Source organism: Lepisma saccharinum, chromosome 12 (assembly GCF_977018435.1).
Source record: "Lepisma saccharinum chromosome 12, izLepSacc3.1, whole genome shotgun sequence".
In the NCBI taxonomy this organism is placed as follows: Eukaryota; Metazoa; Arthropoda; class Insecta; order Zygentoma; family Lepismatidae; genus Lepisma; species Lepisma saccharinum.
The window spans coordinates 56,295,452-56,583,809 of NC_139240.1; the positions used below are offsets into that span (position 1 = coordinate 56,295,452).

The following is a 288,358-nucleotide window of genomic DNA, read 5'->3' on the forward strand; positions in this document are numbered from 1 at the left end:
CCTTTTTTCTCGCACAATTTAAATTCGGTCCAAGTTGCGTATTGTTTCATTGAAAAAAGGTTCCTGGACCGTATTTAAATTGATCCTGAAAAAAAGGTTCAGGAATCCTTAAATTCTAATGGGTTCTATTGGGTTCCGCTGCAGGACAGGAACCTTTTTTCTCGCACAATTTAAATTCGGTCCAAGTTGCGTATTGTTTCATTGAAAAAAGGTTCCTGGACCGTATTTAAATTGATCCTGAAAAAAAGGTTCAGGAATCCTTAAATTCTAATGGGTTCTATTGGGTTCCGCTGCAGGACAGGAACCTTTTGTCTCGCACAATTTAAATTCGGTCCAAGTTGCGTATTGTTTCATTGAAAAAAGGTTCCTGGACCGTATTTAAATTAATACGGGGAAAAAATTCCTGGACCGTATTTAAATTAATACGGGGAAAAGGTTACTGGACCGAATTGAAATTCTTTCTGGAAAAAAGGTTCCCGGACCGAATTGAAATTCATTCTGGAAAAAAGGTTCCCGGACCGAATTGAAATTCTTTCTGGAAAAAAGGTTCCCGGACCGAATTGAAATTCATTCTGGAAAAAAAGGTTCCCGGACCGAATTGAAATTCTTTCTGGAAAAAAGGTTCCCGGACCGAATTGAAATTCATTCTGGAAAAAAGGTTCCCGGACCGAATTGAAATTCATTCTGGAAAAAAAGGTTCCCGGACCGAATTGAAATTCTTTCTGGAAAAAAGGTTCCCGGACCGAATTGAAATTCATTCTGGAAAAAAAGGTTCCCGGACCGAATTGAAATTCTTTCTGGAAAAAAGGTTCCCGGACCGAATTGAAATTCATTCTGGAAAAAAGGTTCCTGGACCGAATTGAAATTCTCGCGTAAGAAATGTTCCTGGACCGAATTGAAATTCATTCTGGAAAAAAGGTTCCCGGACCGAATTGAAATTCTTTCTGGAAAAAAGGTTCCCGGACCGAATTGAAATTCATTCTGGAAAAAATGTTCCCGGACCGAATTGAAATTCTTTCTGGAAAAAAGTTTCCCGGACCGAATTGAAATTCATTCTGGAAAAAAGGTTCCTGGACCGAATTGAAATTCATTCTGGAAAAAAGGTTCCCGGACCGAATTGAAATTCTTTCTGGAAAAAAGGTTCCCGGACCGAATTGAAATTCATTCTGGAATAAAGGTTCCTGGACCGAATTGAAATTCTTTCTGGAAAAAAGGTTCCCGGACCGAATTGAAATTCATTCTGGAAAAAAGGTTCCCGGACCGAATTGAAATTCTTTCTGGAAAAAAGGTTCCCGGACCGAATTGAAATTCATTCTGGAAAAAAGGTTCCCGGACCGAATTGAAATTCATTCTGGAAAAAAGGTTCCCGGACCGAATTGAAATTCATTCTGGAAAAAAGGTTCCCGGACCGAATTGAAATTCATTCTGGAAAAAAGGTTCCCGGACCGAATTGAAATTCATTCTGGAAAAAAGGTTCCCGGACCGAATTGAAATTCATTCTGGAAAAAAGGTTCCCGGACCGAATTGAAATTCTTTCTGGAAAAAAGGTTCCCGGACCGAATTGAAATTCATTCTGGAAAAAAGGTTCCCGGACCGAATTGAAATTCATTCTGGAAAAAAGGTTCCCGGACCGAATTGAAATTCATTCTGGAAAAAAGGTTCCCGGACCGAATTGAAATTCATTCTGGAAAAAAGGTTCCCGGACCGAATTGAAATTCATTCTGGAAAAAAAGTTAACGGACCGAATTGAAATTCATTCTGGAAAAAAGGTTCCCGGACCGAATTGAAATTCATTCTGGAAAAAAGGTTCCCGGACCGAATTGAAATTCATTCTGAAAAAAAGGTTCCCGGACCGAATTGAAATTCTTTCTGGAAAAAAGGTTCCCGGACCGAATTGAAATTCATTCTGGAAAAAAGGTTCCCGGACCGAATTGAAATTCATTCTGGAAAAAAGGTTCCCGGACCGAATTGAAATTCATTCTGGAAAAAAGGTTCCTGGACCGAATTGAAATTCTCGCGTAAGAAATGTTCCTGGACCGAATTGAAATTCATTCTGGAAAAAAGGTTCCCGGACCGAATTGAAATTCTTTCTGGAAAAAAGGTTCCCGGACCGAATTGAAATTCATTCTGGAAAAAAGGTTGCCGGACCGAATTGAAATTCTTTCTGGAAAAAAGGTTCCCGGACCGAATTGAAATTCTTTCTGGAAAAAAGGTTCCCGGACCGAATTGAAATTCATTCTGGAATAAAGGTTCCTGGACCGAATTGAAATTCTTTCTGGAAAAAAGTTTCCCGGACCGAATTGAAATTCATTCTGGAAAAAAGGTTCCCGGACCGAATTGAAATTCTTTCTGGAAAAAAGGTTCCCGGACCGAATTGAAATTCATTCTGGAAAAAAGGTTCCCGGACCGAATTGAAATTCATTTTGGGAAAAAGGTTCCCGGACCGAATTGAAATTCATTCTGGAAAAAAGGTTCCCGGACCGAATTGAAATTCTTTCTGGAAAAAAGGTTCCTGGACCGAATTGAAATTCTCGCGTAAGAAATGTTCCTGGACCGAATTGAAATTCATTCTGGAAAAAAGGTTCCCGGACCGAATTGAAATTCTTTCTGGAAAAAAGGTTCCCGGACCGAATTGAAATTCATTCTGGAAAAAAGGTTCCCGGACCGAATTGAAATTCTTTCTGGAAAAAAGGTTCCCGGACCGAATTGAAATTCATTCTGGAAAAAAGGTTCTTGGACCCAATTGAAATTCTCGCGTAAGAAATGTTCCTGGACCGAATTGAAATTCATTCTGGAAAAAAGGTTCCCGGACCGAATTGAAATTCTTTCTGGAAAAAAGGTTCCCGGACCGAATTGAAATTCATTCTGGAATAAAGGTTCCTGGACCGAATTGAAATTCTTTCTGGAAAAAAGGTTCCCGGACCGTATTGAAATTCATTCTGGAAAAAAGGTTCCCGGACCGAATTGAAATTCTTTCTGGAAAAAAGGTTCCCGGACCGAATTGAAATTCATTCTGGAAAAAAGGTTCCCGGACCGAATTGAAATTCATTCTGGAAAAAAGGTTCCCGGACCGAATTGAAATTCATTCTGGAAAAAAGGTTCCCGGACCGAATTGAAATTCATTCTGGAAAAAAGGTTCCCGGACCGAATTGAAATTCATTCTGGAAAAAAGGTTCCCGGACCGAATTGAAATTCATTCTGGAAAAAAAGGTTCCCGGACCGAATTGAAATTCTTTCTGGAAAAAAGGTTCCCGGACCGAATTGAAATTCATTCTGGAAAAAAGGTTCCCGGACCGAATTGAAATTCATTCTGGAAAAAAGGTTCCCGGACCGAATTGAAATTCTTTCTGGAATAAAGGTTCCTGGACCGAATTGAAATTCATTCTGGAAAAAAGGTTCCCGGACCGAATTGAAATTCATTCTGGAAAAAAGGTTCCCGGACCGAATTGAAATTCTTTCTGGAAAAAAGGTTCCCGGACCGAATTGAAATTCATTCTGGAAAAAAGGTTCCCGGACCGAATTGAAATTCTTTCTGGAATAAAGGTTCCCGGACCGAATTGAAATTCTTTCTGGAATAAAGGTTCCTGGACCGAATTTAAATTGATGGGGTAAAAAGGTTCCTGGACCGAATTTAAATACTTTACAGATAAAAAAGTTCTTTACGGTCCAGAACCCATTTACGTTTGCTGATTTTCTCTCCTGGACCGGAATTGAATTCATTTAAAATTCCTGGACTTTTAACAACCTTGGTTTAATGAAGGATCCGAACCACTATGCACGTCCACCGGAGATCGAACCAGGGACCCTTTGACTACAAGGCGACAGCATTACCACCACAACATCGGGGACGTATGCGTCGACGCCTCTGTTTGTGTAACACCATATTGCAACATAATTATTTCATGACGGATGTCGCCCTGTACACTTTCTGTATGAGCTATGAATTCGTCATCATTAGGGAAAGTATTCTAAGTTGAATTATGGTCGGGAAAGGGAAAAAGAAGATTCTGAAAATGTCTTCAAAAAGGTGCGAGAAAAGGTGCTGATAAAATGCCTTTATTCAATGCTCTCTTTATCTGCGCCTTCTGTATATAATGCGCGCGGACCGCGTAGAGAACTGGTTCTGCCGAATAGGTTTTGTTGAAGTTTTGTGTTTTCTCTCTAGGGTTTTGCTACATTATCTTGAGAACTATTGGGGCTGCAATGATCATATTATACCATTTTGTAGCTCTCGTCCTGCTCTACAAAATGAGACTATATGGTTTTATGTAGCTGCTCAATAAGAGTGAAAAAACATTTATTTTTCTGTCCAATTTTTTAACAAAGCATGAAAGAAAAGGAAGGGAAAATGTGCTGAAGCGTGCAACAAAGTGTGTTCATTTTACAAGATTTCATGTCCTAAAATATAGGTAATTCTTATATCTCAAACGATAGATATGAAAACAGCTATTTTTTTGGAAAGGTGCTGCACCTCAAAATCCTTTCCCTAGTCATCACCACCGTTTACTGTACGCGTACAAATACACCCGGTAAATAATATGATAAATATTCATTTTATACACGTATTATAAATTGTGAAAAAGATATACTGCATACATAGTCTGTTTAATTAACTTTCATGATCGTTAACCACATCACTTTTTAATTTAATTGTTTCTTTCTTCTCTCTTACAGGTAAGTGTCCATATCCACAGAGGTTGAATTGAGTCATATTCTTGCAGGAAAGGGTAAGCCGTTTGCAATGATATAAATAAGTTTATATCTTTACATAGGTGAGACCCTCTTCCACTTTGGAAAAAGGAAAAAAATGAATGTATTATTTGCTGTTTATTTCTAACTCCGTTCTGGTTTTCTCTCTTCTCGATCATTTCTTTTTATGTTTTCCCTTCCTTGTTCTCTTTTTCTTTTCTTTCCTTACTCTCCTTTTATCATAATGGATCTTTTATACTCTGTCTGTTGATGTTATTTTCTTTATATTTTTCTTTCTTTCTCTCGCTTCTTTCATCTCACAACGTTTCTCTCTCTTCTCTGTCTTGTTTGTATTTCTTTTCTCTCTTTCTGTGCAATCTTTATTTTTCTTTGTGTTCTTTATTTTTCATTTTCTCTTTTTTCTGTTCTCAATTTATCTCTCTCTCTTTTAGTTTTGTTTGCTTATTTCTCTTGTGTCTACTCTTTATGTCTCTCGCTTCATTTTCTCTTCCTCTTCCTTTTGTTGCTTTATCTTCTTTATTGCTTCATTCTTGCTTCTTTTCTCTTCCTCTTTCTTTTGTTGTTTTATCTTCTTTATTGCTTCATTCTTGCTTCTTGTCTCTCCCTCTTGAAACTTGACTTTTCTTAAAAGGACACATGAACATGTCAATTGACCATCACTTAGGGCCGTACACACTGGAAGCGGTCTCTCGTGGAAGTTTCAAAAGCGATACGCTCTCTGGATATAATCGCCGTGCAAGCCTTACACGATTATAATATAATCATTAGTTCTACATTGTAGCTATTTTGCTTTTGAAACGCGACTACCTGTGCCAAGGTATTGGGCTTCAGCTGCAGCTGGTTCGAATCCCGCCATATGACGTGAATTTCTCCTGCGAGTCACTTCATGAAATACAGCTTCCTCAGCCACGGATAAGTTAATGTAGTTTTCCCCCCTTCACGGAGAAGAGAGGGGAATTCCCGATATTCTGGTGATATTTTACGACAGATGGCACCACAGAGAAATGGCCACGTATTTCATGCTGTGAACGCATACGACTTATATGACTCACTTTGGGATATTTCCAAAAATACGTTTCAATACTTGCGGTAAGATCAGACTTTATAAACATTTTTCCAAGGAATATTCTTAAAAGTAAAGGGGAGGAATTGTGCACAATATAAAAAACTGTACTTCAAAGTTAAATATTAATTTTTTTAAAAAAAAATGTAATTTAAACTTCAAATTTCGAGTATTTTTTCCTGGAAAAAACGGATTTAGTCTCTATCTTAGGATAGCCTTTTTTTCGTTAGAACAAATCCGAAGATCTCCTTATTACACGTTACATACACTTCTCGGCTGAAGGCATCGAGAATAGACGAGACTTGATTCTCGGTCACGTCTCGAATTGTAAATACTCGAAATGGATGTTAGTACAAACATATTTATCATAGTTTGTATGCTCATATGTTAGCACAAAGAACATGTACAGCTAGTCACCGTATAATCTTTTGCGGCGTATAGATGTCAGTAAGGAAGCTAACTTATATCAATAATGTTTTTGTTTGTTGGACGCCTCGTTTCGAGGCTACAAGCCCTCAAAAAAGAAGAGATCTTATTCTGAGTATAATCGCAACCAGAGCACAGGTTAACAATTTATTTAAAATTCGTGAACCTTTAACAACACTGGTCTTACTAACAGGTTCAGAACGGCCCCAAAATATGAAGAATGCAGTACAAAAACACTACATTCCTTGGCTGTTGGTCACCCTTAATTCACTCCTCTCGGCAATTATTTTTTGCACCTTGACATTGCAGCCAGAATGTGGTCAGTCCGGCCACTGTACCAGAACACCCTATCCGACGTGACCAGCAAGTACAACAACCAACTCATTCCAGAAGTCCTGTTGTTGCAACTACTTCAGTATGCAAGCTTTGTTGCGGGTGATCCTGACCTGGTGCTTCGTCGGATGTTCCAAGGAAGCGACCGACCTTTTTCCTCCTACTTGGAAGTCTGCTTCGGTGATCTTAACGCGTGCCTGTCGTGTGTAAGACAAAGGGACAGGACATGCAGAAGCCGGTCTGACATGGACATAAATGCATTACGTGGGTAGTGAAGGAAATGTGTATTTGTTCCTGGGTATTTTACATGGCGCGGTTGTGTCTTTCGGCGCTTGCTGCGGTCGAGACTGAGGTGTCGAGTTTGTGTGTGAATGTTTCTAGATATGTAAACACTAGTAGCACATTTCTTCAGAATATTGTTTCTAAGGAATAAAACTTGTGTGAACACTAGTAGCACATTTCTTCAGAATATTGTTTCGAAGGAATAAAACTTGTGTGAACACTAGTAGCACATTTCTGTCGAATATTGTTTCGAAGGAATAAAACTTGTGTGAACACTAGTAGCACATTTCTTCAGAATATTGTTTCGAAGGAATAAAACTTGTGTGAACACTAGTAGCACATTTCTGTCGAATATTGTTTCGAAGGAATAAAACTTGTGTGAACACTAGTAGCACATTTCTTCAGAATATTGTTTCGAAGGAATAAAACTTGTGTGAATGTTTCTAGATATGTAAACACTAGTAGCACATTTCTTCAGAATATTGTTTCGAAGGAATAAAACTTGTGTGAATGTTTCTAGATATGTAAACACTAGTAGCATATTTCTTCAGAATATTGTTTCGAAGGAATAAAACTTGTGTGAATGTTTCTAGATATGTAAACACTAGTAGCATATTTCTTCAGAATATTGTTTCGAAGGAATAAAACTTGTGTGAATGTTTCTAGATATGTAAACACTAGTAGCACATTTCTTCAGAATATTGTTTCGAAGAAATAAAACTTGTGTGAATGTTTCTAGATATGTAAACACTAGTAGCACATTTCTTCAGAATATTGTTTCGAAGGAATAAAACTTGTGTGAATGTTTCTAGATATGTAAACACTAGTAGCACATTTCTTCAGAATATTGTTTCGAAGGAATGAAACTTGTGTGAATGTTTCTAGATATGTAAACACTAGTAGCACATTTCTTCAGAATATTGTTTCGAAGGAATGAAACTTGTGTGAATGTTTCTAGATATGTAAACACTAGTAGCACATTTCTTCAGAATATTGTTTCGAAGGAATAAAACTTGTGTGAATGTTTCTAGATATGTAAACACTAGTAGCACATTTCTTCAGAATAGTGTTTCGAAGGAATGAAACTTGTGTGAATGTTTCTAGATATGTAAACACTAGTAGCACATTTCTTCAGAATATTGTTTCGAAGGAATGAAACTAGGAAACTTTTTGAATTTCAATTTAAATTTTTTTGGGTGCGTCAGCACTTATGCTACTTTGCACCCGTCACACTATGTGGCGTCCAGCCCCTTATTATAACAAAATAAACCGTGTCTGAAAACTAAAAAAATCCTTACCTTGGTTAAAACCTGAGGCTGTAAAGAGGCACTCAGCACACATAGGGACAAAAAAGACAGGATAACACACAGAATTATACTGGCCATGGGGCCAGTCGCCAGAACCTCGCTAGTCTGAAGTTCACCCCTTACACCCCTAAAACTAGGAAACTCTTGGAACTTTCATGTAAATGTATATTTAGGAGAAAAAATACCACGAGACTACTGTAGTTTTTACAGTGTTTAAGTAGGATGTTTTCTTAACTGGTAGACATGGCATTGTCGTACCGATAGAGCATAATAATTTCTCCTATTGGTCTAGTTTTAAGAAAAAAATGCGTGAAAATATTGCAGGACAGGGATCTGTGCAGCAATGCCGCACATAACGGTAGAGAAGGGGAGAAAGCGATTGGACGGAGCAAAGCAGTGCGCGCTGCTGAAAACGGCTGGTAGCTGCAGCCTTGTTTTCCCCTCCATGTACTCACGTTCCCTTTCACGCGTTTCTTGATGGAGTCTCTCGATTCACTACTTGCGCAGAGACTCGCTTTCTTCCGCTTTCTCAAGGGATCCCCGGGACAGGGTATAATACTGAACAGAAGGAACCAATCACCCTTCTCTTTATTGTTTTGGCTTGTTTCACTTCGCTTTTATGCCACTTTCGTCTTCTGACGTCAGGCTAAATGCATTCGTTTAGGTTAAATGTTGTGTAGTTATGCTAATAGGTTTAAAACTAACAAGTCTAACCTAACCACGAAATACGCCGCTTGACCGAGAAGGTGTTTGAGTTAAGTGCGATGAGGCATACCCTCAAAAATTCCCACTGCTTGAAGAAATCTATGCCTTTTCGTTGTTTTCCCGTATCAGCCATATTTACGACACCCCTCCCTTCCTTCCTGGTGGACCGTATATTATCCGGCTTCGTTCTCAAGCTATCTTATCACCATTTTTTTAAATTTAATTTTCGGCTCTTCCTCGCTTTTCGCTGTTTCCCAAATATATTCCTCTTCCTCTTCTACTTGAGAATGGAGGAATTCCCAGTTTTCTTCTCCATGCCTTTATATTTTATGGCAGGCCGTTTCTCATTATGAAATTTGATGACCGGCCTTGAGTGTTCGTGGTCCTTTCGGAACATGATTTATTGCGACATCCGTGCTGCAATAATATGGGCTGAAACCGCCACAAAGATAACGCACAATTTTTAACGGGAAGGATATCTTAAGGTCAAACATTGCACTTTTCGGCTGTTGTCATCCTTGACTGCGACAACAGCAGTAAAAGATAAATTTCAATTTACGAATGAATTAGCGTCGTAAACTTGTTTTCCGTTTCAGAGACAACTGCGTGTGCACGCCACATGGAAATTATGCTGGTCCAGAAGGAATTGTAAACCAATTCTGAGGGACAAAGCTTGCCAAGCACTGGAGCCTGCTTTCAAGTATTTTAAGTAGCTACAATTGTTCTCATTATTCTGGGTCAACACTGAAATTTCGGGCGCTCCAAATGGGGATTGAACCCGGACCGCACGAACCAAGGGTGAGAATGCGTACTTCTTCGACGAGAAAGTGTGGAGTGGGGAATTGGGATAATTAGAACTAGTAAACATTTAATGGTGTTTTAATCGTAATTAAACAGTAAATAGTGTAATTATCATTAAACTGTAAATTAACATGCCAGCTGATATTTTGCAAAGTACCATTTAAAAATATTGTAAAAATTCTGCCAGAAAGACTACAAAAAATATTTTTAGTTATAATTAAAGAGTACATCAAGAATGTTTATTTTCACTGGAAGAAAGTTACTAACGCGCTAAAGACATTTCAATGTTAATTTCTGACACCTCGAAAAGGAGCAAATTGGTACAAGAATTCAGTCATACCTTTTTACTGGTTGAAGATACGTCGAAAACGCCTTCACCACTGCATTTCTCGTGAAATTCTAGCCTGATTTGATATATCATATCACCCCCTTCCAATTTAAAATTCTGAAGTTGAATTCAAGATGGCGGACATCAAGATGGCCTTGCCTTGTTTTGAGGGTGTTAAGGAACTTGTTGAGCCACCCTGTAGTTTCATTAACACACTCAACAAACATTTTCATAGTAGGTTCATATATACAGTATCAGAAACAGAAAAATGTATATTTACATATGTTTTTTTTATTTGGATTAAATCAAACTGTTCAAATATGTTACAGGGAGGGCCGTTTACTAGAAAAAGCATATCCTTAAAATACATATATGTACAATTGAACATGTATCGTGTTACAAACCAAAGCACTTTTAGCGTATTTTTTTTAAAAAAATCGATTTAAATAAGAAAAATAATCAAAAATGTTTTTTTAAAATAAAGATCATGAGTTTTATCTACCCTAGTTAGAAAGAAATAAGAATAGAGAAAGGAATAATTAACGTGCACGAGAGTACGAGACAAACAAAATAGAAGAGATGAGCAGATAGAGAGAGAGAGAGAGAGAGAGAGAGAGAGAGAGAGAGAGAGAGAGAGAGAGAGAGAGAGAGAGGAACAGAACAGAGGGACTAAGGGGAGAGGTAGGAAACAATTGAAGAAGGATGAGAAGGAGGGAGAGAGAATTAGAGAGAGAAAGAGACAAAAGAAAGAGAGAACAAGGGGAGTCATAGAAAGAAATTGAAGAAGAGGGAAGGAGAGAATTAGAGATAGAGGAAGATACAAACTAGAGAGAAAGCGAGAGAATGAGGGAAGAAACAGAAATACATTAAAGAAGAGATAGAGGAACGGGTGAAGAGAGAGAGAGTAGGGTTAGGGATAGAGAAGTAGATAGAAAGAGAGTGGAGGAGAAACATTGAGAGAGAGAGAGAGGGGGGGAATAAGTGGAGAAATAGTAAGAAGTTGAAGTAGAAGAAGGGATAATTAGTGATGGAAGGAAAATGGAAGAGACAGAAAGAGAGAGTATAAGGGAAGAGGTAGAAAAATGAGCAATACCATTGTTTTTTATTTAATATCAAAATTGTATTTACTGTCATCGAAATATTTCCGCCCCTTGTGTAGTCCTTGAGAAAGAGCCGGACGATAGTTGGACAGAGATGACTAGAAGAGACATTAAGTTTGAGAGGTGGAAACAGGAGAGAATTACAGATAGAGACAGAGAGAGAACACGATAGGAGAGAAATGGAAAGTGATAAGGATGAACAGTGATTGAAAGGAGAAAGGGAAAGTGCAATATTTAGAGAAGAGAATATTTAGAGATGGAAGGAGAATGAAGAATAAGGAAAGACCCAAAGGGAGGGAGGTTTCTGTGCAGCATCCACCAGTGAAAGCATGGATGAATAAATGAGTGAGTTTTGAATTCATGGGTGAAAATTCGAAAGTGCGGCCTGTCTTGCAGTTCCGCGAACATCCCTTCCCTTTGTTAATATTTTAGCACAGCCACTAGATAGCGGCGCTACATCATCTTCGATTCCCCATGGTGATGCGCAGCGCTATCCACCCCTATCCCCCCTTCTTTTCTGCCTCTCGTCATCATTTCTCATGCACCCAAAGACGGTGGAGAACAAGACGCCTCAAACACCCTCGAGAAGCATTGTATATAATTGTTTAGTAGTTTAGCAGCAGACCAACAGATGTCTCTACCTTAGGCGTTGTTCAAATACATTGCTAACAGTCTTTGGGAAGAACGGATGAATGAACTTGTTCTGTCCGGAATTTCTGTCATTCTAGTTTGTTGTTGAGTTGGAGTTTTAAGTCCACTTTGTGCACAGTAAGCCTATCGGGACTGGACCTACAGCTTAAAGTGGGATCCGAACCACTATGAGCCTCCAACGGGTATCGAACCCAGGACACTTTGATTACAAGGCGTCGACGCTACCATTGTAATTTGTTTCGAACTGTTTTGAAACAGGTTTTAAGCACAAGAAATGTAAAATCTGCCTGTTTCTTTAGTTCATTGAATTGATAAGAGAGAGGTCTCTCTCTTTCTCTCTTAAGGGCCTCCCCGATGGCGCAGTGGTAGCGCCGTTGCCTTGTACTCAAGGGGTCCCGGGTTCGATATCCGGTGGAGGCACATAGTGGTTCGGATTTCACTTTAAACTGTAGGTCCAGTCCCGATTAGCTTTACTGTGCATAAAGTGGACTTAGAACACTAAATCAATCAATCAATCTTTCTCTGTTAATTCCTATTTCTATTTTATACTTCTTTCTTTCCTCCTCTTCTCTTCTGACGTTCATTGTCTCCCATTCCCCCCTTTCTCAGAGAGAGAAAAAGTTTTCTCCTTCTATCTCTCTTTTCCCTCTTTCTCACCCTTTCTCTCTCTCTTCCTCTATTTTCATTTAATCATTCTTTCTCCTTCCCTCCATCATTTTTACAGCTCCCTCCCACCACCCCCCTCTCTCAGAAATATATTCCCGTGTCTCTCTTCTTCTCCCTTGGAGAGAGAGAGAGAGAGAGAGAGAGAGAGAGAGAGAGAGAGAGAGAGAGAGAGAGAGAGAGAGAGGAGGGGGACTCCCTCTTCCTTTCTCTTTTCCCTTTTTCTTTTATCATCCTTCTCTCTTCCTTTTTCAAACTTTCCTTTTCTCGTTTTCAAACTCTCAGTAACACTTCAAGATTAATTACCTCTGTTCAAAGCTCGGTGTGTTTTCACCCGTTATTTCAAATTGGTTAAAGCTTAAGAAGTCAGAGAATTATGTTATCAGCTGTTAAAGTGTGGATACATTTTTTTGCGACACCGTGTATATACTGTCTCCTGCAACCACATGTCTCAATATCATGTGTTTTTTTTTCCTTAAAAAAGGAAATATAGTTGAGTTTTCATGTTTTACTAACGTTTTTTTTTTTTACACAAAATTAGAATCTGAACATTTCTATTACACTTTTCAAAGCATTTTTATTTTCGCCTGTTTTTGGCGCCGATTAAAAGAGAAATTTATCTTTGTCATTAGCTTGGAATCCATGCTTAATCGCATTATCTGTGAATGCACGAAAACTATCCTCAACAGATAAGAGATAAAAGGCATGTCAATACTCTCCTGCTGTCGAAAAATGATTCACTCCATAATTCTTTGAGTCAGTTTGGTTCAAGGGCAATTATGTTTGTATGTCGGTTATTTATCATTTCTTCTGTACTCCACTCGTCAGAGCGAGTGATGAACTGATGACGTAAATACGAGTGGAGTACAGAAGAAATGATAAATAACCGAAATACAAACATAATTGCCCTTGAACCAAAATGACTCAAAGAATTATGGAGTGAATCATTTTTCGACAGCAGGATTCAAACTGCTTCAAATTTTTGTTGAATACATGGTAGTGTAGCCTTTTCTATTGCGTAGTGGTAACGTCGTCGCCTTATAATTAAGCGATACCCTGTGGTGGAGGCACTGTAGGTCCAGTCCCTATTAGCCTATCTGTGCATAAAGTGGACTTGAAGAATAAGGTCACAGCATAGCCTACGTGTCATGGACTTGAGTGTCAATATAATACATTTTTGGAATGTGTAGACTTGTGTTGGTGGACGTCTGTGCATATTGTGTGTTTGTGTGTGTGTGTGTGTGTGTGTGAGGGAAAGAGTGAAGAGAGACAGCAGATAAAGCAGTGCATTTTATAAACATATGTGTGCACGTCTGCACGAGATCTTTGATATGTATAAATGCAGTCCAGGAATGTTCTTTTCGTATCCAAAGTATATGTGAAAAATATCAGGATAATGTCTGGATTAGGTCCAATTCCAGCATAAACTTGTATATCTTTATCCACAATCAAATTATAAGATCCGGATAATGTCCAATTCACATGAATCAAGTCCCGAAATATATCTAAAAGTGATCCATGGAATGTTTTTTTTATTATCAATCCAATATACAAAATACATTCATGTCCTAAACGTGTAAAAGTGCTACAGATATGTCCACAACATATACTTTTCTGCAGTGGTGTAAATAACGCTCCCGCAACCCCCGCGCAACTTACTGCGCCCAGTTAAGAAAGACCGATAGTTTCCCATTCGGCGTTAAAATATATTTTCAACTAAACATATATTTTTATGCTCCTACAACTGTTGCAAACAGAAAACATTTATCACTGGGAATGTAGATTGTGAATTACCAGATTAGAAGAAAACCTTCATTATCTGAATAGTTGAAGTCACTGATTACGTCGCCGAAGGGTAGACGACAGGCAAGAAAATGGACTCCCAACTGTGCTGCTCCCTTATGTTGTTAAGTTTCCTTTGTATTTAGTTGTTAATTGTTAATGGAGTGAGAAATGTTTAAAACAATTTTGGTTATGTTATTCTTCTATTTTAGACGCTGTTTATTGTGAAAGTGCTGGTTGTTTGCCTATTGGTTCGATAAACACTTTAAAAGGAAAATTAATGATTGGAAAGGTATAAGTAAAAAATATCAAAGAACACGAAATGTGCCAAATTCACTTGAATGCATATATGACAGATAGTGCCTGGAAAAATCATAAAGATGTTCAAACAATGTTGCAACAAAGTCTGGATAAATGGCGCGAAATCATTAAAAGAATTTTGGATGTAATAACAACAGTGTCAAGCCTGGAAATTTACGAATCCACGACTTTTGCGACACCGTCGTATGCGACACAAAGTGTAAATAGCTTCCCGTCACACTTTATCCAGGCTTAGGACTGGCAGCATCATGGAAGCTGGTGTGTTTTTTAAAACCTTTATTAGTTTTCCTTCACACTGGCATCGTGGAAGCTGGGTGTTTAAAAGCTGGATGTATCTATCCTTTGTCAATGAGGGATTTTTTAGATCCCTTGTCAGTATAGGAGCAGACTGCAATCCCTTGTCAATGTAGAAATGTAGAATGCGTCGTTTCTCTTGTAGTTCAACCAACATCTTACTATTTTCATTCTAATTTCTGAACGTACGCCATTCTCCTCAAAAAGCGCTTAAGATCTCTATGCATTTCATAGTCGGCAAATGCTCTTTGTATTCTCTCATCTAATGTAATGTACTGACGTCGTCTACGTTTCCCTTTAAGATTCAAGACCTTCCTCTCACATAAGTAGTCGTTGTACACAGCTTCTAATCTTAAAGTCTTCACTAATTGGTACACGTTAGGACTTGACTTTTCCGTCAATACACTAAATTAAATGTATGGTTCCATCCCTCGACTGCATTCTTAGTCCTGTGCCGCTGTTGGGAGCAGTTCCACATGGAAATGTCGAAAACAGAGTTGTTCATCCACTGTTCAACGAAATAATGCAAAAATTTTCTCAATATGTCGTGGTTTGGCGCATCTTCCATCAAACACAGCCATCATCGACGTCAGCCACAGGGAGCACATTCTTATACACAGCCGCATGTCTGGATCTGTCTTGTAATCGTTTGTCAGTCCCAACTCCTGCACCTTTCGCCACAAACATTGGTTAAAGTGATAATTACAACCACTGATCTGAGCCTCTGGAAATACTTTCTTCAGAGACGCTATTGCTGCTGCACATAACGCAATTGTCGCTAATTCTGGTAAAGAAATTAGAAATCGTAGGGGAAAATCCAAGCATTGTCGCTTATGACGGGAAAAAAACAGTTTTTGCCTTAGTGTCACAAATGACGGTGTCGAAAATGTCGGAACTCCGAAATTGACTCCCAGGGGACATACAGAAGATGTAACGAACGTATAAGGTAGATGCGAATTTTCTGAACATCATGTATTTTCATACATAATTATAAATATATTTTTTACAGTTTGTTGCCTGACCTTTCGTACCAGTTTTTACATTCATTCAAATTACGTGGATGCATTTTCATGTTTGTGTATACCTACGAGGGTCACTATTTATATTTTGAGCCTAACAATGAAAAAACAGGAATTTGGCATTGAAAACTGCTTTATTGTTTTTCGAAGTATTCTCCTTTATGGTCAATACACTTTTGCATTCGTTCGAACCATTTTTCAAAGCAGTTTTTCCAATCTTCTTGAGACACCTCCATAATATGGTTTTTGAACGCATCAATGGCGTCTTCCGCCGACGAAAATCGTTGTCCACGCAATTTATTCTTGACATTCGGGAACAAGAAGAAGTCATTGTGTGCCAAATCAGGACTGTACGGCGGATGACCCATCAATTGGATTTTTTGACTGTTCATAAAGTCGGTTGTTAGACGAGATGTGTGACAGCTGGCATTGTCTTGATGAAGAATGATCCGACGGCGTTTGTTTGTTTTCCGTATTTGACCGAAGACCTCTGGCAAACAAATTGTTGTGTACCATTCAGAGTTGACCGTTCTACGTTCCTCTAAAGGCACAGTTGCCACATGACCAGTTTTCCCGAAAAAACAGGCGACCATTTGTTTCGATGTGCTTCGAGCACAACACCCATACAGTCGACTGCTGTTTACGTTCCGGCTCATATGCATATATCCATGATTCGTCACCTGTTACAATCTTTTATACGTCTTTTGAAGCACCACGATTGTATTTATTGAGCATTTGTTTGCACCAATTGACGCGAGCGTCTTTTTGAGTTTTTGTCAAATTGTGTGGGATCCAACGAGAACATACCTTTCTCACAGCTAAATGATCATGTAATATTTTATATATGCTGGTGGAACTAATGCCTATGGTTGCCTCAATCTCACAGTATGTCACACGACGATCTTGCAGTATTAGGTTTTGCACAGCATCAATGTTTTCTTGAACAACAACTGATTTTGGACGACCTTCGCGAATCTCGTTGGTGAGCGAATGGCGGCCACGATTAAATTCGTTATACCAGCGTTTCACAGTGGCAAAAGATGGGGCTTCATCGCCAAATGTGGAAGTAAGTTGATCGATGCACTCTTGTCTTGATAATCCATTTCGAAAATCGTAAAAAAATCATCGCACGAAAATGTTCACGAGTTAATTCCATTTTATTGTTGTCGCGCAATCTCCAAGGCAACATAAACAACACAAATGAAGCTATTGACAAAACATTTGAAGTACGTTATGGTCAATAATGCCAGACGATTCCGTGCAAACGTCAAATCGCGCCTAACTTCAATCAGTGTTGCCAAGGCTCAAAATATAAATAGTGACCCTCGTAATATAAATGTAAGAGTGAATTAATATTTTAGAGTGGACAGTTTTTTTTTTAATACGAGTATGGGGCGCACATCTTAAAGTTGCGGGGGAGGGGGGGGGGGTACAGGCAGAGCGTGTTAGTTACGCTACTGCTTTTCTGAATGTCACCTACGTGGACAAATATACAGTATGGAGTCCCGGGTTCGATACCGGCGGAGGTGCAAGGCACAGTGGTTCGGATCCCACTTTAAACTGTAAGTCCAGTCCCGATTAGCCTTTCTGTGCACAAAGTGGACTTAAAACAACACTTCAATTCAAGTATACAGTATATCCAGGGAACCTCCTATGGATGTTTAAGGATATTCCTGGATATCTATTGGATATTTAGAACGACACGAATACCCAAGGGATATTCACTGGATGTCTTTCAGACATTTGTGTGCTGTATGAGATAGCGTTTGGTGTGCGGATCGTGGGTTGTGTCCTGATTGCTCAGGGCAAAACTCGACATGATTACGAACAAGTAAAAGAGTAAAAACTGTTCTTAAGTGCCCTGCGATAATTAGTGAGCTCTTGTGCACTCGCCCTTGACGGGAAATGACAATTTCCTCCAAGCACTCGACGTATTTTGTCGTATTTATGTGCCCCTCTTTTCTCCTCAAGGTTGCTTCTTCAAGGTGTTCAGTCTTCTTGTGTGAAAGGCAGTGTGTGTCTTCATCTAACCAATTTTTCTCTTCTAATAAATAAAAGGGTCACCCAGATCGCATAGTGGTAATCGAATATCATACCTAAGTGTGTGTTAACACTATATATCTTCTATGACCATACAGGCCCGTGTTATACAATGAACCAGTGGCGGCTGGTGGTCTGACTCTATGGGTGTGCACTTCAGACTTGCGTCAGAAGCGTTGCATTGTGAACACAGCACTAGCAGTGTTCCTAAAGCCCATTATACTGCAAGCTACACACGCCAATCCCTTACGTGGGAAATGAACACACTGCGACTTGTGTGAAATGAACACACCCCAGTCTGCAGGCGCTCGTACGATGATATGGTCGCCGATGGGGCGTGCAACCGTTTGATATTTTGGAGGAGATAGTGTTCAGTGAATAAGTAAATTATAATAAAAATTAATTGCATTGCAGATTTATTTGGGTGTGCACGTGCGAATGTGCGAATAGGCAAAAACCGGTACTGCAATGAACGAATAACATTGGGTCAAACGAACATGTACATAAATTAAACAAGGAAAAAATAAATCTTTTGCTACGACATAATTTTAGGGTTGTTGCCCCTCCTCCGGGGAAATTTTTTTGAAGTAAGTTTACAAAACCCGGTGGGAGCACGTTGTGGTTCGAATTCATTTTCAACTGTAGGCCTAATCCCGATTAGCCTATCTGTGCATAAAGTGGACTTAAAGACTCAAACTTTCCTTGATATAGCCTTGTATTAGTTTCTAACCATTCTCACTGATGTACAGAATGTCCAAGAAAGAACTTCGGCGCATTATGTTTACTTTATATGTTAAAGCAGAGAACTCTGTTTGACATGCAGTAGCGCCAACTTATAATACATTTTAAAGGTCAACGTGAACATAACATGTTCTTTTGGTCTACTTGGGATCGGAGCCACTGTGCAATGTACCCCCTTCAGGGTTCGAACCCGCGGCTCTTTGATTACAAGTCTGCAGAGTTGCAACTCCACCATTCGAGGGAGATTTTTTTTTTTTTGTTTTACTTTACTTTTGTGCCCTTTTTGGTTAATCGCGACGATGAGGATGAGTGATGATATGATGAAATTGATGAAGGGATACTCACAAGCACCCATGCCCAGGCCGGGATTAGATCCCAGGACCCCTAGCGCCGTAGCGCCCTGTGATAACTACTCGGCCATGGAGGTTGGCGATAAGGAATTGTTACCGGGGCTTGTGTGTGATGACGGGAGCAGATAGCTTAAGTGCTGACGCACCATGAACCATCGCGAATAGCCAGTAGTTAAATAAAAACGAAGCTAAATAATAATAAAACACAATTTCTATTTACATCAAATCGTAAGACCAGTAAGATGTAATGGGAAATGTAAAAATCTCCAAGTTTTACTGTTGAAAATTGACTCCATTTTCTCAAAGGTGAGAGACTGTAATTATTCCCCTTCCGTGGCTCGCGTGTTCATTCATTGCGTCAGCTGGCCAAAGTTTTCCCACCGTTCCAGGTGGTTGGACAGCTTACGCGACTTCGGGGCCGGAAACCATACGTTGCCATTTTCCAATTCTTCGACACATTGGTTGGCATTATGGCGAAGAGTTTGGAATCTTGTAGAAATTGGCGCGAATCGAACCTAGGATTCCCTGCTTTTTATAGCGTTACGCTACATACTTCTGCTAGGCAAGACCAGTAGTAAAAACATTTTGTGCACACCTGAATATTTATCACAATTAGAATCTTTTAGGAATTGCCAAACATGAGAATCGTTCATCACCACCTGATCTTTGGAGCCGTTCACTAGAGTGAACCGTTCAGAGGAACAGTTCATGCATATGAACAGATCTTTGTAACTGTTTGCGATTATGAATTAATGTTTATAGCCGTTCACAACAACGAACCCACATTTGCAATCGTTTATAATTGTGTGCCCCTCTTTAGAGGGAACTGTTAATAACAATAAATATGTATTTGAAGCAGGAGCATATATTCTAGGCTGTCTGCAAAACCCGGAGACTTTCTGGATCTACGGCCAGTATAATTCTTTGTACGGTTGTTCTGTGTTTTGGCGTTATATGTGCTTAGCTTTTAACCAGGTACGGTCCAACTACCTCTGAAACAGGCAAACGAAAAACAAGTCTGCGCAAGCAGTGACGCGAGACGACTCCACCAATGAACACGTAAAACGAACGAGATTGCATGGAAGGGGGATCGACTGCAGCTACCATCCTTCCCAGCGGAGTGTTCTGCTTCGCTCTGCCGGACTTGCTCCAGAGACTTGATACAGGGTATACAGGGTGTATCATAAGTAATAGCTCAAACTGACACAGCTGAAAGTACACGATAATATAAGCAAAAAAGTCTCAGTAAACATGGAGCGGAAAACGAGCCGTTCTCGAGATAATTGCGAATGTGTGGTTACAAGCCGCCACTGACTTCATTGTTTGTAAACGTCGTCCTAGTTGGTAAAATGTAGCTACTCTTCGTTGCTGTAAGGTTCCATTTTCACTACCACGTGACTCCCACAGTACGATTAGACTGTGTACTGATTGTATCCATACAACGCCACCTCTCGGAAATGTTCTGTTTTGTAAACAAAGAGACGCGCAAGAAGTAAAGCACTCGGTGTTTACAAAATGCAATCAGTGATGGCTTCGCACACATCATTAGCATTTTATCAACTAGGACGACGTTTACAAACAATGAAGTCAGTGGCCGCTTGTAACCACACATTCGCAATTATCTCGAAAACGGCTCGTTTGCGGACCAATGTTTACTGAGACTTTTTTGCTTCTATTATCGTGTACTTTCACCTGTGCCAGTTTGCGGTATTACTTATGATACACCCTGTATATAAGTGGTGAAACTTTTGATTTCAATCAATCAATCCTGAATTCAATTCCAATTTTTTAATCACACATCGTGAAAGAGGAAGATGCCCCTTTGAACACTAACATACTTTCAGTAGGCTACTTTTTTCAATGGAAACACTGCACCCGTACGTCTTGACTTCAATATACGCCACTGCTTTGAAACTGTTCATAGCCATGAACGAACCAATCTTTGGAATCGTTCACGGCAATGAACGGATATTTGAAACTGTTTCTTATGGTTGACGCACGACTATGAACCAATAAAGTTGCCGATCTTCGATACCGTTCACGGTAATGAACCGTTCTCGAAAATGAACCGATCTTCGAACCACAACAAATCCGAAGCACGTTCTTTGAGCTACACGCTCTGCCTTTACGACACGTTGATTATCGAGGAATATGGCTCCCTGCTGCAGGACCGTTGACGTGACGCATGCACCACGGAGGGCAGGAGTAAAGTTCTTTCTTTAACGACTCTCTCCAGAGAGTAAATAGGCGGTTCTTCACAGAGCTGCGAGAACATTAATACAAACTCTTCGCAACACGATTGCAGGCAAGCCAATCTCTGCATGTACTCCGTAACGCATGAAACCATTAAGCGGACACGCACCCTCCTTCCCGCTGCACCCCTTCCACCAGTCCGGTTACGTGATTCAGATCGGCCGAGTCACAGTGACGCGGACAATTGGACAAGGACACACACTAGAGCTGTATACAAAGCGTGACGTAACACGGAGGGAAAGTTTACCACCGTGAACGACTCTCTCGATGCTTTTTTTTTTCTCCACAACTTCTGCCGACGGCTTCAGTCACGTTCGGGATTGGGAAGCACCAAGAGTACCACCCACAAGCACCACTTGCAAGGTTTGTTCTGTTGGTGCGCGCAGTGGTTCAGACGTGAGTCAGACGAGCATGGCAGTGGCGTTGTGTTTACAGTCGCGAGTGCCTCGCTGTGGCTTGTAAAGGAGTGTGTCGAATTGGTTGTTCTGTACCAGTCATGTTTTCCCCACTTGTTGCATTCTCGCATGTGGATGGATCACCGTGGTGTACCCGCGTCTTCACGACGGTCGACGTGGGAACCGTGTAGTGCTGTTCCACAGCATGTGTCAGTGCGAAGTGTCAGTGTGGTTTTCAAGTTCTTAATGTCGACTCGATGTCGCATCAGATTGTTCTGAGGTGAGTGTGAGAAATTATTTTCTTTCTTGTTGGGGAAGGCCGGAAGATAGAGTGTCCTCAATCTCTCTGTCTCACTATTCTCCCTTCTTCCTCTCCATGGGCGGAGTTTGAGCTTTTGCTTGGGGGGGGGGGGGGGGCAGACTCTGGGAGAAGCATATGATGTACCTGAGGGTGTTGAATATCCCCCAGCTTATAATAGGTCCGGAGACGTTCCTCCGGAAATTAAAGAACAACAACTTAAAAACACTGAGTTCTAGGCCTTTTAGATTTGAAAATGTTAAATTTCCTCGCTTAAGTAAACAAATATTAATTAGTATATTGCTTGTCAGTTTTAAAAGAAGCAAAACAGTACGATTATTGCATTTCATTAATTTTTTATTGATACAATACTCGTATTACTTTAAAAAAGTTACGGTACAATAGTAAGCTTCAGAAATTTTAGAAAAATTAAATTGAAAAGTTATTTTGATGCCTCAGAAGTAACTGTTGACTCAACACAAAGTAATTTTACGTTTTTCTTTCTTCAAACTGTATACATCAATCAAATCGCCTAAGACCCGCTATTGCGGCGCAATTACCGCATATGCCATCATGCCAAACGTCAAGATTTCCGATATGGCTTCATAACAAAAATGTAGTAACCGAACTTAATCATGTGTTATGAGAGAGGGGACAGGTGGATAGGGTTCCGAGAGAGAGAGAACGAGAGAAAGAAAAATGGGAGAGAGAGAAGTTATAAAGTGTTTGGAAAGAAAGAAGAAAAATCTCTCTCGGGGGGGAAAGGAGGTGAAGATTGGGTGGTAGGGAGGAGAAAAGGAAGATGTCCTCTCCTTCCCATTTTGGCCCACCGAGAGACAGAGAGGAAAGAGGGCAGGAGAAATTGGGTTGGATTACTCTCCCCACAATCTCTCTCTCTTCCTCTCCACCCTTTTTCTTTCAGGGGAGTGTGAGGGTAGGGCCCAGGAAGAAAGGGATGGAGAGAGAGCGTGGGGGGGGGGGGGCGGCGAGGGTGATATTTTTCTTTCTTTCTCTATATCTCATTGGTAAAAATCTACTATTCCCCGGACACCTATAATTTCTTCGTTTTGTCAATTTTTGACATTTGTACTTACCTATCTGCTTTGCGGAAAATTCTTTAGGGTGTATTCACGTTTTTTTTAATGAAAGTAATTGCAATTTTTCACATTACAAGTAGTCTTTTCGCCTGCCTGAGACACAATATGGCGCGTACACCTTTCTACATAATCGCGCGTCGTGCTTGTGTTTTGTCGATTTTCATTCGTTATGCAGTGTTTCAGCCTTCGGAACCCAAGAAATACCCGTGAACAAAGCTCATCTGATCATTTTTTAAAAAAAAAACTATTTCGCATTGTTTTACGAAGAAAATTGTAATGTTTCGTGGCGCTATCCGAGAATGGTTTTTGGGGCTATCCGTCCCGGAATCGGTGGGAAATTTAAACTAAAAATTATTTTTGTTTGATATTTTTTAGTACAAATTTCCCACCGATTCCGGGCTCCGGCCCTGGGGTAATTGACCTACCGCTACCGCGGCCCCGCCTCCGCTCCGACTCCTCGTCTTTCTCTATAGGGTCCCTGTTAAAGGCATATTAGAAATTGGCCGGAGTCACCTGCCCCCAAATGAGCCCCAAACTTTTAAATTTGGAGATTCCAGGATACGGAAAACTTACCTGAATTTCACCACGCATCCACGACACGTCATATTAGGCATATACCCACAGAGAAGGGAGAGATAGGGGAACAGGGAAGAAGTATCTCGTCCTGGGAAGAAGAAGAAGAAATGAAACAAAGAGAAGAAGGCGGAAAGAGAAGAGATGGAAGGGAGCTGATGGGGATTCTCTCTCTCCCTTGTAGTTCATTTTCTTCTTCTTTCAATCTTCTCTTTTCTGCTCCATTCTCCTTTCTTCTTCCTCTGCTTCTTCTTCTTTCCCAGGAGAAGAGAGTGTAATAGAGAGAGAGAGAGAGAGACTCTCTCTCTCTCCCTTTCTCTCATTCGATGCCCCTCTCCAGTATTCTCTTCTCCCTTCCTGTGGAGGAAGAAGAAAGATGTAACCCCCTTCCCTCCCTTACATCTCTTGTTCTCTCTCTCTTTCTTTATCTCTTCCTTATTTCTTTACAACCATACCATTCTACCAGTGGCGTATACTGAGACCAGGATCTGGGCTATCTCACTATGTCACGTGGTCCTAGGCTATGAATAGAAATACATTTACTAACTCCTAAGAAATCAGGTTGCCAACTCATAACAAATCAGGTTGCCAACTCATAAGAAATCAGGTTGCCAACTCATAACAAATCACGTTACCAACTCATAGAAAATCAGGTTGCCAACTCATAACAAATCACGTTACCAACTCATAGGAAATCAGGTTGCCAACTCATAACAAATCACGTTACCAACTCCTAAGAAATCAGGTTGCCAACTCCAGAATCAGCATCATCATGTCACTGATATGAATAATATTATTTACAATTTCTGATCGATTTTTCTCCTGTATTTTATTCTCTAGACTTCAGGCTTTGCAGATAGCCTAACAAGCTTAGAATATACGCTCCTGCATTCTACACTATCCTGGGAAAGGAAGAGAAATGAGAAGTGGAAGCAAGGATAAAACCTTTGTCTTCTCCTCCTTTCCCTCAAATTGTCTCTCTCTCTTCCGAGAGAGAGGGAAGAAGAAGAGCTAAAGAGAAAGAGTAAGAAAAGAGAAAGAGCAATAGAGAGAAAGAAGAAAATACAAATAGGAAGGAGATGCGGGGGGGGGGGATCTCCCATCTTCGCAAAAGTGGCACCAAAGCGAAGTAAAATAAAGCATATCAATCAATCAAATGATCAGTCATGCTCATCGGTACGATTGGCCAAAAATGACAAAAAGAAGCCGACGCTAAATAACAAAAGTACATATACGATAAGCGACATGCAAACTCCAAATCAATGGGTTCGAGTTCGATATATAGTGGTTCGGATCGCACTTTAAGCTGTAGGCCGAGTCCCGATTTGCCTACTGAGCATAAAGTGCATTTAAAATAAACTTGGATGGTACATTTCTACTTTCGTTATCTTACGTCGTATTTCATCCACAATCGCGACGGGTCTGAGCAGTGGCGGCCATTACGGGGGACAGTTGCTCCCCCACTTTTCGCCACTTTTGTCCCCGCGCTATGCTAAACCTTACCTACAAAGGGAAAATTCGGAACGACCGAAGAAGACCGTACCCCTCTCCGATTTTCTTCATACTTGGCATACTCACTAATTGAGGCCTCCTAATCTCGTTGATCTGCAAAAATGCAACCCCGGGTGTACTAACTACAAAACCATCAAAGACAAGTTGGAGTTGTGGGCCCCCCCCCGATGGCGCAGTGGTCGCCTTGTAATCAAGGGGTCTCGTTTCGATACCCAGTGGAGGCCCAAGTGGTTCGGATCAAACTGTAGGTCCAGTCCCGATTAGCCTTACTGTGCATAAAGTGGACTTAACACAACAAACCCACTCAAGTCAACTCAACAAGTTGGAGTTGCCATCATGCGATATACGTACTAATAATGTATTTGTGAGATTTTATGTTGCTGTACAGCCACACTTTTTAGTTAATCCTGACAATGAATGATGATATGACTTTGTTATGTTGCGTCACTTTTCCGCAACTTTTGGCTAATCGCGACGATGATGATGATGTGAAATTGATGAAGGGACACTCGCGAAGCCAAAGTAGCCGTCCTCCGTGACGAGGTGGTTAACACCAGGGGTCCCGGGCAAGGACGTATTTAGGGGGGGGGGTCCGGCCCCCCAAAAGACTTAAATAATGAAAATATACTTTTTTTTGCATTAGTTACATAATCGATGGTTATTTATTACAGCCGAACTTATTGGAATGCGAGAAATTGGGATCATACGGCTTTGAAGGACAGTTTCATAGATTTATGCACACAATATCCTATGATCATATGCATGAAATATTATATTTTCCTCAATTGAATCTAACTCCTTTCCTTGGTATTCGATACATATTCAATTCTTTATCTATTTGACATTAATTTCCTTTGCCAGGGCAGTTGTTTTTATACAGATTTTGGCGATCTTAACTACACGTAAGCTACGTAATGAATACGTACTATTATACTTCTATTCTTTTACCATAGTTTTACGTATTCATGTATTAACAATACAATATTAATTAATTTACATATTAAATTAATTTTATTTTAATTCAACTAATATAACATTATTATTATTGAGCACTTGGTCGGACCCCCTCTGAAGTGTATTTCTAGATACGTGCCTTGCCCCGGGATCCAATCCCGCACGGGTCATTCATTTGTGTTCTTTGTGAGTGTCCATTCTTCAGTTTCATCATATCATCACTCATCCTCATCTTCGCGATTAGCCAAACGTGGCAGAAATGCGAAGTAAAATAAACTCACTCGATCAACAAAGGAAAAGTGAAGTAAATCTATGGTAGATATTCTGGCATCATGAAAATCCTGTGTGATGGTAGTTTTATATACAGGAAGTATTGACATAACCGATGAAATCTTACTATTGGAAAAACCCTTCATTGAAAGTAAATCTTGGAGAGTTTTTGGAAGAATATTATTGGTTTATGTGTGCGAATTTTTGATTACGAAAAGTTGATTTGAAGTCACCATTTCGTGAATTTCGATTGCGATATTTCTTGATTGATGTATGCCTAGTGGTTCACGTACGTTAAACCAAGTCAATCTAGGGCCTCCCACATGGCGCAGTGGTAGCGTCTTCGCCGTGAATCCAGTGTGACAAATCCTTGCACGATTTTCTGAGACAGTACTGTTCGCTTCATTATGCAACCATTAGTTGGCAACACTGGCATCGAATGCTGACGATTCCCTGCTTGAGAACTATAAACTGAAAAACAATCATGAGGGGAGCACATCAAATCACATGATTACCGTTAGAGAAGTTCCTAGCGAGAAAGAAAGAGGGGCGGGTTGTGAAACTGTCACAGAGGATGTCGTATGCATGACGTCATATCCGCTTTCTGACCAGGAAGTATGTATGCAAAGACGTTGCAGCTTCGAAAAGACAGCAGGAATCCGAAGATAAGTAAATATAGCCTGACGGCGCATACGACAAATATGTTCTTGTTGTTTTTGTTATTAATTTAATTTTCTAATTTGGCATATTAACGTCATGCATTTCTATCTTACGTTTAAGCACTTGTACACTCATCTGAATTAGTACACTTTGGCGGATTTAGAGGGAAGGGCATGGGCAGTGGCGCAACCACAGAGGGGGCATTGCCCCCCCCCCCCAACCTTCGACGGAAGTCATTTCTAGGGGGGCAAGAGGGGGGGCGGCTAAGGGCACCTGGAGGGGGGCACAGAGGTTTTCAAATTTTATGCAAATAAAAGTACATTTCGTAAAATTTTCTTGCTCGCTTAGCTCCCAATACCCACTTTTCTCAGTTTGTCAAGTTCAAACCCGTTGCTAGGGGTCGGCGGGAGTCAGCAATGGGCGCTGAGCGATGTATGTAAATGAAAAAAAAGTTGTAAAAGAGAGAATGCCATTGCGTCCAGTGAAATTATTTGTGCCCTATTAAATCTTTTCAATTGCAAGAATTGGATCTAAAAATGTTGTTGCTCGCTGCGATCGCAATATATATTTGTTTTCTATAATGTAATGTATTTAAATAATATGCGTTGTATATATGTATTGGATATACTTGGAATACGTACACAATTTAGTGTCAGCATGTTGCATATGCATTTTCTTATTTTACATGTATGTCGCTCCATGTTGCATATGGGTAAAACATATGTTGCAAATGAAAGTTATACATGTTATATGTACAAAGAGAATTCTCTTTGGAATGCATTTATCATTCATTTTCTGCCATTCAAGAATACAGTTTGTGTGCTTGTTTTCCATTATTAGCTAATGTGAATTTGACGGTGTTGAAAAAATATTTCAAATCGTTTGTTCCAAACAAATGCTTTAGCACCGACTTCTTGCGTAATTTATGAGGATAATAACGTCTTTGATACTACTAGGCTTCTACTACAAACACTAGTAGTAATAATAATGCCATTATCATTGTTATTATTATTATTATTGGTACGTTTATCCCGGTACTTCCCCTCCAGACAAAAATTCGTCATTGCGCCTCTGGGCATGATGGCATGTGTCCCACCCAAAATGGATGAATACGTATTATACATATATTACAAGGATTAAATATGTTTGAGCAGTGGTAAAATAATAAAACAAAGTCTAGCAAAAATACATTACATCGAGAATAGATTTAAAAGACACGGAAATCGAATCCAGAGCTTGTTGGTTAAAATAACGTTAACAGGTGGACACAAAGCGAGAACATTCTAGGCAGTGATGTGCCGTAGACTATAAGTTTACGTCTACATGCGTTGTCTACACGTAATCTAAGATTACATTGGGTTGTAGTTTACATATACTACGTAGACAATCTAAATTGCATTAAAATTAATTTTCAAGGCTTTCATGAAAGGAAAGTGACATTTTCAAGTATATTGGTTCCTAACGAACTGAAAGGATTTACAACAAAATTTCTCTTCTCTTATCAACTATGGAAGGAGATAAGTAGTATGCAAAAAAGACAGCAGATGGCAGTCGTGAGGCAAGAGTGGTACTTTTTCCCATAAAACACTAGAATGTTTCCTATATTAGGTTTCTTCCTAAGCCGCGCGTCAGGCTAAGTTTGCAGCAGGTTTTATGTATCAATCCGCGCGAGAACTGAGCTCAGAATCTTCCGTGCCAGTCTTTCCTAAACCGCCGAGCTGCTTACATCGCAGACACTAAGAATATCCACAGTATTGCCAACCGCACAACACATCAAAACCCGCATGCATGTCAAGTGGAATGTATTTTTGCTTATCTTTGCCTCTTGAAACATAAAATTTTAAAAGAATTTTCTGAGCATAGATTATTTAATAAATGTATCATTACTTAATATAAATGCGAAATAACTTCTAAACATGTGAGCATGTGTGTATATTTCGAGCACGCAAAACGAAAAATAAACGGAGATAAAAGTAAACAACAATAGGCCCCTCTTGAATTTAATGACAAATTATTGTTTTTGGTTTAGAAAGAAATACATTTATGAAAAACTTGGTTGCTTCTTTCGCAATACATCCGTTCCTGTAAGACACACGCAATTCAAGTTATACATACCACCAAAAAAGCATGATTTGTTATTGGTGATATATGCAATCAGGTGCATTGTCTGTCGCTGTTACTCTGGTTTCAATTTATGAACCACTTCACTAAACCAGGATTCAAATCTTGGTCTGTCCATTTCTTGCTGATAATCACCCTTCCCTTTCTTTGCGCGGAACAGTAAATATACGCCTTCAACAAAGCTTTCATTGCCGCCAGTGGGTGAAACAATAAGCCTCCCCCTTACCCTCATCGTCGGTTTCTTCAGCCCTGGCGGTGGTTTTGCATGGTGGTATCCTTCCATGTTTTATTCCCCCTTCCCCACTCACCGAGTTGCAGGACGTCTCGTCCAAATAATAAACATGTTTCATCTCACTGCAATATCTTTTAATACCGCGGAGATTCTTTTGTCGTCAAACAACAAACAATCGTTTCCTCTTGCTAAACTCAAACCGCAAATCATTCAAGACCCGTGATACAATTCGTGCGCACATTCACCTCACGCCCTGTTTTACTTTGATCTTGTTGCCGCAATTAGGATTATGCATTTAAAACAACTTGCTTGACTTAGAAGAGCATTTCCCTTCTGATGAAGCCCAAAATAACATTCTGGTAAAACCGCGCGCTGAACACGAGATTCAGCCATTCTCGCCGCTCTACAATAAATAAAATAGGGTTAAAATAGTGGGATGTGCAACACTGGTATCACCGATTCCACGCGTTCTGCAACGCATTCAGTCTCGCTCGACTCGCTCTAAAGTTTCAGTGTCTCTTCCACGCAATACACATTGCAGTTGGCGAATCTGCGGTTCTAAGTTCGTCTGCACAGTGATTGCAACCAATTAAGTCCATACCTGCTAATGGATGTATTATTTTGTCTGTATATTACAAATTAAATAACTGTTTTCTTGCAAGTAAGCAGTTGTGTCGGAATAGAACCCGTCACAGTGGAACTATATTCTTGCGCGCACGTTTGGATCTACATATGCGAAAACCTGCTGCAAGGTTGACTTGACGCTTGGCTTAGGTGAGAAATTGTTCGAATTTGGAAGAAAGAGTATGAAAAGTTCTCTTCACATCAGCGACTGATACGCAGTACAATTTTCTTTTAATTTCACGGCGCCCTTTGCTAAGTCATCACCTTTCGCCATGTTGTTTACATAGATTACGTAATCTAGGTGTATAAAATTGTCTACGTGTAGAATGTAGACTATCGTTGTTTACGCGTAGACGCACATCACTGATTCTAGGTCATATGTTTCCCATGTTGGTGACTGTTTTACCCGAAGAAGGGAATTCTCAAGCCTGTCTCTTTCTTTGCGTAATTATTGTTAATACAAATAACGTGCAACGACTTCTATTTCTCAAAAATCTAATAATGCATAAGTGTCTGCAATTATGGGGTGCAAGGGGTCAGTTGCTCCACACCATGGACTATTAATGGTAAGCTTTGTCTACCGAGGCAAAGTAAACTGTTCTTGCCCCTCCCCAGTTTTGGCCACCGAATCGTCGCCACTGGGTATCATCTTGTGATCAATCTGGGTTCGTTTACTGTTGCTGGTGGTGTTATATTGCACAGTGGTTCGCATTCAAAGTGGACCACTTTGAAGGTCGTCCCGGTTACTGACCACAAATTTGACCTAAAGCGAGCCTTTGTAATTGTCTTGATAGAAAGACCACTACATATGCTGACCAAGGCAGTCTATATTTCAGTTAAATAAAAAACACTTAACGTTACGTTTCAACCCTCTTATCAGGGTCTTTCGTATGTGAAAATTATTTTAGTTAGGTTTCAAGTCTGAAAAAGATCGTGATAAGAGGGATGAAACGTAACTTTAAGTGTTTTTTTAAACTGAAATATGGACTGCCTTGGTCAGTATATGTAGTATTTTTTCTGTCGTGGAAAGAAGGCTTAATCGTGCTACCATTGTATTGATGTGAATACAGTAAACCCTCGTTAACATGAACAAAATGTTGGTCCCGGCAGGGATGTATTATATCTTATAGAAAGTTTTATCGGTTAAAGAGAATTTCGGTTACCACGAATTACGAACTGTTTTTAGTCCGTTGCGTCATTAGATCTAATTTAACACGAACTTTCAAAGTTTTTCATAACTTTTTTCTGTTGTTTCTCTGTCGTCCCTCTGCTAGGTATGTAAGAAATCGCTCAACAATCTCTATCATCTTGTCAACAATTAACTTATACTGTATTGTAACCAACAGATTCAGATCAACAATGTGTTCAAATGTGTTTTTCTATTCTTTAAAACATAGCCAGTACGAGTAACATCAAGATTAAAACTTGGGTGCAATTGCTCGACATTCGCGTCAACAATGAGCTTATATGTATTGAACCAACAAATTCAGTTGTGTGTTCAGATGTGTTTTTCTATTCTTTAAGACGTAGCCAGTACGAGTAACATCAAGTACCTTTGGATCAAGGCATTATTGCTTTTATGAAGAGTGCTGTACTAGTGTTTTTTAATACGTATTGTAAATGTTTAATGTGTAGAAAGAACTGTATTGCAACAATAAAATTTGAGTCCCCGGTTAGCACGATTTTTTTTAACACGAACTCTTGATTTTTCGGTGCCTTGGGATTCGTGTTAACGAGGGTTTACTGTATTACATGTACACACACACACACACACACACACACACACACACACACACACACACACACACACACACGAAACGTAGAAGCTTTTTTAAATGTGTCGTACAAATCTGCACATTATATTTCCAGTGTTACATCTCATCATATTATGCTTGCAACGTTTTCTGTGCCCTTTCCAGAAAAAAAAAACCCCTAGATCTTCCTTTGCTCGGACGATATGCTTTTTTATACAGCGTAAAAGATATAATTTAAAATACAATGCCATAGAGCCATAATTTATATTCATTCCTTCAATCTTATTTTTCATTGTAATAAAAAAAAGTGAAAAATAAGTGTATCAATCTACACTGTACAAAAAAGCACCGTATTAAGTCAATTCATTGACCCTATACAAGGACTCCAATTCGTAGGATGCATCAAAAGTCAACAAGTTATTATCTTCCAGTTTCTTTTTATCTTTATGGAGGCAATCATTACATTTCGTCTATTTTTACTCCAGATAAGTTTGACTGAAGTGCTTGTCTGCGCCCTCTCGGTAATCACACAGTTGCAGATAAAAAGTTAACACACTGCTCTGGGAAATGTTGCAGCTGGTTGTGGCAAATATCACAACTATTATGAACTCGTCTTATATGTGTGGATGCTTGATTGTGTATACACAAAGCTCTTTTTATGATTATTGAAAACAATATGCTGTTGACTATCAAGGGGAATTCGCAAGAAGATAGGTTATATACAGGGTGTACCATAAGTAATAGCGCAAACTGACACAGTTGAAAGTACACAATAATAGAAGCAAAAAAGTCTCAGTAAACATGGGTCCGCAAACGAGCCGTTTTCGAGATATTTGCGAATGTGTGGTTACAAGCCGCCACTGACTTCATTGTTTGTAAACGTCGTCCTAGTTGGTAAAATGCTAATAATGTGTGCGAATGTGGTTAGAAGCCGTCATTGATTGCATTTTGTAAACGCCGAGTGTTTTACTCCTTGCGCGTGCCGAGGTTTGCTCTTTGTTTATAAAACAGAACATTTCCGAGAGGTGGCGTTGGAATCAAACATGATGGATACAATCAGTAGAGAGAATTGTACATGCTTTTGACCAATTCCGAAATGAACCGGGGTTGTTCGCAATGCGGAATCGCGTACAGTACACTTTGAACACCTCCTTTAACGGGTACGAGTGTACAGTAATTGTAACACACTAACGTTTGTTAAAGTAAGCAGAATGTTCAATAAAAGCAATGAGATCTCCAATGACTTTTCTTAATGTACTAGGGTGTATCAAAAAGTAAGGTGAATTTTCGATTTATTGAAAAACGTGCATACAAAAAAATATGAAATTGTAGTATGTTTGACACATGGTATCGCACTAAAATTCGACATAGGAACCACTGCCTTCGTGGGCATATCGTGTGAGGTGGGTCAGGGAAATGCCCATTCGGTGGTGTTTTTGGTCCTCACTCAGATTCTTGGGCAACCAGCGCGCACTCACTTTCCTGAAGCCAAGTTGGTCATGGACAATACTCCTCACTGAACCATATGAGATGTTCAATGCATCAGCAAAGCCATGCAACCTGACTCTTCTGTCTTCACGAATCATCGCATCCACGTCACACACATTCCTGTCGGTGATGGACGTTGCTGGTCTGCCACTTGTGTCATCATCTGTTACACTACTCCTACCACTTGCAAATGAGTTACACAACACATACACTTGTTTCTGCGACATAATACTCTCTCTATACACCTCCAACAATTCTCGATGAATTTCAAATAGTTTCTTTCACTTGGCCCATAAAAAACTAATAACACTGCGCACCTCCTCCTTGGAGTAATGTTCAAGTCGTTGCGCCATCTTTGAATTGCTCTAGGTACCAGACGGGTTGACGTAGAAGACTGTAATTGCTGCCAGACTTGCATCACCTTGGTATCTGACACATACAAAAAAATTAATTAGCTACACAAAAAACTCTGGGTTTTACAGACAAATTCACCTTACTTTTTGATATAACCTTGTATTATTAGCATTTTACCAACTAGGACGACGTTTACAAACAATGAAGTCAGTGGCTGCTTGTAACCATACATTCGCACTTATCTCGAAAACGGCTCGTTTGCGGACCCATGTTTGCCGAGACTTTTTTGCTTCTGTTATCGTGTACTTTCAATTGCGTCAGTTTGCGCTATTACTTATGATACACCCTGTATCTTGACCTTGAATTAAACTGGCAGGGTGGATGGAGACCGACCCCAAGTACCAATAAGAGGCAAGGAACCTCGGTCCGAATAAAAGTCACAAGCCAAAACTAGTTGGTTCCTGCCAGTGGTGTATACCGAGTCCAAGATCTGGACCATGCCACGTGGTCCTAGGCTATGAATAGAAATGTTTACCAACTCCTAAGAAATCATGTTGCCAACTCATAGGAAATCAAGTTGCCAACTCATAAGAAATCAGGTTGCCAACTCATAGGAAATCAGGTTGCCAACTCATAGGAAATCAGGTTGCCAACTCATAGGAAATCAGGTTGCCAACTCATAGGAAATCAGGTTGCCAACTCATAGGAAATCAGATTGCCAACTCATAGGAAATCAGATTGCCAACTCATAGGAAATCAGGTTGCCAACTCACAGGAAATCAAGTTGCCAACTCCAGAATCGCTATCATTATTTCACTGATATGAATAATTTTTTTTACAATTTCTGATCGATTTTCCTCCTGTATTTTATTCTCTAGACTTCAGGCTTCGCAGATAGCCGAGCTAGCCTACAATATACGCTCCTGGTCCCTGCCTACGGGGCAAAAAACTAATCTAGCTATCGTTTTGCATGATAATTTTCAAATCTTCTCTCTCATCTGGGCATTGATTGAGTAACATAACCGGGCACATCTGGTACTGGCCTCTAACACGATCAATGTTGCCAGTACACCTCATAATTTCGAAAAAAAAAACATACTTTTTTTTTACGAATATGCCATAATCAACCCCATAAAATCGTCTGTAATGCATAAAGTGGGTAACAATTCATCGTTCTTTCTCAATTCGATAAATACCCACATCGATACACATCGGAAATTTTTGGAAGCAACTCCACACCTGTCTTTTTATCCATGTTTGTTTTTTCTTCATACAAAACTTTTTTTTTTTACAGCTTAGTAACGTTTTCTCTATACTGAACGTTCATATATAGAATGATTTTCTTGTTTAGTGTTTAAAAAATATCCACATAGACAAAGTTAATACTTGGGTAAGTTTGTCGCTATTGCTTTTTTGTACAAATGCAGGGTGTCTACGAGTCAAGAAATTATGCTTGTAGTCAAGAATGTTTGCTATTTTCTACAGTATAGTGAATTTACATTGTTAAATATCTGTTCTGGGATTTCATATAATCGAATAGTTGGAATCTAAAAATGTATTTAGTTGTGGTTAACATTTGTTCACTTTCTTTCCTAAGAATTACATTCTTGTATGCGCGAAATTTTGTGAAGAAAAATACGAAAATGTGGCCATTTCCTATCCAGGCTGAAGTCTGAAGCATTAATTTTTACAGTTAAAGCAAGTCTAAATCTCTTGTTAAATTACAACTTCAGTTTTCATGTTAACCGACCTTGTGGTAAGGGTTTTTCATTGACTAATATATATATATATATATTATATTATATTATTATTATTATATTATATATTATCTTAATTTCCAACTATACCCAAGTACGGGGCGATTAAATAAATGTTAAGAAGAAATGTCAAGAAAAAGTCAATAATTTTGGATTTGTTATTTTTGATATAGAGCGTCTCAACCTTAAAAGTCAGTATGGGTTTAATGGAGCGCGGCGTTGCCAGATCAACAAACGGAGTCGCATCGAGTCGCTGTTAATCGATAATGATTGCGACAAATTTACTTCCTTAATATCGCATAGGAAATCATCAAAATCTATGTATTTGATGCATTTTGGAAAAAAACAACAACACGATAGTTACCTCAAGATTTGCATGTAAATGTTTATATTTCGACGTAACTATTTACCATTTTACATTTGCATTATATGTGTAATACACGACGCAAGTATTGTTACTTCTTTCGTTGAATGCTGTATCCTTTGCATAAAGAGAATTAAATAAATGCAAAAACACACATTAAGATACATTTTTTTACGGAAAATAAAGCACACTGCACTTCCAACGAACCGGGGCACCTGCCTTCAACTGAATTGTAATCTTGGTGGCGCGCAATGAATTTGATACGCGAGACAGCCCGCATAAACAAACTACGATTGCGGAATAAATAACGGTGCTGTGGAGTAACAATGCATTCTAAAAATAACTTCAAACAATGGTCAACACTTTTCTCGCTTGGCCTGCATGTGTATCGCGACAAACCGAAAAGTTTCTCGCTAACCAACTTTTTCGTGTTACGGTCTGATGATTTATACAAAATATCCAATGTGTATATATATAACTCTCCTCTTAGCAAATTAATTCACTCAGGCGAAGAATATCATATCTACAAACATCATAGATCCCGTAGAAAATAAAACTGGCGAAGTTGTTCAAGCGGTTTGATATTTATGGCTTTTAAAGTATTTACTAGAAAAAAAATTAAGTGTTTTGCAAAATTGCATAATTATGAAAAATTCAGATCATATGAATTTATGACAGGTTATATAATGCCGTCAGTAAATAAGAACATAAAAAACTACAGGATAATGATTTCACTGTTTGAAATTTTTGACTTTTACATTTTGTAAATTTTGTAACATCTGACGACGCAGCGGTGGTAGAGAAGGACAGAGCTATTGGCAAAACTCATGTATTAGAGAGGGAAGTACTCCATTTACTTCCATACTTTTAAGGTTGAGACACTCTATAGACATCCTTAAATGTTCCATACGTTCAAAATTTCTGTTGCATGACATTTCGAACACTCTGTATGTACCGATGGTGTTATCATTTTCGAATATAATTTTGAGGAAAGTAATTACTGATAAAAAAACAGCCGGGCAAAAGTGAGAGTGTGTGAGATTCGAAGCGGGACTTTCATATTTACGACCGCCGGGAGGGCGATCAGCTGACTCGCTCCGTTACTTGCCCTCTCGCGGCAATTGTGTGCAACGAGAGGCTACCTCACGTATACAACAAATATCATCAGGGTAGGATCTCTCGAGACTAATAACCAAGCAACAGGAACAAAAGTTAAAACCGTTCCTCTCTCTCTGAAATTATAAGCTCCGTACGCTTTTCTCACCCCACCTCTCCTTGTGTGCAGTAAGTCATAACACATATATCTACCCAGCGTGCCAACCTTGATTTCTTGGAGCCAAACTTAGACCCGTTTCTGAGATAATGGCTACCAAATTTTCTTTACACTACCTTCAATACTTTTGTTACCCTGATATAGCCATGTAATATCTCACGTGATAGAGCTTTTCAAGACCTTTCTAGCGCCGTCTGAAATATTTCAATTTTAAGTTACCAAGATGTTCAAAATAACGGTCAAAATCTCGCTCATTTAATTTCGGAAATACAAGAGATATGTAGCTGTGCATATTTTCACACCTGAGTATGCAAAATTTCAAAAGAACCAGTCTGCCGCTGTGGCGGAGTGATCAGCACTACGACGCCAGGGGTTCCGGGTTCGAATCCCGGCCTGGGCATGAATGTTTGTGAGTGTCCATTCATCAGTTTCATCATTTCATCACTCATCCCCATCTTCGCAAATTAGCCAAAAGTGGCACAAAAAGCGAAATGAAATAAATCAACCACACTATTAAAAAAATCAGGTTGAAAAGTGCCTCTTCATTGATTGATTTTACATGGAATTGCTATATGGCGACATATTTTTTTTATTTTTATAGAAAGAGTTAAAACTTTTAGCTGCATTAGAGTCCATTGTCTCACACCATGCTTTGACAAGTCATTTAATTACCATTTTGGGGGCTAGTTTTAGTCACTTTTTAATACTCCCCTTTGGCAACACTGAAATCCTCACTCCCTTGTTCTCAGTAACTGTTAAGCTTTGCTCCAGTGCGTGTAGTTAATTCGTGTGATTTCCTTTGCGATAAATGCGTCGGTCGCTAGTTCACTGAGCCTTGATGTCCCTCCTATGAGAGGCAAATACAGGTTGAATTACGGAAGCGTAGTCAGGTCTTTTATGAGGATGAGAAGTGATCCATGGATTTAGCATATCTTGGGTCATTTCATGCTGTGTTTTTATGAAAATCATCTACTAATACAGGGTGGTCCATAAGTCACGAAATGATTTCAAGAGTTTATAACTTTTGCATGTATTGTTCGAATATATTGACGGGTTGTTCTATGCACATTACATAGAGGAGGTTTCTTTACACTTATGGGTGAAAAGTAATTTCACTTAAATGTCTACAATTATTAACAGAGACATTATTAAATCATGGAAACACTTCATGACTTATGGCGCACCCTGTATTAGTGAACTGCTCCTGCTCTCCCTACTTATTTAAGTGAATTATCAGTGAATACTTTTTCCACTAATATTTGATGAACATTAATCAATAGCTCTTTATGTGTATTAGATAAACACTCGAGTTGACGGTTTTTCTGTAGCTATACTGATTTTAGATAAACATTAAATAAACAGTTCAACTATTTTTCTGCACAAGATGAACATACTCTCACAGTCGACTGTTTTTTTTTCAGTAATATTGTATTAACAGCTAGTCAACTGGTTTTGCAGTAATACTACATGTACTATATGAAGAATTAGTTAGTTGCTTTTTCTAGTAATTATGAACTATTATTCAGTTGCTTTTTCTAGCAATATTATATGAACAATGAGTCTGTTGTTTTTGTAGCAATATTACCTATATGAACAATTAGTCGGTTTCCTTTTTCTAGCAATATTACCTATATGAACAATAGTTGGTTGCTTTTTCTAGCAATATTATATGAACTATGAGTCTGTTGTTTTTGTAGCAATATTACCTATATGAACAATTAGTCGGTTTGCTTTTTCTAGCAATATTACCTATATGAACAATAGTTGGTTGCTTTTTCTAGCAATATTACCTATATGAACAATTAGTCGGTTGCTTTTCTAGCAATATTACCTATATGAACAATAGTTGGTTGCTTTTTCTAGTAATATTACCTATATGAACAATTAGTCGGTTGCTTTTTCTAGCAATACTATATGAGCAATTAGTCGGTTGCTTTTTCTAGCAATATTATATGAAGAATTAGTCGATTGCTTTTTCTAGCAATATTATATGAACAATTAGTCCTTTGCATTTTCTAGCAATATTATATGAACAATTAGTCGGTTGCTTTTTCTAGCAATATTACCTATATGAACAATTAGTAGGTTGTTTTTTCTAGTAATATTATATGAAGAATTAGTCGGTTGCTATTTCTAGTAATATTATAAGAACAATTAGTCGACTGCTTTTAGTATCAATGTTAGACGAAGAACAAGGCTTTCTCTGCGTTTTCTTTGTTCCCACTGAAAGAAGAACCCGGTAACACCTGTTTTAATCACGTCACTAAGATAGATACAAATGAATGGTAATTATAAATGTTTTGAGACATTATAAGCTCGTTCATAATTGATCAAGGTAATGGGTTTTCTGTGATTGAATTAAAAATATATAGAAGCAGGATGAAAAGCAACGGCAAAGTTAAGGGAGAAGAAAAATAACAGAGTAGAAGGAGGAGGACGAGAAAGGTAACAATGAAATGAAACTTGGACCTCTCAGTATGAGGAACGTAAGGAAATTTCATCCAACTCAACATACGTAATGAATCCAGAATGCAAGCTGAGTGGTAGCCATGTGGAAATCTTACCCCAGGCATCCGTACATATCAGTAGCATCACGGTAGACCCTGCCAGAAGAAATATGGTGCAGTAGAAACGAATCCGCTAATTTGACTCTCCATAATACCAGAAGCTTTTGGGCAAAGAATGCTCTCTTCCCAGACGGGCTGGTGGTAACACGGGGTCGTGTGCAGCGATTGTGTTCCAGGCTGGATGGTAATGAGAGTCGCGGGCTCTCAACAAGGTTGCATTAGCACACAGAGGGGTCCGCTATTATTCAGAAGGAACACGGTTCATTGTTGCTTATGCAAATGAAATTTTAAGTTAGACGAGCGAGGTGTTCGCGTTATGAGTTAGGGAACCTGTTGTTGGGTCTCTTACCTTGTGCGCCCTCTTCCCTTTGAGGGTGTTTCAGAGGATAACAGGAAGACTCTGAAATTTCAGTTTCAGAGTCCCAAGTTTCCGGCTGTGTTGCACGCTCGGAAGCGAGAGATTGAATTTTCGTTCAGGATTTGGAAATGAATTATCCCTGTATTTTTTTAAATATTTTTCGTCGTTTTTCTTCCTCTTTTGGCTAATCACGCCGATTGGGGAGACATTGATCAAAGAACATTTATAAAGGAACAGCCGGGGGCATAATTTGCTTCTAGACATTGATTCACCAACCGGCGAGAAAACAACCAAGTCCTGGACTGGGAGTATCAATAGGGTGGTGGAATTTGATTGGTAGGGCGGCCTCTTGCGTAAAATATCATCCGCCCCTACAAAGAAGTTAGAATTGCATTAGGATAGAGGTTAGACTGGAGTAAAATAACCTCAGTTAGAAATAGCTAAGGGGATGGGAGGAACTAATTGACGTAGTCCTGATATTAATAAGCTAACTTGTATTCATAGAGAAGCTATTGGTTTAGAAGAGTTGAATTAAAACTGTAAATTGTTATCATCATCCAATCAATTATACATAGTATGTTTCTCATGTCTCTTAAAACTCAAGAAATCTGATTAAAAATATGTAGAATAACATCAACTTTCTAGTTTTTCGTGATGCTTCTAACTTACAAACACAATGATCTTGTGTCGCCATCTATGATCAAAAAAATAGAAGCTTTGCAGCGTCAAAGAATCATCTAAAATTTCGAGATAATAGCATACATAAAACTAGGTTGTTCTTGTAGCAAGAGTCCATCTTTTCGGCGCCCTTTCGGCAACAGGGCGTCATATTAAAAGGGCGCGCTGGGATTTTCAATCAGTATTGTCAAGACACTTCTTAACTGTCCTGACTATCCACCATGTTTTCGAATTTCATTTCAAACGTAGCCAACCAATTATGATAATCGACTCGGAAAGTAAGATTCACACGAAAACTTTTCAGGTGACAATTTCTCGATCTTGACAAATGTATGTTTGAACTGGCAATGGGAAATATTATTCACAGTCCATGTTGAAAGTATCCAAGCAGACAAACTGCACATGCTAACGAGTGGGCTGAACCTCGGGAAGTTCTTCTCGACCACTGATTGGCTGTTTTCTTGCCGGTTGCTGAATCAATATCTAGAAGCAAATTATGCCACCCGGGGCCTCCCCGATGGCGTAGTGGTAACGTCGCTGCCTTGTAATCGAGCGGGTCCCGGGTTCGATACCCGGTGGAGGCACATAGGCGTTCGGATCCCACTTGAAACTCTAGGTCTGTTCCCAATTAGTGCCGCGGTAGCTCAGTATGTCTGCTTCCGTGACACGAATCTCGGTTCGGAAGTCTTGTTTATTATTAGGGAGCGGAAGTTGATGAAATGTCATCTTTTTCTCTGACATCTCGGACATAATGCCCATTAAATATACACAATATTACACTTCGTCTAGAACCCAAAAAAGGTAATTTTAAAGTGCAATTTTTTGCATTTTTTTTGCCAATTTTCGGGTTTTAGGTCATTTTCCCCGATTTTCGGTATTTTCTCGACATTTTTCGCTATATTTGGTGTATTGTTTCGTCATATTTTATCACTTGTTTCATTTTGGTAATATTCTTGAGTCTTTTCACCAAGATGAACATGGGCCTATATATATATCTCGCAGGATTGCAATTTACAATCACAGATGCGGAAAATTAATGCATTTTACACCATTTCATTCAGTGTATACTACCTTTTTCATTAAATTGTTTAAAAATTATTAAATTATTCGGTTGTTTCCATTGGAAATCCTCGTTGCATGTTTTGATTGAATGTTCATGTGGTATCATTTGGTGCCTTTTTTAAAAAAAAAACAAACAAAAAAAACAAGATTTCATTTCGTTTAATTTCCTTTTCATTTCAATTTTTAACATGAAATTTTTTCCCCATTTTTTAGGTCATATACCTATATTTTTTAGGTCATCAACTTCCGCTGCCTATTTATTATTGACTGCCATGAATGAAAAAAAAATCGTCATTTGAGATTAATGTATTGAGTGTGATGTGTGTGGAAGGCTGCAGCTTAGAAGTCTTCCTTGAAAAAGAGAGAAAAGAAGTTGCTAGAGCACCTGGCTACCACGCGGAAGATCCGGGTTCGAATTCCGGGACAGATGATCTGGGCAGGAATTTTTCCAGTAATTTCCCTGTTTTTGCACTGCTCTGAGGCCCACCTAGCCTCGTAATAATGGGTACCTGGGGGCAACCCTGGGGGGTAAAGGCGGGCGGCCATGATGCTGATTACATCATCCCAAGTATGGCCGAAATCAAGAATATAAGGAGCTCTATACCTGAACATCACCCAATGTGCTTTCAGGGCATGTGTGTACAGTCAACGGTAAAGATAATGGTAGACAAATTGTCCACCGCTATTTTCATTACTTTTTTATTCTACATCCTGTTGTTTTAAGGAATGAAACTATGTTGGTTCGAAACAGGCATTGTTGTTTGCTTATTGAAGTCAGGCATTGTTCTCTGCTTATTGACGTCTTTATTTCAATTTATTGTTATCACATTGTGTAATTCAGACTGAACGAAAATGGTGGTGGACAATTCGCCTACTGTTTCTTTCGCCGTTGGGTGTACCAGTCCCGATTATCCTTTCTGTGCATAAGTTCTACTTAAAAACATAACTCAAATAAACATACAAGGAACACCCAGAGGCTTATGGAGAATTTTCCATTTGGACGGTCTATAAGGGTGAAGTTAGCCCTAAAATTACCACAAAATGGACTTTTGTGGGTGAAAAAAATGTAGGGTTTATAGAGGTGTGTGTGGATAAACCGGCGGGAATGCTGACGAAAAGAATAGTTTAAATTTTCACCACCAGGTTCAAATGTGGCGTTTAAAATTAAATTTTTGCTTCCTCGGAGCTCTCAAACCATCGGATTGCGCTGAAACTTGGTATAGATGCTATGGAGATCATGGGGGCGAGAGCTGATGAAAAAGTTCAAATTTTCACCACCAGGTTCAAATGTGGCGCTGTAAACTAGTAATTTGAGTTCGGCAGTGTTCAAAATGCCCTGTCAATGTGAATGATCCTTTCGAAGCATTGGACAGGAAGCGTTTAGCGTGATGTTTGTTGTACATCAGATTTCAACGCTACATTTCCACCTGGTGGTGAAAATTCGACCTTTTTTTCCACCAGCATTCGCCTCCCCATGGTCTTCATAGCCTCTCTTACCAAGTGTAAGCGTAATATGTTGCTTCTAACGGGCTCCGAGTAGGGGAAACAATTCTGAGCGCCACATTTCCACCTGGTGGTGAAAAGTTTATTTTTTCGTCAGCATTCGATTCCCCATGGTCTTCATAGCCTCTATACCAAGTTTCAAAGCAATATGTTGCTTCTAACGGGCTTCGAGTAGGGGAAACAATACTGAGCGCCACATTTCCACCTGGTGGTGAAACTTTTAACTTTTTTCGTCAGCATTCGTTTCCCCATGGTCTCCATAGCATCTATCCAAAGTTTCAAAGCAATATGTTGCTTCTAACGGCCTTTGAGTAGGGGAAACTTTTCTGAGCGCCACATTTCCACCTGGTGGTGAAAAGTTTAATTTTATTTTCGTCCGCATTCGCTTCCCCATGGTCTTCATAGCCTCTATACCAAGTTTCAAAGCAATATGTCGCTTCTAACGGGCTCCGAGTAGGGGAAACAATTCTGAGCACCACATTTCCACCTGGTGGTGAAAATTTGAACTTTTTTTCGTCAGCATTCGTTTCCCCATGGTCTCCATAGCCTCTATACCAAGTTTCAAAGCAATATGTTGCTTCTAACGATCTGAGAGTAGGGGAAACAATTCTGAGCGCCACATTTCAACCTTGTGGTGAACATTTTAACTTTTTCTTCGTCAGCATGCGCCTCCCCATGGTCTTCATAGCCTCTGTACAAAGTTTCAAAGCAATATGTTGCTTCTAACGGGCTGCGAGTAGGGGAAACAATTCTGAGCACCACATTTCCACCTGGTGGTGAAAAGTTTATTTTTTTTTCGTCAGCATTCGCTTCCCCATGGTCTTCATAGCCTCTATACCAAGTTTCAAAGCAATATGTTGCTTCTAACGGGCTCCGAGTAGGGGAAACAATTCTGAGCGCCACATTTCCACCTGGTGGTGAAAAGTTTAATTTTTTTCGTCAGCATTCGCTTCCCCATGGTCTTCATAGCTTCTATACCAAGTTTCAAAGCAATATGTTGCTTCTAACGGGCTCCGAGTAGGGGAAACTATTCTGAGCGCCACATTTCCACCTGGTGGTGAAATTTTTTTTTTCGTCCGCATTCGCTTCCCCATGGTCTTCATAGCCTCAATACCAAGTTTCAAAGCAATATGTTGCTTCTAACGGGCTCCGAGTAGGGGAAACAATTCTGAGCGCCACATTTCCACCTGGTGGTGAAAATTTTAACTTTTTTTCGTCAGCATTCGCCTCCCCATGGTCTTCATAGCCTCTCTTACCAAGTGTCAGCGCAATCCGTTGCCTCGAACTGGCTCCAGAAGTTCGTAATATTGGCCATTTGTGGATATGACGTGATCAGCACAGCGTTCCAGCCGCCTGGAGAAAAATCGTACCCGAAATCACAACACACCTTGAGAATCGAACCTGGGGTTTCCCTCGTGCCAGACACAGACTGGAGCATCGCAGTTCTCTATGACGTAAAGTAAAGACACTAATACAAGTAACAATAATTTCAGAGCTACCGCTATCAACACAGGAACACAGTGTGATCCCAACCCGCCCTGGCAATGTTAAAAGAAAACCTCGTCTTGCTTCCTCTTAGTGCAGGCGATTAGGAGGGTCGGATTGAAGACTTTTTTTTCGTTTCTTTTCTTTTTGTAACAAGTCACGGCTGGTCCGGGAGGGGTGAGAGAGTGTGTCAAGGAACCACTTCTAAGGATCAACAGAGGGATGGAGTATTAGTTCCGAGTGTGTGTGTGTGTGGGAGTGTTACATGTTTTCACCTCTCCGGAGGGATTAGTCAGTGCGTTTCCATATGTGGGAAGTGTTGCTTGTGTGAGCCTGGCAGGAATTGGACAATGGCAGTCTCGTATGTCTTGAAGGTATGCCTTTTTATGTATGTGAAGTTACTTATAAGGTACCTCTGCTTGGATTATTTCAGTCTCTCTCAACCAGGGTTACGCACATCTTGGAATGTTACTTGTTACCCCCCCCCCCCTTGTTCATATAAATTTATCAAAGTTTTAACAAATTCACATCTCTTTTTTCTGTCTGTACTCGTCCCTGTACCCCTATTTTTAAGGTATGATTTTACCAGAAAACGCCATAATTTCGTTAATAATTCGAATACTCACTAATTATTGAGTCCTGATGACGTATCTGCAGTTAAGATTTGGTGCTCACGTGTACAAATTGTAAAATAACGTGTAGAAGTTGTAAAATAACCTTGTCAATTACCACAATGACTCTCGATACACAAACAGCGATTGGGAACCATGTTTTCTGATATGAACAATGGACGTTCGCAATTCGTTACGCTGTCTACAGCGTTGCCGCACGCGAATTTTCTTTTCCCAGTCAACTTGTGAATGCGGTTTCATTTCTTGCTCTCTAATTGGCTGTTGGAAAGTTACGGTGCTGTGATTGTGAGACTGTCTTATTTCCTATTTTTAGCGCAAATTTGCTGCTTCCTAATCTAATCTAACCTTACCTTACTTAACTTAACCTAACCTAACCTACAGCGCGAACAAGACATTCTCACAATAACAGCACCGTAACTTTCCAACAGCCAATCAGAGAGCAAGAAATGAAACCGCATTCACAAGTTGACTGGAAAACGTCATTATAATACTCTGTAGGACTTGTGTTGTGTTGTAATTGTCCCTTCATTCTTTTCATCTTATCATCCTCATCTTTGCGGTTAGGAAAAAGTGGCAGAAAAGCGAAGTAAAATAAACCAAACAAATCAATACTGCTATGTAGAAGAAGGGGAAAGGTGTGACAATACAAGACGACGTGTTAGTAAGTAAAACGTTTTGCACTAGACAATAACAGTACATTAGTGCAAGGCTGATTCTGGGAATAAATTCGATGGTTGCCCAATTATAGGAAAACATTGTATTCCGTTAATTATGTTCTTAACTGCAAATGATTGTTTGTGTTGCGGTGGGGCTGCTAAGCTCAACCCTGTTCTTTAGACTTCCATTCTTGTATGTAACTTGTTATTGTCTGTTATTTTATTTAGGTAAAGCTGCCCCATGCAAATCGTGATTAATATATCTGCTTCTTTAACTTTTTGATTAGATCAATGCGCGCAATTACGAAGAGAACAAACTTTTGATTATACAACAATCAATGCACTCAATAACGAAAATAACCAAACTTTTGATTAATCTACAATCAACGCACGCAATTACGTAAACAAAAACATTTTGATTAGTCAACAACCAATGCACGCAATTACGAAAATAACCAAACTTTTGATTAATCAACAATCAATGCATCAATGCACGTAATTATGAAAATAACCAAACTTTTGATTTATTAACAATCAAAGCACGCAATTACGATTTTGATTGCTTGATTTGGTGTTTTAAGTCCACTTTATGCACAGTAAGGCTAATCAGGACTGGACCTACAGTTTAAAGTGGGATCCGAACCACTTGTGCCTCCACCGGGTATCGAACCCGGGACCCCTTGATTACAAGGCGACGACGCTACCACTGCGCCATCGGGGAGGCCTGCACGCAATTACGAAAAAGAACCTTTTGATTAGTCAACAATCAATGCACGCAATTACGAAAATAACCAAACTTTTGACTAGTCAACAATCAATGCACGTAATTACGAAAATAACCAAACTTTTGATTTATTAACAATCAACGCACGTAATTTCGAAGACAAAAACATTTTGATTAGTCAACAATCAATGCACGCAATTACGAAAGTAACCAAACTTTTGATTAGTCAACAATCAATGCACGCAATTACGAAAATAACCAAACTTTTGATTTGTCAACAATCAATGCACGCAATTACGAAAATAACCAAACGTTTGATTAGTTAACACTCAATGCACGCAATTACGAAAATAACCAAACTTTTGATTAATCAATAATCAATGCACGAAATGACGAAAATAACCAAACTTTTGATTTATTAACAATCAACACACGCAATTACGATTTTTTTTTGATTAGTCAACAATCAATGCACGCAATTACGAAAATAACCAAACTTTTGATTTATTAACAATGAACGCATGCAATTACGAAAGAAAACCAAACTTTAGATTAATCAACAATACACGCAATTACGAAAATAACCAAACTGCAGCACAGAACGAATTTCTTATTAGCTTTAAGTTCCATGAAGTGAAAGTACTTGTGATACCTGTCGAATAGACTTCATTATCGTCATTCAGTATCTTATCAGCGGGTAGAGTTTACTGATAGATAATAAAAAAGCGCGTTTGTTTGTCTACGCGGCGCGGCAGGCGATAAAGTGTTTGATTGCATCAGTTGGGCGTCACCTCTCGTTCCTGTCGCTTATGCACGTCGCATGGAGACTGTTTTCACCCCAATCAGTGCCGTGAAAGAAGAGGAAATTGGGTTTTGCATGGAACACTCGTGGGCAGACGAGCTGTCGGCTCCCATCATCCTCTGCAGCGTGGATCTGCGTGTTGTCTGAATTTCCTGTCTGCTGTTCCACATTCCACACCTCTCGACGCGGAACTTTCTTTCTCCCTCTTTTGTTTTCTGGTCGATGCATCTGTGTTGTACACCCAACGTCAAAAGTATTAGCTGTTTTCATTCTTTTTTGTTCTACTTCCTGTGTTGTTTTAAGGAATGGGATTCTGTTGATGTCCTTGACGTTTTTACTTCAAATCACGACTGAATGAAATCGGTGATTGGCAATTCGCCTACTATTACTTTTGCTGTTGAGCGTACCCTTGCAATCTCCAACCTCTCAACCCTTCTACGTAGTACACCCTGAACTCACAGCCACACAGCCAATATAATCCTCTGTGGGGGGTCGTGTTTTATCGTCCCTATATGTCTGTGATTGTCTCTTCATCCATCTCATATTATCAACGTTCATCCTCATCTTCTCGATTAGCCAAAAGTTGCAGAAAAGCGAAGTAAAATCAATCAATTAATCCAACCTTTCAACCAAGTTAAAATATATTGAAAAGAAAATAGTGAACTGATTGATTGGGTTGGTGTTTTAAGTCCACTTTATGTACAGTAAGGTTAATCGGGACTGGACCTACAGTTTAAAGTGCGGTCCTATCCACTAAGTGCCTCCACCGGCTATCGAACCTGGGACCCACTGCGCCATCGGAGAGGACCGTAAAAATAGTGAACCATACGCTAACCAGCTCTAAGGTTAAATTCAAGTGTAGTTAAACCATATACTTTACTGACAGTGAAGATAATGATTCTATGTCTACAATTATAAAATGGTGGTTACTTTCAAATACTCTTATCCCATATTGCTGGAACATTCCTCACTAGTTCTATTAATATGTCTTTTCATGATCAAATTCAACACTGCAGCAAACACGTTCGTTCTACTGATCTTCCCTCTCGAGCATCAGAAACACACACAATCATCTGCAGACGAAATTCTGAACAAATGAAGATAGTATTCCGTGCAGCGCTTCGTGACCTTGGGAGAACCAATGAGAACACGAGCCACAGCGATGCTTCCGCTTGACATCTATGTAAGAACAAACTCGCTTGTTCATCACCGCGGTCGACCTCAACGTCGCAATGTAGCGTACATCTCCGGCATGCACTTACCCATTTAAATCACTGCGTTTGTGTCATCATGTAGGCGACATCGAGGTAGCGACCGCGAGGCATCTTCGGCATGTCTTTACCCTAAGAGCACTACACAATGGACGGAGCTTGGAGTGGTTGGCTAGAATACCGGATTTGTAGTAAGGTCACGGGTCTGTCGAAGGTTCGATTCCCGCCACCAGCAAAGAGAAATTTGTTCACATGGCGAGAAGAAGTGCTCCCTCGAAACGTAGAGTTAGAATTAGGATAGTTTAAAGCACTAGACAATGATATTTAGCTGTTATGCATTTGAAGCTTCGGAACGAGTCACAACTCTCGACGCAGCCAATCAACGAAGTGAGCCGCTGACGTAATCTCAACACAGAACCTATCGCTAAGCCCCCTGCTCAGGCTCTACACGCCCACTAGGTTCGCTAGACAGACTCGCGTAGTCCGCTGAAGATGTTCCGAATGTAATTCGACTCTACCACGCGGCATGGCCGCTGCAGACCGCGTGATCCCCGTGCTGGAGAAAGCCGAAGCCAGGCTGTGAATAAAATACGCGGGAAAAGAAGTGCACAAATATACCCAATTCCCCTTCCTGAATGTTCCAGCTAAGATGACACTAAACGCAAAAAGGATACAAGCAAATATCACCAGAAGTAAAATCTATCCTGGATGTTTTAAAACTCACACTAATGGCTAATCAGCACCACGCTTTCCAAACAAGCTTCTTCAACAAGACACAAACAAAACACGTGAGTTAGACCGCAACTTTTTCCTCGTTTCTCATTGGCGCTGAAACTGTCGAGCGATCGCTAGCGCGGGAAACGGGACAGGTTCTAACAAACCCGGTATAGTGCACGTCAATTTAGGTGCATAGTGGGGTATGGATGTAAGACTCCACATATACTCTATGTTCTATGTTATTATAATCACGATCCGTTCACCCTTAAACTCAAGCAACCATATCGGCTTATGTACATTGACAGGAAAATTCCTTCCTGAGACACCCACGCCGGGAATCGAACCCTGGCATTCTGCATGGCAACCAGAGCCTCTACCGATTGGTAAAAAAGGTAAAGTGCTCCCCTGTGCATAGCACCATGCCATGAAGGCATATAGGGGGTGTGGGGGTAACGCCCCACACTTTCTTGATCCGGTCGTGAGTGCGGGTGATGTGATCAGCATCACGCCCCTGACCGCCTTTACCCCCCAGGGTTTCCCTCAGGTACCCATGTTATTCGACGCTGGGTGGGCGCCGGAGCCGCTTCCATCGTTAGAAAAGTTCCCGGATTTAAACCGGCCGGGGATCGAACCCGGGACCTTTAGCATGGTAGACAGACGCGTTACCGACTGAGCCACCGCGGCCACGTCGTCTACCGATTGGACCACCATCATTGGTTCTTCAAGGTCATTGGTTTTCTCTAAAGGAAAACATTCCAATCTGAAGAAAGCGCAGTTTGCATTAAATGATGAGAACACCCAACTTGTATAGTAGCGTCGTCGTCTTGTAATCAAGGTGTCCTGGGTTCTATACCCGGTGGAGGCATACAGTGGCTCTGATCCCACTTTAAGCTGTAGGCCCACTCCCGATTACACTTACTGTGCATAAAGTGGAGTTAAAACTCCAACTCAATCAATCAATTAAACTGTAGGTCCAGTCCCAATTAGCCCATCTGTGTATAAAGTCCACTTACAACAAAAATCCAATAAATCAACAATCAATATCGGAAAGGAGACAATAAGAGAGGGAGAAAGGAAAGCTAAGCAGATTTCATCTGGAAGGTCTTGTAGCAAGTTCACACAGCACTGAGTTCTCCAGCAAGTTGACAAGCATCATGAACAACTTCAACATTTTCGAGCGCGTTACCGTTGCAGCATCCTGACTGCCTTATTCCAAGATGTGATCCACCGTCGCCAGCGGGGGTGTTGTCCAGACCGCCACGGGGACTCAGACTCACTGACGAACTGGCCAAGCACGCCGTCAACGATACTCGCGACGAAGTACAGAAAAGACACCTCGACTCCCGTTTACTCCCTGTGCTCAGCCGTGTCATATATTCACTGCTGCCATCTGTGTCGAGGCGCGAAACTATTGCAGAACGCAGTAACACGATGTAGAGGGGTGAACAGCAGTTCACGACGCTCTGTAGTTGATGCCATATGGCTTGGGCCTAGACTATAAAAATAATTTATTTGAATGAATGTTGTGAGACGAATTATTGCATTCGGCAATAATAATTTTTCAAAACAAACTTTTATTAATTCCAGAATTTCAATAATATGTTTAAAACTACTGAAACAACAATTTGGCCTCATGTATTGTATGGGTTCTTAGTTACCATCCAACTGGATTTTTCATTTCTAAGTTATAAAACAAGAATATAGATGTTAAAAATAGCAGAATTACACTTGGCATTTGAATTACATCATTTGTATGAGGAAGAGGTACAATGATACCTGCAGAAGAGACATCTGTTGATGGTGCTGTTAAACTATTAGATACCAGTAGTGTAAACATCATCCATAGACACCACTTGTCACCATAGAAATTTCATGTTTGCCTAATGTATGTATGAAACAGTCAAATTTGTAATGAAAGAATGAAATTACCAATTTTATCCATGAAAGAGTTAAGCCCGCATCACACGGAACTGGATTTGCAGTATGTATGCCCTAGTTGGCGCTGGACTGGCTACCAATTTACTAGTTTTCGCCTCACACGATACTTATCAGCGTACTTGTCGATAGACTTTTGTTTCCATACGAGGAAAGTTGTAATGGCGGCCGCGTGAGATGTAAACAATGTATCACTTCACACTTTTAAACGACGATAACTATTCAACCGAGAGGAATAACGTTTCGTATAAAACGTTATTAGGTACAAAACAATGGCGCTGCTTAAATACATACTTTATAACGTTTACTGTACACTTATGGAAGAATATTTTAGTTGTTTCAAATGTAAACAACACCGTGCACTCAGCATAGATGCTGTAACTCAACGCGTCTTTCATGCTGTATACGTTATACATTGCTGGAGTAACACTCGGAAACCACAGACTAAAGCGCTCCTTTGCACACTCACAGATTATCTTCACATGGCGAAACTTTACTCTGATTGGCTGTTCCACAGAATCCAGTCGAGGAAAGCAAGTAGCAATTAGAACATGTCCTATTCCTCCAAACCAGTCAAGCAGTCAGCCAGGCGGCCATGATTGCTACCTAGAAAGTCAGTTCAGCGCCAACTAGGGCATTCCTACTAGAAATCCTACTAGAATTACTGATGGCTGCTCGCATCACTACAGGGTAAAGATTTCCACATTGATAATGCGTTCGCCATCTTGTATTTTGTTATGTTCTAGATCTGTTATACGAAATTGACATTCAATAGTTTCAATTTTTCTATGCAATCTTTAATAACTACTAACCAACGATAACCAACTCAAGAATGAGGAATTATAAATAACTATTTTAAAAATAAGCATGCCGTTATGTCGGCCATTACAACATGTTTATCACTGTGACGTCAGGCAGTGTGACCCAATTGGCTCGCGTGGCCAAGCTCGAAAACTGTTCACAGTATCTAAAATCTGACTAGATTTTGAAGGTTTAAGCAAATTTACGTACATATTTAAATCCACGATCTTCGTAGATCTGTCTTTTATATCTGGGAAACATGAAGAGAAGAATTAGAAAGAAATGGAAAGAAGGGAAGAGAGAATGCGAGAGAGAGAGGGGGGTAGGTGTCTCCCCCTGAAGATAAAGAGAGAGTCGGCTCCTTTGGTCTCTTTTCCTCCTCTTCCTCAGAAATACAGGATGAGTCATAATTATGTTAACACTTATACCCTGTCCCAGCTAACTGTAGAGCAGGGCCGCGCATAGCGGCAGAGGAGGAGGAAAATAGAGTGGTGAAAGCGCAGTGTTGCCAACCGTACGGTCCAGACCTTAGTCCGTACGCTAAATGCACGGCTTGTCAAAATTTGCTCTTGCAGTTTTATCCCTAACATTTCCCTAAGAAATTCTTAAACCAATCGCACGGACCTGGAGACAAAAATACGGTCCGTTTGCCATGTGCGTTCGGTATTATCCCTTTCAAAAGTTTTCAACGCTGCATAGCGAAGGGGAAAATCGGGAAAACTTCAGTCGCCCATTACACAATCTCGTTTCTCTCACTGTTCATTGGTGGAGCCATCTCGCGTCACTACTTGCGCAGAGACTTGTTCTCGTTCGCCTGGTCTACAGTTAGCTGGTACGGAGTTTAAATGGGTAATTTGTTGTTGTCTTTGGCAGTTCTTGAGCTTGAGTGCGACACAACCTGTACATTATAGAATTAAATGTGAACAGCATGATAACAAGTGTATAACACACATGCAACCGTCTTTCTGTTCTTTGCTTTAAGTGTTAACATCATGACTCACCCTGTATATATATTTCTCTTTTCTTCCTTCTCTCTAGAGAAAAGATAGATTGGATATATATAGATAGACTCCCCTTGTTTTGATTTGATTTCCTTTTGTTTTGCTTTCCTTTTCTTTCTTGGAAAGAAAAAGAGATAAAGAAGAGAGGAAAAAAGAAGCTTGTTTTACTCTTCTATTCAGCACACTCTCTCCTGGAAATGGGAAGCTGATAAAGATGTATAATAAGTGGATATTGTTGCATATTTGTGGTAAACTTGTAACCGTATGAAGAGCATACAACTTACAATAAAGTACATAGAGTGAAAATCATTTAATTACTGTTATTTACGTATATGTTTGACAGGAGGGTATATTCTATTCTATCTAGTCTATCTGCGAAACCTGAAGTCTAGAGAATAAAATACAAGGGAACATCGATCAGAAATTGTAAATAAAATTATTCATATAAGTGAAATGATGATGGTGATTCTGGAGTTGGCAACCTGATTTCGTATGAGTTGGCAACCTGATTTCGTATGAGTTGGCAACCTGATTTCCTATAAGTTGGCAACCTGATTTCGTATGAGTTGGCAACCTGATTTCGTATGAGTTGGCAACCTGATTTCGTATGAGTTGGCAACCTGATTTCCTATGAGTTGACAACTTGATTTCGTATGAGTTGGCAACTTGATTTCGTATGAGTTGACAACTTGATTTCGTATGAGTTGGCAACCTGATTTCGTATGAGTTGGCAACCTGATTTCGTATGAGTTGGCAACCTGATTTCGTATGAGTTGGCAACCTGATTTCGTATGAGTTGGCAACTTCATTTCGTATGAGTTGGCAACCTGATTTCGTATGAGTTGACAACTTGATTTCGTATGAGTTGGCAACTTGATTTCGTATGAGTTGGCAACTTGATTTCGTATGAGTTGGCAACTTGATTTCGTATGAGTTGGCAACCTGATTTCGTATGAGTTGGCAACCTGATTTCGTATGAGTTGGCAACCTGATTTCGTATGAGTTGGCAACTTGATTTCGTATGAGTTGGCAACCTGATTTCCTTAGAGTTGGCAACCTGATTTCCTTAGAGTTGGCAACCTGATTTCGTATGAGTTGGCAACCTGATTTCGTATGAGTTGGCAACCTGATTTCGTATGAGTTGGCAACCTCATTTCGTATGAGTTGGCAACCTGATTTCCTTAGAGTTGGCAAACTTATTTCTATTCATAGCCTAGGACCACGTGACATAGTGAGATAGCCCAAATCTTCGACTCAGTACACGCCACTGATGTTGGAATACTATACCACGTGTAGGTCCTTAGTTATTGACCTTTGAAAATTTTACTTTTCGTCATCCCAGTTTCATGCAAACGTGTCCCTGCAAATATACGTTACTCCTGTCAAAATTAAAATAAAATATTTCCCCCACTTAAAAAGTGTTAAAATCCCGCCTGGGGCGGTGTCTCCAATTGGTTTTATCTGTTGAATGTCCGTTGCTTTCCTACGAGAGAAAGAAAAAAACCCACTTATGTAAACATCCGCCCTCTAAGTAGCAGAACGATGGATGGAAACTGATGACTTATAACCAGCCTTGAAGTGAACATTCGCCAGGAAAGAAAAAATCGACTATTTAAGTATTTAAGCCTTCGGCTAGGAAAAGTTGTTTATTTTTTTATAATTGAATTACTCTACCCCAACTCATTCAGTTCTTTTGAAAGTACGAGTAGGTCTAGGTCGTTAGTTAGCGTTTGGTTAACGCCTTGTTACACTAACCCCAGCATTTAATCTAAGGTTTAGAAAAGTTAAGATGGATAGAGAAAATGAACGTAGTATACACGTCGCTTTCGAGAGATGTAAGTATACTTCTCTCAATATTATTAACGCTGTTTGTAGAAGCATACCACTAACTGGGTCCAAGATCTCACTATGTCACATGGTCCTAGGCTATGAATAGAAATAAGTTTACCAACCCTTAAGAAATGAAATTGCCAACTCATAGGAAATCAGGTTGCCAACTCATGGGAAATCAGGTTGCCAACTCACAAGAAATCAGGTTGCCAACTCACAAGAAATCAGGTTGCCAACTCATAGGAAATCAGGTTGACAACTCCTAAGAAATCAGGTTGCCAACTCATAAGAAATCAGGTTGCCAACTCATAAGAAATCAGGTTGCCAACTCCAGCACCATCATCATCATTTAACTAATATAAATAATTTTATTTACAATTTCTGATCGATTTTTTCCCTGTATTTTATTCTCTAGACTTCAGGCTTCGCACATAGCCTAACTAGCCTAGAATATACGCTCCTGGGTGCGGGACACATCCAGCTTGGAACAAGCGTCAGAACTAAATGTTAAAGGGCTCTAATCCTGGCAAGGTACCAGGGTGTCTACCAATCAAGAAAGAGTCAAGAAATCAACAGGTAGGCCAAGAAAGTTAAGAAATTATGCTTGTGGTCAAGAATTTTACAGTATTTACATTGTTTTATACCTGTACTGGGATTTTATAAAATAGAGTATTTGGAAATCTAAAATTGTATTGAGTTGTGGCTAAGATTTGCTTAATTTATTTCTTAAGGCGATCTCCTACTCTGGCGAAAAGTTTGAGCATTTGCAATGTAAGCTTATGGGGTATTTTGGTCACGATTATCTCGAGAACCAGTCGACAGAAAATTTTCAAATTTTAACTGAACACTGAGAAAGGATGTTTCTAGAGATCCACTGATTAATATTTTTATTTTCTGCATCAACGTCCCGAAAATTAATTAATTAATTTTTATTCGCATTTTTTTCACTTTTCTTGACAGGGTAACACTGCTGTCGGCCGGCGAGCTCACTGCAGGTGTGAAGTTTTGTAAAAATATTAAAGAAAATAATGTGGCTATTCCTCATCCAGGATGACGTCTGAAGCATTAATTTTTACATGCGTTAACAATTAAAGCAAGTCTAAATCTCTTGTTAAAGTACACCTTCAGTTTTCATCTTAACCCTCCTTGTGGTAGGGGTTTCTCATTGAATAAAAATATATATTTTCTTAATTGCCAACTATACCTAAGTAGAAGCGATTAAGTAAATGTTAGGAGAAGGGAAAAACAAGTTGAAGAGAAAGCAAAGAAAGGTCAAGAAAAAGTCAAGAATTTTGGATTTGTTATTTTGGTAGACACCCTTCTGGCCCTTCTAACTTACAATTCCGCTTAGGAGGGCCAGGTTTAGAGATTTTAGCATTTAGTTTTGACGTTTGTTGCAAGCTGGGTGCCCTACGAGTATCAGCACAAGAAATGTGTTCATAGATGGCAGTGTGGATTCATGTAGCATTTTCCTATGATTACAAGTCACTCGATTTAAGCGTTGAAGTGTCCCGTTTTGAGGAAATTGTTTTCAAGTAGCTATTCTTAAGGCCTGAAGTAGTCATTGTTCTCTTTGCTGGTAGTATTTTCAATGATATGCGCCCTTAGAGATTGTCAAGGGAGGTAACATGACTCCATTATTGAAATAATGGAAAATTACCTACTTCTATCTCTCTTCATTTCTGTTTCTCTCTCTGTTTCTTTCCTTGTTTCTTCTTTGTGGGTTTTGATCTTTTCTCAGCTTTAGTACCCCTTCGTGTTTTGTCTCCTAGATCATGTCTTTTTCTGTATGTTTCTTTCTTTCGGTTCTGGTATTCCTCTCCCTTCGCTGTCTTTTCCTGCCTTTTCTGCTTCTATATTGCTCTTTCTCTCTTCTTCTCTACTCTTTTCGTTTCTTACTCTTCCACGCTTCTCTCTGCCGCGTCTTTATTTCTCTTCTCTCCCTCTCTCTTTGTGTATTTGTCTCGCTTATTTATGTTTTCTTTGTCTCTCGGTCACATATGTTTCTTTTCTCTTTCCTTCTGTCTCTCTCTGGCTCTTTTATCATCTCCTTTTCTCTTAATCTATCGCTTCTTTTATCTCCTTTTTCTTATCTTCCTTAAAAACACCTTTGTTAGGATGACTTGTTAAATACAGGTCTATTTTACTCCTATCTAAATAGATTTGTTCTTTCAAGAAATTAGTGACTGAATAATACCAATGACTTTTTTTTCATTTATTAATTGGAAATATGACAGACTAAAGCATATATAAAAAGTGCTCCCCTGTGCTTAGCACCACGCCATGAAGGCGTATAGGTGTGGGGGTAACGCCCCACACTTTCTTGATCCGGTCGTGAGTGGGGAGATGTGATCAGCATCACGCCCCTGACCACCTTTACCCCCCAGGGTTTCCCCCAGGTACCCATGTTATTCGACGCTGGGTGGGCGCCGGGGCCGCTAGAAAAGTTCCCGGATTTGAACCGGCCGGGGATCGAACCCGGGACCTTTAGCATGGTAGTCAGACGCGTTACCGACTGAGCCACCGCGGCCCTAAAGCATATATAAGATAATACAAATGACTGTTTTGCCCCACAAGGTAAAACTATCCCTTGTTTTTTATAGTTCATTTTTATTGTTATTCTTAGGTAGAGTAAGGTGGGGCAAGACTGCGCAGTTTGAGTTCATAATTTTATATTCAAGCTATGAAACTTCAGACACACATGAAAAAAGCAGTACACATTGCACTATCCTTTGATAACTCACAGTAAATTTCCGAAAGCTGAATGAACAATATTTCTGCATGAAACAATTACGAAACCGTCACCATGCAAATGCGTAGTCTTACCCGCACCACGGGGTAAGACTGCGATCAAGTTCGGGTAAGAATGCGCACTTTCTACACAGTCACATTTGTATAAAAAGAAACACAAATCACCTAAAAAAGCTCTTCTATCATATGGGATACTATTCTCGTCCTTCACTTGGGTTAGGAATCGCTAACACAAATCACAAATAAAGGTTCCTGTTTCATACGAGGTGCAATTTTCATGCCACCACTCGTCACATATGGAACACTGGATCCAATCCTCTACTGGAGGATCGCTGTACTTCTCATTACAACCTGGGCAATTGTACTCTTTCTTCGGGCGTTTTCTGTTTGCTACATCTTCTTCAACAACGATGTTCCGTTTCTGTTTCCCCTGAACTTCCTTCTTACTCTTCTCAGCCAACTAGGCTTCCAAGTTGACTTTGAATGGAGATCCAGTTAACACCTGAGACTGCCTTCCCTTTCGTCGGCGGTGCTGAATATGCTCTGCACGTGGAAGTGGTGAATCTGGTTAACGGAAATGTGCCCGTATGATCCAGTATTGTTAACCCCACTTGTTGAAGGCTGCTCACCTGGAGTTTCAGCTGATGCATGAGCCACATTTGCCTGATGTGGCACGTCATTGGTGGATGGTTCAGTATTGTTAGCCCCACTTGTTGAAGACTACTCACCTGGCGTTGGAGCTGATACATTTGTCACAGTAGAGGGAAGAAACTCGTCCTCAGTGAAGATGTCTTGATTGAAAGGGCATAATCCAGTCACTTCAAAGCCCTTCATGGCATTCCCAACTGTAGCTGCCTTCCCATATGCCTTTGTAAAAATGGATGCCACTTGAAAAACTGTGATTGGGCGACCCGGATGGTTACTCATCCACTTATCGCACTCAGATGAATAAAACGACTTCAGTGGCCAAAAAAATGATCTGTCTAATGGCTGGGCCTTGCAAGCCACACACTTGTGGGGTAAAACTGCGCACGTGCGCAGTCGTGCCCCGTGCTGCATTCCAGAACAAATCACGTGATGCTGCCCAGCCATTGAACAAAGCAATGGAAACTAATACGCAGGTGGACTCGGCATTAACACAGCTTCTTCTATCCATCAACATCGTAATATTGTATACATTCACAGTGACGTAGTACTTAAAACACATAGTACTAAAATAAATAGCAAACACCCTCAAAATCTTTTCACTTGCATCTCTCAGCACAACGAATTTCAAACGTATCTTCACCACTGTCCACAGCTAGCTACCATCTTGGACGAAGTAACGGTGGGGCAGTGGTGCCAACTGTGTGTGATTTTCACCTCGAAAAACGGTGCGCAGTCTTACCCGCCGCGCAGTCTTACCCCACCTTACTCATGTTCTACAATGTATACTCGTATGTTTAAACAATTTGTATTTTAAGGAGGAGGCTAGTAGGAGAATATATAACTGCACACAAAATGCAATAATCAGGCAAACTGCGAAACTAACACTAACCTTACATCAAAGGGTTTTGAATGCTGTAAAGTTTTAAGAAAAGATGCTAAACGAAACTTACATGAAGAGGTGATTCATGATTTTACCACATGATGGCACCACTAACAGAATAGACAGTTAGCACGATCGTTTTAACCTGGGGTATCGCTTTATCCTGGGCACCGGTAGTTGTCAATTCAACAATTTTTCATTTTCCTTCCTTTGATACATTGATTGTTCATCAAATGCGAAGTTCGGCAGGGTGGAAATATTTGTGTTGCGAAAGGGACAGGAGAGATATTTATCATTTTCAAATATGAACTAGTTGTAGTGACAACCATTTGTGAAATGACTAATAACATTGTCATTTCTTATCAATCTTCAAAAATATCCTATGAATATATTTAAGGATTGGGCGGGCTTGCAATTAATGGTTTTATTCCGTCTAATCCAGGAGGGACGGAATCTCGGTCTGTTCCGTGTGAACGGAACTCGGAGAGCGGAAACGTGATGAATGCAAATATTGGATGTGATTGGGTCACGGGATCCAATCACGGAAGCGAAATGAGAAGTCTGCTCGTGAGTCCTTTTCACAATCAGCGCATGTTCTTTTATATGAGCCTAGAAGCTACGATTCATCATTCGCTTATTATCATGGGCCTCGTTCATTTCGCCCTTAGGTTCCGACACTGATGACTGAGGATATGTCCGGTTTCATATGGATCTTTTCTTCCCCAAAATTACTCCCTCGGACAGGCCCGTAGCCAGAATTTTATTTCGGGGCAGGGGGGACTCGTCCAGGAGGAAAAGTGGGGGGGGGTACAAGCCCTGAAGATGAATTTCTCAGTGCATTATAGCTTATTACACAAGATGTTTAATCCTGCTAAGGAGTAAAATTAATTACAACTATACACTATTTAAATTAAATATTTGTAGATTTCAAGGGAATTATAATAATAATTAGGACCCGGTACTTTATGTCCTATAAAACTGTAAAATATGTATGTAATTATGTCATATAAATTGGAAAATATGTCATGAAAAATTACAAATATGTCAGAAAAATTCAGATATATTCCCAGTAAAGTCAAAAATATGCACAACAGTACTCTCGAATTTCTCCCATACCCGATAGAGTAGAGTAGGGGCTGTAATGTACCGACTGTTATTTTTACTTTTGACTGATTTTTGTGAAAAGCGAAAAAGGCAAAGAAATGAGAACGAAACTTGTTTACTACCCGTGCAACAATGAGAGAGAACATTTTGCCTCAATAATGTTTGCATGGCTATCAATTGTCGGCGGGATAAAAAAGTGGGGTATTATATTCTTCTGTACTATGAAAAGACGGCATCTTTCTTCCTCCGTAATTTCCATATCCTGCCATCGACAATATGAACTATCCGTTGTGCTAAAGCTACGAAGAAAAGAAATATGAAATAACCGATTATGTGCGAGAGAATTACGAAATTATACAGAAATATGTCTTATTACAACAAAGTTGAAGAAATATGTTGTAAAAACGCAAAATTGGTGAAATATGTCAAAATATGCTTTGTCAAGTTTGTCTATTTCGGCTGATTTTCATCAGATATGTAAAGATCTCACCCCCAATAATAGATCCGAAGCCAATTGAATAGTGTTTCAGGCGCTCTGTCGGCAATTTTTATGATTGATTTTCATACTACCATAGCCATTATATTCTTATTCTACCATGGGCATGTAATATATATTTCATGAGTTTGAGGTTTTTTTGTTCATAGGTACAGTTTAGAGTGGCATTCTTTGTGTCACCTCGTACCCGGAACCCCTCGATTACAAGGCGACTACGCTGCCACAACGCTGTCGGGAAGGCGCGATGTGCAAATTAATGGGAGGAAGGGGGGATGCCCCCGGTAGAGAAAATTAGTTTTAACCCCGCCAGAGATGCTTTTAACCCTCTCAAAGAAAATATGATTGAAAGCATAGGGTAAAGTGTAAATGCACAATTGAAGAATCATTCGTGTTCATTCATCAAATATTTTCTTGCCGGAAAGTATGCAGCACCCTTGTGGAAGAACCATTCTGAAACTGACCAACCTTATTGAGACAACAGCAGGCTGTTTCCCACTTATGTTTTCAGTGCTGATATTTCACGTGTAGGTAGATTAGATGGACATTATGTTTGAACTTGGCAATATAAATTTGGTTAAGTTTACGGTGTTACCTGTTCAATGGGTCTGTTTTGTGCGTGCTTGGGTTTCCTTACAATATAAATATACTAAGTTTGTGTTTCTAAGTTATGTGTAATTATCATCCTAAGATCTAATGATCTAGGTTAGAACCAAAGGTACTTAGAACTGCAAGACAGTAGTTTATGTATGGAACAGTGGCGTATGCTAAGTCTAAGACTTGGGCTATCCCACTATGACACTTGATCCTAGGATAGACTCATTCTTGACGTCTTCAAGGAAGCCATGTTGCCATCCCAACGGTAGTCAGGTTGCAAACTTATAAAAATTCAGGTTGCCCAACTCCTAAGAATTCAGGTTGCCAACTCCTAAGTATTCAGGTTGCCAACTCCTAAGTATTCAGGTTGCCAACCCCTAAGAATTCAGGTTTCCAACCCCTAAGAATTCAGGTTTCCAACTCCTAAGAATTCAGGTTGCCAACCCCTAAGAATTCAGGTTTGCCAACTCCTAAGAATTCAGGTTGCCAACTCCTAAGAATTCAGGTTGCCAACTCCTAAGAATTCAGGTTGCCAACTCCTAAGAATTCAGGTTGCCAACCCCTAAGAATTCAGGTTTCCAACCCCTAAGAATTCAGGGTTGCCAACTCCTAAGAATTCAGGTTGCCAACCCCTAAGAATTCAGGGTTGCCAACCCCTAAGAATTCAGGGTTGCCAACTCCTAAGAATTCAGGGTTGCCAACCCCTAAGAATTCAGGTTGACAACCCCTAAGAATTCAGGTTGACAACTCCTAAGAATTCAGGTTGACAACTCCTAAGAATTCAGGTTGCCAACTCCTAAGAATTCAGGTTGCCAACTCCTAAGAATTCAGGTTGCCAACTTCAGAATCGCAATTATCTTATTTTCAATATCACCTTAATTCACACAGTTTCTAAGAGATTTCTATGCAGTATTTTACTTTCTATGCTTCAGGCTTCGCAGATAGCCTGGAATATACGCTCCTAGTATGTAAACATACAAATTTGCATACCCAAGGAGAACTAACTTCCTGAAATGAAATTACAAATACGCCAATGAGTGGGCAAACGCTTAAAAAAAGCAAAACGCTTAATTCGCACAGTGGGTAGGCTCAATACATTTTTCATACCGCCATGATCATGTAATTTAGAAGCACACCGGAAATTACATACACATAGCTTTGTTGAACCGAAAGAAAATGGAATGTTCATGCATCATAGAACACAACAGCACTTCATGTGACTATGTCGCTTTATTATTTGTCTTTCTCTTTCCGTTATTTGACATTGATTGATTGTACATGAGGAATGTAATGATACTCCAAAAGAAATGATGCATTGTAGATTTTCAAGCGTGGGAATGTATCATTTGCAAAGCGGACGTGGAGAAAAAAAATGATAACGTTAGGTGGAATGGATATATGTATTCTGCCTTTCTTTCGTGCTCCGAATTCCGTTTTACGTTTAATCTTTTCTAGATGTTGTTCTCCCACTTTATGCATCGATGTACTGCGTACACTTCTCCAAAAGTAATCAGACCGCCCTGAAATACAGGGTGTCCACATGGAAAATCCCTGATTTCAAATTACAACTCAAGAAAATGTTAATATTAGAGGAGAAGGTCTAAATATGGGCGAAGGTTTAAATATAAGGTTTTTGAGTTATCAGCGCTTCCGGGTGCTGCAGCCTGGCAGAAGCTATTGGAACTCATTATATGTCAAGGACAAAGGTTGCGGCGCCAATTCGCAAGAGAAAGTGCTGATTAGTTTCGGCCTTGGACGCTGTTATAGAATTGCGACCTAAAACTTTTTGCAGGTATGATTTAACTGGGCATTTTCTGAATTCTCATCTGCATTGTGTATGTTATGATATTAGCGGTACATAAAACAAATGTGGGCTTTTCTAATGCCATGATTTGTTTGTGAAATATATGCGACAGAGAGCGAAAATAAATTGATGAAGAAAAATAGCGTGATGGTCTAAATATGGGCTATGACATGAGGTCTATGTTGAGATCACGCTTTCAACAAATATTTGGATGTTTCTCTTAATTTCGACTTTTCCCATTCCGCGTGATTTTCAAAACAACAGATTATTCATAAATATGAATTTTATAATGTTTTAGCGATAAATGGCTAATTTTTAATTGCTTTTTGTGATATTGCCACTAGTAGCCCATATTTAGACCACAATACATAATTTTATCATTTTTTGGAAATTGCTTTTTTTTTAAAAAATGGAGACTTTCTATACTGTAGATAATTTAAGTATCTATTACATTTAAGTATATATTTCATAGATGTGCATTTTAAAGGCAGGTGCTCGATATATTAATTTTTTCCTCCGAAAATGACAAAATAAAAATGGGGGCCCATATTTAGACCTTTTCCTCTATTATTATTATTATTTTTGTTGCGGAGTAATTAGCAACGATGTCGATAGCACAAGGTAGAGCGCATGCGGAAACGACATCGCCAATTTCAGTCCAAAGACAGTTCGGACGTGTGTTTGAACGGGAGCCAACCAACAGGATGCATCAATCAGATGGCCACGGTCATCTCCGGACATAACCCCTCTGAATTTCTTCTTGTGGGGTCATGTAAAAGACACGATCTACACTTCGCCTGTACGTGACCTTCGTGACGCCATCAAATCTCTCACCCCTGGCATGCTAGTGAGATATTTTGAGGGTTACGAAAGGAGCCCACGTAGATGTACAATATATATACCGGGTGAATCACCTAAAACTTGCACCCCAAATATTTCATAAACAACAATAAATATTTAAAAACTTCTTTTGCAGATATATAGGTATGAGAGGGGCTCATGAAATTAATGGACACAATACGTTCTACTACGTAAGGAAGTACGATTTTCAACACAAACTTAGTTTTTTTCTTTAATGGATATCCCATTTTATTTTCAGCTAATTTGAAAGTACGGAAAAAAAATTAAGAATGGCGTTTGTTACATTGTAATACATCGAGTGGTTCTCAAGTAATTGTTACGTGAATTTGAGAGCAGAAGGCGCATCCCCACTATGCCTGTCGGCAGAGCCGAGCGCAAATGCCGTCGTGCATACAGCCTGCACTCTTGTGCTGCATTTTTCCTACACTCGCCGTAGATAAGTATTATCTCGGCCTTTTCAGTCTGAAAATACTATTTTCTCAGCAACAGTTCTGACGTACATACAAACTTCTGGTTAATCAGTGTACGTTGTTAGCTCTTTGTTTTATTTCATAAATTTGTTAAATCGATTAGAACGAAAGAAAGAAAAAATGTATAAGGTGCAAAGTATAAAGGTTGAAAACTTAAAGATCTCTCATAACCAAACGCGAAGAGTTGATTGTTCCGATGTACTAAAAATTATGACGTAAATGAATGAACGCAATAAAAAATTAGAAATATGTTAATGTACTAACCTTTGTGAATGTAACTCATGGCGGAATGTTTAAAATTTATACCTTTTAATGTACAAATATTTGTTAACTCAGAAAAAGAGGATTGAGTCTGTGGTTACAGATGTGATTGTGTAAGTGATTTGTTGCAAAGATAATTTTGTGTTCTAAGTTAGAATTTGAGACTTTATAGTTTACTGTTTGAATATTAGTGTCGTTCTAAATATATGTGCGACAATGTGAACATTAATTCATGAAAAAATCTAAAGGCCGTAAAGCCAAATTTGCTGGTACAAAACCAGCTGAATCCAACATGGACACGGACATTAGTGCCATGGAACTTTCCAGCAACGTGGAAATCATAACTTCGATAGAAGAAGTTAATAAGTTGAATTCTCAGTGTAATAATATAGATTACACCCAACAAATTAGTAAATCAAGTTCCAAAAAAGTTTATGAGCAACAGGTATTGAAGTACAGAAGTAATCATTTAGGTCCGTATGAAATATTTGTGAAATCTAAACATCAGGATGCCTCAGGTGGAAATGGCAAAGGAAACATTGGTCAACTTCACATTTTAAAATTAGGCCAAATAGTCAGCAAAGAAAATATTATAGGTTTGAAAGAGATAGATAGCCTTGGAAAAAATCTAGCTAGACTTACATTTATGACATCTAATTATGCAAATGATTTCCTTTCGAATCCATTACTGTTACAGAATAATTGGGAAGGTTTTGTTCCATCACACCGAGTACGAAGAATGGGAATTATGAAAGATGTACATCAGTCAATAAGTGAAGATGAAATTTTGCAAAATATAAATTCATCAACAGCCAAAATAATCAAGGTAAAACGCATTGTGAAGTATAAGTACGAGGAGGGTACTCGCGTTGCTGTTCCAACTCGAACGGTAATTGTAACATTCGACTCGCAATCCTTACCACAATATGTCACACTGTTTTACAAAAAGTTTGATATTGATAGGTACATTCCCTTGATTAAACAGTGCACTAATTGTTTTTATTATGGGCACTTCAGGGCTAATTGCAAAAGTAAATTAAAATGCAAACGCTGTGGTGAGAATCACGAATCGTCCTCTTGCACAAATAAGATCAAGTGTTTCCATTGTAATCAGGAGCACACTGCAATTGACAAAAACTGTCCTGAAAAACAACGCCAAAAGGAAATAATTAAAATTATGACAGTTCAGAATGTTACGTTTAACGAAGCTATGAAGAAAGTCCCAAAAATTAATTATATGTATGGATATGAACAGATATCTACTGGCCATGTTCAGGAAATAGAAAAGACAGTAATGCCATTCACATATGCTTCGATATCTAACAATTCGAGTAGCACCTTATATCATAATAATATAATACAAGATCAATACAGTGTATCTAATAAAAGGCCATTGTACAGTTCAAAGAAAGCTGGAAAATATTTGGAAGAGACTGAGTCGTCTCAAGGAAAACGCCAGAAATCTTCTCAAACATTGAAACCATTTGGACAAAATGAATATAAAAAGAGAATGACAAGCCCTGATTATTCTTTGTCAGGATCTCGAAAAGACAATGCTCCGAATTTGTCGACAACATGCCAACAAAATAATTTATTTGTTCTTGCAGAGGCGGCTCAAGCTATCCAGCCAAATCGGGCACAAGAACAAAATTCTACAAAATTCCTAAATAATTTTTCATTATTTATAGAACAATTATGTAGCCTATCAGGGACTTCGACATTGAACGTTAACCAGGACTGGACTTGCATTGCTACAAGTATTTTGCAATACTTATTTCAACAACCAGCATGCCAGACAAAGTCTTGAAAATATTACAATGGAATATACGAAGTTTAATTCCTAATAGACATAATTTACAACATATTTTATCTTATTTTTCTGCAGATGTCCTTCTTATACAAGAAACGTGGTTGAAAACTGACTCAACATTGAAGTTTAAAGGTTACAATTGGATAAGAGATGATCGTTTAGATGGATACGGTGGTTCAGCTATAGGTGTTAAAAGAAATATACAGTATGACATTATTTTGTTTCAAAATATAAACAGTCAAATTCAGATTACAGGTGTTCGGATTGCTGATACGTCTTATGTATCAATTTACTGCCCTCCCACAGTGCACCTCCCTGTTACAGTGTGGCAGAATATCGTTGGGCAGCTTCCACCAAACACTTCATTTGTGCTGGCAGGGGACATTAATGCACACCACCCTATGTGGGGCTGTTCCCTAACTGATCGATCAGGTAAAGATTTGTATAATTACTTGCAAGATTCCTCAGCTGTATTACTCAACGACGGAACACCTACAATAATCTCAAGACCTAATGAACAGCCGAGTGCTCCAGACATAACTATTACCTCAAATGATAAAGCTTCAAAAATCCATTGGAGTGTATTAGAGAAGTGTTACAACAGTAATCACATGCCAATTATGATAACCTTTCAACATAATAAAAATATAACGTGGTTTACTATGCGCTCTGAACAAAACAATAGTCAATATATATCAAGAAGGGTTGAATGGCAGAAATTCTCCGGAAATGTAAACAATGCAATAAAGAATGAATTGTTGAAACAAGAAGTATCGTATGACACATTGGTGTCTCTCATTCGACAAGAACAAATAAATGCAACAGTATCTAATTTTGGATCTAGAAGAAAAGTGACTCCGTGGTGGACAACGGATTGCCAGAAATGGGTAAACGAACGACAAAAAGCATACATAAATTATAAGGAGAATCCTACCATCAATCATTTTATTAGATATAAAGAAATTGCAGCAAAAACTCAGAGGTTCCTAAAGAAATCAAAATCATACTTTTGGAAGTCATTTTGCTCTACATTAACTAAAGATTCTTCTATTTCAGTGACTTGGAAAATAATAAGAAGTATGTCCAATAATAATACTTGTCATTATTTTGGAGGAGATATCAATTCAGCCTGGATAAAAGAATTTCACCGCAAGTTGACACCAGATACGGTTGAAACTAATCTTTGTCAATTGTTAAATTCTATGAAATATCCAGAAACATCCACGTTAGAATCGCTATTCACTATGGATGAATTAGAATATGTTGTTCATAAACGAAAGAAAACGTCTCCGGGTTTAGATGGTATTACATACGAATGTATTCAACACTGGCCTTTGAATGGATATGAAATTTTACTAAATACATACAATTCAATATGGAATAGTGGAAAAATTCCTTCACAGTGGAAAGAAGTGGTGATAATACCCATATTAAAACCAGGTAAACAATCAGGAATACATACGAACTATAGACCTATTGCTATGTCATCATGCCTTGCTAAATTATATGAACATTTAATACTCAACAGACTCACATGGTGGGTCGAATATAATCAGAAATTACCGAAACATCAGATGGGATTTAGGAAAGGAACTGGAACAGTAGATGTATTAGCGACACTAATTTTAGATATATGGCTATCTTTCATACGGCGAGAATTTTGTATCGTAGTTTTTCTCGATCTAAGTAGCGCCTATGATTCTGTCCTTCCAAATATACTGTTACAAAAATTGGAGAAAATGAACGTTCCACGTAATTTTATAAAAAGTATTCTTGGATTATTATTGGCACGTAAGTTGTACATTCGATATGGAGGACAGTTATCCACCGCACGTTATACACATAAAGGTCTACCACAAGGCGCAGTGCTGAGTCCCATGCTATTTAATATGTACACGGCAGATTTAGGCTCAAAAATTCTTCAACACACTCGTCTATTACAATATGCAGATGATATTGTTATATACGCTAGTAGTAAAAATATTCAAGAAGGGGCTCAAAAAATTCAAAAATCTCTGGATGAATTATCATCATGGTGTGATATCAATGGAATTGAAGTAAATCCAGATAAGTCTTCGGTGGTAGTTTTTAATAAGAAGAGATCTCATTCATGCATATCAATAAATATAAAAGGAAAAACTATTAGTCAACAAAGAAGTCATAAATTTTTGGGACTTATATTAGATGAAAAACTTAAATGGAAGTCACAAGTAGAACTGGCACAATGTAAGGGATCTCAAGTGTTTAACATAATAAAAATGTTGACAGTTAAGAAAAAGTGGGGTGCTGATCCTAAATTATTACATCAGATCCATAAACAGATGCTAAACTCAAGACTAGAGTATGGTTCCTTTATGTACAATGATAATTTAAGTTGGGCTTTTAACACGCTATCTTCTATCCAATATAGCAGTTTATCCAGGATTTATGGCCTTTGGAAAGGAACTCCAAAACAAGCAACTTTCGTAGAAGTGGGAGATCCACCATACAAACTTAGAGTTAAATATCTTGCGAGCAAATTTTTACTTAAGAAAATTGCCAACACGACATCTCCGATCATACCAAAACTTCAATTGTTAGACTCTTTGATGCTCAACAGACGTACAGCAAAATATAAATCCAGATTACCTATACTATATTATGCTTATAAGGACATTAATAAATTTCAAGCTAATATTATTCGTTTACCAAATGCACCATGCTTCATAACAGACTACTTTAATATGATATCTCCCATGAGGATTCATTTTCCTGCCTACCCAAGTAGAGTTTTAAGGAAGACAATCCCTACAATTTCAAATAATATATATCAAGACTACATACATTCAAAATTACAATGTGAATATCACATATATACAGATGCTTCAAAATCAACGTCTGGAAAAACAGGAGCAGCATTTTACTGTGATAATTCTGCAGAATTCAAAATTTTTCCTTTGCCATCGTATCTGTCAATATACACTGCAGAAGCTTTTGCAATACGACAGGCATTGCTTTATGTACAAAAGAAGAAGTTAAATTCAGTTCTAATTGCAACCGATTCAGCCTCTGTGCTAAATTCTTTACAGTTTGCATCATGGTCATGTCATACGGAATGGTACATTGTTAACATAAGAATACTCACATTGAAATTAACGAGATTGGGATATGATATCAACTTTATTTGGACACCTGGACATTCTTTAATAGAAGGGAATAATATAGCAGATACTTTGGCAAAATATGCAGCGAATCAAACAATCCAACGGCCGCTTTCAATAAAGATTCCGTCCGTAGTTTTGGAATCACACACTAGAAAAATACTATTTACTGACTGGCAAAACTTGTGGACAAATACTGGCACTCAATGCGGTAAGGCCTACTATTCTATACAAGAAAGAATTCCAAAGGAATGTTGGTTTAAACAGATTCAACTCTCCCGGAGTTCCCTCACAACTATAATGCGCTGCAGGTTAAATCACACTATCGCCGCAGCTCACCTTTACAAGAAGAATTTAGTGACTTCACCAGTTTGTTTGTGCAATGAATATACTGCAACTCCAAACCACATTATATTTCAATGCAAACTTTATGAAACTTATAGAGAACCATTTTTACAGGAATTGTACAGGAGTGGACATCAAGCGCCACTGACACTGCCTTGTTTACTGACTTCACCTTCATCCTCGGTAATCTATATTCTTACAAAATATCTTAATAAGTCTAATATAATTCTGTAAAAGTGTAATGAAATTTGGAAACTATTCATTATGAAAGGAATAATTGTGAGTAAATATTATGTGCATACATGTATATAATACCAATTGATAAATTGTTAACTGGTGCATGGATTTTGTCCACAACCAATAAATATTTTATAAAAAAAAAAAAAAAAACTCAGAAAAATTTATCAGAACCTTTTAGCTCGTAATTTGTCAAAGCTTACTTATGTACAAACTACACATTTTACTGTAACCCGCACTTGCTGGAACGTAAACAACTTTCCTAGGCACAACGCGTAGTATGTAGAAGAGTAACATGTTTGTTATGATACCCGAATGACGTTACAATTACTTGAGAACCACTTGACGTATTACATTGTACACTAAGAGTGACGGTTTTATTTGTATCGTTTCAGGCTGGACCAAAAGACAGTCGGCATCCTGATGAAGCGGCCCCCTCGCCAACATTCCACCAGTGACGTGTCTGTTACGCGCAGGCACTCAGTGAGAGACATCAGGCTCACCTTTGAAGAACACAGTCTTGGGTCTCAGCCGGTGCCCGAACCAAGACGACACAGCTTGGCGATCGACGTGCCTGTCCCTAGCCAGAGAACTGTCGGCGTCAATCAAAGAGGAGATCATTCAACCAGACCAGCAGTTATACGCGACAAGGATCGAGTCGAAACCGAATCCCTAAAGATAGTTCTGGTGTCTAAACAGGAAGGAGAAAGAACGGGAACAAAGCCAGAAAAGATTGAGAAACCTACAATACCCCCAAGGCCATCACTGACGCCCCCTGTGAAGGAAAAGCAGAACTTGATTACTGTTGAGGTGATAACCAAGACAACTGAACCAGCGACTGCTAAGGAAGGAGGTTCTACCGATAGAGACAACCCGCAAACTAACAGTGGAGTCAAGAGCTCGACGCAGAACGACAAATCTCGATCATACCCATACGGCGTGCCAAAAAACCCTCTACAGAGCCCTACATTGGTGAAAGCCATCCACCGTCGTCTTAGCCAAGACGAAACACCAGCAGACGAGAGTCCGACCTCAAACGGATTGGAACAGCCTGTGAAAACGGACGAGCAGAACAACATAGAGGACAAGGAAGACCAGGACAAGACCAAAAACAGCTCAGATAAAGCTTGTGCTGCTCTTAAAGATCAAGCCGAGGAAAAACCTAGTGACAAAGTTGAGCAGGCGCACACTGGCACTTTAAGTGCATCCGAAGCTTCTAAATCGCTAGCCAAAAGCCAGAGCCTCATCGAGAAATTGCAAGGAAACCTGTCGACAAAACTTAGCAGTGCCACGGTGGAGACATTGAAAACAAAGTACAGTGCAGCAAGCTCGCCACCATTTCTGGGAAAAGTTGAGCACAAAAGGACAGAGGATCTTCTTACACATCCCAGACTCTTGCCGAAGCCTAAACCATCCACAGACTACACCCACAAGTCTAGATATTCTTGGTCACCTAGCTCGCCACCAGAAGAAAAGACAGTACCGAAAGAAGAATTCAAACCAACATCTGGTTCTGTGCTTCCAGCAACAGAGAAGAAAATCTCAGTAAGTGATAAAAGAGAAGAATTCCTGTCTAATTCACGTCAAGGAGAATTACAGTCTAATCCACCTCAAGGAGAAAGAATATCGTCTAATACACCTCAAGTCAGTTTTAAACCACCGGTATCACCAAAAGCACCAACTAAACTTAAGGATGAAGAGATCGTGAGTCGTGTTATCATAGAGAGTAACATTACTTACAACGACGACAAGAAACTTGAAAAGCCGCATCAAGTGATCCTGTCAGAGGTTTCGAAATTGAACAACTCGAATTTGCATCAAATACCAATTTTTGAGATCATTACAAACGATACTGTTACTGTCACTACTGAAGAGAAGCAGGAGAAGATCTCTAAGGTACACAATTCTGATTTCGACGTTAAGACTTCTGTGAAAGTCACTACAAGTGATACAGTAACACTCGCACCGACAGTACACGTGGAACGAAAGGAAAGACGAGTAGAAGAGAAACAAGGACCATCATCTCCGCAGTATTCTACATCAACCGTTTCAAAGAATATTCATAAGTCTTCGCCAAAAACTGAAGAAAAGCGAGTACTGGATAATGTTAAAGATCAACGTGTAACGTCACCGAAAGTTTCACAAGATCCAAGTACCAAGGTAGGGAACCAGGAGGCATTGTATGTTCCAAAGAAACTTGATCCAGATAAAAACCGCCAAGTTTCGCCATCTCAGAGATCGCAGAGAGATAGGTACGCAGAGCTGATACAGGAACTGACGAAAAACAACGATGCCAAGAAAGTAGAAGTGAGAAGAAATCCCGGAGGAGACAGCGTGAAGAATACAGAGAGAGGTCATCAAAGAACAGAGCAGAAAATAAGTGAAGCTCCTAGAAACAATCCGAGGACAATAAAGGCGACGTCTTTCGTTGGAAGTCGCCAGGAGTATTTGAAGGAAGTTCCTCCACCTGTTCCAAAGAAGAAAACTCCGCTGTCAGTTTCCAAAACTTTGGAGAGATTGTCCAGTTCCCAGAATAGCCCACAAGCCCAACCGAAGCCCGTATTGAAGTCGAGACAGTTTTTCTCACCTCCTCCAAACAGTCCAGTGAAGCAGTGGAAGACTACAATTCCAGACACATCCCTCGTGCTAGAAGAGCGACTGAGTCAGCTGAGGCAGAAGAACGACAGAGATTTTGTAGATCAACCTAGAAGAGTCGCTCGATACTCGGTAGGAACCTTACCACTAGCGTCTCCAAGGGTCAACACCAACTTGGCACGCCAGCAGAGACCTGCCAGGGGAGGAAGCCTTGACAGACAGACGCAGAGGGTTTACCAGAGCCCCCTCACACCGAGACATGAACGATCTCATTCTGCCGAGAGATATCGTCTTGTAGACTACTACGACCCACGTTCGCTACCCCCGAGAGGACTTGGAGATAGAGACGTTGAAAGTGACGTGGAAATCCGTTACCAACCAAGATATCCTGAGAGACCGTCTTCTGCACAGAGTTACACAGGACCCGGCGAATATCACTACATAACCAACAAGGGACATCTTCTGGTACCTTTGACTCAAGGGCAAAGACCAAGAAGCCTTCCCGTACCGGCCGGCGCTAGTATAGTCCTACAACCCGTTGGGGCTTCCCCTTCATTGGTTCATCAGAGACCAAGAAGTTACTCTCCTGCACACAGTACAACAGTCGCGAGACCCCAAGCAATATCCCCAGACATGAGCTTTGTGCGAGGTTCTCCCATGAGAGCCACTATAGGCTCTGTACGGTCACCGCCAACCATCTATGAGGAGACGGATCGTGGTGGTAGACAGGAAGATAAGCAAGGACTCAGAAGATCATCGAGCATGACCCCTCAGAAGATAAAGGAGTACAGTCGGAACAGGAACAGTTCTCAGGGACAGGCAATCGCCACAAGCTCTCCAGTGCCACGGGAACAGCCAACACTAGCACCAATATTCAAGCGCGGCAGTCTCAGCTCGGTGGCGTCCTCTGTGGACTCAATCTACGCGGTCCCCCCAACGCCGAAGAAGGTGAGCTTCTCAAATTCCTTACCGACGAAACACTACCCGGACGGAACGATAGTGCAGTGGACAAGGAACGGACCGCAAATTGCAGGAAGGCATATCCGCCTGGAAAGTGCAGATTCAGTGTTCTCCGATGGACCGATGTCACCACCACTCCAGAACACACCACTACAGCGTCATCCGGGCTCGGCGTGGAGGAGGGTGTCAAACGGCGAGGGGCAACTGCCCCCCAACCGCCCCCTTCCTCCGGAGCCGACGTCATCGAGGGACGACAGGCAGCGTGCGCACGACGTTCCGGATCGCCGATACACAGGTAAACAGACCAAACAGCATGCCTCTTCCGCGGATTCTTCTCTCGAGGAAACAGTTTTTTGTTTTCCCGGTAGATGGCAGTCTCGATCAGACGCACAGTCCGTTTCGGGGTCTGAGTCTGGGAGCGAAGCGGGGGAGGTGCAGAGAATTCTCCAAGGTAAAACCTACTTCAGATTTCAAGGTAAGTGAGCGAAGATTTAAAATAAAAAAAGGTTTTGTATATCACCCTTGTGAAAAGACTTTTGGCTCTCGCATACGATTGAATAGCATCTTGCTATTTAATAATCGCATAACAACATTCTTGATGGCAGTAATTAGGTTTAGAAGAATACTTATTACTTTAACATTCAAGTAAAGTTAAAGTAAGTATCCTCCTGTCGCTGATTAATGCCACACGCCAGATATTCATCGATTCCCACCCCAAACACGCTCCTAAAATTCTTCACAGGATCCCAATTGAAAGCACTTGGCTCGAAGTACGAACTAACACTTCTCAGATCTGAAATTCTGAAAATATTTCGGCAACGAATTCTGCATTACGTGCATCTTCCACAAGAAATGTAAGAATTTAACTCAAATTATTTCATGAAATAACTATGTTACGAGCAAAAACTGTTCTGGGGCATTCTGACTTTCCTCCCTTGGTTAAAGGCTGCCAAGGTCATGTACTAGTGAGAGACAGGTAACGCATTACATAGAAATTTTCAGCGAAAAATGCAGGCTCGACCAGGACTCGAACCCGGGTCTCTGGCATACCGTGCCATTGCTCTAACCAATGAGCTACCGAGCCGGCCTGGCCTCACTAGACTTTTCGCTATCGCTGTTTTACCTGCGTGGAATCGTCTCTGCCAGTGCTACCGCAACGGGATCTGTTGCCTTTGAAACACAGTAGACTTCGACGTTGCCTGATTCCTTCCAGCGTAGAGATGTTAATTATTGTAGATTAGGCACACAGAGGAGATGTACTACGTAGAAATTTTCAGCAAGAAATACAGGCTCGACCAGGACTCGAACCCGGGGTCTCTGGCATACCGTGCCATTGCTCTAACCTCTAACCTCTGAGCTTATGTTACGTATGTGTCATTTGCGGTTATTTAGCGTGGTGGATGCGGTCAAATTTTGTTGAGTTATAATTGGTAACGCTGCACCCTGCATGTTGGTGTTTTCTTGTTAGAGGATTGTTGCTTGCGGTCACAAACAGTTTTAACATTTTCGACTCTAATCTAAGAACGTAAACTGGACCTCTGAAAGCTGCTTCTGTCCATTTATACATATTCTCACATTGAGTTGGATAAACCGATGGCAATGATCTAACTCAAGACCCCTTGATTACAAAACCGATAAATCTGACAAACGCAATTCAGGGCGATCCGATATACTTAAGAGGCCGTAAACTTTATTCTGGTACGATTCCTGCCACTACGTGTTGGAAGACTTGCTATTGGTGAGCCCAACTTAATAGTTCAGTATGGGGCTTATGACGACAGTGTTGCCGCATGGTGCGCAGTAGAAGAAGGCTCCGGCGCGCATCGAACGTCTGCTGTAGTACACGCCGCAACAAAAGTTAGTGATCAACGGAACGGATACTGTTCAATACAAGAATGCAAATCCTTCCTCCATGATTTGATGCGAAGCTGTTCTTTCATGCGGCTGTGGTACAGAGTAATGACGGTCCATGGAGGGAGATTTGCAAATAACTCTTCCCGAATATACTTGTCATACGTCTTGCTGTCCATTTTATCGTGTACGTAGGCCGTGTTTTTCTTCAAGTCCACTTTTTGCACAGAAAGGCTAATCGGTACTGAACCTACAGTTTGAACTGGGATCCGAACCACTATATGTCTCCACCGGGTATCAAACCCGGGACCTCTTGATTACAAGGCCAGGACGTTACCACTTTGCCATCGGGGAGGCCTGTTACAGAAAGAAGGAGACGGGCATTCTTTTAACTATCTAGCGAAAACGGCTCGATCTTTTTTTTTTGATCTCTTAATATGATGCTATCAATACTTTCATAATACTACTTAGTCATCATTTTTGGAGGGGCAAGTGAACCTCCTCCCGAAAATCCGCCAAAGTATACAATGTGCCTGGGACTTTTCGCTGCACATCGCCTCGTATAAAATTTGTATTCTAAGTTCTTTCATTTTCCGTACCGGTTGTTCTTTGGAGTTTTTCTCCTCGTTTGGTGTTGAAAGAGGACCTTTAATCCCTTCGCTATTAATTTTGTAAACAGTTTTGAACGAAATTCCAGTCGTTTCAGCGGTTTCGCTTGGAGCCCAACTAACACTTTTACCAGGATGACACTTTTATGCTTAATAATACCACCCCTTGCCATTTTGCTGTTGTAGAATAATTATAACAATAAATTCCTTCAAGAAATACCCAAAATGGGAAAGCGGGCACGCAAACAAGAAACCACTTGTCTCCCGACGGAAGCCTATTCACGAACTTTTGCCTGAACATTTCCCGCCCCCTTCCCTCTTCCCAACACGTGTTTGCAGCAAGTGGCAACCGTCGGACGGCTGTTAGTTTTAACTCCCCAAATCGCGGTAAACACAAGAAAGGAAAACGTCTTGTTTTCATGGTCCGAATTGCAAAAGAAGGTGTAAACCATCAAAGCCTTACATTTCCTCTGGTTTTTTTCTTATTTATTATTTTCTCTTCGAATGTTAACGACTTTTGTTTCTGACAGAAACACCCTTGTTTAGGGGTGGCGGTCTCAAAAGTAAAAGCCCATAAGAGCCCATACTGAACTCTTAACTTGGGCTCCACTATAGCTGTCATGGTCAGGGGGTGCTATTCCGGCTTCCCGCGCTACGGCGGCACGTGAAGGTCTTCTGCTAGAGTGACGTCAAAAAGGGGACCCCTCAGTTGCGGGCCGCTTAATAACATGTAAAATCATACAAGTTTATCGCCTCATAGAGGCGATTGTAACTCTTGGGAAGCAATGTTTATAACATGTAGTTCTTCTTCACTGCTTTCCCGTACCTTCTCATGTTAACTGAGGATGGCAAACGAACAAATTCATGCTGAATTCAGCAAAAAGGGAATCCATATCTTTAGTTCTTTAACACTATTTGTCTACACTTCTACACGCAGCAATAAAGTTGGTTGGTTGGTTGATTGGTTGATTTGGTGTTTTAAGTCCACTTTATGAACAGTAAGGCTAATCGGGACTGGACCTACAGGTTAAAGTGGAATACGAACCACCATCTGCCTTCACCGGGTATCGACCCCGGGACCCCTTGATTACGAGACATAGCATTGAAGTTTAATGATTATTAGATGAGAGTCTTATCTTGAGACGAGCACAATAGATAGAACACCCGAAAAATCGTAAAGTGAAACAATTTTAAATGCCTGTGTGTGCTGGAGGGGGGTGGGAGTAGAGTCTCGTGCGCATATTTTCATGCAAATAGTTTACTAACTTAATTAATTATAGCGTGGACATAACTGCAACAGGATCGAGAAAGTAAGATTGAACGGAAAGGATTAAGTAAGTCCCTCTACATGTATATAACGGGTCTCCATGACAACATAACGCTTTAGGAAGCCAGAGGCCCCAGTTTGGACCATAGGCGGATGAAGGGACAATCATAAACATGTAAGGACAACACAATACGAGCCCCCCCACGAGTCCAGATGCCAGAGCCTCGCTAGCCACTAGTATGCAAAATACAGTCCAGGGTATACTACGTGGAAATTAATACAATTGGGCATTCAGGATATATATATATATATATATATATATATATATATATATATATATATATATATATTGTGTGTGTGTGTGTAACGACCCTATATTTAGGCTTTTTTGTAGTCTTTGGGTCCTATCGAGTTGCATCCACGGGAAGCTCCAAAATGTCGGTGTTGTGTGTGTGTGAGTAAAACTATTATTATTATGAAGTTACAGTTACGCAATAATAAACTTCTAAGCCGTATGAATGTAAATATTGCCATCAGTTTCAATAATACGAATGTCTACAACAGTATCCTTCTTATTTAATTTTTATTTAACACGTAGTGTTTTTTGTTGTTTTTTTTGATACGGAAGAAACATGCATCAAATTATGTCAATATATTGTACATATATTCAGGTAGTGTTGTATTTTAAAAATTTCCAGCAGTAGAATTTCAGGAACTTCTTTGCAGGGGCGACTTATTGTTGACAAGAATTAATTGAAGTTACTGCTGCATAACATAATAAGTAGAGTATATAGCAAAATCATACAGAAAATGCAGTGGGTGGAGGATGTCTATGCAATTTATCCTAGTGGGGGAATTTTCTTTAAGAGGATTTTCTTAACTAGAGAGATAGCATTCCAAAACCTTTCCCTCTTTGAGCACTGCTGCCTCTCCTGTGAAAAAAATTCTTGCGGGCGTCCTTGTCAAATTGCGTCATTACGAGGCAAATATTTTTTTCTTATTTTTGGGTTGCTTTCCTGTAACTTTTACCTAATTGGAAGGCGAGGATGAGTAATGAATATATGAAATAGATGGACACCCGCAAAGGGACACAATGTCCAGGCGGGACTCGAGCCTTAAACCTTCGCTGGGTAGCGAGATCGTTACAGAACCAATTAACGTTCTCATCTATTTCTATTTTGAGGGCCTCCCCGATGACGTAGTGGTGGCGTCATCGCCTTATAATCGAGGGATCCCGGGTTCGGTACCCGGTGGAGGCACGTAGTGGTTCGGATCCCACTTTAAACTGTAGGTACAATTAGCCTCAATGTACATAAACTGGACTTAAAACGCCAATTCAATCAATCTCTTTTATTATTTCACGTCGGTTTTTGACATATAGAGCAAACTAGGGTAATAAAATGAAAATGAAAGATGAAATAGATAAGACACACAATGATACACACCCAAGCCTCAACCAAGGTTCGCTTCTGAGTTCATAGAGCCTTACGCTAGCGATTCCTCCAGGTAAGGGATATACGATAGACGATTTGACGTACACCGAGGGGGTTCATACCTGCAGTTGGGAACATTCAAATGGAAAGTAATTTCTTCCAGTTTCCGAAAGCGACATGGCTTTCATTGTTCGGTATAAGCCAACGGCACAGATTTCTCCCAGATGTCAGAAAAATCTGCAGGTTCAGTAGTAGCGATCAGGTATTCGTTTACAGAAGTGCTTGTGCTGTTTGTCTTGAATATTAAAGCGAGTAATTTTAGGTCGTATTACGTGTATTCGGTGTCTGTACCATGAGTAAGCGTGCCAAAGGTAAGCATTCTTGTGCTGTTGCAGTGTACCAATTGGGGCTTTAAGGAATCTGGCACCACATCTATTTCTATTTTGAGGGCCTCCCCGATGGCGTAGTGGTGGCGTCATCGCCTTATAATCGAGGGATCCCGGGTTCGCTACCCGGTGGAGGCACATAGTGGTTTTGATATGGAAAAAGTTATTCAATTTGAGATTGTGTTTGCATCCTTCCATGGGTCAACTGTTTCCAAGCAACATAAAGTTATGGACACTCTAAAGACAGTACTTCAGTCAAAATTTCCTGAAGTTAACGGAAAGATTATTTCCCTTTATGTCAGAACAAGAACTTTTATTAGAATTCGACATTTGAATAAACTAATGAAACTCAAGTCCATGGAAGCAAGTGCAGTCAGGAAAAATGACAGTGGGTAGCATCGTCTTCAAAATCATAAGTCTCAGGAAGGGTAAATTGTAATGAATTTTTATTCTTACTGATATTTATTTCCGCCTCGGCCTCCACCGTATAGTGATTAACAAATCACATTGCTAAACCAAGACAGAGGCCAGGCCTATTGTTCATGTATTTGTTATTTGACGTCGCTTTTTTACCACTTTTGGTTAATCGCGGCGATGAGTGTTGATCACATAAAATTGATGAAAGGGCAGGCACAAAGAACATCAATACCCACGACGTGACTCCAAGTCGGGAACTTCAGTGATGGGATTCAAAGTCGAACACGCGGTTGACCAGATTCGCCATCGAGCTGGCACGAGTTTCCTTGAATTTATTAAGGGATTATGCTTTCCCACGACATTGCATTTTATCCATTTATTATTTATTTATTAATTTCTAAAAAAACATATTTTGATGTTACGGTATTTTAAACACAAATCAGTTTAGGTAGAATATTTCTGCAATTTTACCATAGTGTAAATTTTAATGTAAGCGAAAGCATGTGTGCATCACTAGTTAAAGATTTTCACATCTACAAAAAAAAATCCAAAAACCATTTCCACCTCACTCAAGGATTATGTTAATTCAATTCAAATTGTACGCGGGTTCAGTGCCATGAATCTAACCTTTACTGAACAGAATGAGATTGGTTCATAGAATGTATCGCCGAAAATCAATTTCGCTGATATCCCGTTGTCGCTGTTCTATTTTCATTTTGATACGAGCTCCAATTACCATTTTAATCCTTCGTTTTAAAAGTTATTCAAACACAAAAATAGTTATCGGGGGTCATTTTAAGGTATTTTTTTACTTCATCACTGTCTTCATGATTTTTTTTATTTTCTAAAAATTTCGGCGGGCTGCAGCCCCTTAAGCCCCCCCTGCGTACGCCAGTGCTTGCCACACTCATCTAGCCTACTCTCCCATCAAATTTATCATTTCATCATTCATTTTTATTGTAGCGGTTACCCTAAATACGTAGAAAAGCGACGTCATATAACAACAGAGACTAGATATATAAATTATAATGAACAAATTATTAATAACAAACATCTGTGAAAATTTGAAGGTATGAAGGATAATAAGTATTGGTGTGGTAGCGAAATATTTAATACGTAAAATTGTATTTATTTACCCATACGCAACTTCAGATTTCAATGTAGGGGCGATATAAGAGGATAGTCGTGATTACTTTTTGTTTGATTTGTATAACGGCATTTATTGTAATTGCGTGCTGTAAACTTCTTCATATTATTGCATAGGTCTTATTCCTTGCGTTTTGCTTATTATTCTGCTGCAAATGGTTAATAGAACCAAGATATGGACAATTAAAAATGAAAATATTTCCCGTAAGCTTCCATTGCTACGCGAGCCTCGCCACTTGACAGATCCCCTTGGTCACGTCTGAGCTCGTTGCGGCTTCTGGCCAATGGGAGAGCTCCGTGTCTCGGAATGCTCTTCCTAAAATACTTCTATATTCCTTGTGTCATGGTAGTGTCCGGGGAGCGCAGGAGACAGCATGTCCTTTGTTCTGTGCCGGGAATAGTTTGCTCAGGGGGTGCTATTCCGGCTTCCCGCGCTACGGCGGCACATGAAGGTCTTCTGCTAGAGTGACGTCAAAAAGGGGATCCCTCAGCTGCGGGCCGCTTAATAACATGTAAAATCATACAAGTTTATAGCCTCATAGAGGCGATTATAACTCTTGGGAAGCAATGTTTATAACATGTAGTTCTTCTTCACTGCTTTCCCGTACCTTCTCAAGTTAACTGAGGATGGCAAACGAACAAATTCATGCAGAATTCAGCAAAAAGGGAATCAATGTATTTGGTTCTTTAACATTATTTGTCTACACTTCTACACGCAGCAATAAAGTTAGTTGATTGGTTGATTTGGTGTTTTAAGTCCACTTTATGCACAGTAAGGCTAATCGGGACTGGACCTACATGTTAAAGTGGAATCCGAACCACCATGTGCCTTCACCGGGTATCGAACCCGGGACCCCTTGATTACGAGACACAGCAATGAAGTTAAATGATTATTAGATGAGAGTCTCATCTTGAGACGAGCACAATAGATAGAACACCCGAAAAATCGTAAAGTGAAACAATTTTAAATGCCTGTGTGTGCTGGAGGGGGGTGGGAGTAGAGTCTCGTGCGCATATTTTCATGCAAATAGTTTACTAACTTAATTAATTATAGCGTGGACATAACTGCAACAGGATCGAGAAAGTAAGATTGAACGGAAAGGATTAAGTAAGTCCCTCTACATGTATATAACGGGTCTCCATGACAACATAACGCTTTAGGAAGCCAGAGGCCCCAGTTTGGACCATAGGCGGATGAAGGGACAATCATAAACATGTAAGGACAACACAATACGAGCCCCCCCACGAGTCCAGATGCCAGAGCCTCGCTAGCCACTAGTATGCAAAATACAGTCCAGGGTATACTACGTGGAAATTAATACAATTGGGCATTCAGGATATATATATATATATATATATATATATATATATATATATATATATATATATATATATATATATTGTGTGTGTGTGTGTAACGACCCTATATTTAGGCTTTTTTGTAGTCTTTGGGTCCTATCGAGTTGCATCCACGGGAAGCTCCAAAATGTCGGTGTTGTGTGTGTGTGAGTAAAACTATTATTATTATGAAGTTACAGTTACGCAATAATAAACTTCTAAGCCGTATGAATGTAAATATTGCCATCAGTTTCAATAATACGAATGTCTACAACAGTATCCTTCTTATTTAATTTTTATTTAACACGTAGTGTTTTTTGTTGTTTTTTTTGATACGGAAGAAACATGCATCAAATTATGTCAATATATTGTACATATATTCAGGTAGTGTTGTATTTTAAAAATTTCCAGCAGTAGAATTTCAGGAACTTCTTTGCAGGGGCGACTTATTGTTGACAAGAATTAATTGAAGTTACTGCTGCATAACATAATAAGTAGAGTATATAGCAAAATCATACAGAAAATGCAGTGGGTGGAGGATGTCTATGCAATTTATCCTAGTGGGGGAATTTTCTTTAAGAGGATTTTCTTAACTAGAGAGATAGCATTCCAAAACCTTTCCCTCTTTGAGCACTGCTGCCTCTCCTGTGAAAAAAATTCTTGCGGGCGTCCTTGTCAAATTGCGTCATTACGAGGCAAATATTTTTTTCTTATTTTTGGGTTGCTTTCCTGTAACTTTTACCTAATTGGAAGGCGAGGATGAGTAATGAATATATGAAATAGATGGACACCCGCAAAGGGACACAATGTCCAGGCGGGACTCGAGCCTTAAACCTTCGCTGGGTAGCGAGATCGTTACAGAACCAATTAACGTTCTCATCTATTTCTATTTTGAGGGCCTCCCCGATGACGTAGTGGTGGCGTCATCGCCTTATAATCGAGGGATCCTGGGTTCGGTACCCGGTGGAGGCACGTAGTGGTTCGGATCCCACTTTAAACTGTAGGTACAATTAGCCTCAATGTACATAAACTGGACTTAAAACGCCAATTCAATCAATCTCTTTTATTATTTCACGTCGGTTTTTGACATATAGAGCAAACTAGGGTAATAAAATGAAAATGAAAGATGAAATAGATAAGACACACAATGATACACACCCAAGCCTCAACCAAGGTTCGCTTCTGAGTTCATAGAGCCTTACGCTAGCGATTCCTCCAGGTAAGGGATATACGATAGACGATTTGACGTACACCGAGGGGGTTCATACCTGCAGTTGGGAACATTCAAATGGAAAGTAATTTCTTCCAGTTTCCGAAAGCGACATGGCTTTCATTGTTCGGTATAAGCCAACGGCACAGATTTCTCCCAGATGTCAGAAAAATCTGCAGGTTCAGTAGTAGCGATCAGGTATTCGTTTACAGAAGTGCTTGTGCTGTTTGTCTTGAATATTAAAGCGAGTAATTTTAGGTCGTATTACGTGTATTCGGTGTCTGTACCATGAGTAAGCGTGCCAAAGGTAAGCATTCTTGTGCTGTTGCAGTGTACCAATTGGGGCTTTAAGGAATCTGGCACCACATCTATTTCTATTTTGAGGGCCTCCCCGATGGCGTAGTGGTGGCGTCATCGCCTTATAATCGAGGGATCCCGGGTTCGCTACCCGGTGGAGGCACATAGTGGTTTTGATATGGAAAAAGTTATTCAATTTGAGATTGTGTTTGCATCCTTCCATGGGTCAACTGTTTCCAAGCAACATAAAGTTATGGACACTCTAAAGACAGTACTTCAGTCAAAATTTCCTGAAGTTAACGGAAAGATTATTTCCCTTTATGTCAGAACAAGAACTTTTATTAGAATTCGACATTTGAATAAACTAATGAAACTCAAGTCCATGGAAGCAAGTGCAGTCAGGAAAAATGACAGTGGGTAGCATCGTCTTCAAAATCATAAGTCTCAGGAAGGGTAAATTGTAATGAATTTTTATTCTTACTGATATTTATTTCCGCCTCGGCCTCCACCGTATAGTGATTAACAAATCACATTGCTAAACCAAGACAGAGGCCAGGCCTATTGTTCATGTATTTGTTATTTGACGTCGCTTTTTTACCACTTTTGGTTAATCGCGGCGATGAGTGTTGATCACATAAAATTGATGAAAGGGCAGGCACAAAGAACATCAATACCCACGACGTGACTCCAAGTCGGGAACTTCAGTGATGGGATTCAAAGTCGAACACGCGGTTGACCAGATTCGCCATCGAGCTGGCACGAGTTTCCTTGAATTTATTAAGGGATTATGCTTTCCCACGACATTGCATTTTATCCATTTATTATTTATTTATTAATTTCTAAAAAAACATATTTTGATGTTACGGTATTTTAAACACAAATCAGTTTAGGTAGAATATTTCTGCAATTTTACCATAGTGTAAATTTTAATGTAAGCGAAAGCATCTGTGCATCACTAGTTAAAGATTTTCACATCTACAAAAAAAAATCCAAAAACCATTTCCACCTCACTCAAGGATTATGTTAATTCAATTCAAATTGTACGCGGGTTCAGTGCCATGAATCTAACCTTTACTGAACAGAATGAGATTGGTTCATAGAATGTATCGCCGAAAATCAATTTCGCTGATATCCCGTTGTCGCTGTTCTATTTTCATTTTGATACGAGCTCCAATTACCATTTTAATCCTTCGTTTTAAAAGTTATTCAAACACAAAAATAGTTATCGGGGGTCATTTTAAGGTATTTTTTTACTTCATCACTGTCTTCATGATTTTTTTTATTTTCTAAAAATTTCGGCGGGCTGCAGCCCCTTAAGCCCCCCCTGCGTACGCCAGTGCTTGCCACACTCATCTAGCCTACTCTCCCATCAAATTTATCATTTCATCATTCATTTTTATTGTAGCGGTTACCCTAAATACGTAGAAAAGCGACGTCATATAACAACAGAGACTAGATATATAAATTATAATGAACAAATTATTAATAACAAACATCTGTAAAAATTTGAAGGTATGAAGGATAATAAGTATTGGTGTGGTAGCGAAATATTTAATACGTAAAATTGTATTTATTTACCCATACGCAACTTCAGATTTCAATGTAGGGGCGATATAAGAGGATAGTCGTGATTACTTTTTGTTTGATTTGTATAACGGCATTTATTGTAATTGCGTGCTGTAAACTTCTTCATATTATTGCATAGGTCTTATTCCTTGCGTTTTGCTTATTATTCTGCTGCAAATGGTTAATAGAACCAAGATATGGACAATTAAAAATGAAAATATTTCCCGTAAGCTTCCATTGCTACGCGAGCCTCGCCACTTGACAGATCCCCTTGGTCACGTCTGAGCTCGTTGCGGCTTCTGGCCAATGGGAGAGCTCCGTGTCTCGGAATGCTCTTCCTAAAATACTTCTATATTCCTTGTGTCATGGTAGTGTCCGGGGAGCGCAGGAGACAGCATGTCCTTTGTTCTGTGCCGGGAATAGTTTGCTCAGGGGGTGCTATTCCGGCTTCCCGCGCTACGGCGGCACATGAAGGTCTTCTGCTAGAGTGACGTCAAAAAGGGGATCCCTCAGCTGCGGGCCGCTTAATAACATGTAAAATCATACAAGTTTATAGCCTCATAGAGGCGATTATAACTCTTGGGAAGCAATGTTTATAACATGTAGTTCTTCTTCACTGCTTTCCCGTACCTTCTCAAGTTAACTGAGGATGGCAAACGAACAAATTCATGCAGAATTCAGCAAAAAGGGAATCAATGTATTTGGTTCTTTAACATTATTTGTCTACACTTCTACACGCAGCAATAAAGTTAGTTGATTGGTTGATTTGGTGTTTTAAGTCCACTTTATGCACAGTAAGGCTAATCGGGACTGGACCTACATGTTAAAGTGGAATCCGAACCACCATGTGCCTTCACCGGGTATCGAACCCGGGACCCCTTGATTACGAGACACAGCAATGAAGTTAAATGATTATTAGATGAGAGTCTCATCTTGAGACGAGCACAATAGATAGAACACCCGAAAAATCGTAAAGTGAAACAATTTTAAATGCCTGTGTGTGCTGGAGGGGGGTGGGAGTAGAGTCTCGTGCGCATATTTTCATGCAAATAGTTTACTAACTTAATTAATTATAGCGTGGACATAACTGCAACAGGATCGAGAAAGTAAGATTGAACGGAAAGGATTAAGTAAGTCCCTCTACATGTATATAACGGGTCTCCATGACAACATAACGCTTTAGGAAGCCAGAGGCCCCAGTTTGGACCATAGGCGGATGAAGGGACAATCATAAACATGTAAGGACAACACAATACGAGCCCCCCCACGAGTCCAGATGCCAGAGCCTCGCTAGCCACTAGTATGCAAAATACAGTCCAGGGTATACTACGTGGAAATTAATACAATTGGGCATTCAGGATATATATATATATATATATATATATATATATATATATATATATATTGTGTGTGTGTGTGTAACGACCCTATATTTAGGCTTTTTTGTAGTCTTTGGGTCCTATCGAGTTGCATCCACGGGAAGCTCCAAAATGTCGGTGTTGTGTGTGTGTGAGTAAAACTATTATTATTATGAAGTTACAGTTACGCAATAATAAACTTCTAAGCCGTATGAATGTAAATATTGCCATCAGTTTCAATAATACGAATGTCTACAACAGTATCCTTCTTATTTAATTTTTATTTAACACGTAGTGTTTTTTGTTGTTTTTTTTGATACGGAAGAAACATGCATCAAATTATGTCAATATATTGTACATATATTCAGGTAGTGTTGTATTTTAAAAATTTCCAGCAGTAGAATTTCAGGAACTTCTTTGCAGGGGCGACTTATTGTTGACAAGAATTAATTGAAGTTACTGCTGCATAACATAATAAGTAGAGTATATAGCAAAATCATACAGAAAATGCAGTGGGTGGAGGATGTCTATGCAATTTATCCTAGTGGGGGAATTTTCTTTAAGAGGATTTTCTTAACTAGAGAGATAGCATTCCAAAACCTTTCCCTCTTTGAGCACTGCTGCCTCTCCTGTGAAAAAAATTCTTGCGGGCGTCCTTGTCAAATTGCGTCATTACGAGGCAAATATTTTTTTCTTATTTTTGGGTTGCTTTCCTGTAACTTTTACCTAATTGGAAGGCGAGGATGAGTAATGAATATATGAAATAGATGGACACCCGCAAAGGGACACAATGTCCAGGCGGGACTCGAGCCTTAAACCTTCGCTGGGTAGCGAGATCGTTACAGAACCAATTAACGTTCTCATCTATTTCTATTTTGAGGGCCTCCCCGATGACGTAGTGGTGGCGTCATCGCCTTATAATCGAGGGATCCCGGGTTCGGTACCCGGTGGAGGCACGTAGTGGTTCGGATCCCACTTTAAACTGTAGGTACAATTAGCCTCAATGTACATAAACTGGACTTAAAACGCCAATTCAATCAATCTCTTTTATTATTTCACGTCGGTTTTTGACATATAGAGCAAACTAGGGTAATAAAATGAAAATGAAAGATGAAATAGATAAGACACACAATGATACACACCCAAGCCTCAACCAAGGTTCGCTTCTGAGTTCATAGAGCCTTACGCTAGCGATTCCTCCAGGTAAGGGATATACGATAGACGATTTGACGTACACCGAGGGGGTTCATACCTGCAGTTGGGAACATTCAAATGGAAAGTAATTTCTTCCAGTTTCCGAAAGCGACATGGCTTTCATTGTTCGGTATAAGCCAACGGCACAGATTTCTCCCAGATGTCAGAAAAATCTGCAGGTTCAGTAGTAGCGATCAGGTATTCGTTTACAGAAGTGCTTGTGCTGTTTGTCTTGAATATTAAAGCGAGTAATTTTAGGTCGTATTACGTGTATTCGGTGTCTGTACCATGAGTAAGCGTGCCAAAGGTAAGCATTCTTGTGCTGTTGCAGTGTACCAATTGGGGCTTTAAGGAATCTGGCACCACATCTATTTCTATTTTGAGGGCCTCCCCGATGGCGTAGTGGTGGCGTCATCGCCTTATAATCGAGGGATCCCGGGTTCGCTACCCGGTGGAGGCACATAGTGGTTTTGATATGGAAAAAGTTATTCAATTTGAGATTGTGTTTGCATCCTTCCATGGGTCAACTGTTTCCAAGCAACATAAAGTTATGGACACTCTAAAGACAGTACTTCAGTCAAAATTTCCTGAAGTTAACGGAAAGATTATTTCCCTTTATGTCAGAACAAGAACTTTTATTAGAATTCGACATTTGAATAAACTAATGAAACTCAAGTCCATGGAAGCAAGTGCAGTCAGGAAAAATGACAGTGGGTAGCATCGTCTTCAAAATCATAAGTCTCAGGAAGGGTAAATTGTAATGAATTTTTATTCTTACTGATATTTATTTCCGCCTCGGCCTCCACCGTATAGTGATTAACAAATCACATTGCTAAACCAAGACAGAGGCCAGGCCTATTGTTCATGTATTTGTTATTTGACGTCGCTTTTTTACCACTTTTGGTTAATCGCGGCGATGAGTGTTGATCACATAAAATTGATGAAAGGGCAGGCACAAAGAACATCAATACCCACGACGTGACTCCAAGTCGGGAACTTCAGTGATGGGATTCAAAGTCGAACACGCGGTTGACCAGATTCGCCATCGAGCTGGCACGAGTTTCCTTGAATTTATTAAGGGATTATGCTTTCCCACGACATTGCATTTTATCCATTTATTATTTATTTATTAATTTCTAAAAAAACATATTTTGATGTTACGGTATTTTAAACACAAATCAGTTTAGGTAGAATATTTCTGCAATTTTACCATAGTGTAAATTTTAATGTAAGCGAAAGCATCTGTGCATCACTAGTTAAAGATTTTCACATCTACAAAAAAAAATCCAAAAACCATTTCCACCTCACTCAAGGATTATGTTAATTCAATTCAAATTGTACGCGGGTTCAGTGCCATGAATCTAACCTTTACTGAACAGAATGAGATTGGTTCATAGAATGTATCGCCGAAAATCAATTTCGCTGATATCCCGTTGTCGCTGTTCTATTTTCATTTTGATACGAGCTCCAATTACCATTTTAATCCTTCGTTTTAAAAGTTATTCAAACACAAAAATAGTTATCGGGGGTCATTTTAAGGTATTTTTTTACTTCATCACTGTCTTCATGATTTTTTTTATTTTCTAAAAATTTCGGCGGGCTGCAGCCCCTTAAGCCCCCCCTGCGTACGCCAGTGCTTGCCACACTCATCTAGCCTACTCTCCCATCAAATTTATCATTTCATCATTCATTTTTATTGTAGCGGTTACCCTAAATACGTAGAAAAGCGACGTCATATAACAACAGAGACTAGATATATAAATTATAATGAACAAATTATTAATAACAAACATCTGTGAAAATTTGAAGGTATGAAGGATAATAAGTATTGGTGTGGTAGCGAAATATTTAATACGTAAAATTGTATTTATTTACCCATACGCAACTTCAGATTTCAATGTAGGGGCGATATAAGAGGATAGTCGTGATTACTTTTTGTTTGATTTGTATAACGGCATTTATTGTAATTGCGTGCTGTAAACTTCTTCATATTATTGCATAGGTCTTATTCCTTGCGTTTTGCTTATTATTCTGCTGCAAATGGTTAATAGAACCAAGATATGGACAATTAAAAATGAAAATATTTCCCGTAAGCTTCCATTGCTACGCGAGCCTCGCCACTTGACAGATCCCCTTGGTCACGTCTGAGCTCGTTGCGGCTTCTGGCCAATGGGAGAGCTCCGTGTCTCGGAATGCTCTTCCTAAAATACTTCTATATTCCTTGTGTCATGGTAGTGTCCGGGGAGCGCAGGAGACAGCATGTCCTTTGTTCTGTGCCGGGAATAGTTTGCTCAGGGGGTGCTATTCCGGCTTCCCGCGCTACGGCGGCACATGAAGGTCTTCTGCTAGAGTGACGTCAAAAAGGGGATCCCTCAGCTGCGGGCCGCTTAATAACATGTAAAATCATACAAGTTTATAGCCTCATAGAGGCGATTATAACTCTTGGGAAGCAATGTTTATAACATGTAGTTCTTCTTCACTGCTTTCCCGTACCTTCTCAAGTTAACTGAGGATGGCAAACGAACAAATTCATGCAGAATTCAGCAAAAAGGGAATCAATGTATTTGGTTCTTTAACATTATTTGTCTACACTTCTACACGCAGCAATAAAGTTAGTTGATTGGTTGATTTGGTGTTTTAAGTCCACTTTATGCACAGTAAGGCTAATCGGGACTGGACCTACATGTTAAAGTGGAATCCGAACCACCATGTGCCTTCACCGGGTATCGAACCCGGGACCCCTTGATTACGAGACACAGCAATGAAGTTAAATGATTATTAGATGAGAGTCTCATCTTGAGACGAGCACAATAGATAGAACACCCGAAAAATCGTAAAGTGAAACAATTTTAAATGCCTGTGTGTGCTGGAGGGGGGTGGGAGTAGAGTCTCGTGCGCATATTTTCATGCAAATAGTTTACTAACTTAATTAATTATAGCGTGGACATAACTGCAACAGGATCGAGAAAGTAAGATTGAACGGAAAGGATTAAGTAAGTCCCTCTACATGTATATAACGGGTCTCCATGACAACATAACGCTTTAGGAAGCCAGAGGCCCCAGTTTGGACCATAGGCGGATGAAGGGACAATCATAAACATGTAAGGACAACACAATACGAGCCCCCCCACGAGTCCAGATGCCAGAGCCTCGCTAGCCACTAGTATGCAAAATACAGTCCAGGGTATACTACGTGGAAATTAATACAATTGGGCATTCAGGATATATATATATATATATATATATATATATATATATATATATATATATATATATATATATATATATTGTGTGTGTGTGTGTAACGACCCTATATTTAGGCTTTTTTGTAGTCTTTGGGTCCTATCGAGTTGCATCCACGGGAAGCTCCAAAATGTCGGTGTTGTGTGTGTGTGAGTAAAACTATTATTATTATGAAGTTACAGTTACGCAATAATAAACTTCTAAGCCGTATGAATGTAAATATTGCCATCAGTTTCAATAATACGAATGTCTACAACAGTATCCTTCTTATTTAATTTTTATTTAACACGTAGTGTTTTTTGTTGTTTTTTTTGATACGGAAGAAACATGCATCAAATTATGTCAATATATTGTACATATATTCAGGTAGTGTTGTATTTTAAAAATTTCCAGCAGTAGAATTTCAGGAACTTCTTTGCAGGGGCGACTTATTGTTGACAAGAATTAATTGAAGTTACTGCTGCATAACATAATAAGTAGAGTATATAGCAAAATCATACAGAAAATGCAGTGGGTGGAGGATGTCTATGCAATTTATCCTAGTGGGGGAATTTTCTTTAAGAGGATTTTCTTAACTAGAGAGATAGCATTCCAAAACCTTTCCCTCTTTGAGCACTGCTGCCTCTCCTGTGAAAAAAATTCTTGCGGGCGTCCTTGTCAAATTGCGTCATTACGAGGCAAATATTTTTTTCTTATTTTTGGGTTGCTTTCCTGTAACTTTTACCTAATTGGAAGGCGAGGATGAGTAATGAATATATGAAATAGATGGACACCCGCAAAGGGACACAATGTCCAGGCGGGACTCGAGCCTTAAACCTTCGCTGGGTAGCGAGATCGTTACAGAACCAATTAACGTTCTCATCTATTTCTATTTTGAGGGCCTCCCCGATGACGTAGTGGTGGCGTCATCGCCTTATAATCGAGGGATCCCGGGTTCGGTACCCGGTGGAGGCACGTAGTGGTTCGGATCCCACTTTAAACTGTAGGTACAATTAGCCTCAATGTACATAAACTGGACTTAAAACGCCAATTCAATCAATCTCTTTTATTATTTCACGTCGGTTTTTGACATATAGAGCAAACTAGGGTAATAAAATGAAAATGAAAGATGAAATAGATAAGACACACAATGATACACACCCAAGCCTCAACCAAGGTTCGCTTCTGAGTTCATAGAGCCTTACGTTAGCGATTCCTCCAGGTAAGGGATATACGATAGACGATTTGACGTACACCGAGGGGGTTCATACCTGCAGTTGGGAACATTCAAATGGAAAGTAATTTCTTCCAGTTTCCGAAAGCGACATGGCTTTCATTGTTCGGTATAAGCCAACGGCACAGATTTCTCCCAGATGTCAGAAAAATCTGCAGGTTCAGTAGTAGCGATCAGGTATTCGTTTACAGAAGTGCTTGTGCTGTTTGTCTTGAATATTAAAGCGAGTAATTTTAGGTCGTATTACGTGTATTCGGTGTCTGTACCATGAGTAAGCGTGCCAAAGGTAAGCATTCTTGTGCTGTTGCAGTGTACCAATTGGGGCTTTAAGGAATCTGGCACCACATCTATTTCTATTTTGAGGGCCTCCCCGATGGCGTAGTGGTGGCGTCATCGCCTTATAATCGAGGGATCCCGGGTTCGCTACCCGGTGGAGGCACATAGTGGTTTTGATATGGAAAAAGTTATTCAATTTGAGATTGTGTTTGCATCCTTCCATGGGTCAACTGTTTCCAAGCAACATAAAGTTATGGACACTCTAAAGACAGTACTTCAGTCAAAATTTCCTGAAGTTAACGGAAAGATTATTTCCCTTTATGTCAGAACAAGAACTTTTATTAGAATTCGACATTTGAATAAACTAATGAAACTCAAGTCCATGGAAGCAAGTGCAGTCAGGAAAAATGACAGTGGGTAGCATCGTCTTCAAAATCATAAGTCTCAGGAAGGGTAAATTGTAATGAATTTTTATTCTTACTGATATTTATTTCCGCCTCGGCCTCCACCGTATAGTGATTAACAAATCACATTGCTAAACCAAGACAGAGGCCAGGCCTATTGTTCATGTATTTGTTATTTGACGTCGCTTTTTTACCACTTTTGGTTAATCGCGGCGATGCGTGTTGATCACATAAAATTGATGAAAGGGCAGGCACAAAGAACATCAATACCCACGACGTGACTCCAAGTCGGGAACTTCAGTGATGGGATTCAAAGTCGAACACGCGGTTGACCAGATTCGCCATCGAGCTGGCACGAGTTTCCTTGAATTTATTAAGGGATTATGCTTTCCCACGACATTGCATTTTATCCATTTATTATTTATTTATTAATTTCTAAAAAAACATATTTTGATGTTACGGTATTTTAAACACAAATCAGTTTAGGTAGAATATTTCTGCAATTTTACCATAGTGTAAATTTTAATGTAAGCGAAAGCATGTGTGCATCACTAGTTAAAGATTTTCACATCTACAAAAAAAAATCCAAAAACCATTTCCACCTCACTCAAGGATTATGTTAATTCAATTCAAATTGTACGCGGGTTCAGTGCCATGAATCTAACCTTTACTGAACAGAATGAGATTGGTTCATAGAATGTATCGCCGAAAATCAATTTCGCTGATATCCCGTTGTCGCTGTTCTATTTTCATTTTGATACGAGCTCCAATTACCATTTTAATCCTTCGTTTTAAAAGTTATTCAAACACAAAAATAGTTATCGGGGGTCATTTTAAGGTATTTTTTTACTTCATCACTGTCTTCATGATTTTTTTTATTTTCTAAAAATTTCGGCGGGCTGCAGCCCCTTAAGCCCCCCCTGCGTACGCCAGTGCTTGCCACACTCATCTAGCCTACTCTCCCATCAAATTTATCATTTCATCATTCATTTTTATTGTAGCGGTTACCCTAAATACGTAGAAAAGCGACGTCATATAACAACAGAGACTAGATATATAAATTATAATGAACAAATTATTAATAACAAACATCTGTGAAAATTTGAAGGTATGAAGGATAATAAGTATTGGTGTGGTAGCGAAATATTTAATACGTAAAATTGTATTTATTTACCCATACGCAACTTCAGATTTCAATGTAGGGGCGATATAAGAGGATAGTCGTGATTACTTTTTGTTTGATTTGTATAACGGCATTTATTGTAATTGCGTGCTGTAAACTTCTTCATATTATTGCATAGGTCTTATTCCTTGCGTTTTGCTTATTATTCTGCTGCAAATGGTTAATAGAACCAAGATATGGACAATTAAAAATGAAAATATTTCCCGTAAGCTTCCATTGCTACGCGAGCCTCGCCACTTGACAGATCCCCTTGGTCACGTCTGAGCTCGTTGCGGCTTCTGGCCAATGGGAGAGCTCCGTGTCTCGGAATGCTCTTCCTAAAATACTTCTATATTCCTTGTGTCATGGTAGTGTCCGGGGAGCGCAGGAGACAGCATGTCCTTTGTTCTGTGCCGGGAATAGTTTGCTCAGGGGGTGCTATTCCGGCTTCCCGCGCTACGGCGGCACATGAAGGTCTTCTGCTAGAGTGACGTCAAAAAGGGGATCCCTCAGCTGCGGGCCGCTTAATAACATGTAAAATCATACAAGTTTATAGCCTCATAGAGGCGATTATAACTCTTGGGAAGCAATGTTTATAACATGTAGTTCTTCTTCACTGCTTTCCCGTACCTTCTCAAGTTAACTGAGGATGGCAAACGAACAAATTCATGCAGAATTCAGCAAAAAGGGAATCAATGTATTTGGTTCTTTAACATTATTTGTCTACACTTCTACACGCAGCAATAAAGTTAGTTGATTGGTTGATTTGGTGTTTTAAGTCCACTTTATGCACAGTAAGGCTAATCGGGACTGGACCTACATGTTAAAGTGGAATCCGAACCACCATGTGCCTTCACCGGGTATCGAACCCGGGACCCCTTGATTACGAGACACAGCAATGAAGTTAAATGATTATTAGATGAGAGTCTCATCTTGAGACGAGCACAATAGATAGAACACCCGAAAAATCGTAAAGTGAAACAATTTTAAATGCCTGTGTGTGCTGGAGGGGGGTGGGAGTAGAGTCTCGTGCGCATATTTTCATGCAAATAGTTTACTAACTTAATTAATTATAGCGTGGACATAACTGCAACAGGATCGAGAAAGTAAGATTGAACGGAAAGGATTAAGTAAGTCCCTCTACATGTATATAACGGGTCTCCATGACAACATAACGCTTTAGGAAGCCAGAGGCCCCAGTTTGGACCATAGGCGGATGAAGGGACAATCATAAACATGTAAGGACAACACAATACGAGCCCCCCCACGAGTCCAGATGCCAGAGCCTCGCTAGCCACTAGTATGCAAAATACAGTCCAGGGTATACTACGTGGAAATTAATACAATTGGGCATTCAGGATATATATATATATATATATATATATATATATATATATATATATATATATATATATATTGTGTGTGTGTGTGTAACGACCCTATATTTAGGCTTTTTTGTAGTCTTTGGGTCCTATCGAGTTGCATCCACGGGAAGCTCCAAAATGTCGGTGTTGTGTGTGTGTGAGTAAAACTATTATTATTATGAAGTTACAGTTACGCAATAATAAACTTCTAAGCCGTATGAATGTAAATATTGCCATCAGTTTCAATAATACGAATGTCTACAACAGTATCCTTCTTATTTAATTTTTATTTAACACGTAGTGTTTTTGTTGTTTTTTTTGATACGGAAGAAACATGCATCAAATTATGTCAATATATTGTACATATATTCAGGTAGTGTTGTATTTTAAAAATTTCCAGCAGTAGAATTTCAGGAACTTCTTTGCAGGGGCGACTTATTGTTGACAAGAATTAATTGAAGTTACTGCTGCATAACATAATAAGTAGAGTATATAGCAAAATCATACAGAAAATGCAGTGGGTGGAGGATGTCTATGCAATTTATCCTAGTGGGGGAATTTTCTTTAAGAGGATTTTCTTAACTAGAGAGATAGCATTCCAAAACCTTTCCCTCTTTGAGCACTGCTGCCTCTCCTGTGAAAAAAATTCTTGCGGGCGTCCTTGTCAAATTGCGTCATTACGAGGCAAATATTTTTTTCTTATTTTTGGGTTGCTTTCCTGTAACTTTTACCTAATTGGAAGGCGAGGATGAGTAATGAATATATGAAATAGATGGACACCCGCAAAGGGACACAATGTCCAGGCGGGACTCGAGCCTTAAACCTTCGCTGGGTAGCGAGATCGTTACAGAACCAATTAACGTTCTCATCTATTTCTATTTTGAGGGCCTCCCCGATGACGTAGTGGTGGCGTCATCGCCTTATAATCGAGGGATCCCGGGTTCGGTACCCGGTGGAGGCACGTAGTGGTTCGGATCCCACTTTAAACTGTAGGTACAATTAGCCTCAATGTACATAAACTGGACTTAAAACGCCAATTCAATCAATCTCTTTTATTATTTCACGTCGGTTTTTGACATATAGAGCAAACTAGGGTAATAAAATGAAAATGAAAGATGAAATAGATAAGACACACAATGATACACACCCAAGCCTCAACCAAGGTTCGCTTCTGAGTTCATAGAGCCTTACGCTAGCGATTCCTCCAGGTAAGGGATATACGATAGACGATTTGACGTACACCGAGGGGGTTCATACCTGCAGTTGGGAACATTCAAATGGAAAGTAATTTCTTCCAGTTTCCGAAAGCGACATGGCTTTCATTGTTCGGTATAAGCCAACGGCACAGATTTCTCCCAGATGTCAGAAAAATCTGCAGGTTCAGTAGTAGCGATCAGGTATTCGTTTACAGAAGTGCTTGTGCTGTTTGTCTTGAATATTAAAGCGAGTAATTTTAGGTCGTATTACGTGTATTCGGTGTCTGTACCATGAGTAAGCGTGCCAAAGGTAAGCATTCTTGTGCTGTTGCAGTGTACCAATTGGGGCTTTAAGGAATCTGGCACCACATCTATTTCTATTTTGAGGGCCTCCCCGATGGCGTAGTGGTGGCGTCATCGCCTTATAATCGAGGGATTCCGGTTCGGTACCCGGTGGAGGCACGTAGTGGTTCGGATATGGAAAAAGTTATTCAATTTGAGATTGTGTTTGCATCCATCCATGGGTCAACTGTTTCCAAGCAATATAAAGTTATGGACACTGTAAAGACAGTACTGAAGTTAACGAAAAGATTATTTCCCTGTATGTCAGAACAAGAACTTTTATTAGAATTCGACATTTGAATAAACTAATGAAATTCAAGTCCATGGAAGCAAGTGCAGCGAGAAAAAGACGACAGTGGGTAGCATCGTCTTCAAAATCATAAGTCTCCAGGAAGGGTAAGTTGTAATGAATTTTTATTCTTACTGATATTTATTTCCGCCTCGGCCTCCACCGTATAGTGATTAACAAATCACATTTCTAAACCAAGACAGAGGCCAGGCCTATTGTTCATGTATTTGTTATTTGACGTCGCTTTTTTACCACTTTTGGTTAATCGCGGCGATGAGTGTTGATCACATAAAATTGATGAAAGGGCAGGCACAAAGAACATCAATACCCACGACGTGACCCCAAGTCGGGAACTTCAGTGATGGGATTCAAAGTCGAATACGCGGTTGACCAGATTCGCCATCGAGCTGGCACGAGTTTCCTTGAATTTATTAAGGGATTACGCTTTCCCACGACATTGCATTTTATCCATTTATTATTTATTTATTAATTTCTAAAAAACATATTTTGATGTTACGGTATTTTAAACACAAATCAGTTTAGGTAGAATATTTCTGCAATTTTACCATAGTGTAAATTTTAATGTAAGCGAAAGCATGTGTGCATCACTAGTTAAAGATTTTCACATCTACAAAAAAAAAATCCAAAACCCATTTCCACCTCACTCAAGGATTATGTTAATTCAATTCAAATTGTACGCGGGTTCAGTGCCATGAATCTAACCTTTACTGAACAGAATGAGATTGGTTCATAGAATGTATCGCCGAAAATCAATTTCGCTGATATCCCGTTGTCGCTGTTCTATTTTCATTAGATACGAGCTCCAATTACCATTTTAATCCTTCGTTTTAAAAGTTATTCAAACACAAAAATAGTTATTGGGGGTCATTTTAAAGTTTTTTTTTTACTTCATTACTGTCTTCATTTGATTATTTTTATTTTCTAAGAATTTCGGCGGGCTGCAGCCCCTTAAGCCCCCCCTGCGTACGCCAGTGCTTGCCACACTCATCTCGGCTTCTAGCCAATGGGAAAGCTCCGTGTCTCGGAATGCTCTTCCTAAAATACTTCTATATTCCTTGTAGTTTGCTATTCCTTTGTGAGGCTGTTCATGTTTTATACGTAGAATTTGAGTTGCAATGAAAAAAAAAAGGGGGGGGCTCCAATTTTTACAAAATTAAGTTTGCATCTGTTCACGGACTTCAACGCCATCTACGACATAATCGATCTTACAGCCCCCTTCAAGCATTATATTTCACATATCGAAGATTTTTTTCGTGCGATGTGTATTTTTGGAGATATTTATTACAACAGATTTGGCGGTTTAGTAACGGTCCGTTCCAGGATTCGGCCAGGGAAGCTAGGGGGATTTATGAGCCAAGAGCTCGACTTAACGTTACCTGCTGTTGTTTACCCGTTGCATTCACCAATGATCAGATACTTAATTTCTTAATCTTGCAGATAAGGGAAACAACTATAGATTTTTAACATATTTAATTAATGAACAACTAAACCTAGAATACTTACACGAAAAGGATACACTTGTCATAAAAAGGACACACTTGTCACATGTAAACCAAAACGTATCTCCAATTGAAACTTATCGCCACACACGACTGTATACTCATACTGTCCCGGGTTCGAACTCTTATGCCCACACTCTACCGTGTAAGTTACTGGCGCACCCTCTATTTCAAGTCTCGTCACACACTGTCCTCTCTTCCAAACTATTTCCCCAAAACTGTAGCTTTTGCTGGATCACATGTGCCCCTGGCCCAATGAGATTGTCCGGCGTTGTTTTTACCAAGCCGTGGGAACAGCATCCCCTAGACGTTCTCTGGATCCTCCAGTTTCTGCCACATGTGTTCTGAAATTAGTTCAGTGGCGATGGACCATGTCCAGTCGAAGGCAGTGTTGCCACATGAAGGGAAATTTCCCTTTTTGAAGGGAAATTTGGAGCTAATTTTAAGGGAAAAGGGAAATTCGATTAAAAATAGCGAATTTTCAGGGAAATTTTAAGACAGACTCAACATTAATTATATTAAACATTATAAGAGATTCCAGTTTTGAAAATGAGAACTTTCTTAAAAAACAATTTTCGTATACTTTGTTCTGAGAGGAAGGGTGGAATTTGGGTTTGGGTTAGTCCACATCTAGCTACCGTTTGGGGCCGGAGGTTACTGACCATTCACCCTTATGTCCCGGCTTTGGGAATGGAAGTCTGAGGGTATTGTTTATGTAAAGCTTTCCGCGATTCTCTGAATTTTGCCTCAACACTGCACGTGCAAAACATAAAGTGCTCTTGGTCGCAAACTATCTTTACTTCAGTCTTTATTGGACACTGGGTTATTCGTGTGCAGTGTTGCCACATGAAGGGAAATTTCCCTTTTGCAGGGAAATTCGGACGGAAATTTTAGCCAAAAGGGAAAAGGGAATTTCAATGAAAAATACCACAATTGCAGGGAAATTTTAAGGTAATTTGACCACATTATTACAGTTTATGTTAATCTCGAATGTCATATCCACATTTTATGTTATTTATTTATTTTGCTATTCCTACTTGTTTCTGCTCCTGTAATTGTATTGTGCATTGCTTTTATGAATCTTTGGATAAATAATAACGATGATGTCATGAGAATTAACGATTAAATGGATTCCTGACCAGGATTCAAACCTGGGACATCTGATCAGGAAGTGATGAAACTGAAATGTGAAAGAAATTTGAAATATTTTTCATTCAAACGAATAACGAATTCAAATGTATACTTAACTACGTACTACTACTGCTTCCACCATTACAACTAATAATGCTGCTACTACTACTACTACTAATTATTATTATATAATTTATTTAGGTGTAGGGAAAAAATTGTGCTAAAAGGAAAATTTTGCCCCTTGGAAAGGGAAATTGTGCGCCCATATTGTGGCAACACTGGTCGAAGGGATACAGGGCTAATTTGTCACTTCTCGCATTCCTTCGTCCTGGTCCCTACCTGGCTGGGGAGAGAAGAAACGTAGCCCACACAGAAAGAAACTTGGTTCCCAACATTCCGAAGGAAAGTATTTTCAACATGGAGCAACATAGAATTGCTATATTATATTATAAAAGGACCCCCCTCTGTGTGTGTGTGTGGGGGGGGAGGTTTATAAAGGGTATATGATAAAGCTTCCACATGCACATTGCAACATGTCACAAAGGCATACGGGACGATATGGAGCTGGGGTCCCACACATTCGCAATCTCGATCATTGAAGTGATGTGATCAACACCACGCTCCGGCTATCTTCACCCCCAGGTTTGTATCCCAGGTAAAGTTCCCCGTGCACCATGCCATGAGGCATGTGTAGAAAGATGTGGTGGTAGGGTCCCACACATTCCGATCGCCGGCTACTTTGGAGGTGATGTGATCATTACCACGCACCGGTCGCCTTTAACCTCCAGGGCTGCTCCCAAATACTTATTTATTTGAGGCTGGGTGAACCCCAGTGCGGCTTCGTGCGGGGACAAGGCCTGAAAAATTCTGACTGTGAATCTCCCACCCTCGGAATCGAACCCGGGTATCTCCCGCGTCAGCAGTCAGACACCCTACCAACCAGATCACCGCAGCTCTTGTATCCCATGTACCCATCCATTTATTAGAGGGTTGGTAAAAGCAAAGGTTTTTTTTTGCCAAAAAAAGGTTTCTCTCTCTCTCTCTCTCTCTCTCTCTCTCTCTCTCTCCACTTTGTTTTTAGACATCAAGGTAGGGGGCGATTGTTATTTTACTCTTAACGTTAATCCTCCCACGGGCTGAGTAAGCTCAATCAATGTGTACGAACGACTGGTCCCTAAGTCGTCAGTCACTATCATTGTTGCCACTTGAAGGGAATTTTGGAGGGAAAGTTTATGGGAAATGGGATATTCAATGAAAAATACTAGAATTAGAGGGAAATGTGAAGTCGTAGGTTCCAGTTTCTTACCCATATTTTTTTTGCTGTTACATCTTATTTCCACAGCTTTGAGTATAAACTTGTGTCTGTTTTGTGCTTTTTACATAGCATTTCTACATCTTGGGTTAGTAGCGACGTTATAACACCATTAAGCCTTGTTTCCATGATATGAAAAACTAAATATTCTGACCAAGGCAGAAATTTATTTTATTAAAAACATAAACTAAGCGTAACGTTTCAACCTTCTAGCAAGGTCTTCTTCAGACTCTGTATCAAGTACAAATGTAACAAGATACAAAAACAGGATGATATATATACACAGACGTTACTCCCCTCCAGACTATTAGAAAGTTGTACTGGAACTTTCTAGCAGGTGGCTTTCGCTTGTGAACTGTACTTTCACCAAAAAGGCTAAATATATTTACTTCCATATAGAATGTGGTTGGACTTTTTATCTCACGCTCTTTTTCCTTCATTTTTCTTCCTTCTCCTCTCCTCTTTCTCTCTTGTCCTTTCCACTCTTTCTAACACCTTCTTCCATTCTTTGTTTAATTTCAGTCCCCCATTCCAGTTGATTGTGTCTTCTTCACCTTTCTTCTCTATTTCCTTGGCCTCCTTCCATTTTCTCACTAGCATTCTCTTCTCCCTTCCTATCTGCTTAGCCTCATCCCACTCTATGTCATGTCCTGTTTCTCTCGTGTGTTTAAATATCGCATTTCTCTCTCTCTCTTAAGTCGTACATCATCCCAATGTTGTTTCAACCTGTCTTTCAGCCTCTTTTTCGTTTCTCCTATGTACACACTCTGACATTCTTTATACATTTCACTTCGTAGATAATCCATTCCTCTTCCTCTTCTCTATTTTCCTTTTTCTTGTTTGCATTCTTCGCTATTCCTAAGATGCTTCTCGCTCCCTTCCTGTAAGTTTTAATGCCCGCTTTCCTAAGCACTTTGCATATCTTCTCTGTGGTCTTCCCCATACTCCTTATTCCAAACCTTCTCTCATTTTCTTTCTCTTCCCCTTTTTCTTTCTCTTCCAATTCTCCCCTGCCCCTTTCCTTTTTTTAATAGCGACGATGAGGATGAATGGAGAACGTATGGAATGGGGGATGGGACAAACACAATTGTACATTGCCTGACGAGGATTTGAACCTGGTTCGTCTGTCTCGGTAACGATGAGCCTGTCTGTAAGTATGTATGTAAATACTTTTAACATTTTTCTTATACCGTGCGTCCATTTCGATCTGCAGCCGAGAGATCGGGAGAAGCGTGGCGGGCGACGCTAACGGAGATGCCGACATTTTCGGCCTGTAATGTCCGCTTATTTTTATGGACATATGCAGACATTTATATAAATATTGCAAAACGAGCACTAACCTGTGTTATAAGAGTATGGTTTTAATTTTAGTAGCTTAGTGACTATATGTGCCGATGATTTTGACACGCCCACCTCTTGTGAAACACGGCGTAGAGGTTTGTTTGGAGAACGTTCTAACGCTGCACCAATATCATCGAGTTTTGCTTCGGTTAGAATCCGTCGTTTTTGCTTAGGTGTTTTAAAATTTAACGATCCAGTTTCTCGTAATTTAAGGACAAGATGTCTAACCGTATCTCTGTGTGGAGTTGAAACGCATGGGAATTTCTGTACAAATTACCTACACACGTCTCGACACGAGTTTGTTTTCACGTAGGTACGTGTCATACATAAAAAAATCTTTGTTCTAACGTGAATCTTGCGGCTGGCATTCCAATCGTCTCACTGACACGTCACACATACACACTACAATAACACAAACAAGTAACTGCAAGTAACCAAGAATAACACTCTTGCGCACAGTACGAAATTAACACGCTCGGAGATTTCGGATTGCAAGGAAGCTCACGAACACTATTGACTTTTAACGGTTTCTTCTACAGCGTAATCTTGATACAGTGTTGCACATTCAAAACCTCCAAACGATCCCCATCGGCACAAAACTCTTTCAAGGATATAAACTTAAGCAGGACGTTACTTGTCAAAACTATGATTAAAATGCTTTATTATCTGTGGCTCTTAACATCGTTTCTATAGCGTATTTATTTGTGTATATAAGAGCAGAACTTGGATGAATTACAGAAGAACTTTTGCGTGTTATAACACAGGTTAGTGATCGTTTTGCAATATTTATATAAATGTCTGCATATGTCTATAAAAATAAGCGGGCATTACAGGCCGCAAATGTCGGCATCTCCGTCAGCGCCGCCCGCCACGCTTCTCCCGATCTCTCGGCTGCAGATCGAAATGAACGCACGGTATATGAACATTGGCCAATGAAAATAATACTATAATAATTAGGGAGCGGAAGTTGTTGACCTAAAAAATATATGTATATGGCCTATAGAATGTCCTAAAAAATGAGAAAAAATGACAATTAAATTTGTTAGTTTCAGGTTAAAAATTGAAATGAAAAGGAAATTAAACAAAATGCAATCTTGCTTTAAAAAAAAGAAGACCAAATTCAATTAAAATATGCAACGAGGATTTTTAATAGAAACAACCCAATAATTTTAAAACAATTTAATAAAAAAGTCATATACACTGAATGAATTGGTGTGAAATGCATTAATTTCTCGCATCTTTGCCTGGTGATGTAGTGTGGTGTGTTTCTGTGGCACTGTAAGGAAGAAGAAATTATCACGATCCACTTAAGACAATTTTTGTTTAGAAATTTAACAAATTGTATAAAAAATAGGGAAACCAAAATCAGGGGCGCATCCGGGAAAGAGTTCATAGACACACCCCCCAGGAAAAAGTACGTCGGAAAAGTAATTTTTAACATCAGAAATTGTTTGAAATATCTCGCATACAAGCACTTTCTAAATATTTAACAATTTTTTCCACTTACTTTAGAGAGAGTTGCTGTACACCACCATTGTCTTTCAGAGCTTCTCAAACGAGAATCTTCGTCTGTTGTCAGCCAGACTCAAGAATATTACCAAAATGAAAGAAGTGAGAAAATATGACGAAACACTACACCGAATATTGCGAAAAATGACGGAAAAATGCCGAAAATCGGGGAAAATGACCTAAAACCTGAAAATTGGCAAAAAATGCATTTTAAAATTACCTTTTTTGGGTTCTAGACCAAGTGTAATATTGTGTATATTTAATGGGCATCGTGTCCGAGATGTCAGAAAAAAGATGACATTTCATCAACTTCCGCTCCCTAATAATAATACTTATTATTACTTGATTTCGTTAGATGAAGGAGAGAAGTGTGGGAAAAGGGAAATTTTGTTCCTTTGCCAAAGGAAAGTGAGGGAGAAAAAGGGAAATTTTGTCTTGTAAAAGGTTAATTGATTTGCTTTATTTTGCTTCACTTTTTGTGCCAGTTTTGACTAATTTGCGAAGATGGGGATGAGTGATGATATGATGAAATTGATGACAAACATCCATGCCCAGCCCAGGAGTCAAACCCGGGATCCCTGGCGTCGTAGCGCGATGTGCTAACCACTCCGCCACGAGGGCCGGCTCTCTTGTAAAAAGAATATGTGAGAAGATAACATTTTTTCCTCGCAAAAGGAAACTGTGTGAGAGAAGGGAAATTTCGTTCCTTACAAGAAGATACTGTGGGAGAAAAAGGGAAATTTCGTTCCTCACCAGAGGAAACTTTAGGAGAAAAAGGGAAAAATTGTTCCTTGTAAAAGTTAACTATGGGAGAAAAGGGGGGAATTTTGTGAGAGTGGCAACAGTGTTCAATGTGAGAGGTTTTTCAAGAAGCTTTCGGTTTGGAGAGGTTGGGAGGTTACAAAGTTCGGTCCAAACAAACTTTATTATTGAATGTCCTATGTTTCCTTCCTTCAATAATGTTGAAATTTTTCAGTTGTCGTACACACTCGTAAATGTAGATGGCGCTTCTTCAGACTAACATTTTCAAACAATCTTACCAAAAGTGGTCCACGATCTTCACGTAGAAAGCTAGCTCTAATTTCATCACAAATTAGTGTCAATAAAAGCAGTGCCACGTTTCGCATTAAAGTTAAAAAAGGCCCCTTTATATTCAGACAATCGTATCATATCATTACTATATTTCTGCTGAGTAAGAACAAAGAATGTGCTATAGAGTTATTTATTAGAAAAATTACTTGAATTTGTTTCGGTGTTGTTATTAAAAAATAAGATGCATCATAATATGCATATTATATCTTATCCTTCGAATTTTGTATTTTTAAAAATGGCCCATATATCGTTCTCTGGTTCATACGTAAACGACTGGTCTCACGAGCATTATGATGTATTTTTTTTATTCTTTTGTATGGTCTGCACTACGCTACTTGAGATTAATCTCCACGGGCACGCACACTTTTTTTTTTCCTTCGTGGAAGTTTCACAGGGGATGGTCTTAGGTCTACATATGTGCTTTTTTTAGATCCTTCTCTCATGACGTTGCATAAAACTTATTTAATTTTTGCATGTCTTCTTGTTCTGTCACTATTTCTCTCTCTCTCATTCCTTTATCCTCTATTTTCCTGTTTTTGTGTTTTCCAACGCGTGTCCTTTTTTCATTTTAATTTCCGTTCTTTTCCTTTTCTTTCTCCGCGTTGTTTTCCCTCTCCTTTTTCATTTCTAACCTTTTTCTTTCTCATTTCCCATTCTTGTCCCCTTCCTTTCTCATTTCTAATCTTTTTCTTTCTCGTTTCCCATTCTTGTCCCTTTCCTTTCTCATTTCTAACCTTCTTCTTTCTCATTTCTAACCTTCTTCTTTCTCATTTCTCGTTCTTGTCCCTTTCCTTTCCCATTTCTAACATTTTCTTTCTAATTTTCCGATTTTGTCCCTTTCCTTTCTCATTTCTAACCCTTTTCTTTCTCATTTTTCGTTGTTGTCCCTCTCTTTTCTCATTTTCCATTTTTGTCGCTTTCCTTTTGTCATTTCTAACTTTATCTTTCTCATTTCCCGTTCTTGTCCCTTTCCTTTCGCATTTCTAACCCTTTTCTTTCTCATTTTCCGTTCTTGTCCTTCTTCTTTCTCATTTCTAAACTTTTTCTTTATCTTTTTTCGTTCTTGTCCCTTTCCTTTCTCATTTCCCGTTCCTGTCCCTTGATGACGTGTTCGTTATATTATTTCTTGTGATTATAACTGTTTTGGAATACCATTATTTTCTTTCTCTCTTTTTTTACAATTCTTTATCTCTCTCCCGTCTTTGGTTTAACTTACGCAGTGCGACATCATTCAGAAAACAGCTTAAGAACAATCCTGTTCTGAGATAAAACCACTTCCAACGAAACGTCCATTTCTCTTTCATGGTTGCTCCCCTTCTGTTATTTCCTTTTTTAAAGGTTCCTCCACCGTCGATGTTTGCCAGCTTCTGACCGAGGTTCGTGGGGACGTAATACCCAGCGCCACGAACGGCAAGAAGTTTAATCAATGATTTAAGACAAAAGGAGCCATGAAGCCCTCCCGCGTGGCATTTGCAACACTTCCCAGGCAGAGGTCACTCCAGGTCATACCGCTCCACAAGGCGACAAAGCTCTTAAATCGTTAATAATTCACCTGGCGGCATAAAATTTGTAGCTTACGTGAGACCTCGTTTCGCTCGTAGTTCTTTTCCTTGTTACTGCTGCCTTTCCCCCTCCCCTTTTCTTGTGAAAGGCGGTATTTTCTGCTTAGAAGCGGAGTAGGTCTTACCTAAAGCGGTCTGCTTTCTCAAATCGGAGATGTAGAGTTCTGATTGTGAGTTTTAGTTCCCAGAAATGCCACTGAAGTGGCGCATGTTTTTGAGGTAAAGGAAAATTTGTTGGAAATTGCTGAAGGCGGCGGCGTCCTGGGAGTTTCATAACGTGTTTGTATTCTCGTCTAGTTTGGCACACACAGGAGATGTGCTGCATAGAAATTTCAGCGAGAAAAGTAGGCTCGAACAGGACTCGAACCCGGGTCTCTGCCATACTGTGCCATTTCCCTTAACTGAACTACCGAGCCAGCCCTGGTGTGCCTGATTTTCGCTCCTGTGTTGAATTGTCTCTGTCAGCGGCCTGATTTATCGCTTCCATTGTTTTACCTGTGTGGAATTGTCTCTTGTCAGCGGCCTGATCTTTTGATTCCACTGTTTTACCTGTGTGGAATTGTCTCTGTCAGCGGCCTGATCTTTTGATTCCACTGTTTTACCTGTGTGGAATTGTCTCTGTCAGCGGCCTGATCTTTTGATTCCACTGTTTTACCTGTGTGGAATTGACTCTGTCAGCGGCCTGATCTTTTGATTCCATTGTTTTACCTGTGTGGAATTGTCTCTGTCAGCGGCCTGATCTTTTGATTCCACTGTTTTACCTGTGTGTAATTGACTCTGTCATCGGCCTGATCATTTGATTCCACTGTTTTACCTGTGTGGAATTGTGTCCTGTCAGCGGCCTGATCTTTTGATTCCACTGTTTTACCTGTGTGGAATTGTGTCCAGTCAGCGGCCTGATCTTTTGATTCCACTGTTTTACCTGTGTGGAATTGACTCTGTCAGCGGCCTGATCTTTTGATTCCACTGTTTTACCTGTGTGGAATTGTGTCCTGTCAGTGGCCTGAACTTTTGATTCCACTGTTTTACATGTGTGGAATTGATTCTGTCAGCGGCCTGATCTTTTGATTCCACTGTTTTACATGTGTGGAATTGTCTCTGTCAGCGGCCTGATCTTTTGATTCCACTGTTTTACCTGTGTGGAATTGTGTCCTGTCAGCGGCCTGATCTTTTGAGTCCACTGTTTTACCTGTGTTGAATTGTCTCTGTCAGCGGCCTGATCTTTTGATTCCACTGTTTTACCTGTGTGGAATTGTCTCTGTCAGCGACCTGATCTTTTGATTCCACTGTTTTACCTGTGTGGAATTGTCTCTGTCAGCGGCCTGATCTTTTGATTCCACTGTTTTACCTGTGTGGAATTGTTTCTGTCAGCGACCTGATCTTTTGATTCCACTGTTTTACCTGTGTGGAATTGTCTCTGTGAGCGGCCTGATCTTTTGATTCCACTGTTTTACCTGTGTGGAATTGTCTCTGTCAGCGACCTGATCTGTTGATTCCACTGTTTTACCTGTGTGGAATTTTGTCCTGACAGCGGCCTGATCTTTTGATTCCACTGTTTTACCTGTGTGGAATTGACTCTGTCGGCGGGCTGATCTTTTGATTCCACTGTTTTACCTGTGTGGAATTGACTCTGTCGGCGGCCTGATCTTTTGATTGTTTTACCTGTGTGGAATTGTGTCCTGTCAACAGCCTGATCTTTCGATTCCACTGTTTTACCTGTGTGGAATTGACTCTGTCAACGGCCTGATTTTTTTTGATTCCACTGTTTTACCTGTGTGGAATTGACTCTGTCAGCGGCCTGATCTCTTGATTCCACTGTTTTACCTGTGTGGAATTGACTCTGTCAACGGCCTGATCTTTTGATTCCACTGTTTTACCTGGGTGGAATTGACTCTGTCAGCGGCCTGATCTTTTGATTCCACTGTTTTACCTGTGTAGAATTGACTCTGTCAGCGGCCTGATCTCTTTATTCCAGTGTTTTACCTGTGTGGAATTGTGTCCTGTCAACGGCCTGATATTTTGATTCCACTGTTTTACCTGTGTGGAATTGACTCTGTCAACGGCCTGATCTTTTGATTCCACTGTTTTACCTGTGTGTAATTGACTCTGTCAGCGGCCTGATCTCTTGATTCCACTGTTTTACCTGTGTGGAATTGTGTCCTGTCAACGGCCTGATCTTTTGATTCCACTGTTTTACCTGTGTGGAATTGACTCTGTCAACGGCCTGATCTTTTGATTCCACTGTTTTACCTGTGTGTAATTGACTCTGTCAGCGGCCTGATCTCTTGATTCCACTGTTTTACCTGTGTGGAATTGTGTCCTGTCAACGGCCTGATCTTTTGATTCCACTGTTTTACCTGTGTGGAATTGACTCTGTCAATGGCCTGATCTTTTGATTCCACTGTTTTACCTGTGTGGAATTGACTCTGTCAGCGGCCTGATCTCTTGATTCCACTGTTTTACCTGTGTGGAATTGTGTCCTGTCAGCGGCCTGATCTTTTGAGTCCACTGTTTTACCGTGTGGAATTGTCTGTCAGCGACCTGATCTTTTGATTCCACTGTTTTACCTGTGTGGAATTGTGTCCTGTCAGCGGCCTGATCTTTTGATTCCACTGTTTTACCTGCGTGGAATTGACTCTGTCAGCGGTCTGATCTTTTGCTTCCACTGTTTTACCTGTGTGGAATTGTGTCCTGTCAGCGGCCTGATCTTCTGATTCTACTGTTTTACCTGTGTGGAATTGTCTCTTGTCAGCGGCCTGATCTTTTGATTCCACTGTTTTACCTGTGTGGAATTGTCTCTGTGAGCGGCCTGGTCTTTTGATTCCACTGTTTTACCTGTGTGGAATTGACTCTGTCAGCGGCCTGATATTTTGCTTCCACTTACCTGTGTGGAATTGTGTCCTGTCAGCGGCCTGATCTTTTGCTTCCACTGTTTTACCTGTGTGGAATTGACTCTGTCAGTGGCCTGATCTCTTGATTCCACTGTTTTACCTGTGTGAAATTGTGTCCTGTCAGCGGCCTGATCTCTTGAGTCCACTGTTTTACCTGTGTGGAATTGTCTCTGTCAGCGACCTGATCTTTTGATTCCACTGTTTTACCAGTGTGGAATTGTGTCCTGTCAGCGGCCTGATCTTTTGATTCCACTGTTTTACCTGTGTGGAATTGACTCTGTCAGCGGCCTGATCTTTTGCTTCCACTGTTTTACCTGTGTGGAATTGTGTCCTGTCAGCGGCCTGATCTTTTGAGTCCACTGTTTTACCTGTGTGGAATTCTCTTGTCAGCGGCCTGATCTTTTGATTCCACTGTTTTACCTGTGTGGAATTGTCTCTGTCAGCGGCCTGATCTTTTGATTCCACTGTTTTACCTGTGTGGAATTGTCTCTTGTCAGCGGCCTGATCTTTTGATTCCACTGTTTTACCTGTGTGGAATTGTCTCTTGTCAGCGGCCTGATCTTTTGATTCCACTGTTTTACCTGTGTGGAATTGTCTCTGTCAGCGGCCTGATCTTTCGATTCCACTGTTTTACCTGTGTGAAATTGTCTCTGTCAGCGGTCTGATCTTTTGCTTGCACTGTTTTACCTGTGTGGAATTGTCTCTGTCCATGGCCTGACTCTTCGCTTCCTCTGTTTTTACCTGTGTGGAATTGTCTTATTTCGTGTCATTGGATAAGGAGCTCGTCGTACTGGAATTGTATATGGTAGTTTAATACTGTATTTGAATGCACGAAACATACCTTGCTCCCAGAAATAACATTTTTACAGTTTTCTAATAACTCACCAAGCTGGCTACTCCAATGTCGTTGCGGTAGTCTTCCTTGTTCTGTGTTGTTGCAAACAAGGTCAGTGACACCAGTGTTTACTCCAAATGCTTTATTCTCGGCATGAGCAACTGATAAGCGCAGGCAAGTAAAAAAACGTACCTCCCTTAGTGTTAATCTTGAATCTTGCTGTTCACTTTAGCTTCTTTTCCCGTAAAGGACCTCGCGCACTGAGAACGGAACAGTTTCGCTTCCGGCGCGTCAGTGCTCCATAACCCTCCAGATAAACTGCAGACTTTCAGCGGGAAATCCCGTGCTTCGGTTCCACATGTTCCCCTATAGTGGGCGTTACACCACTTGATTTCAATAGAAGCAGACAACAGAAGTTTGATTCCGAGTCCATGCACTTCTCGGTGAACGATAAGCCGGAACTCTTGATGCATCATGGGTATTAAAATTCCTTTTCTGTCGCTGAGATGATGGAATACAGGTTGGTCCACTCACTTCGCCTGTCGAATTAGAAATGTGACGTCATCGGTAGGAGGTTATAATGCTTCAAGTTCAATTAACGGATTTTCCATCTAATTAAAGTTGTCTGTGACACTTTCAGAACCAAAAACAACACTTCAAGAATATTAAAACTTCACCATTCATATTATTATATATTCTAATCGTAGTTATTATATACAACTGTGTTCAATAACCACTTGTGTTCAATATTCCTTCTCAATTGAGCGATTGTTATTATTTTTAAAACAGGAACAAAGTTTTGTTCAAATTGTCTATCGTTGCTTCCACTCCAGAATCTTTCATCCGGGTTTTCCCAGTATTCGGTAAATGAGCATTATCAGCACCATCTAGTATTTATTTACAAGATTTTTGATTGAGACGAAATTAGCCATATCAACTTGGGAGATATACACTAACAGCACCAAACCTCACCTGCATAACCTACTCATGTATGCATCTGCAGAAGTAAACAGATTAAGTGTTGCTTATTTCTGGTATTAGATGCACGCATGAGTAGGTTAGGTTGATGCTGTTAGCATGTACTTTAAGCTGCTATAGCTGTCACTAGCTGCTCGTTGAGACGAGAGCGAGAGTGAGGTTCACCTCGTGAATCACGAGAAGAGACGAGAGACTGCCATCTGTTGTCTCGATGCCAAAATGATCGGTCACTGTGAAATTTCCACAGGCAGACTGATGTACTACCATATAATTCGCCAGATGTATAGTTCCGGGGAACTTTAAAAATACTTAGACTTTATCTGCCTCACAAGGCGAGGAGGTGTATGGTCACAGCTTATCAACGTGGGTGTCTTTACAAGAATGGACCATATTAGTGCGACGTCACGCTGCAAGATTGAGTCCAAACAAAATGTCTCACGTGGTTTTACCGTATAAGATAACATTGGGTTTTCCATTGCATGGGGCAACTTTAAGAATTGTGACAGCAGTTATGAATCAAAATTTTGATGTGTATCGTACATCAATGTAAAGATAGGATTTCGGAGAATACGTCGGTATATTACAGAGGATAATGAAAAGAATAAGTGGAGTAGGAAATCGAGTTAAGCGAATGCTCCGGAATCGCAGCCAGTCGCGCTGCAATCACGTGAGCGTGCGCCCAGAATTCATATCGGCAGCGTCACTGAAGGTGAGCTCGGTCTGACTCGGTTGAGCTTCGGCTGTGTTCGGGAACGGAATGGCTCGATTTTCTTTAAAAATGCATAATTTCCTTACTCTAGTTATTCCTTACCTTATGCTCTGTAAGGTATGTGTAATGTATCGACGTATTCTCCAAAATCTCATCTTTACATGGATGTACGACACACATCACAATTTTGTTTCGTAACTGCTGTCACAATCACAATACTTAAAGCTACCCCTTGCGATGCAAAATCCTATGATAGAGTATACGACACAACCACGTGACAACTTTGTTTGGAATCAAATCGTGTCTGCTGTGATGTCACCACTAATTTGGTCCATTGGAAACATAGAAGCGACATGTGACAACACGCCTGGACAAGATTGTGACAAAAATAAGTTCCCATATCCTTCAAGTTGTCCGAAAGTAAAGTTTGTTGAGCTATATTCAGAGTAGCGGTACATTGCACCCTTCTCTGAATACACAGGGAGCACGATTCCTCTTGCAACGGACTAGAGATGAGTCGTTCGCGAACGAACGAATCTTTTTGAACGAATCTTTTCAACGAACGACTGATCCGGTTCACTGATTCGCTTCGAAATGGCTCAGTCGCGAACGAATACCGAAACCGCCCCGTGCTCGCATAGGAAAGACTGAAAGACGCCTCGAGCGCTCGGGGGAAACAGTTGGTCCCTTTGTTCACACTCCGCGTCTGCGATTGAAAATAAAATTCCAGCAAGTCACGTGATACCCGAACCAACCCCCTCCCTCCTCCGCTTGACCGGCACCCAGGGAAATAGGACGGGTTTCCACTAATGTGGTCTTCAAAGGAAATTTCCTCGTCAGAGGAAAAAAAAAAAGCGGAAGTGGCTAGAACCAGGGAGGGACAAGACGAGCACTTGTCACCCCCCTTGGAAAAAGATAGTGCTGTTCATTTGGTGCACTGTTCTTTTTACCTTGGAAAGTAAAATAAATATAAATGTTATTTATTCCCTTACTAATTAATTCAAAATAAAGCATTCCCATAAGTACGGGTACATATTCTTTGTCCCTCTGGAAAATAGTTTTGATTTATCCCCCTTTGGGGATAAAAAGTCTCGACACGCGTATGGTTAGAATTATTTGGCAAATTTGTCGTTCATCCGAAAGAAAGGAAAATGCGAGAGGTATTTCGATCTAGGGATGTCCCGATTGATTGATTGAATTGGTGTTTTTACGTCCACTTTATGCACAGTAAGGCTAATCGGGACTGGACCTACAGTTTAAAGTGGGATCCGAACCACTATGTGCATCCACCGGGTATCGAACCCGGGGGCCCTTATGTTAGCAAGGCGACGACGCTACCACTGTGCCATCGGGGAGGCCACATGCTGGTTCGGATATCGCTTTAAACTGTACATCCGGACTCACAAACTTTGAGAATTTTTTTGATAAGGAAAGATCTCGAAATACAAACATTTAAAACAAGAAAACCTCCATGAAGACATAAGTTTGTACATTAAAGAGCATAGATTCTTTGTTATATTCTAATACGTCTTACAGTAAAGCAACTTCGATTTCGCTGAAATCGTCGACGTACCACTGAAGGTCTGGGTTCGAAAACTTACATGCGCATCGTTATTGCATACCTTATGAGAGTCTCTTCATCATATACAGTAATCATCATTCACCTTCGTCGTAGCAATTAGCCAAAAATGGCAGAATCGACACACAAAATAAGGAAAATTATTTTAAATTAAGACTCTCGAATATTTAAGTTTCGATCTCGATTTTACATTCCCCGACGTTCTTGACCTCGTCTTAACAAGTCTCGATGATACTTATCTCTTCTTTACCTACGCAGGATGACATTTTCCTTATCACTAAAGTACCATCTCATGAAAAATAACAGGGCGATAAAGAGAATCAATGTATACTTACCTTTGCTAGCGACTGCATATTTCTTTTTTCATACACTTATCCACAAAGGAAAAACACGCCCACATACAGAGGGGAGGGAGTTACAAGCGTCGCAGTTACAAGGGAGTCATCACTTAGTCTATTTTGCACCCGTCACATGATACGGGGTCCAACATAGGTAATAATACAACTGTAATGCCGTATAACTAAAATCTTAAGATATTCTGGCTTCAGTTAAAAGCTGAGGCTGTAGAAGGGCACTCAGCAGAAACAAGGGCGAAACACAGGACAACACACACTACGAAGATTATACTGGCCGTAGGTCCCGACGCCAGAGCCTCGTTAGCCTGCAAAATACAGTCCAGGTTGTACTACGTGGAAGTGAATTTGGAAATTGAATGTACTATGTGGAAGGGTCACAGCTTACGCCACATGCAACAGATGAATTCCAAGGACAAATAAGAATGTTATGAAAAATAACTATAAAATAAACAGGAAGGAGTAAAACAAATCATTGCAGAGAAAATAAGTTTATTTTTAGTGGTTTATATCCACTACTATTTCACACATCCTGAAATATGTGACAGCTGGTAAACATTTCTGAGGCATTGTTCTCATGTCATAGGAGGAGGAAAGTACATTTTCAATGTTACAGTTTCTCTTTCGGACAGAAGTTGCCATTACTTAAAGTTCGTTGTATTGCAAGCTCATGATAATGGTCACTTGCAGGGATATTTACCGTAAGTTCTACTAGATGAACAAATTAACCTATATTTTTCATATCCGGAAAATATTATAAAATTTAAAATTATAATATTTTGTGCAAGTTCTTTCCATGAAGAATTCGCAGTTATTGACACATTGTTAAAATGTTGCTTTTTAAACATGTCAGTTACTTATAATAATTAGAATATAGAAATATATTTTCTAGCTATTCCCTACTTTACCATGGATATTTCAGAGTTCGTATCTCTATCTGGGTATCCTTTCATCAATTTAATCTAACCACTATTTATCCTCATCGTCTAGATTAGACAAAAGTGGAAGGAGAGATACCTAGATAACATAAATGGCAATTAATATAAATATAATATAATATAGAATATATAAAGCTGAATATACGTAACTTCTAAATGTCTTTACAGCCTGCACAGGGTGCCTCAGTAATCGAGCACATTCAGTGGTTTAATTATGATCTCGCTTCCGAAGGTTCAAGGTTCGAGTCTTGCTTGAACATTTTTCATCACTTATCCTCATCGCCACGACACGTCTGAAGAGATAGAAAATCGACCTATTTTTTAATGTTTTCAATGAACGTTGAAGAAGAAACCAAACTAAACAAACAGAATGTTAAAATAGCATTTGGAAACCTAAATAATATGCAATCGATGAGGAAGAATGCCACTATTTATGTGTGTTTGTACTAAACGGTATGTGGTTTCAAGCTCTAAGCCTGGACACTGGAATGAAGTTGCTCAATTTTCATGGGGGGATGTTTTTGATTATAATTGTTTCTTGTTAATATGGAGTAATAAGTAAACAACCACACGATTACCTACTGACATAACTCTTTCTCCATTGTTAGTTTTTTTTCCTGAAAGAAGGAAGCATTATAAATTCCTAAAATCAGTCAAAACCTTATTCAAGGGAACTAACTCATGGCTGTAAAGGTAATTTCCATGCAACGGTTATGGCTTCCACATGCCGCGGCATGTCTAGAACAATTCCCATACACACAGATTGCATTACACCGAAAGACGGTAGCTGGTTCTGCAAACAAAGCAAGTCCCCCTTCCTTCCTTTTTATTTTGCAAAGTCAAGTCCCGTTACATTCCCGTTTTAGCTGCTGCGGGTGGCGAGTGACAAGCACAAGACAACCCTCTTGTAACATCCACATCAAAGGTTATTGACTTTGCCGAAAGATTCTTCTCTGATCTGATTGGATCTCGTAGGCAGGCCTCCTGCATTCCAGAAAAGCAAACATATGTTCTCGTCGGCCGCTCGTTTCTGACCGGGCCGAGCCAGGCTGATCCGGATCAGTGAATTCGTTCGCGAACGGATTCGAGGAAACAGAACATCCAGCTTGTCAGTCTTTTCTGAACCGGATCAGTGAATTCGTTCGCGAACGAATCTTTTGAACGAATCCCAGTGCTGAACTAGTTCACAAAGAACGAATCTCAAAAATGAACGGAACTTTCCATCTCTACAACGGACTCTTGCGGTGCCGAGTTACCGTAAATTTAGCTTCCGATGCGCATTTCCACTTTTAATTTCCGGAGGAGAGGCTAATTCTTTCCCCACTCCGCTCTCCTGAACCGTGAGGGCCGCGGGAACACAGCCTTCGCTCTACACGATTCATTTGCATAATGAATTCTCGTTGCCCTTTCCCCCCCTGCTTCTCTTTAAAAGTTCGTATTCTCCGGAACGAAGATTGCGATGCGAAATCCTGGCGAGAACATCTGGTACCTTCTGTTTTGCATCCCCTCGCACTCCAACTTTTCATGCTTTATGCGCTGAAAATATTAGTCGTGAAGATGATGTCGCAGTTGTTCACGAGTTGCGGTTGGTGTTATTAAAGTGATTTCCCATCTCCGGGAATTTGGGTAATTTGAGGGGGAATTTTCCTTGAGAGTGGGAAATTTTTGCACTGAGAGACGGAGAAAGGGATTTTCTTCCATAAGACGTGGGACCGATTTCCTTCCAGATGGATTTTCCCTTACTAGAGAAAAATTTCCCTTCTCCTGGAATTTAGGGTATTTTGAGAGGGAATTTACCTTGGTGGTGAGCCATTTTTGCACGGGGAGAGGGATAAAGAGATTATTTTTCGAAATTCCATAAGACGTGGGACCGATTTCCTTTCGTAGTGATTATTTGAGAGGGATTTTTCCTTACTAGCGAGAAAGTTCCCATCTCCAAGAGTTAGGGTAATTTGCCTTGATGGTGGGTAATTTGTGCACGGAGAGATGGAGAGAAGGGATTTTTCGAAATTTTGTAAGACTAGGAGGGAATTTTTGAGAGAAAGAAGGGGGAAATCTCGAAATTTGGGAAAACCCGAAACCCATTCTCGTGCATGATTGCAATTGAAGGGATTTTTTTTTTTTTGGAGGAAGAAAGTTTTTCAACATGATAAAACGTAGGACCATTTTTTTTTTCATGTATCATGAGGGAGAATTTCCCTTAGCCGACAGAGATATAAAAGAAACACGAAATTTGGCATTACGTGATACCCATTTCCGTACGTCATAGTAATTTTAGTAGTAATTCCCTGATGTAAATATTACCATTGCAAAGTTAATGTCCTTGCTTGACATGCTATAGTAACACCAATCAACTACAATGTTGTAGTTTACTGTTAAAACGTACGAATCGTTTCAGTAAAACATTGTAACGAAGCTCCTGTTGTAAATATTACCATCGCAAGGTTAATGTTTTTGCTTGCCACGTCACGATAACGCAAGGCCAGTAAATTATTTGTTGTAATCAGTATGGTACACGGATGAATACATTGCACGTTATTCGGGCCTATAGAAGTATGCATAAAAGAAATGCAGTAAATATGTACAAGCTGTGGATATGCTAGGTTAGGCACAAACATATTCTTTATCTGAATAAACATATCGTGTCAAATTTACGTTTTTATTCTTGCAAGCATGAGAAGCACGTTGGTGTAATTCAAGGTTATAGTGTTATGTTTAGGGAGAGGAAGTTGATGACCTAAAAAATATAGGTATATGACCTATAGAATGTCCTAAAAAATGGGGGGAAATGACGTAAAAAATGCAAAAAAATGACCATTAAAGTTGTTAGTTTCAGGTTAAAAATTGAAATGAAAAAAAAAATTGAACAAAATGAAATCTTGCTTTAAAAAAACAACCGACACAACAAAGGACTGTCACCAGTTCAGCATTTCTTTCGCTCGTAAATTGCAATCCTGCGAGATAAGCTCTATGTTCACCTTGGTGAAAAAAGACTAAAGAATATTACCAAAATGAAAGAAGTGACAAAATATGACGAAACAATACACCGAATATTGCGAAAAATGACGGAAAAATTGCCGAAAATCGGGGAAAATGACCCAAAACCTGAAAATCGGCAAAAAATGTAAAAAAATGCACTTTAGAATTACCTTTTTTGGGTTCTAGACGAAATGTAATGTTGTGTATATTTAATGGGCATCGTGTCCGAGATGTCAGAAAAAAAGACGACATTTCATCAACTTCCGGTCCCTAGTTATGTTACTTGTGCTAATGCATAAGTTGCCTTTCAGATGGGGTGGGGGGGGGGGGGTCCTCCTCGAGCCTGCGGGAATTTGAATTAATTGTACAGGCACGGTGGGATCTAAAAATTCAACCAAAAGGCTGTTTATTCTTACCGGTTGGGGTCATTTTTTTTGTGTTCGACATAGATTTTTATTATTATTATTATTATTATTTTTAAATATATATAATAACTTAAAGCTTAAATGGAATAAGTTCGCAAGAGCAATTGCAATGCTGCGTGACCGTGCGTTGCCTGACGGGTGTGTCCAGAGTACCGTGGTGCGAAATTTTTGAGTTTTAGTGATTGGGACATTGTAGAGCAAGTGTATGAGGAGGACATATAGATAGGGACGGGGATGCCTCGTTAGCCTAGTTCGTCATAATTAGAGCCCGGAAGTTTGGCACAATGCCTCTTTTTATCTACTGCATATATTGATAAAATTTTTCCGGATATACGTTGTTTAGAATGTTTTAGAAGCCTTTTCATTTTGCCTATTTTGCATATTTGGGACCCCACTGCCTATTTTTAATTATAATGCCTTTTTTTGCCTTTTTCAATGAAATTTGACATTTTTTTTAAGAAAGTGTGTATATAAATTATTTTTCTCCCAAAAAACGTTGTTGGCATTTATTTTTCTTCCGTTTATTATGTGAATAATTTTCGCCTTATTTAAGTAATATTGAACTCACGCATGTTTCAACATTGCTGAAGGAGAAAAGTGTGAGAAAAAAGTATTTCATGCTGAGTCAGGATATTGCCTTTCGGTTAACATTTCTTGTGCATGATTGACTGCTGAAGTGGATAGGTTGATTTCGAACACAAAGAAAATATTTCTGAAATCTCCCTCTCGAACCCGAAAATTTCAGGAAGTTGCGATTGAGCTTAGTTTACCTCAGCAACCAGTCTTGACGAGATATTGAACCTGGATATCAGCAGCTATATATTATGCTAACAACCTTGAAAAAATCAGTGAGGTGATCGATGCTCTTCCAGAAAATGAAGCGGCTTCAATTCGTGAAGTGAAAAAACTCCTGTGCTATTAAAGTTTACTTTTGCACATTATGGTGCATTGCCAGAGACAATTACAATTATAGCATCCATGAAAATCTTCGAGGAATCTATGCAGCAGATGATGGAAGCGCCAGGAGCAAAGGGGTGAGCTGTTGCGGAAAAGTGCTAACGGGTAGTGAGTGGAAGTAGAAAAATCATTTTCTATTATGAAAAACATTCTCTCTGACAGACGACTATCAATGAATGTTTAGAACTTAAAAAGCACCTTGTAGTTATGGGCAATGAAGACTGAGAAAATTGAAATGCTCTTCCCAATTCAGATTTTAACATTTTGCCAGAAATTATAGATGAAAGTAAGCGACTTGTAAATGTGCCTTTTTTCGGTTTATTTTGCCTTTTTTTTTTTTCATTTTTAGTGCCTATTTACCACATTATAAATGCCTTTTTGCCTGCCTATTTTAACGAAAATAAATGCCTGAACTTCCGGGCTCTAGTCATAATAGTACCTTGAAGGACAGTAGATTAAGTGGTCTCTGACTGATTGATATATGTGCATTGTGAAAAAGTACATGCATCAACAAAGTCATAGATGCTTATTGAAAGGAAGAAAGGCGAATCCTGTTTCTTCTTGTACACAACGTCAAAGTATTTTCAATTCAATTTGAATTTTATGATTTGTAATAATATTTGGTACGTTGAATAAATAACCGGATTAATGTCGTGAAAAAGCGATGAAACTTACGGGATATGTAGGCCAGGCTGGGGTACGCCACATGTCTGCGAGACGAGTTCCAGACCGCGTTGCTAGGTGGCAGCACTGGCAGGCATTCACTGAGGTGAGTCATGGCTTTCACAGTGTCAGGTGCCACAAAGGAGGTTCATCGATCCGTGATACAGTTTTTGACGGCAGAAGCCAACACCATAGTGAAGATGTTCATGCCGGACCCTGTGGCCGAGTGGTTAGCACATCGCGCTGCGACGCCAAGGGTCCCGGGTTCGAATCCCGCTTGGGCTTGGTTGTTTGTGAATGTCCATTCATCAATTTCATCATTTCATCATTTCATCACTCATCCCCATGTTCGCAAATTAGCCAAGAGGCACAAAACGCGAAGTGAAATAAACTAAATCAATCAATCAATGAAGATGTTCATGAACAATAGTGTATGCTGTACCATGACTAATGCCGAGTTCGGTTGCAATGTAGTTCAGACTAATCCCCCGACACTCCCGTATGAGGTCTTCAACAGCGGAAAGGGACTCATCCATAATGGCGTACTCCCCTGCGTTGTTGAGGCACCTGACACTGTGAACTCCATGACTCACCTTACCGAATGACTGACTGGCGACTTGGAGGCAAATTGCAGATACATAACGTCCCTTTCCTGCCAGTGCTGCCACCTATCGACGCGGTCTGGAGCTCGTCTCGAAGACATGTGGCGTACCCCAGCCTGGCCTACATATCCCGTAAGTTTCATCGCTCTGTCACTTTATTTAGCTCTTTCGCGGCATTAATCCGGTTATTTATTGACCGTACAAAATACGGTAATGATAATAATGAACATTTCAATGACTCGCCCCCCCCCCCCCCCCGAGAACAAATCCTGCGGCCGCCCTAGGTCACATTGCAAAATCGTCAGTGTGCTGTTAGAGTTGATATGCAGAGCAGAATATATCGAAGTAACCAACGAAACGTTACAGTTGAACCTGCGGAGAGTGGGTTAATGAGATTTTAGAACATTTTTATTATTTGTGCATATTTTTAACAACGAAAAATTAAGTTTTAAGCTTCGTAAACCAAGTGAATGAGCCTCCAATAATCTCCTCTTTGCCCCATTCAACTCTTTCCCAGCGCAGGGCATTATTGGTAATCTGTGTAGGTTTAAGACCTCACCCTCCGAAGTTGAGAAGAAAGAATAATTCATGCCAGGCGGGTTGCAGCCAACTTGGCAACAGCGCTGTGCGGGGAAGGAGAATCGTAAACAAGCTGCCTTGAAAGGCGGTCGTCAGTCTGTGACGCGGTTTAGGGAACCTCTAGATTACATGTCCCAGCGTCGGAAGGGGGAGCCTTCATTGTTCGTCTTGATTGATTCCCCGAGACAGATGATCCTGCTGGAGTGGGGGGGGGGGGGGGTGGCGAGGTTTCAGGTGTTGAAAATTGCGAGAACAGATCGTCGCCTGGTTGTTGGGGACGTTTGCCAAGTGTAGTGTCACTAGAGGATTATGTTCAGGTGGGCTGAAGGTTTGACGAGAGATGAACTCTTGCCTCCTGGTTATGGCTGATAAGGATCTCTCTTTTGTACCCCTCCCCCTCTCTAAATACCATCCCTTTTCCAGGATTTTTTTAGGGAGGGGGGATGGCGATCCTAAAATGTAGAAGGAAAGAGGAGATTGGCAATGCATCATCGTTTCTCAACCTATGGGACGCGACCCACTGCTGGGCCCAGAGGGGGCGTTTGGTGGGTCGCGAAGTCGGGCTCGAAAATGTATTTAATTTAAATTACTAAAATACTAAATTACTAAAATATGTATTATCTCACCTCTCTGCTTACTTGCTTTCAAGATTACTTGAAAAGCAAAATTAACGAAATTGAAACAAACAGCAAAATCAAAAATATCGGAGATTTATATAAAGGTGTAAATGAATTTAGAAACGGGTGGCAACGTAAAGTAAACTTGATAAAAGCTAAAGACGGTGATTTTCTAGCTGACCCAAGCGATATTCTAAATAGATGGAAGAACTACTTTAATGACCTTTTAAATGTCCATGTAGGAGATAAATCAGAAGTAAATGAAGTCCACACAGCAGAACCTTTAGTTCCAGAACCTAACTTGACTGAAGTTAAAGATGCTATTAAAAGGCTAAATAATAACAAAGCACCTGGCATTGATTTAATACCAGCTGAGTTAATTAAATATGGTGGAAATTCATTAATATGTCAAATTCATAAATTAATTTGTTTAATATGGAATAAAGAAGAAATCCCTCAACAGTGGAAAGAATCCATAATTGTTCCTGTGTTTAAGAAAGGTGATAAAACGAACTGCAATAATTACCGTGGAATCTCTCTACTCTCAACAACATATAAAATATTATCTAACATTCTTTTAACAAGACTAACCCCATATGCTAATGAAATAATAGGTGATTATCAATGTGGATTTAAACGTAACAGATCAACTACAGATCAAATTTTTCACATCAGACAGATACTTGAAAAAAAGTGGGAATATAATCAAAATGTCCATCAGCTATTCATTGATTTCAAAAAAGCATATGATTCTGTCAAAAGAGAGAAATTATATAATATATAAGTCGAGTTTGGAATACCTAAGAAGCTTGTTAGTATGATAAAAGTATGCACCAGTGAAACAGAAAGTAAAATTCGTGTGGGTATTAATGTGTGTGACAAATTTACAATTCATGATAGGTTAAAACAAGGAGATGCATTATCTCCATTGCTCTTTAATTTTGCCTTAGAATATGCTGTTAGGAAGGTAAAAGAAACTAAAGAAGGACTAAAATTAAATTGTATGACTCAGTTGTTAGCATATGTAGATGATGTAGACTTATTAGGTGATGATATAAATACAATTAAGAATAATGCTAAAACATTTTTCAAAACTGCTAAAGAGATAGGTTTGGAAGTTAACAAATAGAAAACTAAATATATGCTTACAGGCTGAAACCAAGTGTTAGGTAATAATCAAAATCTAATTATTGATAACAACTCGTTTGAACCAGTTTCCAAATTCAAATACTTAGGAGTAATATTAACAAATTAAAATTATATTAAAGAGGAAATAAAAAGTAGGCTTAAATCAGGAAATGCATGTTACTTTTCTTTTCATAAACTTTTGTCTTCTCGTTTAACTGAAAGTTTAAATATACAAAACAGTAATTTTGCCTGTAGTATTATATGGGTGTGAAACTTAGTCCCTTACATTGAAAGAGGGACATAAATTGAGAGTATTTGAAAATAAGATCCTTAGGAAAAGCTTTGGACCTAAAAGGGATGAGGAGATAGGTGAGTGGAGAAGGTTACATAATTTAGAACTACATAATTTGTATTCATGTCCAGATATTATTAGAATGATTAAATCAAGAAGACTTAAGTGGGGAGGCCATGTGGCACGAATGGGAGAGGAAAGAGGAGTTTAAAGGATTCTTGCTGGGAAACCTGATGGTAAGAGACCTGTAGGAAGGCCAAGACGAAGATGGAGGGACAAAGTTGAGATAGACCTAAAGGAACTCGGTAGGGGTGGAAAAGAGTATATAGATCTTGCTGAAGATAGAATGGCTGCAGCCATGAACCTGCGGGTTTAAGAAGGCTAGAGAGTTAGTCAGTTAGTCATCTCTCTGCTCTCGGTAACGAGATTGAAAATTACTTTCCAGAAAGTTACATTGAATTCAATTGGATTGGAGACCCATTCTCGTATTTTGAAGGTTCAAACATGTCAGTAAAACTAAGAGAACGACGGTGTGATATCAGCTGTGATTCTGGCATTAAAACTAAATTTTTAGATTCAGACTTTAAAACTTTTGTATATCTTTAAGAGGCGAGTATCCGGAACATTCGGATCAGTCATTGAAGTTGCGCATCCCATTGTCTACTTCATATTTGTGTGAAATAGCGATTTTCATCTCTTATTCAAGTGAGAAGCAAATACAGAAATAGCATTGAACCCAACATACCCCAGCTTTTGCGGAAAAGGCAGCCCTAACCGTCACATTAGTTTGGGGGGGGGGAGTTTTCTGTTTCAGCATGTGTGTTTATTTACAAGTTGAAACTAGAGTGAATTAGTCTTATTAAATTACTCGATGTTAGCAAAAATATGATTATAAACTGGATGCACACCCCTAGAAGCAAGATGACTATGACACGTCCTTTCCCATTGCACTGATATTTATTGTTATTAAACGCAGCCAAACACTTCCTCGAGAGGATGGTTGTCGAGGCCATCGAGATAGGGGAGGTATTGTTGGCCCCCAAGTCTATGCTCCCACTGTCCCCCGACGATCAACGTAGACACGACGAGGCCATCGCTTGCCCTGTCTGCGACAAGGAGTACACCGCCAACAACCGTAAAGTCCAACACCACGATCACTTTGACGGTAGGTACGTTGGTCCTTGGTGCAACGGATGCAACCTCATGGCCCGGGACCCGCGCTTCATCCCTGTGTTTTTTCACAATGGCTCGGGATACGACTTCCACCATCTGGTGCCTCACTTTGGGTACGACGACATGCGAATCAACGTCCTGGCGCAGAACGAGGAGCGTTACATTAGCTTGAGCAAGTGGGTTCGAATCCCAGGATTACGCTCTACCGTCGAGCTTCGCTTCCTCGACTCCCTGAGGTTCCTCCCAGCAAGCCTCGATGCTCTCGCAGGGAAGCTTAGCGACGAGCAAATGCTCATTACCTCCGGAAACTTTCCGAACTTGGACGCCGGCCTCTTCAAGCGTAAGGGGGTCTATCCCTACGAATACATCACAGACCCTTCCAAGTTCGCGGAGACGTCGCTACCTCCCCAGGCGAAGTTCTACAGTCAGCTACGAGGCTCGAACATCACCGACGAAGAATATCACCATGCCCAGTCCATGTGGCGCGAGCTGGGCTGTCGAACTCTCGGGGACTACCACGACGCCTACCTCAGACTTGATGTGACGCTCCTCGCCGACGTGTTCCAGACGTTCCGTGCGACCGCAATGAAGATCTACCAGCTGGACCCCGCCTACTTCTATAGTCTTCCCGGACTGGCGTGGTCAGCCATGTTTCTGGTGACGAAGATTGAGCTGGAGCTTCTTTCCGATTATGACATGGTGCTGTTTGTGGAACGCGCTATCCGGGGTGGCATGGTCCAGGTGTCAACAATCACCACATGGCCACCGGCTACGACCCCTCACAACCGTCCAGCTACATCATGTACACGGACGTCAATAACCTCTACGGACACTCCATGATGCAGCCACTCCCCTTTAGAGGCTTCGAGTGGGCTGACCCCTCCAACTTTGACGTTGAAGGTTTCGACGATTCAGAACATGGGTTCTTCGCCGAGGTTGATCTGCAATTCTCCGAGAAGCTGCAGGATTTGTTCTGCGATCTTCCCCCTGCACCCGAGTTCAAGTGTCCACCCGATTCCAACCAGACGAAGCTCGTCATGGATTTCGAGCCCAAGAAGAATTACGTCCTGCACTACCAGAATCTCCGGTGGTTGATGCAGCGAGGGGTCACGGTCCGCGCAGTTCACCGCATCCTCAAGTTCGAGCATTCTCCGTGGTTGCGTCCATATATTGAAGTCAACACCAAACACCGTACCGCAGCCACGTCCGAGCTTGATAAGGATTTCTTCAAGCTCATGAACAATGCGGTGTTCGGGAAAACCATGGAGAATGTACGGAATCGTGTAGATGTGAGGCTAATATCAAACAAAGCACAATGTCGCAGGCTCGTAGCAAACCCGTTATTCAAATCGAGGACCATTTATAATGAACAGCTTGCTCTGGTGCATATGAGGAAGAGCGAGGTGATGCTCAACAAGCCAATTTATGTTGGTGCCTCAGTATTAGACCTGAGCAAGCTGCACATGTTTCAAATATATTATGGGGAACTACGCCAGCACTATAACGACAATATCAGCCTACTCTACACGGACACGGACAGCTTGGTGTACCACGTTCGCACGGACGACGCGTACGGGAATATAGCCACAGTTCCATCTTTGGTTAACCTCTTCGACACCTCGGGCTATCCCCAGCAAAACAAGTACGGTATCCTGGCCCGCAACAAGAAGGTGCCTGGCAAACTCAAAGACGAGAAGGACGGTGATGTAATTCTCGAGTTTGCAGGTCTTCGCGCCAAGGCCTATGCCATCAAAGCCGAGGGCAGCATTACCAAGAAGGCCAAGGGCGTCGGCAGACAGGTGGTTCGGGAGCATCTTACATTCGAGGACTTCGTCGATTGCCTCAAGACCAGGTCGTCGGTTCTAAGAGCAGAACAGCGCATCCAGAGCGTCGACCATATCATCACCACAAACAAAGTTAGAAAAATTGCGCTGGATCCCGATGACGATAAGAGGTGCGTCCTCGAGTGTGGTATTCACACATTGCCTTGGGGACATCGTCGTTTAGAAATAAATAAGAATTGCGCACAGTGCAAATAATTAGCACTCACCACCACACACAACAATTTTCACTAACTCAAAAAAAACAAAAAACATTTTGTTACTCAGTAAAAAAAAAACAAAAAAAAACACTGACTGTCATTACAAAATAAAACTTTGACCGTATCCTTAAATAACCAGCATACCTATGAACTTGTTCGGTTTCAAAAAACAGATCATCATGGAAACTGCACCGTCCATACCAGATCATGAAGTCTTACCTTCCGTGTTACCTAAACTCAACGGTCTGTTGATCATTCACCTCAACAGCATTTGGACGAAATTGGATGAAGACGTCGGCAAAACTTTTTACATCTTCAACAACAATTTACATTTTTACGAAATTCGGATCGACGGGAAACTTCGGATCACCGTGAATCCGGAAAACGTAGGCGAAATCAAAATTTCTACCGGCAAGAACATTTTTCGAATCAAGCACGACAAGATGCTTTCTAACATTGCGTACGATGTTTCAGCAGGAGATTATTTTTACATGGAACTCCTCGGAGATTACGACAAACTCATTCCTCTCTTCGTAGAATTACGAATCGTCTATCCTATTATAAATAACCGTTAACCAAAAATGCCTAACGACATTTTCGGCAACACCAAGCGTGTAGACCATGCAGAAGAGATTCTCATGTTGGACGTTCGTGTTAAGAAGTTGAGGACCGATTTGATCGCTTTGCAGGAGACCTTAAACAAAAGTTTAGAGTCTGAAATCGCTACGCTCCAAACGCAATGTCTCGACCCCATTCTGAAAATCGATTCCGAACTGAAAACGCTCATAAAAAATTATGTCGACGTACCTTCTTACGACAACGTTCAAAATATACAGTTGAGCGTGGATTCGCTTCAAAATGATTTGGCCAAATTACAGCAATTTCAATCGAAAAATGAAGATTTGGAAAAATTGAAACTCGAAATCGAAGAACGAACTTCCGCAATCGAAAAGAATTTCTCCGAACTTCAAACCGTGGTGAACGATATTGATGTAGAACGCTTGCACGTCGTCGTTTCCAAATTACAAGAAGAATTCACCGGCACGTTGGAAGAAATTAAATCCAAGTTACAGACTTTGGAAGATACCATGACGAACCTACCATCGTCGGACGAACTGCAGGTCATCGGTAAAAGCGTCGCGAACATAAAAATTCAATTGGAGGCCTATCAAGATTTCGAACACATTCAAACCACCATCGCTACGCTTCAGGCGTCCTTGGAATTGATCAACGAAGAAATTAAAAATATTCACGCTGAAGCGAGAGCGTTGACGAGCATTCAAGACACGTTGAGCACGGTTCAGCAGAAGATCGAATATTTAGAAAATTTGAACGTCGAAACGAACCTCGCTCATTTTCATCACGTACTGGACAACATACAGGGTGACTTGGAATCGTTACGGACGAGCGTACCTTCGAGCGAAGATTTGGAAAAATTGAAAACGGCGGTGACGGCACTATCCGATTCGAGCGACGTCAAAAGTTCATTGAGCGATCTCGAGAGTAGGGTGGCCAATCTTCCCACCTCCAAAGAATTGCACGCTTTGAAAAGGAACATATCACGTATGCTGAAACGACTGGAAACGGAGACGGCGAACGTGGAACAGATTCGAGACGAAATCAGTTCGCTGGTGTCGACGCTGCCCACTTCGCAGAGCGTCGCCGATCTTCACACGCAGTTTACAGAGATGCGAAGCATCGTGAACGATCTTACCGAGAAGAGCTCGAAATTGAATCAAGTCGAGAACCTTCAGAACATCGTCGTCAACATCAGAGATCAAGTCGGAGTGCTGGAATCCACGCAGGAATCGACGCTGGCTTCTTTCGGTGCCAAGTTACAAGAACTCAACGAAAACTACAAGCAGTTGAACGTGGAAGTGAAAATCAAACCGTCGTTGTCTGCCGTAACGGATACCATAGTCGAGCATTTGCTGCCCATCGAAAATAAACTCGGACACGTTCACAGTAATCTGCTCGGCGTCGACACTAAATTCGCTAAACTGCATTCTCTGCAAGCCATCGAAATCAACAGCGTACCCAATCAACAGAGAATCTCCACGTTCGTCGAAGGTAACAAACTGTACATGTTGCATCCTTATCATCCGTACTACAAGTTTCTCCTCGATGGCACGATTCAGATAAACGAATTTTCGTACTGGTCTCACGGTAGAAAAGCTAGCGTTCCCACCATGACTTTGATATCGAATCGTGGTGTCCAGAAAGCAGGAAACATTCCTCTGGCACGTTGGAACGAAACGCGCAACATATATGAAATACACGAAGACGAAGATCTTACCGTTTTCGACGTGAGTGCCGGCGATAAGCTGATCATTCAAAACACAGGTGAGGTACCACCCTCTTTGAATCCCATCACGCTGGTGCTTCTCTTGAAACGTAATCTCTAAAAAAAAATGTCTAGGCAAGCCATCGTCGAAGAATTGCATAAACCTGCACGCCGTAACTACGAACGTTTGGCTGTGGTAACCAAGGGCATCGACGACCTCTGGAAAAGTGACCTCGTGGAGATGAGTAGCGGCAATTTGAAAAACGTACATAAATTGAACAAGGGCAACAAGTACCTCCTCACCGTCATAGACACATTTTCGAAATTCGCATGGGCTCTACCTTTGAAGGCGAAAACGGGAACATGCGTCACGGAAGCATTCAAATTAATTTTTCGCGAAAGCGGCGGCAGACAACCACGGTTTCTGCAAACGGACAGGGGGAAGGAATTTTACAACGCCGTATTCCAAAAGTTTATTCAAAAACATGACATTCGACATTATTCGACCTTCAGTCACATCAAAGCCAGCATCGTGGAAAGATTCAATCGAACCTTGAAAACACACATGTGGAAACGATTCACGCTTCGGGGAAATTACAAATGGGTCGACATCCTGCCGGAACTCGTCGACACCTATAATGATACGGTACACAGAACGATAGGCATGAAGCCAGACGACGTTACCAAGTCCGACGAGCAGCGTTTAATTTCTACAGTTTACTGTCCAAAGTACACACCCACGACAAAAAAAGCTAAATACAAAATTGGAGACCAGGTGAGGATCAGCAAATTCAAACGCACCTTCGAGAAGGGATTCACAAAAAATTGGAGCACGGAACTTTTTACCGTGGTTCGAGTTCTACCCGGAAACCGATACACGTATATAATAAAAGATAGTAGCGGCGAGATTTTGAAAGGAAGATTTTACGAAGAGGAACTCTCTAAAACGAAACACCCCGACACGTACCTCATCGAGAAAGTATTGCGTAGGAAAGGTGACAAACTGTTTGTCAAATGGCTGGGACTTCCGGAAAAGAGTTGGATCGACGCGAACGAAGTGATCTTGTGAGTACATGGAACGTGGTGAAGCGTCTACCGGATCCGGAAAGTCAAACGAGAAAAAAAAAGAACGGCGAGTTGCTTCCCGACAGCATCCGCTGTCTGATCGTAGGTCCTTCGGGGTGTGGGAAAACGACACTGCTCGTGGACAATTTTCTCCTCGCACCGAATTGGTTAGATTGGAAGAACAGGCACCTGTACGTGTTCTCGAAAAGTTTGGAGCAATCCAAATACCAGCAACTGATGAAAGTGTACGATGGTCTGGACATTGCAACGTTCGCTTCGGAAATAAAACCACTCGACGATTGTCGTGAAAATTCAGTCGTTGTGTTCGACGACGTCATCCTGGAAAATCAAAATGAAATTTGCAACTTTTTCACGCAAGGTCGTCACAAAGAAATGGATTGCTTTTACCTAGCTCAAACGTTTTCCAAAATTTCAAAACAGTTACTACGCGACAACGCTAATTTCATATGTTTGTTTCGTCAAGATCACACCAACCTCAAGCACGCGTACGATGACTACGTAGGCGGAGACATGAACTACAATCAATTTTCGGAACGCTGCTCTTCTTGCTGGAACAGTGACGATTTCGGATTCGCGACGATCGACATGACGAGGAAACCCATCGACGGAAAATACAGAAACAAAATCAACGACTTTCTAAACGTTGCAACGTTGTGAGAAACGACTTGTATAAATAACGTCATGACGAAACGAAAAATCGAAGACGAAAATCTCAAGCTTCGCGATTACCTCGCGAAACGCTTCAAAGGTTGGAAATCCGAGAATCGCGGATTCTACGAAGAGAAGAAACGTCAGGATCAACCCGTGATCGATGCCATCAGCGGTCTAGGTAAAGAAATTAAAAGTGTCACGGAACAAAATAAAAATTTGATCAACGAACTCGTACCACTCGCAGCTAAAAGTTACGCTGTACCCACGCCCATTTCGAGCATTCCTTCGACGCCGTTCGAACTGAAGGACGTACCGGCACGACGTCGAGCCATAGGCAGCACGTCGTCTTCGGATAAGATCGAGTTGGGACCTTTGGCACGAGACTACCTGAGCACGGGGAAGTTCGACAAGGATGAAGTGTTCGGATTGTATCCGAGCATGGAAAGCAACGAAGGCGGCGGTGTGGTGTGGAAGATTGGGAAATCGAAGGTGACCTTCGAAGGCAACGACATTAAAGTCAATTTAGGCGACAAGGATAGTTGGAACAGGTATCCGGGTACGGTGGGACTGTGGGAACTCGTCGCCAAAAAGCAGCCGAAAGATTACACCGACGAAGATTACCAAAGTTACAAGGAAATTCTCATCATGACGGATGCCTTGTACCAGAACAACGACGCCTCGCAGAATAGGGTGAAATCGAGCAGCGGCGAGAAGTACAGGAATCTCATCAAACCGATTTGGAACCAGGTCAAAACAGGCAGCGGCGTCAAACGCTACAACACGTTACCCAAAGAATTCGTTTGGGTGGACGACGTTAGGAAACTCGTGGACCGATTGTTGGTGATAGCCGGCGAAGAGAATGCAGGCAATCGTAATTTCTACAACGAGAAGGTTGGCATCGTGGACATGATCAGCACGAAACTTTCCAACTTCATCGTGAACGACGGCAAGGGCATAGGTTACCTGATCAAAATCATCAACACGCTGCCTCCGAGATTCTGGAACGTGGCCGAAGGAAAGGGACTCGTGAACGACATCATCAACAAGTTACCTTTCGAGATGCATTTACCTGGCTACCAGTACTGCGGACCGGGTACCAAACTCGAGAAAAGATTGGAGAGAGGAGACAAGGGTGTGAATCCGTTGGACGCGGCATGCAAAGATCACGACATCGCCTACAACACCACGCAGACGGATCTGGACGCACGTCACGAAGCAGACAAGAAATTGGAACATGCAGCTTTCGAAAGGTTCGTGAGCAGAGACGCATCGTTGGGTGAACGGGTCGCCGCACTGGGTACCACCATCGCCATGAACACAAAACAAAAATTGGGGTGGGGTATATAAATAACATACAGTAAAAAAATAATAATAATAACAACATGTCTCGTATAACTGATATGCCGCCCGAGCTACTATCTAAAATATTCAAACACGCAGTAAACAAAGATTGTGAGGATGTACATAAACTTGTAATCATAGCAAGAACGACGCCGGAATTTCGCATCCCTTGTGAAATGGTTCTCAAGGACCATCTTCGGGAGATCAGCGGCCTGAGGTGCGGTGATCTCAACATTCTGCTTTCGGCCGCGGGGGAAAAAATTAAACGAAAGGATGGACACGGACGATTGGTGTAAGTCTGAACAGAAGATGGCAGATATTGTAACGCACATCATCTCCTTTTCCGAAGCACGAGCTTTCTTCCTCTTACACACACTGTGAAAAAAAATAATAATATACACGTCAAAAAAAAATGTACGTATCAAAAAAAAATTCTTCGGTATATATAAATATCACACATTGTGAAAAATTAAAAATTCTCTAACACCCTGAAATTTCTCTTTGATATGATGAGTGAAAAAATGAGTGACCTCCAAGCATTAAAACAAATGCTAAATTTGTCAGTCGAGTATGTAAAAATTCAGGAATTGGAAGTCGGCAAACCTTACACGATAACTTCCGGTTCAATCGTTTCTACGCAGTATGGTCCCAAGGTGCGTCTGTTGCTCAACGGACAATACAGTCTATTTTTACCAGATCGATACGCTAACATGTTATCCGACGAGAAGCTATCTATTTTAATCGAGAACAAAACTCGAATCGTGTACAAGGGGACAAAGGAACTTCTTGGCAAGAAAACGAAGCACGTAATAGAATTTGTTTAATCACAGACACCCCAACCCCCCCCGGAATATATATAAATAACATACCATGAAAAATATGTCAACTTGTATAACTCAACTTCCTCCCGAAGTGTTGCACAAAATATTTACGTTCACGTTCGACGGGGATGTAACAAAACTCATAGACTTGTGTAAAGTAACGCCAGAATTTCGTTCACCGTGCAAAATGATTTTCATGGATCACCTCCGAGAAATAAGTGGAATGAAAAAAATGTTCCGATCCCCAGAGACTCTCTTTCGAGCCGCAAACAAAAAAATTGACGATATGTTAGACGAGCTGCACGAGTGGCGGCAGGGGAGAAGAAAATTTACCGTAGACTGGTACGCGTCGAACATTGAAACTGACGATCTTGTAAAACACATGATAGCATTAGGCGAAGCAAAAACTTTTTTCTTTCCCAGAATACATATATATAAATAACACATCGCCACAGTTTGTTTTGAGTGAGACGATATATAAATAACACACATCGTAAACCTAACGGAAAAAAAAAGTTGTTCTCTTTCTCAGATAACATATATAGCATCAAAAAAAAAATGAAGCCCAAGGGTGTCGTGTACCAGATACCATATTCGATTCTAAAAAATCTAGGTGCCCTCGATGGGTTACTCACCAAGAAACAACGCGAGAAGAAACGTTCTTGCTTGTCGAAAGGACACGGAATGAAATTACTGCTCAGCACACCTCAATTGAGACGCTTGCAGCGTTCGCGGAAACAGCAAAAGATCGGAGGTTTCATATTCAGCATCCCGGCCATCCTGGCAGCATTGGGGGCCGTGGGAAGTTTGGCCGGCGGAAGTGCCGCCATCGCGAAAACCGTCATCGACTCGAAGAAGAACAAAGCGGAATTGGAAGAACAGAAACGTCACAACCTGGCCACGGAGAAGAAAGGGGGGAAGGGCGTGATGAAGAAGTTTTAAAAAAAGAAACAACAGCACTCACCAACCGAGACATTGAATCTCTGATCGAACCGTTACAAATCAAACACTTCAGAGGAGTTTTCATGTCCGACTCGTTACCTTCAACCGTCAAGAGAAGAGAATGCGGAGTAGTCAACTTGGACGGTCAAGAAAATCCAGGCACGCATTGGATATGTTACCACAAAAACGACAATAATAAAGCATTCGTTTTCGATTCTTTCGGAGGTGTTCCACCTACAAATTTAATTCATTATCTGAAAACGAACAAAACCTCTATATACTACAACGACGAACGCATTCAAAATTTCGGAGACGTGAACTGCGGTCATCTCTGCCTCTCCGTGCTCGCGTTTCTCTCTAAAATAAATAACCCTACGATCGAGGATTTCCAGAAAGCACTGTGGAACCTCAAACAGCATCACTAGGATGGGCGTGTTCCATCTCACGAGCGAATCTTCAATCTTGAAACTCACGCTGCACGACGACATCGTCTATCCTAAATCCGTGGCTCTGCGTGCATTCTACAGCATGTACCTCATACCTAACGTCACGCAGCACAACAACAAAATTAGCGTCGGAAGCGAACACATCGTCGTCACGCCAGGACAATACAATCTTTCCACTTTGCAAGCTCAATTACCCAAAGGCACATACCTTTCTCAAAATTCGGTCACGCACAGAGTGGAAATCCTATCCGCGACGGAGACCGTGGACCTGGGCACCATGGGAGAACTTTTAGGTTTCGAGAACGATACCAAACTCGAAGCCGGCATCAAGCACGTAGCAACCAACATTCCTAAATTCTTGGCCATCGAAACTTTGAACGTACACTGCAACGTGGCGGAAGGAATGATCACGAAATCTTCGGACGGATTAGGAAGTCACAAGCAGACGGGAATCATAGCCACTTTCAAACCAAGTTCCGAGTTCATGGAACCGATCATCTACACGCCCTCTTCGCCGATCTATTTTCCAGTATGTCGCAACCGCATAGACGACATAGAGTTGGTGGTGACGAACGAGAAAGGAGAGGTGGTGGATTTCGCAGGTGCAACGACCACTGCCATCGTGGAGATCAGCGTATAATAAATAACACGCATAGTGAAAAATGGAGCAAATCGAAAGTTACGAATTGCAATCTTTCCCCCCCAACCGTCGCACGTTCGCCAATCTCAACGAAGCGAACAGGGAGATCGAATACGACGTGGACGTAGGGGACGGGTTCGTTCATCCTCACAGAGCGGACCTCTACCTTCAATTCGACGTGGTGAAGAAAGAAAGCGGAGACGCGTTTCCCGCAGCAGCGAATTTAAAACTCGTGGACAACTTCGTGCCTCACCTGTTCTCGCAGGTGGAGGTGAGGAAACACAACACCGTCATCGACAGAATCGATTATCCTGGCATCACGTCGACGGCAGTGGGAACATTGAAATTATCCAAAACGGACGCAGCATACTATCAGGCCGGGGGGTTCGAAGCGGGGACCAAAATATCGACGACAAGTCACACGGTGCTCTTTCCCATGCGTCTGCTGCCCGGTTTCTTCTCCGACTACAAGGAGATCATGTGGAAGGGAGGACTGAGGATCACGTTTCGAAGAGCGGCCAACGACAACGACGCACTGATGCGATACACCAACTTGAATGCCGACGGCACGCCGATAGCCAACACTTTACCCGAAGCAGCCAAATGCGTCATCCGGAGCATGGAATTGAGAATGCCGGTGGTGGAATACGAAACGAACTACGCCCTCAAGTACAAAGCGGAGATCTTGAAAAGTCCGCAGGTGCCGATTCACTTTCACGGTTACCAGTGCGTGCAGAAGTTGGCGACGGGAAGTCACATGGAATTCGACGTGACGACTCAGTTCAACAACATACAGTTCGACATGCCAGATTTCGTCGTGGTGCTCTTTCAGACCGGGCGCGATAAGAATCAGGAAAAAGATTCCAGCAAGTTCGACGACTGCAAGATCAAGAACGTTTATCTGAAGAATGGTAGGAACCAAGTCTTCCCGCGCGAAAATTACAACCTCGACATGACCAAAGACGATTACCTCAAACTTTACGAAGCTTACACCTCTTACAAACGCGTGACCGAGGGAAACGTGGACATGTACTACACGCCCAGCGAATTCAAAACCCACAGGCCGATGTTCGTCATCAACACATCTAAGAGAAAGCAGGTGGTGGTCAACGATCGCACCAACATCAAGGTCGTCTGCGAGTTCCACGGCGCGCTGCTCGCCGATACTCTATGCAGCGTCATCCTGGTCGCAGAGAAGTCCTTCGTCCACGACGTGAAGAACGAGAGGGTCACAGAGCAGTTTTAAAAAATAATTCGTAAAATAATTGCCACATACTAAAAAAAATCAACAAAATTATATAAAATACAATGTAAGTTAGTTCGGTGCGCAAATAAAAAAAAAAAAAATAATAATTCACGAAACTCTCTACAGAGGCATTGTTGGCGGCTTTGATAGCCCCACGACCATTATATAGAACTTTTTTGGTGTTGGGCACCATGCACCCCTGGCGAGGTTGTATAGGGGCCAGAAATCCTAAAAAAAAAACAATTATTATTATTTTGTTTGTTTGCTTGCGTCACAATACACGCGCGCGCGCGCGCGCGCGTGTGTGTGTGTGTGTGTGTGGCACATCGTCCCCGAAAGAGAGAGGTTTACAAAGGTCACGATATAAAAACATTTGACCGGGACTTGGAAAATTAAAATCAAGTTTCTCAAAAAATAAAAAATTGTCTGTATTTCCGAAACTTCGAGGGGGTGGAATCGATTTTATTTGCTAGTCGAATAGTTCTCGTCGAATCCTATCCAACAAACCTAAAATCATCATCCTAGCTCAATTAGGAGCCGAGAAAATCAATGTCTTGGAAAACGTCTTAAGATTTTTGTCTTAAGAAAATTTTCTTGACAGACCGGAAGTAACATTTTGAGATACCGGAAGTCGATTTTCTTAAAGATTAAGATATTTGTCTTAAGTGAGCTCCACCGAGCTCCACTTTCGGTTGGTGAACCGGGCTGATTGCACTACTTATCTTTTATCTTGTACAAATGTTTATTGTTCTTTAATCTTAATTTCTGTAATTTAACTATCACTGATAATGTCAGGCCGTTTATCACTGATAATGTCAGTTTGGCCGCGGTGGCTCAGTCGGTAACGCGTCTGACTACCATGCTCAAGGTCCCGGGTTCGATCCCCGGCCGGTTCAAATCCGGGAACTTTTCTAACGGTGGAAGCGGCCCCGGCGCCTACCCAGCGTCGAATAACATGGGTACCTGGGGGAAACCCTGGGGGGTAAAGGCGGTTAGGGGCGTGATGCTGATCACATCACCCCCACTCACGACCGGATCAAGAAAGTGTGGGGCGTTACCCCCACACCCCCTATACGCCTTCATGGCGTGGTGCTATGCACAGGGGAACACTTTACTTTACTTTACTTTACTGATAATGTCAGGATAGTGACCAACCTGTATATACTTATCTTGTTAAGAGCTGTTGCCATGGCAATTACGAGTGTGTTTTGTCTTGACTTGAAAGTTCGGGCTCGGTTTTTGAATAGAGTGATCAAGTTGAATTATAAGAAGTTTAATTTCTTTGAGTGACATGGATTATATGTTAGTATATAAGTATTTAGTTTGCAAAGAAGTAAAATAGACTTCTTTTTTCTTAGTGCAAACTTAACTTTGATTTTTATTTGACGAACTAACGGAGAGATATTACCCCATAACGTGAGAAGCATCACGCGAATGCTTTCGAGTCTTTCATGTGAACTTATTATTTGCTCTCGTACTTAAATCATGTTATTTTGACTAAAGAATGTGTCAACTACTCACCGGGAATTCCTTGAATTGCGGGAATTATGCGTGAATTATAGGCTTCGGGAATTCTTCGTGAATTCTGCGCAAATTTTTCTCCGTAGACGTGAAAAGTTGTAACTTTTATTAATACAAATCTGTTTGAATTTATACATATTTATATATGCCCTGAGGCAAGTTTATCACAGTATAGATTCTATTCTTATCAAGGAAAAGAAATCTGCTTGGAAAATAAAACAGAATTATCTCAATCCATTAACTTTGCCAGTGTCCATTGTAGAACAATCTATGTGACGGACGGAAAATTATTTCAAGATAAGACAAGATAAGTTGAGGTAAATTTGATTATAACTCCATTAAGCCTTGTTTCCATGATATGAAAAACTCAATATGCTGGCCAAGACAGAAATTTTTTTCATTTTAAAACATAAACTAAACGTAACGTTTCAACCTTCTAGCAAGTTCTTCATTAGACTCTGCACCAAGTACAAATGTAACAAGGTACAAAACAGGAAGATATTATATACACAAACTGTACCTTGTCAACTATACTTTTACCTGACGGCGATTTGGATAAACATTTCCTTTCATCTCACGCGCTTTTTCTTTCTTTTTTCATTCCTCTTCCTTCTTCTCTCCTCTTTCGCTCTTGACCTTTCCACTCTAACACCTTCTTCCATTCTTTGTTTATCTTCAGTCCCCCATTCCAGTTCATTGTCTTCTTCTCCTTTCTACTCTATTTCCTTAGCCTCCTTCCATTTTCTCACTAGTACTCCCTTCCTATCTTCTTAGCCTCATCCCACTCTATGTCATGTCCTGTTTCTCTCGTGGGTTTTTAGGTGAAATTCTTATACAATCAACAATTTTTCGTCGTAGATTAGTACATCCCGTAATATTTGTGACTTGTTTTAGTAGATGTATTTCGGTTCTGAGTAAGTGAAATAACAAATTTAAACTCCGTGCCTTAAATTAAATATTTTAAATATATATACCGTTTAATTTAATGTAATTTGAATTTTTGGATACCTTGGAATCACACAGATCCTTTATATACACTCATGCTCATAAATTAAGGATAATAGAGGTTTTGGTGCCCCACGATACAGCACTGAAACAAACTAGTTGTGGGAGCACAGACACATGTTGAACACACAAGAAAGACATCCACATACCCCGTTTAGCCCTGTTTATTGCAGAAAACGTGAGAAAAACCAAAGAGCGCACATATGATACAAAGCAAGGGAGATTGTAAATTGTTGTTCCACAGTTCTTTGAGCATGTGCACAGGTTTTAGTATGGAATGTGATGCCCATGCACATAACACATGCAGTACAACGGCTCGGCATACTCTGGAGGAGGTTGTTGAGCAGCTGCTGGGGTATGGCCTCCCATTCTTGCACCAGTGCCTGTCGGAGCTCCTGAAGAGTCCGAGGAGGTGGAAGACGTGCGGCGACACGTCGGTCTAGAGCATCCCAAGCATGTTCCATTGGGTTGAGGTCGGGGGAATAGGCAGGCCACTCCATTCGTATGATGTCTTCTGTTTGAAGGTACTTCGCCACAATAGCAGCTCGGTGTGGCCTGGCATTGTCATCCATCAGGAGGAACGTAGGACCGACTGCACCTCTGAAAAGACGAACGTAGTCTTGCAGAATAACATCCCGGTACACCTGACCTGTTACAGTACCTCTGTCGAAGATATGCAAGGGTGTACGTGAACCCAGGATAATGCCACCCCGCACCATGACACCACCACCTCCATACTGGTTCCCTTTCGATGATGTTACCGGGTCGGTATCTTGTTCCTGGTTCACGCCAGATGGTTACACGACGAGAATCAGTGTTGAGACTATACCTGGACTCGTCAGTGAAGAGTACCTGAGACCATTCTTCCATTGTCCATGTCCTGTGTTCTCTACACCAGTTGTTACGGGCTACTCTGTGACCATGTGAAAGTGGAATGCAAATTACAGTCCTCCGGGCGAATAAACCGTGCCTGTTGAGTCGTCTGTACACAGTGTGTCTGGAAATAACTGTTCCAGTGGCAGCTGCAAGGTCTCGAGCAAGGCCCCCGGCAGTACTCCGTCTGTGTCTCCGGGCACTTACGGTCAGATACCTGTCTTCTCGTGGTGTTGTACACTGTGGACGTCCACTGCTGTAGCGCCGAGACGCGTTTTCAGTCTGTTGGAATCATTGCCATAATCGTGAGATGACACTTTGTGGCACATGGAGCACCTGTGACACGACCTGCTGTCTTTGGCCCGCCTCTAGCCGCCCAAGTATCCTTCCCCTCATTACATCATCAATATGTGTTCGTTGAGCCATTTCACACACACACTCACCATTAGCACAACCGAACACAACTGCACACTTCCTATCGGCACTGTACTCTGGTCAGCAGTTTCGCTCCTGTGAGTCATTGGTCTGCTTACAGCGCCACCACACACTGGATCAACGTCGTAGTCAACACAGGTTCTTTGGTACAGTACCCGGACATCATTTCAAGCTGCAACATGCACATAAAATATTTCTTTGTACAAGATTCAGCATTATCCTTAATTTATGAGCAAGAGTGTGTGTGTGTGTGTGTGTGTGTGTGTGTGTGTGTGTGTATATATATATGCTTGTGGTGGTGAGAAGCTGTAATAATAAGGTTGAAATAGAGAAAGCATGTGCTTGTACCCTTCAATTATCGGAAAGTCCGCCTTGAAAAACTGGAATTCTACTTGAATTTCATCGTAGTCTTAGAGTGGCCACCCTTACAAGTAATTCTTCCTGTGCCCGTGCTTATGGGTCCCATGAAGTGTAATAGCCGCCTTCAAGGTGGTTTCCGGAGTGAAAAAGGTTGAGAACCACCGTGTTGGATTGATTGAATGAGGTTATTTTACGTCGCTTGTCTTCCAGTTTTGTCTAATCACCTCGTCTATTATTAAATTGATGGACACTCACAAAAGACACCATTAGCCAGGCCGAGATTTGAACCTGAGTCGTAGCGTGCTGTGATAGGCGAGAGTTGCCTAAATTGGACCAGTTGGTACTATTTTGCTTCTGCATCAAAAAACAAGACACAGAAAGAGAACGGAATTGTAGGTATGAGAAGAACCAACTATTAGCTTTCATACATATATGTATTTCAACAAAAAAAATGCAGGAACCAATATAATAGGGTACATAAACGAAAGTAGTGACATCGGTCCATTATAGGCAACTGGTTTTCTAACTTGGACCACAGGTTGCTTAGTTTGGACCGCTCACAGAAGGCATGTACGTATGTATGTCTACGGTATCTAGACACCTGCAGCACTCACTGCACACACCACTGTGGTATTCACTCCACGTTCGCCGCTTGTAACATCACCTGCCTGTGATTTTCCTATCTTTGCTACAATTTTTTGTGGACGTTTCTGGACAGTGGTGAAACCTGACTCATCCACGTTCAATATTCGGTCAGCTGTAAAACCAAACAAACCATACCTTCTATTACACTCGTTCAAGCCATAGTCCCCATCATTGTATGCTGCTATAGCCATTTACAATTCCGTCTCTGTCCACAGCCCTTATTTTCCCCGGTCCAATTTGGGAAACACGTGGTGGTCCAACTTAGGAAATTATACCCCGTTAATAAAAATATGACTGTGCACGAACATACGCAACTAAACCATAGTTTTACCACATGTAGTTAGTGGTTAATGAATGGCACTTTTATAATATCCTACAGGACATTTGATTACTTACCCCTAGTCTACACTAGAGCTTAAGATCCGAAGCGCAGTAATTGCAACACGAACAACGGAAACACAATAACAGCACTCCTACTTCGTCGAACGTCTCTAGTCGACTGACCGTTCAGTCATTTGTACATGGCTCTGACGCCAACCAGTAGTGCCAACTCACCTGTTTCAAATACTCGTCTATAGGCAAAAACGAAGGCGGTCCAACTTAGGCAACGGTCCAATTTCGGCAACTCTCCCCTAACCACTCCGCCACGGTGGTGGACGAAATGCTATTGGGAGTACTTCATTGCTATGTTAGTGTTGCAGCTAGAGTTAAACGTACAATTGTAGAGTTGAAATATTATGGTCCAAAGGAACGGAAAACAAACATATGACGATAACCCCCTCCCACTACGACCCGACATACAGCAACACAGTATATTGCAGACAAATTCTGCCACGCAGCGTACAGCTTGGTGTTCCCTCATTGTTTAGATTCAGTTTTCAGGAGTATTCGAATAACACTGTGTTCTGCAGAGCAACAACCACCTTTACAATTCCAGCCCCTCCCGAAAATAAATCTTGCGTACGCCAGTGGGTGATGATTAGAGTCGGGATTTGTATGTAATTACATATTCTGTTCATTTCTAGATACAGTAAACCCTCGTTAACACGAATCCCAAGGGACCGAAAATTGAAGAGTTCGTGTTAAAAAAAATCGTGCTAATCTACACGTTAACCATTTTCAATACGTATTGTGTATGTCATCATAGAAAACAGTACTACAGTAATTAACCTTTAAAGAAAGTACTCATAGATCATTTTCTGGTGAAAAATTCCTGTATATTGCGCTGTCCTAGACGGGAACGCAAATATCTGGTAACTTCACGGCCAACTGTACTCATAGCTTCCGTAAAAGTAGCGGTCAATTCGGATCAAACTCGTACTTGCTACGTTTTAAAGAATAGAAAAACACATCTGAACACAAAACTGAATTTGTTGGTTAAATACATATAAGCTCATTGTTAACGAGATTGTCGAGGAATTGCACCCAAGTTTTAATCTTGATGTTACTCGTACTGGCTATGTTTTAAAGAATAGAAAAACACATTTGAAGACATTGTTGATCTGAATCTGTTGGTTACAATACTGTATAAGTTGATTTTTGACAAGATGATAGAGATTGTTGAGCGATTTCTTACATACCTAGCAGAGGAACGACAGAAAAAAATTATAAAAAACTTTGAAAGTTCGTATTAAATGAGATCTAATGACCCAACAGACTAAAATACATTTCGTAATTCGTGGTAACCGAAATTCGCGTTAAGCGATAAAACTTTCTATAAGATATAATACATCCCTGCCGGGACCAACATTTTGTTCATGTTAACCGAGTGTTTGTCTTAAGCGAGTTTGTGTTAACGAGGGTTTACTGTACATACCTTGAACAGGAAAATGTCAACGAATTTTGTACCTGGCATAATTTTGAATAAGTTTTATGTTACATATTTGCCAGGATATTACATATTTGCTAATTTACTTTACACGCAACAACATATTTCGGTGATTTTTTCCTACCGTTATCCTTTTTCCTATATTTTCGGTCTCTGAAACATGATGAAGAAAATTTGTAGCTCATGTGACGTCATATTTTCAAATCAATGAGATGCATAATGCTTACGGTCATCTAAAATTGACTGCCAAGTCCAAAGACAGGCTGAAGACAAAATAAATAAGTAAATAAAAAGCTGGAACTGTTATTTATCGAGAGATGCTGGAGTTACTGCCCCTCCCCTTTCTGGTTACATATTTTCGTTTCGCTTTTTGGTTTAGGCAAAGCTACTTTCCTGTACGTAGCGAGTTGCACAATACGTTTCCTTGTACAAAAATAACAAAAGAAGCCATGTATTTTCATTCGAATGTTCTTTCTGTAGACGCTTTATTTTACAATTTGTTTCGAAATTTACAAATAGCTCTCTCACATATTTAAATATTCTACAATAATGTGAAAAGTAATTAATAGTTGACACAATCGGTTTCGTAAATATTTACACCTTGCTGTGCTTTTGTGAGTTTATAAATTAGATACGAATTTTAATTTGAACAACTTACGTCTTTAAAATTACGTTGAATATGTTCAAATAATATAAATATCTAGCAAAGTTCTTGAAATTGCTTGGATACTTGATTATTATTAATATTACATATTTAGCTACATATCCTCTTGATAATACATATTTAGGTACATATTTTATCAATTATTGTTTCATATTTATGTACTTTGATATTACATAAAAATCCGAGGTCTAGTGATGATGATAGTGTACACATCTGGGACAATTTGGTGCTATTTGAAAAAGGACAGTATCTGTATTTTCTAACGCCAAATCTCACAATGAATCTTGACGTACACGAGAAGCATTAGTGCATACTGACACAGGAGTTCACTGTGGTTACCACTGAGGATAAAGCGTACTTAACTAGCGCCATTCCTCAACCACTGTAGTGTTTCCATCTAATTATATTCTGCCAAATCTCCGCACTTTGTCTGCAGCTTGTTACGTATGCTAATCCCATGCGTATTATAAGAACCATCAGCAGAGCTTCGAAGAGCTGCTCGCAGTATGACTTTCTCTTTTTGGGGATGAAGAAAGCTGTGCACGGATTAGGGTAGATCCTTTATATTTCTGGAACCGTGCCAAGGGTTGGGGGGGGGGGTAAATGGCGCGGAAGTGTTATGGTTTTCTATGACGTTAAGTCTGTCAGATGGAGTCCGAACGGTGCCAAGTAGCCCATATTTGAAGCCGTATTTATTGGATGTTGAACGAAGCGGCAAAGCATGTACCCTTCGCCGAATAAGGCTGATTCGATCGTCACCTATTCTTTGCGGGTTTCGCTTTGATCTGTCGCCAACGAGTAAAGGAAAAGTGAAACGTAAGATAATGCATGTGGGCCATTCCATTATCACGTTTGGGACACGCGGACTACAGTTTTGATATTAAAGCAACTATTGTACTGATAATTAAGCAACATTATTTTCTTACATTTTCTGTGCAATAAAATATGAAACCTAACACTGTTGATTACAGTACTTTCCAAGCTTTGTAGCTGTAGGTGAACAATTGAGGGGTCTAGTGAGAGAGGGAGCTATGCCACAAATCTTGAAAATTTGAATTTTTGCCATTTTCAGTCTTCTCCTGCCATCTGTCATCTATCATGTGAACTACAACCATGTGGCATAGCTCCCACTTCTTCTGAAGCAGATTTTCTGAGTTCTTGAATACGTCCTCATCAGCATTTTGAGTGAGAGAAGGAGCTATGCCACTTACTGATGGTGTCTGCAATAGGAGTGGCAGAGGTTGTGTTGCAGTAACCGGTGCTAGATTTAATATCAGCCCTGAAGTTAAAAGATCTCATGGCAATAATGCCTTATATTCCTCCAGTTCTTCATGGTGTTTACCAAAAACTAAAGTCCACAGAAAGAAACAATGGACAGTGAAGATCCTCCAGAAGACATATGAAGTTGTCTCTATGTAGATCATATGTAACCCTGTGAACATGATTTACGCTCAGGCAAAAGTATTTAAGCCTTGTTCAAAGTATTTGATGTGCTAGATTGATTTTTCCACATGGGTATACTACAACAATATACCATACATGTTCATAATAACTGGTATTTATATTGAAATTCATATTTTTCCTTTTGAATAATTTACCTAACAATATGTTCAGAAAAAAAAATACCCTTTGTTACACAAATTATGACTCAACGTAATGCTTTAAAAAACTAAATTTATTTCAATTTCTTGTCAAAGTGGCATAGCTCCCTCTCTCACTAGACTCCTCAATTTTGTGTCACGGGTGGGTCAGACGAAACACTGCCTCTTCACTTAATAAGAAATTTATTTTAATTTCTGTGAATTATCATCATCCTTTGCCGTTTCCTGCATCTGGCTGGGTCGGCATAGAAGTCAAGCTCTACATTTTTCTTGGTCTTCCTCCACTCCTCTCTTTCCACTGTGTTCCAATCTTGTCCTCTTCTCCTAGCACTCTCCGGTATCTGCTCTTTCCGCCGACATGTTGGCCTCCACTCCTTGTGCATGGTAAGCTCTTACTGGTAGTCTTCCTGCATCCATCCTCTTCATGTGTTCGAACCTCTCATCTGTGCCTGATCTATCCTGTCCTGAAGCTTCCCCACATCCACTGTCTGTCGGATCTCCTCATTCCTTATTCTATCCCTTCTAGTCTTCCCCAATATACTCCTTAAAAAATTCATCTCCACTACCTGCATCTTCTTTTGTATCTCTCTGTCATTGTCCAAGTCTCTGCTCCATACATAATTATCGGCACATAGTATGTGTTATATATTACCTTCTTGCATTTCATAGGTACGTCCCTGTTCCATATTAATCTTCGAACGCTTTGGTATAGTCCACCATCTTCCGGTCTAGCAACTCCCCTCACTTTGGGAGGCTAAAGGATCTAAGGATCCACAGTATTAATCTGAATTATGCATCAATGTTCTGTGCTTCGTATACTGTCTTATATTTCTTATATAATCATCATATTATTTATTCTATTTTATATCATATCAGATTCTATTGTATGTTGCTAAGCAAGGACAAGGGATTCTAAATTCTGATTGTGATGTCTTAAATACTTTTACTAGAGCAAACATCATTGGAATTGGTCTAAGGACCGTGACTGAATAAGTCAATCATTTCTGACATATCACTTTCATATTATTTTCTATATTATTTATATATGTTGTTTGAATTTATTCATAGTATTTATTCTTTCATTCGTTCTTATCTTTGTTCTGACACAAAACTATACATAGAGAAAACATCCAAACAGTAAACACACCATGGTTTTTCAAGATATGCACCAAGGTTAATTACCTCTCCACCATCACCTGCATCCTCCTTCATCCTTTCCGTTGGGACACTACCGCTCCTGGTGAGATTATAGCTAGATGAGCAATCGACGCCAAGTACGCCAGGAGAGGGTGATACGTGTGAGTGGCGAGAGGAGGCTGGAGGACCTCGTCCCTCAGTGTCCCTATCCTAGTCCACCACCAATTTGTACTATTCTGTTTACCCCCTCATCTATTCATCCACTTCTCTCAATTATGCTTCCGAGATATTTGAAGCTCTCCACTACCCTCAACACTTCCGTGTCCATCTTTATTCTTGGTTCATCTCTGGCTCTGTTTCTTGTTATTAGCACTTCACTCTTTTCTGCACTGCACTGTGAATTGTCAAATGATAAAAAATATATTATTTTAGACAAAGAGAGAAGGTAATTGTCCTTTGAATATTCTAGTGGAATTGAGGAAGAAATGTAGCAGTTCAGGGAGAAATTGATTGTATTTTGGTGTCACGGGTGGGACACAATAGAAAACAAAAGCAAATCAGTTAAAATAACGGATAGTATGTTAAATACCTACTCCCTTCTAACGTAATGATGTCTAATGCTGGGATTTCTGTGCAAATTACAATTTTAGATTGTTCACTGACAAGATAGGATAAAGTTACAACGTTGCATTTAATTTTAAAAATTGACGTTCAGAAGCGGTTTCACATGGAATACTCCGGGGGAATCTAAGTAGTATTTATCACCTGAGCTCCAAGGCTTGTTTGGGTGACTATGCACTGAAAGGTTAGTGTCCTTTCCACTTACAAGGGAGGTTATCTAAGTGTCCCCCTCCGATTTTCATGACACTTGGGAGGTGTATAGAGGGGCCTAAAGGAAGAAATACGTGTGTTTTTGTTTCCGCTAAAAAACTGTTTTAGGGGGCAAACTCCCCCCTCAAATGTCAAGATGAGAACAAACTGAAGTGGAGATCTGACCCCAGTGTCCCCTCCGATTTCCATGAAACTTGGGAGGTGTATAGAGGGGCCCAAAAGAAGAAATACAAATGTCAAAATGAGGTCAAATTGAAGTGGGCATTTGACCCCTGTGTCACCCTCCGATTTCCATGAAACTTGGGAGGTGTATAGAGGGGCCCAAAGGAAGAAATACGTGTGTTTTTATTTCGTCTAAAAAACTATTTTAGGGGGCAAACTGCCCCCTCAAATGTCAAGATGAAGACAAATTGAAGAGGGCATTTGACCCCTGTGTCCCTATCCGATTTTCATGACACTTGGGAGGTGTATAGAGGGGCCCAAAGGAAGAAATACGTGTGTTTTTATGTTTCGGCAAAAAAAAACTGTTTTATTTGGCAAAACCCGCCTCAAATGTCAAGATGAGGACAAATTGACGTGGGGATCTGACCCCTGTGTCCCCATCCGATTTTCATGACACTTGGGAGGTGTATAGAGGGGCTCAAAGGAAGAAATACGTGTTTTTTTGTTTCGGCAAAAAAAAAAAACGGTTTTAGTTGGCAAAACCCGCCTCAAATGTCAAGATGAAGACAAATTGACGTGGGGATCTGACCCCTGTGTCCAACTCCGATTTCCATGAAATTTCGCAGGTGTATAGAGGGACCCTATGACCCCTGTTTCTTCCTATGCCATATTTACGTGTTTCGGTGTCAGATCCCCACTCTAATTTCTCCTCATCTTGACATTTGAGGGGGGTGCCCCCTAAAATCGTTTTTTAGCCGAATCAAAAAACCACGTATTTCTTCCTTTGGGCCCTGTACACCTGCCAAGTTTCATGGAAATCGGAGGGGGACACTTAGATAACCTCCCTTGTTAGTGCACTCTGAAAACCAAATTATTGCAGGATAGTGGTTCGGATACAACTTTAAACAAAAATCCAATATGCTGACCAAAGCAGAATTTATTTTATTTTAAAACATAAACTAAACGTTAGGTTTCAACCTTCTAGCATGGTCTTCTTCAGTCTCTGTACCAAATACAAATGAAATAAAGTACAAAACAGGAAGATATATATACTCAAAAGTCACTCCCCTCCAGACACAAGATTATTAGAAAGTTGTTTATCTGTAACATTCCTTTCCAGGTGTTCCAGAGGGTTGCCTTCTCCTGCCAACTGTTCTTTCACCTGACAGGCGATTTTGATAACATTTCCTTTCATCTGGAACGTGGTTGGACTCCTTATCTCACGCTCTTTTTCCTTATCCTTTCTTTCGTCATTCCTCTTCCTTCTTCTCTCCTCCTTTCCACTCTTTCTAACACCTTCTTCCATTCTTTGTTTAACTTCAGTCCCCCATTCCAGTTCATTGTGTCTTTTTCACCTTTCTTCTCTATTTCCTTGGCCTCCTTCCATTTTCCCACTAGCATTCTCTTCTCCCTTCCTATCTGCTTAGACTCATCCCACTCTATGTCATGTCCTGTTTCTCTCGTGTGCTTAAATATCTCATTTCTCTCTCTCTTCAGTAGTACATCATCCATATGAAGAAGACCTTGCTAGAAGGTTGAAACGTAACGTTTAGTTTATGTTTTAAAATAAAATAAATTCTGCCTTGGTCAGCATATTGGATTTTTGGTTATCATGGAAACAAGGCTTAATGGTGTTACCGCTTTAAACTCTGGGTCCAGTCCCGATTAGCCTTATTGTGCATAAAGTGGACTTAAGCACAAACCCAGCCAATCATTTATTTTGTTACGGTTTTAACATAGCAACCCATTGACTTCGAATCATGACATTTGGCACTCTTACCTTAGTAACTGGTTCTACAGATCTGGGTGAACTTTGGCCTCCTGCACTATCAGCCTCCAAGCATTTCGATCCATTATCTTCTCCCTCCATCCATGGATTCCCATTCTTTGTAGATCTTGTACGACACTGTCCCGCCAACTTAGTTTGGGTCTACCTCTTCTTGTGGAATACATGAATTCTTCGGGTCATTCTATACTTATTCATACGTTCTATATGACCCATCCAACTAATTCTTCTGGCTTTAATAAATCTTACTATATCCTTTTGGTTTAAGATGGAATTTATCTCTTCATTGTTTCGACTTCTCCAAAAATCTCCATCCTTAATATGTCCGTATCTTCTAAACTCATTGTCCATACCTCAGCACTATAGGTTATTACCCGTCTTATAAGTGTTTTGTAAATCAATAGTTTTGTATATATGCTAATTAACTTGCTTTTTAGTAATTGATTATTGGCACAATATGCTTGTTCCCTGCGTTTATTCTTTCTCTGATTGTATCATGCATATTATTCTGGCCATTTATCGACATTCCAAGATACTTGAAGTTTGTTACTGCTTCAAATTTCTTGTCATCCTTTGTAAATTAGTGGCAACGTTTTTTTCCCCTTGTTTTGATGTCAGCAGTATGACATTTGGCACACAAATAGTAAATTGATGTCTTTAGAACATTTTTTCAAGAAAATTAAAAGGGGTGTTTGTTGAAATCTTGGGGAAAAAATATCACAGTTTTGTAAATTCACAAAATTCAAATAGCACAGTCATGTTACAAGCTTGTTAAAAACAACAGATAATGACACCAATTTGAGCTCTCAAAGTTAGTTTTTGAGCTACAGGTGTTTGAAGATTCAAAATGTTGACAAATTTTGTCGATTTATTTCTTTTAGCCCCAAAAAAAATTGTTTTGGCCCAATAAATGTAGTAAAATTAAAAATCTGAATCCTAAAGTTTGGAAAATATTTTTTTTGGGTTGATTTGACACGAATGACCGTAAGTAATAAATATATTCTCCCTGCATGTTTGTAGTTTGAAATTGTTCAGGAACTATTTTTAGGCCTAAAATTTGCAAAGTTTGATGATGTAACCTCCAAGTAGTGTGGACTTGAGTTCGCTGTGTGCAGTGGCGCCGACTTGTCAAAATTATTGAGGGGGGGGGGGGCTCTGATCACAAACAAATTAACGAATGACTCACTCCCTCCCTTTTTAAGTTTTGGCTTCAGTGTTCGGAATCTCATAAAAGCCCATGAATTCCTCAAAAATATTAAATTAAAATGTTCATTTGCAGTTCGAATACAAAATGCCAATTGTTCACGGATGGAATGTCACAAGTTTCGTCAACCATAATAGCAAATATTTCCCGACTTTTAATATCTGCTACCTCGGAGCGCAAAACAGATCTCCCTAATATAAGTATCAATGATCTCGTTCTGAATGTCATGTGAGAGCCATTTATAGTCCGAACTCTCCTAGTTCATGCACATCTTCTTTTGAAACTCTTTTTAGTAAAAATGTTAACCATACTCATAATTATATACTTAGTATATAGTAATAAGTCATGTGTTTTGCTGTCTCTGGTCATAGCTCCCCAAAGTTGATTGTTTAGCTGTCTCAGCCCCCAAAGTTGATGGTCTAGAACATTTCAAATGTGTATTTGAAGTTAAGTTCATGTGGCACAATTCAGAGTAAACTTTACAAGAGAAGCAAAATAATACATTAGATTCTCTTAAGCAAAATTTTTTGGGGGCTCTGCCCCCACATCGATAACACTGGGGGGGGGGGGGCTTGAGCCCCTCCAACCCCCATGGAGTCGGCGCCTATGGCTGTGTGTTCTGTTTAGGCAGCTAGTCTAATTTTAAGCGACATCTACACGATCTACTTGTAACTAATTACCAATTAGCAAAGCTGAATGCCATTAGGTCATTGTTCGTGATTGTACTATGATCGCTGATATTTACTTTGTTGATTGCACTACCAGTTTGTTTCAGTACAGTGGTATACACAAGTATTGCCAACTAAATTGTCCATCCCTACTTTTATTCATACTTGTCTTGTAGTTGAAGTCCTGATTCGAACGCCAGTTCGGTATCTTCGACACAGTTCGAGGAGGCCGACGAGACGCGTATTTGGTTTCGAGCCAGCCCCTGTTTTCCTGAAAACGCTGTTGTCAAGACATCCAACGCAAACTGTAAAATGCATAATTATGTCATTAAAAGGGGTTTTAAATGAAGTCAGAATCCCTTTAACCAAAGAATTTAGTGGAAAAGTACTGAAAATATGGAGAGGTTGTGGAAACTAAACCATAATTGGCAGATTTCTACAGCTCTGGTAAATCTAGACGATTAATAAACAAACAACAACGTTTTAGGCAGATTTTGTTTTTTCGCTGTGTCTAAATGCTGCAAAACTGAACACCTTTTCCAATATCCTTCCCCGGTTTCACGCAACTTGCAAGAAAGATAAAGAAATGAGAACAATTGAAACTTGTTTGCGGTGATTCTTGTGCCCTCAGAACAATGAAAATGGACATTTTTTCCTCAATAATGTTTGCACGGCTATCAATTGTCGGCGGGGTAAAAAAGGGGGTATTATTGTTCTGTAAGAGTTTGTAAGAAAAGGCGCCATCTGCTTTTAATTTCTTCGTTCGTGATTTCCTTTTTCTGCCATGGATAATGTTATAAACTATCAGTTGCGCTAAATATACAAAGAATAAATTATAAAATAACAGATAATGTGCAAGACAATTACGAAATTATACAGAACTATGTCTTATTACGAGAAAATTGAAGAAATATGTTGCAAAAACGCGACATTGGTAAAATATGCCTTATGAAGTTCGTCTATTTCGGCTGATTTTCATCAGATAGGTAAAAATCGCACCCCAGTATTCGAATTGCTGTATCAGTGCGTATGTTGTGAATTGAATATATTTCTAGCAAATAATTAGTTAGAAAATACGATATTAACCATTTAATGTATGATTCAACAACTACATTTAATTGCTGGCTTCAAGTTGCCCCCTTTTCCGGTCTGTGATTGGATGTCTGTACCTGAAGCGAATGAAATGGCGCATGCGCAGATCGTTTTGTCACAAGCTGCTCCACGCCAAACCAAATTCCACGGACCTTCGTTGAATGAACGTCTCGTCGTGTCGTGTCGGATCCGGTGTGTGACATAGCTTGTCCATAGCCTTCGAAAGATAATCCGCCCATGGCTGACGTAACCTATACATAAGTTTCGGATCCTCGAATCGCACATTAAAAATTCATGGTTGTGAAAAATTATGTGCCTAAAACCCAAACCATACTTACATTCTAATAGAAGTATGTTTTATTTTTCAGGTAAGAACTCGATGTATCTTTAATCCTAATTGTTGCCAACTGTTCTGCAGGACTTCCATTATTGTGATTGCCGCACTGTTGTGGTAAGTGCCAAATGTTTTTCTTTATTAATTTTAATCTTGAAAAGGAACCTTTCACTTCAAAGGTGTTGCGAAGAATGACGTCTCACGGCGTTCTCTCTTTATGTACAGTTTTTTTACACATTCTTCCCCTTCTCCGTATATACATCCTTTACGTTACAATCTATTAACAACTGCTCCTGGTTGCCTATTAGCCCCAAAACAGAGACATGCACTTAACAGGACTTCCACGACTTCACTCTACGAGCGCACTATTTAGCATCGCTAACCCGTCCCCGCAGTTTATCCTTTAGACCAGTGGTTTCCAACTTCAAAAGGTCCGAGGGCCAAAATTATATCCAGCAGTTGATTGGCGGGCCGCATTTTTTTTTGGGGGGGGGGTGTTAAAAATTACAAAAATTGTAAGTACTGAACTGAAAATGTAGTACTTTCGAATGACCTAAATTTCTAAAATGAGGCAATAAAAGCAATGGAATCACAAAATCAAAATGGTATAATTACAATTTATTTCACAAAAACCCGATACCTATGGATGAATTGAAAGAAATGAAAAACACACCTTACAAATAAGAGTCCTTCATAGTAAGTGTTCAATGTGAGACTTGAGGCCGATCTGCTTCTTTTATTAAAGTTGGAATGTCCACTTCAATTTCTGTATTTGAAAGTCTCAGAATGTGAAGCAGTGAAGAATCTGCCAGTCGGCTTCTGTAACGGTTCTTGATGAACTTCATTGAAGAAAAAACACTTTCACACGTGTAAGTGCTGCCGAACATCGATGTCATTCTTTGCCCAAAACTACGAAGGTTTGGAAAGCGTTCCTTTGAAAGGTATTTGAAAAACTCTGGCCCCTTTTCTTGCCTAGTTTGAAGGAACACATCGCCTTGCAAATCACACAATTCAAGTTGGAGAGAAGCTTCTTGTTCTTCGATGTTAACGCCAAGAGGATTGCTAAATAGCTGGATGCTGCTTTTAAGTTCTTCAAAATCTTTAAATCTGGTGTCAAACTCATCCATTATTTCTTTAATATTTGCACTGAATTCAGAAAAGTCCAGTGTTTCTTCATCTTCTGCTAGCCGCCGACAGCTTGGAAAATGGACCAGGTTATTCCTCTCCAAAGTAACGTTGAAAATCTTCAGTTTATTACGAAACCCATTTATGTTTCCCATTAAATCTGACACCAGCTGGTTTCTTCCCTGCAGTTTCAAGTTCAGTTCGTTCAGATGGCCTGTGATATCTGTTAGAAACGCCAGTTGTTTAAGGAAGTCCATACTCTGAAACTGTTCCAGTTGTCTTGCGTCCGATGAGGCAAACTGTTCAAGGAACGCAAGGATTTCATTTCTTATTGCAAAAAATCTCTGAAGGCACTTTCCTGCACTCAACCACCTCACATGGTTAAAAAGAAGTAAGTCGTCATATTCTGCCTCCTTATCCTCCAAAAACTCTCGTAACTTTCTATGTAGAAGGGCTCTGTTCCCCCCTCGAATCTTGTTTATTATTTGTATAACTGTTTTAAATACTTCATTTAGTTTCACTGATTTCCCACACAGAGCCATTTGGTGAAGGATGCAATGAAACGCTGGACAATTTACTCCACTTTCCTTAAGCATTCCTACAAATCCAGATTTATCTCCTGTCATCGATTTTGCTCCATCTGTTACAATGCATGAACACTTATCAAAACCTCCGATCTTATCTACCGACATTTTTACCGCATCATATATGTCCTTCCCTTTAGTGGTTCCGTGAAGAGAGCAGAGGTCAAATAATTCTTCGTTTGTTGAAAAATCGTCTTGCGTTATACGTATAAATATCAAGAGCTGACTCACATCTGTCTGATCTGTACTTTCATCCAGACACAACGAAAAATAGGAACTACTTTTAACCATGTTATACATTTTTTTTGTTACTTGTTCTCCCATATCCATAACCCGTCTTTGTACAGTCTGGTTAGAAAGTGAAACTGATTCAAATTTGCTAGCAACGCTAGAGTCCCCGAAAGCCTTTGCCATTTCAATTGCGCACCTTTTCACTATGTTTCCATCAGAAAAAGGTTTCTTTGCCTTAGCAAGTTCAAGTGAAACTGCATAAGAAGCATGCAGAGCTGACGTCTGCCCCTTTGTAAAACTGCTAAACATACCTGTCTGCTGTTTGACTTTCTTCTTCAGGTCCACAATTAACAAATCCCTAGACTCTTCTTCATATTTTCCGTATCTTTCTTCATGCTTAGTTGTATAATGTCTCTTCACGTTATATTCCTTGAGCACTGATATAATTTGCAAACACACCAAACACTGCAGCTTTCCATTGTTGTTCGTAACGAGGTAGTCCTTTTCCCAACGTTCTTGGTAGGTTCTATTTTCATTTTCAATCTTACGTTTTTTGGAGATATTGCTCATTTCGATATTTGCACAAACTTTAACAATTAGTTACAGTACAATCGGAATTGGAACACTCGAACTCACTTCGTACTTCGTGCGTAGTAAAACAGATCTCTTTAGCGCCGCTCTGCAGTTTGTTTCTAAACACACAGAGTGAAGCCTTCGCGGAAGCGGACGAGTTCATTCCGCATAGCGAAGGGGTGAACTGCATGATGTGAAGAGAAAGTTACGTCACTTTAGATTCTTCTGATGATCATTATTGACTGCAAAATAAATTCTATCTGTGATATTGTCTTTCTTCACAGAGCTTCCGTTCCTTCAGTAAAAATACAACGTATTTTAATAAAAATACATAAAATTAATGTATTTTGCAAACTGACTTCGCGGGCCGCAAAAAAGGGCACCGCGGGCCGCATGCGGCCCGCGGGCCGCCAGTTGGAAACCCCTGCTTTAGACCGCCGAGCGCGGGTTTTCGAAAGTAACCTCTATCTGGCCGCCCCGATTTTAAAATTTTACACATATTTCAGAAAAACGTTATTTCTTGGAGACTATTGGAGCAATCTACTTCCGGTAACTTTTGTTTTGCAGCTAGAACATCAGAGCATGCAACCGTGCAGGAATCAAAACGCCAAAGCCAATAAGAGGGGTTGGGTGGCCCGCGGCCTCCAACTTTAAATGAAAAAAAATCATAAAAATGGCGAGTTTTTTCACATATTCAATAATGTAATGAACCCAGGAACATGAAATGACTTTCATTCGGTTGAGAAAGGACCATTCTTTGAAAATAAGGCTAAAGGTTGCCTCCCCTTCCCAAAATACCGGGGGAAGAGGGGGCAAACACCCCATTTTTATGATTTTTTTCATTGAAAGTTGAGGCCGCGGACCACCCAACCCTTCTTATTGGCTTTGCCGTTTTGATTCCTGCACGGTTGCATGACCTGATGTTTTAGCTGAAAAACAAAAGTTACCCGAAGTAGATTGGTCAAATAGTCTACGAGTTATAACATTTTTCGGTTTCGCCGAGGCCTTTTGGCGCGAATTTTAAATTCGTACACTTATTTGACAAAAAAATATTATAACTCGTAGACTATTTGACCAATCTAATTCGGGTAACTTTTGTTTTGTATCTAGAACATCATGGCATGCAACCGTGCAGAAAACAAAACGCCAAAGCCAATAAGAGGGGTTGCGTTGGCCGCGGTCCCCAACTTTCAATGAGAAAAATCATAAAAATGGGTAGTTTTTTCACACATTCTATAACGTAATGCACCCAAGAACATGAAATGACTTTCATTCGGTTGAGAAAGGACCATTTTTTGAAAATAAGGCTAAAGTTTGCCTCCCTTTCCAAAAATAGCGGGGGAAGAGGGGGCAAACTCCCCATTTTTACGATTTTTTCATTGAAAGTTGGGGGCCGCGGTACACCCAACCCCTCTTATTGGCTTTGGCGTTTTGATTCCAGCACACTTGCATGCCCTGATGTTTTAGCGGGAAAAAAAAGTTACCCGAAGTAGATTGGTCAAATAGTCCAATGCCCGGTTCGCTCAACCATCTTTAAAACGTTCTTAACGAGTTGATAGTTAACGCATCACTAAAATCTTAGCAGCCTGTTAAACTTTTAATGTTCGCTCAAGCGATATTATAGGCCCGTTAACTAACGACATGTTAGAGACGTTTTGCTTTGATGCCTTGCTATTCTCATACTTTGACGAGAAATGCAACGTTTTCATTGGTTGCACCGTGGACAGTAGACTGTGCGTAAGCGGATTTGGGCTTTTTTTGTATGAAATCCCAGGAACAAAAATAAATAATGTGTAACACATAAATATATGTTTAAGAAATTAAAGTTCGGTATTTACGTTCGCACACCGAAAATGTTATGTATTAGGATTAACAGTTACATTGTAATTTCGTAAGTTAGATTTAAATGAGTGCCTACCGACTGCCAATACAAGATCATAAATATATAAATAAACACTACTGTTCTAGGTTAGGGTAATCTGTTTGAAGTTTGATAAATTTAATTACATTAAAATGGCTTTGCAAAAGAGGCCTAAAGGTGGAAATGAACGTGTGTTTGCTATAATAATTTTCCTCAACAAGAGAGAACATTTCACGAAATGTACACCATGCATAACTTAACTTACTGTGCCATGGCAATTAAATAATATGTAAATATTGCAAGTCACTTCTATTGGCATTGATGTGAATATGGCATTGCAAACAAGAAATCTACTGTTTCCAAATAATCACTGACAAAAAAAGAAGGCATGTAAAATATTTATCAGTATCATTACCGTTCATGCATATGTACAAGGGACGTTTCTGAATGGTGGTGTTTTTGTTTCGTACAAATATTTTTCAAAGAAAAAATATGTAATACAATACGATATTTTATATTTGATTTATCATAAATGGTAAAAAGGACCAAGTACACTGTTAGACAGTATCCTCACCACTTGTACGAACGTACCGTGCAAAGAATAATTTCCGAATGCGTGGTAGTGTGTTTTACAAACAAATATGCATACTTTTTCAATGTCCATGCACGAAACTACATTACCAGAAACAGCTTAGGATTAAGCTTTTTTCTTAATGAAACATACATGTGTAGTAAGGTACTTTACATTATGCTTGGTTATTCATTATGTGATGAAATTGTAGTCATTCAGAAAATGTACCTTGTACATGGAACGGTTGATTAATATGATATTTTACATTTGATTTATCATAATTGGTCAAAAAACAAAAAAAACAAGTGCACTGTTAGAGAGTACCATTACCACTTGTACGTATGTACAAGGAAAAATTTCCGAATGGATGGTAGTGTGTTTTTCAAACAAATATGTATACTGACATCTTACATACATCTATTGCATTGTACAATGTCTAACGATGAATAAATATATTGTATATATTGTATATTGTTACAATTTCCATGCACGAAACGACAACCCTTTAAACTGCTTAGGACCTGAAGCTTTTTTCTTAATGAAACATACATGTGTAGTACGGTTCTTTACAATATGTTTGGGTATTCATTATGTGATGAAATTGTAGTCATTCAGAAAATGTACCTTGTACATGGAACGGTTGATTAATATGATATTTTACATTTAATTTATCATAACTGGTAAAAAATATAACAAGTGCACTCAGACAATATCATTACCACTTGTACGTATGTACAAGGAATAATTTCCGAATGGATGGTAGTGTGTTCTATGTCACTGCACAATGTCAAAATGTTACAATGTCCATGCACGAAACTATATACCTGAAACTGCTTAGGACCTCAAGCTTTTTTTCTTAATGAAACAACATATGTAAGCTATATTACGTGATGAGATGGTAGTCGTTCGAAAATGTACCTTGTACATGTAACTGTTGATTTTTTTTTCAATTTTTAAGTGCTCTTTCAGTTTGTTATGAATACGATTTAATTTCCATTTGCACCGTTATATGTCAGCCTATTTTCAATATACTGCATAATAATTGTTTTGATTTTGTGATTATATTAAGACTCACGTTGTATTAAACAACATGTTTTATTCTACAGTACTTACGTACAGCTACGAGCTAAATAAGTAAATAGGTTAGGCAGGTTTTCTTTATCTCTGTACTTGGTTAGGTTAGGCAGGTCAGGTTTGGTGCTTTTAGCATCTCCAGATTGCTACAGCTGTCCCTAGCCGCTTGTGATTCAGAATATAGAATGATGAACATTTGTGTCGAGCATTCTCGTCACTGCAAAATCATTTTTTTCCATTATGTTAATTGGAGTAGGTGGATAATAATTTGAAAAGTTCGAAAGAACAATTCCCTACTACTTTGAAAGATTGCAGGCTACATTGTGTAATGTCACAAATTTATTTTACATTAAATGAGAGTACAGGACGTGTATTGCCTATTTCTAGGAGAGTTGCTTAATTTTAATTTTATCTCTTACGTTTTCTGACATTTTTCAGTTTAAAAAACAACATAAAATTGGAATGGTAGTTATAAGCAGACATAAGCATAAACACAAGAAACCACGACTTTCTCCAGTTTCTATGTGATCCACTGGAAAACGGCGTGGACGACGACACCGAATATTTTGGTGAATATATAGCTACACCTTATACAAATTGAAATATGGGTTACATTATTTTAAAAAGTCATGCGATATTTTGTGTTTATGGTTACAGTGCATTGAAGGTGGAAGCCCAATATGCATTTTAAAAACATCAAGTTCGTATAATTAACTATAAGCATATATTTTTGGCTCGACAGGCAAAATTAATAAAATTTGAATAATGTGTGATGATCACGATGCCATTATTGACAAAACTTTAAAAAGTACATTGATACAATATTTCTCATTTAACTTACATGTGATTTCTGATTTGCAGTACGCATTTATAATATGAAATACGAAATGGGAAAATTATTTTTGCTGTAGAAAGAAATCGAACTACTGTATGTTTTGCGATGGTATGCAAATAATGTGTTCAAATCGGTTTGGGATAACCTTTCAACACAACAGCTGGCATACGCAATTTCGCCATCTTATTTCCGACACAACACAACGCGCTGTTAAGCACTATAATGAAGCAAAAGAGTGCCTTTAGATTTAACGACGACATTAGAGGTCTGTTAGCCTTAACGAAGGTTGGAGAAATGCCTCAATGTGCTAATGTAGCGTTAACTTGATTTAACGCTTCTTTAAAATTTAACGCGCATTGAGCGAACCGGGCACAAGAGTTATAACATTTTTTGTCAAATAAGTGTACAAATTTAAAATCCGCGCCAGCTTCCATACGTAACTTTGGAGTCGGGGGGGGGGGGAGTCCTGGGTGGGTGGGTTTTTCTTCCACATGACATTTCAGAGTTTTATCTCAACATCTGTCAGCTTTTACAACCTCACATACAAGTATGACGGTGCTAAAAGCACATGAACTTTTTAATCAGCACGATGGGTCACCAGTGACCCATCGGCCGACTACGCCTATATTTTCTATGGGTCACATGTGACCCATTGGCCGAGTAAAGGCTATACATACGGCGCTCACTCTCTGTGCATCCATCTGGTTCAGTAAAATATTGCCTCAGTCCATCGGGCCTTGTATCGGAGTCAGTGATGTGCGTCTACGCGTAAACAACGATAGTCTACATTCTATACGTAGACTATTTTATACACGTAGACATGGACGGCGACAGGGGTGGGCACAGGTGGGCAAGCGCCCACCCAAAAATTCCTGTGCCCACCCGATTGCCCACCCAATCAAATTCAATAAGTACATATACTCGGGGATATATGAATGATTAAATATTTAAGAGTAACCTGGTGTTCATAACATGTATATTTTACTTGTGAATATTATCTATGCTGGAAATGTTCACATATTATCAACCATAAAAAGCCACTTTTGTCATTGTTGAAACAAAAACTGTGATCAAATGAATACTTCCATGTTTAAAAGCAGCTAGTAGGCTTAGGAGGCTCAAAATTATGCAGGGTATGATCAAGATTAAATCAGAATTGAGGGTGAACTTGAGGGCTGCAGCTCCGGGCCTCCACTACGTATATATATATTCCGACCCGGCTATGGTTAAAATAATCTCCAAATAAACAAATCTAAACATCATCTTAGCGTTACTTCCACCAGCAACACAATAAATTATTTCGACTGTTTAATTAATATTAGAATAATTTAATCAAGAAGACTTAGTTAGCTGGGCAGGCCATGTGACACGAATGGCAGAGGAAATAATAGTTTACAGGATTTTTGTTGGGAAACCTGATGGTAAGGGATCAGTAGGAAGGCTAAGACGAGGATGGAGGGATAACGTTGAGATGGACCTATAATAAATCGGTAAGGATGGGAAAGATTGGATTGATCTTGCCCAGGATAGGGACAGATGGAAGGCTTGTGTTGCTGCAGCCATAAACCTTCGGGTTTAAGTATGCTATAGAGCAGGCATGTCCAACGCGTCGATCGCGATTGACCGGTCCATCGCGGGGCGATTGTTGGTCGATCGCAGTTATCTATTGTAATTATACGAATATACGTTATTTGAATTCAAATTCTATAATGTATAGTGGCTGAGTAGGAACAAATTTTTGCAAAGATGAAAGATTAATAGTAGCTCACTGCCTGTTGTGAAAATAAAAAGTAGATCACTGCTTGATTGAAGTTGGATATGCCTGCTATAGAGTATAATATAATTTTAATTAGCTCTGCATTGAAATTCCAGAAGTGTCCCTTTTTTTCATTACAATTTTTATATATCTGTCATCAAATATCAATATGGTATACGAAATATCAACTTTATATTCGTTCTACTAATAAGAAGGAATCACAACAATCACTACAATACCGAAGTGAATAAATTTTAATAAATCAGTTATATATGGAAAAAGCCACAGAATTATTCAATTGCTAATGAGTGGCTTATCCTATTTAGAAATCCTCGTTCCACACATAAATTTTGTCACATGAATCAGCCGAAAATGTCAACAGAATCTGTAGATGCAACTGAAGTAAAGAAAAAAAAGTTATGTCACGAAGTATATAGAAGACGATTTTTTAGTTTGTTTCTAAGCCCACTTTCATGCTCAGATATGCTAATCGGGACTAGACCTACAGTTTAACGTGTAGTCCGAACCAGTGTGCATTGTGCTTCCACCAGAGGAGGGGGAGTCAAACACAGGACCTCTTCATGATAATGCGACAGCGTCATGCCAGTGGGGAAAAATATACAGAAAGAACTCGCACCAAACGTGGCATTTTATCACCACAGAAGATACGTCTATTTTAAGAGGGTGATTGCCTGAGACAAATATTTGAGACTTTCGGAAAACAACGTCATTGTTCACGGAATTCAGCTGCCTTGATCCACTAATGAAACGCTGTGCGATTGAAATTACCACCTCAACTTTCTAAGAGGTACGAGCTAATGAAACTTCATTTTTGGAGGAGTAAGTTCTGGTTGATTTGTTTTATTGTAAGTCATTTTTCTGCTAATTTTAATAATGACGATGTTATAAGGTTCAATGGTGATTAGATGAAAGTAACGAAGGGCCGAAAACAAACACACGCTGACACTCAAAATACAAACCCTCATATGTTATTACTTTGACAGTGGTCCCAGGCGCAAGGGACTCGTTGCCCTGAAAAAATAAAGTTTGCAGGGTATGCTGCACAGGATAGGGGGTGACATTCTAGTGTGTTCGAAATGGTCACGCCATACAACCCAATGAAAAAGAGATGAAGTATTACTGGTACGATGATCAACTTCGATGAATTCCTTGTGTCTTAAATCATTTTGTTACCTCAAAAAATATGTTCATGTAAGCATACGTGTATTGCTTCTCCCGCATTAGTAATATGACAGTTCTTCAGAAAACGAATAGCAACTTAGCTAATAATCTCTTAAATTCTGAACAGATTTCTCAATCTTACTTGTTTATTACTTATGACGAGTGATATTTTGTCAAAATAGCCTTTCATTAGCCTAGGGATACTTAACGGACAATGAACAAATAATTTGTTTTCCGTGTGTGTTTTAAATCATTCCTAAAAAGACGTTCATTTTAATCCAAATATTCAGTGGCGGCGATTAGGAGGAGCGGGAAGTGGGGGATGCAGTTGCCCAGCCACATTTTGCCACTTTTCCCCCCGCACTATGGCCTCTTTATGCTAATCCTTTTCTACCAAGAAAACGTATATTCAGGGGTGCCCACAGGCTGGATTATGGCGCAGGCTGCGCCATCGTGATTCTTTGGGGGATTTTTTCCCTTCAAATAATGTAAAATTGAACATTTATATATTTTTCCAAAATACAGGTAAAAATTTTACACCTTAAATTCACCATATTTAATCCATTAGATGAAGAAAAGAAAGCGTTTAAGGTCATTATTGAAGGTGCGAGGAGGGGGGAGTAAATATCCAACTCTTATATATTAGGCCTCGTAGGTTCTGGGGGGAATTCTGAATTAAACGTTGGCGGGGACAGTATTCAACTCTAATTCTTAGATTATGGCGGGTATTTTAGTTAGAGGGGCATTGAGCATTAAGGTATCCAATTCTTGTGTAGATATTACTATTGTCTTGGAATGTTGCAGAAATTTTGGTGTGGAGACTGAGAATTAATTTTTTGGAGGAGGCAATATCCATCTTCAATATCAACAGTAAGTCTAAAATTGGCATGGACATTTTTGTGGTAGGATTGAGTATTAAATTTAAAGGGGGAGATAGGAAGCTTTTGATAAAGTGTTAAATCTTAGATTGTCAAGGGATTTCTGTACTGAAGAGAGAGTTTGAACATAAAATTTTGGAGACTGTATTTAGCGATATGGTATCCACACATTTTCGACCCCGAACGTGCCAAAACAGAAGTTGGAAAAGACTAAATATCCCGGGATCCTAAGAAAGTATTGACACCCCGTTAAATTAATATTCTTGAAAGCCTGCAAAGAAATGGATGTAAAAATGTTCTTGCTTGCTTCGCTTGCAATAATGTGTTTGTTACAACAATGCGTGTTTGGCACTTTACTGAGGTGGATGTGAATTTTTATGGTATAGCTGCATTACAAGACATGAGTGATATTCTCCATATTCATGAGTAACATCACTTCTTAAAATATAGTGCTTAGTGTTGGTATACTGCTTATTTTAAAGCAGGTGCATCATTTGTAACAAGAAGCTAAGAAAAAAGTTACTTTCAGTGTATGGATTACGATATAGTTTCAGGGCGCAAATGATATGATTTGGGGGGGGGGGGGACGGATGACATGGACATGATTTTTGTGGGGATGCGCCATTGACCTTGGGGGGATGGGCACCCCTGCGTATATTGCCCTTGCCCCTCAAATGTTGGCACCCAAGCAGTGATTTGTCAGTTGTACAAACCTTGTAAGCTAAGAAAAGTGACCCCCAAGGAGTAAGAAAACTCTTGCAGTCAAAAACTCATACGATGAAAATACTATGCTCAGGAACATGCATTTACATTACGAGAAACTTTACGATTGTCTACCATCGCACTTTCTATCATTGTCGCCGAATACATAAAATCAAGTATGTGGCTTGTATTTGCAAAACAAGCTTAAACCTAATTCACATTTATTTCACTGTATTAACATGCATGAAAGAATGTGATTAGAATGTATGTCTGGGGTATGGCTGCGCATGGGTAAAAACACTTCCTTGAAATAATTGTGTCCATCAGAGATAAAACGAAAGGAAATGGAACAAGATGCGAGAATAGATTAGAAAAGAATAAAGAGGAAAACAAGGAAAGGGAAAAGGAGTAAGAGGAAAATCGGGAGTGTAAGAGAGAGGGGGATACATACATCTTACGTACACATACATGGTCTTACATTTATACTGCCCACCCTAATCTATCACTATGGAGCTTCTGCCCACCCGGTCGAAAATTTCTGGCGCCGGCCCTGCACGTAGATTAAGTAATCTATGTAAAAAACATGGCGAAAGGTGATAACAAAGGGCGCCGTGGAATTAGAAGAAAATTATATTGCGTATCAGTTGCTGATGTGTGAAGAGAACTTTTCATACTCTTCCTTTCAAATTCTAAGAATTTCTCACCTACGAAGAAAAATAATATAGGAAATATTCTAGTGTTTTATGGGAAAAATACCACTCTTGCCTCACGACTGCCATCTGTTGTTGTTTTTTGCATACTATTTATCTTCTTCCATTGTTGATGATAGAAGAGAAGAGAAATTTTGTTGTAAATGGGATTCTTTTCATTTCGTTAGGAACCAATATAGTTCAAATGTAACTTTCCTTTCATGAAAGCCTTGAAAATTAATTTTAATGCAATTTAGATTGTCTACGTAGTCTATGTAAACTACAACCCAATGTAATCTGCACGTAGATTACATGTAGACAGCGCATGTAAACGTAAACTTATAGTCTACGGCACATCACTGATCGAAGTAGCTGAGAGAGTCGGCAACTGTCTGAGTGTCAACCACCGGGGCAAGACCCTAGTGTTACTTTTGAAGCAAGGAAAGCTGCTGAAGGAAAAAACCGTTGGCTACCGGGCAAAAAGCAAGTAAATGAACTTTTATACATATATTTTCCATCTTACAGCTGTGTGCGTCAAAACCACACAGCAAATGTGACACGCACGTAACTGTTTGTATAAATGTTAGGTGTGCTTTATGCCACTCCTTTTGGTTTTATAGGTTAGTAACCGTTACGTCCCGAACAAGCCTAATACTTGTAAATAGTTGCTAAGTTGAAACAGAGATGGTAGCACTAGGCGGGTAAAAAGGAAGATCGCTGTATTATAGACAAATGATAGTGTATTTAGGCGTAAAAGTATATTAGAAAGATGAACAATAATAAAATACAATGTAAGAAAAAAAGAAAAGATGTAAAGACAAGCAAATGAATAAGGATAATGGCAAAATTAGCGAAGTGCTCCTATAACTTACATAGTACTTTGCTATATATATAACTATCATATGCGTGGATTTTAATATTTTATGTGATGAGTTCGCAGGTTAGTAGCACAGCGTACACATTACAAGTTCACAGTTTCCTCTGGTAATTATTTATAGATGGAAGGCCTGTGTTGCTGCAGCCATGAACCTTCGGGTTTAAGAAGGCTAGAGAGTTAGTTAGTTAGTCTATCTTATGTTATGCGCAGCTCTGAGGTCCACCCCGCCTCGTATAAATGGGTACTTCGGCTGATCACTTCATTCAAACTATGCCCGAGATCAAGAATATGTGGAGTTCTTTACCTCCACATAGCCCCATATGGCTTCATGGCATGTGTGCACACGCATAGGGACCTTTACCTACCTTTTTTAAATTGAATTGTTGAAAGTTTTTAAAAAGTACTGCCACATTATGTGTTTGATTTGTTTTTAAGTCCACTTTATGCACAGTTTGAAGTGGGATCCGAACCACTATGTGCCTCCACCGGGTATCGAACCCGGGATCTCTTGATTACAAGGCAACGACGATACCACTGCGCCCTCGGGGAGGCCTTTACATACTTTTACCTGTCCTCATTGTATAGTTATTAACTCTCACACAATGCCGGAGGCTTCCTGGATAGCGTAGTGGTAGCATCGGAGTCAAAGGGTCCTGGATTCGATACCCGGTGAAGGCACATAGTGGTTCAGATCCCACATTAAACTGTAGGTTGCAACGTCCCTCTAGTGCACTTCTTAAAATAAACTTATACCATACATATACAGATATCTTAATCTCAGGGGATAGGTTCTTTATTCGAGAATTCCAAATAAGAAAGCGTTTTATAGCCAAGAGGATATAGTTAAATGTGGATCTATATTCTGAAAACTGTACACAATACAGGGAAAATATATAGCGAAGCTTGTATATACATGGAAATATATATATATATGCTGATTCCAAATTTACGTCGGTTATATTCTTCTTATAAATATATGTATAATTGAAAGAAGATCTTCTCCTTTTTCTTCTCACATTTTTGAGAAAAAGGCTTCTTCTTCTTTCCTTCCTTCTATTTTGGGAAAAGGCTTCTTCTTCCTATCTTTGATTTGGGAAAAGGCTTCTTCTTTTCTTCCTTCTATTTTGGTAAAAGGCTTCTTCTTCTTTTCTTTCTTTGACTATGGAAAAGGCTTCCTTTTCTTTTCTATCTTTGATTAGGGAAAAGGCTTCCTCTTCTTTTCTTCCTTCTATTTTGGAAAAGGCTTATTCTTCTTTTCTTTCTTCTAAATTATTGTATTTTTTTTTAAAGCGTAATCTTATTTATTACATATATGCGCTCGTTTTCCCCGCTTCTTTGGCATTAAACGACACAAGCTATACTTATAGAAAGAGTAGGGTCGACTAAAGTGACAGTAGCGCCACCTCCTATGTAACGACCAAAAGGGGAATAGCCCAGGATCGCTAATATCAAGCGCTGCCTATGGGCCAGTGCGTCTAATAAGAAGCGCAACCGTAAGTGCTTCGGGGTGTCTAATTGAACACAGCGCCACCGAGGGACGGACAAACACAAAAACTGACGATGTTCTCCTCGCCAGAGGTATTAAATCAAATTTTGATCACTAGGATCAAAAAGGAGATACATTTCTGAATTCATTTGCTCACTTATTAACCTTCATAATTGTTTCATATACGAGCATATTCTTATTTATCTTAATTGGCCATATAAAACATTTTATTCACTCCTATATTTTTTATACTCTTCCTTTATATATTTTGCATTTACTATAATATATATAATCGCTCTTCTCCGCACCTAGTTTCTACAGTGAGCTCTTCTCTTCTTTATATGACGCGCTGCCATCTATCGTTGCTCTCGGGAAACAGTTCTTCCTTGCATTTTTCATTGTGTCAAGGTCCAGTCCCGATTAGCCTTACTGTGCATAAGGTGGGGACTTAAAAACAAATCAAACACACAATGCGGCGGCAGTACTTTTTAAAAAATTCCAAAACATTTATATTTAATTGCCGATATAACAAATAGTAATAACAGTAAGCACAGACCATAAAGTTAATTAAGACAATATTTGATTAATGAGGTCCCATCAGTTTACGTTTTCATTGCTTGTCGTAAACAGCATATAAAAACGAAGGAATATCAAGATCATTCTTCAGATTGCAATATTCAGGTTAGTAGTTAACCACCGGTTGCTGGAAATGCGTCATATTAATAAAGTCTTTATGCTCAGTAATGTGGTCGTTATCTGTGTTTATCCGTTCTTCATGCCTTGTGTGATGGTTTTATGGAACCACCACACTTCTTCTCCTTTTGAGAGCGTTCTATTTGGATAAATTGCCTAATCTGTGTAGACCGCAGTTCTCAAACATAAGTTCATATAACTCCCCCACGTGTCCACACTCGGAAAATATCCGAGGTTCTCACCCGGGATTCGGATCTGCAATCTCTCTCCCGACAAGCGAGAGCTACCTGGGGACAACTTCAACCTCCCCCCCTCCCCCCCCCGCCCGCCATTTGTTTCCCACTGCTTGTTTTGGGTCGGCTCTCAAATAAATAACTTCCACAGTGGATTTTTATGGACTACGCTCTCTTGGGGGAGCTGTATTGGTATATCTGGTCTAGTTCCGTGGGCAGAAACCACGACAACATTGGCGCAACTACCATAGCAACGTGTGAGGTTCTACCTCTATATCACCCTATGTACATGTAGGTGGTGGGATTTATCACTCTCTTCTCTTTCCTTTTTATACCCCTCTGTTTCTCCTACCTTCTGCTTCTCTTTTCTCTCATTATTCCCTTGCCTTTCTCCACATCTCTTTCACTCTTTCTTTGTATGCATTTCTCTCTCTCTTTTCACTCCTTTTCTCTTTTCCCTTGCTTTTCCCCTCTTTCTTTTCTTGCCTTTTCACTCCCTCTTTCTATTTTCCTTAGCTTTCTTTCTCTTTTCACTGTTTCTCCTATTCCTTGCCTCTCTCTCTTTTTTCATCCGGATTTCTCTTTTGTCTTGGTCACTCCCTTGTCTTTCTATCTTTTCACTCTTTTTCTCTTGCTTTCTGTTTCCACTTCCTCTTTCTTTTCCCTTGCTTTTCTCTTTTTACTCCTTCTTCCTTTGCCTTCCTCTCGTTTCACTCTTTCTTCCTCTCTTCCATTTTCTTCTTATTTTATTTTTCTCTCTTCTCTCTCTCTCTCACCCACACAGAGAGGAAAGATAAAGAGAATGAAATAAATAAGAGAGGGGAAAAGAGAGTGCTAAAGCTCAAGAAAGGAGAAAGAGGGGAGAGAAGAGGGAGAGAGAGAGAAGAAATACATCAACATGCTTCTGAAGCAGACAGCAAGGTGCATGAAACTGGCACTTCTAGAATGTATAAAAGACTTGGGAGACCAGTAAATGGTGCCGTGCTGTTAGCGAACGTGATCTTAGCGAACACAGTTACGGACGGATTTGCAGGTGCGTGCTGTTAGCGAACATTCGAACTTGTCCTGTCTTATTTGGCCTTGAATGTGGTCAGCATGCAAGTGTTGCCAGTGATAAGCCAACTTGCGTGGAGAAACACCTCGGTGGCTGTTGCCTCTTGACCTGACCTGACTCACCACTGTTGATTCTCCAATCGGGTCTTCCTTGTCGCACAACAGTTTTGCTACCTTGTGTTCTGACGTCAGACGAGGGATGCCTACGAGGTTAGGTTAGGCCTATTAGGTTAGGTTCCATTAGCATAAATACAATGAAAAATTATTATTTAGGCTAAGAGAACTAATCATAGCTAACCTAACGTCGTAGGCATTTAGCCATGTTCGAAATTAGGCAGGGAGAACTTGAGAGTTCTATAGCGGTAAAAGGAAGAAGACTTACATGTACATCGACACCAGAATGAAAACAGCTTTGGAGCAACTGAAAACTGATAATAACATTTACAATGTTCTTAGGAAGTTGTCCTTTGTACAAGAACGTTACCTAGGTTGATTAACATTTACATTTCCTATGTAAAATTTGATTTTAAGGAAGATGAAATATATCAATATTTTAACAAAACTCTCATGTAGTTAACCTAAATTGTTGACGATCCTTCATTTAGCTAATTTCAAACACAAAATTATTATAAGGTATCACTGGCAACACTTGCATGTTGACCACTTTCAATGACAAACAAGACAGGGCAAGTTTGTGTGTTTTGCTAACAGCACGCACCTGCAAATACTTTCCTTCAGGTGTTCGCTACGAGCACGGAATACCCGTAAATTCAAGATGGGTTCTCTTGTTTCTTATATGCATGGAAGGGTGTGACTGTGTGATGTGAGAAAATTCATTTTGAAATCGTTGTTCGGCTTCGTTTACGAATTGAGTTTGACATGGAGCTTTAAATTATATCACTAAGGCCTTTGATGAAATGACGCTCTTCACATGTCTTCCCTGTAGTTCCAAGTAACTCTATATGTCTTGTCTTCTTCAGCGAAATCCATAGGTCCTCTTCAGATAACTTAGGATCAGGAACTAAATTTAGGTCGAGTAATAACTGCGAAGAGGTTACATAGTTGCGAAAGTATTTTGCCTTAATGATCTCTATGCCCTGTGATTTTTTTTGCATTGACACGCTGTATATATTGTTTATGACGAAGTCGAAACGAGCCACTCATTTACAGATCGAGACGAGACGCCACTATGTCATATTTCGTCTCGTCTCGATACTAGTCCTGCTTAGAAAAAGTGTGCCTAACTGGTTATTTAAACATGCTATACATGAGTTGTTCTACAATTCTTTGTGTTTAGTTTAAGTGTGTATAAGGTCCATTAGAAGATAAAGAAGCAATGGACAATATAATGTGGTATCCTAAATGGAAACCATCTAACGCTGTCGTCAGTTTTTTGTTTCTGTTGAGGGAACCGTGTGCACACCTAAGCTAATTAGAATGCACTTAGTGCGGTGTCCGTTTCAGATTTTTTGCCGTCCTTGCTAAACGGGTGATTGATTACCTGATGGGACTAACTGCAGAGGGCGGGACTCTTCTTGTTTCCTGAGCTGGCTGTTTTCAGATGCAAATTCAAGCTTGCAGCATCAGCTTTGTTTCCTACAAGTGCAAATTGCTTCTTTTGAGAGAAATGTCGCTTGCTTAGACTCGAAAGGTTTCTCGGTTGAAGGAGACGCGCTTGAATGTCTTCATTCCCGCAGCTTGTTATCTACGTTCTTCTGTGTTATGTCGTACGTATCTTCGAACATTGTTCACTCTTCAAGCTGACTCTCCCTCTCTTTCCCTTCCCATCTCATCTTTCTTTGTATCTCTATCTCATTCTCTTTCTCTCATAACCTCTTACACTCTCTCTGTTCTTGTCCCATTCTCACCCAACGTGATGACGGGCACCTGAGATTGCCGAATGTTGATTTCCCGGAGTAAATGTTATTCGCTCCTCAGTTTAATTGCTTCGAAGTAACCATACAGATTTTCCTCTTTCACTCCAGTCCATTGCCCTCTTCTTCTCATCCCCCCTCTCTGTCTTCCCCGTTTACTCCTACACAAATAACTATTGTTTGTAGCAATTTGTTTTCCATATTCTTCTAATTTTTCCCAGTGTGCTGCCTTTTACGATTATCGTTGTTTCCTCTTAATTTTCGGCTCTGAACTCTTCCACTACAGAGTGCGGCAATGAATGGATTTTAAATACTCCACACAGACAATATTATACAAAGTTCACGAGAAAACATACATAATTAAGACAAAATGAACTTCTTTATTCATTGAAGAAGAAACACCAAATGACAATGCAATCCGTACATTTTAATTTATTTGAAAATAACATTACTATAGGTCTCGCGCGACAACTTGAGCTCTGGGGAAAGTTGAAATCCAAGGGGGCCATATGGGTTTTTTCAAGAAAAAGGCAGGCTGGTGGAGCAAAATTCCAATGTTGCCATCTACAGATGTAAACAATTAACTGGTCACTCAATTTAGATGTAATTTGCATAATTTGGAAAAAGGGGGTTCTGCATTGCGAAGCCAGGCAAGAAATGTGGGAGAAGCCTCGTTTCGCAAGATACTCGCCGATATCTGTGGCGGAGTGGTTGGCACAGCACGCTACGACGCGAGGAGCCCCGGGTTTGAATTCCGGCCTGTAGATGGTAGTGTTTTTGTGCGTGTCCCTTCATCCATTTAATCAAAAATCGTCATCTTCGTGATTAGCCAAATGTGGCAGGAAACGAAGTAAAATTAACAAAAACAATGAATCCAATTTGGATAAAGGGGTTGTTAATTCATTGATTGATTTTATTTATTTTACTTCGCTTTTCTGCAACTTTTGGCTAATCGCGAAGGTCAGGATGACTGATGATAAGACGAAACTGATGAAGGGACAATCACAAAGAACACCCATGCCCAGGCTGGGTTTCGAACCCGGGACCTATGACGTCGAAGCGCAATACGCTAATCACTCCACCACAAACCGTAAAAAGGAGTTATTAGAAGGCTTGTAAGAGATTCTTACGTTGTTGGCAATACTGTACCTACACCTATCAAAGAAGTTGCGAGAGAAAATCAGTTTTCGATTTGGGGTCACGTTATGGAAATATTTACTTGATCTTTGTTTACCAATAGGAGATTTTGATGGAGAAACCAGATATTATTGTTGTGCACACCGATTTCTTTAGAGATATTCATGACTGCCCAAACACTGGAAGAGCCGTGTACTATTTAGACGAAACATACATAAACGAACATCATACGGTGCCTCCCCGATTGCGCAGTGGTAGCGTCGTCGCCTTGTAATCAAGAGGTCCCGGTCTCCATTCCCGGTGGAGGCACATAGTGGTTCGGATCCCACTTTAAACTGTAGGTCCAGTCCCGATTAGCCTTACTGTGCATCAAGTGGACTTAAAACAACAAATCAATCCAATCCAATTACGTCCACTTTATGCACAGTAAGGTTAATCTGGACTGGGCCTACAGTTTAAATTGGAATCCGAACCACTATGTGCCTCCACCGGGTATCAGACTCGGGATCTCTTGATTACCAGGCGACCACGCTACCACTACACCATCGGGGAGGTCCTGGGTGGGGGGGAAGGAGCTCGCGGGATTGCGTACAAAGCAAATGTGGCTGCAATAGATTAGAAGATCGATATACTTTTTTTTTTTTTTCAATTAAAAGAACGTAGTGTATATACAGCTTTGCTAAGAATTGCTCTTGGTTATCAGGCATTCTGGTAACATATATTGAGAATAGCAAGAATTTAGTGCGGTTGCAAACACTGCTTTTGAAGGGCGGAGAACTCATTATGAGGGTTGTCACTGCTTCCGCTGTCAACTCGAATACTTTCTCCCCAGAGCTCAAGTTGTGGCGCGAGACCTATAAGATGGCCCCCATTTCGTTCTACACACTCTGTTTTTTGGACAGGTTACACATCACATTGTACAGCATGGCCACAGCAATTTGAGCCACCTCTTCCCGAATCTGACCTTAAGGTTCGTAGAGGATGCGCGAGGTGGTGGTTGGAATACTTTAGATTTCAGATACCTCTGTTTTCGAAATTTACGCTGCACGGGCATTGTTTTTGTAATAAGCTTTCACAGTGCACAGGCACACTGTGCCCCGTTTCACGACTCCATCATGGCTGAATGTTAAAGCAGGGGCTCGAAGATGGTGGTGTTACCTCTGACGCGACAGTTGCAATCGCCCGATTCATTTCCGCAACTTGCTTCTAATATAATCCAGTGGCGGCCGGCGGCAAGTATGATGGGTAGTGCCAACGTGATCAAGAAATCGCCGCCCCCTCCTTGAGGTTGCCCCACTGGCCAAGATGTTTATCCTCGTTTGGTAACGTGGAAAACAGTGTGTGTTTAAGTAATAACACACTAATACGAATCATCTTCACTCACTAACCTATCTTTATACACTACAGGACACTTCACTAAAAACACAATTACAAGAGGAAGGGAAAACAAATCTTCTCATCTTCTCCTCCCCCATGCACACGTATTCCAACTGGATGTTGAAAATATTCTAGACATTTGATGTAAAAAGATATTGTCGAAATGACAAAGAAAACTCGCATCACCATAGGATTTTTTACTTTTATATTTTTAAAAAGTCTGGATGGCCCTCTAGGCGCATCTATCTATTATCAAAATGTTTGGAAAAATTTCTAGGTTCGTTTCTCCAAAAGTTGGCAGAAAAGTAGATAGTACCTTTTTCAAGAATTACTTCCCCAACGGGTCTTACAAATCCGTCGTATTTAGCGACTTATCTCTGAAGTTGGCAACTGTGTGAACACTGCGAAAGTTCCCTCGCTGTGCCAAAGCGAAAACGGGCACGGCTGGTGTCATATGGGCTAACCTCATTGGCTAACACCACCCCCTGCCTCCTTCTTCCCGGCTCATGGTGGAAATGTTACTCGCTGAGACTTTTCACGTGTTTCAACTTGGTTAGGCCAGCTCTTGGGTGGCTCGGATCGCTGCCTCGCCGAGGGTACGGAACAGCTGGCGATGCAGTGAGGTGGTTGAGGCGGTCGTCACGTCAGCTTGACCGATTGCAAGATTCGAATCTTCTTGTCTGTAAACTATCAATGTATTAATTTAACAATACTTGGGCTATGTATGCATTTCTTCTGAGGGTAGTGCCATGGCACGGCGGCTCTCCCCCTTGAGCCGCCGCTGATATAATCAGCATTATTTATCCATAACCAGATGGTCACGATTTTGAATTTTCTGTATTTCACAGTTCTATTGCTATCTTTTATTTTCTCTGGTCAGTGTTGCAATCTTTGCTCTCCGTAAGTTCCCTCAAGTTAACTTTTTTACAGCTTTTGTTCTCTTCATCTTCTGTTTGTAAAGAATTTTATATCTTACTTTATTTTTCTCTTTTTCTCTTGTTCGTTCTCGGATTTCTGTCTACTCTTTATCTCCGTTTCAGTCCATTCGAAGCAATGAGATATGTTTTCTTCTTTCCTTTGAGCTCTATTTTCCTTCTCTTTAGCGTTCGATCTGTTCTCCTCGAGGTTTCGGAGTAAATGCTGGGTCAGTGTTGCCATAATATGAGAGCATAATTTCCCTTTCTAAGGGGTACAATTTCCCTTTTTGGACCAATTTTTCCCTTCACCTAAGCAAATTATATAATAATAATAATAAGTAGAAGTAGTAGTAGCAGCAGCATTATTAGTGGTGGTTGTGGAAGCAGTAGTAGTACGTAGTTAAGTATTCCATTGAATTCGTTATTCGGTAGATAAAAATATATTTTAAAAAAATTCACATTTTAGTTTTATCACTTCCTGACCAGATGTCGCAGGTTTGAATCCTGGTCAGGAATCTATTTAATCGTTAATCCTCATCGTTACTATTTATCCAAAGATGCATAAAAGCAACGTACAATAAACTGAAAGGAGCAGAAACAAGTAGGGACAGCAAAATAAATAAATAACATCAAAATGTGGATATGAAATTCGAAATTAACATAAACTATAATAATGTAGTCAGATGACCTTAAAATTTCCCTGCAATTGTGGTATTTTTCATCGAAATTCCCTTTTAGCTAAAATTTCCCTGCAAAAGGGAAATTTCCCTTCATGTGGCAACACTGCGTTGGGTCTTCCTTCACGAGGGGACAACGTCAAAGGCAAGAGAAACAGGAAGCTTTGTCCTCCCAAGATGTCAGCCCAGAGAGCCACCGCCCCTCCGGAAAACTTTTCCTTCGCTCTCAGCGGTTTTCTTTCTCTCCCCCTTCCGTGCGGGGCTCGGTCAACTTCAACCCTTCCGTCAGACGATGACTATCCAAACACGATCTATCAGCCGTTTATTTGTCGTGTCGGCCTCTTAATAGGCCTCCCGGTAGCAGGATACGGCGGTAGGGAGAATGGAGAACAGCGTTGCCAATCTACCGTTAAGAAAATTGCTATTTAATCTGTAAAATTATACTAAATGTTGATAGGGTTCTACAATGATAATAATAATGATTTTACTAACTATCATGGCTGCAGGGCCTCACCGATGGCGCAGTGGTAGCGTCGTTGTCCTGTAATCAAGGGGTCCCGGGTTCGATACCTGGTGGAGGCACATAGTGGTTCGGATTCCACTTTAAACTGTAGGTCCAGTCCCGATTAGCCTTACTGTGCATAAAGTGAACTTAAAACAGCAAATCAATCAATCAATCTCATGGCTGCAGCAACACAAGCCTTCCATCTGTCCTGGGAAAGATCAATCCAATCTTTTCCATCCTTACCGAATTCCTTTATGTCCATCTCAACGTTATCCCTCCATCTTCGTCTTGGCCTTCCTACAGGCATCTTACCATCAGGTTTCTCAACAAGAATCCTGTAAACTCTTCAATACTATAATTTACTATTATTGATAATTAAAAATAACCTATGGTGCAACAGCCCATGAGGGTCAGAGCCTTACTACCGACTGGGCATCAGTCTCACATGCCGAGGTGGAAGATCATCCAAACAGTTACGAAAAGTTACGTGTGGTCAGCACGACGAACCTCCAGTCGTTGTAGGTTACGCTACTCATTCGTAGCTCCCCAATTTCCTCACGATTGTGGGTGGCCACCGCTCCCATACATTGGCCGGAATATCAGAAGACTCGAACCTGCGCGCCTCCCGTAGCCCGAACCCAAAGCCTGACGCCTGACCGCACAGCCATGGTGCGTTACATTATGCATAATTAGTAATAGTAATTTATTAGTATAATTATTTTAGGACGATTATAATTTTAAATTATGCATATACTTTCCGAGATGAGTTCGACATTGGACTAGAGAAAGTGTGAGATGATTCGTCGACTACAAAGCGGAACACACTTGAACAAGCGTTCTCTGGTTAGGTTAAATCGACGTTAGCTTCCAACGTTTCGAGCGCATAGATTGCTCTCATGATTAGAATAAGCGTAACATTTGTTTTATTTATGGCCCACAAGTATCTGCCGATTTCTTGCCATGAAATGTTTTCCGCGAGGTAAATTGAGGAGAATAGAGTAAAAAGATGAAGAGGGTCGAGGTAAATTGAGGAGATTAAAGAAAACATATGAAAGGGTCGATGTAAATTGTGGAGAATAGAGAAAAGTGAAAAGGGTCGAGGTAAATTGAGGAGAATAAGGGAAAAACTTGAAGAGGGTCGATGTAAATTGAGGAGAATAAAGAAAACATATGAAGAGGGTCGATATAAATTGAGGAGAATAAAGAAGAAGATGAAGAGGGTCGATGTAAATTGAGGAGAATAGAGAAGAAGATGAAGAGGGTCGATGTAAATTGAGGAGATTAAAGAAAACATATGAAGAGGGTCGATGTAAATTGAGGACAATAGTGAAAAATATGAACTGGGTCGAGGTAAATTGAGGAGAATAGAGAAATAGATTAAAAGGGTCGAGGTAAATTGAAGAGAATAAGGGGAAAAGGTGAAGAGGGTCGATTTAAATTGAAGAGAATAAAGAATGCATATGAAGAGGGTCGATGTAAATTGAGGAGAATAAAGAAGAAGATGAAGAGGGTCGATGTAAATTGAGGAGAATAAAGGAAATATATGAAGAGGGTAGATGTAAATCGAGGAGAATAGAGAAAAGTGAAGAGGGTCGAGGTAAATTTAGGAGAATAAGGGAAAAACTTGAAGAGGGTCGATGTAAATTGAAGAGAATAAAGAAAACATATGAAGAAGGTCGATGTAAATTGAAGAGAATACAGAAAAATATTAAGATTGGACGAGGTAAATTGAGGAGAATAGAGAAAAATGTGAAGAGGGTCGAGGTAAATTTGAGGAGAATAGAGAAAAGATGAAGAGGGTTTAATTGGGAAAGCATGTCCCTGGACAGGAAATAGTAAGACCTGCATCAAATTTTATTTTTAATCCCTCGACATATCGTTCTTTGAAGCATATTTCTCCCTCCCCCCAAAGAGAAGCAAGTTTGCAAATAATGTTTGATTTTTCAATATGCCTAACACATGGTGCTAGGTGTCAATGAAGCTCAAATTGTGCTAGGTTTAGCATCATTGTGCTAGGGTTGGCATCACTGATGGGGAACGTTGAGGGACATTAAGTGAAAGACTAACGGTGGAAGTTGGAAGGGAGGGGCTCCACTGTTAGCATGAAATGTAATTGAAAGATCTCCTCTCGTTTATTTCCCCTCTCTTTCGATTTTTCTCTGCGCATTCTGTAATGCGTTAATAAATTTCAATGTAACGGTTCGGAACTTTGTCGTTTGCGCCGTTTCTGTGGTGACGTATGGAGAGTTTTCCCTCGGCGACAGAGCGGGAAACTAGTATGCGGGTAGCTGGATCACGTCCGCTCATTTATGTGGACTTTCTTTCTCTGGAAATTACTTCCGGTACAAAGGAAGTGCCCTGTTCGGATCGTTTTATCACTCGATAAATATTTCTGACCTTAGATACCCTCGTCCATGTTCAATTTGATCTCATTCACCGATAAGTAAAATGGTGCTTTGTTAAGAAGTAGGTTTCTCTGTGTTTACGCGCCATATGGCGGCTAATGCTTAACATTTCGGCGCCATTTGGCAACTAATGTATAACGTTTAGGCGTCATTTGGCAGCTAATGCTTAACATTTAGGAGTCATTTGGCAGCTAACGCGCAACGTGTATGCGTCATTTGGCAGCTAACGCGTAACGTTTAGGCGTCATTTGGCAGCTAACGCGTAACGTTTAGGCGTCATTTGGCAGCTAACGCGTAACGTTCATGCGTCATTTGGCAGCTAACGCGTAATGTTCATGCGTCATTTGTAGACAGACCTTTGCTGATACAGTCGTTCTGAAGTTTCTTACCCAATTCAGAATTGTCTGTCGTGTCCCATTTCTCCCATTGTTGAACTGACGCCGGAATCTACGTTGGGTTATAGTGGCAGAATCGTTATTGTTTAAGTAAAATTCCACTTCGAATGCACTATCCTCATTCGACCAACACACACGAATTTGCGCGCCATCTGTCGGGAGATTCTAGTGGCGCGATTTTATTTCCTCAGTATTTCTGCCGCACCCTGTATATTTTAAAACTGAATCATTCATATTACATTAATTAGTTCAGTTACAGAGGTGTAGGCCTCCCCGATGGTGCAGTGGTAGCCTTGTCCCCATGTAATCAAGGGGTCCCGAGTTCGATACCCTAGTGGTTCGGATCCCACTTTAAACTGTAGGTCCAGTCCCGATTAGCCTTACTGTGCATAAAGTAGACTTAAAACATCAACTCAATCAATGAATACAAAGGTTTTAATAGTGCTTTTAAACTGCCGGCTTCCGTAACGCAGTGGTTAGCACAGCACTATACGACGCCAGAGGCCGCGACCTGAGCATGAGTGTTCTTTGTGAGTATGTCTTCATTAATTTCATCATATCGTCCTCATCATTGCAAATAGCCGGAAACGGCAAAAAGCGACGCTGAATAACAAAAATAATAAAAGAAGATCTTTTAAAATCGGTTTGATGGTAGTCGAATGGCAGGGGAACTGACGATCTTTAACTTTTCAGGGCGGACGCTAACCAAATGACGACACTCCCCGTCATTACTTTTAATATGTTTGCTTAACGTGGAACTCCCTTTAAATGAAATCACGGAAGCCTTTGATGAAGTGACTCCGTTCACGTATCTCTCCTGGAGTTCGAAGTAACTCTATATTTCGTCGCCTTGAAGAAACCCTGAAATGACTTCCAAGAGCCACCAACCCTCGGAAGTTGGTGGGAAGGGCCGGAGTGGAATGAAGTGCGGGCAATGGAAGAGATTTGGGCGGCGTTGTTTCTGGAGGAAGAGAATCTCCCCGCAGCTGCTTGGAAGGAGACGTGATATGAAAGTGGAAAGTGCCCTCGTCTGCTGATACTCCTCCCTCCCCTTAATCGAGTTAGTCCTCTTTCCCCCTCCCTTCCCCTTCTGTCCTAATGCTACGTCATAGTTCTGTGGATTGTTGCACCAAAAAAAACAAAACCGTCAGAGTCTTTTGTTCCTATAGCGACATTTTTTTTAGAATTCGCCAACTGTACTGCTAGTAACTAACGTAAACTTTACAACTCTCTGCCGTTAAAATTTAACAGTATTCCTATTGATTTAGAAAATGCGACATCATCATTTATTATTTAAATTTGAATGTTATTTCATGCATAAGTATAGATAGTAGTTGCGTGTGGATCTATCCAAAATTTACATTCACAATTATTATGAACTTAATTAGTGAGAAATTTTTAGTGTTTGCAACATTGCTACATATCATTATTTTGTTAAAAAATCTCATAAAAATTAAAAATCTAGAAATTGCTGATAGAAAGATGCTATCTTAGTGATAATGGAGATTATAATTTCCTGAGGAAAGTGAATAAGCATATGGGCCTCTCCGGTGGTAACGTCGTCGCCTTGTAATCAAGAGATCCTGGGTTTGAGACACATAGTTCGGAACCCCTTTTAAACTGTAGGTCCAGTCCAGATTAACCTTTTTGCGCATAAAGTGAACCTAAAAAAGAACTCAATTGAATAAGCATACAGATTACTGTGTTTGGGACAAGAACAAGGGAAATTCTTCACCTTTGGCTAGAAATCGCTTCAAGACGATGTGAGCCAAAAAAGAAGAAGAAGCTATCTTAGTGATTGTAGAAATGAGTCAATACTGTAGTTACATATAAACTCAAAAGGTATGATGTGTTAATATTTTTATTTGTGAAATTTGTTAACTGAAGTTAAAGCTAATTTTAGACTGGGTTACGTACACCATAAATATATTTTTAGAAAATGAATTGTTAAAATTTCAGGAGTTAGTGTACATGTATGCTATGCTCGTTAATACTTTAAAAACAGCCATGTTTATTTTTTACAATAGTCCTTTATCCAGTAATTTGTGTACAGTGGGATCCATGAGTATTACCCTGCAAATTGTCCATGACTATTTTTATGAATTTTTTTCTTACATCCTTTGTGTTTTTAAGCGATGCATTCTTATGTATGCTAGTGCAGAAGTTGTCAACAGCTTGTTTTGAGTTTTCTTTTAATTCCTGAAGCTCTTATTGGGTCAAATAAAGTGCACGAACATGGTGATGGACAATTTGCACGGTAATACTCATGGATCCCACTGTACAGTGCATTTTCATCCTAGGGTTACCAAATTTACTTTTTTTCCAGAATATATCCTACATATTAGCACACCGAAAGGAACTATTGTTTGGAACAACAACAAAAAAATCTACTCTGGTTTGATTTGATTCATTTTTTTGTTTGAAGTCTACTTTATGCACACAAGGTTAATGAGCACTGGACCTACAGTTTAAAGTTTAATCCGAACCACTATGTGCCTCCACCGTGTATCGAACCCAAGACCCCTTGACTACAAGGCGATAAATATACTCTAGTGTCGATGCATTTGTATAAAGAGTCGATAAACAATATTTTTTTAAAACCACAAATTTAAGAACAATTTTTATGAAAACGGACACAGTTGCCAAAGGTCCGAATTAAAGCTCAACCTGACTTTTTTTATTAAGTAAATAAGTTTTATTTTCTTCCATTTAGTATTTAGTGAAATCTCTAACGATCTGTCTGTATGCCCATGAGATGTACATCCCGTAAAAGGGATCTGCTACCTTTGAAACACTCATGACGTCGACGGTGCCTTGTATCTCCCAGATAGATAGACTGGACATAAACAGAAGAAGGAAGAAAACGGGCAGGGAAGAATTGGAAGAGAAAGAAAAAGAGGAAGAGAAAGGAAAAGAGAGAAGGTTTGGAATAAGGAGTATGGGGAAGACCACAGAAAAGATATGCAAAGTGCTTAAGAAAGCGGGAATTAAAACTTACAGGAAGGGAGGGAGAAGCATCTTAGGAATAGCGAGGAATGCAAACAAGAAAAAGGAAAACAGAGAAGAGGAAGAGGAAGGGATTTTCTACGAAGTGAAATGTAAAGAATGTCAGAGTGTGTACATAGGAGAAACGAAAAAGAGGCTGAAAGACAGGTTGAAACAACATAGGGATGATGTACGACTTAAGAGAGAAAGAAATGCAATATTTAAACACACGAGAGAAACAGGACATGACATAGAGTGGGATGAGGCTAAGCAGATAGGAAGGGAGAAGAGAATGCTAGTGAGAAAATGGAAGGAAGCCAAGGAAATAGAGAAGAAAGGTGAAGAAGACACAATGAACTGGAATGGGGGATTGAAGTTAAACAAAGAATGGAAGAAGATGTTAGAAAGAGTGGAAAGGACAAGAGAGAAAGAGGAGAGGAGAAGGAAGAAAAATGAAGGGAAAAGAGCGTGAGATTAAAAGTCCAACCACATTCTATATGGAAGTAAATATATTTAGCCTTTTAGGTGAAAGTAAAGTTGGAAAGTGAAAGTCACCTGCTAGAAAGTTCCAAACAACTTTCTAAATAGTCTGGAGGGAGCAATATTTGTGTATATATAATGCCCTGTTTTTGTATCTTGTTACTTTTGTACTTGATACAGAGTCTGAAGAAGACCTTGCTAGAAGGTTGAAACGTTACGTTTAGTTTATGTTTTTAATAAAATAAATTACTGCCTTGGTCAGCATATTTAGTTTTTCATCTCCCAGGGTAGTGATTGTCGTTTGGTATATGAGTGGCACGGTACGCTAGAGAACCGGCTTCGAGTCGTGGTCGCTTAAATTTCTGCGTAGTACATGTCCTGTGTGCGCCAAATTATAAGACAATATTACTACTTCTTTAAGAAGGTTTTGAAATATGTCTTGCATTCCTGACGCGACACTATCTGCCTATAATTACTTCTTTTCCTAAAACTTCCTTCCCAACGCTGTAAAACGTGTTTCAGTCGTTTCCAGCTCTCAGCGAACGATATAAGCAAACCTCAATTGTCCGAGAGTTTCCCAGGATTCAAGAGAGGACCTATCTCCCCTTGTGTTCTTCCTCCGGACAAAAGTTTTTAATTATTGACCTCCTGAAGGGACCGCCGTGGTCAATACCTTGTGGCTGCAATAGCGTGCTTTGGTGTTACACTGTGGTGCCTGGAAAGTGCTACATTATTGTTTCATAGATTCAGAGTGTTCCGGTCATGCGAGCCTTCTTCTAAAGCGCTTCGCTTCTCAAAGCTCTTGTCGGGGACAGCTAAGGTAATAGTTGGCAGTTTTCGTGAAACTGTGCTTTTAGTTGAAGTTATGTTTTGCAGTTATACACATGTTAGAAACTTCAAATACAAACATAAGGCCACCGTATTGTCAGTGTGAAATCCGGACATTTTGGGGGGAAATTCCTAAAGTGGAATAGAGAAAAAGTAGGAATCAAATAGTCCAGTACCTACCTCTTACTCAATCTATTTCATTACTATTCAATCTTTCATTGTTGTTGACACCGCCGGTGTAATCAATCCGCGAACTGTGGAACCATGAAACTGTCAATCGATATAAGGTTGCCAACTCCTACGAAACAAGGTTGCCAACTCCTACGAAACAAGGTTTCCAACTCCTACGAAACAAGGTTTCCAACTCCTACGAAACAAGGTTTCCAACTCCTACGAAACAAGGTTACTAACTCCTACGAAACAAGGTTACTAACTCATAGGAAATAGGGCTGCCAGCTCCTAGGAAATAGTGCTGCCAACTCCTAGGAAATAAGGCTGCCAACTCTTAGGAAATAAGGTTACCAACTCCTATGAAGTAAGGTTGCTAAATCCTAGAAAGTCAAGTCACCAATTCCTAAGCAATGGTGTTGCCAATTCCTGAGAAATCAGGTTGCCAACTCTTAAAAAATATGTTGCTAACTTCTAAGAAATGAGGTTGCCAACTCATAACAAATAAGGTTGCAAAACTCCCGAAGCACCATCACCTTCTCATTGAAATGAACAATTTTGTATACAATTGCTTACATACTTATGAGCCAGTGTGCACACTTCGTTCGGTACTTCCAGCGTGCGAAAGGAATTTCTTCTTTCTGTATTATTTCGTGTGTAAGGGAGAAGGAATTCGAGCGAGTGATGCTACATCAACTTGCGTTCACTCTCTTGGGCATCAGATTTCGCGGCGGCAGAAAACGCTGAATCGTTTGGGTGCGTGTGTGTGTGTCATCTCGATAGAATGGACGTCAAAAGAATAAAAATGCCGCGTGTCTTGGTTTTCGACAGTGAGAGAGAGAGAGAGAGGTGGAAGGGATGGGGAGAGACGACACTTTCGCAATAACAACGGATCAATGTATCGATTCTCCCTCCCCCCTCCCCCTTCTCGCTTTGACTTCGGATGCAGATTGAGCCAGGTGGAGTAGGGAGAGTCGTTGTGGAGGAGGCGGGGGGGGGGTCGAATTTCGTCTCTTTCAAGGCAGAGGATGCGGTTACGTCTGTTCGGAAACAGAAGAACACCCTGTTGGATTGCGGTATCCGCTTCTAAAATCGGAGCTCCCGCTGCCACCTTTGGTTTCCAAATGCTCTTAATGTGTATTCATAGCGATTCCCAAACTTGAGGTCGCCATCCTGAAATTAGAGTTGGTCGGAAAGGGTGGATATTCTTGTAATTCTTCCATGTTATCATGTCTCCATGGACAGAAAAAGAAAAAAGAACTTTCGGGGAAGGGTCCTACGAACAGGGGTCGAAATTAAGGATCGTCACAAAATCCTGATTTCAAATTATCCGATATCTGTTTCGGATGCAACGGATAATATTCGGAAAATTCGAGTATCTGGAGAATTCGGATATATCAGTTTATCATAATATTTATTAGCAATTTATGTACTCTAATGTGTAATTCAGTTATTGAAACTGCAACTCTTGTTACAGTTGCATTGCTCAAACTGTAACTCAGTTACAGTTAGATTGCTCGAAATTACAGTACTTTGCTCAAACTCTACATTGATCGAGCTGTACCTTAGTTACCGTTACTTTGCTCAGACCTTAAGTCGGTTACCGTTACTTTGCTGAAACCGTAACTAAGTTACCGTTACTTTGATCGAACCTTAACTCGGTTACCGTTACTTTGACCAAACCTTAACTCAGTTAGCGTTACTTTGATCAAACCGTAACTCAGTTACCGTTACTTTGATCAAGCCGTAACTCAGTTACCGTTACCTTGCTCAAACCTTAAGTCAGTTACAGTTACTTTAATCAAACCGTAACTCAGTTACTGTTACTTTGATCAAACCGTAACTCAGTTACCGTTACGATCATCAAACCGTAACTCACTTACCGTTACTTTGATCAAACCTTAACCCAGTTACCGTTAATTTGATCAAACCTTAACTCAGTTACCGTTACTTTGATCAAACCGTAACTCAGTTACCGTTACCTTGCTCAAACCTTAACCCAGTTACCGTTACTTTGATCAAACCTTAAGTCAGTTACAGTTACTTTGATCAAACCTTAAGTCAGTTACAGTTACTTTGATCAAACCTTAACTCAGTTACCGTTACTTTGATCAAACCTTAACTCGTTCCTTTGATCAAACCTTAACCCAGTTACCGTTACTTTGATCAAACAGTAACTCAGTTACCGTTACCTTGCTCAAACCTTAAGTCAGTTACCGTTACTTTGATCAAACCTTAAGTCAGTTACTGTTACTTTGATCAAACCTTAACCCAGTTACCGTTACTTTGATCAAACCTTAACTCAGTTACCGTTACTTTGATCAAACCGTAACTCAGTTACCGTTACCTTGCTCAGACCTTAACCCAGTTACCGTTACTTTGATCAAACCTTAAGTCAGTTACAGTTACTTTGATCAAACCTTAAGTCAGTTACAGTTACTTTGATCAAACCTTAACTCAGTTACAGTTATTTTGATCAAAACTTAACTCAGTTACCATTACTGTGATCAAACCGTAACTCAGTTACCGTTACGTTCATCAAACCGTAACTCAGTTACCGTTACGTTGATGAAGCTGTACCTTAGTTACTGTTACATTGATCAATCTAAAGGTTAGATAGTAGCCATTCACCCATTCTTACTCGACTGAACTCAGTGAATAGTGGCTATTTGAATGTCGAAATTGTTGCATTTTGTAACCGATAGTCTCATCTCTGAACGGAGATTTTTTACATTTAGATATGCCTCGTGAAAAACATTGCTTTCAGATGTTATTAGATAATTTTGGTAAAAATCCGCCATAAAATGAATCCCCTAAAACCGTCTTCATATGACTCGTTCCTAGCCAATTGAATGGGAGAAATTGCAGTGACATCTATTGTCACTGGCCCGTGATGACAGGGCGCGAATTAATTTTCGATGATAGAACCCGTTTCGATCGATCTTGATAAAAGGTTCTCACGTATCAAGATACCACGCTCCTCTGGCTGGAAAAGGCGCCTGGACGTCCCACGCTTTATGATGCTCCCAGGCCGAGATGATCCGAACGCGACCGATGCTACCCGAACCACCGCAGACTCCAAATCGACCTCGGATGAGGCAGGTCGCTGTGTTTCCCCTTTGAGAGAGAGAGATCGGACGAGTCTTCGTATACCGTGGCTCAAGTGTGGACGCACAATCTGACGTCACGTGCGTGCATCGGGAGAAAACACCGGTCTCGAAAGAAAGGAAGTAACCTGCAATGGTATGTGACGGTGGGGACATGTGAGGAGATTTGGGTTGCATAACCGTGAAGGCGCTGTCGGATGCCAGGTGAACACCCACGTGTTTGTTACCATAGTGGCACGTGGGGGGAGGGTGTTGTGTAGCGATCTGAACGATGCGGTGCGGGTGATGACCGCTGCGTGTGTTGGTGTGTGAAGACTTTTTTTTTTACGGGCCAGGGTCCCCATTGCTGCAGAATTCCCGTGCGTGGGGGTGGGTGGATGTGAATTGACGAGGACTTCGACGGTGGCGGGTGCTGCAGCGGTGGGGGCTGGTGCTCTGGTGGTGGTGCTGTGCGGCTGGTGGCCTACTCGAGCAGGATATCGCGCTGTGAAAGTGGTTGGTGACGGGGAACAGCTGCGGCATGGCCGTCGTAGGGCCCGGGGTGATAGCCTGTCACCCGCCGGGCCACCAAAGAGGGACAACAAGGGGTTGCTGAGGACATGTGTGGAGTGTTGCTGCGTCACTGGCAGTCAAGTCAGCAAAAACGGTAAGTAAGCACATGAGATGTAAACGATAGCAAAAACTTACACACATGCGGCAGTAGGGTGTAAAAGATAAAAATGAGACACATGCGCCAATAGTGTAAAATATATAAAAATGAGACACATGCGCCAATAGGGTGTAAAATATATTAAAATGAGACACAAGCGCCAGTAGGGTGTAAAGCATATTACAAAATGAAGATACATGCTCCAATGAGCTGTTAAGGATATCGAAAAATTAGACAAAGCGCCAATAGGGTGTAAAGGATATCAAACACTGAGACATATGCGCCAATAGGGTGCAAAAGATATCACAAAATGATACACATGCGCCAATAGTGTGTAAACAATTTGTAAAACAATTAGACACATGCGCCAATAACGTGACAAAGCTACAAGAAATAGACATATGCGCCAATAGGGTGTAAGAGATATGGAACAATGAGATATGTTCCAAAACAACTGACGTAGATACTGTACAACAAGAGAACTGTACATGAGAAATAGGAAACAAACTTGGAGCCTAAAGTTGTTGCTCAAGTAATTCTAACTTGTCATGCTGGGTGCATCAGCGCTGTGACTATTTGCTAAACTCACTTAAAGGCCTGTAACGAAAAGTTGATCAAGTCTCGCGAAATGAAATGGCTTATATTTACACCCTACAGCAAAAGCCTTGTCAAATATTAAAAGTTCAAGCAGAGTGTAGAGAAAACTACAATGCAGAGCAACATACAATACAGAGTACGCATAACTTGGGGTGTACCTTTTGTCCACTCAAAAACATCGATAATGTTACTTTTGCCCCTCTTGCATAATTTAACCGAAGTTGGTGCTACTGCCCTCGGCTGGGATTTCAACCGCAAGAGCCTCGTTAGCTTGTAAAAAACCCAACAGATGTCGACACTTCCTTTTGTCATGGTAATGTTAGAGAAGGCAGCGAAAATAACCAATAATTTAAAAATGACACGGAAAGTAAGATCATTTTATAAAACCAATAATATGTTGCAAGAAGCACTGGTTATTATATATTATTAATTCGCGTGCTCTGTTAATTTATGTATGTCTCATGTATTGATACACATAATTTTAATTATTATTTAAGAAAGTGCGTAAGTAAATTGAACCAGTACAGAATAGGGGTGGAAATTCATTTAAACAAGGTAAGTGGGAACCGTAACTTATGTTTCTTCTAAAGTGATACCCGTGCACCTGGCCAATTCGAATGAGAAACGAACACTAACTGGCTCCCACCACTCAAATCTACCAGTTTCTAGCCATTGTTTTGATTCTATTTGCACATCACTTCAGCTACTATTGCTCTCGTGAATGAGGTTTTTGTAGCACACGACATTTAGGAACAGTCTTGTATTATCAGTGATATTGTTAAGTGGACGAGCACAGTTGTAGATATACTGGTACTGCCGCTCATCATATTGAACTTATACACATAGGCGTACCGAAGGGTGGGGTTCAGGGGGAGGACAAGGGTAGCACTCCCTCCCTCATTCTTTCAGGGTCAATATTATTTACAAGATATGTGTATATTTGTTAACCTCCTTGGACCTGAGGTTCATATTCTGCCCCCTTCCTCCCCCTGTATCTATTCAGCTGCTTATACAGGGTGTCCCAGTTAAAAGTAGCCCGGCTCCGATCAACAGTTACATGTCAAGAACTGTGCCACGTCAGTGCCTGAGTGTGTACGGATGACCTTGAGTACCTACCACGCTTCACGTTACAATGAACTATTCCATTGTACTGGTACAATATAGCAATAATTTGCCTCATAGGTCCTTGAGCCGGGCTACTTATAACTGGGATACCCTGTATATCTGCGGTCGTGAGTTCGAATTCTGCACGGCATTGATGTTTCGGTACTAGTTCATGTTGAATTCTCCGGCCTAGTAAGGCAGAATACATGAAACCAACTTGAGTAACTTAGGAAGATACCTTACTGGTAATTCACCTTGTAATCAAAGGGTTCTGTGTTCGATCCTTCGTACAGGTACAACGCCAGTGTTTCGTATTTCGCTTTGAACTCTCGAACCGTCACGATTGGTCTATCTCTGCATAACGTGGACCCAAAGTAAAACTTTTTTCCTAGAAAACATTTGTGCTTATCGCACACACATTTGGCGAACTTAGGTGGAACTTTGAAATGAACTAGGTTCGTGGTCTGTTCCGGTACTGATTGATTGGTTATAAAAGTATTCCAATGTGCGTCACCACTTGGGCCTTTTGCATCCGTTAAGTAAGCCTTTTTAAATAACTCCCTTTCACGAACCAAAACTATTATGTGCATGCAGAAAGAGAAACGAATTAAAGAATAATGCATGACAACATATCTATGACTAAATTTCGTAATTTTGACTTAATTATTTATGAAATGTAAATAGTATTACGTTCTGTTAGCAAACACATTTACGGCAGGAAGGGTAGTACACATATACTAACGTAACTCAACATAACCAATGGGGGGGTTAACACGTCAAGGGCAACCAAAACCGGTGTCGACATGTTTCTTATAACTTGTCCCTGTTATTGTATAACTGAACTGGAAACAAACTGATCTTAACAATGAGGCAGATCATTTTAGTTGAATCTATGTCTAAAACAACAAAAATGTTTCTCTTTTCCAAGTTTCTTCCCTAACTAACTAACTCTCTAGCCTTCTTAAACCCGAAGGTTCATGGCTGCAGCAACACAGGCCTTCCATCTGTCCCTATCCTGAGCAAGATCTATATACTCTTTTCCATCCCTACCGATTTCCTGTAGGTCCATCACAACATTATCCTTCCATCTTCGTCTTGGCCTTCCTACAGGTCTCTTACCATCAGGTTTCCCAACAAGAATCCTGTAAACTCTTCGTTCTTCTCCCATTCGTGCCACATGGCCTGCCCACCTAAGTCTTCTTGATTTAATCATTCTAATAATATCTGGACATGAATACAAATTATGCAGTTCTAATTTATGTAACCTTCTCCATTCACCTGTCTCCTCATCCACATTTCTTCCCTGCTTGTCCTAAATACATATTGTATATTTGCTAATCGCATGCCACTTTTAAATAGATGTTTTGATGGGTATTATTTTGTCTTAAGTGTGGAGCATTTAGAGTCGCTCGATTCATTGCCGCGCCCTACGTAAGGAAGCTATTCTGTTTTTAAATTTAACATTTTAAACGTCACGTTACTGGGCAGAGCCGTGACAACGATAGGGAGGTGACGGAGCGATGAAAGTAAAGATACAAAGAAGGAATTGTGGCTTTCCTTGTAAAGGTAAGATCATGACATTCGCCTGGATTGGCTGACTTGGCACCCTGGGACGGTAAAGATGCAGGCTTTAATTACCTGTTACATAATTCGTTCACAGCTTGACGTTTTTCTTGTCGCGATCTGCATGTTCCCCTGATTTAAATCTCACTCTGAATTACGGCTAGTGTAACAGTGCTTGTTGTGGTAGGCCAGAGCAATAAATCAATGCCGACGTGTAGGGTTACTGTTGTGTGGATCGGGCGAGGCCTCGTCGTGAAACCATTGAACGTTGATAATGAACAGAAAACCGATTTTGGATTCTGATTCAGTCTTTACACCCGTTCTCTGCGACGGAGTCATTGAGTCCTTGAGTCGAATGTATGTGAAAGCATCAAGGTTTTCTTAATTTGGTTAGTTTCCCAGAAATTACAATGTAGAACTTAAGCAAATTCTACAAGAAAAACTAAAGTTAGTTTACGCGGTTGTATAATTTTTCCTAAAACATTTTCTTGCGAGTGTTGTGCCATCTGTGTGACAACAAAGTGAAAGATACGCCATTTCCACGTGTATCCAGAATTTGCATTTATTTCTACTTTTATTAGCTGTATCTCGAATTGTGCCTGCCCCTGTGGCGGAGTGGATGGCACATCGCGCTACGACGCTAGGGGTCCCGGGTTCGAATCCTGGTGTGGCATGGATGTTTCTGAGTGTCCATTCATCAATTTCATCATTATCATCTCTCATTCCCATCTTCTCAAATTAACCAAAAGTGGTACAAAAAGCGAAGTAAAATAAAGCAAATCAAATTAAATCTTGAATTGACTTTGAATTGAATTGATTAACTATTCAACACTAGTGCGATGGCTTGCAGACTAGATCTTCAAATACAGGGGTGGATAAGGAAGTGCAGCAATTACAAGGCCTACAAGAAAATAACACTTTTAAACTTTCAATATAACTTCTAATAACCACTAACCAGTCAGCGGAAAGCAACTAATGAATGTCAAATATTAAGAAAAAAAAAGTATTCTAAGGTCCTTCAGATACGCAGTGGTAGCGTCGTCGCCTTGTAATCAAAGGGTCCCGGGTTCGATACCCGGTGGAGGCACATAGTGGTTCGGATTCTACTTTAAACTGTAGGTCCAGTCCCGATTAGCCTCTCTGTGCATAAAGTGGACTTAAAACAATTCAATCAATCGTCTCTCTCTCTCTCTCTGCGTGTCTGTTCCCTCTCTCTGTCTCTTGGTCTTTCTGTGTCTCTTCTTCTCTCTTCTGTCTCTCTACCCCGCTTTGTGTCTATTGACTCGCTTTCTCTCTCTCTCTCTCTCCTGTCTCTCTATCTCTTTTCCCCCTCTCTCTTCACTCTGTCTCTCTGCTTCTCTCCTTCTCTTCCCCTCTCTGTCTCTCTCCCTCTCACACGACTTTACAGATAGAAACTACGGTTCGTGATTCTGTGCCAATTCTTGCTCTTTATCTCAAGGATGAATCCTATTTACTGTACTGTATGATACGAAATTCCCGCTGTACTGTATTAGACGCCAATGCATTTCGCTTTCCCTACAGCACAGGGCTAATGCCATACGTACACAAAGCTGAATGCTTCCGGTACAGTTTTGCACTTTGTAAAAACTTCATCCGCTTGTCCGTACCTATCCAGGCTGTATCACGAGCTGCGTGTCAGAGCCAGCCTGAATACAGCTCCGTTTACAAGCCGGGCTGGTGCTACAAAGGAGTCACATCACCGTATCGGGGGCCATGTCATCCTGTTGTGTTTTGCAACGTGCTTTTGATCAAGAGTAGAGTCCAGTGCTGAGCTGAACCTCGCGGCTGTAACGAAATTAGCTGCGAGAGGTAACCTCACTTTCCATTGGCTCTTCGAGGAAATTCCGGCGTTGATCGTTGCAGATGGTTCTGCTCGAAACCCATCTGACCGAATCAACTTCACTTTGTTCTGTTCTCGTCGCCTTCCGTTACCGGAATTGCTTTAACTGTGTCTCTTATTCTCGCTTTTCCTCACCCACAATGTCTCCACTTCTCTCTCCTCTCCCCTCTCTTTCATCTCTCTTCTCACTCTCCGCGTGTGTTCCATTCGCTGCCTCTTTCACCCCCTCTCTGTCCATTATTCTCTTTATGTGTTTGTCTTTTCGTATCTCTGTGTAACCCTTTCTGTCCTTTATTCCTTTTCTCTGTCTCACCCTCTTTGTCCTTTATTCTCTTTCTCTGTCTTTTCGTATCTCTGCATCTCTCTCCTGTCTCTCCTTCTCTTGCCTTTCACTGTTTCTCTATGCCTCTCTCTCTCTGTGTCTCTCCCGCTTTCTCCCATCTATCTGTATTTCATCCTCTTTCTCGGTGTTTCTATATTTCTGCCCCTCTTCCCTCTATCTATCTTTCCCTGCCTTTTACTCTGGCCCGTGGTTAGAATTGATCTCCAGGGGGGGCTCACGGGTTATAAGGGGGCTTTGTACACCAAATCCATTTTTCAATAATTTAACAGTATTAAATGAAGGTAAAGTATGTGTGTGTATCGGGGGGGGGGCATTAAGTTATATAAAATGTATAATTATCATACAAATGCTACATTTTTCTACATCTTTTAAAATTGATTGATTGATTGATTTAGTTCATTTTACTTCGCGTTTTGTGCCTCTTGGCTAATTTGCGAAGATGGGGATGAGTGATGAAATGATGAAATTGATGAATGGACATTCACAAACAACCAAACCCGAGCGGGATTCGAACCCGGGACCCTTGGCGTCGCAGAACATCTTTTAAAACATCTCTTGCACAGAAGAAACTGGTTTGTTTGGAATTACCAAAAAAGTTTGGTTGAGCTGTTTGGTTATGCTTTTTGTTTCCGATAACCAAATGTTGCTTGTAATTACTAAATAATTTTGTTTAAGAATACCAAAAAATTTGGTCAGACCAAATATGGTACTCGTAAACAAAATTATACATATGTAAGTAAAGAGAAACAAAACGTTTGTTTAAATTTACTATATGTGCGTGAGCGTGCTTCCGAATTTGAAATAACGATTGTCCAGTTTCGTCGAGCGTAGTATGAAAGTCCCTTGTCGAAAATTGAAACTCATGTATACAGATAATTACTCGAAGTGAGTCTTTAAGTTACTGTGTAACCTAATATTCTGAAAAAAAGCTCAGAATATACTTACTTTATACTGAGTTTCCTACACCGGCCGCTAGATGGTTCTGTCAAAATGTGTACAAGAAATATAAGTTTTTGTACAACAAATAATGGTACGTTTGATTGCAATCATAGTGAAAAATTGTGCTTTAACATTCTTCGAAAGATATGTGAACATCAAAGCTACAAATTAAAGAAGAAAATGTACTGCAGTGAATAAAGTGAATCTCCCATGAGCAACCTTTTGATTCTGGACTATATAAGTAGAAGGTAAGTGTTCCGCAGAAAAACAAACGCTCCAAAATCGAACTTTCTATTCTGAATGTGTATTTTCAGATCATTTAGTTTGTACAAACTATCTACCCTAGCTAAAATTAGCCAGATTATAATATAAGTAATTATGAATAATTTAAAAATCGTTTGGTAATTTTGACTAAATTATTTGGTTTTCCTAAACAAATGGGCTGCATTTTGTTGATTTACCAAAATAATATTTGGTTTTGGTAACCAAAAAATTGATTACGACAAACAAATAGAACTTGACCAAATATTTTGGTACTGGTGAACAATTGTGTGGTTGATGCCTATTTAAACAAACGTTTTGTTCACCACTACCATTTTTTGGTTAATCCATTTTTCTCTGTGTGAAGTGTTAATTGACTGCTGCCGACATCATGCCTTACTACACGCTCCATACTACTCTTCTTGATACAGATATTTACATCATACAAGAAAAATGCACAATCATAGTTGTTGTGCGTAACAGCCCATGAAGGGCCTTGGCTTACCTACCGGCTGCCGGTCTCTCTCCCACGCTTTCCTTCGTCACCTCTAAGCGTGGTGATCGTCAACCAGTATTGGAATAGCCGGGTGGTCAGCCCGACGTATCCCCAGCCGTTATATTAGGTCTCCGTGACCGGATTACGCTTACTCATTCGGAGCTCCCCAATTTCCTCACGATGGTGGGTTGCCACCGGCACTATACAGGCCGAAAATTCCCGGAGGCTGAACCCGGGATCGAACCCATGACATCCCGCAGTCGCCGTCCAAAGCGAAGTGCCTTAGACCGCACGGCCACGGAGGAGGACATTCAATCATAGTGCCTACCATACATTCCACCTCTGGCCGTAGCAATGAAACTCCCCTTGAGAGCTCTTGGACTATGATGCAGATGTGGAAGGAATGTGGATGATGATATCAAAGTCACAGATTTCTGTCTAAACGGGAGTTCGCAACAGGGGCAGCGAACGTACAGATAAAGAAGCTCCCCTATGAAAGAACTTTCTAAAGTATAGAGAACATTCTAAATATTTGCATCTACTTGGTGCTACAGTTCTCTCACCACTGACTCCACACAACTGCGCTTGCGCCAGGTTATGGCTACGTGTTCCTCCTCCATTCCTGCGCAAGCGCTTCCCGCTCTGACCGCTTTTGCCATCTTGGGGCACTTTCGGAACTTACTTTCTGGATGCGCCTCGTATTATGTTCTGAGCGGGTGTAGCCCCAACATGTCAGTCTGTATCAATCTTTTCCCTCATTCTTCTCTCTATCTTTCAGTTTCTACTCCTCTGTCTTCCCCTCTCTTGTTCTCTCTTCCTCTTTCCTTCTCTTTTCCGATCTTTCTCTTTCTTTGTTTTTCTCCCTCTCTCTCAGATTCGGGTTTTCTCTTTCCTTCTCTCTACCGATCTCTTTTTCTTTGTTTCTCCGTCTCTGTCCCTCGATATTTATCTTTCTTCGTCTTTCTTTCTCTGTCCCTTTCTTTCTTATTTGTTTCTCTCTCTCTGTGTTTCCCTTTTTTTCCTTTCTCGGTTTTTCTTTCCTTCTTTCTTTTTGTGTTCCTCTTTCCTTTCTTTTTCTGTTTCTTTCTGTGTCTCACTTTTCTTCTTTCTTTCTCTCTCTTTGTCTTTCACTCTATCTCCCCCTACCTCTCGGCCTCCATCTCTCTGTCCCTCTCCTTGTCTCCCTCCTACCTTTTTCATTGACATTCATGGCCAAACGACCGCCTTCGTATGAAATGATATCGGACGGGAAAGAACTCCTGTAGGAAATCCATTCATACATCCCCTTCCCCTCCTTTCATACCCACGGAAGAGAGCGAATTAGAGAGGCCCGGATTATAATTGAGCGTTTGTTCGCCGCCCTTCAAATGTCGCTTTCGTTTCCTCTCGAGTGGCGGTATGCTTTTCTCTTTCGGATCCCCATCGAACATTGGAACGTTGCTTTATCTGTTTCTCCGCAAAGGAGACGAACAAACGGCGGAAAGAGGAAGAATTGGTAATCAATAATATGGGGAAGAGAACGTTACCAATTGCGGCGCCATGTCTTAACTTGTTGCGTCATCCAAGTAGGAAACAAGTAGGCCAGATGTAAGCCATTACTGTCGGAACCTGACAGTCAGTGTAATCAAGTAAGACAATGAACGACCTAGTGGGGGGATTCCTTGGGTCAGGTTTGTGGATAGGTGGAGGGGATGCTTACACATATTATCGTAGCTGATTGGATGCTTCACGTAAACTTTCCTAACTCGAGGATACTGTAGGATACCTCACGTTCTCCCCTCTCCCACTTTGAGCACCGATATCAAGAGCCATTACAGTAAAACCTCGTTAATCTGGACTAATGGGGGATAAGTTGACCGGTTTAACAAAAGTCCGGATTAACTTAAATAACCTGAACGAACTGTAGAAAGTGCATTAAAACTCCGTTTATAGCAACAAAACACGTTTGTTATGGTGTATTTGAAGGGCATAGGCCTAAATACACCCTATACAGTACAGTAAAATGTAAAGCAATACTGTGATAGTTTAATTAGCGTCTTGTTACGGAAAAGTGTCGCGTTTGTACGGCCAGATATTATAGTGACCAGAGTTTTACGAGAATATGCCGAGGGTATTCCTGTGTCAATGCGGCTTCTTCCAGAAAGTCTGTGGGAAACAGAATTGTATCAGTTGCTGATGTGTACGTATAACTTTTCATACTCTTTATTCCAAATTCGAACAATTTCTCACCTAGCAAGAAACCTAATATAGGAAATATTCTAGTGTTTTATGGGAAAAAGACCACTCTTGCCTCACGACTGCCATCTGTTGTTGTTTTTTTTGCATACTATTTATCTTCTTCCATAGTTGATGATGGAAGAGAAGAGACATTTTGTTGTAAATAGGATTCTTTTCAGTTCGTTAGGAACCAATATAGTTGAAAATGTCACTTTCCTTTCATGAAAGCCTTGAAAATTAATTTTAATGCAATTTAGATTGTCTACGTAGTATATGTAAAATACAACCCAATGTAATCTACGCGTAGATTACTTGTAGACAACGCATGTAGCACACCACTGGCTGGCATGCCCAGCACACAAATTTTGGGGTAGTGTTGCTGAACCAAGATAATAAGGACAGAAAATATGCAAAAAATGCATTTTGGATACTCTTTGTTGTCGCATAACAATATAAAGCAACAATGCCCCATCAAAACAATTGAATATTTATAAGCAAACAATCTTATGTTAACAGTATATCAAACCAATAAGGGGGTGGGGTGAAAATGTTGTTTGTTGGATGTTTTGTGAAAATTTCGTCTCCACCAGTGCGAGAAAACTTGTGGACAAAACATATGCAACTTCAGTCTAATGCAAAGGACTAAAATTCGAAGTGCAATGTAATGCATGAGTGGTAATACATGTATTATTTAAGGGGGAATGGGTTAAACCCAGCGAGTTCGTACAGTGAAGTTCAAAAGTACGTGTACTGAAATTGTACAGTTTGGCCAGAAAGTTAGATCCTACGTTCTCGAACACCATCAGCGGAAACCCACCCTGTGTATGCGCATAGGGTGTAAAAATCATGGACGATTTATACTCATGTTGTCAGCGGACAACATTCGTTATGGACAGGAACGAACTTAAAGGAGTGTGTTTGACGGCAGAAACTGACACCTGGTGTTTGCACAGACTCATTTTTTCCTTCACTCACTCGGATGGAGATGGTGACGGATGAAGAAATGGGCAGCAGGGGCGTACGGGAGGAGAGACGCCCAGCCTCGGTTAGGGAGCGTTTTAATCCAAGTTCGCAGGGCAATTTTTAAATATTAACGGTACTTTCATCAATTTCTGAGAAGTCCTCCCCCGATAGGGTTGGTCCTGGTGGATCTCTACTGTATTTTAGTACTTAGAGGAGAATGATGACGATGCTTTTCATGTGTTCGTCTTGATTTTGTACTTCTTCACTCTTCATCGCGGCGATGAGAATGACTTGAATGAAACGAGAAGATTGTATAGATTGTGACATGTCGAAATCAGTGTTATACCACCTCAATGGCCATTCAAAATGAGCTGATGGTATCAGGTTCTGTTTAGTTTTTATCCATTCGTTGAAACCACTGTGGGAATGAAACATCTTGTTAAAAGGGAATCCTATCTCCGTCTCTCTGCTGCCCTTTCGTTCTCTCTTATCTTTCATTCACTGTACTTTTCAGCGTTCTCTGTCTTCTTCCTTCCTTATTCCCATTCCCCGTTTTCTTTGCCTCTTATTTTCTCTCTCACTTTTTCTTTGTCTCATTTTCTCTTTTATCTTTGTCTTTCTCCTCTGTTTCTCATTTTCTGTCTCTTTCTTTGTCTCTCATTTTCTGTTCCACTGTTACTTTGTCCCTATCCCCTGTTATATTTTGTCTCCCATTTCCTCTCCCACTTTTCGGTATCTCTCTCTTCTGTCTTTCATTTTCTCCTTTGTCTTTATCCCTCTTCTCTCTCTTTTTCTCTCCTGCTGTTTCTTTGTCTCTATCCTCTATTATCTTCTCTCACTTTCTCTCTGTCCTTCATTTTCTCACTCCTCTGTGTCTCTTTTTCTCTCCCACCGTCTCCCATTTTGTCATTCTTCTTTGGCTCTTCTGTCTCTCATTTTCTGTCCCACGTTTCTTTGTCACTTTTCTCTCTCATTTTCTACAAACTGCAGTTAACTACAGTGGAACTGTATTTACCAATTCCACACAGGTATGACATAAGGTAACATCTAGCTCTTTGCTGGGAGATATTCGAAACACGGCATCAGGTTTTGTTATCAAAAGCAACAGATTCCGTTGCGGGAGCACTGATAGAGACAAATCCACACAGGTACAGTCATCGACAATAAAAATGGAACACTTAGATCCTGAAGTACTCGCTTCCCTGCAAGGTGTTGTGTGTTGCCTAACTGTATGGGGATAAGTGGATTTTAATATCAATTCTATCAATAGTAACTTCTAACACCGCCGTACCTTGCAAGAAAACTAGTACTTCAGGATTTAGGTGTCCCATTTTTTTTTGTCGGTGAAAGCGGCCCCGGCGCCCACCCAGCGTCGAATAACATGGGTACCTGGGGGAAACCCTGGTGGGTAAAGGCGGTCAGGGGCGTGATGCTGATCACATCACCCCCACTCACGACCGGATCAAGAAAGTGTGGGGCGTTACCCCCACACCCCCTATACGCCTTCATGGCGTGGTGCTATGCACAGGGGAACACTTTACCTTTACTTTTTTTCATTTTTTTTGTCGGTGAGTGTACAACAGTAACAGTGAAAAATCAGGCAAAACCAGGGCTGGCTCGGATAATGCCAGAGGATCGAGTCCTGGTCGAGCCTCCATTTTCCGCTGAAAGTTCTACGTGCGGTGGACATACAGGGTGTATCACAAGTGATGATCATAAATTAAACCAGAGATACAGCACGTCAAACCCAGACGAAAGTTCCTCTTCCACGTTTCCGAGAGATGCTCAGTGTCGGAGCTAGACACCACCGAAAGTGTGGGAAAATATAGTTCACACCTCTGTAGGACGAGTACTATGGCAGTTAGAAAGGCGGTTCCAAAGAAATCATAATGGAATCTTATGCGCTCTGCCAGAACCTCACCATGGGAGATCTGTGAGACCTATGCGGAAAGGACTCCCCATAGGAAATGGGGGTTCCACGTAGAAAGAATGCGTGAAAGGGTGATTTATATCTGGAAATCATGTAATTGACGTACACCTGCTTCCTCAGATACCCCTTTCACGTATTTCCAATGGGGAGTCCCTTCCGCATAGGTCTCACAGATCTCCCATGGTGAGTTTCTGGTAGAGCGCATAAGATTCCTTTATGATTTCTTTGGAACCGCCTATCTAACTGCCATAGTACTCGTCCTACAGAGGTGTGAACTGTACTTTCCCACACTTTTGGTGGTGTCTGACTCCGACACTGAGCATCTCTCGAAAAAGTGGAAGAGGAACTTTCGTCTGGGTTTGACGCGATGTATTTCTGGTTTCATTTATGACCATCACGTATGATACACCCTGTATAACATGAAATCTGAAATCGAAAAGCATCAACTGTAGAAAACAGGCAACAGCCTTTGAAATATGCAACCACAGATGCTCAGTAAATACGCACTAATGCTAGAAAGAGAAGGCCAACGTATTTTTCGATTCTAACAGGGAAAACACCACCCTCATACGTGGGCGCGATTGTCAATACTGGTAATCAAATAGAGAAGCATAGAGCATGCCATGGCGCACCAGTGCGACTGTGTACACTCTCTTTCCAGCTGGAGTCAATTTGAATTCAAAGCGCTGGAATTGCATCTTTAATCGGTTCCCTTGCATTGAGTTTTTTTCCCCCGCAGTTCGAAGTTCTTCGGCTGACGCACATGCTTTTGTGACGTCAATACTTACGTCAGGATTGAAATGGAAGTTGTTGTTTTGGAGGGTTCTGTTGACCTGTGTTGCGTTTTGTTGTTTTAAGCACACTATCTTGAATTCCTATTACTTTTTTTTTTTTGCAAACTTACTGTTTTGATTAATTTGGTTCATTTTACTTCGCTTTTCTGCCACTTTTATGCTAAGATGAGTAATGATGTGATGAAACTGATGAATGGACACTCACGGAGAACACCCCTGGCAAGACCGAGATTCGAAACCGGGAATCCTAGCCTTATAGCGAGCTTATAAACAACTCCACCACGGAGGTCGACCAGTACAGTTTTTGTTTACTTTACTTCACTTTTCTGCCACTTTTGGCTAATCGTGATGATATGAAGACCTTGATGGAGGGACAGGCCAGCCTCCGTAGGGAAGTGGTTAGGAGAGCGCGCTATCTAAGCAAAATTTTGTTCTCTCCGTCAGTCTCCTGCCGACAATATTTAAACAAACTTTCATTCCTTCCGGCTGTTTCCTGCTGACAATATTTAAACAAACTTTTGTTCCTTCCCGCTGTTTCTTCCCGACAATATTTAAACAAACTTTTGTTTCTTCCGGCTGTTTCCTGCTGAGAATATATAAACAAACTTTTGTTCTCTCTGGCTGTTTCCTGATGACAATATTTAAACAAAGTTTTGTTCCCTGGATGTTTCTTGCTTACAATATTTAAACAAACTCTGGCTGTTTCCTGCTGACAATATCTCAACAAACTTTTGTTCCTTCCGGCTGTTTCCTGCTGACAATATATAAACAAACTTTTGGTCTCTCTGGCTGTTTTCTGCTGACAATATTTAAACAAACTCTGGCTGTTTCCTGCTTACAATATTTAACTTTGATTTTCCGGCTATTTCCTGCTGACAATATCTCAACAAACTTTTGTTCCTTCCGGCTGTTTCCTGCTGACAATATATAAACAAACTTTTTGTTCCTTCCGACTGATTCCTGCTGACAATATTTAACCAAACTTTTGTCCCTTCCCGGCTGTTTCCTGCTGACAATATATAAACAAACTTTTGTTCTCTCTGGCTGTTTCCTGCTGACAATATATAAACAAACTTTTGTCCCTTCCCGGTTGTTTCCTGCTGACAATATATAAACAAACGTTTGTTGTGGCTGTTTCCTGCTGACAATATTTAAACAAACTTTTGTTCTTTCCGGTTGTTTCCTGCTGACAATATTTAAACAATACTTGCTTTTCCTGTTGTTTCCTACTGACAATATTTAAACAAACTTTTGTTCTTTCTGGCTATTTTCTAGCAACAGTATTTTCCCACAGCCGTAAGTTTGCACAGACGTATTTTTGCCTAAAAGCGTGTTTCACCAACGGAATGATCCACTTGGAACCAGTCTAGACAGGAAGTATCTGGAAGTCCTTGGGAACTGATACTACACGGGCTACGACAGGATCCGTCCTCAAGTGCATTGTAACAACTTTAATAAACCCTCTGTTCCCTGTCCCATTTCGCTGCCGTCAAGTTTTTGCTTATCAGCTGAGCGAGTTTCTCGAGCGCTCAGTTAATAGCTACGACAAGCGAAATCCTACCGAGCGTTCCTATCTATCTGATGAACCGCTCAACTGAACTCCCATTTGAGATTTGCTTGGCGAAACTTGGAGGCAGAAGTTAACTTCTGCAAGTTTATTTTTGTTCTGAGTCTATATGTACGCCAGCGCGCGCGCACACATACACACCGGGAGAAGTTATATGAAAAGTCCAGTTCGTAGACATAGGACTTATGTTGTAGCACCTGAAGTTTATCTAAAGTGGTTTCTAGAATATAATACTATTAATTCTTTTTTTATCCCCTGTAGTTTTCCTTCTTTCTTTCTCATCGGCTGTTTCTCCTCTCTCTCTCTCTCCATTTCCCTTTTCTTTCAACCTATCCATGCTCTCTCACACTTTATCTCCTCTATCTTCACTTCCTTCTTTTCTCTCCATTTCTCTCTCTCATCCCCATCACATTCTCTCCCTTTCTCCGTTCCCCTATCTTTTATTCTCCATCCCTTCCCTCTCTTAATCTCCCTCGTTCTCTTTCTCTTATTTTTCTCCCTTTCTCCATCTTCCTCTCTTTCTCACTTTTCATCTCTTCTCTCGTCCTCCTTTCTCGTTCTGTTTTGTTTCACTCCCGTGGATTACTTTCCCTTTGTATTCGCTCTCTCATTTCCTCTGTTCCTTCCTCCATGTCTCCCCTCTCTCATTCTATTCATATCCCTCTTTTCTCTCTCCTCCCTTCATTTCATCTGTCTTCCTCCATATCCCTATCTCTAGTTTTCCTTTCCAATCTATCTCCTCTTTCCTCTCTCTCCACTTTTTATTCCTCATCTTTCTCTCTACGTCTCCTTCCTTCTTGCGTATCTTTATTTATCTCGTCTCTATCTTATTCTTTGTCTTCTCTTTCGTCCTAGTTGTCCTTGTTGCTCATTGTATGTGTTTGTATTTGGATATTCATGTGTGTGTACGTGTACATATGTTTTCTCGGTGCAGGAGTTGAAAAAATACGCGTTTCGAAACCAGACGTTTGCGATCGAATCTCTTGTTTTTCTTTGTGCTTTCTCTCGTATCTATTTTAACAATGTTTCACACACCCCAATTGCTGGGGAAAATGATGTGACATTCTGAACATACCGTACTCGAGACCTTTTCACTCACTAATATTATAATTTTGGCAGTCTTCATTTTAGAGAGGCTACAAAAATTTTTCCTGTACACCTGTTCGATGAAACAATCCGTGACTCGAATTCGAACAGATTATGGCTTAAAAATAAACGTTGAATGTTTATGCGTGCAATTCGGTCACAGCAGACGCTTGCGTTATTGGAACCCCATATGCTGCATTCAATACCGCAGCACACTCTGGTGACACATGTAGGAAACAGCCTCTCCTATGTTTAAAAGCAGTTTGGATTATCCTCGTGCCTTTGTTCTGTGCAGGTTGCGAACCATCGTTTTCGATTGGTCGTGGTTTGGCGGTTTATAATCTCCCACAATTCCGTGTCGATGCATTCTGGGAAACTTTTCGAGCCAATAGTTCTGGTTCTTGAAAAGATGATCACTTGTTTTGGAAATCGAATCCATGTCCCTTTAACTCGAAGAGATGTGTAGATATTAAAATGACGAACAAAACAGTTTGAATTTATATTTTAATCCAATTTTGTGCACTCCATAGGTAAGGTAAAGGTACCCCTGTGCCTCTGCGCACTTGCCATGAAGACATATAGTGTGATGTGGAGATAGAGCTTCAAATATTCTTGATCTCGGCCATAGTTGGGATGATGTGATCAGCATCACGCCCGGCCGCCTTTATTCCCTCAAGGTTGCCCCAAGGTACCCATTGATACTAGGCTGAGTGGGCCTCAGAGTCTCGCAGAAACACAGGACCTTCCCGATGGCGCAGTGGTAGTATCATCGCCGTGTAAATCAAGGGGTCCCGGTTTCGACACCCGGTGGAGGCACATAGTGGTTCGGATTCCACTTTAAAGTATAGGTCCAGTCCAGATTAGCCTTTCTGTGCGTAAAGTGGACTCAGAACAACTATAATTCAGTTCTCACAGAAACAGGGAAATAACTGGAAAAATTCCTGGTTCAGATTACCTTCCTCGGTATTCCATTAAACATAAAATTCGATTCAAATACGGAACATCATTTGTAACCCTGCACCATTAATACTACTACCAGGGATAATAATAATAATAATAAAAATGATGTGCATTTATCTGTCCCGAGAAGAGAGTTTTCCTACAACTTTGAAGTTGTAAATGTATTATCCTGATAGTTATGCCACGCCGCTTATCGGTACTGTTGTTTGTTTTGCCGGCCAGTGCAGGATATACACTTAATTCGTTCAATGTTTACCATTTTCATAAATGAAAATGAAAACTGCAATCAATATGGATGAACTTTATGAAAGAACATTATGTGGAATTATTCCTTGGCACGACCGTCTTAATGACAAAATAATGTCTCTAGATTGAATTCCAGCATGAAAGTACGCTTTATTTTATTGATACAGCTTGAAGGTTTAATCCAGAAACTGCAAGTTGAGTGGCGTAGCCGCGCATTGCAGTTGTTGTATTTCCCCTGATCGCTATGCCAACCCGCTCATCGCTGCTGTTGTGCGGGTTGCCCGACATTCGAGGATGCGCGCTAATATGATTTATCTCTCGATCATTCAGAGCCTTCAATGTTGCCATCATGAGAGGCCGTTCTAGATCTTGTGGGAGCACTCGTAAATATGACGGTTTATCGACAAATAAAATCAATGTTTGGTTGTTGGCAGAAATAATGGGAATTTGTTCCAATTATAGACCACATCGAATCCACTCTAGAATGGCTTATCATGAGGGAATATCCCTGTAAAACAATGGTTCCCGAAGTTTTATAGGTCGTCGAGTTTTTAATTCAATGATTAATACCAATCATCGTGTACCTTCTCTAATCCCCAACGCCACATTGGTTGTGCAGTCGCTTAAATAGTTACACATAAAAAAAGTTTTGGCCAATGGCATATACGAATCCTCACCGTCCCTTTCCTATTCAAGAGTCTGATTTCAAGCCCACTTTATGCACGGATAGGCTAATCGGGACTAGACCAGTGGGATCAAAATCACTGTACAATGTGCCTCTACCGGGGGTTCAACCCTGGACTCTTGATTACAAGGCGACGACGGTATCACTGCAGGGAAGACAACATTTCCGAACTGAATGTAACAATATAACACAACGAAACCGCCATAAACCAGGAATTGCATCCGAAGAGACTACACAGATAGAAAAATGTTCGAATCAACATAACACGTTTAGACAAGCTTTTCGGTACCAAACAAGAAGTTCGTCAACCTTCATCAAATTTGGTACTTCTGAATAAATTTTTTGGGAACTCTGAACAAATGTGTACGATTTACTAAAATAATTTGTTTCTGGTGAACAGTCTTTTGTTGGTCGCATATATATTTTTTATTTTTTATTTAAACGCATCTTTGGTAATGAGTAGACCCCGGATACATAAATATGTAACAATAATTTATAAAATATGTACCTAAATATGTATTATCAAAATAATATGTAGCTAAATATGTACTATCAGAGAATATGTAATATTAATAGCAATCGAGTATCCAAGCAATTTCAAGAATTCTGCAAGATATTTATTTTATTGGAACATATTCAATATAATTTTAAGGACATAAGTTGTTCAAATTAAAATTTGTATCAAATTAATAAACTCACAAAAGCACAGCAACGTGCACTTATGTAAGAAACCAATTTTGTCAACTATTATTTACTTTTCAAATAGCAAATTATTGGATAATATGTAAATATATAAGAGAGCTCTTGGTAACTTTCGAAACAAATTGTAAAGAGAAGCATCTAAGAACAATCGAATGAAAATACGTAGCTACTTTTGTACTTTTTGTGCAAGAGAACATATTGTGTAACTCGCTACGTACAGGAAAGTAGATTTCTTGTCCACCGATGCGAAGTTTCTAGGTGCTTTTACTGAACTTTTTTTTTCTCTCCTGTCTTTCGACTTGGTAGTCAATTTTAGGTGACCGTAAGCACTAAGAATCTCATTTGCTCCTGGATTTGCGACGCACTGTGCAAAGGGTCTTCTCCGTCAGGGTAGCAGTCATTTTGGGAAAATAGGTCACGTGGCGTCACTGGCAGGCAGTGATGTGCCGTAGACTATAAGTCTACGTCTACATGCGTTGTCTACACGTAATCTACGCGTAGATTACATTGGGTTGTAGTTTACATAGACTACGTAGACAATCTAAAGTGCATTAGAATTAATTTTCAAGGGTTTCATGAAAGGAAGGTGACATTTTCAACTATATTGGTTCCTAACGAAATGAAAAGAATCCTATTTACAACAAAATTTCTCTTCTCTTCTATTGTCAACTACGGAAGAAGATAAAAAGTATGCAAAAATGACAACAGATGGCAGTCGTGAGGCAAGAGTGGTCTTTTTCCCATAAAACACTAGAATATTTCTTATATTAGGTTTCTTCCTAGGTGAGAAATTGTTCGAATTTGGAAAGGAGCGTACGAAAAGTTCTCCACACACATCAGCAACTGATACGTAGTATAATTTTCTTCTAATTCCACGGCGCCCTTTGCTAAGTTATCACCTTTCGCCATGTTGTTTACATAGATTACGTAATCTACGTGTATAAAATAGTCTACGTGTAGAATGTAGACTATCGTTGTTTACGCGTAGACGCACATCACTGCTGGCAGGTACTACATTGCATGCGTCACGATAAAACTTTTTGAGTTACTCTTTTCATACATAACATAGGCCTATTAGCACATCTCTAAAACAACGCAAGTTACAAACATTTTAAAGTGTGGATTTCTCTTTCAATAACCCTGTATACCAATTTCAGATCGTTGACTTTTGGCACACCCTGTAGTTATCATTATTATATCTAGCTCTATTCTCTGTCCCGGTATTCTCCGGAGCGAGTAAACGAAAGAAAGTCTCTGCGCAAGTAGTGACTCGATAGGGCTGGACCAATGAACAAGTGCGATGGAACGAGATTGCGTGGAGGAGAAAAAGTGAGTGGAGGGTGTAAAGTGACTGCAGTTCCCAGCCTTTGCGGTAGCATGTACTGCTTCGCTCCGCCAACTCGTTTTCCCCCCTTACTTACCCTTATCCGCGGCATTACTACAGAGATTTCTGAGATAGAGTATAGCTATGCGTCTAAGAAAGACAAAACTCCGCTGCTTCTCCAAACTTTACTCGCTTGCCGTGACAGGTACCTCTCTACGAGCTTGACTTTCCTGTCATCGGCAAGCTAGGACCCTCCTATAGGTACACCACCTTATCATATTCAAGTATTCAGGATGCTCCTATACGACGGCCTCTTTCCCAACTGGGAATTTTGTGGACACAATTAGAAAGACCTTTACTCGCCTGCATAGCAAGGTGAAGATGAGCAACGAAGCATATTTAACCAGGAAGAGGAGAAATTCAATTGCTCTCCCCTCCGTTGTAGCAGTGATGACGTGCGGTTTTCATTTCGTGTTCAGTCACCCTCTCTAGGAGATGCTCAGTAACGCCATAACAAGCGTGCCTTTCCCCAACGTACATGTTAGCTCATTATTATCTTTTTTGCTCTTGCTGGGGTTATTTATAGCCTGATTAGCTTCGTTATTTAGGATCAACATGGTTTCCTCACTGCGCGCAGTTTCTTTGAAAATAGGCTTTCTCCTAGTTCCCCAGGAGATGCTCTTTACTGAGATAACCTAAATACAAGTACTCTCTCTCTCACACAGGATCTATTGCATCCGAGGCAGTGATGTGCTGTACACAGTGATGTGCGTCTACGCGTAAACAACGATAGTCTAAATTCTACACGTAGACAATTTTATACACGTAGATTATGTAATCTATGTAAACAACATGGCGAAAGGTGAAAACTTAGCAAAGGGCACCGTGGAATTAAAAGAAAATTATACTGCGTATCAGTTGCTGATGTGTAAGGATAATTTTTGATACTCTTTCTTCCAAATTCGAACAATTGCTCACCTACGAAGAAACCTAATATAGGAAATATTCTAGCGTTTTATGGGAAAAAGATCACTCTTGGCTCACGACTGCCATCTGTTGTTGTTTTGCATAGTATTTATCTTCTTCCACAGTTGATGGTGTAAGAGAAGAGAAATTTTGTTGTAAACAGGATTCTTTTCAGTTCGTTAGGAACCAATATAGTTGAAAATGTAACTTTCCTTTCATGAAAGCCTTGAAAATTAATTTCAATGCAATTTAGATTGTCTACGTAGTATATGTAAACTACAATCCAATGTAATATACGCGTAGATTACGTGTAGGCAACGCATGTACGTAAACTTATAGTCTACGGCACATCACTGGCTGTACACTGTAGGCCCGCTTTAGACGAAATCATTTCGACCAAAATGCTACAGCGTAAAGTGAAAAATCGTCGTGCTACGACACCAGGGGTCCCGGGTTCAAATCCTGATCTGGGCATGATATTTCGAGTGTCCATTTATTAATTTCATCGTGTCATCACTCATCCCCATCTTCGCAAATTAGCCAAAAGTGCCACAAGAAGTGAAGTAAAATTAAGGAAACAATCAATTCAGATAGAAAGTAAAGTGCTCCCCTGTGCTTTGCACCACACCCTGAAGGCGTACAAGGGGCATGGAGTTAGACCGCCAATGAGGCATTTACATTGTATTTATGTTAGCAAAAATGTTAAAGGAAATGCTTTCATCTAAAGTACTTAATAAAGCTTTTTCGATTAGGCCTCATCTCGAAGGTATCAACTCGGGGCAAGCACCGGCACCTAACGACCTGTTGGGTGAGATGAGTCAAGGCAAGAGCTTAATAAACCTTTTCCTCCTCCTACAAAAATAGGCAATAGTTAGGCCGGAGAGTTCGATGAACTAACGGAATCTCTAACTACGCACTTCTTCTTTCGTCTAAAATAGGCCTAAGTTGACGTCTACATGCGTTGTCTACACGTAGATTACATAGGATTGTAGTTTACAAAGACTACGTAGACAATCTAAACTACATTAAAATTAATGGCACTACTTTACTATAGGGGTGACACCTATAAATCATTTATTTCGCACTTTCTTTTTGCTAACGTACTATTCTACGTGGCAGAACATTTCCTTGGGTGAAATAATGTATTTCTAACGAATATAATGTCTATTTCTTACATTTACAAGTACTTACTGTTACTCGTTATTTCGATTCTGTAACACACATTATGGCGATAGCGTACTGGTTCATCGCGCGTTGTGCGAGTGTTTTGTCGATTTATGCAGTGTTACAACCTTGTTCACCGAAAAATACCTACTTTCGTGCCCGGATTTGAAATTTTGATAATACCTCGCAAACCATTGATGTTAGCCTCACAAACCATTCACGTTAGCCCCACAAACCATTTTCCGTAAAGTTAGGTTAGGTTAGGCAAGCATAGTTAAAAAAATTAAAATACTCGACACGTCGTTATAGTGAATCACTGCGAGTTTGAAACACTGACTACAGGGTTTACATCATCTGACACACGGAACATTGTGCTCTCATGCAGAAAGCAAATAGACCAGCAGAAACAGCGTGTCGGACAGAGATTTTGCCAGAAAACAACATGCATTCGCATTAAAATGGATCAAAACTACATTCACGAACTTCCACAACGCTACATAAAATGATTTGCGTAAGTACTTTCTCCTGTAAGAAGTAAGAAATCCGTCACCCCTATATGAAAGTGTTACCAAATTTATTTTCATGGATTTCATTAAAGGAAAGTGACATTTTCAACTATATTTCAATGCCCTTGCATATTTCATGGCATTTTTCAACGCTCTTTTCGTATCGTTTTTCGTGACATAATCAGAAGCGACCTCTATAGGTCACGAGTGCAGATGGAATGGCGGCCGAACGAGATGTAAACAACGTATCACTTCACATTTTTAAAAGCCGATAACTATTCAACCGAGAGGAATAACGTTTCGTGTAAAACGTTACGTTATCTACGTGTATGAAATAGTCTACGTGTAGGATGTATACTATTGCTGTTTATTGCATTCCGGGCCACACATAAGGTGTTATTAGCTTTGTTGAAGATCCAGGAATTGTAAATAAATTCAATTCCGGTCCGGGAGAGAAGAACAGAAAGCGTAAATGGGTTCTGGACTGTAAAGAACTTTTCCATCTTTTTTTCCGGGTCATTTTAAAACGGTCCAAGTCGGTATTGAAATGAAGCGATACGCAACTTGTACAAAGTATTGGTATATTAATGAAGTAACTAACTCTCTAGCCTTCTTAACCCCGAAGGTTCATTTCTGCAGCAACAAAGGCCTTCCATCTGTCCCTATCTTGAGCAAGATCTGTATACTCTTTTTCCATCCCTACCGATTTCCTTTAGGTTCATCTCAACGTTGTCCCTCCATCTTCGTCTTGGGCTTCCTACAGGTCTCTTACCATCAGGTGTGCCAATAAGAATCCTGTAGACTCCTCTTTCCTCTCCCATTCGTGCCACATGGCCTGCCCACCTAAGTCTTCTTGATTTAATTATTCTAATAATATCTGGACATGAATACAAATTATGTAGTTCTAAATTATGTAACCTTCTCCAATCACCTGTCTCCTCATCCCTTTTAGGTACAAATATTTTCCTAAGGATCTTATTTTCAAATACTCTCAATTTATGTTCTTCTTTCAATGTAAGGGACCAAGTTTCACACCCATATAATACTACAGGCAAAATTACTGTTTTGTATATTTTAACTTTTAGTTTCTTAGATATTAAACGAGAAGACAAAAGTTTATGAAGAGAGAAGTAACATGCATTTCCTGAATTAAGCCTACATTTTATTTCTTCATGCGTCGAATAACATGGGTACCTGGGGAAACCTGGGGGGTAAAGGCGGTCAGGGGCGTGGTGCTGATCACATCACCCCCACTCACGACCGGATCAAGAAAGTGTGGGGCGTTACCCCCACACCCCCTATACGCCTTCATGGCGTGGTGCTAAGCACAGGGGAACACTTTTATCTTTACCTTTTACTTTTATTTCTTCTTTAATATCATTTTCACTTGCGATACGTAAACTTGTACCGAATGTAAATTCTGCGAGAAAAAAGAAGGTGCCTGTCCTGTTACGGAACCCAGTAGAACGAAACAAAAAGCAATCTTCCCATATGCTTGCCACCTCGTGCTGCAAGTCGCAAACTTCATGAAAACCTTTCGCGACCCGATATAATTGACGCCAGTGCCCCGCACTTGACAAATAATGTACTATTCTCTGTCGCGGTGTTACTTGCCTGGGGCCCCCACACTTTACCTCCGCACTCGAGGTTCGGTGCACTCCGTACTCGGCCGATTTGTCTGGGGGTATCTTTCTTTGTACGACAATGCACGTGGATTGCTACAAGTCAACATAATTATAATTAACTACAAGAGACAACGGATAACCTTTTGCGAATCCTTTTTGATCAGGCGGATAAGTTACCTTGTCCAGCAACTGTGAAATTAGAAACGGAAATTTTGGATATTTTCTATAGTTTAATTAACGTAATTTTAAATATATGCAAGTCGTATCCGAACTTTCATTTCTCTAATTATCGGTCCAAAACTCTAATTTGTGATGTAGGAAATCTCTATTGTTTGTACCTGGATGCTTTACATTTCATGAATTACATCGGGAGTATGCTTGTCACAAGGTAGACTCGCGTTACTCCAAGAAACGTCTTAACAGACGCGAGGTCGCCCGACGTGTACATTTCTCAACACTCCACGGTGACAAGGCACTACGCTGTCCGGCGCACCGTAATTACTTCAGAATAACATCCAGTACAAACTACCCTTTTTACCTGTAAATTGGACACCAAGGCACTAGCCTGCCCGGCAATCCAATATCTTACAGCATCCGTTGCGGGAGATCTGTCCTCCGATCCGAGCTGCCCGAAGCAAAACAGCCTCTCCCTTCCACGTCTCAGTTCCAACAGCCGACCTCCCCACTCTCATCTGGGAGTTTATATATGTTTGGTTGGCGTCTGTTGCCAACGGCCCTTCTTTCAAAATGTATAATCTCTAACAGCTAAACTGCCCGCCTTTCTTTTGAACGTTCGAAACACGAAGAAAGAACAGAGAGCTACATGGTTTTTATACGTGGAATATATACGAACCTAAAAGTGCATAATAAATTGAGATACACTTATCACATATACATATTTTTATACACGTAATTATCTAATTAATTAACATATTAATGAATATTTCAATAAGAGAAAAAAGCACTGTTGCCCTGACATGGGGGCAGCGTATCAGCGGTTTTCTCTGGAGCAAGCGAACGAAAAGAAGTCTGCGCAAGTAGTGACGCGAAGTGACTCCACCAATGAACACGTGAGAGGGAATTGGATTGCGCGTGGAGAGGGAAAGCGACTACATTTACCAGCCTTCGCAGCAGCGTGCACTGCTTCGCTCTGCCCACTCGATTTCCCCTCTTCTCTGGTGTTATGCGTGACCTTGCTCCAGAGAAACCCGGAACAGAGTCTAGACTAGTCTGGAAGGGACAGCTGACACAAGTAAAAGTAGTTCTGCTTTGAGTACCAGTACAGAAATTCCTTGCTAAGATGTTCCCCTTACAATTGAGATTGAGAACTGTTCTTTAGGAAGGCCCTGTTTTCTATATTACTACTTCTGATCATGTACTAAAATCACCAAGTTCAAACTAAAACTTAATTTGTCGTTAAAGTTCCTTAAATCATCTACACTGAGAAAGTTTTCAATACAAAGCTGTAAAAAATATCATGGTCTCGCCTGCAGTAGCAAAAGGAGAGTAAATGTTGGAATTTAATGTAATTGTTACCTGGAAAAATATTCTTCATTTTCTTAACAAAGTCGTATCAGTAACATATGAAGCAGTGCTGCCATCTCTACGCATACATATTAACTACCATTGCTATACTTTGTCCCGGATATCTCTAGAGCAAGGGCGGACATAGCAGCAGAGAAGGGGGGAAATGATGTGGACAGAACGAAGCAGTGCGAAGGCTGGTAACTGCAGTTACTTTCCCCCTCCACGCAATCCCGCTTCCTCTCACGTGTTCATTGGCGGATCCGTCTCGCGTCACTGCTTTGAGCAGAGATTTATTTTCGCTGGTTTGCTCCAGAGATTGGCGGGGCAGGGTATTGTGGAGCAAGGATTTGTATTTCTCGTTGATTAATATTGATACTACACACCCCCCCCCCCTTTCCATTACAAAACTGGAGTTCATCTTGGAAACAAGCGTTACTCTTTGTTCATCGGAAGGATGGATCTAATTTTGATTGTTCCAGAGTTCGTATTCGGTATTTTGCGTGTATATACAGTAAAAAGTTCATATCCCGGAACCTCTATAAGAAGGAATCTGTAAATACGGAAAAAAGTCCCCAGAACGGACCGATTTCATACCTGAAAATGACCTGCTTAAGGCGGAAACCTCCTTAACGTGGAAATAGAACACCATTTAAAGACCAACGAGATGTTTTTGTTCTCAGAAATACGAAAATTTCTTCCCTTATTTTTTTTCGCTCGCAAGAAAACAATGCAATACTGTAAGCGGAACACGCCTCTGTTGCCACTCGCTTATCGGTAACATTGTCGATATGAAAGAATGCGCTACAATACTCATAGCTGTTACGATTCCGTTTCTTTCTTTCATCTCTTACCCTCTTTCTCCACCTTTCTTTGTCTATTTCTCCTCTGTTCTTTCGTCATCTTTCTATTTTTCTTGTTATCTCTCTTTGTTTCTTCACTTTTATCTCAATCTTTCTTCACCTCTCTTATTCCATCTTTCAATCTTTCTCTTTCCCTCTATGCACATCGCGCTACGACGCCAGGGGTCCCGGGTTCGAAAAGATACATAAGTACGTACTGATCTCTGCTATGCTTATTGCGACTGTATCGCATTTCTATTCATGTACGTACATGCATTAGTACTCTACATTATAAGTAATGCGAAATGTAAATCTGTCTTTCCATTATTTCCTGCAGCGCTCTATACTGTATTTAAATCAACCCTGTATAAGAAGAAAAACTGTTAAGACGGAAAATTTTGCTCGGAACCATCTTGTTCCGGGATAGACAGGATTTACTGTAAATGTTAATAGATTCCGGAGACAATTTCGGATGAAACTTCAGTTCTGCATAGAACCTGGTCACTAGATTAATTAATGTTGGGGATTTCATTGTGCTGCTGCTTCGTCAGCGGTGCACGAATGAGAGGGGGAGAGAGATGTCAGTATTATTTTTTTTCTATCAACGTTCTGTGCGAGAGTTTGGGGTTTTTTGAAACGTGACCTCGCTGAGCGGCGGGTTAGGGGAAAGAGCAATGCGAGCGGTATTATATTTGATCAGTGTTGCCAATTCCGACAAAAAGTAGCCAATTTTGGTTCCTTTTTCATTTTAACGAATTGCATTAAGGTTTAGGATAAATGCTTCGCCGATCTCCGTGCCGGAGTGGTTATTACAGCCTGAGGTTCCCTGTTAGAATCCTGGACTAGACCTGGGTTTTCTTTGTGAGTGTCCCTTCATCATTTTCATCATATCATCTCATTCTCACTTTTCTGCCACTTTTGGCTAATCGCGACCCTAAATAACAAAAATAGATAATAAATCATCAATAAATGTGTCGAAATTCCTGAAAAGTTAAGAAACCCAAAAACGAACTTGGGTTATTCAGTTTGTAAGTTGGCAACATCGGATTGTGGCAGGTTGATTCTCATCTACACTGCAGAAATATTACATACAATGGAAAACTCTAAACGCTTCAGGATATTAACATTTAGTCACTTTTAAAGCTGAAATGTTCATATTCGCCTATTTACAAATCAGAAGGGGTCACTGGGGTACGCAGAATTCCTTTTCCGTGGGGGCTGGAATTGTAAAGGTGTATATTACATAGCCGTGTTTTAGGGGGGGGATTCAAAATAAAATATTTTGTAACTAAAGTTTCTAATCTTAGTTTTAAAAGTTGTTCAAAAATAAGAATGGTAATTGGGGATTATTTTAAAAGGTTTGCATTTATCACTGGCTTTTCTCATGTTCTCTCCTTCTTTCATTTGAAAAATTGGATTTTCTCAACATTTCTGGAGGGGCTGTAGCCCCTTCAGTTCCCCCTAGCGTACGCCAGTGGAAATGGGGTATTTTGAAATCCCCAATACTGTCTGTTCGATGAACCCGTGCATATGTTAGAGAGCGAAGAGATATTGATAAGGTATGTGGGCACACACGCATAGGCGTAACTTGGCGGAGGCAAGGAGGGCACTTGCCCCCCTAAAATTTCATGTTTATTAAAATTTACAAGTTTGGGGACCTGAGGAGCATAGTAATAAAGAATAATATTTGTGATTTCGTAAACATTACAGTTATATAGCAAATAAACCTGGACGATGTTTTTATTGGATGGAAAACTTTTCCAATCTCTTCCCCCAAACTTAAGCCCAAGGTTTGATTCTGTCCATCTCAAAATTAGGCCCTGTTTTATTCTGCCCCCTGAAAATTAGGCCCTGTTTGATTCAGCTTCTCTCAAAATTAGGCCGTTTGATTCAACCCCTTCCAAAATTAGGCCCAGCTTGATTCTTCCCCCCATAAAATTAGGCCCTGTTTGATTCTGCTCCTCTCAAAATTAGGCCCGGTTTGATTCTGCTCCTCTCAAAATTAGGCTCAGTTACATTCTGCCCCCTCAAAATTAGGCCCCAAATTACGCCAATGCACACACACACATAAACTCGATTAGAATTTTATCTGCCAAACTCCCAGTTTTAGACGTGTTAGCATTGTTTTTTTGGTTTTTTTTGACTGATCAGCAATTAAGAAAGCATAATTTCTTTCAGACTTGAAGAACAACAATTAAGAAAGCATAATTTCATTCAGACTTGAAGAACAACAATTAAGAAAAAATAATTTCATTCAGACTTGAAGAACTTTTCTGTTAGCCACAGTCGTTGCGTTTGAATATTGATTTCTTCAGCAAGTAAGGAATCCTTGCTAGATTCCTGGAAAGTCTTCACGTGATCGAATGTCTCATGACGTGATGCAATGATGAGTGATCAATTCATGCAGAGCATTGGTCTTTCTCAGTATGAAAACTAGGTGGCTCTGCTCTCATTTCTAATCTGGCGTTAAGTGTGTCATGCTAGGTATGGCTATTCTGTGGAAAATTGCTCTAGCAAATATTATTATTAATCAGGTTCTAGCCAGCTCGGACATTTCAACGGCAAAGCCTACTTCCTGGCTGTCAACTCTAAACAAATTACATTCACTGCATACAATTACAATCTTAATATCTTGATATTCCTCCCTTTTTTTCTGTGCAGCCATGAGCAGAAAAATAAGAATTTAGACACTCTATATAGGCGTATTTTGAGCACCGTGTTGGCAATACGAGTCTTAACCGCAGTTTTCTCGTGTCGTACCTGTACAAGAAACTTACTTACTTGAGGGTGGGTCTTCGGGGGCCCATAATTTTTTTTTGTCACTAGAATTCAAGAAAAAAACTTTGTTTTTTAATTACTGCTTCCTTTGATGTTTATATAGTTGCAGTTATGCAATAATTACAAAAATTACCATAATTACTGATACTTGAACGAATCTCTCACATACTTTTTATCATTCACTAAAACTCCATATTTTGCATCATTGTTTTTTTTTTTGTTTATATATGTGCAATCATATAGTAATTATAATAATTACTCCATCATTAACAGAAAACAAGAACCTATTATTCATAATCGCTTACCTGAGAGTCATGTCGAAGCACACATCCAAAGGGGGTAGCAGCCCACCGCGTAAATTGTGCCCCCTACGTACATTACCTTTATGATTTTATGAACAAAAGTTATATAGAACATTGGGAAAACCCTAGAGAACAATGTAATTTATTTTCAACTTTTAAACAAAAATGTTCACAGTTAAAAAAGCTAAAAGCAAGAGGTAATGCGCCTGGCATCTCCACTCTTGTGTTTGTACAAGATTGTAACTTTCTATGTCTTGTATATTTTTTAGTTAGGGAGTTAAACTTGTGACTTCCATCTGCTTTAAGATTGTGGTATTGATGTAGTGCGATGGATTGGCTTCTGTTACGTCTGCAACTGTCGCTCGAGGTTCGGTCTGTGTTGGCAGTTCGATTGTGAACTGAATGTTGTCCTAAGAAGGGCAGACAGAAATTTTGGTCCTAAAAGGGCCGTTTTTGCTATGACAATTCGTGTTGTGTCTGAGTTGTTGTTGGTTGTCTGTTTAGAATGCTTCTGTGACGAACTCGATGAGTGTCTGAACGATAGTAATGGCTTTGTCTGTGTCGTTCTTTGTCTTTTGGATTTTGTCTTTCACATTTTTGATGAGCGTTCTAATTCCCTTGTCTTGCAGTTTTGTCAGGATCCACTTGATGATCTCGTTTGTCTCTTCTTGTTCTTCTGTTGAAGTCTGAAGTTTCTGGCTATAATTCATGGTAGTCGGTGGTTTGATCTTCGCTGGTGGCTTCTCTTGCGGTAAATTGGGTGTTAGTTGTTTCTCATGTTCCTTCCCATCATCTGATGTAGTGATTGAAACATTTTACAGCCCCTGTAGTTGGCCGAATAAAATCTCCCATAAGTCCCATCATTTCATTTAGTTTTCCTACAGTCATGTTACCGTTATCTCGTATGATCTTTAGTAAATGAATAGATATAAACATTGTAGTGCATACTTGCAATATTTGTCAGTTTCACTAGCTTTTTTTGAAATAAATAATATTTGTTATCTATGGATTTACTTTTTGAACACATTGGAATATACCTCTTACTGGTAAGTTTTGTACAACACTGCCATCTGTGGTCTGAGGCTGAAATTCTCGTCTGCTAATAGCAATGTGATACCATACCATTTCCTGAAAGGCGTTTCGTATTTCACAAACTAGTCATCATAATGTTTCCGACTTTGTGAACATTAATGTAAATTTCTTGGTAGACTTTGCATGTACACTCACAGGCAATAAGAATGAGGCACATGTATCCTGAAATACTCGATTCCCTGCAAGGCGTTGTGTGTGTTGCCTAACTCTACGGCGGTGGAAATTTGCTATTAAAATCCACTTATACACTTTGGAATCAAACTGTTAATTGTCACTATTAAAGAATGATACGATCGAACGGCTAATGTTTATACCTCAGTCTGTAAACAGTTTGGCGATTACGAAAACGTATTATTTACAGAATAAATGGCTGGAAATTTTTGGGTGCTGAGCTCACTTTGAAGGGAACTATGTGAACTAACAGCACACTAAACGTGCCCACACGTGTCCCAAGATAAAATATGACCTCGAGGGGAGTTAAGGATTAGGTTTTACTACATTCATATTTCTCTGTGGAGTTTGGACCTTGAGATTAAGACTCCACCAGCTTACCCTAGCGACACGCCACTACACCATTATAAAATTACTCTTCTGCATAGCGGAAGCTCCAGTATTGTGAACAATATTCACGTTAAAGAATGCAACTACAGGGTGGAAATAAAGTTAGTGGAAATTCCAAGATGGCGGCTTTCAAGATGGACGCCATGATACACACTAGCCCCATCTGGTGCGCCCAAACCTCAATTACCCATATCCGAAATTTCATCGCTCTGTTTAGAGTCGTTTTAAAATTAAAAGGGTAGTGCCGGACTTCTGCCTAATCCTGTACTTTAAAAGGAATCATTCGAAATTAGTTACATTACTTGTGTTACAATGGAGATGTGGAATATACTAAACCTAAACCGAAATTCGAACATAGAACCTTATTACAGAATGCTTTTTTTCTCAGCATATTCCGACACATTGCTGCTCACAGACTTTTTACAAGGAGGGGTACCAAGGCATTGCTACCAAAACAGTAATAGCCGCCCTCTCTACTCAAACTTTAAAATACTGATATTCTCATATTGCTCCTTATAATGTGTGTACCTGAACTGAAATTGCATGTGGGAAGTATGCAATTTTTAGATTGTCAGTGCTTACTAAGGCCTCTCCGATGACGTAATGGCAACGTCATCGGCTTGTAATCAATCGGCCCCAGGTTCGATACCCAGTGGACACACAAGTGGTTCGGATCCCACCTTAAACTTAGCCTATCTGTGTATAAAGTGGACTTAAAACAACAAATCAATCAGTACTTACTAAGAAGGCTCATGCTTTACTATTCTCCTCCCCTCGTCATATCAATTACTAGCACGGAATATGGAAACAGATATTTGAAAAGGCCAGTCAAAATCATTGCAATTTATGTGCAAGTTCCTAGTTCTAATCTTATCCGCTAGAGTGCATTGCTAAATAGCAATAAGACCAGGTGAGTTTTTCAGCTGGAAGTAGATTGGGATATCTTGTTTCTGCCCACTTTTATCTGATCTATTACGTTGCTCAAAAAAATTAGGAGTGAAGTTTTGAGCACCCACAATATTGCACAGAAAGTTAATTGACAGCTAGAAATCCCAGAAGATAAAAATGTTTATTCAGTAATATCACAACTCCCTGTTGATGCCTGTGTCGGGTTCACATTCTTTTCCTCTTTCCTCAAATCATCCTGGAATCTCTACCCTCACCCAATGCCAAGTATTTCACCCTTACCCGAACAGTCCTTCTACTTGTGACAGTTGCAGGTGACATATTTGACTCTTCACGAACTAACCATGACAAATGACTCCACGATTAACGTATATTCTGACGCATAGTCTCTTATCAGCCATGACCAGGATGCTTGTGTTTCACCTTCAGTTTTAAAACATGAAATTAGCTCATCTGTCCACAGGTCCAGAGGCCTGTGCCCTTCGCAAGCATGGATGACGCCATGCCAAGTAGGTGCCATGCTTCGCACAAACCTCCAGACTGATTATCAGAGGATGGGTGCTTCAAGAGATTTCGCTTAGATGGTTCCCGCCCGAAAATTAGCTTTCATAAAGTCCACCGTCGCAGCTCCTTTGTAGTTGAGCGCCTTCCCATTCCAAAGTAGTTTCGGAAGCCGGCAAAGATGAGGGAAAAGTTCCCATCTTCTTTATCGGAAATCGAACCCCGGCCTTCCCAACTTTCGAATCAGGCCAAGGTGCATAATTAAAATGTAAGTTACGAAGCGCGTTTCCGCATGCAGTATTATGGGATGCTTCAGCCGCTTTCTTCTCGACACGGACCATTAGGCTTCCTTTTTCGTGCAGCGAATACGATATCTGGAATGCAGGCGGTATCCTGCGAGGGTAGGCAACCATCGGTTCGTAACGGTGGAATGGGATGCATACATTTCAGGATATCAGTTTTTTAGTTCGGAAGTAGATAAAATGTTTATACCAGAAGTGGCATCCTCTTGTAAGCTCAACTGTTGTTCTGGATGAAGGAAAGACAACTGGACAGGTTTAGATTGATTTGTTTAAGTGTGTATTTAAGTTCACTTTATGCACAGAAAAGGCTCATCGAGACTGGGTCTGCAGTTTAAAGTGTGATCCGGACCACCATGTATATTGACCTGCAAAAAAGTTAGACACTTAGGTCCTGAAATTCTCCAAGGCGTTATGTGTATTGCCTAACTTTACGGCGATAAGTCGATTTTAATAGCAAGTTTTCAATGGCAACTTCTGCCACCCCTGTAGAGTTAGGCAACACACACAACACATTATACTGAAGCGAGTATTTCAGGTTCTGGGTGTCCCGTGTTTATTGCTGGTGACTGTACCTCGACCGGGCATCGAGCCTGGGACCCCTTGATTACAATGTCGACTTTACACTACGACATCTGGAACGCCTCGAAACCACACAAAAACACACATACGCAAATATGAGTTCCCATTTGGAGCATGTGCCAGATGCACCTCAGTCTGCTCAATTTTGTGAATATGCACGATACGAATATCTTCCGTGTTGGTAGAATGAAATCCTACGGTACACGTTGCCATGAAAAAGGTACCATCCACCGTAACATGAAGACACACAGGGGAGGTGTGAAGGTAATACCCCGCACTCGTAACCTTGGCGTCTTTATTGTAGGGACGTAATCCGCACCACGCTCCAGCCACCACCGCTCTCTTCCTCCATCATTCTTACTTCTCTTTTGTCATTTTTCATCCCGTCTTTCTTTTTATCTCCTCCTTCTTTGTAACCCCCTCTCTATCTCTCATATTGTTTTTTCTCACTCTCTATGTATCTTTGTCTCCGTGTTTCTCCTATTTCTTATGTCGCATCCTTTACTTTTTCTATACATTTCTGCCCCCTCAATCTTATTTTTGTCTCTGTCATTCGTTTCTTCTATTTCTCATTCTTTCTTTCTATATCTCCGATTCATTCTCTACCCTTTGTATCTACATCCCTCGTTCTTTGAACTTCCCTATTTCTCACATTATGTATCTCTCTCTCTGGGCTTCCCCGATGGCGTGTTTACAAACCCTAAAGTACTGCAGAACCAGAGGCATATAACTAGAGCCCGGAAGTTTGGCAAAATGCCTCTTTTTATCTACTGGATATATTGATAAAATTTTTCCGGATATACGTTTTTTATGTTGTTTCGAATGTTTTAGAAGCCTTTTCATTTTGCCTATTTTGTCTATTTGTGACCCCACTGCCTATTTTTAATTATAATGCCTTTTTTTGCCTTTTTCAATGAAATTGCACCATTTTTTTTAAAAAAAAATGTGTGTATATAAATTATTTTTCTCCCAAAAAACGTTGTTTTCCTTTATTTTTCTTCCGTTTATTATGTGAATAATTTTCGCTTTATTTAAGTAATATTGAACTCACGCATGTTTCAACATTGCTGAAGGAGAAAAGTGTGAGAAAAAAGTATTTCATGCTGAGTTAGGATATTGGCTTTCGGTTAACATTTCCTTGTGCATGATTGACTGCTGAAAACCTGTTGCAGAACATCTGCACAATTACGTCATCACGTCCGTGTCAGGATGTTATTGACAAGAAACAGCACTAATGCCCAAGGGCCTTTGCATGCATTCCAAAATCAAGTTCTCTGTCTTTAGTTTAGTTCTGCAGTTTGGAGGGAAACGATCGTGTAGTTGTCATCATGCCGAAATTTAGTGTGCCATTAAGTGGTAAGTTACATGGTTACGTGCGTGAATTTGGTGAAAATTGAAATGCTCTTCCCAATGTAGATTTTAACATTTTGCCAGAAATTATAGATAAAAGTAAGCGACTTCAAAATGTGCCTTTCTTTGTTTATTTTGCCTTTTTTTCATTTTTAGTGCCTATTTTCCACATTATAAATGCCTTTTTGCCTGCCTATTTTAACGAAAATAAATGCCTGAACTTCCGGGCTCTACATATAACACTCTCTCACTGGCTGTGCGCACCGGAAGTGTTTACGTTCCTTGTCCGCCATTCCTTGTTTCACTGTTTACAGGATAAGCATGGAAAGATCAGACTCGTGATTATTTAGGAATAAAATTTATACTCAAATTGTCGAAATTATGCTGAGAAATATATGCGCTTGTAAAATAATTATATGAAGTGATTACTGCATTAAAGGAGAAATTTCATATTTTGGAATATACACAAAATAATATCATTTCTGTATAATCAACCATGGACGTGATATAGAAAATATACAATAAATGGGAAGGTGCATAAGTTGTTACAATGTTTGCACTGATGTGACTTTAAATAACTTCATTCACTTCAAGAGTTCTGATTTTCTCTCTTTCAAAGAATTAATTTAAAAATGTGCTAAAAAATTAACTTTAGATTGAAGGAGTTTCTTATCTTGTTGGGATGGATCTCTGAAATCTATACTGTCAGTTCCAACCCTGCCATCTAGCGTTACCTTGAAGGAACACTGCATTAACTTCCGGAATGACAGCCAATCAGAAGCCACATATCGCTGGAGCTTCTGCAGCACTATAGGGTTTGTTCATTCTTATATTACCCTCTCTAGTAGCTCTGCAAGTTACCTTTGCAAGAAGAGGGCGTTCTTTTATCTACACATAGTGCCTTCACTCGTTACACTGGTATTTCCATTCTGTCCTCAATATATAAAGAATATGGAGGACAGAATCAAGAAAATATGCACGAAAGAATGTGAAAAAGAAGGCAAAATAAATAGCCTATGGAAACACCTGGAAAAGAATGTCTATGAGAAGAGGATAGACTGGACATAAACAGAAGAAGGAAGAAAAGTGGCAGGGGAGAATTGGAAGAGAAAGAAAAAGAGAGGAGGTTTGGAATAAGGAGTATGGGGAAGACCACAGAAAAGATATGCAAAGTGCTTAGAGAAGCGGGCATTAAAACTTACAGGAAGGGAGCGAGAAGCATCTTAAGAATAGCGAAGAATGCAAACAAGTAAAAAGGAAAACAGGGAAGAGGAAGAGAGAGGGATTATCTACGAAGTGAAATGTAGAGAATGTCAGAGTGTGTACATAGGAGAAACGAAAAAGAGGCTGAAAGACAGGTTGAAACAACATAGGGATGATGTACGACTTAAGAGAGAGAGAAATGCGATATTTAAACACAGGAGAGAAACAGGACATGACATACAGCGGGATGAGGCTAAGCAGATAGGAAGGGAGAAGAGAATACTAGTGAGAAAATGGAAGGAGGCCAGGGAAATGGAGAAGAAAGGTGAAGGAGACACAATGAACTGGAATGAAGATAAACAAAGAATGGAAGAAGGTGTTAGAAAGAGTGGAAAGGACAAGAGAGAAAAAGGAGAAGAAAGAAGAAGAATGAAGGAAATAGAGCGTGAGATAAAGAGTCCAACATTCTCTTTCAGTTGAAAGTACAGTTGACAAGGGAAAGCTATCTGCTAGATTGTTCCAGAACTACTATCTAATAGTCTGGAGGGAGTAATGTTTGTGTATATAAATCGTCCTGTTTTGTACCTTGTTACATTTGTACTTGGTACAGAGTCTGAAGAAGACCTTGCTAGAAGGTTGAAACGTTACGTTTAGTTTATGTTTTATAATAAAATAAATTTCTGCCTTGGTCAGTATATTGGGTTTTTCATATCATGGAAACAAGGCTTAATGGTGTTATAATTGGTATTTCCAACACAGATTGTCGTGAAATGTTACCCAGTAAATTTCATGTGAAATCAATACGTTGAGCACATTTAACTATCAACTGTACCTTACTTTCCGGTTAGCTCTTAAAACTGCACATGCTGACTCGTACAGTGCGATTGATTTAAATGTATGACTCCCCCTTGCTCTGATTGAACACCCTGTTTCCATTTTTTTTAAAAATTGAAAACAACCAGACTGAAAATCGAACATGTTCTGACAAGTGGAAAGTTAGGCAGCTGAGGTTAAAGGATTAACTTTTCCTTTGATAAAAAAAACAACCTAGTGCTACATGAAGCTGGGGAATTTCAACCGTATTTATTGGCAACACTAGATCAAGCTGGGAATGCGGCGCATCAAGGGTGGATAATCCTCTTAACGAACTTCTCCTTCTCCCCTGTGGAGGCGGGAATTTGGACTCTGGTTGTAGGTGAGACAGCGCCGCCTAGCGAGCGGGGCTGGACCTGGTGTTTCCGCAGTTAAAGCTGAAGGAACGGACTGGACCGAAGTGCGGATGTTTCTGCAGGGCTTGTGGTTCTCTTTCTTGTTCGTTCTCTTTATTTCTCATTCTCTTTTGTTCTATACTTTCTATCCTTCTCTGTTTCTTATTAGTTCCGTTATGTCTAACACTCTCCATGTCCCTGGCTCTTTCTTTGTAATTTATAAAAATATCTCATTCTTTCTTTCTCTCATTCATTCATTCTGTATCTCTCATTCTTTCTTTCTGTATACTTTGTTTCTATCACTTCTTTGTACCTCCCTGTTACTCACATTCATTCGTTTTCTGTCTCCGTCCATGTATCTTTGTCTCTGTCTCCCTTTATTTACTTTTTATTTCTCTTTCTTTCTTTCTCTCTCTCTTTCTCTCTCTCTCTCTCTCTCTCTCACTCTCGCTCTCGCTCTGTCCATGTATCTTTGTATGTCCCCATTATTTACTTTATCTCTCTCTCTCTCTCTCTCTTTCTTTCTTTCTTTTTCTGTCTGTCTATAGTTTTTGTCACTGTCTAACTTTATTTACTTTTCTCTCTCTCTCCTCTGATTCTTTCTTACCTTCTTTCTTTCTTTCTCTCTCTCCTGTCATTCTTTTTCCTTCTTTCTCTCTCTCTCTCTCTTTTCTCTCTCTCTCTCTCTCTCTCTCTCTCTCTCTCTCTCACACACACACACTCTGTCCATGTATCTTTGTCTCTGTCTCCCTTTATTTTCTTTTTGAGCTCTCTCTTTCATTCCTTCTTTCTCTCCCCCTCTGTCCATGTATCTTTGTTTCTGTCTCCCTTTATTTACTTTATCCTTCTTTCTTTTTCTGTCTCTGTCCATGTGTTTTTGTCTTTGCCTGACTTTATTTATTTTTCTCTCTCTCCTCTCATTCTTTCTTTCCTTCTTTATTTTTCTCTCTCTCTGTCTCCCTTTATTTACTTTTTTATCTCTCTCTCTTTCATTCTTTCTTTCTCTCTCCCTCTGTACATGTATCGTTGTCTGTCTCCTTTTATTTACTTTTCATTTCTCTCTCGCTCTGTCCATCTATCTTTGTCTCCCTTTATTTGCTTTTATACATCTCTCACCCTTTCTATCTCAATGTCATTCTCTCTATATCCCCCTCCTTTTTCTTTTTATGTCTGATATTCTTACTTTTTATCCCTCTGTGTCTTTCTTTCATTGTTTATGTCTCTCATCTTTGTTTCTATCCCCCTCACTTTTTCATTGTGGCTTTCTGTCTTTTTCTATTTCTATTTTTATATCACGGACATTATTTTCTTCTCTATCTCCCTTACTCTTTCATTTTATCTGTGACATTTTTCTTTTTGTCTGTCTCAGTCTTTCCTTCTATCTCTCCGCTTTTCTCCATCTCATATCTTCTCTGTTATTATTTATTATCTTCAAAAGAGAAGAGAGATATACGTGGTACATAAATATCTGCACATATATTTACACTTAATTGAACATTCATGTCGTTCCCTCAATTATCCCAACTTAATCAATGAATAATTTCATTCTAAATATGTAATAATTAATTTTACAATTTGACGCTCTATCTAAACTGTAAATTGTGAGTTTACTCAACCTTCTTATTCAGTTATTGTTGGTGTGAAATGAAGATCTGCGTGTAAACTGTAACACATATTTGAGATTTTTTGTATTTCTCTGTTTTGGATTTATCGTATGCTACTAATTGTCTCGATCTTAAGTTGCATCTCATCACGTTAAGATATATTTGTTGAATAAATACTCTATTTTCGGACATAAGTCATTGTCGAATACTTTTTATTCCATATTTTCCTTCTCTGTTCTCTCATGACTTCTCATTGTGTAACATCTCTCACTTCCTCTATGTACCTTGTCTCTTTCTTTTGTTATTATGTTTTCATCCTTATTTCTCATTCTTTCTATCTCGGGCATTATTTCTTTTTCTCTCATTCTCTTTTTCTCTCTGTCATTCATTTACCCCTCTCCCTTTGTGTTTATCATCTGTTTTTGTTTCTACCTCCCCCTCTATCACATTTTTCTATCTCTATTGTTCTTTCAGTCCGTATGTCTCTTTATCTCCTGCGTTCTTTCCTCTCGCGTTCTTTCTTTATTTCTAGTTGTGGCATCTTTTCTATGTATTGAATTCGTTCTCTCTTTTTGATTCCTTTTACCTCATTATTTCATTCTCTCTCTCCTCGTCCTTTCTCTCATTTTTATCCATTTTTCAGTACTCCTTACTTTTCGTTACATTTCGGTTAACTTTTTGTAGGTCGTACCTGTTTACTTTTGTTCTCTCTCTGACATTTTCCCCTTCAAGCATCAACGTTCTCTTTGTGTCCAGGAAGTTGGTCACTCTGTACAAGCGGACATGGAAGGAGATACCGAGTTTATTGCTCTGTATAATTATGTTGACCCTCTCGTTATCTTCCACCGGGGATGAGAGATTCACGAGGGCAAGTTTTGTTCACCCGTCACCATAATTGACAGGCCAACAGGGGACCCATACGCATCTCGTTTGTTTGAATTTCCCGCCACACTTTTTTTTTTTAATCGCTACTCTGCTCGATATAAAATTCAATTGCAGATCCCAATAACGGCGCTTCTAATGACTCCATTATCCTTTCGGCGCCATTTATCTCCCCCTCTCTTTTGTGCTTTCATTCTACGCTCTCGGTTTTCGGCTGGCAATGCATCACTTTTAACGATCTTCTCTTTTACGGCACTAATTAGGAGTATTTGCATTTATGAGTCCCCCTCCCCTCCCCTTCCTTCATGGAAGTTTACTAATCGAGCAGACGTTAGATATAAGGGGTGAACAGGGAACAGGTGGTGTTTTTGTACTTCTCAACTTTCCTTTCGAATCTAATCTTAGGAACGAGTTCAGGAACTTTGTAGTAAAACGTTAATTGTTGTGAAAGGTGAGCGTCATGGTGCTTGAGGATGTATCTCCGGAAAATAACTGGATTCATACCCGTGCGTTCTTCGAAAAAGATTTCTGGGTAATTCGAGACGGGATGCTATTATGGTAAGATTTCCTTAATTGTGTGATGTGAGCTGTTTCGCCCTCAGGTTCTTCCTTATTCCTTGGTGTTTCGTTTTAAACCTGGCTCCTGCTTCTCTTTGGGCCTTAGCTACACGTGCATTTACGTAACCGGTCAAGTCTGAGCGCAGAAACAGTCGCGAAACGGATTAGTATCTCCGCAAAATCGCAAGAGAGCCACGAGGGAAGATGAGCCGCATGATCAGGATACTGCCCGAGAAGGTGAACCACATGATCAGAATAATGCACGAGAAGATGAACCGCACGATCAGGATACTGCCAGATAAGATGAACCACATGATCAGAATAATGCACGAGAAGATGAACCACACGATCATGATACTGCCCGAGAAGATGAACCAACATGATCAGAATAATGCACGAGAAGATGAACCGCACGATCAGGATACTGCCCGAGAAGATGAACCACATGATCAGAATAATGCACGAGAAGATGAACCGCACGATCAGGATACTGCCCGAGAAGATGAACCACATGATCAGAATAATGCACGAGAAGATGAACCGCACGATCAGGATACTGCCCGAGAAGATGAACCACATGATCAGAATAATGCACGAGAAGATGAACCACACGATCATGATACTGCCCGAGAAGATGAACCCACATGATCAGAATAATGCACGAGAAGATGAACCGCACGATAAGGATACTGCCAGAGAAGATGAACCACATGATCAGAATAATGCACGAGAAGATGAACCGCACGATCAGGATACTGCCCGAGAAGATGAACCACATGATCAGAATAATGCACGAGAAGATGAACCGCACGATCAGGATACTGCCAGAGAAGAGGAACCACATGATCAGAATAATGCACGAGAAGATGAAGCGCACGATCAGGATACTGCCCGAGAAGGCGAACCACATGATCAGAATAATGCACGAGAAGATGAACCGCACGATCAGGATACTGCCCGAGAAGATGAACCACATGATCAGAATAATGCACGAGAAGATGAACCGCACGATCAGGATACTGCCCGAGAAGATGAACCACATGATCAGAATAATGCATGAGAAGATGAACCGCACGATCATGATACTGCCCGAGAAGATGAACCACATGATCAGAATAATGCACGAGAAGATGAACCGCACGATCAGGATACTGCCAGATAAGATGAACCACATGATCAGAATAATGCACGAGAAGATGAACAGCACGATCAGGATACTGCCCGAGAAGATGAACCACATGATCAGAATAATGCACGAGAAGATGAACAGCACGATCATGATACTGCCCGAGAAGATGAACCACATGATCTGCATAATGCACGAGAAGATGAACAGAACGATCAGGATACTGCCCGAGAAGATGAACCACATGATCAGCATAATGCACGAGCAGATGAACCGCACGATCATGATACTGCCCGAGAAGATGAACCCCCATGATCAGAATAATGCACGAGAAGATGATCAGCACAATCAGGATACAGCCCGAGAAGATGAACCACATGATCAGAATAATGCACGAGAAGATGAACCGCACGATCATGATACTGCCCGAGAAGATGAACCACATGATCAGAATAATGCACGAGAAGATGAACCACACGATCATGATACTGCCCGAGAAGATGAACCACATGATCAGAATAATGCACGAGAAGATGAACCGCACGATCAGGATACTGCCCGAGAAGATGAACCACATGATCAGAATAATGCACGGGAAGATGAGCCATAGGATTCTGAGCGAAAAATTGCGTCACACGATCAGGATAATGCAAATGTGGAGAAGATAAACTATCAAGATAATGCACGAGTGAAGAAGATAAATGATCAGGATAATGCACGAGAGGGGGAGCCACACGAACAGGATGAAGCACGAGAGGAATATGATGTGTACTTTACTTTTGGATTTCAACACAATTGTGGGGTTTAAAGAGTGATATTTACGTACTGCTCTCTGTCAGTTTCCGTAGTGTGTGGTAGGAAGTATTCCTGCAGAACACGGCTGTCTCTCGTGGACTCTCCGTAAGGATTGTTACCTTTGTCTCCTATCCTGACTGCGCGACCTTAGCTTATTATACCTCAGATTGTTTTGTTCTTGATTAATCGCAAGCATGCCATGAATGTTTCCTAACTTCCTCGCCCACTCGAGTGGATGTCTCGAAAGAATCTTGCGTGTCTATGACAACGTCACTCCCTACTAGACGCGAGTTCTCTGGTTGGCGCAAAATGTTGTCTCCTTAACTTCATGCCAGTTCGTCTGCTTGTATTCTGTTATCCCGCGGGTAGTTTGCGCTCTCGTTCCGTGTGCAAACATTGCGAAAGTTCTCCTCAAAGCAATGGCGACAAAAGTTTAAGCTGCCGCTAATGAGACGTCATTGGAGTGGATTCATACCGGGTGGTCCAAAAGTTCCGGAACGGTCACATATCGTGAGAAATACACATCGAATCGGAAAACGAAAAAAATACTGTTGACTAAGTGAAATAAAGCTAATGATATCACACTTGATTCACCACCCCCGCCCCCTGGGGGTGGTAGACCCCCTTCCATATACTCTATTGAAAGGTCTTGACGTGCAGATTACGAATCTGCAATTGCTTTCACTCTAGAACAATTGCTACATGTCCTGGAGAAGAGTTTCCCAAAATTAAATTTGGTAATAGCAGTGCTGAGGTTTGAGTGCATATAATTCGTTGCCTCTTGGTGGTAGAATTATTTTATGGGTTTAAAAACGGTTCTATCCAGAGACTGTAGAGCGTGTGTGGTATGTGGTGGCAGGCTTAACATCCCAATTTCATTTTACCTGCAGTATTCCAGACACTTTAGAGATAAGTGTAAGACATGACCATCCACAACCAGCAGTACAATACAAATTACGATTATACGTGTACTACTGGTCTTGGAGTGTATAGCCCCTCGGACACTTGTAAACTTTAAAATGTAGACACATCTTATTGAAAATTATACCGACATTATCACATTACAGTAGCCACACTGGTCGTGAACTGAGGAACAATGATGATGATTTCAACCGTCAATATCTCTCCACTCCACTTACGTCACTTCGCGCGGCTTCCTTTGCAGTCTGCAATACCGACTTGCATTCCAGTTAAAATACAATATTGAAAATAGGGTAATGGTGTAAAAAGTTATTTAAAAGCTAGAAACTCCTTCTTTCATGATATAAGCAAGTAAAAGGACTTGACATAGCCTATTGTTTTATTTTGCAATTATCACAATATTAAGGAATTTTAATAGTCGATTATCTTCTGTCACTTCTACCCCTTCAGCGTCTCATTTTTGTGCGCGCCCCCTGGACGTTCGGAGCTTCAGTTGTCAGGAATCCCAAGTCCGAATACCGGTCAAGACATGGATGTTTGTGTCTGTCTGTCCTGAATGAAACATAGAGAATTGAATTAAATTGATATGAGATTGTTCATTTTATCGAAAAAAATAAAGTCGGTAGGGTGTCTGACTTCCACGCGGGAGACCTGCGTTCGATTCCTTGGGTGGGTGATCTAAGGTCGGATTATTTCCGGCCTTGTCTCCGCATGAAGCGACTCTGGGGCTCGCCCAGCCTCAAATCAATGGGTACCTGGGGGCAACCCTGGGGGGTAAAGGCGGCCTGAGCGTGGTGCTGATGTCACCTCCAACATGGCCGAGATTGATAGAATGTGTGGGGGTTCTATGTATGCCTCATGGCATTGTGCAAAGTGCACGGATAACTTTATCTTATCTTTGCCCTTGACTTGCGACTCCTAGTGGCAAATCCTCTCCTGCTTATATGAAATACTGATTGAGAGAGAGAGAGAGAGAGAGAGAGCTTTTTCTCGCGATGTTCGCCTGCATCTGACGTAGGAGTTTTAAAGTTGGACCTGCCACCACTGACTATTCCATGCCCACTCTGGAAGTATCGAAAGTTCATTTCATCCCTTTCCCTTTGAAGAAACATACAGCCGTCTCTTCCCTGACAATGGAGGGGGGCGTCTTCCCTCCGAGTCAGACCTCCCCCACACACGACACGCTTCGGTACCCACCCTCCCAGTCGCCATCGTGGCCCTGTCTATTATTCGTCTCTCTTTTCTTGTTGCGGAAAGATGGATAGGACAGGAAATGTCGGACTGGTAGAGAAGAGGACAGAGTGAAAAAGGGGTGGAAGCAAATCCCCCCTGATGATCGAACAATAGGTGAAAGTTTCCGAGAAAAGAATACGGTGAGACAGGTAATTGAAAAAAAAATATATTGAAATGTCAAGCGAGAGAAAAAAAATGTTTTATTGACTTGTAAAGTTCCCATGCTCAGATCCCTTGACGAAGAAAATTGTCGAAGTTTTTCTTTTTTTACGCCGTGAAGATTTACTTTGAAGCGTAAGGAGTTTATATATATGGAAATGTTCAAGATGGATTTGCGTCACTCTTTGGCCAAGAGGGAGAAATATTCGAGTTGGGCACGTTGCCCGTTAGACCCTATTCGCAAAGGCCGCTTTGTAGGCAAAGAAAATTCCCAAAGAAATTACATTTTAGCGTCAGTGTCCATAATTTCATGAGAAATAATACAAAAAAGAAATTAAAACCGGAACTTTGTCCGCCATATTGGAAGATGGCCGCCGTCACATGGAATATGAGTGGCGCCACTTGTAACGAAGCACTAACTGAAGTTAGTGTTCTTGCTACAGGGAAAAATAGACACTGTGTTAGAGTATGCATCAGCTTTTCTTGTTCATTTCGGATTCATGTGTATGACTATAATTAGTTTGATGCTACTCTGCAACTGTTATTCTGAAATATTGGATGCCCCAAAACACTAACATCAAAATCAATCCCATATTTGAGCCATATGTTCTAACATTTATATTACTTCCCTTAATTTATACTCACCAGTTATCAATTCGACAATATTGACGACCAGTGGCGATGCCAAGGGAGGAGTTTGACAGCTAGTGCCCCTCCTGTTGTGAGTATAAGCAAGCATTATAAATGCCACTTCTGTTATTAAAATCAACCAATCAGGAGTTCACTATTCTATATTTGTGCAACTTTATTATAACCCAGGGACCTGGTGAATATGCATGTAGCTCTTTTGAATTTATGCATTTTTAATCAATTATTATCAATGGACCTCGCACAAACCTCGAATATTAACATTAGAATTTGCATATAATTCTTTGATCCGCAGAGCAATACTACTATAGGGGTCCCGGGTTCGAATCCCGGCATGGGTATTATTTTTTAGTGTCCCTTCATCATATCATCACCCATCGCTATATTCACGATTAGTCAAAATTCGCAGAAAATCGAAGTTAAATAATCCAAATCACTGAATCATTTCTTTGATCCAAAAATGCTATCCCGTTAATCAATTTGCATTTTTATTGTCATATTTGATGCCATCGTGAATATCTCACAGTCCTCAAAACAGGGTGTTTTCATAATTGTGCAAATTTTCCAAAGGCTTCGCGATAGATTTGTTCAAACTATCCACTTGGGGCGCTACTAACTTCCGTATTAACCTTTGAAACGTAAGTGACGCGTCCTATTATAGAATCTAGCACGTGCAAACTAACAATCTCTGCTCAGTGTAAAGGAAATCTCTATTGACAAGAATTCTAAATGTAGAGGTGTGAGTTTTTCACATTGAGCGAAGTAAAGGCGAAAGTTCAAAGATATATTAGGATTAATCAAAAAGTAAAGGCAATTTTCACATAACTACTTTATTTCCACACAAGAAGAAGAACTACACATGTCACTCACTTTTCAACATATGCCCCCTGCACGTCAATGCACTTTTGGTATCGTGCAATCAGCTTTTCTGTATCCCGTCCGCGAGGAAGGTTTTTGGTTGCTCACGAAGCCACGTCTGCACCGTCTGCTGGACCTCGCCTACTGACCTGAACCGACGACCACGCAGCGCCTCCTTTAAAGGGCCGAAGATGTGGTAATCTGATGGCGCCAGATCAGGGCTGTACGGAGGATGGGGAAGCAACTCAAAGCCAAGCCTATGCACAGTTTCTACTGTTGCACTTGCTGTATGAGGCCTGGAATTATCGTGGAGTACGTGTATCCCCTTAGACAGCAGTCCTCGTCGCTTGTGACGAATTGCAGGTTTCAGTTTGTCTTGCAGGACCGCACAATAACTTGCACTATTCACAGTTTCATCATGTGGGTGGAACTCCGCCAGGATCGGTCCCTTCACATCCCAAAACAGCGTTAGCATCAATTTCCTACAGGACGGCTGTTGTTTGAATTGCTTGCGTACAGAGGACGACGGATGTTTCCATTCCAGGCTTTGCCGCTTACTCTCCGGTTCGTAGTGGTGAACCCATGTTTCGTCTCCTGTCACGATTCGTTCCAAGATACTTGGATCGGCTTCGTAGCGTTGGAGAAACTGGGTTGTCACTGTGACGCGCTGCTGCTGAGGCTCAGCTGCGAGTTCCTTGGGTATCCACCTCGCACAAACTGCATGGTACCCTAATTCATCATGCACTATTGCATATGCTGATCCGAACCTGATGTCCAAGAGTTCCGCCACTTGTGCTATTGTGATTCTTCGATCGTCCCTGATAATGGTAACCACCCGTTGGACGTTTTCTTCTGTGCGGGATGTTTTTGGGCGTCCACTTCGACTTTCGTACGTTACACTTGTGCGTCCCGCTTTAAAGCGGTCCACCCACTCATACATCTTTCCTTGAGTCATGGTGCTTGCTTGCTCCATACTGCGCTGACAGTGGATGTCTGCCGGTATGACTCCCTCCGGCCAGAGAAAGCGCTGTTTCTCGATGGTGTATTTGTGGAGTGGTGCGTCCATACGTGTGACCTTCTTGCTCCGCGACACTCGACTGACTGGGGCAGTGATGGATACTCCTACTTCCACGTCACTTCCAAGTACACACGTGGTGACGTCAGACACACCCAATCTTCGTTTATTCCTGTGAAAACACAAAATTGCGGTATAAAAGGCGATGAAATGCTAAAATTTCCCTTTTGCGCACGACACTAGCAAACGCAAGATTTCTTATCGGAGAAGGTTGGAATTGTATAGGTGGATCTTGCATAGCTGCATTTTATGAGGTGGGCGTGAGACACTTTGGTAATTATCATTTAATTATAACCTTCGTTTTCAATGTTGTTTAATGACAAATATGGTAATCCGGGATTTTAAAGGCAGGTTTGCATCCACCACTATGGTTTTCCACAAGCTCTTTACTGCTTTTATTCAAAATTTCGGAATGGGCTATAAAAGTTGATAGTATTTTCCCTTTGAACATTTAATGAAGTTAGTTTATTTGATTGAGCTGCGATTTGAAACGGCAGTTGACGAAATAGTACTAAACACAGTGGCGTAAATAACACCCCCGCAAACCCCGCGGTTGCACAAGCTTCGGAGACCGACAATTCACACAAAGTTTTCTTTCGGTGTTAAAATATATTTTCAACCGAACATATTATACAGGGTATCTATTAAGAACTCCTGTGTTTTGAAGCTAAATTTTTTATTAAAATCTGAAACTCGGGAAAAAGTAAATACATATTTTTGAAGGTAATGTTATCAAGTTTTGTTTATAATTTAGTAAATTCCAATGTGTGCCCCGTTTGTAGCACGGCACACATCCAAACGATAATCAACTTCTTGCCACGTCCTGGCCAACATGTCTGGGGTGATGGTTGCCACAGATGCGATAATTATTTGCCTTAGATGATTGACATCTTGAATTTTCTCCGCATGCATGTTCTTCACATGTCCCCATAGGAAAAAGTCTAAGGGAGTAAGGTCCGGACTTCTTGGAGGCCATGGAATAGGCCCTTTCCTTTAAATACACAGTTTCTTTAAACGCCTTAAGCCATTGACGAATGATTTTGTCCGAAGGCTAAACACCACCATACTCGCGTCGAAAGTTTCGCTGTACAGTAATAACAGATCCAGTTTCTACAAGCCATATCACACACTGAACTGCACTCACCGTGTTCGGCTCGGCTCCGCCACTTCAAGGTCAACGCTGCTCAGCGTTGCCAACCTTTGTTGGAATAAACTCCAAACGACGTGAATAAAACTTGATGAGCTACCGATTTCAAAGTAATTAACTAACCTGAGTTACCTAATACCGTTTGCACGCTATCATGTCTTTTATAGACATCCTGTATTTTTATGCCCCTACAACTGCAAACAGAAAATGTTAATCACTAGAAAGGTAGAAAGTGGATTACCAGATTTAAAGAAAAATCCTTCATTAGCTGAATAGTTTACGTCGCCGAAGGGTAGACGACAGGCAAGAAATACGCTGGCAACGCTGAATTTCGCCTCTACCCTTCCCTACTTAAATTTCTACCAAACGGAAAAGAAAAGTTTTAAAAAAAGCTTTTACGATTATCCAAGCTAAAATGCATCAAAAATTACTTGAGAGGCACAATGGCAAGACTAAGAGCGATATGGTTCGAAAACTAGATTTGACCAAACTAGCACACAAGAATTTACTTTCATGAGAAAACGCAAAGGGTTGTTAATGGGCATTTAACTAACTAACTAACTAACTCTCTAGCCTTCTTAAACCCGAAGGTTCATGACTGCAGCAACACAGGCCTTCCATCTGTCCCTATCTTGAGCAAGATCTATATACTCTTTTCCATCCCTACCGATTTCCCTTAGGTCCATCTCGACGTTGTCCCTCCATCTTCGTCTTGGCCTTCCTACTGGTCTCTTACCATCAGGTTTCCCAACAAGAATCCTGAAAACTCCTCTTTCCTCTCCCATTCTTGCCACATGGCCTGCCCACCTAAGTCTTCTAGATTTAATTATTCTAATAATGTCTGGACATGAATACAAATTATGTAGTTCTAAATTATGTAACCTTCTCCACTCACCTGTCTCCTCATCCCTTTTAGGTCCAAATATTTTCCTAAGGATCTTATTTTCAAATACTCTCAATTTATGTTCCTCTTTCAATGTAAGGGACCAAGTTTCACACCCATATAATACTACAGGCAAAATTACGGTTTTGTATATTTTAACTTTTAGATTCTTAGATATTAAACGAGAAGACAAAAGTTTATGAAGAGAGAAGTAACATGCATTTCCTGAATTAAGCCTACTTTTTATTTCCTCTTTAATATAATTTTCATTTGTTAATATTACTCCTAAGTATTTGAATTTGGAAACTGTTTCAAACGAGTTGTTATCAATAATTAGATTTTGATTATTACCTAACACTTGGTTTCGGCCTGTAAGCATATATTTAGTTTTATCTTTGTTAACTTCCAAACCTATCTCTTTAGCAGTTTTGAAAAATATTTTAGCATTATTCTTAATTGTATTCACATCATCCCCCAGTAAGTCTACATCATCTGCATATGCTAACAACTGAGTCACACCATTTAATTTTAGTCCTTCTTTAGTTTCGTTTACCTTCCTAACAGCATATTCTAAGGCAAAATTAAAGAGCAATGGAGATAATGCATCTCCTTGTTTTAACCCATCATGAATTGTAAATTTGTCAGACATATTAATACCCACACGAATTTTACTTTCTGTTTCACTGGTGCATATTTTTATCATACTAACAAGCTTCTTAGGTATTCCAAACTCTACTAAAATATTATATAATTTATCTCTTTTGACCGAATCATATGCTTTTTTGAAATCAATGAATAGCTGATGGACATTTTGATTATATTCCCACTTTTTTTCAAGTGTCTGTCTGATGTGAAAAATTTGATCTGTAGTTGATCTGTTGCGTTTAAATCCACATTGATAATCACCTATAATTTCATTAGCATATGGGGTTAGTCTTGTTAAAAGAATGTTAGATAATATTTTATATGTTGTTGAGAGTAGAGAAATTCCACGGTAATTATTGCAGTTCATTTTATCACCTTTTTTAAACACAGGAACAATTATGGATTCTTTCCACTGTTGAGGGATTTCTTCTTTATTCCATATTAAACAAATTAATTTATGAATTTGACAAATTAATGAATTTCCACCATATTTAATTAACTCAGCTGGTATTAAATCAATGCCAGGTGCTTTGTTATTCTTTAGCCTTTTAATAGCATCTTTAACTTCAGTCAAGTTAGGTTCTGGGACTAAAGGTTCTGCTGTGTGTACTTCATTCACTTCTGATTTATCTCCTACATGGACATTTAAAAGGTCATTAAAGTAGTTCTTCCATCTATTTAGAATATCGCTTGGGTCAGCTAGAAAATCACCGTCTTTATCTTTTATCAAGTTTACTTTAGGTTGCCACCCCTTTCTAAACTCATTTACACCTTTATATAAATCTCTGATATTTTTATTTTTGCTGTTTGTTTCAATTTCGTTAATTTTGCTTTTCAAGTAATCTCTTTTTTTACTTCTAAACATGCGGTTAACGTCTCGCTTTATTGTATTATAATTGTTTAGATTTGTATCATCAGAGTTATTTAACCACCTAAGTCTAGCCTGATTTCTTATTTCTATTAGATTATGACATTCATTATCAAACCATGGCTTAGTTTTTCTCGGTTTATGGTATCCTATAGTTTCTTTAGCTGCTGATTCTATTGCATTACGTATGTGCTCCCAATTCTTATTTACGTCTGTTTCATTTATATTTTCATCATCATTTAAATCCTGCAAAACATCAAATCTATTTGACAGTTTAATTTGGTAATCTTTCTTAATTCTTTCATCAGTAAACTTTCCTGTATCAAATTTTAGAACTTTTAGATTTTGTTGCTTATGATTTATCACTGAGAGTCTTTCTCTTAATTTAGCAATTACTAAATAATGGTCACTGGCACAGTCAGCACCTCTATGTGTACGAACGTCAATTATACTAGTATGCCTTCTCTTATCAATGAGAATATGATCTATCTGATTATGAGTTTTACCATCTGGAGAAGACCAGGTATATTTATGGATATCTTTATGTTTAAAAGTGGTACTTTTCACAATTAAATTCTTTGAGGTTGCAAAAGTAATCAATCTTATACCATTATCATTACTTAATTCATGAAGACTTTCTTTACCAATCGTGGGTTTAAATGTCTCTTCTTTCCCAATCTGTGCATTACAGTCACCTAACAGAATTTTCATATCATACTGAGAAAATTTATCAAAGACTTGTTCTAACTCTGTATAAAAATCATCTTTAGTATTATCATCTTTATCTTCCGTTGGTGCATGTATGTTTATTAAAATAATTTTACACCACCTACCCTGTAAAACTGCATATGATATCCTATCATTAATAAATTCTATTGTTTTAAGAGCCGAGATAATTCTATTATTTATGAAAAAGCCTGTTCCAAAATTATGATTTTCAGTACCACCATAGAAAAAAGTATAATTTTTAGTTTTACAATTCCCTTCTCCTGGCCACCTAACTTCCTGGACAGCTACTACATCTAATTTATACTTGACTATCTCATTAACTGTACACTGAAATGCCCCAGGCCGGTAAAGGCTCAGAACATTCCAGGTGCCTAATTTAATATTTTTCTTATTCCTAACGTAGATCTTATCCTTAGTCCAGGGACCTCCCAAAGTAGTCCCCACCCGGAGATCCGAACGGGGGACTATTTTACCTCCGGAATATTTTACCTTGGGAACATCCATGGCCTTATATTTCTGTTTCTTGACATGTGTTTTTACAGTGCAGAGTTGTCAGCTCTACGCCTAACCCCCAATATGAATGGAGGAACTACTACACAAGACAAACACAAACACATTAGACAGCACAACTACTACACAAGACACACACAAACACTTCACAACTATAACACAATATAAACAATATCGTAATTTTTGTAGTAACAGTGTATTTCCATATGTAATTATAACACATGCAGGGTGTCATTTTAATGGCGCCCACGGACCACATATTCGTATGGAAGACATCAAAACAATAAACGTTTTTTAGTAACATTTTTCTCGTTGGTGCGTCGATTCGACACTACAGCCGTTCATAAAGGACCGTTTTGCCGCCTGGATGCTGGCAAACCAACCCAACATTTGATAGTATCTGTGACGTCATTTCCTGCGGCGAAACAGCACACGGCAGGATTGCAAGGAACACACAAATTTTATGAAAAATGACAAACTACCAACCACATTATTAGCTGTAAAACGAAGCGAGAAACGTGTCCAGAAGACCGAACATCATAGCCTACCAGCCAGAAGATCAGCAGTCATCTCAGGGGAGGGGGAAGTGAACCAACGATATGAGAAATGGTAAAAAAGTTTTCAAATGAAGCGTCAATATCGGATTTTGTCTCGGCCTACGTGTCAAATATCAACAACAATAAATTTTATTGGACTTAGAGGTTACATGTGGCTGTTTACGGCCAGCTACATGTCAATTATATTTGCAAATCTCGTTGCAAGGTTGATATTTACTACTACTTATATCCCTGTATTTTCAACCATTTTTGTCACTTGCCTCATAATACCCTGAATATACATTATATTATGTGTTGCTTACCTTTGGAATTTTGAGTTCTTTCATTTCTATTTTGTCATCTGTTCAGTGTGTCACAGACAACTAGTATCAGAAGGACGAAGTGGATAAACTAAATTGTAGATGCCAACTTGGTAACTTGATTTGCAAATATTTGACATGCAAGCTGATACAAAATTCGATATGACCACTTCCACTTGAATTCTATTTCCTTTATACCATTTTTCGTATCGTTTGTTTACTTCCTGTTAGGTTACAGAACGTGTTTTCTCGTTTTGTTTTAAGGTACATAATGTGGCTGATTGTAGCTATGTCATTTTTCACAGAGAATGTGTGTGTACCTGGCAACCCTGGAACGCATCGCTTCACGACAGGATATGACGTCACAAATGAAATCAAATGTTGTGTGTGGTTGCCAGCATTCAGGCGGCAAAACGTTTTTTTTTTTTTTTTTTTGAACGACTGTAGCGCCGAAATGATGCACCAACGAGAAAATTGTTACTGAGAAAAGTAGTTTGTTTTGATGTCCTCTATACGTTTCCGTGGCCCATGGGCGCCATTAAAATTACATCCTGTATATATATTTTTTAGTTTCTTTGTTGTCTTCCATTTTTGCAAGTTTTTACATTGATTCAAATTACATGTATGCATGTTCATATTTCTATATATCTAGAGGAAAGTCACCAAAACTGACATAGGGCTCCTAAACCGACACTACTATTTCACAGCCGGGAAGTCCTGACACTTTGCGGTAAATCTATTCTTTAGGCTTCCAAGATAATGTGCGACCAGTGAGACGAGCGCTGCTGACTATATTCTTTTTGTAGGAAGAGATTTTTGTTTTTGGGTGATTTCAATACTTTTGTTTGTCTCTGCATAACACTGTATTATTCATACTGGAAGGATGAGTAAATGTTTACAGTTTTGTCAGGTCATTCTAGATAGAATAACGATTCCGAACATGTGAAGATGTGGTGTTTGTAAATGTTTGAGGTTATTGTTTTTGATGGCGTCGTTCCCTAAACCGTTGCGCGAGATGAAGATATCCTAGATGCTGAATGTATTTTGGCGAAGGAATTTATTCTGAAGATGCCAGTGGTGAAGAATGAATAATGTGTATCAGGTGCAATCTTTGGGCTCATGTTCAATGTGCAGATGCAGAGCATGACCTATACGTCTGTCTTTTCTGTAAATGACATGCCATTGAGGGCTCAATGGTCCAAAGAAATTGGATTTGTTTCATGATGATTAAAGGTATTGCTTTATTCTCTAATAGAAACCATTTACATATATTTGTTTGTGTTGCTTTGTAATTTAATCCCTTATTTAAACAGGTCGTATGATTAGAAACCCATTTTCTCAGATGACATAATTGTACCTTTTGTGATAAAACTATTTTGTGAAACAAAATGTTGTTGTAAGAGATCTTGTTACACAGATTATACTGGGCATGGAATTGATGTACACATTGATGTATTCCACATCGGAAAATTCCTTCCCTACTCCGAGTTAAGAGTAAAAAACAAAATGGTATGTCGGTTTTGGTGACTTGATATAAAGTCGCGGGGGGGGGGGCGCAGAGCGTGTTAGCTACGCTACAGGCTAAACATGTTCAGAAAAATTGTTTCCAAGTTGTAAAATATAATAAGCAGAAAGAATTTCGGAAAAGAATCGTTAGTAGTTTTAGAGGTACAAGCGTACGCTAATGGGACGGGGGGAGTTGATGGATGTACAGCCCCATCCCCATCAAATGAAAGCAGTAAAGAACTATCAAAAAACTATTGAACAACTATCAAAACTACGTTACCTACGAAATATATTATTGTGTATCCTCATAAAAAAATAAAGATCTCTGTACTTGCATTTCGAAAGTTTCTATACTCGGTTCTACGCGTGGGTATTTGTAGAAGTTAATATGAAACAATTTCATGGTAAATGTTTCATGGAAATATATGTTTAGCGTTGCGTATGCTGAGAGTTTTCTTGAAATATGCTTCCTGGTGCCAGAGGAACATAGCACCCATTTCTTTTCATAAACTACAATCATTTCTCACACCAGCTATGGGCCAAACGCGATCAAAATTCTAAAATTGTAAGCTCCATTTCGCGCGCCCCCTGCTTGCGACTTCGCACTCTATTTACCCCCACCTTCCCTGCTACGATCGGCTTGCGTTGGTGGTTTCAGACGGGAGGGAAGCACTGCGAGTAAATTTATAGTCGCCGGAGAGTTTCCCGTGAATTAGCCTACAGCTGGCTTAGCTTAAACTGAGTAATATTTCAACCCCTGGGGTTGCCGGCTTAAATAACGGCCGCTCTCTCTCCCCTTGAAGGGTCGGCAAGACGCACGGCACGGAACGATCACGTTGCCTAACTTGCAGGATACTCGCCATGCTTGCTTTTTTCAAAACCAATTTCTGTTTCGCAGAATTTGCACCTGTAAACTCCGGCTGATTGTTCGTCAATTTGCTGCTTAGTTTGTGTTTTGGCGCGTCCTTTAAACGTTGGTTTTGAAAACCTTTAAATGGTATGGCAGGGTTAAACCTGACTTTGGAGTTATTATGCGTTTGAGTTTTTTTTTTTTTTTTGTTATTTAGCGTCTGTTTTCTACCACGACGAGCATGAGGTGATGAAGGGACACTTACAATGCACTCGCCGAGATTCGAATCCTGGATCCCTGGCCTGATAGCGCGCTGTGCTAACCACTACGCCACGATGGTCGGCGAGTATTTATGCGTGTAGCTCATGTGCTATGAAGGCACGTTTAGGGATATACATCCATTTTGGAGGTGATGTGATTAGCACCACGCTTCGGCCGCGTATCTATATATTGTATGATACAGGGTGACCCCAAGAAAGGTAACAGATATGTAGATCCGTTACCTTATGTGTTCGGTTACCTTTTTCTGGGACACCCTGTATATTGTATGCCAAATTGAAAGCTCAGAAACAATACAGTAGGGATGTACGGACATTTTGGAGGTGATGTGATCAGCACCACGCTCCGGCCCCGTATCTGTATATTGTATGATACAGGGTGGCCCCAAGAAAGGTAACCGAAATGTAGATCCGTTACCTTATGTGTTCGGTTACCTTTTTTCGGCCACCCTCTATATTGTATGCCAAATTGAAAGCTCAAAAACAATATAGTAGGGTTTGTTTTACCGTAAGTTTATTACGTGTAAATTAAATGGATTGACCGATTCTTTAATTTTACTTCCTCATGCCACCATTAGCAAATTTCGAAGATAAGGATGAGTTGTGATATGAAGAAACCCATGCCCGGGCTGGGATTCGAACCTGCGACCCATAACTGCAGAACATATATTTACAAACACCCGTTGTGTTTGTCTTACTTTTCTATATTTTACTCTCTCCAATTTGACTGGCACATGCAAATTAGATCCTTTCTTAATTCAGGAGTCCTGGATTCGAGACCTTTCAAGCAGTGTGAGAAATAACGGGGAGGGGTGGTGGGGAAATTCCCTCCCACAAAGTATTCTCTGTCAAAAGAAAATTATTTTTATTCCTGCCAGGGATGTTCTATCCCCCTCAAAGACAATGCAATTGAGAGCATAGAGTATAGCATTTGTTAACTGTGTATCAACCTGTTAATGGCCCAGCCATCAAATATGTCCCTGCCAAAAAGTATGCAGCGTTGTGGATTAAAGGAGGTCACCATTCTGCAACTGACCAACCTCACCGACACAAGAAACTTGTACGCAGGTTCAATGGAAATTAAGTTTGAACCCTGCAATAGAAATTTGGTCACGTCTTCTTTGTTAAGTTTAGGTTACATGGATGTTAAGTTTAGTTTAGATGGACGTTAAGTTTAGGTTAGATGGACGTTAAGTTTAGTTTAGATGGACGTAAAGTTTAGTTTAGATGGACGTTAAGGTTAGGTTAGATGGACGTTAAGGTTAGGTTAGATGGATGTTAAGTTTAGGTTAGATGGACGTTAAGGTTAGGTTAGATGGACGTTAAGTTTAGGTTAGATGGACGTTAAGGTTAGGTTAGATGGATGTTAAGTTTAGTTTAGATGGACGTTAAGTTTAGGTTAGATGGACGTTAAGTTTAGTTTAGATGGACGTAAAGTTTAGTTTAGATGGACGTTAAGGTTAGGTTAGATGGACGTTAAGGTTAGGTTAGATGGATGTTAAGTTTAGGTTAGATGGACGTTAAGGTTAGGTTAGATGGACGTTAAGTTTAGGTTAGATGGACGTTAAGTTTAGGTTAGATGGACGTTAAGGTTAGGTTAGACGGACGATAAGTTTAGGTTAGACGGACGTTAAGGTTAGGTTAGACGGACGTTAAGGTTAGGTTAGACGGACGTTAAGGTTAGGTTAGACGGACGTTAATGTTAGGTTAGACGGACGATAAGTTTAGGTTAGACGGACGTCAAGTTTGACCTCGGCAATATAAATCTGGTCAAGTTTTCGGTGTTGCTAGTTCGATAGCTCTTGTTGTGTACGAGTTTGGGCTGTCTTAGAATGTAAATATTCTAAGTAGGGTTGTTAAAGGTCCAGGAATTTTGAATAAATTCAATTCCGGTCCAGGAGAGAAAATCAGCAAGCGTAAATAGGTTGTGGACCTTAAATAAGCTTTTTAATCTGTAAAGTATTTCAATTCGGTCCAGGTACATTTCTTCCAGATCAATTTAAATACGGTCCAGGAACCTTTTTTGAATGAGACAATACGCAACCTGGACTGAATTTAATTTGTGCGAGAGAAAAGGTTCCAGTGCTGCAGCGGAACCCAATTGAACCCATTATGACTTACGGATTTCTCGACCTTTAACAACCCTGATTCTAAGTGTTACTGAATTACGTGTAAATGTCGTCATAAGATTTGATAACCTGGGTTAGAGCCAATGTTTAGTATACTGACTGTTGACATACGTAGCCTACAAATGTGCATACCCCCCAAAAAACGACTACCTCCCAAAAATGGTCACAAATACGCCACTGAGGCCCCCCCAGCAAAACGCTTAATTCGCACAGTGCTGTTAAGAACAATTTCAGTGCTTCTGATTCCACTGAAACCGCAGTTCTAATCACCATTAGCGTATCTACGCATGACGTGGACTTAAACCTTGCATTTGTGTTACCAGGTCACCCTGCATTCGCGTAACTTCCGATCGGATGAGATAGAGTTGAATTGCCTCTGCTTCCTCCAGGCCTCATTCGACAGAATCCCAGCTCATGACACCACGTGGTCGTGACCACGAAACTCCCGTCCCTCACGTTCCAGAACGAGATCACGTCCTTACAGGATTTTCTCGGATGATGAAGTTCCACGATGAAAGGTTCCATCGTTCCTCTGACTTCTGGCGGAATTGGCAGCTCGAAGGGCTAAGGGCTGCAGATACGAACTGCGGGGATGAAATATCGCGCGCCCTGCCCTATCTTAATCAGGGCATAGAAGGGCCTGTTATTTAATATTTGGGCATATCTGATAAGCTGATAATGTCTTCGGGAGTCGAGAGTCCCGAAGGTGGATAGATGTATTATCAGAAGCCATTGTTTTTGTGTGTGTTAACTTGTAGAAGTGGCACGGTTGTTACTTCCTCGCTGCAAAAAAACTGGAAAGTTTGTTTCTCTGTGATACTTTTGTCCGCCCCGTGACAGCTTTTCATAATTGATTGATTGGGTTTTAGTTTTACGTAGCTTTTCTACCACTTTTCGGCTAATCACGAAAATGAGGATGAGCCCTGGCCATTGTTATTTGTTATTTCATCTTCGCAATTAGTCACAAATGGCAGAAAAAGAAGTAAAATATGCCAAATCAATCAGTCAAAGCAAGTGAAGGTAAAGGCAAGACAGGAAAGGGATGGAGATAAACGTATATTCGAAGATGAATGTTATACTATATATATATATATATATATATATATATATATATATATATATATATATATATATATATATATAGAGAGAGAGAGAGAGAGAGAGAGAGAGAGAGAGAGAGAGAGAGAGAGAGATATGAGGAGGAGGGTGGATTATAAACGAAGATAATAAAAAGTGGCAAGCAGAGGGGTTAAGATAATAAAATTAGAAAGAAGCAGGTAAGGCAGTAAGATACTTAGAAGAGAAATTATACCAAGAATTTTCACCCGACCCATTACCACATTGGAGGAACTCCGAACCCCGCATTACAGAAGCTGCTGCCGCCATAACACCAGCAATGCTCCAGAACGTCTTTCACGCAACTGCCAACAGATGGGAAGTGTGTCGTGATGTGGATGGTGCACACGTTGAGAGTAATATGTATCGAAAATATGTCATGAGAAACATTCCGAGTAAAATCACTCTTTTTTGAGAAAATATAAACTTAATTTATGGGCACCCTGTACACAGAAACTTGCAATATATGTTTCATGAATATTACATCTCTTGTGTAACTTTCTAATCATAAATACCCTAAATACGCTTGAGTGCGAAACCCAACTGGAAATAAAGAAATACAAATCCCATTGTTGTGTTTCAGATTTTTTTAAAAACAATAACCTGATACGTTGTTTACTCTATTATGATTAGAGCCCGGAAGTTCAGGCATTTATTTTCGTTAAAATAGGCAAGCAAAAAGGCATTTATAATGTGGAAAATAGGCACTAAAAATGAAAAAAAGGCAAAATAAACCCAAAAAAGGCACATTTGGAAGTCGCTTACTTTCATCTATAATTTATGGCAACATGTTAAAATCTACATTGGGAAGAGCATTTCAATTTTCTCCGTCTTGATTCCATATAACTACAAGGTGTTTTTTTAAGTTCTCAACAATCATTGATAGTCGACTGTCAGAGACAATGTTTTTCATAATAGAAAATGATCTTTCTACTTCCCCAGACGTTATTGGAGCATACATAAAACAAGCTAATGTAGCTGGACTCATTTCGGTAACAGCATTTTCACCTTTTAGAATATCACAAATTGTTTTCAATTGTTTCAAGTCCTCATTTGCACTCACTACCCGTTTGCACTTTTCCGCAACAGCTGACCCCTTTTCTCCTGGTACTTCCATCATCTGCTGCATAGATTCCTCGAAGATTTTCATGGATGCTATAATTGTAATTGTCTCTGGCAATGCACCATAATGTGCAAAAGTAAACTTGAATAGCACAGGAGTTTTTTTCACTTCACGAATTGAAGCCGCTTCATTTTCTGGAAGAGCATCGATCCCCTCACTGATTTTTTCAAGGTTGTTAGCATAATATATAGCTGCTGATATCCAGGTTCCCCATCTGGTCAAGACTGGTTGCGGAGGTAAACTAAGCTCAGATGCAACTTCCTTAAATTTTCGGGTTCGAGAGGGAGATTTCAGAAATATCTTCTTTGTGTTCGAAATCAACCTCTCCACTTCAGCAGTCAATCATGCACAAGGAAATGTTAACCGAAAGGCAATATCCTAACTGAGCATGAAATACATTTTTCTCACACTTTTTCTCCTTCAGCAATATTGAAGCATGCATGAGTTCAGTATTACTTAAATAAGGCGAAAATTATTCACATAATAAACGGAAGAAAAATAAATGCCAACAACGTTTTTTGGGAAATAAATAATTTATATACACATTTTTTAAAAAAAATGGTCAAATTTCGTTGAAAAAGGCAAAAAAAAAAGGCATTCTAATTAAAAATAAGCAGTGGGGTCCCAAATAGGCAAAATAGGCAAAATGAAAAGGCTTCTAAAACATTCGAAACAACATAAGAAACATATATCCGGAAAAATTTATGAATATATGCAGTAGATAAAAAGAGGCATTTTGCCAAACTTCCGGGCTCTAATTATGATACATCTCACCGCCAGTGATGTGCCGTACACTATAAGTTTACGTCTACGTGCGTTGCCTACACGTAATCTACGCGTAGATTACATTGGGTTGTAGTTTACATAGATTACGTAGACAATGTAAAGTACATTAAAATTAGTTTTCAAGGCTTTCATGAAAGCAAAGTTACATTTTCAACTATAGTGGTTCCTAACGAACTGACAAGAATCCTATTTACAACAAAATTTCTCTTCTATCATCAACTATGGAAGATAAATAGTATGCAAAAAAAAAAAGGCAACAGATGGCAGTCGTGATACAAAAGTAGTCTTTTTCTTATTAAACACTAGAATATTTCCTATGTTATGTTTTTTTCCTAGGTGACAAATTGTTCGAATTTGCAAGGAAGACTATGAAAGGTTCTTATCACACATTGCCAACTGATACGCAGTATAATTTTGTTTTATTTCCACAGCGCCCTTTGCTAAGTTATCACCTTTCACCATGTTATTTACATAGATTACGTGATCTACGTGTATAAATAGTCTACGTGTAGAATGTAGATTATCGTTGTTTACGCGTAGACGCACATCACTGCTCAACTCTCAGGAGATGATCCGCAACGGAAGTGGAGTGACGTAGCGACAGGCGACTGCACTTTCAGGGTTGGGGGGGGGGGGGGGGGGACGGAGTGCACCCTGAGTGAGAAAATCACGTGGGCTCGCAGTAACCGGTGCAGCGACGCAAGTCGTTTAGGGTTACCTGCACAAAACCTCTTTTTCGGGCCCTAAAAATGGTCCGGGCGGGTTTTTAGGAAAATTTAGAAATGTGCTCTTTTCTGAGATAAAGACAACTGCTTAACTTCAAGATTAGTAACAAAATGTTATTAGTAAAAAATTGTGAATTTCAAAGTAAGGAAATACAACACTCTCAGTTGCAAGCGGAAAGACGAGAAATTTTTCTTCCAACAAGGATAAATTGTTGAACTTTTGCGTCTTTACTATTGTCGCCGCTCACAGTGTGAGGTGTTATTTCAAAGAACTTGCGACATCTACCGCGGCTCGTGGTGAGCAGCAAGTTTCTAACAATAGGTAAGAATATACGATACTCCACTGCTTACTTTGACTTGATTTTCATGATAGAATTCAGAAAGAATCAGTAATTTTTAACTGCTGTACCATGTGCCATGTGACGACTTACAAAAACTGTTTCCTGACTTTAGACCTGGAAGAAACAACTCTGAGGCAAAATGTTAATTTATGTTATATTAGAATATTCAGACATTTGCATATAAGCTCACCAAAACACCAGTAAGCACAAAACGTGTGTTCGAAGTGCTGCATCTTCGTCGAATGTTAACTTTTTTGCAATCTAAAAATGTCCTTTTTTAAAGTTTGTTATATGATAACCCTAAAGTCGTTGCGATACAAAGGTATTCTGGGCACTGAAAGAGAAGCAGCAGCAACCTGTTGCCGCAGACACAGGCTCTGTGTGATTGAAGACTTTCTGCTACCCCTAAAATCTGCAAATGGACCCGTCCTTACCTTTACCCCTGCACCTCGTCTCCCATAATTTGGGGATCTTCTCGTGAGCTGCCTGCTGTACACGCTGTATACGTACAAGTATGCGTATACTAAAAAATCCAACAGCCCCCAAGAATTATAGAATCTTCATGCGTAAGACTTTTGTAAACACTGTCACTGTGGCGCTGGTGTAGTGTTAAAGAAAATGGCGACTTTCACAGGTGCAGAGAAAGCAGGCTGTGTCTTAAGTTGCCAGACCTTATACACCCCTAGACTTCTGCATTTTGGGCTTTGTGAAAGACAAAGTCTATGAGCTACCTATGCCGCAGAATATGCAACAGCTAACGGACAGAATAAGAAACGCCCTTGCTTTGGTGGACGAAGAGATCTTGGGAAATGTGTAGCAAGAACTCGAATTTCCATTGGATGTGTGTCGCATAACTGGTGGAAGCCACATTGAACATTTGTAGTCATTTGTTGATATTCATGGAAACTTGATTGATACACAACAAATATCATTGTTGTATTCCATGTAGTGTTTAGTCGAAATACGTTCTTAAATTTGTTTATTATGATACACCCTGTACTACAAGTGATATCTTACGGTGCTCCATTCCTTTGCAGGCGTGTTAACAGTACATCCAGGGGGTGCTCGTTCGGCGGCGCAGATCGTATGCGCAGTTGTCCGTGGATGCATGACGTCACCATCGAAACACTCGGCACTGAAAAGGCTGGTTCCTTATGCAAATATTGAGAAATTTGACAACGAATATCTTCTAAAATATAGTAGCAAGGGAAAAGTTACAACTTTTACTGTTAAGACTCATCCTTTCTAATCAATTTATCACAAAGTTGATTCAAATGTGTAAAATGGTTTTCAAGAAATCGTGTTACGAAGGAACCCCTGTTTTGTTCTCTCCAGGCTTCCAATGTAAGGGAGTTTTAACTTAAGCGCGTTGGATTTCTTTTTGCTGTATGTTTTGAAAAAAATTATTTTCTTCTTGTCAACTGAAATCATACCTAAATGCTTTGGAAAGCTGTGAAAACTATTATCAGAAAACTAAAATATCACAGCTTGATTGATATAAAAAAATGCGAGATTGCCCATTTTTGTGAAAAAGGCATTGTGCGAGATCTAAAAGCAGAACTTTATAATATTGTATGTAAATGTAAGGGTGTAATAAACGTGACTGCTTCCCAGGCACGTATCCAAGGGAGGGGGGCTTAGGGGGCTCAAGCCCCGCCGAAAGTTTTCGTTTTACACTAGATAAAATGAGATTTTTTGTTTCTTGTGGTGTCAAATAAAATAATGTGATGTTAATTTAAGGAGAGAAATAATTATCGAGGCAAGACGGAGAATATTCTATAACCCTGTTATTGGTAACAGCTCGTATCCAAGGTGGGAATCAGGGGGCTCAAGCCCCCCTTCAGAAAATTTTCAGTTTACGCTAGATAAAATTAGGTTTTTGGCTTCTTGAATAATATGGTGATAATTTGAGAGAGATAATTATCTAGGCAAGACGGAGAATGTTCTATAAGCCTGTTATTGTTAATAGCGCGTATCCAAGGTAGGGATCAGGTGGTTCTAGGCCCCGCTCCCCAAGGAATTTTTTCAGTTTACACTGATAAAATTAGGTTTTTGACTTCTTGAATAATGTGACGATAATTTAAGGAGAGGAATAATTATCGAGGCAAGACGGAGAATGTTCTACGGACCCTGTTATTGTTTATAGCGCGTATCCAAGGTGGGGATCGTAACTCGTGGACTCCCCAAACCAGGAAAGTTTTCATTTTACACTAGATAAAATTAGGTTTTTGTCTTCTTGAATAATGTGACGATAATTTTAGGAGAGAAATACTTATCAAGGCAAGACGGAGAATGTTCTATAACCCTGTTGTTGATAATATTGCACGTAAACTTTTCTTACGCTTTCGGTGTTGTCGTAGCGAATTTGAACACTATGTAGAAGAGACTTGTCAGCATTTGGAAGCTGCACAACAAAGGTACCGCCGCAGGTAGGGCGATTCGGATTCATTGTAATTTTTTAATCTCTGGAAAGCGCGAGAGGGAACGTTCTTGAAAAAGAGAAGGAGTCGAACTACTGGCAATATTTACGAATCGTGATATCTGCGAAACGTTCTAGAATATAATGAGGATATTAATACGCGGCTTCAATTTCCCGGTTGATCTGTACAACAGAATAGGTGGAGACTTCATACAGTCGATTAGTGAACAGTCGGTGTCCATTGGTTGCTTTATAAGATCTAGTGATTCGAAAATGAAATGGACTAAATACCGTAAAGTAACGAAGTCTACCACTAATTCCAGTTCGGTCCCAAAGCTAAAAACATTGACGACAGCGGAACTTCGAGTAGTGCTACGAGTAGTTCGGGTGGAAAGACGAAGAGATCGAAGGTCTCTCTCTCTCTAACGTGAATATTTCGGCAGTTTCGGGCTGGGCATTGGAGCGATTTATTAAAAAAGAAATAAGCTGCACAGATCAACTGAAAATCAAAGTTTTGAGTGATGATTTGGTTGTGCCAGGACCAAATTTTGTGTATGCAGTCCGAGAATTTCATGGCATAAAAAATACTTTTGTTTAAGGCTACTGGGTTCGACACACACTCAACAGACAATTTTGGACACTTGCGAGTGCTTAGGCATGAATATGAACAATTTGGTGGGTTTCGGCTTTTATAAGAGCTGCAAACATGGGAGGACAAGACACATTAGTGGTGTTCAGGCTCGAATGAGAGAGAAATATTCGTGAACTGTCTGATTCCAGTTCCCAGCACGCAGTTTGAATCTTGCATTGTCGAGTGGATTGTGCATTCCGTGCATGTGTAACACCTTCGTAAAAACACTTCTGGTACATAGATGTTTTGATGCCTGATGAGAAGAAATGGACAAACATACATACTGAGATGGTTCCGGCACACAATATTAATGCATGGAAACAGAGGAGTTGAGTGGTAGAAAATGTCCCGATTTCACGTTCTGATTAAAATGACAGCCTTAAACAGTGGCGACGATTTAGGAGATAGTTGCTCCCCATTCTTTTGCCTCCACACTATCACACTATGGCCTCTTAATGCTTGTCTCCTTGTCCACCCCCCTCCCACCACATTTTGGAACCCAATTGCCACCACTGGCCTTAAACATACAATTGTGATACCCCTTTAAAAAATGGTGTTCAGCCTCCCCCCGCAAGGAATTCCTGGATACGTGCCTGCTGCTTCCCGTAAAATATCACTGCACTCTCCACGTTTCTCTTCGGTCTTTTCTTTGGCGCCGTCAATAGCTTCAACACGTTGTTCTTGTTTTATATATTTGTCACATATTTGTTTTAAGTAGTATTCTGCTCGTTCCGCCACCTGAACGCAGCAGCTAGGGATCAAAGGGCGGTGCAGTTACACCGGAAGAAGGCTCGGAAATGGCAGGCTTCAGAAGTTAACTCATCCAAATTAAATTAAACAGGTATGTGCTCTCTCTAAATTTAAATCATAGTTCACAAATAATTTGATTAAAAGTTTTAAAAGTATCTGTTTTATTTAATAGCGTATTAATTGGTGCATTCTTCTCCAGCATAGCCATAGGCAGTGACCACACTACGGGGGGGGGGGGGGGCAGGAACGCCTCCCAATTCTCGTTCGACAATTTCTCTCTCTCTCTCTCTTATCTGCCCCCAGTAAAACGACAAAATAAATAAATGAATGAATGCTCTTTTAGCCAAAATATGCATTTTTGTGTCGTATGTAACAGAATAATAAAAATGATTACTCCGGGAAAATATGATTTACCCCTCCATCTTTACTATTGCGCCGTCACTAGCTACAACATATTTTGATTTCTATTGTTCCCATATATTTATTTTAATTTTAGTATTGTGAATCATATTCCACTGTGTTACCTCAAGTAGCCCCCCCCCCCACACACACACACGTACGACCTCAGTTGTAAGTTTTAGACTAAGCTTGTCAAATATCCACTTATATCTTTGTATTCTTGGAACATTTAAAAAAAATCATTTCGCCCCTTCTTCTGGACTATTTCATAGGAATGTTTTCCCACTGGAAGCCCCTTTGCAGATCGAGATCCGGGGCTATAGCCTTCCCAAGCCAGCGTCCCCTCCAAATACTCACTTGGCCTCATGAAAGACAAATATATGTATTTCTACGAAATATTATTTCGACTTGGCAGTTTCTCTTTTCGAACAGGAATAAGTTTTAAATTTTAATAGCTTATAAATTTACACTAGCAATTTTGATTAGCCTAAAGGTTTTGCGTAACCCTAAAAGTACATTTAGAGACTGCAAGGTCAACTCTGGATATTTCAGATATATTAATAATTTTCATCACAACGTCTTGTAATAATTATTTGTTATTTCAATAACCTCCTCGCAAATGTTTCTCGCATATTAAAACATAGATGCCAATTTTTTTTATTTCCTTGTAATGCTGACCTCCGTGGCGAAGTGGTTAGCACAACGCTTTACGATGCCAAGGGCCCCCAGGTTCGAATCCACGCCCGGGCATGGGTCTACTTTCCTTTCTTCAATTTCATCATATCATCACGCATCCTCATCTTTGCGATTAGCCATGTGTGACAGATAGCGAAGTAAAATAAACTAAATCTATTAATCAATTATTTTTTAAACTTTTTAATTCTTCTTTAGCATGCAACGTTTTTGTTAAAATTATATTACGATTTGTAAAATGACGAAATTCTAAAGGAGAACACGCAACTTTCTTTGTAGCGCATCGGTCAGAAAGTTTCAGGAATATGGATTTTCAAAATACATTTTTCCACATGTACTTTGCCCCCTTTTAAAAGTAGCGCGTTTTCAATTATGTTAGTAATCATTAAAAGGATGCCTCAATACCATCTTGGAGGACGACAATTATTATTTTCCCCCTCCTAAAAGTAATAATATACTTTCGCTCTCTGAATCTCCCATATAAATGCTAGGAGCGTCTGCTTCAGCCGAGCTCACTGCTTCTCCGGTGACGTCACGCGTTCGTGCAAGATCGGCAATCTTCGGATGGCTTTACCTAATCTCTATATTCCTTGAGTACATCGATTACTAATTTTTAATATTGACCTGCTATGCTGACTTCTACAAAAGATAAGGCAAAGTGAATGAACAACCAGGAGATACGCAAGAAAAAATCAATGAGGTGTAAGAGTTGAAAAAGATGGGTATAAATCTGGAAAGAAAATAAAAGAAGAAAGAAAAAAGTCGAACTGAATCCCTTCCTTTTGTTCCCAGTCTTAAGTGAGATTTGGCGAACGTCCTTTCTTGCCTGTGATAAACGATGAGCACCATCTATCGGGGACTTTTGTGATCGAAAGAAGAGTTGATTAGGCACCAAAAGCTTGGATTTGGAGTAAGGATGGGAGCAGTTCTAGCAAGTTTGCGGACAGATCTCTCACTTTAGGCTTCTTTGCAGCGGACGATCTTCTTTTAGAAAGGCTTTCTCCCTACTTTCTTTCTCGAGAATATCCCAAAGGGGCTATTTGAATGAAGGAAAACAATGGAACCGATTTCAGCGGCGAAAATTCACCAAGGTCCAACCAATCTTTCCGAACTGCTTCAGATGCAGAATCCAAGGTATAAAAACGAAGGTTGAGCAATTCTGAAATAAGCCAATAGAAATGTTTCTTTGGTATGTTTCAGTGCTGCAGTCCCAAAATTTTCACAGGGTATAAGCTAAGGTGGAGATCGTTTTCATGAACTCTAGATGATGTTTCTATTAAATATGTGGATTAATTTCTACAAAGAAATGTCATTCATGGTAGAATGCTGATGAATATATGCCTGTAATTAACCTAAAGGAGACACGCTACAATAGAGTTTGTGTTTTAACTTTAGATACAAAGGTAGGCTAATCGGAACTGGAACTACAGATTAAAGTGGGATTCGAAGCACTTTGTACCTCTACTGGGTATCGAATCTTGGACCTCTTGATTACAAGCCAGCGACGTTTGTGCTACGATAAACTGGATATTTAAAAATATATGAAACGCTCATTATATTAACTGCATTTAAACATAAAGACTACCCTACATCTTGTTACGCGTCTGGGAAACCTGCAAAACAGGGATATTGGCTTGTCAGGGAAAAATCATGGAAATGTTATGGAATTTTGCAGATCGTCTGGAATTTACGTGCATTTTGGAGTCTTCAACAACCAGTTCACTTCCACTTCTGGATTCGGTTTAGAAACTTGTTTCTTTCGTTCTTATGATTCTCTGTCTTGTGCAAAATTATGGTTCCTTCGAATTTCTGTAATAAATTTTCACTTTTATAATACTAGATAATAGAAAGAATATCAAAGTAAAACTTGCAGTCTAGATCTGATTGATAACTAAAGTACATTGACAATATGATCATAATTATAAGAAAGGTTCGTGAAGAAGAGGTTATCGTCTATTATTTTTATAGATCTTAGTCTTGTTGTCATTTCCTATAGAATTCCTATATGCACCAAAAAATGCTCCAGATGCTGTGTACTTATAAATGTAAGCAAGAAAGCAGAAAATCTGCCAGAAAATGAAAAATTGTGTATGGTTTATGATTTTTTTCTGTTGTTTTTATATTGTGGAGATCTGTTATGGTGAAATAATGCACCTCTGTTACCTTAGCCTGAAGGCTAGATGTACGTGATTGTAGCACCCAATACATTTCATGCCGATTGTAATTTTACATTTTATCAAGTTTTCACGTGTTTTGTGTGTGTAGAGTGAAATTTGCTAAAGAGAAAGTTCTGAAAGTGAATATTCATAATAATTAATGGGTTATATATTAAATTGAAAAACAAGTTTCAAAAGCAAAAATCATGATGATAAACATGTCTGGACAAATTTCATTTTTGGATTGGAAAACCTGGAAATGTCAAGTAATTTCGTAATAGAAAAATCGTAGCAACCCTGGTTATTGTATTTTATTTTATTTTTAGTATTGATTTTATATATTATTAGTTTGTATTCTGCAAATAACTTTAACAATAGTGCTAATTACACTAAAAATTGAAAACTTCGAAAAAGCTTCCTCTCCGTGATTATAACTGAAATACAAAACACCTCAGTAGTTGTGTTTAACCTGAAATCAGAAGTATTTCACCCTCCTAAATTCACTGGAGTACACAAAAATGAACTAACCTAAGGTATACGCTAATGAGTAATGTTATCCAGAGGGTATACCACCCTATACCATAAACTACAGCCCTGGATCTTTACCCACCAACATTCTAGTTTTTGAGCTGCGTTAGAGTCGACAGTGTACTTCAACAAGTTTCCACACAGTCACTTCAAACTGCTCAGAAACCCATTTGAATTTTGAACTAACGCACCGACCAGCTAATTTGCATTGAAATGGACATCACTGTGGAATTCCGCTACTACAAAGTAAATTAGTGATAACTACAGTTAGAAAAAGGCGACCAGATTTTTTAAACAACAAAATGGAACTTTTTTTTTTTTTTTAAAAAAAATATTTTCCTGACGGCAAAATGTACCCATTTTAATACAAAAAATTGTTTCGTCAAAAATACGTATGTTTGAAAAGTAATTAAATAAATACTGTGTAAATAATTTATGTATTATGGTTCTGGTAAACAATTACTAAAATGGTTTGGGTTTTGGTGAAAATTTACTAACATAATTTGGCTATTGTTTGTCTCTCTTGAAACAAACATTTGCGTACTAGAAACTATTTTTTGGTTATTTCAAACTTATAGAAATTGTAGCTTTCCTGGCGACGTGATTTGAACAGGTACTCACTGGTTACCAGCCAGGTTAATTGGACGTTAGTGTCCGGACGCTAAGGTCGAATTAATCTGGCTGTGGTAACCCGTGAGCACTTCTTGGAATCGAAACAAACTTTTTTATATGTAAACCTGCAATTTTTATTGCAGGCGAATTAGGTACTTAGTGAAGAATTACTAAAATAGATTTGGGTCTGTTGAACAATTACTAAAATGGATTTTGTTCCGTTGAATAATTTTAAAAAGCCTATTTGGATGTGGTGAACAATTACTAAAATGAATTTTGTTCCGTTGAAGAATTTGAGGAAGTCTATTTTTTTCTGGTGATCAATTACTAAAATGGATTTTGTTCCGTTGAAGAATTTTAAAAAAGCCTATTTTTTCTGGTGAACAATTACTAAAATGGATTTTGTTCCGTTGAAGAATTTTAGAAAAGCCTATTTGGATCTGGTGAACAATTACTAAAATGGATTTTTTTTTCCATTGAAGAATTTTGAAGAGCCTATTTGGATCTGGTGAACAATTACTAAAATGGATTTTGTTTCGTTGAAGAATTTAAAAAAAAAATCTATTTGGATCTGGTGAACAATTACTAAAATTGATTTTGTTCCTTTGAAGAATTTTGAAAAGCCTATTTGGCTCTGGTGAACAATTACTACAATGGACTGTAGGGTAAAGACCCCGAATATGAGGATAGGCACCTAAAATGAGACCCCCATGTATCTCGTAAACAAAGTGCTGCACCCTAGTGGAAAGAAGCTGAAACACAAGGAGGAATCGCGCCATAGCACTGGAAGTCACGTGAGCTCCTTGTGTGTAGAGTTGGTGACGCAGCGAATGTGAAAAAGAATGCGTGCTCGTGGAAATTAGCTGCTGAAAATGGATAAGGTAATTTCTTACTGATCCCGTTTTTACTGTGTTTCGTAGTGGTGAGTGTGTGTGTTGTACCATGTAATTAGTTGCTAGTTTTCGTCCACTTGTAAGAGATATAGCGTTGTTCATTTGTTTACCCTGCGAAGGTCCTATTATGAGACCTGGAAGAGGTTCAATATATGAGACCGGTCTCATAATAGGACTAGCATAATAATGAAGGGTCTCATATCAGGAGTCACAAAATATATCTAATATTTTACGTTGATTTTCATTATTGCTTTTCCTAATTTGGGAGTTACGTTGCAATTATGTTACCAAGAACCTGTGCTTCTGGTTTTAGACGGTCACTACTCCCACGTAAGAAATATACCAGTGATTGCAAAAGCGAAAGAACACAATGTTTCTATTATCTGTTTACCGCCACACTCGACGCATAAAACGCAGCCTCTAGACGTAGGTTTCATGTTTCCCTTCAAAACATTTTTTCGCGCAAGAAGTTGAAACATGGTTGCGTCAGAATCCAGGAAAACCACTAAAAATAACTAAAATTGCCAGAATATTGTCAGGTGCATACAACAGAGTTGCTACTATGGAAACATCCGTTAATGCATTTCGAAACTGGTTTATTCCCTTGTAATAGATACATTTTTCGTGATGAAGATTTTGCAATACACTCTGTCAGCTCTAAAAGAAAGAGGAATGTGACAGGTCAGTCAGTTGAACTACCCAAAAGTTACGTGGATCCCCAACCAAGCTGCAGCAGGTTAGGCCAACTTGAACAGGAACAGGAGCCTGAAAGCAGTCCTATTCAGGCTACGCAGTCTTCAACAGTACCACCCCCTGATGACGATGCCATTGTAATGCCAGAAGACATTGAGCCACTGCCCCCACTAGACAGCCCATCTCTTAACAACTCCGGGAAATTTCGCGTAGTGAATCAACCAGTAGTTATAACAACAACACCATACAAAAAAAGCCTTGCAGACAATTGGAAGAAATGTAAGAAGGAAGTGAAGAAGAACCTGTTTGGTAGGGGTGTTACAGGCACTCACAGTAGGAAGCCAACTGAGGTCCAGAAAAAGCAGCAATCAGATTACTCCCGTTCGACTTCACGTAAGCAGAGGAAGGTTGTATCAAAGAAATGTGAAGAATCCACAGACGAGTCGGAAGAATCTTTCTCATTAGCAGAATCGTCCGACAGTTTAGAATTAGATGAAGATGAATATGATACAGAATATGTATTTTGTGGTTCATCGTATTCAAAAGATCAATGTGGTGAAGAGTGGGTAAAGTGCACACGTTGTTACAAGTGGGCTCATGCTCATTGTGGTGCAGATGACACATTTGTGTGTTCGATGTGCAAAACTCAAAAGTAAACGCATGATGAACTTCGTTTCTACCAGGTAGTTACTTCATGTGTAACACAATGTAGGTCTTTTCACAGTTTCATTTGAAGTGAACCAATTTTGATGACAACAGGACAGCTACTAGGATAGCATAGAAGGAACATTTTGTTTTGTATTTTTAGCATGGTAAAAATAGTCAGTTTATTTTTTAGAATAGCCTAATCTTTTTAAACATGGTGTAAAATCAATATTGTTTCACTTATAGTTGGATAAGAAAATAACTTATTTCATTTAACTAACTAACTAACTAACTCCCTAGCCTTCTTAAACCCGAAGGTTCATGGCTGCAGCAACATAGGCCTTCCATCTTTCCCTATCTTCAGCAAGATCTATATACTCTTTTCCATCCCTACCGATTTCTCTCAATGTTGTCCCTCCATCTTCGATTAGTTCATTTATTTAAAAATAATTTAGTTCAAAGATTCAAATGACTTATATAACCCAAACAAGGTCGGGGTCTCTTATTCGGTACCCCCTATAAAAATAGCTCAGTAGCACTTGTGTTCATTTTTTGCTTTATAATTTATGATTGTTACTTATTTTTATATTCCAATACCTTGTATCATGAAATAGACTCCCTACAAAATATATTTTTTAAGAAAACATCAGTCGTTTATGTTTTAATTAACAAGTAAATTGAATTCTACCAAAAGGGTTTCATATTCGGGGTCTTTACCCTATTGTGATGAACAATTACTAAAATGGATATGGTTCTGATGAACAATTACTAAAATGTGTTTTGGTTCTGGTGAACCATTACTAAACTGAATTTTGTCCTGATGAACAATAATAATAGAATTTTCGTTGTTGGTGAAGAATAATTTGTTCGTACCTATTTGGTTACCAAACTTCCTTCTCTATATAAGTGTGCAATATGTATTGCGGATGACTGTACATTAGATCTTTGTGTAGATGTGCAATTTTTACTCCACCAAGATGGATCTAGTTCCGTTGAACAATCACTAAATTGTTTTTGTTCTGTTGAACAATTTTAAGAAGTCCATTTGGTCCTGATGAACAATTAGTAACATAATTTTGATTGTGGGCGCAGAATTATTTGGTTGTAATTCGTAAGTGTGTTATTTTTATTGCAATTGAGTAAACAGCTTCCTTGCTCCGTAATGAATTTTACATACACCTCTACGTAATAGCAATGAGATTGCCCGCTGATTCTAAATTGTTTTTAAAAGCAAGCTTTCCTCAATCTAGCACCTCCTGGCGTTGCACTCCATTCCAGATTGTTGCAGAGTTTCGTGATCCGAATAACAATGAACCCAACTGAGAGAAATGCAGAAGCGAACAATGCAGTTAAACGTGCACAAAAGACCATTTGGCGACAATGTGCCTAATAGTTGCCGACGGTGTTCGAAGTCGGAACTTTCCCTCGACAGTCTAAAACGACGCTACGTGCCTGGTGGGAATTGCTTTATTGTGATTCGGACCGGCTCTCATACCAACCTCTGCTGTATTTAATATTCAGTCACGATGAAAGGTCGCTCGGTATCACGTGTTGCCGCCGAATCAATCAATATGACAAGTCTAACGTTTTACTAATGGACGCATGATATTCGACCGTTGGACGGCGCTGCTGTGCTGCCGGCACATTAATCCCTAATTGGATATCCCTTTTTCCGCGTTCTCTTTCAAATTCATAAGCACAATTTGCTTCGAAAGCGATGAAACATAACCGGACCTGAATATACAGGGGGTTCGTAAACGGTTACCCCGATTTGGTTTTATTTTCAACTTCTCCCGGGAAGCTGCAGGATGCTACAGGCTAAAGAGGGTTTGGCGACATCTTGGAATCAGGAATCGCGTGGGTGTTGCATTTTGTCATTATATGTTCTGGCTTTTCGTATATAGCTTTAATCTTATGTGAACTAACATAGGCCATTAAATCTTACGATAACATTTATACGAAATTTAGAAACGCTATATTCTAGGAAAACCTAACCTCATACACAGAAAGAGCTATCGTACTAGCAACACCGAAAACTTGACCAGATTTATATTGTCGAGTTCAAACTTAACCTCCATCTAACCTAAACTTAACGTCCATCCAACCTAAACTTAACGTCCATCCAACCTAAACTTAACGTCCATCTAACCTAAACGTAACGTCCACCTAACCTAAACTTAACGTCCACCTAGCCTAAACTTAACGTGCATCTAACCTAAACTTAACGTCCATCTAGCCTAAACTTAACGTCCACCTAACCTAAACTTAACGTCCACCTAGCCTAAACTTAACGTCCACCTAACCTAAACTTAACGTCCATCTAACCTAAACTTAACGTCCATCTAGCCTAAACTTAACGTCCATCTAACCTAAACTTAACGTCCACCTAACCTAAACTTAACGTCCATCTAACCTAAACTTAACGTCCATCTAACCTAAACTTAACGTCCATCCAACCTAAACTTAACGTCCATCTAACCTAAACTTAACGTCCATCTAACCTAAACTTAACGTCCATCCAACCTAAACTTAACGTCCATCCAACCTAAACTTAACGTCCATCTAACCTAAACTTAACGTCCATCCAACCTAAACTTAACCTCCATCTAACCTAAACTTAACGTCCATCTAACCTAAACTTAACGTCCATCCAACCTAAACTTAACGTCCACCTAGCCTAAACTTAACGTCCACCTAACCTAAACTTAACGTCCACCTAGCCTAAACTTAACGTCCATCTAACCTAAACTTAACGTCCATCTAGCCGAAACTTAACGTCCATCTAACCTAAACTTAACGTCCATCTAACCTAAACTTAACGTCCACCTAGCCTAAACTTAACGTCCACCTAACCTAAACTTAACGTCCATCTAACCTAAACTTAACGTCCATCTAACCTAAGCTTAACGCCCATCTAACCTAAACTTAACGTCCATCTAACCTAAACTTAACGTCCATCTAACCTAAACTTAACGTCCATCTAGCCTAAACTTAACGTCCACCTAACCTAAACTTAACGTCCATCTAGCCTAAACTTAACGTCCATCTAACTTAAACTTAATGTCCACCTAACCGAAACTTAACGTCCATCTAACCTAAACTTAACGTCCATCTAACCTAAACTTAACGTCCATCTAACCTAAACTTAACGTCCACCTAACCTAAACTTTACGTCCACCTAACCGAAACTTAACGTCCACCTAACTTACGTACAAGTTTCTTGTGAACACTTAGATGCAAAATATCAGCACTATACCATGACAACAAATGGAAGACGCAGCCTTCTGTTGTCTCGGCTCCGTGAAGTTGGTCAGTTGCAGAATGGTGTTCTTCTTTAACACACAAGGCCAGACTTGTACCCAGGGGGAGGGACTATGCCCTCCCCCCCTCGAACCATGAAATATACTAATGCGAACCTATAAAAAACCTACGAAAATGAAATTAGTGATTTTCTCAGATTTTGCAAGAATTTCGATTTCGTCCTTGCATAAATAAACAGGCTTGATGTGCTGAGAGAAGCCTGTAGTCCTGAATACTGAGTAATTTTACTATTATAACCAGATACCAGAATTTTAGTCGGGACAGTCCATTCTTTTTAAATTTTTGTCCCGACTTTATTCGAACTGTAGTCTGTATCGTTTTTTTCTTAACGCGCATCTAGACATGTTCTTTATTTCAATAATAATCATCATTGCTAATACGTATAATTTAATTTACAATAATATTTGTTAATTTGTGGAACACAGTACTATTCGAATACTTCTGAGGAAATTAATGTAAGCAATAATCACCAAGCTCTACGCCATGTGACGGCCTTTGTAAACCACTCTGATGTCGGGTAGGAAGTTTCAATTTTTTCCGTTACTTTGGACCATAATATTGCAACTCTACTCAATAGTACGGTTAGCTCTAACTTCAATACTACCATGCCATTGATGGTCACATGTAATACTCCAACAGCACTTCGCCGACCACTGTTGCGGAGTGGTTAGGACAGCACGCTACGACGGCAGGGGCCGTTCCACATTCCCGGATCTGACCCCTCCCTTTAAAAAAAAAGTCCTGGGTACGGACCTGCACAAGGCTGCATATTTTTCGGGAAATCTTTAATGGGCACAATTTTTTTTTTCAATTGTTTGTTCCATAATGGTATATTACATGTAGAGAAAGGATTTTTATGAAATTTCATATTCTCTATTTTTTACCGGACAGCGAAAAAACTTGAGATCTATACGTTTCGATAGGCACAGACTCCATAGCGCATGAAAAAAATCATATTTTACCAAATTCTTCATATTTTGTTTATATTTTAATGTTTTATGCCGAATTTGTCTTAATTATATTATAAAAATCTTCGTGGAAACGCCAACAATATGTTTACAGTATATTTGTTCTTTTCCCTGTTCTTTGGGTTTTTACAAGCATTTCTTGAGCAAATGCTGCGAAAGCATGTTGCCTTAGGCCATAAATCTATGCTTATGTTCAGCGATTACTAGTTCTCAAACCCTTGGGGGAGTTTGGGAGGGAGTGGCTAGTGAAAGGAATTTCATGGCGAAACTTGTCATTATTTACTGCAATAAATAAAAGTTCTGCGTATGATGTGCAGTATATACTGAGGAAGTAATTTTGTGACCAAAGTCGTTTATTCCATTTATATTTGAAACATGTAGAAATACTTCTAAATAAATGTTCATATTTCTTCACATTTTGGCATTTTCAGTTTCATATTTTCCTAAAATTTTCTTCACAAAAATCCGTTCTTTAATTATATGCTTTTAATTCCATTTTCTTTGAGTAGGATAAAACATTCCTGCCAGGGATAAAGAAAATGGCCTGGGGGTCCACGCGTCCCCCCCTGTTAATTCGCAAACTGAATGAATAACCTAATGAAAATTTACCACTTATTGACCACAGTATGTTGGCCAAAGTATAGTTGAACCATAGACTAAAATCTCTGTGGGTGAACTGTATGTCTTAGTAGTTGCACATAGAATTAAATTTAAATGTTTTAATGATACATCATAAGAATTCTAAACTACAGTCTTGTGATATTTTGTGTAAAGCTTGGACGGCGGAATTACAAACAAAATATTTATTTTGCGTTTTTTTTTCTTTTCCAGGTAGGTGGCGTCATCTATTGTTTTGCTAATAGCTGTCAGCTGAAAATTCAGTAAGTGCTTAACTATTTTCATGTATATACTGTGAATACGAACTTAGTATTAATATACAGGGTGAGTCAAAAGTCAAGTTACATAGGGATTTATACTATATCTTCAATATGTGCACGTTGAACATCAATGCATTTGTGCACGCGATATTTCCAGTTCTCCAGAACCTTTTGCAGAACGTCCAGCATAATCATGTCTGCACATTACAGAATGCGTTCTTTCAGATGCATGTTCTGAATCTTAACTGAGTAGACGAGCACCTTTAAATTACCCCAAAGATCGGTGTCAGGTCTGGAGATCGCGGCGGCCACTCAACTGGACCACGGCGACCATGCACCAAGGAACTGGACAAGGAAAACTTCTCATGTAACCTGACTTTTGACTCACCCTGTATATACTTATATTGTTTCTCTGAATGTTAGTGACAATGGTTCTACATTAGCATGCAATGTTAATTGGACATTATCTAGTGTTTGAAACTATACTTAGTCGAAATCTTCTACGTCAACCTTTTTTTCTATTTCCTGCTCTATTCAATGTCTATTTTGGAAGTGCCAAGAAACATAAAAGTATTGTTGTATATGCTTGTATGAGTCACAAGGCTACATTGGCAGTACTCGCATAAACAAATTTAAAGGTTGGCGACTAGATAAAAAACACCAAAAAATATACAGGGTAATTCAAAATAATTCATCCAATTTTAATTGTAAGTGGATCACAATGACAATCAGGCCTCGCTGATGTCGTAGCGGTAATGTAGTCGCCTTGCAAGCAAGTGGTCTTTCGTTCGATACTCGATGGAGGTACCCTACTGGTTCGGATCCCGCATGAAACTTAAAAAACTCTTCTTTAATTTAGATCGGAAGACTTGAATTATCTTAACAAGTCTATTGCCTTAACAAGTATTAAAATTGTGCGCATACTTTTTGGGACACCCTGTATAAATTGTTCGGTACTGAGGATCAATAAGATGCACTTTATCTGCGGTAATAAACCGTAAACTCCTGCCTCGTTACCTGCTTACGTCTGCTTTTGGCCTTTACAATTAACCGCCTGGCGGTAACATCAAAGAAACAAGTTCCAGGAACGCGGCTTAATAAATTATCCCTTAAATTAATTACGTTTATAATTAGGAGATGGATTCATGCTCGGTGTAATTGGTTTTCCGTAATACGGTTCAGGTGCCTCTGCTTGTCTTCATTCTCCTGTTCAGTTCTCTGTTGTCTTCTCCTGGCTTCCTTACTCGGCATTCTTTTGTTGCAGGCTTGGTATCAAATGTTCATACTTGTTCCTTCACTTCTACGTGAGATGAGAAAGACACCCTCCTTCTTTCCAGACATGTTCCCAGGCTAACGATGCTCTTATCCATACGTGTGCTGAATTCGTCCATGCAGACCTGCTATTAATGGCGGAGTGATTTTAGGTTAGGGATACGAATAAACATTACAATATTTATCACATGAAAAATAAGAAAGTTGCCTGTGTAATGGGGAGCAGTTTTGTTAACGGTCCGGGAATTATAAATGAAATCAATTCCGGTCCAGGAACCTTTTTACCAGATAAATTTAAATTCGGTCCAGGATCATTTTTTCTGCAGCGGAATCCAATAGAATCCATTCCGCCCTTTAATGATAGATACTCTGATCCCCCCTCCCCCTCTGACATGGTCACCTTATAATCAAGGCGTTCTGGATTCGAAACCCGATAGAGATACATTGTGGTTCGGATCCCACTTGAAGCTGGGCCTCCCCAATGGCGCAGTGGTAGCGTCCTCGCCTTGTAATCAAGGGGTCCAGGGTTCGATACCCGCTGGAGGCACATAGTGGTTCGGATCCCACTTTAAACTGTAGGTCCAGTGCCGATTAGCCTTACTGTGCATAAAGTGGACTTAAAAAAACACCAACTCAATCCAATCCCACTTTAAGCTGTAGGTCCTGTCCCAATTAGCCTATCAGTGCATGAAGTGGACATATGATTTTTTTTAAATTTATTTTTGTTATTTTGGCGTCGCCTTTCTGCCACTTTTGGCTAATTTCGACGATGAGGATGTGTCTCCAGGTTGGGATTCGAACCCGAGACCCCTGGTGTCGTAGCACGTTGTGTTAACACTCATCAAGGCAGTATTTCGTGTGTCTACTATTCTGGGTCGAATATTAATTTCAGTTGCTTCAACCCCATCAAAATAGGTGAGCAGGGGTTGAGAAGTAGATAGCGTGACGCACTAGACATCCAAGTTCGTAAGATCGAATCCTCTGTCAGGTATGTGTGTGCTAAAGTCTATCACCCCCAGCAAGCTCAATATATATTTGTGTGGTATTTTTATTATGATGACTACTATAGTACTGCAAGCGAGAGCTTTTCGCCAGAGCGCCAAATAGTTCACACGGTCGACGCTAGATAGCGTACGGAATTGAGAGATCTTCGCTCGCTATGACGTCACGAGCGAACACTCGACCAGGCAGAACGAGCGGCATACACTCGAAGCCCGGTACTACACAAATAACCGTAATTTGTCTATGGTAGTTTGCCCTCAGATATGGATCGTGAAACGAAAGACGCAATAAACATAAGTAAACATAGTCATCATCTCCATGTTAAATATACCAATACACACTGATATGAAAATGAAACAAATGATTATGGGCTGAAACTACCAAGACGGATATTTTACATACCGGAGGCATGGTAGAACTCTGAAATTTGGTGAATCCACTATGCAGACCATGGGGAAGAGGATGGCGATATAAAAAACATAGTTCAATTTTCCGCACCAGGTTGAAATGTGGCGCTGTACTTCCATGATGGGTTGTAATAATGACGTAAACTGCTCCAATTGGTTATGGATTTGCCTTTACCTTGCAATCTTGCAATAAACGAGAGATTATTTTCTCGCAACTTCCAGCCACTAAGAAATGTCTTTGTAATTAATAACTCAGCTATATCACTTAACGTGAGTGCTGAACAAAAGTTCGGAAGTGATCACCATGCCATTAAATAAGAAAGAACGTGCATTACTGGTGAAGTTGTTTTATCAGAACGTTAGTAATAGTGCAGCTGTACTGCGAGGTTTTGAATACTGCTGTACTGGCAGAAACTAACAATAAAGATTGATACACCTGCTTTCAATATTCATTATTACAGCGCCACATTTCAACCTGGTGGCGGAAGATTGAACTATTTTTTTATCACCATCCTCTTCCCCATGGTCTGCATAGTGGATTCACAAAATTTCAGAGTTCTACGATGCCTCAAACAGGCAACAGAGGGCTCTGAGTTGGGTAACTTTAATTCTGGGCACCCGGTACATGTGTCTACAATTATTGCCACCAACAGAAAATAACCCTTTTGTATCAGAGTGCACTTAACAATCACTTCCCCACCCCCCTCACAACCACAACCAGAGAGATCCATTCTTAATGTACAAGTCTTGGAATTTCATAATTTATACATCAGAATCAATTAACTTGGATTCTCGTTACGCCTGTGGTTTTGTCCATTAATTTCCTGCAGAGTTGTGAGAACTTTTTCACAATGTAAGAATATTTTAATGGAGACTACCATTTACAACGGAAAATTTGGGGAAAAATCGCTTCATTGTATTGATGATTGAAGTCGATAATCTTCCTCGGAGGCAGGGCAGGGCGTCCGTTCCTAAATTTTGTCTAACCACCCCTCATTATTAACGTCACGACTAACAGAAAGATACAGAACAGTGACGTAAGGAAAATACAGTCAAATATGAAAAGTTCAAACGGATATATGTACAGTTCATAAAGGGGATTAATAAGTTTATATTTACTGCCTATTTTGATGGGTTTTTATTTCATAGTGCTTTGTAAGTGCCTATTTCATAGTGCCTTTTTAAGTGCCTATTTTCAAAGTTTTCGTGCCTGTTTCACTGGTTTCTAAGACTTACGGATCTGCTTCCTAATAATTTCATTATTGATACGTTTGGAGTTGGATTACTTACACAAGGAAGCAATTAAATAATCGATATGTTACTTTACATGAGAAGAGTTTGTCTATCTTTAAGAGAAGTACAGTGAGATTAATTTCATAACATCTCTGGCTGTTCTGTATTTGCAGCTTGGGAGCGAGTCATAACCAACCAATCAACAAGCGAGCCGCTGACGTCATCTTAGCTCAGCACCTATTGCCATCCTTCCCGTTCACGCTGCACCTTCTTGGTAGGCTCACTGACTGGAGTCGCGCAATCAGTTGGAGACGTTCCGAGTATAAACTGACTCTACTTATCTTCGGAAGTGCATTAAGAAAATTATATTGCCTGAAGCTAGATGATTTGTCATCTAAAATAGAGGCATTCCGAAAGATAATCCATTATTTTCAAAAGATCTTAAAGGGATTGGAGCGTCTTTATAGAGCCATTTCTATCTGGCTTCCTCAGTAACATAATGGAAGCTTTGCACCCGTTGTGAAGTCATGTTCTAGATTGTTCTGTCGAACATATAAATGATATATTTTCTGTTCAGCATTCCGGATTTTCACAATGCCTCCCTCCCTCAGAAACACATGTGGAATTACAACTTGTTTGTCCCCGCTCTGGCCTGTGGTGTGAATGGTCCCGGGTTCGATTCCCGGTGTGAGGTCGAAAACTTTGATATTGACCTAGAATCGTGAGGACAATTGGGAAGCTACTTGAAAACAAGAAGTAGCGGCATCTGGTCTAGAAAGCCAGAAAACAGCTGCGATGGGTCTCTATGCGTTGAACACGCGTCACCTAACGAGCAACCTCTTGGCATGCATTGGTCCTCACGTTTAGCTTGTAAAGCATTCTGAGCAGTGATGTGCGTCTACGCGTAAGCAACGATAGTCTACATTCTACACGTAGACTATTTTATACACGTAGATTACGTAATCTATGTAAACAACATGGCGAAAGATGATAACTTAGCAAAGGGCGCCGTGGAATAAAAAAAATATTATACTGCCTTATCAGTTGCTGCTGTGTGAGCAACTTTTCATACTCTTTCTTCCAAATTCGAACAATTTGTCACCGAGGAAAAAAACCTAACATAGGAAATATTCTAGTGTTTTATGGGGAAAAGACCACTCTTGCCTCACGACTGCCATCTGTTGTTGTTTTTTGCATACTATTTATCTTCTTCCATAGTTGATGAGAGAAGAGAAGAGAAATTTTGTTGTAAATAGGATTCTTTTCAGTCTGTTAGGAACCAATATAGTTGAAAATGTCACTTTCCTTTCATGAAACGCTTGAAAATAAATTTTAATGCACTTTCGATTGTCTACGTAGTCTATGTAAACTACAACCCAATGTAATCTACGTGTAGACAACGCATGTAGACGTAAACTTATAGTCTACGGCACATCACTGATTCTGAGGATCTCCCAGAGGCGTATTTACAAACCCTCGAGTGCTGCAGAACCAGACGGATATAACGCTTTCTTATTGGCTGTGCGCACCGGAAGTGTTTATGTTCCATGTCCATTCTTGATTATTTAGTAATATCGTTTGCAATCAAATTGTCGAAATTGTGTGAAGAAATATATTTTTGTATGGAGAAACAGTGAAATAATGCTAGTGAATCGTTTTCTGGTAATAAAAATCAATATGAAGCCCTCGAAAAATAACAATGTTGAATATCTACGAAAGATCTTGAAATATATATTATGTGAAGCGATTACTGCATTACAGGAGAAATTACATAATTTGAAAATTACCGCATTGCCATTTCTGTATAATCAACCATGGTAGTGACATTAAATATACAATAGGGGCGTGATTACGACCGGAATTTTTCTTGAATGAATACAGTTTTTCTGAAAGCTTTACTTTTCTGGGTACTATTATAGTATAAGGGAAACACCTATAAATCATATTTTTTACATTGCTAACATACTATTTTGGAATGGGGAACATTTCCTAAGGTGAAAAAATGCATTTCTAGCTAAGATAATGTCTATTTCTTACATTTACGAGTACTAACTGTTACTTGTTATTTCGATTCAGTAACACATTATGGCGGGCGATAGCGTACTGGTTCAGGGCGCGTTGTGCGAGTGTTTTGTCGATTTATGCAGTGTTGCAACCTCGTTCACCGGAAAATACCTACTTTCGTGCCCGGATTTGAAATTATGCTAATATGTCGCAAACCATTGACGTTAGCCCCACAAACCATTTTCCGTAAGGTTAAGTTAGGTTAGGCAAGCATAGTTAAAAAATAAAAGAAAATTAAAAATACTCGACACGCCATGTTCTAGTGAAAACACGGCGAGTTTGAAACACTGACTACGGGGTTTACGTCATCTAACACACGGAACATTGTGCTCTCGTGCAGAAAGCAAATGGCGGCAGCAGAAACAGCGTGTCGGACAGAGATTTTCGCAGAAACAGCATGTATTCGCATTAAAATGGATCAAAACTAGATTCACGAACTTCCACAACGCTACAGAAAATAATTTTCGTAAGTACTTTCTCTTGTAAATTTGAAGACATCTGTTTCCCTTATACTGTACGCTAATGTTACCCTTTTCTGTCTTTCAAGACATTACTAAAAAGATATGCTCAAATATTAGCCTACGTTTAAAGGGGCTTCTTATCTTTTTGGGATGGATTTCTGACATATACCCTGTAAATCTGAACCCTGCCATCTAGCGTTAAACGAATTAACTTTCGGATTGACAGCCAATTAGCACATATCGATGGAAGTTCTGCAGCACTGTAAAAAGGTAAAAAAAAAAGGTAAAGTGTTCCCCTGTGCATAGCAACACGCCATGAAGGCGTATAGGGGGTTTGGGGGTAACGCCCCACACTTTCTTGATCCGGTCGTGAGTGGGGATGATGTGATCAGCATCACGCCCCTGACCGCCTTTACCCCCCAGGGTTTCCCCCAGGTACACATGTTATTCGACGCTGGGTGGGCGCCGGGGCCGCTTCCACCGTTAGAAAAGTTCCCGGATTTGAACCGGCCGGGGATCGAACCCGGGACCTTGAGCATGGTAGTCAGACGCGTTACCGACTGAGCCAGGGTTTGTAAATACGCCTCTCGGAGAGTGAAGTCGCTCAGTCTGTCGCCTTGTAATCAAGGGGTTCCTGATTGAATTACGGTAGAAGCACATTGGTTCAGATTCTACTTGAAACTGTGGCTCCAGTCCAGATAAACCTGACGGAGCATAAAATAGACTTCAACAAGCTTTGCTACACTTAGACACAGACAGACTATACTCTGTATCGGGAAACTATGGAGCGAGCGAACGAATGCAAGTCTTTGCACAAGTAGTGACTCGTGAGGGCTCGACCAATGAACAACTGCAAGGGAACGGGATTGCATGGAGGGGAAAACGCGGCTGCAGTTACCAGCCTTTGCAGCGGCGTGTACTGCTTCGTTCCGCACACTCACTATCTCCCCTTCTGTACCGTTATGCGCGGCCTTGCTCCAGAGATTACAGGGGAAGAGTATAGTAGTTTGCATGTGCCTAAATGTAGCAAAGCTTATTGAAGTCTATTTTTTGCCCTGGCAGGTTAATCTAGACTGGACGGGACTGGATCTACAGTTTAGAATAGGATCACAAGCTATGTGCCTCCATCGGGTATCGAACCCGACATTACAAGGCGATGACGAAGCCACTACGCCATCGGGGAGGCCTACAATTGAAATTAACTTCCGTGCCATAACGTCTGACTACCATGCGAGAGGCCCGGGCTCGATCACCGGCGGGGATTTTTTTTACCTTTTCAAGCGGCTCCGGCGCCCACCCAGCGTCGCATAAAGTGGGTACCTGGAGGAAACTCTGGGGGTTAAAATGACATCACCCCTACCTTCGGCCGTGATCAAGAAAGTGTGGTGTGCGCCTGCACTTTACTATTTTTTTTTTTACTTTGTGTAAATCCAATTTTCCATGGATGGCTTGCCCCTCCTCCAACCCCCCTCTCCCGGTTGGGTTTAGTGGTGACGTCAAGGCTTGAATTTAAATAAATTTGCTAGTCTGAGGAGAAATTTTTGTTAAATTTTTTTGTTATCAGAGAAGCCTTCATTGCTGAAACAATATTCCCACTTATTAAAAAAAAAACCTTCCTCCGCCCGTTTTTTCTCCCGTAGAGACCGTTCCCGACAACAGCATTTTCTAAAACGGTTTCGCAAATAGAGCCTTCTTCTTCCGCCCCTCTACCCCATGGTGAGATTATCACACCAATGGAGGAGCGACGACACCCCTTCCGTCCGCACCATGTGATTTATGGAGCAAAAAACGTGCAAAGTTGGAAGTCTGCAGAGGATGTGGGATGCTGTGGTCCAACCGCGCTGCATGGCCTCCGGCAAATCTCTCCCGGACATCGCAATCGCTCATCGTCGCGAGATTGCGATAAAAATCGCTTGAAATTGAAAGAGAATTTACGCAGAGCGAAGTGTGGTTCTGTGCATGCCTGCGTCGATATTTCACGAAGTTAGAAGATAACGCGAACATTGCTCATTAGATTCGCTCGCACCTTTCCGCATAGTCTCCACACGCTGTACGGCATCTAAGAGGCTTGTGCCTCCTGGGATGTAATGTGTTTAGTTACACGGTTTTGTGTTAGTGCTACATTATCATTCAGGATGCGAATCAACTGAAAAAGTTCGTTAGGTATACGTGTGGCAACACTGTGCTTAAAGTAGTAAAGAAATGTAACTGTATTTCTGTTTGATTTGCTTTATTTTACTTCTCTTTTGTGAACATTTATAAGGTTCACTAAGTAACCTTGTTGTTGTTCTTTACTCCCACATAAGCCTTGTCCTTGTATCCCCCTTGTAAGGAAAATTAAACGACTATGAAACCCCAGTAATCATTTGGGGGCACGCTGTATAAGATAGCCGTGGTGTGCATTTCGCACGCTATTTCCAACATCGAAACCCGTGTATATCCTAATCTGCCGAAAAGAAGGTATTTTTAGCTCAGCGTGGCCCGAGACCGCCGCTAGGGTGTGTTCCAGAGAGAATCAATGTGTGCGGAATGAAATTTCTACGCTGACGGCTTTTCTTCAGTGGATTTCGAGACCCCCTCCCCCTCTCGTTTCCCCTTCTCCATCCACGGAAGAGTCTTTCGGAAACCTTGAAAAAACATTTGACGATCTCGAGTGTGCAGTTGACCTCAATACAGGAGAGCCCCCATATTGATCTCGCTGATGAATGCTCCAGCGTTCCGCAGTGTTCTTCTGGCGTTGAGAGGCGTCTGTTCCCTTGGCAGTAACGCCGACAGGGGAACATGAGTTCTCTTCTCGTTCAGTTCTTGCGCACGATCTCTCTTTCTTCCATTATGTAGCTCGAAGCTGCAGCTTAATAGCGATGGGAACTCAATCTCGTTGTGTTGAAACTGGATTGACTTCGGAGCATCCCGTGTCGTACCTTATTTACAGCTGCGACGCGAGTCTTTTCCTTTGACGTTTTCCATGAGGCGCATGCGCAGAAGCCTTGTGCGCAACACACTGCGCTGCATTCTCCAATGGACCATATTACTGGTGACGTCACAGCTGACGACAGAGCACGATTTGAGTCCTAACAGATGTGGTATGTGTTTTTCTCCTATTTGAAAGCATTGAATTATCCATTGGAAGGGATAGCTTTGATAATTGTGACAGCAGTTATGAAACAAAATTGTGATGCGTATCGTACATCAATGGAAAGATGAGATTTCGGAGAATACGTCTATATATATCACACGTACCTTACAGAAAATAAGGTAAAATATAGCAGGAGTAATAAAATCATGCATTTTAAAAGAAAATCTAGATATTTCAGTTCGGAGCACAACCGAAGCCGGCCAATCTCAAGTACAGTCAAGTCATGCTACCGCTATGGACGATGGGAAACCAGCAGCCTCACGTGACGACAGAGGTGTCACCCATTGGCTGCAATTCCGGATCGGACACCATTTGGAGCGTTCTCTTTACTCGATTTCCTGCTCCATTTATTATTTACGTTTTAATCTGTAAGGTATGTGTAATAATATCGACGACTCTCCAAAAGCTCATCTTTACATTGATGTACGATACGCATCACAATTTAAAAGCCACCCCTTCCGATGGAGAATTCAATGTTTTTTAAACAGGCTAAGACCACGTGATAGCTTTGTTTGGACTCAATCTTCGAGCGTAACGTCACACTAATATGGTCCATTCAAAACGACGTTGCAGAAGATTATGATCCACTTCACGTATTCAACGCTGATTGGTTATGAGGATTCCTTAGGCCTGTAAACACTTCCAAGATTGGAATACATTTCACGTGGTTGGCACAGACGGTTCAAGGCAGAAAGTCTACAAAGTTAATTCGATTTTAATGCAAGAATAACTCCCAATATAACAGTATCTGCTTGAATAAGTAAGCATTTGTGCAAACATTCTTCCCTTAATAATAATGCATGTTTCGTTCTTCTTACTAAATTGATTATAGATGGCGGGTTGAGAATAGATGAATACTTTAATTATAAAAAATTTTAAACTTAAAACAAATCAATTCAATAAAAGGCCAACAATACCCAAAATACACGCTTCATTAGGCAACTTTTCTATCTTATCAATAAGATGTCATTGTCTGTGCAGATAAGAGTGAAAAGCAATATAATTGTATGTAGTTTTCATGCTTGCAAATAGACAAATATTTTTTGGAGCAACTTTTTTTTTTTAAAAAAAAAACACCAGTAAGTAGAATATCGTCTCATGCAAGCACCTGAAAGTTTCCGAAGTAACAGTATTAGCAGTGGCGTATACTGAGACCAATATCTGGGCTATCTCACTATGACACGTGGTCCTAGGCTATGAATAGAAATAAATTTACCAACTCCTAAGAAATCAGGTTGTCAACTCATAAGAAATCAGGTTGCCAACTCGTAAGAAATCAGGTTGCCAACTCATAAGAAATCAGGTTGCCAACTCGTAGGAAATCAGGTTGCCAACTCATAGGAAATCAGGGTGCCAACTCATAAGAAATCAGGTTGCCAACTCCATAATCATCTCACTGATATGAATAATATTATTTACAATTTGTGATCGATTTTTCTCCTGAATTTTATTCTCTAGACTTCAGGCTTCGCAGATAGCCTAACTAGTCTAGAATATACGCTCCTGAGTATTAGATAAGCTAGGGGCTATGTAGCAAGAATAAGTGATTCATAGTCAAGCTTCAAGCTTCTATCCTGGACCACTACTCTCCCGTCTTTGTATATTTACAGAGTTGCCTGGCTGCAGTGTTGCCAGTCAATAGTAGAGATTCTCACTAGATCAATCTGTCATATTTTTCTTGAATTGTAACACACATATGACCAGATTTATATTAAACCGGAATGTGCAGTATTTTAATGTTTTTTAAAAAATATTGCGTTCAATTTCTTAACCACCTGCTCATGTTTTTCCCCAGTGCCAAGATCTTACAGTTAGGGTGTTGCGGTGTGTGTAGAGATTTTAAAAACAGATTCTTTTCATAACACTAATTATGATATATCGTGTGTACAAAATATTTGGAAAAACAGCTCTCTTTGAGGTCCAAGAATTCTGCAGCTGTTATAAGCAAATTTTCACAAACCATAGGGTTGGCGATCCTTGTACGTAAAATTTCCTCAACACTTATTAGCAGAGCCAGCAACCTTCAGACCTTTATGTGGCCCAAATAGCAGACCAAAATAATTTCAAACACCGATGGTAGGATACATTGTTTCCCAAAAAAACACGCAAGCGAGATTGAATGCAGTAAATTTTGTACAAAAAGCGCTGGAGATATGAAACGCATACTGGGTATTAAGGTAAAGTGCCCGAAATCCGTTCCCTGCCCTAAATTCATCCCCCCTCATTAACTTCCATGGAAAGTGCTGCCATTTTGCGAGAGCAACAGGAATCTCTTCAGAACCATTCGGTTGTCTACTGGCAGTGACGTAGTTGCTTTCCTCTGTTCATTTACGCTTTAATTTTTCAAATATAGTTTGTCTGAAAGCTTGCTACAGTGTGAAATCAATTTGGAACAGTTATATTGACGCCTCGCGGCAAGGTGTTCATAATTTAGTGATTGATAATTATAGATTAGTATTTGAATATTGCGTTCCCGTTGTCACAGCCATGTAGCTGTAGTCGTTTGGTCAGGAGCAGTCGCTATTGTTGTTATAACTGGAGTCCTAAATCCGTCCCCTTTGAAATTCTCGGACCCACGTTCTGTATCTATCTTGTGATATATTTTATTTTTTTCCTGACCACTTAGACTAGTTTCGATTGTCGACCTTTTTATAATGTGTTTAACACTTCTATGCCTTATTCTTGAAAATAAAATTAATGCTAATTAATAATAAGTATATATTAAACTTAAGGTTCTATGAAGAAGGTGGCGCCAGCGCGGAGTCCGAGGGGGCATGTGCCTTCCTCCTCACTCAACAGACAAGCAACAGCCTTTCGATGTAGCATTTATGTTTCCTCTGAAAACTCTATACGCAATGGGTATAGAGCAATGGTTGGCCTCTGTCCCAAACAGAACTGTGAGGAAACTACAAGTATCCAGGTTGTTCTGTGAAGCGTACCTTCGTGCTGCTACTCTTGAAACTGCCGGCAATGGATTTAGGAAAACTGGAATTCGTCCGTTTTATCCCGATGTCTTTTAAGAGTATGACTTCATAGCCAGACAACTTGAAGAGCCAGAGGTGCCAGTAATCCAGCCTTCCACATCTTCTAGAACGAGGATCTCATTCTTGGTAACAGGAAGTCCACATAAGATGTCTCTAAAAGCCTCTATGGAGAAGAAACAAATGGCGGAAGAGCATCAGAAGAAACAATCCCAATCAAAGGCCAAGAAACGTCTCATCAATGAAGGCAACGATCAGCTTGGGACATCGACAAAACCTCCCAAATAGAAAACAAAGAAATATGACTGAAGTTCAAGCAACTCTGAGGATGTAACACAAGTTCCACTGGCGTCCGCCGAAGACGAGGATAGTTCAAGAGATAAAAATGCGTCATGTCCTATTTGTGGAAAGCGATTTTTCCCAAGACAAGCCAGGAGATGTGTTCATCTTCAACAAGAGTCAAAACCTTTGTTTGCGATTTATGTCTGGATGGGTAAAAAAAGATGTAACTTAAGTACTGGGTGTCCCACTTAAAAGTGGTACATCTAACATTCATTCTGGCGTTCACAAATAAATGGGTGGAATCAGATTAATGTAGTTGCCTACACTGAAATATCGCATTACTTGAAGTCACACGTAATTGTTGAGTTGCGTTCGACAGTTTAAAAGTGATTGTTTGCGGAGATTGTTGTGCAAAAGTTTGCGGAGAAATGGTGCAGTTTGCAATTGAACACCGGATAGATATTGTTGAATTTTACATAAAGACAGGGTCCATTAAAGAGACTAAAGAAATGTTTGTGGCGAAATACGTCGGTATGAAGCCTCCCACAACCAATGCAATTCAAAAGATGTATAACAAATGGAGGATTACAGGATTCGTTAGTAATGTTTTGAAGAAGAAGCGTCCCACAGTGAAGACCCCGGCGGTAATGGACAGAATTCGCAGTAACATATTGAGAAGCCCCAAGAAATCGATACGAAGATTATCTCAACAAGTTGGTGTATCCCGCACAACATGCCATCGGGTACTAAAAGAGCTCCATTTCCGACCATTTCGTGTGACCGTAGTGCATGAATTGAAAGAACCAGACAAAGCTAAACGAGTTACTTATTGCAACTGGATGTTATCTTCGATTGCTGATGGTTACTTGGATCCTATGCTCTTCTTCATCACAGATGAAGCTTGGTTTCATCTTTCTGGTTACATCAACTCACAGAATTGTAGATTTTGGTCACAGGTCACACGTCGTGCATGAGGACACCTTTTTTGAAAAATCAGAATTTGTGTTCTTTTGATTATTTCCTTTTTGTGGTTAAGATATATTTAGTACAATCACGCCAGCAGCACTAGTAGGTATGGAGTTGAGTTGCTTCAATCAGTTGTATTATTTTTAACTTTAAACACATTTTCAGAATTGAAGATTTGGCTTAGGAGGACGGTATTTGGGCACTTTACCTTAACTTTGTCCATGTGGATATTTTTGAAACATTAAACAAGAAAATCATGCTCTACATGAACGTTCAGTGTACGGAAAATGTTACCAAGGTGCAAGAAAACGAAGACCGCTTTGTAGTCGCTTGCAAAAATTTTCGATGTGTGTCGGTGGTCTGTGTGGGGTATTTATTAAATTTATAAAAGAACTATAAATATTTACGCCTTTTATGCAATAAAGCCAATTTTATGGGGTTATTTTGGCATATTCGTAAAAAAAATATGTTTTTTTCTTCGAAACATTGGTCGTGTCAGAGAGCAGTACCAGGTATGCCTGCCATCTGGCGGTTATTCAATCAATTTCCAGATGAAATAAAAGGTTTGAAATATATCATACAGAAACCTAATCCACGGAAGTTACTCATTCTTTTATTACACAGAGTGAACCAAAAGTAGGTGGACAGTCAATGAGATAAGCTTTCAACCCAATAGAGGTTTGTGAAATTTCTGCTGAGGCTCTTCTTGATTTGGTTGATTTGTTGTTTTAAGTCCACTTTATGCACAGTAAGGCTAATTGGGACTGGACCTACAGTTTAAAGTGGGATCCGAACCACTTGTGCCTCCACCGGGTATCAAACCCGGGACCCCTTGATTACAAGTCGACGACGCTACCACTGCGCCATCGGGGAGTCCCTGAGGCTCTTCTTGTAGACTTTTGGGGACTGTGAACACAAACACCATAGTTATACAGGGTGGGGCAAATAAAAGTGGCCCGGAGATTGTATCATGAAACTTCGTTCTCCCGGCCACTTTTATTTGCCCCACCCGGTAGTACAACCCTAACACAAACCTATTTCACCTACTGTCACGTGACTTTGAAATTCGAAAAAAGCCAAATTCAAAATGACGCTCCTCCGTTACTATTGGCCGTATAAGAAACTCCAAAAATAGCTCGTGGTAGCCCGAAACCTCCTCTTTCTAAAATCGTCAAGTGGATTTGCTCCATCTGTCACGGTTCTCGCGCTAAAAATTCCGAAAGCGACCCATATTTTCGGCACCGGTGGCCACGTAACAATGCATTTTTTGGGACCATTTGGGACCCTGTAGCCATGCCCCGGGACCGATTCGGTTTGATACCCTTTCGATCGCCGCCGTTTCCGAAAAAAAAAAAAAAAATCCCCAGCGCGTTTCCAAAATCCGTTGCCCGGAGTTCCGTTGCCATGGCAACCACGAGGAAATCTTTATCCTGATGTTTTAGGCCAAGGTCCAAGGTACCCGAAAATGGGCCCGGTTTTCATTTTAGACACCCAGCCTAGGAGTGAAAATTCGCACAAAATGGCCAAAATTCGGGTCCGTCGTTGAAAATATCCCTTTGGTTTTTATAAAGCGCCCTCCCCCCGGCTATGTCAGTTTTTTCGCTAGATCCACTGTTCCTCCTACTCTTGTACAGCGTTTGTTTATCATTGACTGTCCACCTACTTTTGGTTCACTCCGCATAATGTATAAACTCTCTGTTTTTCTTTAAATTATTTTGCCGGCCCCGTGTTGGAGTGGTTAGTAAGTAAAATGAACCAAATCATTTTTTTTAAAAAAATCAAATCTTTAACTGATTTTCTAATTCCGTGTTACGTCTTAATCTCCAATTATTGCCTTCCCTAAATCCATATTACATCTTATTCTTAAGTTAATTGTCTTCTCTAGTTCCGTGTTACATTGTACTTACTGCCCAATTAATAGTATTTTCTATTTCTGTTACACGTTATTCTTCAATCACTCGCTTGTATAATTCCATGTATAACCTCATTCAACAATTCTTCTTGCCTGTAATTCCATGTTTCATGTTTCGTTGTTTCTCTCATTCCAAGTTAAACCTTATTCTGTAATTCTTATTGCCTCTTCTAATTTCACGTTACACCCTATTCGATAGTTATTGCTTCCTTCTACAATTGTTGCTTTCCATAACTGATACCTAGGGACACAAATTTATGGTAAATAAAAACTGAGGAGAGCGGTAAATAAAATGTTAGATCAGCGGTATATACCAGCGGTGAAAAAAAAATTGCACACACTTTTTCATTATGAGAGGAAACAACATACAAAAGAGCTATAAATTGATAAACTACTTCATTTTTATATACTGTACACATGCACAAGTACTTAGCTGTCCAACCAAAAAGAAAACATCAACACAAAATCACGTCATTTCTAAATTGCATATCTCAAGTGATTTATTTATTTTATGTATTTAAAGGATATCCTTGCTGTCCAACAAATAAAATAATCACTACTGCACATACACAAACACATGTTGAAAATCACATGATGATAAACAAAATTCATTCATGACAACACAAATGACACCATTGTCTCCCTTGATGTGCGGGAACAGACTAATCTTATCGCTGCTACAACTAGCACGTTCAATGAAACTGGAACTTGAGTAGACATTCGGGGGAAGAAAGGAATGCAGTTTTCGAACTGACATTATGTGCATGGGAAATCCCAATTTGCAGCGTCTTCCTGATGTGATCGAAGATAAAACGTTCTTCAGCTGCAAGTGGTAGGAAACTTTAGGCAAACGTTTCGTTACAAATCGACAGTTTGCGCGCACAACCTCGATTGCCGGTTTTTGCGTGTTTTCTACTTAATTTGATGATATTTCACGGTTATTTCGCGAAAAAGCGTTCATTTCGTGGAAAAGCACACATTTCGCATTACTTCGCGAATAAAACTCATGAATATTTCATCATTGGGGGTGTAGTTACGTGCAGAATGTTCAAAATTGCATCTTTTTTTTTTTCACATTTCGCGATTTCGCGCATCGCGAAAATTCAATGTCCCTACGATACCTTATTTTGTACCTAAAACAGTAGCGCTATGACCCCAAGGGTTCCCGGGTTCGAACCCCGGCCTGAGGATTGGTGTTCTTTGTGACTGCCATTTTATCAAATTCATCGTCATCACGTTTAGCAAAATTGACAAAAAAGCGAAGTAAATTAAACCAAATAAAACCTTAAACAGGAAATACCAGCATGGTGATAAATAGGAAGAAACTTTCACTTTCTAAGTATCCGGGATATGAGTATTTCATAAGTGCACATTGAAATAGAGTTTGGGGACGTGGTTTCTAATTAAAAAGTTTCTGGTTGGCTGGAGTCACATTTTTTCTACTTTGTTGAGTACTTCTATGGCGTGCCTTACAATTTGACTATAATCTTGAACTTGTTGAAAGCTGAAAACACTTATATTTTTCTTTCCCATCTATTATCTACTTTTAATACATTGCTTTCATATTTTTCTACATATTTCTATTACAGCTTCACTTTCACTAAATAGATACTTATCCTCCAACGATTTATTTACATTCTTTATTTATTTATTTAATTGAAACACAACAGGCGCATGGCCAATTACAGTGTTCAATATGGGATGACACCATTACATAAACAAGAACATAACTAAGAAAATTAACAAGAAATATGAAAGACGCAATATACATTTTACATTTAAAAACAATTGTGAGAAGAAATTAATTATTAGATTATAGAAGCAAAGGGAACACAGAGACAATACAATAATAAATTAAACTAAACTATTGGATATAACCTTACAAGCTGAATGAAAACCAAAATTCAATGAACAAAACAAAACAAAACATACAGAAATTCAGCGAATAGATCTTATGTTACAATTATATTTAAATAGGTCTACGCTTGGATTATTCTTAGAAACTGAATTAAATAACTTGCACATTCTCCTCATGGGTTCAGCTTCGGTCATTTTGGTTCTTCCAAGGGGGATTTGAAAGAGATCAGTTCTGGGCCTTAACATACAGTTTGGCACATAAAAATTTAAATTCGACAACAGACTAAAAGAATCTATTTTACCATTGATAAGCTTGGAGAGAAAAGTTATTTGACTTGTTTGCCTCCTTTCGTCGAGTGACGGAATATTAAAGATTTCGCGTAATATGTTGCTAGGAGTGAGTTTTGGATATGTACCATCAAGTTTAAATAGTAGACATCTGAGAAATTTATTTTGAAGCTTTTCTAATTTTTCGATATCTTTCTTGAATTGCGGGTTCCAAACAAGAGAAGCATATTCGAGTTTAGATCTGACGAGCGTATAATATAGCAAGAGAAATGTTTCCTTTTTTCTAAATTGATGACCCATTCTCATTATAAATCCCAAATTTCTGTGAGCTTCGCTTAAAATGCGGGCAATATGTGATTGGAATGTTAACTTTTGGTCAAAAGTGACCCCTAGGTCGGTAACTATATTCTCACTTTGTACTAACACATTAGAAATAGTGTATGAATGTTGAATAGGGTGTCTGTTGTGGGTGAATGATACAAGTTTACATTTCTTTAGGTTTAGGCTGACTTTATTAATTTCACACCACTGAAGCAAGTTATTCAGCTCTTCATGTAATATTGTACAGTCATCAGCGTTTTCGATATTTTTGTATATTTTAACATCATCAGCAAAGATTAATGTCTCACATTTTGTGAGTAGTTCTGGCAAATCGTTTATAAAAATTAAATATAGCAAGGGACCAAGGTTCGACCCCTGTGGAACTCCCGAACTGGCCACGAATTCGGTTGATCTGCAGCCTTGATACACGACATATTGTCGGCGGTTCTGCAGATAGGAAGAAAGAAGGGTAATAAGTGGAGGAGAAAGGCTAATGTTGGCAAATTTCTGTATTAATATATCGTGGTGAACTGTATCAAATGCCTTTGAAAAGTCTGTATATAAAACGTCAACTTGCCCTTTATTAGCTATACTGGGTGCAATGTAGCTTGTCAGTTCGACAAGATTGGTTACGGTTGAGCGTTTTTGGACAAATCCGTGCTGTTTGGGGGAAAGAATGGGTTTAATATGAAAATATATATGTTTGTATATTATCTGCTCGAAGAGTTTTGCTGGTACTGACAATTTTGCAATAGGCCTGTAGTTACATATGTCAGCCTTATCAGCGGCTTTGGGAATCGGACAGATTTCTGTTGTTTTCCACATTGCTGGAAATCTCGAAGTTCTGACAGCCAAGTTGAAAAGGGTGTGAAGAGGGTACTTAAGAATTTCCGAACATCCTTTAATTACATAAGGGGATGGCTTCCTCAATTTCATTTAGTGATATTTCAGAGATATTTAAGATACTAGGAAGTGAGTTCATGTTTACATTAGGATGCGGATCTTTCTTTCACCCTGTGCTGCCATCTACATTCCTTTATCGCAACTATTTTCTTTTCATTTTGTGTTGTTATATCTGGTTTCTAACAACTCTTTTTAAAACAAATAGGCGCGCCCTTATATTGTCAAAATTAAGGTTTTGGCGCTAATCAAGGGTTTGAGAGATTTTTAAAGTAAGAATTCAAAATGTTTCTTGATTGAATGTGATGAAAACCGGAAAATGACCCAATATATTTAGTAATTTATAAGAATTTTCATCAAACGCAACATTTTAAAAATTATTTCCTTTATTATTTAGAATAAGAAAGTCTATTCGATTTCCGAATATTGATTACTAGAGCCCGGAAGTTTGGCAAAATGCCTCTTTTTATTTACTGAATATATTGATAAAAAATTTCCGGATATACGTTTTTTATGTTGTTTCGAATGTTTTAGAAGCCTTTTCATTTTGCCTGTTTTGTCTATTTGGGACCCCACTGCCTATTTTTAATTATAATGCCTTTTTCTGCCTTTTCAATGAAATTTGACCATTTTTTTAAAAATAATGTTGGCATATATTTTTCTTCCGTTTATTACGTGAATAATTTTCGCCTTATTTAAGTAATATTGAACTCACGCATGTTTCAACATTGCTGAAGGAGAAAAGTGTGAGAAAAAAGTATTTCATGCTGAGTCAGGATATTGCCTTTCGGTTAACATTTCCTTGTGCATGATTGACTGCTGAAGTGGAGAGGTTGATTTCGAAGATATTTCTGAAATCTCCCTCTCGAACCCGAAAATTTCAGGAAGTTACGCCTGAGCTTAGTTTTCCTCCGCAACCAGTCTTGACAAGATGGGGAACCTGGATATCAGCAGCTATATATTATGCTAACAACCTTGAAAAAATCAGTGAGGTGATCGATGCTCTTCCAGAAAATGAAGCGGCTTCAATTCGTGAAGTGAAAAACTCCTGTGCTATTCAGAACTGAAGAATGAACTGTAGTTTATTTTTGCACATTATGGTGCATTGCCAGAGACAATTACAAAGCTAGAAGAAAGAGGTGAGACTCTTGTAGCATCCATGAAAATCTTCGAGGAATCTATGCAGCAGATGATGGAAGTGCCAGGAGAAAAGGGGTCAGCTGTTGCGGAAAAGTGCAAACGGGTAGTGAGTGCAAATAAGGACTTGAAACAATTGAAAACAATTTGCGATATTCTAAAAGATAAAAATGCTGTTACCAAAATGAGTCCAGCTACATTAGCTTGTTTTATGTATGCTCCAATAACGTCTGGGGAAGTAGAAAGATCATTTTCTATTATGAAAAACATTGTCTCTGACAGACGACTATCAATGAATGTTGAGAACTTAAAAAAACACCTTGTAGTTATGTGCAATCAAGACGGAGAAAATTGAAATGTTCTTCCCAATGTAGATTTTAACATGTTGCCAGAAATTATATATAAAAGTAAGCGACTTCCAAATGTGCCATTTTTTTCGGTTTATTTTGCCTTTTTTTCATTTTTAGTGCCTATTTTGCACATTATAAATGCCTTTTTGCCTGCCTATTTTAATGAAAATAAATGCCTGAACTTCCGGGCTCTATTGATTACTATTCGAGAGCGTTGTCTTCCCCGACCAGATGATTCTGCTTGTGCTGTGGCATAGTACTCTGTGGTTTACAACAAGTGTTCGCCCAAGTCAATGAAAAAAATGCCAGTTTCCTATCCTATAATACCGATAATAACACCCCAATCACTATTTCAATGTGCACATGTGAAGTACGCATCCGGGATATCTCCACATAGAATTCTTTAAAAATAAGCGAGAGTTGGGAAATCTTATGCTGATTTTCTGGTTGTCTTTATTGTACCATATTGCCCTGGTGCTACGCCCACATGCATCAGACTAGGACCTTTTGAACGTTCAGGGAAATGAGATTTCTCTCCAGCAGTGCATTCTCGCATTTCTCCACTCTACTCCTGAGAAATGCATTTCCTGCCTGGAATGTCCAGATCTATTAACAAATGGCTAAGCGGGTTTCCGAGAACAGTGTAGGGAATTCTGCAATATTACGCTCCTCCATACTGAAGACTGCATTGTGTGGATTCCGTCCCGAATAATTCACTTGGGTATTTGCACGTTTCCAGCCAGGGAAAAGAACTGTGAGAGGAGGGGGAGGTCATGTAACGTAGTAATTCCAATCGCACTTGTTGTTCTTTTAATTCAGTCCTATTGCTTTCATTTTATGACTAGGTTCAGAGCAGAGGCGTTTCATGAACGCATGCGTCAATTGTAGGAAAAACTACAGCTTGCTCTGCGACGACATTCATGAGCATTTCTACATTCTAATTTCTTCATATAGGAGAAGTATTTATTTTACACGAGAGCGCTGAACTAAGCTTATATTACATTTCTTGGATCTGAAGTGACGCATGCATCAATTGTGGGCAAATACTTTCTTTCACTTCAGATCCAAGAAATGTAATATAAGCTTAGTTCAGCGCTCTCGTGTAAAATAAATACTTCTCCTATATGAAGAAATTAGAATGTAGAAATGCTCATGAATGTCGTCCCAGAGCAAGCTGTCTTTTTTCCCACAATTGACGCATGCGCAGCTTGCACGAGACGCCTCTGGTTCAGAGTACAAGTGACGTTACTCCACTTTTCGTGGAAATGGAGTTACATGTATAACTTAGAACTGTGAAGTATCAACATTTCAGTGCAAGATGTAAGTATCTCCTAAGTTTCAAATTCTTGCTCATAGAGGCACCAGCTTGTGCTCCAACAGCTAAACATAGTACTACTAAGTTATTTAAATGTGCCTCTTTCTCAAAACTGTCCCGGATGGAGTTATGCCACTTTTGCTCTAATCCCCTCATATGTTGGTGTTTGCTCACCAACATCTCGAAGGGGTCCCGGGTTCGATACCCGGTGGAGGCACATATTGGTTTGGATCCCACTTTAAACTGTAGGTCCAGTCCCGATTAGCCTTTACTGTGCACACAGTGGACTTAAAACACCAAGCCAAACCAACATCTCGAAGCTGATTTGGCTCAGACACAGAAAATGCAAAGTTTTTTGGGGGGCTGGGCCTACAGTTTGAAGTAGAATCTGAACTGGGATCGAACCGGTGGCACCTTGATTACAAGGCAACGTTACCACTGTGTCATCGGGTAGACCGACAGAAAAGTCGAATGTGCTTTTGTAGAGTGGTGTGATTTCAACTGTTATTTTCGGTTTTAGATTCAACAGAAGGCGCAAATTACAGAAAGTAATTATTGGATATGTAGATGTAACATTGAATTACAGAGGGCAGTATTTGTTGAATAGGGCGTAACGTGAAATTGGAGAAGGCAATATTTGTGGAATTACAGAAGTAAATATATGCAAAATGGAGAATATCACAGAAGGAATGGAAGAGATAAGTCCTTGCCTAGTCGGCCACATGACAAGCCGAAAGTGAGGGACGAATGGGTTGACTCCGCTGTATTATTGATCACGGGATTTCAGATTCCGCATGCCAGTTCCGCGTCTGATGAGGTTAGTTCGTATATTTCCTATCGGCGGAGAGGGGGCACCCCCCTGTAATTTATATGCAGAGGCGTAGCCACGGTGCGCCCCGCGGGACCTCGGGCCCCTTCATCTTTCTCCTCACGCGCTGTTTCTCTCCCGATTTCTATTCGTCCGTTATATTTCACGTGAACTTCTGTTTCCTGCGTTGCCCCTTTCCCAGAGATTTCTCTTCGCTTCTTTATTCCATTCCGTGGAACATGACGGGAGAAACAGGCGCGTCACCGAACAGTGAAGCATCGAAAAAAGAATCCCCTTTTGCTGTGTTTCTGTCGGGCACACTTTGATTTACGTTAGCCCCTTATGTTCAGTTATCTCAATACGCAGCACACCTTTTATTTGTTAACTTGTAAAGTTGAAGTCCTGATTCGAACGCCACTTTACTTCAAAGAATGTTCCGAGAGATCAGTTTCTTCTTTTACAGGAGTAAACACGTCGGCGTGGAGCCTAGTCAGTGGCAGCGATTAGGGGGGCCGTGGGGGCATTTGTCCCCACTTATTGCCACTTTTCCCCCCTTGCCTCCCCAAGTTTGGCACCTTGCCCCCGCAGGTTTTAGCCCAATCGTCGCAACTGAGCCCAATATATCCTCCCCTCAAAGCTTTCCCACCAATAGCGTCCGTTTTGGGAACTGACACGCTCTTGTCAAGTCCACGTGAAGTAAATCAAATGTTGCCAATTCAGTTTCTTCAGAGATTCCTTAACGTGAGGTTACGGTGTCTTATTGTATTGTGCTACTACAGAGCATTCCCTGACATTCGCTACGAGACTCGGCGGCAAGCGGCTCGGCATCAGGGCTTGCCTTTCCCGGTGAACGGGTCCGCGACAGTCTCTTATATTAAAACTCGTAAAAATGTTTAGAGTAACAGGGTCAGTTCTGAATAAAAGTGGAAACACCATCCGTGAGTTAAAAGAGAGTATTGTACGAAAAATCGGGAGAATTAGAGTAGACGAACTTGCACGTGTAAATGCCAGTTTCCTTCGGAGATGCCAGGAATGTGTTGCAGCAGAGGGACATCATTTTCAACACCTTCTGTAGTCAAGGTTAGTACACCATATGAAAACTGTAATTTTAATAGCCAACTCTAGCGACTGTCGCGGACCCGTTCACCGAGAAAGACAAGCGCTGACGCCGGGCAGCTTGTCGCCGACTCTCGTAGCAAATGTCAGGGAATGCTCTGTACAATGTGGAGACCGTGGCAGTTTAATGTCGTAGTGAGTGAATGGATACCTAAACACTGCAGTTAAAAGCAGGGGTGCCCATCCCCCCCGAGGCCTATCACACACTCCCCCACAAAAAGGTATAATATTCACCCCCCTTTTATGCCCGAATTATTTACTCAAATTATTTTGGTCAGACAAAATTTGCGGAACAATATAATACAGAAATATTTAAGCAATATAGGTTTATTTAAGGTACTTTAGGCTCAGTTTCATGTTTGCTAACACAAAACGTACAAAACTGCTCAGACTCACTGCCATTGTTAGTGTACTGAACCTTATTCTTAGCAGTTTGTCTTCTTGACTAACCTTGTATTAATGCGAACAGCACTTCCCCCCTTTCTAAACCGATTCTAAGGGCATAAGAGGTGGTATTTATTTCAACCTCATCGCCGCGATCAACCACAGGTAGGTAGGCCCGTACCCAGGATTTATTTGAGGGAGTGGCCAGAAACAAAAGTATATATATATACCTATATATATATATATATATATATATATATATATATATATATAGAGAGAGAGAGAGAGAGAGAGAGAGAGAGAGAGATTACAAAAGAGTTCAAATAGTAGTGTGTTTTGCAAATTAACATTTGTTTTCAAATTTCCTTCATATTCTTATGAGTGTGCCATTGAAAACCCATGATAATTCTATGTTTACAAAATAATATATTTATAAAATAAATGTTCCGTATTAGCAATTACATAAAGAACATGTCTACATGTTAGTTTACAAGAAAAATTAATAAAGAGACAGTTAATAAAGAGACATTTTCGCATCACTACTGCAGTTCGAAGAAGTCGGGACAGGGATTAAAAATAACCCACGATCCTGAATAAATCGGTGAATCGGACGTCTGGTATCTTTGCATCAATGATTATAAAACTAAAGCTACACAATATTGTAGACTGGAGACTTCTACACAAGAGACACATTCATTTATGTAAGAACAAAGTTGAATTTTTTTATAAATTTAGAAAATCGACCATGTTATTTTTGTAGTTTTTTTATAGGTTCACATTTAAATATTTCAGGGTTCGAGATGGGGGGATGGCCCCCATGACCCCTCCTCTGGGTACGGGCCTGACCCCTGGGTACAAGTGACAACAGTGCTGGCTCGAAACCAGATGCGCGACCGGTCGGCTTCCTGTGTCAAAGAAACCGAACCGGCGTTCGAATCAGGACTTCAACTATATAGTCAGAGGCAGTTTCAGATCTAACGACCCGGAAGGAGGGGGGTAATCCTAGGACCCAGGGGGTGCACAAAAATGAGACGCTGTAGGGGCAAAAGTGACAAAAGACTATTAAATTTCTTAAACAACTTGTCAAGCCCCT

At 40.0% G+C, this 288,358-nt stretch overlaps 1 protein-coding gene across 1 annotated transcript; it reads left to right on the forward strand.

Moving 5' to 3' along the window:
* The first annotated feature begins 21,476 nt into the window (after window positions 1-21,476).
* Window positions 21,477-139,005, forward strand: LOC145996346 (uncharacterized). Its single transcript, XM_083132777.1, has 3 exons — window positions 21,477-21,844; window positions 70,654-74,288; window positions 138,827-139,005. The coding sequence occupies exons 1-3, from the start codon at window positions 21,822-21,824 to the stop codon at window positions 139,003-139,005; spliced, it is 3,837 nt and encodes a 1,278-aa protein (XP_082988903.1). The 5' UTR covers window positions 21,477-21,821.
* The last annotated feature ends 149,353 nt before the right edge of the window (window positions 139,006-288,358 follow it).

What these genes read in the sequence shown, in the direction of transcription:
- LOC145996346 (XM_083132777.1), top strand. Translation starts at nt 21,822, where the DNA reads ATGTCGCATCAGATTGTTCTGAG. An exon ending in TCGCATCAGATTGTTCTGAG is followed by an intron (nt 21,845 to 70,653) that starts GTGAGTGTGAGA and finishes GTATCGTTTCAG; the next exon opens with GCTGGACCAAAAGACAGTCG. An exon ending in AACCTACTTCAGATTTCAAG is followed by an intron (nt 74,289 to 138,826) that starts GTAAGTGAGCGA and finishes GCATGTGCACAG; the next exon opens with GTTTTAGTATGGAATGTGAT.